The following is a 288,358-nucleotide window of genomic DNA, read 5'->3' on the forward strand; positions in this document are numbered from 1 at the left end:
AGTCTGGGCACAGTATAACTGGTCCTCTGCTCAGGGTCCCACAAGGCTATAATCAAGGTGTCAGGCCAGCTGCATTCTCATTTGGAGACTCATCTAGGGAAGAATCCACTTCTAAGGTCATCCAAGTCGTTGGGAGAATTCACTTCCCTGCAGCTGTGTCACTGTGGGGCCCAGCCTTTTGCTGGCTGGAGGCTGCCCTCGGCCCCTAGGGGCCACTCCCAGTTCCCTGCCATCCAGGCATCTCCAACTCGGCTGCTCGCCTCACAGTGTGACATAATCACAAGAGTGGCATCCCATTACCTCTGTCATATTCTGTTGGTTAGAAGCAAGTCACAGCCACCTCCCCTGAATTCAAGGGGAGGGGGTTCCACACAACAAATGCTAGGAGCTGGGAACGATTGGGAGTGACGGAGGGAGACGCGTAACAACGCTTGGAGGGAAGAATTGTTATGATTCCGCATTTTACAGATGAGGAAACAGAGGCCCTTGGCTGAGTTCACCTGGTTCACAGGCAGGAGAACCTGATGTCAGATTCAGGTGTTCTGGCCCCCAAGTCCATGCTCTTGACCAACAGGCTCTGTCACCACCCTTAACTGAAGTGAATCCAGCCTGGATTCCTCCTGTCACAGACACCAGCAGTTTCTGCACTCTGAATCATGCTCATCTTCCATCCTCAAACAATTATGCTAATAATCTCCTGTCTGATAGCCTAGCAGGGTAAGGAAGGCAGTTGTATCGCCATTTGCCACTGAGAGAAAGTGGGGTTTAGAGGGGATAAATTGCTCTCCCACCACAGACTAGAGATGGGGCTCCACTGAGAACCAGCTCCAGCCTCCATGCCACAGGGCCATCATGAACACCGCGAGGGAGTTAGCACAGTACTTCCTGTTCTACCACCTGGAAAGGAAGCTCTCACAAAATCACCGAATAGTAAGGAATCTTCCATATTCTCTAGCCTGAGGCCTCTAGCTGGTGGCTGGCAGGCCTGATATAGTTGGGCCCAAATAGAATTTTTTTATAAACAATTTTTAAATAGTTGCCAATACAGGAGTCTCCCCTTATCCAAGGTTTTGCTTTCCACAGTTTCAGTCAACCGTAGTCTGAAAATACTAAGTGGAAAATTCCAGAAATACACAATTCACAAGTGTGAAATTTCGGGTTGTCCTGAGTAGTAATGAAATCTCACATTGGCCTGTTCGTCCCTCCCGAGACATACATCATCCCTTTGTCTAGTGTCGCCACACTTTCCTCACTGCCCACCCTTAGTCGCTTGGTCACCTTCTCGGTTATCAGATCTACTGTGTCAGTATCACAGTGTCCAAGTCACCGTTATTTTACTTATTGATGGCCGCAAAGCACAAGAGTAGTGATGCTGACCCTTCAGATATGCCAAAGAGAAGCTGTAAAGTGCTTTCTTTAAGTGAAAAGGTGAAAATACTTAATGAAAAAAAAAATCATATGCTGAGGTTGCTAAAATTTACAGTAAAAATGAATCTTCTATCTGTCAAATTGTGAAGAAGAGAAAAAAGATTCGTACTAGTTTTACTGTTGCATCTCAAACTGTAAAAGTATATACAAGTTGAGGATCCCTAATCTGACAATCTGAAATTCAAAATCTGAAATGCTCCAAAATCTGAAACTTTTTGAGTGCTGATGTGAAAATTTCCACACCTGACATCATGTGATGGATATTGCAGTCAAAACTGTGTTTCATGCACACAATTATTAAAAATAATTGTATAAAATTACCTCCAGGCTATGTGTATAAGGTGTATAAGGTATATGAAACAAATATACTTTGTGTTTAGACTTGGGTCCATCCCCAAGATTTCTCATTGTGCATATGTAAATATTCCAAAATCCAAAGAAAACACTGAAACCTGAAACACTTGTGGTCCCAAGCATTTTGGATAAGGGATACTCAACCTACATAGGCTTAGGTGCAATCTGCAGTGTCAGGCATCCACTAGGGGGCCTGTAATGTATCCCCCATGGATAAGGGGGCATTACTGTATTGAAAAATTAGTAGGTTCCCCATAAAAATCAGAAAAATGTTATAACACTAGACGCACATTTCTAGAGGCTACTTGCTATAGATTGGGTAATCTCGCCAGACATCTTCATTTAGATTCTCTACTTGCCTGCTGTGGACCTTGAGTTTGCGATTCTATCATTTTAATGATGAAAAAACCGCAATCCACAGAAGTTTCCAGAAGCCACCATGTAGTTAAGAGTGGCAGAGCTGGCCGGGCATGGTGGCTCAGGCCTGTAATCCTAGCACTCAGGGAGGCCGAGGTGGGAGGATCGCTCGAGGTCAGGAGTTCGAGACCACCCTGAGCAACAGCAAGACCCTGTCTCTACTAAAAAAAAAATAGAAAGAAATTAACCGGACAACATATATAGAAATATATATATATAGAAATATATACAAATATATAGAAAAAATTAGCCGGGCCTGGTGGCGCAGGCCTGTAGTCCTAGCTACTCGGGAGGCTGAGGCAGGAGAATTGCTTGAGCCCAGGAGTTTGAGGTTGCTGTGAGCTAGGCAGATGCCATGGCACTCTAGCCTGGGCAACGGAGTGAGACACTGTCTCAAAAAAAAAACAAAAAACAAACAAACAAAAAAACAAAACAAAACAAAACAGAGTGGCAGAGCTGATATGAAAGTTAGTACCTTAAGGAGTGCCCCTACCATCAAGGCAGGGGGCATTTTCAAGCAACAATTCCAAACAGGTAAAGAACTGACTTATCCTCAAAGCAGCCCAGCCTTACAATGCTGCTTAATTCACATTTAAATTGCACTGGGAACAAATACATTTTACAATGTTCAGCTCCAGGTTGCAGAGAAAAACATATTAATAGAGAGCTGCAATTACCAGTCATTTTCCTCCAAATCCCTCTTTTTCTCTCCCACTCTGGGTTAATGACTACCTTCACAAAGAGGCCACATTAGCTTATCAGAGCAAAAGAAGTAAACAGGAGGACATGCATTAACATTGCAGGCTAGCCACCTCCCACACCTGAGTAGAGCTTTTAGAAATGGAATTTTTAAGATGTGCGTCTCTTACAAATATCAGGTAAACAAAATTCAGAGTCCAGAGGCAGTGGGTGTTGGGTAGAACGATGTTTGCATTAGTCATGGAATGAATATCTAGGGCCGGTAAAAAGGGAAGGAAACATCCATTTCAGCTAATGGGTTGAGGACTTTCTATGCATCCGACATTGTGAACAATGATTTCATAGGTGTCATTTTGTTTCACTTGCACAACTCAGAGAGTCACACAAGAAAGAAAAAATGGGATTAAACCCACGTTTTCTGACTCTGGGCTCATTTTGGTGATGGCAGGCAGATCTGGGTGAGAATCTCAGCTCCAGCGATCTCAGCAGTAACCTTGAGATACTTAACTCTTCCGAGATTCATCTGTTTCTCATCTGTGAAATGCCGTATGCTAGATGCAGAATACATTTATAGTTTGTTTGCTTGTGTGTTTTAATTAGACTGCTTGGTTCCTCGCTGGGATTACTTTACTAAAATTGTATCCAAATACAAACTTAAAAAAGAAATAAGAACAAAAGGAACCAGTAAATAGGAGAGAGAGATGTGAAGAAAGTTATGTATATGAAAATGTATTTTTGGTAATGAAGGTTTTTTTAAAAAGATTAATTTTGTATGAGAATGAATCTTGTGTGGTAAATTTTTGTTCTAAAGTAAGATGGTTATTTAAGAAGAGGAAGTATAGGACAAAGCAGAAAATCCAAGCATGTTGTAAATGGTCTATGGACGTCATAATAAGGTTCATGAAAAGGAACTTTATAAAAGGAATTTGTGTGTGATTAAGTTGACTATAATTTAAAAATTATTCATTTATGAGTCTTTCTAAAGATTGAGCTTTTTTTCTCAAGACAGCACCAATAAAAATTGAGCTTCGATATTAAAAATATGCTAATACAAAATAATGAGAACTGACACAAGTTTGCCTTAGCGAATACTAGACTAGACCTTCTATTATGTTAAAGGAAGATTTAAGAGTATTCATTGATGTTTATAATTTTAATATTTATGAAGGCCATTATACTGGCCTGGATATGTGCTGAAAACCAAACTTTTAATTTTTTGGTTTTTTAAGCAAACAAATATTTTAAATAAATCCTATTTCAACACATGAGAAGATAAAAATACACTAATACAAAACTAAAAAATAAGATTCTCTATATTAGAGTAAATTTCCTTAAAGTATCGATTTGTTCTTAGTGAGATTGCAAGAGATTTTGATTTTTAATTCTGAAATCTATTTCTTTTTGAAACTTCTCAGACATATCTCAAAAGTTCAACTTTTGCTATACCTTGCTGTATGTGATTTGAAGGTCATCCATCATTGCCATATGTTCTTTCTTCCTTTAAAAAGGAATATCTTTTGGCTTGGTTAGGACAATAACTCTGTTCTTCTACCGTTTCATCAACTCCTGTAACTTTTTTTTTTTCCAGTTCTAACTCTGCTGTTATGGGCTGATGCTGAAATGTTTATCTTGAAGGCATAGAAAGGCAGTTTTCCTCTAGTATAACTTGATTCTGCACTCTTGGCTGTTCTTGATATATCTGAAATGTTCCACATAACCAGAGACATTCCCATGCTGTTACAAAGAGCCATGGAACCTCTGCTCAAGATACTAGTTTTCTTGTTTAAATTCTTCTATAATATAGTGTATACTAATAACCCTGGACACCCTCTTCCTGTGTCTGTTTAAATTCAATACCTTTTTCATCAGGTTTGACTTCCAGGTTATCTAAATGGACTTCCCATAAGTAGAAGCAATCACACTGAAGGATTCTTTTCTTTACCTTTTTGGTAAGTGACCTAAAAAAACAAAGCAAAGATTTTACGTTTTATCAAGGTAATTCTTGCATTGTCTTTATTAAGTTTTGTATTACTTAGGAAAACTGAGATTTAAGAGGGTTAAGGTTTTTATATACATGTAATTTTGTGTGTATTACTTTGAAGTCCTTTGATTATCATTCTGGTTAAATGAACAACTATTATTTAACAATGACTTGTGACTATGTTTTGATCAAGTGTTTGGAACATTTTGAGATCTTTGGCAGGTTTCCCCCAGGATCAAAATCCTAAATTAATGCTTTTTGGCCTAAAATTAACTTTGAGATTTTCCAGTTGGGTCCCTGGAAAGCATCAAAGAATGTATCTCTCATCTTGTAGAGATAAGAAATTATTAGACTTATTTGGTAAATTGTATCAGAGGCATTGTCAAATGATAAGTAATACAAGATCTTCTTTCAGTTACATTTATGGGTATGTTATTGATATAAATGTTCCAAAAGTCATATAAATTCATAAAAATCTAATAATGCTATCAGTAATAATTTTGATTATGTTAAGTCTTTTCTAAAGTTATACTTGTATAGATATGTAATTAATGTGAATATTCTAAAGATTACATGAAATTTATAAAAATCAGATGTCCTCATGTGACATGGTCAGTCATGATTCTGGTTATCTTAAAATGCTGTATGTAATAAAAATAACAAAATTTCCTTGTCAATTGGGAATTTTCATCAGATTTTAACCATGGCTTTTCTAAGTATTTGTCATCTTAAGTTCTTACTTTGAATTCTTTCAAAAAATAATTGCTTTTCATGGAAAAGACTCTAACAAATACTCTTGAACACAGATTTCTGATGACTTTAAGATCAATGGACCAGACAAAAACTTCCAGAACTCTAATAAAGAAACTGATAAGTTCATACAACTGCTAATCAAGATTAAGCAAAACAAAAAATTAATTATATGAAATTAAGTGATCAATGTTTTTATGACTTTTATTTAAAACATTTTTTTATTTAAAACATTGTTGGTTCTTAACTTAAATGTTTTGTTTTCCAGATTTAAGAAAAATTTTTTCTCACAAGCTATTGATAGTTTAAAACAATTTGGTAAAGTATATTTTGTGATCAAAGATAGAAGCATTTGCTTTTTCTCCCTACTTGATTCCTCCAAAATTTGGAAACTTTGTGAGCATTCTTATTTTTATTTACATAAATTCAGTAAGAATCTGCTGTCTCTTCATAAGCAGAATACAACTGGAAATAATGGTCATATCACCAAGACTTTGGAATGTCATATTTAAGAATGTATATAAAATATCTGACTTCAAAAATTTCCAGCTTCACAATGAGTGAATAAAAATTATCATTTCCTGGAAGGCCCAAGAACTTTAAAACTGTCAGTAAAATCTAAATCTGCCTAGGTTTGGCTTCCTAGCATCAAGAGGTTTTTGAATTTGAGATTCCTATATGATCAATATGTAATAAAAAATTATGTTTCTAAAGGAAGAAACTGTAACACACCTGCTATTAAATTGTAGCTCTGTGCATTGTTTTCAAGTTCTTATTATCTACCGTTAGACTGTACTAGATCCTAAATTCTAATTCCCTCCAATATTTGGCTACAACTCTCCAACTCACAACAAAAACAGTTCTATTTCTAAAGCCCTATAAGCTAAAACTAGATGAATTTTAAGGAACAAGCTTTGTGCTTGATGTATGGACCACATAAAAAGTTTATCAAACTGCCTGATGTTATGACCACAGATATTCAAACTACAAATCGGAGCAGTTAATGTTTTCATGCCACAGACAACTCTTCTCGAGATGTCAGAACAAGACTCTATATCATAATGCAACTTTTACCTGCCGTAATGCTACCTTTTTCACCAGGATAATGGTGTAATTGAAATTTCACAATCAATAGCTTCTGAAGGTAATTTAACAAACGTAACCTAAAAAATCCTTTAGTATCCATTGGTTAAAAAAGAAAATATCTGTGCTATTGCTAATACTACATGGCATACCTGGGTAAGTTCCTCAGGGAAAGTTGAGACCCATATACACAAAACAAGAAACAATCACCCATGGTTACAACAGGTCTTACCTAATTCTGTGTTATCATTTAATTTATTTAATTAGTTGTCTTTAAGCCTAGGTTCATGGCTCAAAACCATTGTGTGAATTGCAATTGTCTTATTACTATTAATTTTGCTTTGTAATTTAGTATCTATCAGTTGTTACATTTTTTGCAAAAGTATAACTCCTAACAAAATAACACTGTCCCAGTACTTTGAGATGACAGCAAAGGACTACAGAACAGACAAAATTGAACTTAGTGATAGACTCCATGTAGACTTAGCCTGAGAGCCACTTCTTTTAAACCTCCTTTGTTGCTCAAATGTCACTAACAGGGTTTTAACACTGACTCCTAGTCACCAATTACTCCCTCCAACATGGGATGTGACCAGCAACCAGGACAGGTCCATCTCAGCATCAAGGGACATCAAAATCTAACCATAGGAAGATTGATCAGTGATGTTTTTGGAGAAAGATCTTGATCAAAAGGGGAAAGTGTGAAAGTTGTCAGAATAAAAATGGAGTCCCTAATGTTAAAACCCTGACAAATGGAGTCAGGGAAGGCCATGAAGAGAGCGTTCTCACCCTTGTAAGTCTGATAATGAAAAAGACTACACAAGCCAAACATTGCACAAAGGTCACTGCAGCCTTACATAAAAGATACTTCTGCAAAGACATCTGCCCAGCAACTGGCTATACAACCTCAGACTTGTATCACCCTTGTTATTGATCTTTATAACCAAGGATAATTATTTCAAAACAATTAGGTACTCCTTTTATTTTTTCCTTAAAAAACCTTTGTCTTCCTTTACCTCCCTGAATATGTATTAGTTTATGATGGCATGCATATTCCCATTGTAATAATTTATTCCCAAATAATCATTTTCTTTTTTTTTTTTTCTTAGAGACAGGGTCTCACTTTATCACCAAGGCTGGAGTGCAGTGGCAGGATCACAGGTCACTGCAACCTTGAACTCCTGGATTCAAGCTATCCTCCTGCTTTAGCCTCCCACGTAGCTGGGACTACAGATACATGCCACCATGCCTGGCTACTTTTTCTTATTTTTTGTAGAGATGGTGTCTTGCTATATTGCCCAGGCTGGTCTTGAACTCCTGGGCTCAAATGATCTTCCCACCTCAGCCTCCCAAAATGCTGGGATCACCGGCATGACCCACCATGCCCCGCTAACATCATTTTCTTTTAGAGAGCCTCTCTCTGTTTATTATTTAGGTTGACAGCCCCTGAAGTTTCCTGCTGTGTCCTGCTGGTAATAGTACAAGGAGTGGAAATTAAATCACTACCACCTGCTTCTGCAGGGCAGAGTGGGATGGGGCGGGGTAGAAGACAAACTTCCTCTAGGGGGAAGAAGATGAGAAGAGGAGGTTTTGACATTGGTGTTTATCTGGAGTAGGGCAGGTATTGCCAAAAATTTTTTCTCATGTTGAACTATTTTCCTGGTCCTTTGACTAGGGGGAATGTGCTTTTCTTACCCCTCCCCCCGTACCCCCCCCCCCCCCCCCGTCCCTGCCATTTTTTTGGGTCTGTGCCTGCTGGTGGCTCTAGACTGGAGACTTCTGCAGTGTCCTGTCCAGGATGTATGGGAGATAACAGGAAACTCAGGGAATTCACTATCACTTCATTCCTCACATCCTGAGGTTCCTAGACAGTCCATGATTTTTCACCTTTAATTATTTTCCTTTGCTTATTTTAGTTGTGTTATGTCCAGGGTTATTTTAGTTGTAAGAAGGAGTACCTGGGAGGAATGGAGCTACTCTAGCTTCTTGGCTGGAACCAGAAATGTCTGCTAAATATGAGTAACATTTTCTAATCTTCATTTTATTATATTATTACTTTTTTGCTATGATGGATTACATGCTTTTTCTTGAAACTCATTGCTCTCTCAACATTTACTACTGTACACTGTGAGTTTCCTCTTTGTTAGTAGCTAAGTTCTTCTATTCTCCATGATTCTGTTCTAAACCCTTTTTCCTTGCCTCCTCTTCTTGCTCCCCACAGCTTTACCATCGGCCACGTGCTGAAAACTCACAGATCATTGTTTCCTGTCCGTAATCCTAGTCCAGTTCCCATTGGAAACCTCCACTTGGCTGTCCCATAAACACCTTGCAACTATGGAACTTACTGTCAAGTGCATGTGCAAATAGATGTTCGCCCAAGTCAGCTCTTCTTTCTGTGTTTCTGCAATTAATGACCCCATACCCCCCCACAGGAATCCCACTCAGCAACGTGGCAGTCACCTCAGTTTCTCCTTCTCTTCCGAACTCTAACACATCACTAAGCTCCGGCCATTCTTCCTACTACATAGTTCTGTACTCCATCCCCTTGTCTCCATTCCCTCTGGCAATGGCTAGAGCATGTACTTAAAATCTCTTTCTTGGATGATTCTAATTATTTTCTAATTTGTCTACCCGTCTTTCTCCATTCCCACTGAAGCTCCAGAGTGATCTTTTTAAAAATGCAAATATGATCAAGTCTACCTAAATCCTGTAGTAATTCCCCCTTACCTCTAAAGAATGGATTCTAAACTCTGACTTTTCAGGCTCATCTTCCACGATTTGGTCTACCTGTCTCAAATGGGAAGAGGCCTATGAGAAGATGAGAGCCCTATTGCCCCAATTCCACAAGATTGTGAAGTGAACCTTTAACAGTGGAAGGGAGGCTTAACATAACTAGCTCCATTTTGCTTCTTATCCCTGTGATAATGTCCCCTTTTAGGTTAAAAGCTTCTGCTTAGTTCTGTACTGTAGGCCAGCTAATTATAGGAAGAATTTAGGTTGTAGTTCAACTCTAAAAGAAAAATAATTGTCCCTTTCCCAAAACTACCTTCTGGGGAGATTAAAAAAAAAGAGAGAGTACATGCACAAGTAACAATACTATGGTAAAGATTTATAGGAACATCATGACCTGACCTATTCATCCAAAGTTAACTAAGAGCAAAGAAGTTTTAGAACTTCCTCAGACCCTTGCTGCCACCCAGATGTTTGCAGTCCTCAGTTACCTCTTACAAACCCCCTTCTGGTAAGATGAAAAGGAGTCTAAAGTTCATACTAACTTAAAATATGTAAGACATCAGTCTGCCATTTTCCTGGTTTGCTAGCTCTCTGAATGAAAGTCACTTTCCTTGCCCCAACACCTTTTCTCTCTACTTATTGGTTGTCCTGCAGCGACTGGTACAACTTGGACTCCGTTATAATATTTCTTCACTCAAAAAAATTATGTTCAGATAAAATTAATCTTTTTAAAAAACTCCCTCATGGAGGAGTTTCTCAAACTTCAAATCCTACCCATTTCTCCCCCCCCCTTTACCTTCCATCCTCCTCCCCATTCCCTATATCCAATATTTCTTGAGAAAAGACTTTTGAGACAATAAAACGCTGAGCTTTACTTTTTACCTACTTCCTTTTGAGACAGCAACACAGTGAGTATCATCTTCAAAGGTGCCTGCAGTTCTTTTGGATGTCAGTCCAGGAAAGGTTATGGATATACAACAGTTCTGCAGTGCAGGGCCCCCCTCGGACAGCCCCTTCCTCCACTAGCTAATTTCAAGAGAGCAAGAATGTCCAGGTGTGGAGTTTTTATTAGAAACATTTAACAGATGTGGCTTAAATTTTAATGTAACGGTCAATTTTGTTGTTATTGTTTGGTAAGAAAAATTCTTAACAGCCGATTGCATGCAGGAAAAGCTTTAATAAGTCAAGAAACTGTTACACTATTAAAACTGCTATGTGGAATACTCAAACATTTTCAAATAACACAGGAAACAACAACACATCTTTGGTGAGAGACTTCTACTTACACAATTTTCTCTGCTCCCACCCCCAGTGGTCATCTGTAGAATACTTTTGTTTGTTTTTTTCTTTAGTGTATCTGTCTCACAGCAATTTGTCAAAGTGTTTGTTGTGAAAACACATTTCTTAACTAATAAATACACAATGAAAAAGACATGATTAAACACTTACAGGAGTTGAAATGTTTAAAAATAATAGATAATAGGGTTACCCAAAGGGCTGTGGCATTTTCCAATTCATTTTGGTGTTTTATTCTTTTCAAAACATTTCCCCTTACCAAATTTACTATTAAAGATCTTATTTTAAATGCATCGTGGTACTTTTTTGTTCTCAAATGCCAATGTTTTAACAATTTGAATTCTCTTGCCTGAGAAAAGTAAGTTACTAACTCACAAGGTACATTTATTTTCATCTAGTTGTTACTGTCTACACCACTGCGTGCATACACACACAAATACACACACGTGCAGGTAACACAGATCATCCCACATTTTCTATACACTATAGGGTTGGCAGATCTAGCTCCTTAGGCCCAAGGCTCACATGAAGCTACATTTGTCAAGCAGCTTCTCGGTCGTCTTAGGCACCTGAGATTTCTTCCGGGGACCCTGGAGGCAAGCACTGAGCTTCTTGTGGGTCAGCAGCGTGTGGAACAGCTCCTGCACATTCACATCCATCTTGGCTGAGATCTCCATGAAAGCGCAATTCCACTCCAACGCACAGGTGGCGCCATCACTCAGGGCCACCTCCCGGCAGTTTTCATCACTCTTATTGCCCACCAGCAGGATGGGGAACTTATGCAAGTCATCACCTTTGATCTTACAGATCAAGTCATAGAAGGGCTTCAGCTCTTCCAGGGTTTCCTTCTTGGTGACTGAGTAGACCAGGATGAAGGCGTTGCCTTCGGTAACTGCAAGACGCTGCAGAGGAGGGCAGTGGTGGCCACCTGCGCTGTCAGCTATGTGCAGGGCAGTCACGCCATGGTCACAGCCCAACAACTTGCAATAATTATTTTCAATGGTTGGCAGGTACGGATTACGAAAGGTGTCGTGTGCCCATCTCTGCACCAGGGCGCTCTTACCCACGCCAGCGGAGCCAGCGACCACTACGCGGTAGCCTCCGCTTCCCTGGCGGGGCAAGGGGGTGTGTATGATAAACACGGGGGGCCGAAGCCCCAGCCTCTGCAGTAGTGATTCCTTGGGACCAAAGCTGGAGCTGCCCATCGTTGGGAACCGGAAGGGAGGAAGGGAGCCCTGCGCCCAAGTTCTCTGGCACTTAGCTGGCGCCAGAAGCCTAGGAAGGAAGAAAGAGAGATGGGAGTTTTAACCTGAAATGCTGTAAAAGCGTCTCCCAGACCAGCTGTTCCGCTGGGACTCTGGGGAGGGTGTGCCGTGGGACCAACGGGATGCGATTTTTTTTTTTTTTTTTTTTTTTTTTTGAGACAGAGTCTCGCTCGGTTGCCGTGATAGAGAAATGAAAAATTCCTTCAGACAAAAAACCTCTGGGGCTCATGTAACCGCTAAACTGCTGTCACTCTTGCTTCTGTAAACCGTTTGTAGCAGCTTCCTGCTACGACTAGAAGGCACAGAAAGAATTTCTACAGAAACCCTGTACCAGGAATTAAGGTTGTTCAAAACCCTGTCCTTGCTAACCCACATTGTAACCGTCCCCTACACCCTCCCTAAGAGGAAAAAAAAAAAGAAATGTATAAAAAACTGTTACACTTTCTGTTTGGGGCTCAGAATTTAGTGGCGAGGCCCCTCTGAGCCCGCCGGCATAATAAACCTGCTTTTCTGTACCCTTTAAGTGCCTCTCGGTGTGTTCTCGGTCAACTCTGATTAACAGCGGGGGCTAGAGTTCCATGGTGTCAGCTTAGCTCACAGCAACCTCAAACTCCTGTGCTCAAAGGATCCTACTGCCTCAGCCTCCACAATACCTGGGACTACAGGAATGCGCCACCATGCCCAGCTAATTTTTTCTATATATTTTTAGTTGTCCAGCTTATTTATTTATTTATTTATTTTTAGTAGAGATGGGGTCTCGCTCTTGCTCAGGTTGGTCTCGAACTCCTGAGCTCAGGCAATCCTCCTGCCTTAGCCTTCCCGAGTCCTAGGATTAACAGGCATGAACCACCGCGCGCCTGGCAAAAAAAAAATTCTTTTTTACTTAGCCAGGCATGATGACGCGCAACCTATGGCCCCAGCTACCCAGAAGGGTGAGGCAGGAGGGTGACTTGAACCCAGGAGATTAAGGCTGCAGTGAGATAGAATGAAGCTTCTCCATGAATATGCGTTTAAAAAAAATAATTAGCCCTGGTGTGTGGTGGCTTCAGGAAGAGGCAGAATCCCATCCGCCTTTCTGTCTTTGGCATCCTTGGCGGCATCTCTAGTAGCCTAGCGCGGGGCGGGGCCCTCCGGAATGTCTGCCAGGGAAGCTTGGCGCCTCGGCTCACTTTGGAGTCCCAGTTCCCCGTGTCAGTACATCTCCCACGCACAACCGCCCTCCATGCCTCGGCCCTCCCATTTCCCAGACCGCAAGTGCCTTACGGTTAGTGCCCACAGTCGGCAGCCCGTGCTGCTTGTCTCAGTGGCAGCGCAACGCTTGGCTTGCAGCCAGCCCCACCCCCATCTCTCCTTCCAGGTACGTGCAGCCAGCCGAATGTCGCTGTAAGTGATGAGCCGCGCGCTCGGGAGTCTGGAAGCCTAACGATTTTCCCCCAGACCCCGCCCCCAGGACATGCACTCTCCCCTCATAACGCATTCGTTGTCCAATCCAGCATATTGGTAACTGACTCACACTGCTTTGCCCAAAATCTGGTTCATAGACTATAAAATCCAGCATAGTCAAAGAGAAATCCCTTAAGAAATTTTTTTTTGTGATTGGTTTTGAGGACTGAACTCTGATCTTTCTCGTTTGTTCAAAATTTCTTCCTAAGGAGGCCCCGCCTCCGGACTTGGAGCTGCTCCGGAGGGAACCTGGTATAAGTCCTGAGATCCGGATCTCCTGCTCTTGGTTGATCGTCCCCGTTTATCTGAGCTGTCGGTTCTCTTCCTAGAAGTTGTTGTTTGGGATCCTCGTTTGATTTGGAAGTACACTCTAATTTCAATTGCCTTGTCTGCGCATTTGCGCAACGAACTCAACTGTCGTGTTTGTAGATAAATGAGGGACTTTCTCAGCTCCGAAGGGGCAGCTTACTCCTCCCAGACCTCAAGCAGGCTTGGGCGACCAGGACCCTGATTGGGAGTTGCCTGTGGCGATTCCTCGAGTCCCCAGTAGTCCCATAGGGAACCCCCAACACATTAATTAAAAGAACCTCGTCCAGGAAACGCATATAAGAGCCGATCACTTGGCCTTTTGAGCCCTCTCGGAGCTACTAGACACCGGAAGAGAGAAACTGAGCCACGTAAGAGGTTTAATCACCGACTCAGTGATTAAACACTGAGGAGCCCCACCCACACTCAGCGCACTCTGGTCCACGACATTAGACCCTAGACCACAGTTCCGTTCCTTCAAAAAAAAAAAAAAGGGGGGGGGGGAACAAATTCTTTAAGACAAGAAGAACGACCTCCTTGAGGCACTCCAGCTGGCTTTATGTCCGATAATTATGGCGCCCCTACTTGCAAATATTTGTATAAATGGGAAGATCTTACGTAGGTCTGAGGTTTCCAAAATGGGGAACTTTGGATATTCTCAAATTGGTTTTCTTGCGCGCTAAACTAGAGAAATTAGGCTCTCGAATTAAGGAAAATGAATGGGAATCATACTATAGCTGGCACTTGGGAAAATCGCCAGTATACACGGACAGTCTTGCCCCAGGGTTACTCCGAAAGTCCTACGTATTTTCTCAAATATTAAGGGCTGATTTAGATGATATTGTATTCTCAAATAAATCTACCCTAATTCAGTATGTGGATGATCTGCTGTTGTGTTCACCCTCCCTGAGTGGAGGCAGAGGAGACACTATATACCGCTACAACAGCTTGCTCTGAAGGGACACAAAGTGCCCCGAGATAAATTACAATTTTGTCTCCCCCAAGTTAAATACCTAGGACACACGATTTCCCCAAAGGGACTTCTAATAAACCCTGAGAGAATCTCTGCCATCATGACCTTTCCCTTGCCCAAGACAAAAAAAATCCAAGAGGGTTCTTAGGGGCCGTGTGTGGTGGCTCATGCCTGTAATCCTAGCACTCTGGGAGGCCGAGGAGGAAGGATCGCTCGAGGTCAGGAGTTCCAGACCAGCCTAAGCAAGAGCGAGACCCCTGTCTCTACTAAAAAATGGAAAGAAATTATCTGGACAACTAAAAATATATATAGAAAAAATTAGCCAGGCATGGTGGTACATGCCTGTAGTCCCAGCTACTCGGGAGGTTGAGGCAGTAGGATTGCTTGAGTTCAGGAATTTGAAGTTTCTGTGAGCTAGGCTGACACCACGGCACTCTAGCCCGGGCAATAGAGTGAGACTCTGTCTCAGAAAAAAAAATAAAAATAAAAAAGAGCGTTCTTAGGGTTACAGGCTACTGCAGAAGTTGGATTCCAAATTACTCATTAATGGCTCAGCCCTTATACAAAAACCTAAAGCATCACCAACCAGACCCAATCTGCTGGAGAGAAAGGGAAAAACAACACATACAGGATTTAAAATAAGCTCTTACCCAGGCACCTGCTTTAGGACACCCCAACTACATCCTTCCTTTTTTTCCTTTTTGTACATGAAATAAATGGAAATACTCTTAGAGTATTAACTCAGGAACATGGTGACAATCACAGGCCAATTGGTTACTTTAGCCAACAGTTAGATCCAACAGCAAAAGGACACCCTCCTTGTATGACAGCCATATCAGCTGCAGCCATTTTATGTAAGAAAATTGAGGAATTTGTCCTGCGGTCCCCACTAATAATTTATGCCCCCCATTCTGTAAAATCTCTCCTAAATTCTCACCACACTTAACACTATTCTGTAAGTCGCCTTGCCTCCTACGAGGTGTTTTTGCTTTCTGCCCCTAACATCACTTTAAAGCAATACTCTTAACCCTGCTACTCTCCTCCCTCTTCCAGGTGAACAAGAGGAAGAACATGACTGCAGTCTGCTAACTGATATCTTACTCTCTCCTAGAGCAGATTTATAGGAAACTCCCATCAAGAATGCCAAATTAATTTGGTTCACAGATGGTTCTTATTTAAAGGATGATCAGGGGCATTATCAGGCAGGATATGCCATCACTTCCATAGTAGACGTAATAGAAAATGCCCAACTCCAAGGAGTAAAATCAGCTCAGATGGATGAATTAATAGCATTAACTAGAGCTTGCATTTTGGCTGAAGGGAAGATAGCTGATATACACACTGATAGCAGCTATGCCTTTGGAGTAGCCCATGATTTTGGCATGCTATGGAAACAGAGAAGGTTTCTTACCTCATCTGGAAAACCTATAAGAAATGGGCACCAAGTCTCAGAGCTATTAGAAGCAATTCAAATGCCAGAACAACTGGCAATCATAACAATTCCTGGGCATTCCAAAGATAACACTGAAGAAGCTAAGGGAAACAACCTAGCCAATGCTGCAGCAAAGAATGCTGCCCTAGAAAAGATGGCTTGTCCTATACAAGAATGCACCTTCTGTCCCACCAATACCCTCACTAACATTCTTTTACAATACCAACAGGCATCAACCCCCTGAGAGAAACAAATCAACAAATCTGGCAGCAAAAGGGTGGTGTATTTGACCCAAATAGAGAGTTGTGGCTGGGTCCTAACAAAAAACCTATAGTTCTTTTAGGTGCACAATTTCCTCTCCTTCAATTCATTCATGAAATGACTCACTGGCCCCTTAAGAAAATGATATTATGGAGAAAACAATATTTCTGGAAACCATCCCCCACAATAGCCTAAAAGGTATATTTTCATTGTACTATATGTCCAAAACATAACCCTAGCAAGCCTTTACATGGCTCCCAGGGCCATTTTCCCTTGCCTACAGGACCATTTGAAGTTTGGCAACTGGACTTCATCCAGATGCCGCCATCCCAGCATTATAAATATGTGTTGGTGTTGGTGTGTATGTTCTCTCACTGGTTAGAAGCATTTCCCTGTTGGAGGCCTACTGCCTTAACAGTAGGCAAAATACTACTGGAAAGAATCATTCTAGTTTGGGGAGTCCCTTCTGAGTTACACAGTGATCATAAGACTCACTTTACTACACAAATTATTCAATCCATTTGCAAAATTTGGCCCATAATACAACATTTCCATTATGCCTATCATCTCCAATCCTCTGGGTTGGTAGAACGGACAAATATCACAAGAAAAACTCAATTAGCTAAATTAACTGAAGCCTTTAACCTCCCCTGGCCGAAAGCCCTCCCACTGGTTTTGCTTAACCTTAGATCCTCTCCTTTTGGAAAGCACTGTCCACCTTATGAAATAATAACAGGGAGACCTATGAGTTTGGACGAGGGCTTATATGAGCCAGCCTTACTTAAAGGAGAAATACTACATTATTGTCAGGGGCTACTTAAAATTCTAACGAATAATACAAAGCTGGTAACAGAGTCTTTCCACAGTGAGCTCCCGGGGGCTGAAGACTCCAAGGATCATGGATTACAGCTAGGTGACTTTGTTTATTGGAAAAGGCACCAACTAAAAGACTCCTTACAACCTCGCTGGAAATGACCTTACCAGGTACTCTTAACTCTTGTGCTGCAAAATTGAAGGGAGTCGCCTCTTGGATTCATGTTTCACATCTAAATCGAGCGCCCGACCATGTTCTCGACCACACCTGGACCTCCAAATTTGTCTCTGACACCTGCCTATGACTTCAGAAAACATCTGAGGTGCAACTGGCCTCCAAAGCAACATCCAAAGCAACACCTGAAGCAGACAGTCTTTCTGAGACATCGGACCAGGCCAGTCCTCATGAACCCTAAAATAACTTTCATTCTTACTTTACTTGCTATACAGTATATTGCTGCAAACCCTGAATGCCCTAACCAACCCTAAGAGGTTGTTTGAGATCTATGGAATCTCCCTTGGTATAACTTTCTAAACGGATATGGTTATGAATCTCTTTGTTAAAATTAGAAAAATATTTCACTTATTCACCCTCCTTCCCATAATTTCTTCTATTTGCCTACCCCACACTCCTTCTCTCTTCAAACCTAAAAATTTCTCCTGGCTCCCTTCAAACCTCACTACCTTCCCTGCTGGTAGAATTCACATCATTTGGTATGACAGAGATCAGGATGAAATGGAGCCCACTGAATGGAACAGTTCCACTGTAAACATCCCTAGAGGGGCCCCCTTTGCAGGGTACCTCTATTATAAGGCCTTCACCAAGTATGATGCCCTGCAGGAATATTTACCGAATAATGCCTCAGGACGATTATTGAGGGGATCTAATCAGGTAGAATATTGTATAACAATAGACACTGGTGATGACAAACTCAGACAATTGCCTGGGTATGATGGGAGGAACCTAGCAGCTTCCTGTGTAAACTGCCGCAGCATAAGCTGCCCGAGCAACCACCAGCCCTGTGCTTGTGGCTGGATGCTCTTGTCCAGCACCAACCACACTGACACTGCCCATAAAGAACTTTTTATGGGAGCCAGTTGGTGGACAGAAGTCCCTGACAGTACAAATTCCACCCTAAGACAAGGGCGCCTCTGGGAAGCCTTATGGCACACCCAGACAAAGGCATACTTAGGTGTAACCTCCACCCATCTGACAATTGTCTGGGATCCCCAGCGGTTCTGGGTTGACTCCATTTATCCGAATTGCACTGAGGCCATTAGTGTACAACAGCAACAGCATTCCTGGCGGATACACCAAAATTGGCCATCCAAAAGACTAAAACATGATCTCATGAGAGGCATTGGAGCTGGGCTAGGTATACTGGGACAAGCTGAATTCACGGCTAATGAGGAGAGACATTCCATGGAGAAGGATTCTCTCTCAAAAATTGGCCACATAGAAGGAATGCTGTTCCAAGAAGAAGGGAAGGGATGGGAAGCTGCCCTAAAGGATAATGCAGCTCTCCTCAAGTGGATAGAAGAGACCAGACAAACCATAAAGATATACGCCCAAACCCAAAGGTGGGAGTGGGCATGCACTCTAACCCAACAAGGACTCATGTCTATGTTATTACAAATGGAATCTGAAGTAGCTATGAAACAATGTCCTACAGTACTCAGTGCTGAGGCTCAATCTAGACACCTATGGAAAACATATGGTTCCCCAAATTTATGGAAATTTTTAGATGGTAAATGTGACCTTAAACATTGTATTTTTAAAGTGTAGACATTAAAGTTGAATGAGGTTCAACAGTATACTGTAGTTCGACTAGCTGGCATTGGAACCATTGTCAATAATACAAGAATACTCCCCATGGGAAGCCGATGGGCTATTTTAGCTGATGAAAACACATGGCGTCCCATTTCCCGCTCAGACTGTGAAAACAGAAAAGGAGAATGGCTATGCCCTCAAAACGCTTGGAACCCTGATTTCTCCCAGACTTGGCCCCTAGTATCCACCCCCATAGAACATAACATCTGGTATATGGGAAAAGGCCGCTTTTGCTGGGAGGGACAAAAAAATGACATTATAGAATTATATGATCTCTCCTATAACAAAACCTCCTTTTCCCTCCCAAACACTAGTATATGGTGTAACACAAAGGTGGTGGGGAAGTTAGATTTGCTGTAAACAAGTCCTATGATAATTTGAATTTTGAAGACCAGATGTTTCTTGAATTCGATTTACACCCTCCTCAGGATGTTATACCTATGGAGACAAATTGGCCAGAGGAAATATTAAATTTATTAGATTCTGGATTGGTGTCAGTTTTACAATCCTCAAATAAAATTTACCATAAGGTTCAATTGACTGTTGATAAGGAAGGTTAACATATTGTAAGTCTGATTAAAGACTATGATGATGCATGCAGAGGATTTTTCGTCTGGTTAGGCTGCTTACTACCTTCTGATTCTACCTATAACTCTCTTGGACACCTACTGTTTAGTACTTTTATGACAGTCATTGCTGTATTATCATGATATGTTTTTTTGTAAATGCTATACCAGATACAGGAAAAGGAGAAAAACCCAACCAAAGGCCTGGATCACAATAGCTCGCAGAATAGATCTGGTCCAAGACGTTTTTTCATACTAAACCCTAGGCCTGACTCTATCTGGCCCCTTTAACAATTGGCTATTAAATCAAGTGGAGTCATGTCCCTCCCCTAAGATATAACACTGCCTATTTCACATCACTGGATGACCAGATAGACAACTCTAGGAATGAGCCTTCCTAGCACTGTGGGACCTCATACTGGTTATTGGCCTACACATGCATTCACGGAATGATCTTTGGCCAACAGGGGGAACTGAGGACTGAACTCTGATCTCTTTCTTTTGCTCAAAATTCCTTCCTAAGGTGGCCAGATGAGTCACACTCACAAATGGTAAATTCCCACTAAGTAGGTTTTGTTAACCAAATATAGTGTGGTTTACTTCCCAACCTGATTCTGGTATAGGTATAGCATTAACATCACCTAAAAGATAGAAAGCCCCCATCTTAACTCAAGTATCCCAGAAGATCCTTACCTTAACTTGAAAGATTCTCCTGTCTGGACCTCTCAGAGTGCTCACATCTTTGTCTTAAATTAAGCATTTCCTTTCTGGTCTTTTAGATAAAGCCTAACTCTCTCAGCCAATTGTCAGCCAAAGAGTCTTCAAACCCACCTATAACCTGTAAGCCCCCGCTTCAAGATGTCCCACCTTTTTTGACCAAACCAATGTATGCCTCTCATGTATTGATTTATGACTTTACCTGTAATCCCTGTCTCTCTGAAATGTATAAAACGAAACTGTAACCCAGACACAGCGAGTCCACTTGCTCAAGGCTTCTTGGGAGTGGCTCCAGGCCATGGTCCTCAAATTTGGCTCAGAATAAAACCTCTTTCAAATATTTCAGAGTTTGGATTTTTCCATCCACAATTCAAATAAATGAGCACTCATAAAACGTATAGTAATGAACTTAATTTTTTTAGTTTCTGTGACTTAAAGTCTTTGAAAAAACTAATTTGTGTATTTTTATCTTGTTAGTCTGCCTGCTGTCAATTTGGTTTCTAGATCCAGCTGAAAAGTCCACTAAAAACTAAAAAGGGCCAGCCTAAAACAAAATGATCTTTAGTTACGCAATTCTTTGATATATAAATTATTGATTTATGGCCAAATATATGAAAAATGTTCAATATTACTAATCATCAGGGAAATGCAAATTAAAACCACAGTGACATACCACCTTACCCCTGTGAGAATGGCATTACTAAAAAGTCAAAAACCAATAGATGCTGGTATGGATGCAGAGAAAAAGTTATGCTTGTACAGGAAAAAAAAACCACACGGCCTCCTCCTACCTTGTTCTCCGGAATCTGGGGCATGTTGCTCTTGAGCCTCAGATCCGAAGCCAGCGCGTCTGACCGCATCACTCCCTTTGTGTTTCTGTGGCGTTCTGTCTGTGTTGCTGTTTAGAGTAAATAAGCTGTTTATATAAAGGTTAAAAAAATTTTTTTTTTCTGTTCAGAAATTGTCCTCAAGGAGTGCACTCTAAGAGCAAACCCAGGTGGGAAACAAATACTTTGCAATCATCTCTCCAGAACAGTGGTTCTTAATCTTGGCTGCACATCGGAATCACCTGGCAAATTAAAATAGTGATGCCTGGGCCTGTCCCTAGGGTATCTGATTTAATCAGCCTGGGCATCAGGGTTTTATATTTTCAAAATGTTTTTAGATTCACTGAAGGCTTTCATACACCTTTCACCCACCTCCCCCTAATGTTAACATAACCTTGGTATATTTATCAAAACTAAAATATTAACATTGGTGCAATGATACATGATACTGTTAACTAGAGACTTAATTTGAATTTTACCATTTTTTCCAGTAATGTCCTTTTGCAGGATCCAATCCAGGATATCAAGTTGCACTTAGAGCTATTGCTTTTTTCCCTAACTTTATATTTTGAAATAATTAGATTCGTAGGAAGTTGCAAAGATAGAGGTCCCGTGCACCCTTCATTCAGTCTCCCTCAATGGTTATATCTTACATAACTAGAATACAGTATCAGAACCAAAACTTTGACCCCTGTGCAATGCGGGTGTGTAGTTCTACATCATTTTGTCACATGCACATTTATGTAACTACTGCAACAATCCATACAGAACTGTGTTATCGCCACTGAGATCTCCCTTGGACTACCCCTTTAGACCCCTCCCCACTACCATCCCTTACCCCTGGAAACGACTTATCTGATCATCTCCATTATTTTGGCATTTCAAGAAGGTTATATAAATGGAATCATACAGTATGTAACCATTTGGGATTGGCTTTTTTTCACTCAGTGCAATTCTCTGGAGATTCATCAGGTTGATTCACGTGTCAGCAGATCATTCCTTTTTAATGCTGAATGGTATTCTATGGTATACTCGTCCCCATGAAGGAAATCTGGATTGTTTCCAGTTTTTGGTTATTGCAAATAAAGCTGCTGTGAACATTCATATACAAAAACAAAAAACAAGCAAACAAACAAAAAAAGCAAATAGAGGCTTCTCTTTGCACTGTTGGTGGGGCTGCAAATGGGTACAACCTTTATTGAACACACTGTGGAGATTCCTCAAAGAGCTAAAAATAGACCTACCATTTGATCTAGCAATCCCACTACTGGGTCTCTACCCAAAGGAAAAGAAGTAATTCTATCAAAAGACACCTGCATTTGAATGTTTATCGCAGCACAATTCACAATTGCAAAGATATGAAATCAACCTAAGTGCCCATAAATACATGAGTGGATAAGTAAAATGTACCATGTGTATATACATACACACATTTCTATATGTACCATGGAGTACTACTCGGCCATAAAAAGGAATGAAATAATGTCATTTGCATTAACTTGGATGGAACCGGAGACCATCATCCTAAGTGAAGTATTTCAGGAAATGGTCGAAAAACCACCACATTTTCTCACTAATAAGTGGGAGCTAAATGATGGGTACACATGGGCAGGAAAAGACGTAAAGGACATTAGAAACTATGTAGAGGGGAGGGTGGAAGTGAAGTGAGGGATAACAACTTATCTGTTGGGTACAATGAACATTGTCCTGGCGGTGGTCACACCAAAAGCCCTGATTTCAGCATTATAGAATACATCCATGTAACAAAAAACTTTTGTACCCCTTAATATTTTGAAATTTTAAAAAATTACTGATTTAATAAAAATAGCTGTATTTTCTGAGTTGACAGGATTTCCATGTATTTAACTTTTAGGTTCTCACTCAGGTAAACACCTGATATTAACAGGCTATAAAATTGGTTCATTAAAAAAACTTGAAATAATGACTAGTTCTAATATCTCAATTTTCACAAGTAATCTAGATAGTTGTTAAAATAAGTAAATTGGGTAATTGTAAATGGAATAAATGCTATAAAATGCAATGTAATAGAAATATATGTGATAAAAATAACTAAATTTACTGTTAATTGTAAACTTTTATCAGATTTTTAACCGTGGCTATTCTAAGTTTTTGTCATCCACAGTTATCATTTTGAGTCCTTCTCTAAAAATATTTACAATAAGATTCTTGGAAAAAACTCTAAAAAGTACTCGTAAATACAGGTTTCTAATAGGTTTTTGTTTTTTGTTTTGTTTTGTTTTTTTGGGCAGAAACTAATGTTTACTTTCTATCAACCTTATTTCCATCTTGCTTAAAAGCCTACGGAAGCAGCTTAGGAAAGGTGGGTTTCTGATACCTTTCAGATCAATGGACTAAATAGAAAATTCCAGAACTTGAAATAAAGAAACTGATGGATTCATGAAACTATTAATGGAGGTCAAGCAGAATAATAGTTGATTACATGAGCTTGAGTAACTGATAAAGGTAATGTTTTTATGACTCTTACTTGAATCGTTGGCCCTTTACTCAAAGTTTCTGCTTTCCAGATTTAAGAAAATTCTCTCTTAAACTATCTATAATTTATAGCAGTTTGGTAAAGTATACTTTTGTAAACAAAGATAAAAGCATTTGTTTTCAGTTGTGTTCTCCTTACTTGATTCCCCAGAGTTAAAAAATTATTTGTGCATATTTTTACAGCTATATGGTCAATTGTATAAATTCAATAAAACTCTGCTCTCTTTATAGCAGAATACAATTGAAAACATTGGTTATGTTACCAAGGCTTTGACTGAAATATTCTATTTGAAAATCTGCATAAAATGCCTGACTTCAAGGGTTCTCAGCCTTACAATGAGGAAATAAAAACTGTCACTTTTTGGCAGGCCTAGGAACCTTAAGACTATAAGTAAAATCTAAAGTCTGCCTTGGTTTGGCTTCTTATCCTCAAGGAGTTTTTGTAGAGATGGGGTCTTGCTATGTTACCAGGGCTAGTCTCAAACTCCTGGCCTAAAGCAATTCTGCTCAGCCGCCCAAAGTGCTCAAGAGGTTTTTAAATCTGAAATTCCTATATGATAATGTAGAGAAAAAAAGTAAAGGTTTTAAAGAAAAGCTATAATATACCTGTTATGATATTGTAACTCTGTACATTGTTTTTGAGTTCTTGTTATCTACCTACAGACTAGACCCTAAATTCTTCTAGGTTTCTCCAACCTATCCATCTTCCATAAAATTACTAAAACGGGAACTGCTCTATTCCTAAAGCCCTATAAGATGAACCTAGATAAATTTTAAGGTGTTATTCTCATGCTAGATGTAGAGGCCACAGAGAAAGTTCATCAAACCACTCAGTGTCATAACCAGAGACATTCAAACTGCAAACCAAGATGAGAAGTTGATGTGAACACCTTTTACTAAGACATTGAAACAAGACTCCCCCTATTGTAATGAGATTCTTATCCCTTTAATGCCTACTTTTTTCACTTAACAAAGGAATGCTATAATTAAACTTTCACAATCAGTAATTGCTATAGGTAATTTGACAAATCCTGACCTAAGAAATCTCTGTAGTCTACCTAGTGGGCAACTTTGACAATATCCTTGACACAACTTTTTGTTCAAATTGTACTGGTGGTCTCTTTTGTAGAATGGGTATTCTCTGCTTTAGTTTAACACAGTTATGAAATGCTACTCAATGGCTACAACAGCTCTCAGGAAATTTCCCCCATGATCTTTTGATGGGTTTAGTTGGTTACTTTCAAAATTAAGTTCATGGTTTAGCACTATTATTCAAACTAGATTTACTATATTGTTATCTTTTTTATTTCAAAATATTACAGGGTACAAATGTTTAGGTTACTTATATTGACTTTGCCCCAAGTCAGAGCTACAAGAATGTCTATCCCACAGACAGTGCACAACGAACCCCTTAGATATGAATATACCCATCCCCGGTCCCACCTCCCACCTGCCCAACACCTAATGTATATTACTACATGTGCACATAAGTGTTGATCAATTAGTACCAATTTGATGGTGAGTACATGTGGTGCTTGTTTTTCCATTCTTGTCATACTTCACTTAGTAGAATGGGCTCCAGCTCTATCCAGGATAATATAAGAGGTGCTAGATCACCATTGTTTTTCATGCTAAGTAGAACTCCATGGTATACATATACCACATTTTATTAATCCACTCATGTATTGATGGGCACTTGGGTTGTTTCCACATCTTTGCAATTGTGAATTGTGCTGCTATAACCATTCTAGAGCAGATGTCTTTTTTATAGAATGTCTTTTTTTCCTTTTGGTAGATGCCCAATAATGGGATTGCTGGATCAAATGGTAGGTCTACTCGTATATATTTTTTAGTTGTCCAGCTAATTTCTTCCTATTTTTAGTAGACATGGAGTCTATCTCTTACTCAGGCTGGTCTCGAACTCCTGAGATCTAACGATCCACCCACCTCAGCCTCCCAGAGTGCTAGGATTACAGGTGTGAGCCACTGTGCCCAGCCAGACATTTTATTTTTTTATTTTTATTTTATTTTTTTCTTGCCTCCCAAATAAAATGTTTTAAGTTTAGAAACTTATCTCTATATTTTATTTGACTTCAACATATCCATATCATGGACTCAGGAATAAAAAGGAATTATTGATACATGCAACAACTTGAATGAATCTCAAAAGAATTATGCTGTGTGGGAAAAAAAGCCAATCACGGAAGGTTATATACTGTATGATACCATTTATGTTACATTCTGGCAATGATAAAATAATAGAAATGGTGCATTAGTAGTTGCCAAGTGTTAGGGGTGAAGAAGGGGGCGTAGGATGAAGGTGGATATGTTTGCAAAAGGGCAACATGAGATTATTGTGGTGATAGAACTCTTCTGTATTTTGTTTGGTTATAGATACAAACCTACATTTATATAAAATTCCATAGAATTAGATACATACACAAATGAGTACAAGTGAAACTAGAGAAATCTGAATAAGATCAGTAGATTGTATCAATGTTAATATTCTGGTTGTGATATTGACTATAGTTTTGCGAGATATTATTGTGGGAAAAACTGGGTAAAAGTTACCTGCAAGCCCTCTTCTGTATGACTTCCTACAACTGCATATGAACCTTCAATTACCTCAAAATAAAGAAGAGTTGATTTTAAAAAGCACTTGCAAAAAAATAAAAGCAACCCAACTCTGATGGTTTCCTGTTGCCTAAAAAAAATGAAGTTCAAACTCTTTAGCTTCATACTCCTAGCTCCTTGCAAACAGATTTCAAATTCCCTTTTGAATATTACCTTCCAAAAGCCTTCTGCATATACTGGCTTAATCATTGGCTATTCCTGGGAGTGTCCTTATGTCTGCTTGTCCACTCAGCTTATGCATTCCTGCTGCCCTCCTCCCTTCCCCGTGCCCGACTTCAGCCCCTCATACACACACTCCAATCCTATTCCCCTCAAGGCTGGCCCGAATGGCACCTCGGGCTGGAAGGAACTCCCACGGCACCTTTCACCTAGTGTTGCAGCTGAGTGTGTACTTGGTTTATATTCTCCACAAAGCTATGAGCTTTTCTTGGACAGGACTGAGATTCCTTTATCTCTGACTCTCGCATAGATGCTAGCAAGTGCCAGTATGTTCCACTCAGAGGCAGCCACGATGGGGGGGGGGGGTGTTAGTCCGTTTTGCATTGCTAGGAAGGAATATCTGAGGCTGGGTGATTCATGAAGAAAAGAGGTTTATTTGGCTCATGCTTCTGCAGGCTGTACAAGAAGCATCACACCAGCATCTGCTTATGGTGAGGGCTTCAGGGAGCTTTCAGTCTAGGTGGAAGGAGAAGGGGGAGCAGGCTTGTCACCTGGTGAGAGAAGGAGCAAGAGCAAGAGGAGGAGGTGGTGCCAGGCTCTTTTACAGCAACCAGCTGTTGAGTGAAGTAATAAAGCGAGAACTCACCCATTACTGCAGGGAGAACACGAAGCCGTTCATGAGGGATCCACTCCCATGACACAAACACCTCTCACCTGGCCCCACCCCAACACTGGGGATGGAATTTAAATATGAGGTTTGGAGGGGACAAGTAGCCAAACTATATCAGGGAGCATATATTCAATCCAAAGGGGTGAAAGTCACCTAAGTAGAGCCAGCCTGACTTCTGCTCCAGGCCTAGTACCAGCACCTCTTTATCTTTAACCTTTACCCTCAATTTCCTCAACTGATAGTAGTGGTAATTGTCAGCAAGTGGTGATGTGTTAAAAAGCACCTTCCTTAATACTTGGCACATGACAGACACTCAGAAAACACAGCTGGAATTTGGGGACCTGGTTTCCATTTCCTGTTTGGTCACATACTAATTGTATGAACTCAAGCAGATGACGTTTTTCCCTTTTACATTTGGTTTCTTTATCTGTAAAATGGAGACAAAGTATTTATATCTGAAGTAAGATTGAATATTTGTGTAAAAGCACTTTTGAAATGTTAGAGCACAATATTCAAGCAAGGTACCATTTGTGGAATATGAATGAGCTAATATTCACTTGAACATTTGCCGTGAGCCAGGCATGGCTCTGATAATTTTACATGTGTTAACTATTTAGATCTTACTGTGATTGCATGAGGTGGGGACTAATGCTACCTACCTCCATTTTACTAATAAGGAGACTGGGCATGGAGTGGTTAGCTAAGTGGCAGAGGCTAGGAGGTCTAGCTAGCTCCAGAGCTCAAGCATTTTATACCATGCTGCCTTTCTAGTGGAGACCTTTGGGTGATGTTGGACCTTCACAGTTATAATTTTGGGATTCTGTTTTCTTTCAGTTTTTCACTAGATTCTCCCTACGCCCTTTTTTAGCTCTGTGGGAAACTAACGGCAGTTGTGTTCCCCATCCTTCACAAGGAAATAAGTATCTTCTTTACAATTTTTGACTTCCCTGGATCAGAGTTGCTTAAGAATCCCTTTTCTTATCCCATTCAAGTGTCTTCTCCTACTCCTACCAAGTCTGCTCCCAACCTGTCTGCTTTCTCCTAGCGCCTGGCTGGTCCAAATTGCTCCTTGCCGGCCAAGATAGCATATCCTACTTCATAGAGAAATGAGGCTACCAGACAAAAACTCACCAGCTCCTGGCCCACAAACGTCCTCCAGTGTTTTCTCTCTCCTCTGTCCAAGATTAAGAGCTTCATCTGAGCCCTTGATTGTTTTTCAACCTGTGGTCCTAGGCTCACCTGAATTGGAATCACCTGGAATTCTTGTTAAAAACATCTAGCCCATATCTACAGAATCAGAATCTGAATGTGGGGCCTGAAGGAGGGGGTGTCTGGAGTTTATCAAGCTCCCTCAGGGGATTCTGATGCAGAGGCAAGCTTAAAACTAACCTTAACCTTGCTTGATCAATCATTCCCCCTCTAACCTATCACTTATCGCTCATTGTCAATTAGATTCTTTCTCTTAGCCTACAAATATACTCAGCTCTCTTCAATCCCAATAATAAAAGGTCTTGTATCACAGGGTTGTGGTGATGCATAACGTTAGTACATGTAAAACCCAACTGTACCTAGTATGTACATGTATTGGCTGTTTTTTTTCTTAGATTTGTTTGAATTAACTGAAGTCCATAGTTTATTCATATTCTTCAGTTTTTACCTAATGTCCTTTTTCTGTTCCACAATCCCATCCTATTACATGTAGTCATTATATCTCCTTAGCTCCTCTTGGCTATGCAGTTTCTCAGAGCTTCCTTGTTTTTGATGACCTTGACAGTTTTGAGGAGTAGTAGTTAGGTACTTTGTAGGATACTCCTCTATTGGAATTTGGATGATTAAAAAAAAAAAAAAATCACGATTAGACCAGGCTTGTGGGTCTTTAGGAGGAAGATCCCAGAAGTACTGTTTTCATTATATTACATCCAGGGTACATACTATCAACATGACTTAAGACTGTTGATGTTGATCTTGATCACCTGGCTGAGGTGTTTGTCAAGTTTCTCCACTGTAAAGTTTCTCTTTTTCCTGCTTTCCATACTCTTTGGAAGGAAGTCACTATGTGCAACCCACTTAAGAAGTGAGGATTTTGCTCTTGTTCTTTGAGGGCAGAGTACATAAAATTTTAAAAAAATATTTGAAATACTTCTGCATGGAAGATGTATATCTTCTCTCCATTTATTAATGTATTCAATCATTTATATCAATATAGATTTATGGATACTTATTTTATACTTTGTTTTGATTATAACCCAGTACTACTTTACTGTATCATGATGCTTTGTTCGAATTTTTCCAGCTTTGGCCATCAGCAGTTCTTTCAGCTGGCTCCTGGGCTCCTTTGAAATACTCTCTTTAATGGGCTGAGGTTTCTTGGGTGTACTTTAGCAATTCCTTGCTTTCTGCCACTACAGGATGCTCCAGACTCATTTGTATATATCATGACTCAGTGCTACAATCAGCCATTTCTCCAAGTAGAATGATATTTAAAAAAAAAAAAGATCTAATATGCTCATTGCTAATGAGAAGTCATTGCTTTCAGGCCCCCTCAGCTGACAGGGCAAAAAAAATTTGTGTGTGTATACTGGTACTTGTATGTACAAATATCTATAATTATTTCTATCTGTACCCATTTGCATCTATATGAAGTTAAATATGAATTCTTACTGATGTCTCCAATTCTAACCCATTACTATAGGGATCATTCTAGCCCTCTCCCTTTGCTGATCTGAAAATTTCTACTCCAGACATCTGGTTCCCACTTTCTGCCATAGTTACTTAATTATCCAATCCAAGTATACATGTATAGCCCATTCAGAACTGTTAACTGTATTCCCATGGGAAACATCTTTATCAACTAGTGTTGATCATTTTGCATATATTTATTGGCCATTTGCCTATCTTCTTTTGAAAAACTTCTGTTCATGTCTTTTGCCCAGTTTTCAATGGGATTTTTTTTTTCTTGCTGATTTGCTTGAGTTCTTTGTGATTCTGGATATTAGCCCTTTCACAGATGTGTAGTTTGCAAATATTTTCTCTCATTCTGCAGTTGTCTATTTGCTCTGTTGACTATTTCCTTAGCTGTGCAAAAGGTTTTTAATTTAATCAAGTCCCATTTATTTTCTCCCCTCTTTTTCTGCTTTCTCTGGTTTTAGAACATTTTATATGATTCCATTTTCTCTCTTCTCTTAGCATATCAATTATACTTAAAAATAGTTTTTTTAGTAGTTGCCCTAAAATTTACAATATATATTTATGACTAATTAAATTCTACTTTCAAATAATACTGTTCCACTTTACATACAATGCAAGTACGTTATAACATAGTATTCCCAATTCATCCCCATTTTTTATAAAATTGCTGTTATTCATTTTATTTATCTATGTGCTATCAGCACCTAATAAATTGTTACTATTATTACTTTGAACACTTATCTATTAGCTCAATTAAGAATAAGAAAAATAAAATATTTTATTTTACTTTCATTTATTCCATCTTCAACATTATTCCTTTCTTTTTTAAAATCTGAATTCTGACCTATATTATTTTCCTTCTCCTTGAAGGATTTCTTTTAATAATTCCTACATAGAAGATCTGATGATGATGAATTTCCATTGTTTGTGTGAGAAAGTCTTCATTTCTTCTACTTTTGAAGAATAATTTTCCTGGATATAAAATTCTAGGTTGGCTAGTGTTTTTCTTTCAGCACTTTAAATATTTCACTCATCTCTTCTTCTGACAAGAAGTCTGATGTAATTCTTATCTTATTCTTCTGTAGGTAAGGGTTTTGTTTTTCTTTCCAGCTTTGGTTTAAGATTTTTCTCTTTGTCATTCTGAAGATTCAATATGATATACCTAGGTGTGTATATTTTGGTATTTATCTTGGTTGGTGTGCTATGAGCTTCCTGGATCTGTGGTTTGATGTCTGCAATTAATCCATTATTATTTCAAATATTTCTTCTGCTATATTCTCTCTTTCTTCTACTTTTGGTATTTCCATTACATATATGTTATGCTTTTTTCTAATTGTATCACAATTCTTAAACATTCTGTTCTTTTTATTATTATTTTTTGATTTTTGCATTTCAGTTTGGGATATTTATATTGATATATCTTCAAACTCACTGATTTCTTTCCTCAGCTGTGTCCAGTCTTCTGGTGAACCTATCAAAAGCATTCTTTATTTCTGTTATAGTAAGTCCTCACATAATGTTGTCAATAGGTTCTTGGAAGCTGTAACTTTAAGTGAAATAGCATATTATATAAAGAAGCCAATTTTACCATAGGCTAACTGATATAATCAAGAGTTAAGTTGCTATATCATCTCTCTTAAAGTTGCAGTTTCCAGGAACTTATTGATGACGTTAATTGAGGACTTACTGTACAGTGTTTTTTATTTCTAGTATTTCTTTCTGCTTCTTTCTTAGAGTCTCCTTCTCTCTGCTTACATTACCCATCCGGTCTTGCATGCTGTCTATTTTAAGAAAATTTTTTTCATTAGATCCCTTCATATTGATCACATTTATTTTAAATTTCCTATCTGGTAATCACAAAATCTGTATCATATCTGAATCTGATTCTGATACTTACTTTGTTTTTGTACATTGTGTGTTTTTTTTCCCTTTTACTATGCCTTGTAAATTTTTGTCGAAAGGCAGATATAATGTATCAAGTAATTGGAACTAAGGTAATTAGGCCTTTAGTATGAGATCTGTGTTAATCTGGTTGCAGGTTGGGCTGTGTTTAATGTTTTCCGTAGCTTTAGGTGTCAGAGGCTTTAGTTTCCTCTAATGTCCTTGTTTTATTTTTTCTCCCCTGTTTTCTTTGAGTTTCCCTAAGAGATCCTTCTAAAATAGTCTTGCAGCTTTTTCAGTTATAATCCACTGTTATTAAATTGAACCTCTGTTGATGTGGTGATAGGGTATAGTAGAGGGAACAGTTCTATAATCTTATGTTTAAATCTCAGCTTTTAGTGGGCCTGAGTCCCTGAGCTTCAGAAGTGTTTCTTGGCCTTTATTTTTATTTTTTATTCGTCTAGGTGAAATAGGAATGCTACAGAGGGCCAGAGTTGGCCCATCACCCTGCCTCCAGGTAGATACCACTCTGGTGAAGTTGTTTCCCTACCTCTGGCCACAAATGAATTCTCCTATTTTGGGGATTAACTTTAGTTTTATCTTCCACAATTATGTTTTTAACTTTGTATGTGGTATGTATTGATCTAGTTTTATTTTTTTTTTATATAATGGAGCAGGTTTCTCAATGCCATCTAATAATTAATTAGACACATATTTATAATGGAAAAAAAATGTTGAGAGATTTCTCCCAATTTTAGGGGGCTGTGGCTGGGGATGGGGTTGGAGGAATGAGGAAAAGGTTCACAGAGAACATGCCATGCCACCTGGGGCAAACCTTGAAGGGAGGAGAGGACGTTGGGGAAAAGGCATTCCAGACAGAAAAACAGTGCCGACCAGCCCTGAGCCAAGAAAGCATCTATGAATGAAATAGTAGTTGAATTGGAATCTATCCTAGAAATCATCTGTGGTCTAATTACCTCATTTCTTAGGTAAGTACTGTGATTTGCCCAAGATTACACAGCTAGAAAGCTGGAGAGCTGGGATTCAGATGCAGGAAGAATGACTTCAGCATTCCCATCCATAGCAGATGGGGACCTGCTCAAGGTGGCCCAGCCAATTAGGCACACTGGTTCTGAACATGGTTCTGCCAGACAGAGCAAAGCCTTTTCTTCCCAGTACTTCTCTTGCCCCTACTCCCAGTTTCTCTTAGGCACTATGATCTACTAAAATGACAGGAAAGAGCTGCCTAGAAAGAGAAGAAAAATTAATAAAGAATGAAAATAATTATTCCCATTAAAAACAATAGGCAAAATTTCACTCCCTTTGTAAGTAAAAAAGTTTAGTTTTCAAGCATATTCTCTTTTGATTGTTCCCATATGCACAGTGTTTCCACTGTGAATACCCATTGGATAAACAAACATATTCTGTTGTACAAGTCAATAAAGAAATTGGTTTTGACCCCCTTGTGTCATTTTGGCATGACTTTGAATGCTATTGTGGAACATAATGTTATATGATCCTCATTTCACCATTTTAGGGCAAAATCCTATTTCTACCAGTAAAATTGAGTTCTGCAATCTTGCTTTTAAAAAAAAAAATTATTTTATAACTGTTTTGGATATATAGAATTATTGCAAAGATAGTATAGAGTTCCCATATACCCCACACCCAATTTCCCCTATTATTAACATGCTACATTCATATTATACATATACATTTGTCACACTTAATAAACCAAATTGATACTAATTATAAACTCAAGTTCATACTTTGCTCAAATTTCCTCTAAAAGGATCTTGGTCTTTTTTTTTAAGGCCTTCAACTTGTTCAATGAGTCCCACCCACATTATAGAGGGTAATCTGCTTTGCTCAAAGTCTACTGATTTAAAAAATCGTATCTAAAAAAACACCTTTAAAGCAACCACAAACTGGAATTTGACCAAACAACTGAGAACATAGCCTAGCTAAGATGACACATAAAATTAACCCTCACAGATAGTACAGAGCATTCTTGTGTACCCCCTACCCAGTTTCTCCTGTTATTAACATCTTACATTACTATGGTACATTTGTCACAATTAACGAACCAATATGCACACATGATTATTAACTCAAATTCATATTTTATTCAGATATCCTCATTTTCTTTTTTTCTAATGTATTTTTTCTGTCTCAGGATCCCAACCAGGTTACCACACTGCATTTAGTAGTCTTGCCTTCTTAGGTTCCTCTTGGTTGTGGCGGATTCTCAGATTTTCCCTGTTTTTGATGACCTTGACGGTTTTGAGGATTACTAGTCAGGTATTTTGTAACGTGTCTCCTAATTGGGATTTGTCTGGTATTTTTCTCATGATTAGGCTGGGCTAACGTGTTTGGGGAGGAAGACCACAGAGGTACAATATCATTTGCATTGTATCGTATCAAAGGTATATATGGTCAACATGATAATATCACTATTGATATTAACTTTGATCACCTGGCTGAAGTAGTGTTTGTCAGGTTTCTTACTCTAAAGTTACTCTTCTTTTTCTCCCTTTCCATACTGTACTTACAACCCTTCTTTTAAATTTTAAGGCTAACTAATAAAATTTCACAGGCTGGTGTTCAAAATGAAGTCTTTTCAATTAACAGAAGGATTCTTAGAAAAGATCAAGAAAATGCTTCCTTTCTCCTGCATCAACAGTGAGAGAGAGGTTTCCTTCCGACTCATAAAGTTTGTACAAAGAATCTGATCTGATAAAGTCTTAAGCTGACAACATGCACAAGAGTTTTGTTTTTCTGTGCAATATGGAGACGTATTTGTAACATTCCAATTGGTTTCGTTCTTTGTTAATATACAATTGCTCTTGGACACATAATGGAAGGATAATTGCAACATATCATAGTAATAACAAAAGAACAAAGAAGAAGGAAAACAAAGGACTATGAGAATGTTGGAGGAAAGGACAAAGTCAACAGGGCAACTCAATGACAGCTTCATGACAGGGATAAGGTATGAGTGTTGGTTTCAGAAGTGGAGGAGGATAAGGTAGCACCAGCTGCCCGCCCTAACATGAAAAGGAGAGATCTGCCATGTGAGAGCACAAGGTGGGCAAAACTTGTGTGCCAGGCTAACATAAGCATGGGTGAAGGGGACAATGGCATTTTTAGGCAAGGAAAGTAATATGATCAGATCTGAGTTTTAGAAAAATAAGTGGCAGCTGTCTAAATGAAATTGGAAGTATAAGAGCTTGAAGGAAAAAATAGGAATTATTATTAAAAAGTTATAAAAAGGTAGATAATAAAGGAGATGATATTGGAAATAGATAAGAGCAGAAAAATTTTAAAGATATTCGGAGGCAGAATAGACACAACTTGTGGCCAATCCCATATCTAACAGTAGCAGAGACTGGCAAGATGCTCACCACACCTCTGCCTTCTTCCTGGACACACAGCTGGACTACATTTCCCAGCCTCCCCGGCATTAGGCGAAGTTGTGGGACTGAGTTCCAGCCAAACAGAATGATGTGGATGAAAGTCATGTATGCCACCTCCAGACCTATCCTTCCCCCATCATAATGGAAATAGAGAACTCCTGAGATCACACTGAGAGCCATGCATAGCCATGTGTTCTGTCCCCAGTTAGGATGGAAGGAACTGTGGTTCTTAGATTACTGCTTGGAGAAGAATAACCCAACCTGTGTGCTACACCTTGAGACAAGACAGAAGTAAACTGCTTTCCTGTCGATCCATTACATGCTTGGGTCTATCTGCAATCGCAGCATGGCTCAGACTACCCTAACCAAATTAGAAATTGGTACCTTGAAGTGGGTGCTCCCATAGCAGAAAACTGAAGCATGTGACATGGGCTTTGTGAGGAAACAAATAATGGAGACTGGAAAAGCTGGGGAGTCCCGTGTTGCCATGGCAAAGTATTTGACAAAATTGCCTGCTTAAAGATCTAGAGAAAATGACTGTAAGTTGTCTGCGGCAAGCAGAAATGAAAGGAAATAGAGAAAGTCCAGAAATGTTGGTCTTGGAATAGATGGAAAGGAAACTGCTTCTAGATCCTGAATAGGAAGAAATAAGATAGAGGAAGCCAGAAAAGCCCATTAGACTCAGTTTGTGATAAAGATAAGAAAAGGTGTTGCCTCCCACAAGGCTGATAGTCTCAGGTTAGTGAGGGAGGCATGGGGGTGATCACGCGAAGAAAGAAAAAGGATTTGAGGATGACATCCAGGAAAGAAATTGAGGTGTGTTTAATGGCACAGGAAACTGATTAGAGACAAATAGATCAAAATCCTGCTAATTTTTGAGGGAATTTTATTGTCAAAGAAATTATTAGTCTGATCTAGAAAAGTATGAGAGGTTTGTTGTTGTTGTTTTTTTTTTTAGAAAACCTCAGGAAGGAAGCAAGTTGGGAGGGTCTACTCTTTAACACCCACATTAGATGTGGCCAAACATGAAAATGGACAGAAAAGAACCTACCAAAGAACAAGAGTAGGGGCCCCCCAGACCACTGAGTCAGAAAGGGCACCCCACAGAGCAGAATCATGGCCTAATGGACGACTCCCCTGTTTAGGGTGGAGAGTCTGCTCCGAACAAGCTCTGCCCAGTGGGAGTCCTGAGCTGCCACGGCCCATGACCATGGTGTGCCTCACATTCTTTCTGCCTTTTCTAATGAGAGTTTTATTGTGATTCTCTTGTCCTTGCTCCATAATTGTGTACATGGGGAGTGGCCCTAGGGATCGAGGGTAAATAACTTTATTTTTGCAACAGTAGGTCCCCAGACTAGAGAAGCCAAATCTGCACCTGACGGTGAGAACTGCCCATCACTCGGATATCCCAGACGCTGTGACTGCATAGGATTTTGGGGAAGGGCTCAAGTGTGTTTTTTTTTTTTTTGGTGTGAGAAGCAGGGTTAAATTGCTATTTGAAGACCAAAAGGGCAGTCTGTGTCAAAGAGTGACTAAGGGCTCACCAAGCCTGATTCCTCTTCTTTCTGGGAACACGTTAGGATTGCATTTCCCAGACTTCCTTGGAGTTCACAGAGGCCAGGTGACCGAGTTCTGGCCAATGGAATGCGAGTAGAATAATCCCTAAAATCCTGCACATGAAATAAACTTCTGTCATTTTGAGTCATAACATTCTTGGGTCTATCTGTTACCACAGCAGAACCTAACCTACCTCAACTAATGCCCTCGAATGTATAGATTACAAGTTTTCCTAAGGGCTCTATTAACTAACCTAACTAACAAAGTCAATCCAGTGAGGTATGTATAGGTATGATCCTCATTTTGCACCGAGGATACAGAAACTGAGAGATGCCCCAAGTCACACAAATAATAAGAGATAGAGCTGGGATCTGAAGCAAGATTCGTCTCACCCCAGAGCCCGAACTCTTCGTCACGATGCTATATCTCTTCTTGAAGCTGCAGACAATTCATTTGTGACTTGGAAGCTGGGACGACAGTAGGGATAATATTAATAATAGAATCCTGGAATATTGGAGAAGGTTCCTGGCAGTCTCAGTGAGGGCAGGACACGCAGTGTTGGAGGGATGAGTCAGTGTGCAAGGGACTGGAGTGTGCACGGGTGAGCACCCACAGGAGGCCTACATGTGTCAGTGGCTCTGGAATTTCTGATTTGAGAGGCTGAATGGCAGTCAGTGGGGTGGCGTGGCACTTGAATTGCAATGCATAGTATATTACATTAGATATAGAAAATGCCAATAGTCTTTATCTGAGAACGGGATAGGGAAGGCAACAGAGTTTGCCTAAATCTGACTTAAGCCAGTACTTCTCTTATACGTGTGGTCAGGCCCAGCCTCATCTCTCCCAACTTCTTTTCACATATCGGGGGCCTCACCCAACCTAAACCCTGCCCCTTGCCCTTTTCCACCTCTGTGAGCAGCTTGGTGGCAGAGTGGCAAGCATGCCCTCAAGAATCAGACAGAGCTGAGTCTGAATTCTGGCTTTGCAATTTATGGTCGATAATACATCCTTGGGCAAGTGTCTAATAATACCTAACCTAGTTCCTGGCCCATAAAATGCACTTAAGCAGCAGGAAAAAAAAAAACTATTGATATGTGAAACTTCAGTATTTTCATCTTCAAACAACATCTCCTACATGGCTGCTCACACCTGTGGTCGACTCCTCTGCAGACCATGCATTCTGCCTTAGGGTATGGCAAATAGGGTCAGTATGTAGCCATGGGGGTGCACAGGGAAGAGCCCTCATCGGGGCCTGGAAAGGTCAGCAAAGCCTTCTGGAAGAAGCTGCACTTGGATTCGGTTGGAAGGTGTAGTTGATTCATCCAGGGAGCAATGAGTAGGCAAGGCATTGATAAGTGGTCAAAAGTAGGAAGCCCACAGTATTTTGTGGTGGTGATTTTTGTTTCGGTAATATAGTCACCACCCCGGGGGTCAGTGGGACACATGTTTTAAAAGATAGCTTGAAGAAAGATTATAAGGTCTTAAAATCCAGGAAAGGAAATATGAGATTTCTCCTTCCCTCTTTTATTTTCTTGTATAACAACAGCAACAGCAACAGCAATGACAAAGGCCTACAGGAAAACAGTCCAGTCACTAAGCTGTGTTTTCAGATTAAAAATTAAAACCCAAATCTCGGCATCTCACGTGTAGATGAGGGAGCCAGTAGCCACACAAGAGGGTCTGGGCAAGATCACACAATAAAGATCTCCAAGGGGCTGCATTAGCTTGGGATGAATCACAGCAATTCACAGCTTTGTGTTGCTGAAGACATTTCAATTCTGCTATCAGCCATTTAGTGCTGAAAAGGTTTTTCTCTCATCTGGTCCATGAGTGAGACAAAGCAGGAGATTCAGAAGGAGGAGTGGGTTGGGTATGAACCAGGCAGGAGCCCCATGGGCAAGGATGGAGTGTGCTTGTGTGCTTGCATGCTAGTGAGGCCCAGAGTCTTGAGTTAAGCAAGGGGCTTTCTTCTAAGTCTTTGCTGAACTAACTTCTTCAAAATTTTCAGATTACATTGTGCATGTAGATTCCCTTCAATGACTACAACTTCATTTTTTTATTACTGGTTATAAACCATAGATAATTTCTCCCTTTTGTTTCATCAATGTTGTTTATAAATTGTCGCATCAACTATTACATTATTATAACTAACAATAAAAACCCACCCAATTTTGTGAGACTGGTCGAAGGCATTGCTGAATTTTAAAAAAATATTGAAATGTAGCACACATAAGAGTGTACGTATCATAGGCACACAGCTCAATATAACACATTACCATAATTAATAGGACATTTCCATCATCCCCAAAGCCAAGCTAGGGTCTGTTTCCCCAAACGATGCCCTCCCTATTTAATGACCACCCAGACTTTAAAGCTATAGTTTATTTTTGCTTGCTTCTGACCTTAAATAACATATATTCTTTTGTGTTGGTTTTTTGTGGTCAAAATAATGTTTGTAAAATTTGTTCATGTTGAATGTTTCTATACTTTTTTTCAGTACTTCACTGAATGGGTACACCACAATTTCTTCTGTGAATGGACATTTGAATTGCTTCCAGTTTGGGGCTATTACAAATAATGCTGCCATGAACATACTTGCAAATGTCTTTTTGTGCACATGTGCTTACACTTTTGTTGGGTATATGCCTAGGAGCAGAATTGCTGAGTCACAGGGTAGATGTTTGTATTTCCCTGATTACTAATGAGGTTGAGCACCTTTCATAGGAGTATTAGCTATATCCTCTTTTTGTAAGGAAGATATATTGAATAGTCTGTATTTTTCTTACTAATTTGTAAAAGTTTTTCACGTATTTTAGACACAAGTCCTTCTTCATTTACATGTGTTGTAAGCATTTTCTACTCTGTGGCTTACTTTTTTTTTTTTTTTTTTTTGAGACAGAATCTCACTCTGTTGCCCGGGCTAGAGTGCCATGGCATCAGCCTAGCTCACAGCAACCTCAAACTCCTGGGCTCAAGCAATCCTTCTGCCTCAGCCTCTCGAGTAGCTGGGACTACAGGCATGCGCCACCATGCCCGGCTAATTTTTTTTTTCTATATATATTTTTAGCTGTCCAAATCATTTCTTTCTATTTTTAGTACAGATGGGGTCTCACGCTTGCTCAGGCTGGTCTCGAACTCCTGACCTCGAGCGATCCTCCCACCTAGGCCTCCCAGAATGCTAGGATTACAGGCGTGAGCCACCACGCCAGGCCTTTGTAGCTTACTTTTCCCCTCTTTTAATAATGTCATTTGATGAACAAAAGTTCTTAATTTAATTGTAGTCCAATTTATCAACATTTTCCTTTATTGTTAGTGATCTTTGTGTTATTTAATAAATTTTTTATCTCTAGCCTCATTTGATGAAGATATTTTCTTATTTTTATCTTATGGAAACTTTATTATTTTACCCTTTCATATTTAGAGCTACGATCCACTGATAATTTTTTTTCTTTTTCATATCTTTATATTTAATTTTCAAACTCTCACTCTTTGTTGAGATAATAATTTTTTATGTGTGGTGTGACATAGTGATCAAGTTTCTTCCCCCTCCCCAGACAGTCACTAAATAAACTGAGCACTATTTACTGAATGATCTTTATCCACGGCTGTTCAGGGCCAGCTTATAAGACCAAATATCCACGTATATATGGATCTGTTGGAAGACTCTTTTTACTTTTCTACTCTTATACCAATATCGGTTGTCTGAATTACTGTAGCCTTATAATAAGTCTTCATATCAGGTGGAGTAAGTCCATAGGGCTTAGGCTACTTGTGGCCCTTTGTATTTCCATATGTATTTTAGAAGAAGTTCATAACTTTTCACAATATTAAAAAACAGTGCTGTGATTTTTGTGGGGATTGTATGTAAAGGAGTTTATGTTTTATAGAGTTTTCAATCCACAAATACGAGATATTTCTCTATTTGTGTAGGTCTTCATTAATTTCTCTCAATATAACATTATCATTTTCTGTGCAGCGGTCTTGCACATATTTTGCTAGATTTATTCATAAGTATTTGCTATTTTGTTGCAACTATAAAATGATATCTGCTTTAAATTTTTATTTTCTAGTTTTTAATGCTGGTATTGATTTTGTATCATGACCTCGTATCCAGCAACCTTGCTATACTCATTATTTCTGATAATTTAACTGTAAATTCTTAGGATTTTCTCTGTGTCCAAAAATAGCACTTGTAAACAATGTTTTATCTCTCGCTTTCTATTCCTTATAGTTTTGGTTTAATTTCTGTTATTGTGCTTGCTAGAATTTCCAGTAAAATGCTGTGAAGAAGTGGTGATAATAGACATACTCACTCTTAGTCTCAGACACAAAGCTTTCAGCATTTCACCATTTATAATGATGTTAGATTTTTAGATGGCTCTTATGAAATTAAGAAAATTCTGTTACATTCCTAATTTTTAAAGTCTTTTCTCATGAATACATGTTGAACTTAATGAAATATATCTTCATCTATTGAAATGTCGGAGATTTTTATCTTTCACGGTGTTTATATGATGAAATACACCGCCCGATTTTTCCAATGTTAAACTAATCTTGCATTTCTAGAAAATGTTCAACTTGATTTTTATGAATTGCATTTTATTTATCAATATATATGTTGCTACATTTAACTTGCTATTTCCTTTAGGTTGTTTGCTTCTATGTTCATGAGTAATATTGGCCTATGATTTTTTGATATCAAGTTTACGGTGTCAAGGTTTAGGACTTCATAAAACAAACTGGGAAGTTGCCCCTCTTTCTCTATTCTCCGGAATAGTCTTGGTGGAATTGTCATTATTTCTTAAATGTTTAGTAGAATTCACCAGGGAAGCACAACTTTTCTTTGTGGGAAAGAAATTTGGAAATAAATTTTAAAAAATATTTGTAGAATTATTCATATATTCTACTTCTCTTGGTACCAATTTTAGTAAGTTGTACTTTTTAAGGAATTTCTCCATATTGTGTAAACTTTGAAGTTTATTGGCATAAAATTGTTCGTGTTATCCTTTTTTAAACTTTGTAGCATCTGTTGAGTCTGTAATATTAATAATATCTCCTTTTTCATTCTTGATAATGGTATTTTGTCTGTTCTCTTGCTTGCTCTCTTTTCTTTTTATTGATCAATCAGTCTTGCCAGTGGTTTACCAATTTTATTGGACTTTTCAAAGAACGAACTTTTGGCCTGCTGATTCTCTGTATTGTATTCTATTTCATTATTTGTTTTCTGCTCTTAATTTTTACCTCCTGTCTTTTTTGGTTTAATTTATCATTAGTTTTCTAAAATTTTGGGTTGTATACTTAAATCATGGATTTCAACTTTCTTTCATAACAGATACATTTCAGGCTACACATTTTATTCTAAGCACAGATTAGCTGTATCCCACAAGTTTTGATATTATCAGTTTTACATTCAATTAATTCAAACTATTTTAAAATATTTATTGTGTTTTTTTTTAATTTGTAAGTAGTTTTAAAACTTTCTAGCATATGGATATTTCAGAGTCGCCTTTGTAAAAATTAACTTCTAGCTTATTTCCATTATGGTCAAAAATGTGTTGATATGGTTTTTATAGAGCAGCATAGATTGAATGTGTATACTATAACAACTGTTGGTTAACATCCCACAGAAACAAGATAAAAATGTACATATTGCATTTCTTGGATACAGTATTTTATTAACATTAGTTTAGTTTTAAAAATTATGTTGTTAAAATTGTCTACATCTTTACTAACCATTGTTTGATTGTTCTATCAGTTCCTGAGAGAGGCAAAGTAAAATTTTCCACTGTGATTATGAGTTTATCTATATCTTCTCTCATTTTTTGCTTTATATACATGTTGAGGCTATGTTAGTAGGTATGTACAAACTTAAAATTGCTATTAATATATCTTACTGGTGAATTGAAATCTTTATTATTCTGATATGTCCCTTCTTAGTTCTTATAATGGTTTCTGTCTTAAAGTTGATTTTGATATTAAGATAGATACCTATATTATTGTTTAGTTAGTGTTTTCATGGTATATCTTTTTCTATACTTCTACTATCAAATTTTCTGTACTCTATATTTAAGGTGTGTTTCCTATAAACTGCATACAGTTGGATTTTTAAAATCTAGTCTGACAGGCTTTGTGTCTTAATTAGAGATTTAGCCCATTTAAATTGGATTAAATAGTTCAATAGCTAAATCTACTATCTAACATATAAGTTTTTATGAAGTATCCTCTTGTTGCTGTTTCTTTGAAAGTAATCTTTCTTTTTTGCTCTGTAAGTTTTAAAGATTTTTCTCTTTGTAATTTTTGGCAATTTTACTAAGATGTTTCTAAGTGTAGTTTTCTTTGTATTTTGTAGTATTTCTTGAATCTATGAAGTGATTATGTGAATTGATATCAGTTATGGAAAATTTTGAGCCATTATCTTTCCAAATCTTACTCATGCCCTGTTCTCTGTCCTTTTCTCTGGAACTCCAAATATGTATGTGAGAATTTCTTACCATATCCCCTGTATCTCTTAGGCTCTTTTCTGCCTATTTCATTCTTCATTCTTCATGCTTCTTTTCGTATTTTCTTTTGACTTCTTCCAGTTCATCAACTTTTACTTCAGCTGTGTCTAATTTGCTGCTAAAGAAATCCAGTGACTTCTTAATTTCAGTTATTTTTACTCCTTTAGCTCTAAAATGTCCATTTGGTCTGGGAACGACACCAATTGGATATCAGACTGAGGTAGGGGGTGGGGGAGGGGATGGGGGTATGCCTACACAATGAGTGCATTGCGCACCGTTTGGGGAGTGGTAACACTTGAAGGTGCTGACTCGGGAAGGGGGGGGTGGGGAAGGGAGGGATATATACCTACATGATGGGTGCAATGCGCACGACCTGGGGAACAGACACGCCTGGAGCTCTGACTTGGGGGGAGAGGCGGTACAGGAGCAACGTGTGTAACCTGCAATTCTGTATCCCCTATAACAAGATGAAATAAATAAATAAATAAATAAATAAAATGTCCATTAGGATTTGAAAGTTTCCAGACCTTTGCCAAACTCTCAATGTGTTATCTTATATTCTTCAATATTGTAAACATAATTACATAGTTAAAGTTTGTGTCTGAAAAGTCTATTATAGATCTTTTTGTACTTGTTTCTATTTTCTCTTGTTTCTTGTGTTTTTATGGTGTTGTTATAATGTCTTATTTCTTCCTATGCCTGGTTGTTCCTTATTGAGTGTCATATATGATATGTCAAAAAATGTAGAGATATTTTGAGGCCTTGGATGATGTTACCTCTTCCAGGGAGGATTTTGTTTGGTTCTGGCAAGTGACTAGAAGCACTGACAATCTCAGATCACATTAATTCTATCAGAAATTTGTGTGATTCAAACTAGGCTTCAGTCTCAAATATGGTAAGTCTATTTACGTTTCACCTTTACTTCTAGAGATTCGTCCTTTAGGATCCCAACCAAAATCTTACTTGGTGGGGCCCGAATTCTAATTTTTGTCCCCTGGGCCTTATGTGTCTCTCCAAAGTTAATTAGGCTTCTCAGTCTTGCAAGTTCCTCCATCTGAATTTGCCTTTATACCAAAGGCAGATCAAAATGCCATGCTCATCTCTCTAGGTTTACTTCCTCTCTCTGATCTTGGACCTGTAATTCCACACTGCCCTAGTACCTCTCAAATTGTTGTGTTAAGCTGGAAATCATACCACGGAAGAAGGCCCTTGCTTGTGCCGGGAACATGCACCTGTGAAGCCTTAGCCAGTGGTTCTCAATGCTATCAGATGCAACACTATCCCATTAAATATATGTTTGTAATGCTTCCTTTGCAATCCTGAAAAAAATTCCTAGAACATATGAATTTTTAGAAAACAATACAATATTTTGTGAAATAGAGACTAAATTAAAAGTAATTTGTATCAAAATAGTAAGTATTTCAATCTGGAAATGCTCAGTCCTAACCACACGAGTGACATAATGAAATCGGCAGATGCTGGCTTCTACTTATAATGAGTAAATCTGGATGTAAGAGAAGTAAGGCAATACTCAAAGAATATTTATTATTGACATTTTTCCCTTATATTTAACATTTTGAGATAAAGGCTAAATGAACATGTTTGTATGCATACATAAGTAGAACCAATGTGGATGTGACCACTTTAAATACAAACTGATACAGGCGTGTTGTATTGTTGACTCAAATACTAGAAGCTGTGTTGTTGTGGATGATGGAATATTTTGAAGTGATGAACAATTCTTAGCATAATGCTCAAATCTTTTATTCTGAAATGTCTGTTGTTTGTCCAGTTAGACCCAATGCTGGCTGATGATGTACATTTTCAAGACTGCAGGTTGCTTTTACAAGTACCGTGGTGAAGGCATGCTGTGTGTATTTTATATTCTACAGTTGTGTTGTCCAATATGGTGTCCACTGGCCATATGTGGTTACTGAGTACTTGAAATGTAGCTACTGAGAAACTAAAATTTTTATTTTATTTAATTTAAAATTGAAAACTGAACTGTAAACTATTCTTCTGTCCAACACAACTTGATTGTTTTGGTAGGACTAGATTTCACTTTAAACCATTGAATTGTGTGAGATATTTATGTTGGATTGCAGTACCTGTGTCAAGCTTGTGTGTTATTTCTAATATATACATCACCATCTAGTTGATGTCGATGGCCTGATTCAATTGGAATAATTTTTGGATGCATTTATTTAACATTGTAATATGTTCATTTGAAAATTTTATGCAGATAATTCATTATATGTTACCTGTTTCTACCTTTTTAAATGTGGCTTCTAAAAATTTTAAATTATAAAAGTGGCTCACATTATATTTCTCTTGGACATTGCTGCTCTATAGAGTCTATAAAATTTATTCTAAGTAAATATTGATCATATCCAATTTGATTGGTTCTATAGATAAGTATAAATGATGGATATTTATAATGCAGTTTAAACAAGCTACCACAGTGTCTATCACCTGGTAGTATTCAATAAGTATTTGATGAATGAATGAATGAATTTGGATGAAGCAGAAACACATGAAAGCACATTGATTGTGTTAAGCTGGGAATCATACAGTTAAAGAAGGCCCTTGTGTGTGCCAGAAACAGGCACCTTTAAAACCTTAGCCCATGGTTCTCAACCTATCAGATACAGTAGTATCATTTAAAATACATATTTGTAATGCTCCCTTTGCTATCCTGAAAAAAAATCACAGATAATCTAAAGTTTTAGAAAAAATACAATATTCTGTTATGTAGCGAATAAATAGGTAAAAAGTAATTTGTAACAAAATAATATGTTTTTCAACCTGAAAATACCCACATGACTACACTAAAGACATGGTGAAGTTGGCAGATGCTTGCTTCTACATATAATGAGTAAATCTGGATGTAAGAGAAGTAACAGAATCCTCAATATTTATTCTGACACTTTTTCCTAATATTTAACATTTTGAGATGAAGGCCAGCTGAGCATATTCGTGTGCGTACATAAGCAGAATCAGTGTGAATGTGACAGTTTTGAATGCAGACTGATACAGGTGTGTTGGATTGTTGACTCAAAGACCAGAAGCTGTGCTGTCATTGACGATGGAATATTTCGAAGTGTTGAACAATTCTTGGTAAATTTCCGAAACAAACAAAGTGCAATCTTCCCTCGATTTAGATGGAAGTTTCATTCCTGGAAAATTCAATAGATATTAAAACCATGCAAGATACCCTTTTAAAAATATGTAAAATGGAGTTTAAGAGCTAGGCTCAGGTAACGGTACAGATTTTTACCTACATAAATTTCCAGTGGGGTGTTTTAAGTTTGTGCGGAACTGTTTCCTTCATTGGAGGACATGAGCAGATTTGTCCCTTGCCCACTAAATCCTGATAGCACCCCTCCCCCAATTAATGGAACAATCAATCTCTCCACACCCAACACATTTTTCAGCACCTCTCAGGGAGCCCTGCCATCCTTGTTGGAAACCTGCACCGAGTTCATCGTAAGATAGAGCTGCTTCCCTCACACCCACTCTGCTCCCAAACTCTGTGAAAGCCCAGCACAGGCCGTGGGGGATACAGCAAGCAACTTAGCATGATTCCAAACTTGTATCATTGAATTATCTTTATGTTTCTTCTTCTTATTATTTTTTAAATGTCTTACCACCTTCCAAAAAGGATGTCTTGGTGAATAGCAAAGAGACATACTCATAGACAAGAAAAAAAATCTGGCGGGGTGAAGAATGAAAGGAAAACAGGCTGGGTTTGAACCTAGTACCCAAAGCACACGCTCCCAGGGTTTGCACACTTGCAAAAGGTGAGAAGTAACTGGGTTGTCGATTTAAAGAGGGACATTTGATAAGATGCCCAATTCCATTGTTTAGGAGATGAAAATGAAATGAAGTGATCCTTCAGTATCTGGGGGATTGGTTCTAGGACCCCCACAGATACCAAAATTTGCGATTGCTCAAGTCTCTCACATAAAATGGAATAGTATTTGCATATAACCTACCCACATCCTCCCGTGTACTTTAAATCATCTCTACATTACGCATACTTATACTCTAAATTACTTAATACAGTGTAAATGCTATATAAATAGTTGTTATACTGTTATTTTTTCCATTTGTATCATTTTTTATTGTTGTATTGTTATTTTTTACTTTTTTGAATATTTTCAATCCACAGTCAGTTGCTGAACCCACAGATACAGAAGGCTCACTGTACCATCAAGATAAGAACATGAGTCTGGGCAGGTGCGGTGGTGGCTCACGCCTGTAATCCCAGTACTCTGGGAGGCTGAGGCGGGAGGATCGCTTGAGGTTAGGAGATCAAAACCAGCCTGAACAAGAGCGAGACTCCGTCTTTACTAAAAATAGAAAAAATTAGCCAGGCTTGGTGGCATGTGCCTGTAGTCCCAGCTACTTGGGAGGCTGAGGCAGGAGGATTGCTTGAGCCCAGGAGTTTGAGGTTGCTGTGAGCTAGGCTGATGCCACGACACTCTAGCCGGGGCAACAGAGTGAAACTGTGTCACACAAACAAACAGAACTCCCCTCCCACCCATCTGCAGTCAATCTATCAACAATTTAAAAACAAACAAACAAGAACATGGAGTCTGGAGTCAGACTGCTGAGATTCAACTTGGCTTCCTACAAGCTGTGGGACCTTGAGTAAATCACCACGTGCTTCAGTCCCCTTGTCTGTAAACAGGATAATGACAATACCTATAATACTTACCGCATAGGTTTATTGGGAGGATTAGACAAGTTGATGTACATAAAGTGCTCGGAACAGTACACAGTAGCTAATTGTAAGCATTATATAAGACAAACAAGCAAAAATAGTTCTCAGATAAGACACCACATTTCCTAGCAGTTTCTCTCCCTGCCTGATGTAGGATTGAATTACCTAGGTTGAAAGCTCAGAGGGAACTTGACATTCATCAGTTCCAACCTGCTTGTGCTACAGTGCGGAAAACTGCAGCCAGAGAGTGGAAGTCTAGTGGCCAAACTCTGGTAGTTAAGTTAATCGAAGGTCCAGCTCCCCTGGCTCCTGTCTGCTGCTCTCTCCAATACATCATGCCTGGAGCTGGCCTCGGAAGGAGTGCAGGGAAGCACCTATTATCTCTCCTTCCCAGAATGTCCACAGGCTCCCAAATCCCTCCTTCCTCCTGCTGTCCTTCTACTCACCAAACTCATATCTTCCTAAGTACAGAATGTAAAGAATAAAATAAATCAAGTGTGAATGACCCATAAACTAAAATCTTCAAGGAATATGCAAACTCAAAGTGGAGCTCCTTTAAATAAATCTCCAACTTTGGCTGGATTGAGATGAGTAGGTAGGAGGCATAGGGTTTAAATTCGGAATTTAAAATTAAATTGTCTGAATTGGCAAAGTCCCACCACTTTCCAATTGTGAGACTGTACACAATGTCACTGAAGAGTCTCCAAGCCTCATTTTCCTCTTCTGTAACATGGGGATGGAAATAATCACTGCCTTGTGGGTTGCCGTGAAGATGAAATGAATAATACAAAGCACCTAGCACCACGCCTGGCACAGAGTCAGGGCCCAGTAAATGTTAATTGCCATTGCTATTATTATTATTTCAGGCATCAGCAATCTATCATAAAAGAAATATTTTTCCTTTGCTCCCCAAAGAAAGAAGGCCATGTGTTATGCACCCCGGAAAGGTTTTATTTGGCTGTCTTCCTCCTGCAGGAACCCAGTTATCTAGTGGAAGGTAAAGAGGATGTCTTGAACCCGAAAGCTCAATCACTCCAGGACGACGCAAAGCAGCACATGGAGAATGTGGACGTGGCGTTTAACCCAATTCAGTCACTCACTCGAGCTTGTTCCTGACCATGTTGTCTTTCTTTTCTGACCCTTAAACAAATATGTGTATGTTCATTGCCCAGAATATGATACATGACAGGGTCACCAAGATAAAAGTGCTGATTAAGAAATGAGAAACTTTAGGCCGGGCGCGGTGGCTCACGCCTGTAATCCTAGCACTCTGGGAGGCCGAGGCGGGTGGATAGCTCGAGGTCAGGAGTTCGAGACCAGCCTGAGCAAGAGCAAGACCCCGTCTCTACTAAAAATAGAATGAAATTATCTGGCCAACTAAAACCATATATATAAAAAATTAGCCAGGCGTGGTGGTGTGTGCCTGTAGTCCCAGCTACTCGGGAGGCTGAGGCAGGAGGATCGCTTAAGCCCAGGAGTTTGAGGTTGCTGTGAGCTAGGCTGATGCCACAGCACTCACTCTAGCCCGGGCAACAAAGCAACACTCTGTCTCAAGAAAAAAAAAGAAAGAAATTAGAAACTTTGAAATATTGCACAAAAAGTCTAGAAAGCCCATGAATTGGGGGTGAATCACCCAATGGTGAAAGTTCAGAAAGATGGGTGGCAAGAGGCCTTGCAAAATCATGCTTATAAACACACTTTCTTTTCCTCTTACAAGGAAAATGATAAAACTCTATAGATCAATCATTGTGAAAAACACTGGGAAACTTTAAAAAAATTTTATACCCTTAAAAATTCAATAACTTAGTATCTCCATTCTATTAAACTGATATTGGACAGGAATGAAACGTCTTGGTGTAGATTTTAATTTCCAAAGGGACTTCACCCATATGTGCGCAGGTGGCAGTAAATGCCTCCTTTCCAGCTGCGGGGAGCCACAAGCTCTCTGAGTGCACAGGTGTGAGCGGCCAGACTGCTGCTCTCTGGGAGGCAAGGACAAGCAGGGAGCATATACCTGGGCCAGCTACGTGCCTTAGTATTCCACTCAACACCCCTTCCCTGAGTTAGGGGGAGCCATTTTCTCCTATCCTGCATTCTTGCCAGCCTATGACACAGGACTTTCTGCACTCCTTGGGAGATTGAGAAGTTGATTCCCACCCATCTTTCTACCTCTCCTTCACTTCTTCCCAAAGGAGGGAATGACTTCTCTTCTTGATGAAGTTGGAGAAGGGTCTTGAACAGTGTGCTCTCTTATTTAGGCTGGTTGTGTATAGGATGAAGACAGTTTTTCACTGTTTCTGCTTTCCTGCGGGAAGAACAGTTGGATCCCAACCTGGGGGCTGGAGGCTGATGTCTCTCTTCCTGCTCTCCAGTAGTCATCGATTTGAGGCAGGCTGCTGACCTCCCTGTGTCTGCATGGTAGACCCAGTTCTTCCCATGTACAGGTCCAGGCTTGGTTGGGGTTGTGCCATTTTGAAAGTCGTTGGTTGCAGGTCCAGTATGAGGGCTCCAATTTGACCACCAATAAATCTGCTGTATTCATCTCTATCTGGCTATAAATATTAATATGACTATGTTTCAATTGGTTCAGAACCAGAGACGCTCTACTACCCAAAAGAGTTGGACATTTGAAAATGTTGTAGCTCAAACCCCTTATTGGGCAGGTAAAAAGCCAAGAACTGGATGCCCTTCCAGCTGGCCCATCCTTCCAGACCCCACCTAGGTCCTGGCAGCATAATGATGTTTGTTGCCCAAGGCTGTTGAATTGCCTGGCTTGGCCCTGCTGGCACTATGGTATTGCCCAAGCCCTGTGCAGCTGGGGGAGCTGGCCCTGTATCTGATCTCGCTGTGTCTCCACTTGGTGCAAGTAGACCCCTTGCTTCAAATTGTTCTGCATCTAATAGTCCCCCTTACTTAGAAATACCTGCATCTTCCTTTTCCTGGCACTGTTCTGAGCCTTTTCCTGTGCTGGGGGCACAATCACCAGTGTCTTGGGATATGTTCCTGTTCTGGACCTGACCCCAGTGGACCTGCACACAGGTATGTGGCCTCCCTGCCTGGAGCCTTTTCTGCTCACACCAGGGTGGACACAGCTGTGAATGACGTGGCTGGACCTCCCTTAATATCGAACTCTATTAACTAGAACAATAGTTTTATCTCATCCTGTGATTCAGAGACGGTTGCTAGGGAAACCAATGGGGAACATGTTTAATTTGTAAATCCTGTAATTGCCCTAAATTAGCATCAATTCATGCTCTTGCTTCAAAAGGATTTGGATGGAGCCAACTAGGAAGCGGGTGAGGAGGGAGGAATACTCACAGGTCGGCTCCTGGTGCCATCTGTTCACACTCTTTGCAAAGCGTTTTTCCCACTGCTTCGCCAGAAAGCTACAGGGATTAAAGATGGAGCCAGAGGAACACTGTGGTACCCTCCTAATGGACCAGGAAGCTAGGAAGACAAAATAATACAGTCGCTCTGTTCCTATGAATTCACATGGTCAGAGCCGATTGGAGGCTACACTGGTGGTTATGGAGAGATCAGGACTTTTTATTGCGAAATGGATTCAGAATGCTAAAATTGTAGTTCGGAGGAGGCTGCCAACTCTAAATTGGGAGAATCAAGACATTTGGAAAGTCTTATCCTCAGGAAAAACTAGGGTGGTCTACGTGTAGGAGCAGAGTAAGATGCAGGGGCAGGCCTGGCATCGCCCCGCCAAGGCTATCCTTAACCCACATTGGCATTCAGAGGGTCACCCACACTCAGCTTGGGCATTGCCAGTGACAAAGAACTCACTCCTTCCCAAGGCAGCAAAATATTGTTTTAAAACAGCCCTGACTATTAAGAAATCTGCTTTATGTTGAGCTAGAAAATGGGTTGCTGTGGGTGGGAGGGCAGGGACACTTTTTCTTCTTGATATAATTGACTGGCCGAGCTCACAGAGGTGTGTTGTTAAGACACACCCTGTTTCTGTCATAGTGCCCGTCACCGAGCAAGCCACACTGGTTGGAGGGCCCAGGACTTTCCAGACAATTGAGGAGTCCCACCTTCAGGCAGGGGAGACAGGCAGTAGGGAAAAAATAGAACATTCCTTGATAGACTGTTTGATTAAGAATAAAGAGAACAGTCTGTCTCTCAAGACTTGCAGTATTTGTCTCATTGTAATAAAAAACAAAAGCAAAGTGCAGACCCTGTGGCTCAGGATGAATGGCACATGAACCTCTTCTTTATACAATACGGTTTGAGAATCATCACTATCATTATCCGCAGAGGATGACTCAGTATTCCAGACGTAGCCAGGTCTGCTAAGTCCAGTGCTCTCTGTTGGAAACACCAGCGTTCCATTAATGCAGCTGAACATCACATTCACGCTGGGCAGCTGCATCCCACGGATGACTAGTGTTGGACTGTACAATCAGTGGGAAAGCCTGGGGTATTTCTCCTTTGTTGGTGCAAAAACACATGGCTCCCACCCCCAGCTCTGTTGGGGCTATCGGTGTCCAGGGCCCCTTCTAGATCCTTCCCTGCTTCTGCCATCAAGTTCATGAGTTCCCTTCAGTATTTTAAAACTCAGGATTGCATGGATTGCCACCGCCTGTCTCTGGTTCTTTGGCACCTCTCCTGGGCTTTGAGGTCCCAGAAGGTCACTGCCTGTGGATAGTTGATCTCATGGTCCCATTCCCTTCAGCTCTAATTCATCCAGACCAGCATGTCTAATGGAGTTAAATGTCTAATCTACCCTATATCAATGTCTATTCTCTGTTTTCTAATTCCTTGACAGAAAAGTTGGAGGAAAGGCAGGAGCCGAGTTCTGCTCTTTCTCTGATCTGTTGAAGCAGCTTAATTAGTTTATCTAATAATATGTTACCCTTGTGAGAGGTAACCATTCAGGATTTGGGGAAAAGACTTCCGACCCAAGTGTTTATGCTTTGTACAGTCCTTTTATATTGTTTGGTACTGCTGGGTTTTGTGCTACTTAATTATTTTAACACAGAGTTTCATGGTTTATAAAAATGAACACAATTTGATAAATTCTCATTCAGTTCAGTCACTCTCAAGGAAAGTCTGGTTTTATGTAGCACAAAGCCATAAAGTCTGCTTCATTGTATTAATAGAAAAAGTCCAGGAAGAAATAAATGGTCCTGGGTAGTGACTCTGTGAATTCCAAACTATGAGATGAAGGCAGAAATTGCTGTTAGGAGGTCCTTAGCTCTCCAGGAAATCCAAATCCCAAATGAAAAAGGCATCCTGGTTTTCTCTCTGAATTCTACTCAAGCTTTATTGGGAAACTAATTGCCATATTAAACTGGGCAGTACACAAGGATGTATTTTTTGGAATGTGACTGGTGTTAGATTCAAACTTAGATTAAGGGAGACAGAACATGTCTGAACTAGGAAGGAGGGGTGGAAAGACAGGACTGGGTTCTGAGGCTGCCTCTGGGGAAACATATCAGCACCATATACCTAACGTCAGGTGAGGGGACAAAGATTTCAGGAGCTAAGAGGGAAAAGAAAGAAATGCCCTTGGCTCCAAATAGGGAAAAGCAAGGATTGGTATGACGGGTGAGAGAAGAGAAAAGATGGCAATATATAATCATGTCTCTACATTTTTCTTTCAGAGTAATGACCTTAAACTTAACATTGGTCACTGTGGTCAAAGTTTCAATATGGAAAACCAAGTATATTGCTCTGAAATTCCAGGATTTTTTGGTGCAGAGTAGGGACTGGGAAGAATCACAGCTAAAAATGACCAATAGTAACTCCCATACCAATGCTCTGTATTTAAAATGTAGACGCATCAATAATATATACACTCTTGAGTGGTTTATTAAAAGGCACTTGGAGCCATTCATAAAGCGATGAATGACAGTGTGAGGCAGCCCAGCCTAGCAGCCAGGAGGGCAGTGTGTGTGCGCACAGGCTGCTGTATGGAGTGTCCAGGACCGAGATGCTCAACTTCCTGCAACAGCGCGTCAGTTTCCCACCCCGAATACACACGCCACTATGAAATGCCGTGCTTTCGACCTCTCAAGAGGAAATTCCCTTTAAACTAGATACACTTTAAGTTGCTTGCAGTCATATATATTTTTAAATGATTGTATTCCAACGTTTTCTGCTTTTAAATTTTAAAAAGCTCTTGAATTTAGAAAATACAGATTAACATAAAGAAAATGATTAAAAAAAAATCCTCAATCCCACTATGCAGGTATAAATAATCATTAATGTGTTGGTGTCTATTAATTCCATTCATTTATGAATATGGGACAAAATCATACATACTATATTTTTAATCAGTGCTTTTTAGTTAATATACTGTGAATAATTTCATTGTCTTAAATACACCCTTTTATACATAATTTTTAGTTGCTGAATCATACTCCTTTATAAAGATATGCCATTGTTTAACTATCCTTTACTGTTGAACAGCCAGATTACTTTTTTGCTATTAACACAATGTGGCCATTTATCTTTTCTTCCAAAAAGGTATTTTTCATTGTCAGAGAGCAAAAGAGTGTTTGACATGTGAAAGGCAAGAGGGCAGAGAGAGTTTAGGGTCTGCAGTCAGAAGCCTTTGCTTCAGAAGTTCCAACTCTGCCTCTTGTTTACTCACTATGGCCTTAAGCCAGTCAGCCCAGCCTCTCAGTGTTTATTAACATACCTTAGTATCATCAAGAGACACCGTAAGGAAGTGAAAATATAAGCCCCCAAATTAGTGGAAGATGTTTGTAACAGACATAATCGACAAGAAATTAATATCCAGATTGAGCCACTCTGTCCATGGTATTCTCGTTATAGTAGCCTGAGCTGACTGTTTTTTATGAGCCTTTGGGCACCATAGATGAACTTACATCATTTGGCTCTAGCATGTTCTGTGGTTTCCATTCAGAAATCTAGAGAATGATCAAGCCTGAGGGAGGAAAGGACCACTCTGTGGTCTGTGAGAGACGCTGGTGACAAGTGGCAAGCAGTGGGCAACCTGGTGCCAACTCTTGCCTTTCTCCTCCCCAGCCACGTGGCCCTGGGCAAGTCACTGGGCCTGTTTTCTCTTCTATGAAGAGAAGGACTCAGTTCCCATTTGGAGGTGATTCACCCCTCCCGAGGGGGCATTTAAATATGGTGGGGGAATGTTTTGGTTGTCACAATGACTGGGGGACCCTGCTGGCCTTTAGTGACAGAGGCCGGGGGTGCGAAACACCCTTCAGTGTGTGAGACAGTTGCACGCAGAATGCCAGTGGTGCGCCTGTTGAGAAACATTGATTGCCTCTGACAGTCCTTTGAGTGAGCTGTCTGCACCTGTCTGCGCGCATGCGGTGTTTGCAGCTGGCTGGGGAAAGCTTTGGGATACTTTGTGAAATATGCAAGTCTCTACCTAAACCCCTGAGGACAGATGGCTGCTGGTCCTAACAGGGTCTTTAGGGCTGCAGATGCTGTTTCATTAATGTCCTGCTTGGGGGGTGAGTCGTCCTTTTAGGAAGAAAGTTGCGTTGAATTCAGCTGAAGTAGACTATTACAAACTGTTTGCTCCCTTATTCTGACAGCCAGCAGGAGAAGAAAACCAGCTTGCTCTGGTTCTAACTGCATTCTCAGAACTGTGCACGCAGAGCTTTGTGGTTCTGTGCAAAGCTAAGCAGTGCCCTCCTTGGGACACTCTGGGAATGTACACAACCGGCTGTGCTGAGAAAATGCCTTGGCCACAAGGAGAAAACTAAGTCTGGCTGTGGCTTGAGCTGATTGGGTCAGCATCAGCCTGTGCAGGTTCCTGTGTCAATGGTGGACAGAAGAGACCCTCTGGGAGAAGGCAGCCTCACGCCAGGGTACATAGCTTGAAGAGAGGAGTGAGAATCGTATTTCAGTCCTTACTTGCTCTCCTGGCCAGGTTCTCTTGTGCAGTGCCCAAGCTGTACAACTGTACCTAGTGGCTGGACCCTCTCATTCTCTACCAATCCAGCAACACACGCTTGACTTCACTCAGGGTCCTGTCTCCCCATGATTTCCTCAACCCAACAGCACAATGTGTGTGTCTACCTCCCAGGCTCTATTTCCAAAGGGTGGGTCAAGGTGTCCAGCTCCCATGGCCTGACATTCAAGGCTTTTCACACTCCGGTTCCAATTTGCTTTTCTACCCACTGCACCCCAGAATCTCTTCTAAGCAGGCTACTTTGGTCATTGCCTCCCAAATTATACTTGTAAAATTTCATTTCCATACTCTCTCTCACACTCTTCCCTTATCCTCACCTTTTATCCAACTACTTCAAGGTTTGGCTCATTTTGGATCTTCTGGGAAGTCCTCTGGGATTACCCCCACCCAAAAATCACTGAAAAGTATCCCTGTACCTCCCATTGGTCACTGACTGCATAGCTTATGTATTGGGAACCTTGATCCCTAGGAAGATTCTAAGTTCCTTGAAGGTAGGAACCTAATTTGAGGAGACTTGGCCCCCAGGCTCCTCTACTTAAGCAATTACCATGGTAACAAATATCTTCTCTTTTTGTTCCCTAGATCAAAACAAACAAACTGTTAAAGAGCAAGGAATTTGGCTTCCTGCCTGAATTGTCAAGGAGAGCACCTGGACAAGATTAAGGCCAAATCCATGAACCTGGTTTAGTTAGTTGCCCATGAACTTGGCCTGGGATGCTTTGGCCTTATTTTAAAGAAAATGCTTCATTCTGGGGACACTGGTCAGCTTGCAGCCCACACCCCTGGATTCCTGAGCAGAAAACTTCGCCCTCCATCCACCACGCTGAGGCCACATTGGCTGAAGCTCTGGGCTCACTCACACCCTGAGCCATCCAGCCTCCTGTGACCATAAAAACATCCCTGTTCTTGGAGGTGAACACCTTACACAGAGGTTGGTTGAGCCAGATTTATGAGTATAAGAAAGACACGCTTTGGGTGGTTTTTAAAATCTTTAGTGAGTTTGCAGAAGTCCTGGACTCAAATCTACCACAACTCGGCACAGTGAATGTTTCAGAAAATGCCTGGAAAAGGGCATCTTTGTGGAACTTCCCTAGTACTGCACCTATTTCCCAGGTAATCACTGAGCCCTTCTGTGTTCCAGACACAGTTCTAAGTCCTGGACAGACAGCTGGGAACAAAACAGACAGAGATCCTGGCCTCGTGAGCTCATTGCCAAATCTGCTTTTCATATGATCCACGCACCTTGGCGGGTATTAGGGCTGTGAGAGGGATGTCATGGGTGCTCCTGGGGTAGGGAACACAGCAGACACATCTTTTAGAAATAGGTCCTCACTGTAATCCTAGCAGTCTGGGAGGCTGAGGCAGGAGGATCGCTTGAGCTCAGGAGTTTGAGATCAGCCTGAGCAAGAGTGAGATATGCTTCTATTAAAAATAGAAAAATTAGCTGGGCATCACGGCACACACCTGTGGTCCCAGCTACTCGGGAGGCTGAGGCAGGAGGATTGCTTGAGTCCAGGAGTTTGAGGTTGCTGTGAGCTAGGCTGATGCCACGGCACTCTAGCTGGGGCGATACAGTGAGACCCTGTCGCAAATAATCATAATCATAATCATAGTCATAATGAAAGAAATAGTTCCCAGACCTCACTGTGTGCAGTGTGCTCTGGGCTGGCAGCCTCAGCATCACGCGGGAGCCTGTTAGAAAGGCACAATCTCAGGCTCCTCTCAAGGCCTTCTGAATCAGAAACCGCCTTTCAGAAACCTCACTTTAATAAGGCCTCCAGGTGAGCTGCGGGGAAGGTTTGAAAAGCCCAGCTGTGGAACACCAAGTCCCGCGGGCTGTCCTGCGAGTACGAAGGAGCAGAACGATCCAGTACGTTTGTGAAAAGAGCACACCCTGTCCCCACTTGCAGATTCAGAAAGCTGGCACGTTAAAGACTGAGACGTCCTCAGAAAGAAACATGCTTGAAAATGCAAAGCTCTCAAACTTATGCAACGGCCCAACAATGCCCCGACGACTGTGAGCACTCAAGGGAAGGCGCACCCTGGGAAACGCACCTCGGCGGCAGTCGCGTTCTGGGCTTCAGTTACCGCGATGGAGTGTGCCCACCGGCGACAGCTGCAGTTCTACTGGGGCACAGGCTTGAGTCATTCCCACTGCTGGGCTGGGCAATGGAGTCAAGGTCTCTGGGTCCTCAGAGGGGGCCCAGAAACTGCTCCTTCACGGGGCCGGGTTGGTCTCTGTTTATGGCTGAGTCTGTGGCAATGCTCCTGGGGCAATAAAATCACTGAATTTCAGTGAAAACTGGCCACCGTATGTGAGCAAAGTCTTCACTATAATGTCAGCTGGTGGTTAACTGGTGACGTGAGGAGGATTTATACAGGAAACACTGGATTCTAGCTGAAATGTGTCATTTGGGGAAGTTTAGGAGCCAAGATAAGCATTCCCTATTTGTCATTTGGGAAATTTGAGAAAGTTGTGGGCTGTATGTGCTCCACAGGTGTTAGGAATCTATGGTGATGACGAAGATGATGATAGCTAACTTCTAGTTTATTACATGCCCAACACTGTCCTCACTCACGTGTTTCTTACAACCATGCTGAGACACATTGTGTAATCTGCCTTTTTACAGATGAAGAAACAGGCACAGAGCTGTTCCTCACTTTAACCCCTTTCATGCTGAATGTGACTTCTGAGACCTAGCCGACTGGTGCAGACCAAACCAGCCAGCTGATGGAGCGGTGCCTGCCCCCCAATGCCCCTAGCCAGCCCCCCACGGCAGAGAGCCCAGCCCAGAACCCCAGCCCAGAAGTGGGTGTGATTCAAATTTGTGCCTCAGCAAAACTGCAGATTATCCCACTGCGGCCTCACTCACTCCGGCAATAGTGTAAAGCGGGAACACAGAAGCTCCTTTGAGGGAATGTCCGTATTGTCCCTGAGTTGGGGGTGCCACTTCAGGTGTGAGGCAGCCCCGAGGGGGCAGGTGCAGGCTGGAGGGGACACCTGGTTTGCTCTGGGGCAGTCATAAAAGGTGGGGCACAGTGGTGGACTTCAGGTAGCACTAAACTTGCACCTGCAAGGCCTGGGGTCTCGTCCCAGCTCTGGTCTGCAGTGACAGTGTGGCCTCTGGCAGGCCTTTTCCCCTGGGCCTCAGTCCTTTGTCCTAAGTGTCTGGAACAGTGGTACCCCTGTCCCCACACCACCCAGTCAAAGGCTGCTGAGAGCTTCTCCCCTAGAGCGTGGGACAGGCTGGCACCTCGGGTTTCAACTCACTAACTGCTTCTCAAGAGGTCGTTTCCGGGGCTCCCTTGGCGGAATGGCTGCTCCAAGATGGCAAATCCAGATCACGTGAAGCTGGTCTCACCATCCCTCCCTCAGAGACACGCAGATCTGTGGCTTCCAATCACACTAACACGTGATTTAAGCATGATAAAGCTGGAACCTCTGCTGTGTGGTCAGACAAACCCAGGGATAAATTGCCCCTGCTCCTGGGAACCACACGGCTCTGCCATTCTTCACCAGGCAGTCCCCTGGCCTGGAGGGAGTCACTCAGTTCACGTTTCTGTCACTTTGGGACACAGTATGGGGTGGTGGTAATAGAGTCAGGCACAGCCCTTAGTGCCAGCTGTGTGACCTGGGGCAAGTGACTTAACCTCTCTGAGCTTCAGTGTGCTCGTCTGTAAGTGGTGTGAGTGGAAGTACCTGTATCATGGAACTGCTGGGAGGTGCTTGTACACAATCGGTGCTTCATAAAGGGTAGCTATCACTGTTGTTATGTAGACGTTGGTGACAAGAGAAGATTCTGGGCTATCATATCATAACAGAATACTTTTAAAATTTGCCATTTAAAAACATCATTTCTGAAGGCATTTCTTAAAAACAAAGTTTAAAAATATGTTCTTCTCTTCTTATAAAATTAATATTTTTGCCTGAGGTTGGGCATACCTGATTTTTAAAAAATTAACGAGGACTTCTAAACAATCCCAAGGACTGCCCCACTCCTCCTGTATTCCGCTACTCTTTCCCCCTTTCCCCAGCAGCAGTCGCTGGCATTTTAATACCACCCTCCCTGGAGACTGGGGTTCTCCACCCCCTGGACCGTGGCTGCCAGCTCTCCCTGGGGCTGTCCTTTTGCCAACAGGGAAGTTCCCTGGGCTTCATCATTAACCTCCAGGTTGCCCCTGCCCACTAATGCTGAGCTGCAGAAGCTGGGACCACGGGGACCTGGGGCAGCAGCTCAGAGATTCAGCCCCTCCTGGGTTTCCTTGACTTCCTGCCCCCAGGGCAAAGCGTCAGGGAGGGAGGCGGACAGGGATAACAGTTGGCAGGGCCCCAGCTGTAAGTACACACTTCTCATGTATTAATTCTCTGACAACCTGGTGGGGTAAGGGACTGGCTCACGCCCACACAGTGGCTGGGATCAATGAGTGGCTGAGCCAGAAGAGCAGTGTTTTGCTTTTCCATCTAATAACGATGCCATGTATACCATATTTTGGGCAGGAAGAGTGATGCATCTACCAGAACTTGCTGGGGAAATGTAGTGTATGGAGTGGTTAAGAATAGGCTCTGGAGCCAAACTGAGTTAAACCAGGCTCAGTTACTCCCTAGCTGTGTGACCTCAGAGAATCATTCAACCTCTCTGTGCCCCAGTTTCCTCATCTGTAAAATGGGGAAAATAATTGTACCTACCTCACAGGATTGATTTGAGGATTAAATGAGTTGATAAATATGAAGTCACTAAAATACTACCTGGCACATAAATAGCAAGGACTCTACACATGTTAGATATTATGATTGTTGCTGTTATTAAGTCTCACGAAGACAGGGGTATTTGTCTATTTTGGTTACTGGTCTGTGTTAGAACAGTTCCTGGTACTTAATAGGCGCTCTATAAATATTTCTTGAGTGGAAGAATAATGTCGCTCTTTCAATCAAATAAAACTCTTTTGCAATGCAGCCATTATTTATTTTGGCCAGCAGAGGGCAGCAAATAGCCGTGACTAATTCTGTGCAAGAGTGGTTTTTAAATGTTAATTTTGAAGGCTAACAGTCTGTCCCTCCTGAGCCAGTGAGAGAGAGAGAGAGAGAGAGAGAGAAAGAGAGAGAGAGAGAGAGAGAGAAAAGGTTACCATGCACCTATGACTGGCTCCTACGCCTCCCACTCCCTGTGTGCAGGTTAGAATGATTGGCAGAAATTTCAGCTCACAACAAATCTAGGTTTGAATTCTTCTCAACTTATTTTCCTATTTCCTCCCTCCCTCCCTTCTTTCCCTTCCTCCCACCCTTTTTCTTTCTCTAATTATCTGTTTTCCTCCCCCACCCCCACACACTCACTCCTCTGCAGCCAGCTAGTGTATTGTGCACGCTCCCAAATTTTCTCTGCACAACTGCAGCTTGTTCTCCCAACCATGAAGTCTAGCGTGGGTATCCTTACGCAGTGCTGCTCAATGTGTTATGATGGAGAGAATCTGTGATTTGGTAAAACCACACCTGGCGAGGTCCTACAACTTGGCCACGGACACACAGCAATTAGTTGTAGTGCTGGAGCCCTAGCCACGACCTTCTGCTCTGTCCCTCATTCTGGATCCTGACAGCTTTCTCTTTTGCTCACAGAGGCAGCTCATGTGGTCCCTGTTTGTCATCCAATCAATGCAGCCATCAGCTTCTGGCCCGGTTGCCTTTCCCCTGCACTCTAGCACAGAGGAGCAGAATGCTTCCAAGGGCAGCTCCCTGGGAGGTCCAGGACAGTGGCCAGGTGGCCACCGTTGCCCACTTCCTCCTCAGCTCACTCAGCCCCTGCCGTGGTGCTCGTGTTTCCTCTGGGCCACAGTGCAAGTCCGTCTTCCCAGACGGTGCGTTTCCTTGGCACCCACACTGGCAGCGTTGGAGGTGAATTCCCAGGGAGCCCCTGGGGAGCAGAGTCCGAGTGCTGTATGTACTTCCTGCTGGCACCTCCCAGCACCACTGGTGGCTGGAAGGGTTCCACGCCTCAGCCTCCCACTGCTCCAGGGTCACCTACTCCCCGGCTTGCTTAAAATCCTGTTCTTCCCAGTTATTATCCAAAAAAATCATGTGGGGGTAACTATCTGGGAAAAATATTTAATTGAGATTCCTACGGGAAAACAAATTCCGTATGAAAACTAGAAAACAAAAAGGAAATTTTAAAAACTAGGAAAAATATGGGTAAACTATTCTATAATCTTAGGGAAGATTTCCTTAAGCATTAAAGCAAAGATAGAAACTGTAAAAGATTTGCAAGCTGTTTACATAAAAATTAAAAAGCTCCGTATCTCAGTAAACATCAAAATCAAAAGCAAGCGACGAATTGGGAAACGTTTGGCTATACATGTAACAGACAAAAAATGGATATCCCAAATCATAATGTCAGAGGGAAATAGATAAAGAATCTGAACTGATAACCTAGAAATATAAACTCATGGGAATATGGAACATGTTCAATATTACTAGTAATGAAGTAAATGCAAAATTCGACTTTTCTTGCCTCTTGAAGTTGCAAATTTCAGAATGGCACGGTGTCAGCAAGGCTGTGGAGCCACAGGCGCTCGCATTCTGCTGTTGGCACATTGCCAGCACACATTTTTTTCCCACGGCCTTTATCACTGTCACCGTATTTGTTTATCCCCTATTGCCTTCTCCCCACTTGTCCCTACCAGGTCAATATACCCTGTGATGATGGGGACATTGTTTACTGCTCTGTCTCAAGTACTTATCACCTGGCCCACAATGGGACGCTCAACATATACTTAACAAATGAATAATTGATCTTTTACTCTTAGGAATTGACACTAAGGCAAAAACCAAATTGTACAAAAAAAGATTTTATATCCAAGGATGTTCATTTCAACATATGTTGTAATAGTCAAACTGCAACCATTTAAATGTATCACAGTAGAGGATTAGTAATCAATTATGACACATCCTTATTAGAGACTACAATAATGTCATTAAAATCATGTTCTGGAAGATAACTAATAACATGGAAAGATTTTCTAGTTATAGAATATTGTGAAAAGGGCAGGCTATATAACACTTTCCAGAAATATTTATTTTCTCTATATAATACAACCCTAATTTTCTATATATATATATGCATATATGCATGGAAAACCTTGGGTAAGAGCATACTCCAACAATGTAATAGTATTTATCTCTGGGTGGTATGATTATGAAAAGTTTACATTTCTTTCTTTATTCTTTAATGTATGTTTGCAAAGTTTTTGCCTTAAGACTGTTTTGCTCTTGAGACCAGATAAAAACAATGTAGCAGAGGCCATGGATGCTCCACCCCTATTCCCTGAGCTGGCCCTAGTTCCACGTGGCTAGGAGCCCAGGGGTGACCCCCGGCTATGAAGCAAACTGTCCCAGCTTCCAGGGTGGTGGCCTTCCCTGGCTTTCCCTTCTCAGCCTCCCTCCTCCATTCTCTCGCAGTGCTTCCCAGGTCCCCTTCCAAGCAAACCGCTTGCACCCAAATCCTTGTCTCCGAGTCTGCTTTCGGGAGGGATCCAAGCTAAGAGGCACAAAGGCTATTTCAGAAATCCTGCCTACGCCCCGGGAGCAGCCTCCTTTGTCAAGCTTTCCAAGAAGGCAGAATCCTCACAACGTGGTTCTCAGTTTGGAGGAGCCTGGATCTGTTGTCCAGCGCGCTGTGTGTCGCCTGTGCAGCGTTTCTGTGAGGTCGGCAGGCGAGGAAAGTCGCCGTGCACGGTGCGCGCGGAAGGCACGCGCGTCCTGGCCGCGCCTGTGTGCAGCCAGCTCCCCTTCGGTCTCTGAGCATCCCTAACCGAAGAGAGGTCCTGCTGGGGGGCAGAGAAGACCGTCCCAGCTCGACCCATCCCGCTGGGAACAGTTTCTGCATACAGAAGCCACCCGGGGGAGCGCGGAGGCTCAGAAGAGGCAAGGCCATGAGCCACGACAAGGGGTCTGTGGAGCTGCAGAATCAATACATTCACGTGATCCATTTACACTACCAGCCCCAGCCTGCGGTGCCCGCACATCGCCCACGGCAGGTCTCCATCAGGCTCCCAGTATTGCCATAGGGTGGCTGCCTTTGATTCTTCAGAATCGGGGCCGGTGAGGACTTCAGAAATCACTTAGTTCAAGGGCGGAGAGCGAAGCTGCTCTGAGGGCCCCAGAGCGAGAGGCAGAGGCACAGCCAGGACCAGAACTCACTAAAAAGCAGTAACTATCATGGAGGGATTACAAACCCCCAAATTCCAAGGTCTGACTTTTGTCCTGAGGATTTGCCTAGTTATAGCTGTCGTTCTACATTTGGCCAGAAGAGGGCAGACATTTGCCATTCATGGAGAGGAAGAGCAGGCAGTTTAGTTTTGTTTTGTTTTAGGCTGGAATAACATCTCCCAGTAAGGTCATTTGGCTTGAGTGAGAGTTGCAGCTCACAACAAAACTCTTGACTCTTCTGCTGCAAATATGCTACTGAAAAGACAGCGAAGTTCAGAGACTGAAGTTTTCCTTTTAGTTCCAACTCTGGCACTTCAATGTGACCTTCACCTCTCTGAGCCTCACTTCTTTCCCTGTGAAGCCTGATCTCCACTCTGCGGCTGCGGAGGTGGTATTGAGGGGAAATACGTCAACTTTGAAGTTACAGATACATCACTGCTGTTAAACTTTTTTCTTGTGTGTACATTGTATGTATCCATGTGTGCATGTGTGTGCATGGTGTGTGTGCACGTATGTTCATGGGTGTGTGTGTGTGAGGGAGAGATCTGGGCAAAGGAGAGAGAGGCCCAGGCCAAGGGAGGTTTTTCTGGTGAATATATATTTGTAAACTCTCCAGCAATTGGAACCAATCCATTGTGTACTCGGAAACGCCTTAACCACTTTTACTGATATTTCAAATTGTGTTTATTTTAAAAGCTAAAGATGTCCTTTGCCTATTGGATTTTTGTGTGAGAAAAGTAAAATATATCAGGGGTGTGTATTAAGTTAAGAAATATTGCCAAATACCGAGGAAGGTATTGATAATATTAATTTTTAAAACTCTAAATGTTTTAGTGGTTACATGGTCAGGAAAAGCAAAAAAGTAAGATGTGGACATTTAAAAAAAATCCTGTGCCATTTTCTCAGGACATAGAGCCCTAGTACAGGAAGTGATGTTTTCACACTCATCTGTGCCAGCTGGAGCAGTACTGTGGTCTGAATGTTGCATTTTGGAACAATGAGAAACTAGGGTGCAGTTAACATGAAAGCAGTAAGGGGAGACTTTCTAGAAACTGTGTCTAGAGGGGGGGCTCAGGAACTGAGACACTGAGCCCAGGGACAGCAAGACCTGAGTGGGACAGGACCTGCAGGAGTGCTCCGTCAGCACAAATGGGTAAATGTCACAGAGAAAGGGCTGGTCTCAGCACTGAAGGGCGTTCTCAACCCCAAGAGGTCAGCGCAGGTCACAGGAGACGGGAAGCTCCTCACACTAAATGGTTCAAAATGTGCCTGGAAGACCCCTCTCATGTCAGAGAAAATGGGCCGCTGATGTAGTCTCAGAAAGTGAGTTACCCCTATACAGTGAAATCAATCATGTATCAAAACGTGACGGCAAGAGCAGCTTGCAGAAGTCAGCATGGACCATGCAGCACAACAGGACGAGAAGGAGTGTGACATACAGGAGACACAGGTGAAGCCTCATGAAGGTCAGAATGCACCAGCAAGCCGAGCCTAATCAATTGCACTAACGCATTCTGACCTCAAGTTCTCCTTCACCGTCCATCTGTTGTTTCCCTCCTGTCTCAAGGTGAAAGTGCCCTCCTCTGCCCACTCCTTCAATGCTAACTCATCAACTTGTGCTTCTGATCCCAAATCTCTGACTTCCCCTGTGGCTTTTGTTCGCTCATCATGTCTTTCCTTCATGCCGGATCTCACCCCTCAGGTTGACAGACTCAGTTCAGTTTTCTGCAGACTCAAGTACACAAACCTTCCCTCCACTCTGGTTCCCCTTGGAGCTGCCACCCTACCCCTTTCCTCCCAGCACGACTGCCCATAGGCGGCTCCTCTGCTGGCCACCTTCTGCCCTTGCCACTTGAGAAGGTCACGCACATGCAAACTCCCAAATCCAATAGGCTTACCCAATCCTTACATGCTGCTGCACCTCTCAGGGCGTCTAACATTGTTTTCTCTCTGTTTTTTTTCTCCATGAATTTGTTTTGTTTTTTGGGTTCTTTGACACCTCGCGTTTCTCTGATTCATCTACCTCATGTTCTTCCCCTTTGCTGTTGACTGTGGCCAGGCCTGGCTCGCACTCTCGCCGGACATTTTCTTGGTGCTCTGATGCTCTGCCCAACTCTACTTCTTCTCTACGGCAACGGCTGCCAGATCTGCTGCCAAGGGGTCTGCTGGACCCCTCACGTCTTATAGTTAGCGTGTCATTTCCTCTAGGAAATGCCTTTTTTTTTCTATTTATTTTTTTATTTTTCAAGGGGTGGGAGTTGTGAGGTGGGGTGCCCAGTTGCCTTGTTTTTGTTGAGACAGGCCCTGGGTAGAGTGTAGTGGCGGCAATGCAGCTCACTGCAACCTCCAGCTCCTGGGCTCAAGTGATCTTCCTGTCTCAGCCTCCCAGGTAGCTGGGACTACAGGTGCTCACCACAATGCCCAGCTGGGGTTTTTTTTTTTTTTTTTTTTTTTCCTTTTTTGGTAGACACCACACCCAGCCGGAAATGGCTTTTAAATCCCAGCCCAGGCAAATGCAAACTCATCATCTTGCCCACTGTGCTAGATCCCTTCTGGTTGTTTGCTTACCTCAACACGAATTCTCCGTTCCTTGGAAATGGACCCCAATCCACAGGGTGAGCCCTTAGCAGCCATTTGATCTGACTCCCTGGTCATAGATGACTGGCACAGGGACAGCACCTGCCTGAGGCTGAGCCAACCAGATACTCTCTCCTAGATTTGAAGTGGGAGAGGCAAAGACTTGGACAAAGACTTAGTTGTAAATGGTACCGCTCTAGGGAAAAGGTCCATGAATTCCTGGTGATGGGGTCCCTTAGAGCTACCGTCGTCCCACTCGTTCTGGTGAACTCAGCTCTTCCACGGATTCATGAGCTACCCCAGGAATGTTCTAGTCCCTCTTTTGGCTAAGCCTGCTAAAGTTGGCTTCCACTACTGATAGAACTCTGAGTAAGGGACCCACTGACACTTGTCATCTAGGAATCTCTAATTCTTTCAGGGGCCTTACCATTCCCTTACCCAGCAGGGGCTTGAAATTTGACTCTGCTCTTGCTTTCCACGAAGCCCACATTCTTAACATGCACACCTTGTGTGTTTTATCTCCAAAATAATGCCCCTTGTCTACCACCTCTGCTATTTCCCTGGTTTTCTGGTCTTTGTGCTCTCTCGTCTGGGCTTGTCCTGCCTCTCCAGCTCTAGTAATAATTCTGATCATGTCACTTCTCTGCCTAAAACCCAAGGCCAAGTCTAGCAATTCTCGCCATGGCACTGAAAACCTTCTATTTCTGGCTCACAGATGCACAGAGCTCATCATCTGCTATTTCCACTCCTGTGTGTCAGCCAGGCCTTATGACCATCCTTACCCGAACATTCTCCATGCTTCGCTGCTTCTCTGATCTTTGTACCACTGATCCTTTTGCCCTTTGGCCCTGGTAAAATCCTACTTCTTCTAAAGGCCCTTTGCCCATCCCAGAAGATAGAGAGGCTCTCCCTCCATCTTCTGGGACAGGAGCTCACTTGCAGTGCTTTGAGTTCCTCAGCTACACTTGACTCCTGGCAACACAGTGGTGGCCGGTAACTGTTTGTTGAGTGCCCAGGATCATACACCATGCAGTGTTTGCCAGGTTAGGAAAAGGCCTAGGAGAGAACAGCCAAAGTATTCCCTACCGTCACTGCTTACCGTAGTTTGGCCAACAGCAGGGAGAGAAAGGCCAGGGGTGCTGAGTGGTGAGTTAAATGGACTGTGCCCCACACCTCCAGGCATCAGTGTTTGCAAAACAAGACACTCATGAAATTGGTCTTAGACTCCAAGAAAAACATACTTATATGGCTTCTGGTTTACAAAGCATTTTACCATATATACGAACTGATTTAATTTTGCCTGTGACCCCGTGAAGCAGTTAAAGTTTATGATGTCAGTTTGTGGGTGAGGAAACCACCAGGTCAGATGGCTGAATGAGGTCACACAACTAGTAAATGACAGACCTTTGACAGGAAGCTGTTCTTTCTCTCTGCTATACCATGTTGTCTCTGCAATGACAGCATCAACATACAATGAAACAGGCTATTTCGGGAAATCTGAAGTTGGGGGGGGTAGCTTCTAAAGAATATGATGTTCTATGAGTAGCCATTGCCAGTCTGGGAGTTTAACCACCCAGTACAAAAATGTCACCCTTTTTCCAAGAATAGATACTGTCCCCAAACACTTCGATATGATGGCAAAATACTTTAATTCTTCATAAAGCTATTTCCCCCACCCTTTCCCCCACCCCCTAGACTTAACCTGGAAAGGAATCTGCATGCATGTGTGCTGGTTTGAGCAGGACGGGGTGCATATACATCTATGCATATACATACAGGTTTATTTAAACGATCGGATCTACACTTTTGGAGGCTGTTTGAAGCATCTTATCAAAATAAAACACATTTTAAGCAAGAGGTTAAAAAAGCTTTTCAGACCCAAAGGCCATTTAATACAATAAATCCTACTTGGGTAGTTTAGCAAACATTTTTTAAAACCCATATCCAACAGACTGGTTAGTACTGGAGACACAGATTTGGTTTCAAAGCTGAAATACCCCTGGTGGAACAGACCTTCTCATGAAATTCAGTTATTTTATATTATGCCACAAAAAATAGGGACACATATCTATTGACAACTTAAATATTAACTCAGTAGCCTAGCTGGTGATATAAATAGGGGAAAAAAAGTGGTCATGGATCAGGAGTGAGAAGACTATGTATGACACCAGCCTGTCGTGGACCGGGGCCGCAGAGGATGTTAAAATCTATCCTAGAATCTAAAACAGGAAAAAAGTCAAATATGCCACTCCCCATCCGTGCAAACCATCCCCCAAGGAGTACACCCCCCAACACATGAGGTTTACTAACCACCTGCTACAGATGTTACTATGTCACTAATTAACAATGATCACAGAAAACGTGTCATACCAGAGTTTTTGTTATCATACACAATGCATTAGTGGCTGCAGGAATCTTCCTCTGAAAGCTACCGTCAGAAGGCAAACTAACAAATGTCCACGCCGCTGGTCCAAGGAACCACAGCTAAGAGACACGAGGCATTGGTTTGTGCACTGGGCTCCCTCCGGCATGTTCCCACTCTAGTTAGAGGGGCTGAGATGGGGAGAGACCGTCCCCGCCGGGCGCTGCAGCCTCCTACTCCTGGGCCTCCTTGCGGGTCAACTTGTAGATCTCGGTGGGTCCGTCCACGTGGGTGATAGTGGTGGTGAGCTGGAGTTCTTCCCCACTGTGGACACCCAGATCGCCTGAAACAGGGTTTTCGGTGTTAGATGCGTTCAAGGAGGAAGGAGAAGCAAGCTGGGATTCATCTCATTAACAACCGCCCTGACGCCAGCCCTCTTTCTCATTCAGAGCGCACAGAGAAAACCAGGGCACGCGACATCCAAAACAAGGGCTTACTCCCAACCTTTTCACTTGGGACTTTGCAGAATTTTTTTAATATCATTTTTGGCTCCCAGAGAACAGTCATCAATGACACATGAGTTAGCTCACTGCTGTTATTATTTGTAGCAATTATTAACATTTAATGAGAGCTTACTTTGTGCCCGATGCTATTCTGATCGCTTTATCCATGGTCTTGTTTAATCCTCACAAGAGCCCTCTGAGGTGGGCACTACGGTCGTGCCAACTTTACAGATGAGGGGGCTGGGAGGCAAGGAAGGTAACTGCCCCAGGTGGGGAGCAGGCACACGACAGAGCGGGCTACGAGGCCGAGAAAGGAACGTGGCTCCAAGGCCCAAGCCAGGGGACAGGCCAGGACAACGCGCCTCCGACGGACAGGCAGGCACCTACACGTTCGCTGTGTAATTTACAGATTTATGACATGTGAAGACAAACAAGACCTGCCTATATCTATCAATGCACAGGGCAAAGAACGAAACCTAATACACCTACGAACAATTAGAGGCTTTCTTCTCCACGAAAAAAGTACCAGAAATATGCTCTGAATTTTCTTTCTGCCCTGCAGGACTCTGTACACACCAGTGTTTTGAACTCATCAGCAGTGGGCAGAGGTGTTCTGCTAAGATGGAATAATGTGGCTTTTTCTCAATTAGTAGGGAAAAAAAAATGAGTTTCTCTAAGTTAAACCTCTAAAGTCTGCTACCTTCCGTAAGACAATTAAGGGAATGTATGATTAGCAAAGGGAAAATGGAACATGTACAGAAGCAATCATGCTCAGTACGGCTGTGTGTGAGGGCGCGCTTGGACACGCCCATTTGCATTTTGGACTGGGGTCTGGGGAATAAAAACTTAAATTTGTGTCTGTGATTTTCCTATTGTGCACATACAATATGATCTCATATTTTCTGGGATTGAAATTTTGCCCAGTTCAAAGCATAGAATTAGGTAAATAAACATTGTTTTCCATTGAGACTCCATATCATAAATTAAAAGAAGGCTTGGCCTTACTCTTAGGAATACTGTCTTGTCACTAGTTTAAGAACTGCTGGGCATCGATGAGTCTGATGGCCTTAGTACCCTGGAGGTCACCCCACACACTGACCCTGAAGGCTGCTTGGCCGGTGCCCTTCACATGTGCCACACAGTATTGGTTTTTCATTATAGACCCATTTCTCCACGGCTGCACAGCAAAATCAGTCCTACTAGTAAATGCCAGCCTGCAGCTCTCTATCCAAGAGACTCCCTAGTCTCGGAAGCAGGGCCTGTAGCTGCTGCAGAGGACTGCTGATGGCATTTGGGGCTGTTTGGGCAAAGAAGGTACTAACGGAGCATCAGCCCAGCTTCCAGCACATCCCAATTCATCTGCCCTTGAGCCAGAGCACAGGCGTAAAGTAAGGCTAGTGAGAGGCTCTACCTGGGGCTGCCCTGGGCCAAGCTGAACCATTACTTGTACAACGAGCAAATTTTCCCAGGCCAATAATAACTTGCATTCTTGCTGCAGCAACTTCTAGTCCACGCCTCAGTCAAGCACATGCAGTATATGCCTCACATTTCTTGGTCAAAGCTAGCTCTGGATTTGGATATCTGGGTGAGCCATCAAAGCTGCAAAGCCGGTTTCATCATCTGCATGTCTGCATGAGTCCTGCCCATCCCAGGGAACCCTTGGCATCTTTAAGTGTTTACCCAAGGAATCCCTTTCTCTGAAGACTTCTGGAAATAGACACTAAAGAGTAACTCTACTCAGGTTTTGAACCAAAGATGCTAATTTTTTAAACCCAAAATGTGACTCCAATTAGCAGATCCTAGAAAATGTGTATGATCCTGCAGATCACTGGAAGAAACAGCCAAAATTGCCTTCGCTTCCTTATTTAAACACGTATCTAGATTACAGTACTTACCGCATGCCTGACACAGTTTAAACACTGTACTAATATTAATGCATCTAATCCTCATACTGGCCTTTCCAAACAGGCACTACTGTCATCATCCCATCCTGGTGATGAAGAAACTGAGGCACAGAGAGGCTAAATAACTTGCCCAAGGCCCAAGATGGCAAATAGTGGTGTGGGATCCAAGCCAGAGAAATGAGGTTCCAGGATCTAGGCTCTCAATTTTCAGGCTCTGCTGCCTCTTCCTAAATATTCAACTTTCCAGCAGCCAGTGAGCCTGCCAGTGAAGCGTGAAGTCCACATGCAGTGTGTTACTGTTATAAACATATACATACAATAATTCGGATGAATTGTTTAGCATTCTAATTTTGCTTTTGTATCTGATGAATTTATAGCACACAAATCAGTACCCTGACAGTTAGGAGAGCTGTTATTTATGGCTATTGGCCAAATGCACTGTCAGGGGCCTAGAATGCCCTACATTTCTTTGTAAAGCTGTGAAGATACTGTGGCATCATTAATTTCTCAAACTTGCTGGATGAGGACCCAGATCAATGGGACTCTGTGTAGCAAAATCTATGCTGCACATGTGATTTGATTGTACCTTGAAGGCCAAATTTCCCCCTTAGGGAATGGACGTGGGAATATGGCAGTAACATGGCAGGAGTGGAGAACCCTCCGTGTGTCTCCACGTCCCCTCGCCTCCTACTTCTGCCAAGGTCTTGCTCCATCTGGCAGTTTCCCCCTCCCTTGGCTCCTGCTCCTCTGTGCACAAACACGCTCAAAGTCTCTTCCCATCTACGACAAAAAAAATAAGCCCTTCTGAAAATGTGATATACTTCTTACTGGTGGGGGAAAAAGATTTAAAAAGAGAAAAAGAAATTAGGAACAAAAATGAAAAGAATTCTGAAGTTTGCAGTAAATCTCTCTCCCTGGTTCTGATGTCAATTCATCTCAGCTAATTAACATTAGATGAAGGCTTGTTTCTTCCTAACCCTTGTGAAATGAGACCAATCTCTGGCACTGATTTCATCTGAAAGGACTATGGCGAAGGGTGCATATGCGTGGTGTCACGTCCACAGCTGTGCAGCTGCTGCTTGGTCATAACTGCCTGCAATGCCCACTGAGGACCAAGAAAGCCACATACACTGGACACAGCTTCTTTTTTTTTTTTTTTTTTGAGACAGAGTCTCACTCTGTTGCCCTGGCTAGAGTGCCATGGCGTCAGTCTAGCTCACAGCAACCTCAAACTCCTGGGCTCAAGCAATCCTCCTGCCTCAGCCTCCCGAGTAGCTGGGACTACAGGCATGCACCACCATGCCCGGCTAATTTTTCTATATATATTATTAGTTGTCCATATAATTTCTTTCTATTTTTAGTAGAGACGGGGTCTCGCTCCTGCTCAGGTTGGCCTCAAACTCCTGACTCAAATGATCCACCCGCCTTGGCCTCCCAGAGTGCTAGGATTACAGGCGTGAGCCACTGCGCCCGGCCTGGACACAGCTTCTTAAGACATGCAGCATGTTAATGACAATCATTTGTGTATCTGTGGTCACTTCAACAAAAAGGACAATTGCTATGCTCATTCTGAGGTTGTATCACAGATTCTGGGAGAGACCAGAGGTTTTACCAGAGGTCGTTAATATTAGTAAAGACTATCGAATTCTATCCTGACAACCACCAAGGCCAATTAACACCCCGTTACCCAAGTGCCAGAAGCCAGAGAGCTCTCACTCCGTGAGTTCATATTTGTTTCTCAAGGTCATACATGGCATGAGCTGCAGCCAGGACTCCAAACCATCTGTTTGTACCTTGAAAGCTTTTGTTTCTTCCATAATACTCATGACTCCATTCTTTTTTGTGGCATTGTCTATAGGCCTACACCAATCTCTCTCTTATTCACCTTCAAAGCTAAGCTCAGATAATAATTTTTTGTAATGAAGTCCCTGGTTCACAGCAGATATGTAAGGCTAAATTAGTTCCATACAAAGGACTTTTGTTCACTCTCAGATTGTCAGCCCTTCATTTTTGGTGTTAGTATGATTGTTTAAAAATAAAATAGTAGATGGTAGGTTTTTCAATCTTTTTTGTTTTGTTCTTTTTAAGAGAAAATAAATACCCAGCACAGTATCTGGCATATAGTAAGTGCTCATTAAAACACCTGAGATTTGCCTGGTGCAGACAGGTCCAGGTCCTCCCTGCTCTGCATGGCTAGGTCTAGCCTAGGTTACCAGCACTGATGTTCCTCACTGGTTTTTGGCCTTTAGGGACAAACTCTCAGCTAGAAAACAGATGTGCCTTGGAATGGCTTGGCTTTGAGGATCCCTTTTGGAGGATGGGACAGAGTGGCTGTGGTGGGACAGCATTTAGGAAACCCAGGTCCAGTCATCTCTCAATCCTTGTCAACCAGAAGTGGTTTATACCAGTCTTGGCATCAGTGATTGCCTATCTACCTCCAAACACTCCAGACACTCAGTGCTGGGCAGCAACTGCAAGAAGGAGGGGGACACAATAAGACTTACAAGTTTTGAGTAAAATCTTGGTGTTATGGGCTGCATTGTGTCTCCCCTACCCACACTCCCCAGAATTCATATGGTGAGGTCCTAATTCCTAGTACCTCGGAATATGGCTATGTTTGGAGATAGGGCCTTTAAAAAGTAATTGAATTAAAAATGAGGTCATTGTGGTGGGCCCTAATCCGACACGACTGCTGTCCTTTGAAAGAACAGGTGATCAGAACACAGATGCACAGAGGGAAGGAGGACCATGTGAAGACACCAGGAGAAGATAGCCATCTATGAGCCAAGGAAAGAGGCCTCAGAAGAAACCACTCTGCTGATACCTTCATCTCAAACTTCTAGCCTCCAGAAATGTGAGAAAATAAGTTTCTTTTGTTTAAGCCACCCAGGCTGTGGTATTTGTTATAGCAGCTCCACCAAACTTATGCATTTAGGAAGCCAAAAGGTCTTCCCAAGAAGGTGACTGAGATGCCTCCATCGTGGTGGGATGACTGATTCTAAAACGCAGAAAAAATGATTTTAATTGACTGGGCCAGGCAAGGTCAGGCCAGTGATAGAACAACAGGTCAGGGAGTGGCAGGAGGCAGAATATACCTTACAACAAAGAGCAGAGCAGGAGGTGCCAGGCTGGTGATGGCCTGTCACCTGGTTCTCACCTCCCCTGGGGAATGGAGAAAGGCTTCTGAGACCCACTGTAGAGTCTGGGTCAGGCCCTGGTGATAAACCAGTTCCGTCAGTGCTCACAGACATCAAAGGAAGCCAGGCTGGCCGTGGGCAGGTCGTCTAACGCACGACCAGGGGAATGAGCTCAGTGAAGGGGGTGAGCACTGTCAAAGCCTCGTGACTCCACTCAAACCCGGACTGAGTCCACAGGAGCTAAGGATTCCTTTCCTATGACACAAGTGGCAGGAGCCCTCGCAAGCCTCCACAAGGAAAACTGACGTCACACGGTAGCTCCCGAGACACAGAGGCCAGGGTGGCTGCCGTTGTTCCCAGGAGAGCGGGCGCGTTAGACAGATGACGCGGTGTGAACCGAAACAGGAAGGAAGGTGGGTGGCAATGAGGGTGTCTCGGTGCCTCTGCCATCTTCACCCAGTCAGGAATTCTGTTTCTCACTTTCTTGTCTAAAACATTCTGCTAAGAATTTTACAGACAAAGGCACACAGAAATCAAAGCTAGTATCAAGAACTGTCTGACTTCATCAGCAGCTCCAACTTTTTATTCCCACGTGAGCTGTGACTGAGTGTGCTCATCCTGTTCCTCATGTGTGCGGGGTGTTGCTGCCGCCCCCCGGAGCTGGTGCTTCCTCTCCCAGAAAAGGGTTCCCATCCGCCTGCCGGGATTCATTTCTGCCTGGGAAGGCACCCAGAGTGATTTGCAAATTGGTTATGGCAACAGGTAAAAGAACAAGTTTAATAAAAAGGCAGCAGCAGGGCAGAAAATGTAAATGCTCCTTGAAGGAAAAAGGACTGAAATATCTTCGCTAATGTTCTCACTCATGTGTGGGAGCTAAAAAGGTTGATCTCATGGAGGTAGAGAGTAGAGTGATGGTTGTTAGAGGCTGGGAAGGGAGTGTGGGCGGGAGGGAGGGATGAAGAGGGGTTGGTTAGTGGGTGCAAACGTCCAGTCACATGCAAGGAGTACGCTCTAATAACAGTGACTGCAGTGACCAACAATGTACTGTATATTTCAAAATAACTAGAAGATTTGGAATGTTCCAAACACAGAGAAATGATACATGTTTGAAGTGATGGATACCCTAAGCACCTGGACTTGATCATTACACATTCTATGCATGTATTGAAGTATCACACGTATCCTATAAATATGTATAAATCATACGGACATAGTTGTGGGATCAATAAATATTGATCCCTAAAATAAAATATTATGTATCAATACAATTTTTCAAAATTTCCTGCATTCACAACAATTCTCATTAAGAGATCAGCTATCTGTTTGTAATCATAAAATTAGCAGTTCTTTAAAACGCATTCTGTAATTTCGAGGATTTAAAAAATCATTTGATGTAAAAGTTTTAGATATGAAAAGTCTGTTTTATTTATCTATCTTTTGATTAAAAGTCAATAAAGTATTTTCAACAAATTAGCAGTAAGTTCATTACTTCATAAGACTCAGTTCACTAATTGTCTTATTGCTTATAAATTAAGTCAATAAAGAGGTAAATGGTTTTAAGAGAAAAAATCTTTGCTGAATTAAAAAAAATATGTATGTGTGTGTATACACTCACATACATGTATATACACAAAGTTACATATAGTTCTATATGCATATAAATAAAACGGTTAATGTGAACATGTCTGCACCACTACTGCAGCTGTGGTCAGTCAACCAACAGGAGGGAAGGAACCCAGAGCGCCACACTCCTACAGCGCCATCTGCAGTGAAGCACTCCGGCTTGGAGTCACACTACCACGTTTCAGGAGGCAAATGAAAAAATCTTGTCTCCCAGACCAGGTTAATGGCTCCTTGAGAGCAAGGAGTGTATCTCTGTCACTCCTCTGAGCTTCACCTCCCTCCATCTCATCCAACCTAGCACAGTGCTAAGTACTAAGGTACCAAGTACTAAGCTAAGTACCAAGGTGCTCAGTGGTTCCTCTGTAAAGGGTGTTTCTGATCCATATACTGAAAGAGAAATAGAAATATATGAGAGAAAACGCTCTTTGGAAAGCGACCCTCTCTTGTACCTGCTGCCCGCTTGGTTCTTCTCTGGCCGTTCCATGACCCAAAGGCAGAGGCAGAAGTCTGTGCTCGACGCTGCCATTTCCTTCCTACCCACCTCTCGGCATCTCTAACTCCCAAACAAAATGACCCTCCTCAGGGGTTATCTTCCCCTTTTTTAATTTTATTCCCTTTGGCATCAGAAACTACTTGTTAAATTCCTGGAAATGGGCTCTTTCCAGCGATTCATCCAGGATTCAGCTCATGGAGGCGAAGCACCACACACCTGGGATTCATTCTCCCCCAGTGAGAGATCTGAGTTCTTGGCTCTGGACCTTAAAAGCAAGAAGAGAAAAGCCCAAGCCCACTTAAAAATAAAAACTTTCCATGAGAAAGGAACAGGAGCATGAGAAGGCTGGGGGAGGACACGGAATGTCATCCAGAGACGCAGAGAATTTAAAAATACAGTGTACCCTCCTGACAGGGCACCTTTTAGGTTTCTGTGGAAGATTCCAAACTACATCTTTCCAAGGAGCTTTGAAATCTTGGCAGATGCTCCACAATTCCTAGGATACGCTGTGTGGTCTGGTGGCAGATGAAGAGACAAAGGAAGAGTAGAGAGAGCAGAGAAAGAAAATGATCAGGGAGGCATGAAAGAGACCCCTTCCAGACCCCTTCCAAACGCACAAGGTCATGGCTCCACGCAGGAAAGTGAAGGGCATGACAAGCTGCTCATGGGCTGCTGTGAAGTCACAGATGATCCTGTCACTACTGGGGAATCGGAAATCGTGCGGCTTTTGGGCTTGCAATCAGCATAAGGTTCCCAAAGAGTCTGCTCACCAAACTGCTTGAAGAACGTTGTGAAAGAGGGGCTCTAGTGGCATTTCAGGGAGGACAGTTCTTTATTAAAAGGGACTGTTTTGCTCATTACAGGACATTTAATAGCATCCTTAGCATCCAGACTCTAAATGCCAGTGGCATGTCCCAGCCATAGCAACCATCCAAAATATCCATGAACATTTCCAAACACCCCTTAGCCAAGGATTCAGAGGATATGATCACTTGTTGAGAACTATTAATAGTTGTGCAGCTTCCTGTGAAATTACAGATCAAGCTGTTTCAACAAAAGAATTCTGCCGGGGAGGAGATCAAGTGCTATTCGCAATTATAAGGCTTCAAGCCTAGGAGGCTGGTGGTTGTGCAGAAGCCCTGATGGGAGCTGCCTAACACCTGGCTCACAGCTCAAGACTCTGCCCGGCAGGGTGGGACGTAGTCATCCTGCCACCGCAGGGGCGGCCATGGCTCTGGGCTCCCACTTGCAAAAACAGTGCTAGAGTTGGGCACATTCTCACCAGTGTTTGGAAGCCCCTTACCTGGAACAGGTATCACCTCCTGGGCTGGCACTAAGTGGCGGAAGGTGCTCTTCTTCCCCTTCCTTGCCAACAGGAAGAGAGAGAACCATAGAATTTCATAGATCAAAAGGACTTTTAAGAGATCACATACATTTGGGAGAAGTGGTACACAGAGGGTTAAGAGGTTTGTCAACAGTTGCACAGCAAACACAATCAGGAGAGTTCAGGTACACAAAGTGCTGTAGCACATAGTCGGTACTCAATAGCTACTACCCTTTAGTATTATTACTATTCCGGCGTCCAGGAAGTCCAGTGGTTGCTTTACATGGTATTTCCCTGGGAGGCAGGAACTCCAACTACTCAAGTCAAGGACAGGGCCATGTGGTTTCTGTCAAAGTCCAATAGGATGACCATGAAATGAAATCAAGATTCTTGTCCACAAGCCCAGAATCCCTTGCTGCTGGCTTGAGGAGGTCCACTGTTCGAGAGGTTTCCATGCATGCAGTAAAAACACCGAGTGCTAGCAGTGGAAAGGAAGCAGAAGGCAGCCTAGCTCGTGAGCCTTCTAGAAAGGCAGTCGGCCAAACCAAGAGTTGGGTAAGGAGCAGGTAAGCCGAAACTCTATTCTGACCCCACACCCATGGCCAGATATGGACCTGAAACTGAGGGTGACAAGAAGTCTTACTCCAAAGAGGTCAAAGGGTGGGAGGGAAGAGACAGCTCACGTCCAGGATGCCCGTGCATGGATGGAGGTGGCAAGGATGATATGGAGAGAGATGGTGGCTGAGACCACTCCCCTTTCCCTGACCCTCAGCACAGGGCCCCCCTCTCACTTCCTCTTGTCTCCATCTCTCACGTCATCACCCCACACCCCAGATCACTGGCTCTCTGTGAAGTATGAAGCTTAATCTAAGAACTCTGGTTTCTAAAGCTTCAATCCAACATTTTTAAAGCATCCTTAAGGACTAGCTCCAGCAGGAGAGCAAAGGCACAGGCAAACTCATCTACCGCCTCTACACCGTGACTGCCATGGGGACAGTGGAATCGTGTTCTCCCAGGCCTGTTCCTTAGGACTCTGATTCCAAAAGATATACTGCCTGAAGAAAGTGTTCCAGGGCCAAAGGGTTTCATAATTTTGGGAAATGCTCTTACTCCCACCTCTTTTTAAAAGACTTACAGTAAAGGCATTAAGATGTCTTGCAGTGAAAGCCTTATTAATGCTTGATCAACCCAATGATTCTCAAACTTATTTGATGACCTAAACCTGTCAACAGCCCATGGAAACAATATTCCACTGAATGTAATTTGCTGGATTCTAATTGGGGTGATCAGGAATAGGTTTCAAGGAAGAGGCTGCATTTTAACTAGGCCCAAAAGATGAGTAGGTTTTTTTCATCAGGCCCAGAAGGAGGCAGGATATGCAATCCTTTCATTCAACACACACTCACCAAGCACTTCCTAAAAGTGAGGCCAACCCTTGGTTCTATGGGGCTGCTACCTTGGTCTCCGTGCAGGACAGAATGAAGGGCAGCAGCACTGATTCGAGAAAGTAGGAATAGCAAGCCCATGGCTAAGGTTAAGCAGGTGGGAAAAAGAGAAGGAATAAGGGTGGAGCCAAACAGAAAAAGGATCCATTGGACCAGCTGTTTAGCAGGTCACCTAGTCCATGCTCACAGCCCCGGCCTAGGCAGTGATAAGCATTTCCCCCTGTCGTGGCTGGTGGAGAAACCCCAGGCAAGCTCTTCCCTTCTCTAGGCTTCAGTTTCCTCATCTATAAAATGACCAGACTGGCTAAATTCTCTCAGGTTACTTGAAACACCCACATCTCAGGGTTCTGTGACTGTAAGATAGGAAAAGACAGCACATGCCAGCACTAAAGGACAAGAAGGTTCTGCGGACAGGAGAAGAGCTATTGGTTTGGACATATGTCAAAAAGCACCCCAGAAGAAAAATCAGCAGAAGGAAAATGAAGCCCATTCCATCCTCAACGCTCAGGGCCCAGTCTCCTTCCACCTGTTATCTTAGGATCCTGCTTCACAGACTGGAAGGATAAACGTGGCACACTTCCCAACAGTCAGTGCTGCTCGAAAAACTGAGGAAAGCAAATTTGGTTTTTGTACTAAACTCAGGGCATATTTTAGGCTAGAATGCAATGTTCTCAATGTATTTCAGAGATTAAAAGATGAGGACTTCAGGAGATATCTGGCTTGTGTTGGCTTTTTGTCTTAGGGCTCTGGAGTCCCTCAGGGTGTTCATACACTGTCTCCCAGTTTCAGGAGTATAACTGGAGGGAAAGTTCAACCGGTGAACTCAGAGCTTTAGCCATTCACATCTTGTAGAGACAGAAGCCTACTTATCCTGAATCGAGCTGTGCTAAAGAGACTGGAACTCACCATTGGACTGGTCTTCCCCATAGTTCTTATGGGACGGTGCATACAAGAACATCAGAGCAAAGACATACAGGTTCCACATCCCATAGATGCCTGTGAAAAAGGCACTGTTCACTTGGACTGTGACGCCACCCCATTTCCAATGTCCTTCGGTCACCTATGGAAAAAGGACAGTGATATTCGATTGGAACAGAGAAGAAATGTAACACCAGGAAAGGAATCAACCAACTTGGAAACCAGATTTCTTCTTTCACTATAGGAAAAGTGAAGGACCACATAAGACTCCATCTCTTAATCCGAATCATTCCAGTGTAAATTAAGGTCTGCAGGGGCTTTCTAGGTGGCAGACACAGCCAGCGGTTCTCACCTTGGCTACACATTAGTATCACCTGGGGAGTGTCTCTTCCTAAAAACAGCAGTTCATTGTTATCCTTAGGTTAAAGAAATTGTGTCTGAGCCCAGCACTTATGCACAATGGTAATCCCTCCTCTGCTGTCTCCCCAGTTAGATGTAAACTCCCTGCAGGCAGAAACCAGTTCTGTTTTGTTGGCTGCCGTAGCTTTAGCACCTGATACACCACAGGTATTCAACGAATGCAGGTTAATTCAAATCCAGGCTCTCCCACTCACTGCTTAATGTAAGACAAGTGAGATGAAGATTCCCAACTTCAGTTTTTTTTAAGTGTAAAATAAAAACTTGCAGGGTTATTAAAGGGAATTAAGTAAAAATATTTCTAGAAACTTCCTGGCACACAGTAAACACTCATTAATTCTTAGTTATTTATATAATGTCCCTCCAGGTAAGTCACTCACAAAGGTAATTATGAAGGATTCACATGCTTTGCAGTTCTGCAAGAGAAGTTTTGAAGCTGCTTTTGTCTGTGTTAATGACCTAGTAATTGTTTTAAGGGCTGCCTAAAGACATATGGATTATATCATACTAAGAACTGTCAGCAGAGCTGTTGAGCTGAGTGACTAGTAATTTGTACCAGCTCTGAAATCAATGAAACGATTTTGACCACTTCTGCTTGCTATAGGAAACTTTAAATGGGAATAAAAGAAAGTATTGGGATAAATGCTTCTGTGGCAGCTGAATGAGGCTGGGTTATATAAACCATCTATAGGAACCACTTCTAAATTGCAAGATGGCAAGCTAGATCAAAATGTTAAGGATTTTAACAAGCAGGTGTATTTCACCTCCTGTTTAGTATACCGTGAGCTGTATTCATTCGGTAACCCCTGAATAACCCATGATTCACTGGGGCCCTAGGCCTAAAAAAGGTTGAATGTATAGTCATTTCCTTTTGAAAAACCTGGAGTTTCAGTTAACCAGGCTAACCGATTACAGACTTGCCAGTTTTAGTTTGGCCTTGGTGATATATAATTGTTCATTTTTGTGAATCATAAACAAACCACCACTGTGAACTCATTTATTTTGGAAAATGATTCATTTTATATGAAGTGCCCAGGAGTGTTTTTTTTTTTTTTTGGAGACAAAGTCTCACTCTGTTGCCCGGGCTAGAGTGCCATGGGGTCAGCCTAGCTCACAGCGACCTCAAACTCCTGGGCTCAATCAATACTCCTGCCTCAGCCTCCCAAGTAGCTGGGACTACAGGCATGCGCCACCATGCCCGGCTAATTTTTCTATATATATTTTTAGCTGTCCATATAATTTCTTTCTATTTTTAGTAGACACGGGGGTCTCGCTCTTGCTCAGGCTGGTCTAGAACTCCTGAGCTCAAACAAGCCCAGAAGTGTTTATGGTAAAGAAGGATTTTATAACCATTACTAATTTTAGGACAATGTATAATACTAGTGCTCAAGCTACTTAAGACTTCTTAGAAATGCCTCCAAAGGTCACTCTTCTTACTTTTAACCATAGACTATCCTAACGTTATAGAAATTATAGTTGTTAAAGCATCTTAACAATGATTTTTAATGCATATAATGGAAGGGGAAAGGAAGCTTTAAGATAGTTCCTGGAAATACATGTGTCAGCTGTCACAACACAGGGAACTCTTCAGTATTTGATTAAGGGGTGGCAGAAGGCTGGGTGAGCTACAAGATGGAATATGGCAGTTCTTCTAAATCTGTTAAGGCAGTGGTCCCTTCGTCTAGGAGAAGGACCAGGAAGAGACCCTCCTTCCTATGATGTAGGTTGGGAATACTCAGTATTGACAATATGAATATGACTGATTCCTGCTAGGATTAGCATGACTGACCCATCGAAGGAAACACCAACCTGCAAGCCTGGTACAACACAATGGTGCTCACCAGATACGTGCTGAATGAATGGGGTCAAAGTGTAAGGATGTGTAGGGAAACCAGTGCAAATACATGAAGGTAGAAAGTGGGGACAGAACAGCCACACTTAAGAAGTAACTGACAAAAATGTAAAGAGAAAATATTGCAGTCCATAGTAAATCATAATTATGCTTGAAAGTGAGAGGAGATGCCAAGGGGTAACAGTGTTATTTCATTTAAATATTGCTCTCTATTATCTTCCTTTATTATCACTTAAAAGAGGTGGTTAACACAAATAGTAGCAAAGCTAAGATTCTCTTGTACTCATAACAAGGATAACCACAGTTAACATTTATTCAATGCTAATGATGTGCCAGGCACTATATTTTATGTGAAAGACATTTAGTCTTAATAACAACTCTGTGAGGTAGGTAGGTAGTATTTCCATTCAACACATGGGTAAACTGTTGCACACAGAGATATAGTATCTTGTCCAAGATTGCTCAGCCAGAAAGTCCTGGCTCTGACTCCAGAAGAAGGTGTTCTTAACCACTATACAACACAAAGGTAGGTTGGTCTCTGAAGGTAGCACATAACACAACTAAGGTAAGGTCGAATTTCCTTTGGAAATTTACTTTGTTGCCCATAATATACATTATTTATACAGGATATACACACAGGTTTGTATATTCAAGCCTGTAGAGTATATATGCACTATATATTCTAGACATAGTAATATATGGTATACAGTAAACTGGATTTATATATAAAATATAATGTTACAGTAGAACCACTGGAATGAGATGCCCACACTATGAGGGGTACACAGGAGTTGAGCCCAACTGAGGAACTCTCAGACTCATGCCCCCATCTCATATTTGCCCTGGCACAAATCCATTGTTTAGAATGGAGTTGCATAGTTACCCATACTACTGAATTTGTAATCTGTAAATGTATTACTTCCTTCCATGGGCAAAGAGCTGAACTGCATAAATGAACAGTATAGACAGAGTAACTCTACTTACTGTTTGGAGACTGGATTGTGTTTTCCCCTCTCCTCTCTCAATTATTCATGCCTGAGACACCCTGAGCTCTGAGCACATTCCCACCAATGTGTACTACAATACGTAGCTTCACAACAGAGCAGGCCTTATAAATCCAAAACCTTACTAATGCCAAGGCAGGGAGGTGACAGTCTCCCCCTTGTAACTTTCAGAGAGAAAAATCAGGTAGCCCCAACCAAAAACCACCCCCTCCAAAATAAAACCTCACCCTCTGCATAAGTCCTATTTCTAAAAGTCCCTGTTTTTCCTGATTTCACATTTGAACAATTTACTTTTGTGTGAAACCACCCAATTATACCCCTGGAGCCAAGTGAAGGTCAAATCCTTTTACACCCAGTAGTCTTGACAACCAACATTCCACTTAACAACAAGATTTCCAAATCCCAGACACAGGCTCTCTTACCGGAAACATTTCCTCTGTAAGTAACAGAAAGAAGTGATCACACACACACAAAAGAGCTGGGGACAGGCTCTCTGGGAGTTTGCTGCATGTGGCTTGACCTGAATGTCAGGCACCTGGGGGTCCCCTTAGTGAAGGTCGGTGACCTTCTCCCCTGCACTGCCCCTCTGTTCCCTACTGCTGCCACCTCTAAATGGAACGCCTCTTTCTTTTCCAGAGGGAAGGGGCTGAAATACCAGACTGTGATGTACCATCTCTTGGTTGCTATGACTGAGGCCATTAAAATGGCAAGCATTAAAAAACTGCACCTCGGTACCCAGCTACAAAGCCTCAAGGTCACTGCATTCCACAGCTTCCCGTCGCCTTTCATTCCTGGCCTCAGAGCTTCAATATCCTGGCGAGATCCCCGCGCATTATATTTCATGGGGCTTAAATGCAAGCTCTCCCAGCAAGCCCGAGAGTATAATGGGGGTTTTAATACATTCCTTTTACCTAAGGCTGGGATCCATTTCAAAAAGTTACCCAATAGGTTTTCTTTCAGGTGAGCTCATTGCTCTGACATTCCAAAATGACATTAAAAAATAAATCCTCTGATGACTATATTAATACAGTACCTGGGACACTGAGAGTTATGCCGGAAAACGTCTTAGATGTCTATAAATAAACCTTAAAAAAAAAAAAAAAAACCAGCAGGAGGAATGTGAGGAGCTAATGGAATTCAAAAGGCCTCATTGCTGTCCCCTTAGAGTTGAAATCCACTCCGGGCCTACTGTCGCAGCAGATATAAAAAGCCAGCTATGTTAGAAAATACCGGGGTAATGGAATATTAATCTTTTTCTCCAAAGAAAAGCCACAAACTATGCTCCTTGGAAGATGGTTTCATTTGCTTTAAAAAGTATGCTAATTAAATGTGTATAAGGTTAAATTCTGACAACATGCAGCTGCCTTAAGAATCTGTCCCTCTTGACTTCAGGTGGAAGGAATTCTCTGCAGAGACGAGACGAAGGGAGAGGACGACTTCAGCTTGCCAAGTGGCAGAAGCAAGCCTTCGGCCCAAAAGTGCCTCTCTGCCTTCCTCAGAACACACCTCAGCGTTGCCTTTTATGCCTCAACCCACCTTCCTTCAGATTCCTGCTCCTCCAGGAAGTGCTCTGTGCTCTCTCGGCCTTGCAGATCTGGCTGTGTTAAGTGTCACCATGCATTACTGAGGGACTGAGGGAACCAAAAAGTATTTGGTCACACGAGGGAGTCAGCCAAGGGAGAAGTCAGGCCGTAGACCCTTGTTTGAATATGGGTGTTTGAGCTGCAGCTGGGGGAATAAAAAACTCATTCAGAGTTTGAAATAGTTCTGCATTGGGAGTGGAGAGCAAAGTTTCCAAGGCTTTATAAACAAACAGCCTGATACAAACACAGCACTGTTACAGGTCAAAGCAGATGATGTGAACAGAACTTAGGAAGACATATATGTATACTAGTTTTATTTTTTCCACGTTCACTTCAAACATCAACAGAGCCAGCAGTACCCACTCTCCCCAGTGGGCACAGCCAACAGGGCTCTAGAAGCTCTGAGCTTGGGGTCTTGGGTGTCCTTGGATAGAATTCAAGGGGTCCATGAACTAAAATAGGAAAAAATTATAGATTTATTTTCACCAGTCTCTAGCTGAGAGTTAACATTTACTTCCTTTATGAATGTAGAAATATCCCCATAGTAATAGCACTCTGTGATTTTCTTAACAATAGAAATCATATTTCCTATCAATTATAGTTGTTGCAGATATAAATCTGTAATATACTTGTAAGATCTGTAATATGTATGATTGCAAATCTATGTTTAATGTATATGATTCTTTTTGAAATCCGAAGTATTTTATTTTATGCATTTAAAAATATTCTAAGAAGACGCTTGTAGCCTTCACCAGGTTGCTGTGGGGTCCATACACAAAAATGCTTAGAAGCCTCCGTGCTAGAGGGAAACTTGCTAGCAGAATGGAGCAAGGCATGTCCTAAGGCTCTGTCTGCACTACCACCATTCTCCATGTTGGCTAAATGACAGCACTGTCAAAAGAGTCAGAAAAACTGGGTTCTGGTCCCTAACTCATTGTATATCCTTTGGCAAAACATTCAGTCTTCTTGCTATTGACAAGAACACAGCATGCCTGAGGACCAAAAGTGCCTTAAGGATTGAATCATGCTCTCAGTGTGCCAGGTGCCCTGCTAATTATAGTCATGCACTGCTGAATTTTGGTCAACAATGAACCACATATATGACAGTGGTCCCATAAGATTATAATATCATATTTTTACTGTATCTTTTCTATGTTTAGATATTTTTAGATACACAAATGCTTACTACGTGTTTACGTGTTACAATTGCCTACAGTATTTAGTACAGTAACCCGCTGTATAGGTCTGTAGCCTAGGAGCAATAGGCTGTACCGAGGTGTGTAGTAGGGTATACCATCTAGGTCTGTGTTAAGTACATTCTATGATGTTCCTACAACAAAATCGCCTAATGATGCATTTCTCAGAACTTAATCCCCTTTTGCAAGTATTACTTCCTGTGATACTCACAGAACCTTCTGCAAATCTATTAACTCATTTTGCAGATGAGAAAATTAAATTTTAGAACTGGTAAGTAATCCATCCATGGTCCCACCCAGCTAGAAAATAGCATAAATGGGAAATTTCTCCATAGCTATTAGATTTCATATTCTAGCAAACTGGGATAACAATTCCTACCCTACTTAACTCATAGGATTTTTGTGAAGCCCAAATGAATGACATATATGTATTATAATACATTAGCTTTAAACAGTACTTTCACTTTCCAAAACATGTTGCCAATATTTTAAAATTGTTATCATTATCATTATTGAGATTTTCAAGTATAGCAAACTTTTGAGTTTCAGAACTAAGCAACGAAAAGACAGGGTTCTATCAAGGGGACTGACTTTTGAGTTATGTTTCGTGTTTAAGTGGCAATATAATTATTGCAAAGAATGGCTGAGGGACTGTAAAAGGATCTATGTTAATGCTAGATAAGGATCGAATCAAATTAATCCGTGCTTGTTAGTGTTGTGCTACAGGGCTTGATCAGTTTATCTCTTAAGCAAATGAAACATGTGCCCTTCTGTCTGGCTACAGGCTTTTAATTTATTTTGCCACTTTTACCTCTTACAAGGTTGTACTGAAAGGAAAAATTCAGTCCACTTGGATAGGTGATATTGAGCCCAAGATTAGAGTGGTCTAAATAAACATGGATTGGCCAGCTGTTCAGAATTATAGCCTCTCCTGTTCCTTTCCTCGGAAGTTCTATAGAATTTTCTGTGCAGAGCAGAGGGACCTCTTGAGGGACATTGTCACCTTGCCATCTCAGGGACTGCTTACCTGACTAACGATGAAGAAGATGACAGTCATGGCAGCACAGGCCAAGGTGATAAGCATGAGGAACTTGAACCTGAAAATCAGCCCCTATTGGGAAAGAGAGAGAGAGTGGTTTAGTATTCCATCAGCTACCACCAATCCTTTTCTCACTATAAAAATCTACAAAAAGCTAATTTTAAAGGAATCTATAAAACCAAATCCCTAAGAATGACAGTAAGGTGACTTCACATCGTACTATTTCTCCTGCACAGTTGAATGTCGCTGAAAAATTTCTTGGGTCAAATATTTCCTATGTTCTTATCTCTCCTACAGCAGTGACACCAGAGCCTGGGAAATCATATTCACAACACGTCGGGACGCTGCCGATTTCCCTGCTAAGCTGGTTATGCCACTCTGCAAGGGTTCAAAGTTACCAAGTCCAAGTTTTCTGCAGTTGTAATAAAATTCTGCTCCAGTGAACAAAAAGAAATGTGCATATTAATCAACATGAAGTGGATTTGGTTGAATTTTCTCATGTCACTCCAGCTCTGGAGACACGCAAGCCTTAGAAAGTGTCTGTGGTTTCCTGAGAGAAGGATTTAAGAGAACCTGTGTTCCAGGGAACGATGTCTATTACTCAGGGCTCTTAGGTGCAGATCCACTGCATATAAAAATTCCGTGGTTCTGCAATTCTGCTTTCCTTTTCACGGAGGAATTAGGCCCATTTCTCCAAGGACAGCCACTTAGGCATGAACCCAAGGGATCCTTGAACAATCGAGAATGTGTGGCCTGCATTAGAGATTTGAGAATGTTAAGTATTTCTCTTGATTAAGGAACATAATCCATAAACAGAGATTACTGAGCTCTATCTGAGCACCCGCTGGACATTTTAGGGGAATGTGGCCTGCCAAGAGTCTGGAAATCAGATCACCTTGGCTGAACCCATCTCACGGCTAATTCTGGGAAAGGGAACCTCATCCCAAGCCAAATCCCAATTCTACCATATGGGAGTCACCTGACCTCGACCCCCAACCCAATGCACCTACATTCCATGGCAAAGCTGAAGAACCTGCTGAACAAGTTTACTCCTTACTGGGAAGAGAAACACATATATACCACAGAAAACTCCAAGATTTAGACAGGACAGCTAGATGCTTCTCAGAGTAGGATTTAGCTTCTAATTTTGCCCAGAGATCCTACATGAGAATTTCTCAATGTGTATCTGCAAGTAAAGTTTTCCAGTCTCCAGGGTGTGTGTGTTTACATGCCAAGTAGGAGATATCAAGTACCCGTTGCAGAATGAGCCAAGAGATCTGTGCCCACCTCATAGTGCAGCCGCCGGACTTTGCTCATGGCTGGCAGGCTAGACTGCTTCCCACTGATGTTGCGAAACACCTGAAATACCATGAAGCACAGAAACAGGAAGTAGAGGCAGAGGCAGATTCCAGCCACGATGATGAAGGCCATCTGGTCGTGTCCAGTAAAGGAAAGGCAGGCCAGCCAGAGACATAAGCTGAGAGGGCCCAAGCACTTCTCCCAGCTCTACTGGCAATACTCATTTTGTTTCTAAATATTTAGAAAACGTTCAGGGGGGTAAAATATTAAAACCTGGTATTCTAATTCCAGTGATAGAGAGGTTTCTTGACACAATGGTACCAGAGGGTTGTCTTCAAAATTGCTTTCTAAGCCAAGCAAGAAGAGAAATGGTGCCTTGCTTATTAGAAATCAGAATCTGCCTTTTCCCTACATCCCCAGGAGATTCATATGCACAGTAAATTTGAAAAGCGCTAATATAGTGTATATCGGTTGCTAAATACAGGTCAGGTGAACAGCCATGTTAAAATCACTGGAATAGTTCAAATCTAAATGCCCAGACCCCAGACCAGATACATGGAATCAGATTGTCCCATACTAGGACACCAAGTATGACCATGTTTGGAAACCACTGGGTATTGGGTTAGGGCATAGATTTTTCTAAGAATGAGATTGAGATGCCCTGGCATTATGAGGAGGGGACATACAGGGGGTAGGTATAGCAGCAGCAGGTGCAGGGCCCCTGGGCATGGGCTTAAAAGTCCTGAAGTGAAACCAGGGGTGAAGGACTGTTTGCAACTTTCAATCACCACAGAAAAACTTGTCCAATGGAACAGGGAACAGAAGGACACTTGGCGCACGAGGCGGGGGGCAATCTACCTGGGACCCACTGGGGAGACTGAGAGCCAGCATCAGAGCCTAACCTGCGAACCACCAAGGCTTGGGGCAGCATGAGCTGGCTCGGAAGGCTGGTGACCTGACTCCAACGCCTTTCTGTTGCAAAAACTCTACCCCAAATTGCCTATTCAAAAAAATTTTTTTTTAGTAACTGTGAGTTCAGCATGTATATTTCATTAAATAATATATCTGATGCAGTTTGTCCTTCTTTCCTATAATCACCCGTGCCCTGGGACGAAGGGAATATGGCTATTTGCTGCAGGACTTGGAATTTTATTTGCTTCCTTAGGCCTCCACTGTATCTGTAAAATGAAGGGCTGAATTAGACTTAACATTATAAATGTTCCCCTTGTGTAGTGAACATTTTTTGGTGGCTAGGGGTGGGGTGGAGGAAGGGTGGAGCTCTACTCTCATCTTTAAGGTATTGATGCTACAGATTTAGTGTGCTCCAAAGTTCTTGTGACACTGAGAAACCCACATAAACATCGTGGCGGGACAAAGCATGTTTACCAGCACACGGCACGATATGAGCCATCGAGGAAGAGTACGCCCCACCCCTTTCTCCCCACTCCAGAGGAGAGTCTGTTTCTCTAAGAGCATTTAACATATTATTCAGGAAGATAAAATATTTAAATCCAGCATCCTAAAAGGGATAAGCTAAGACTGTCACTTCTGCTTCGCGATGATGACTCAGGCAGAGTTTATGCCAATCAACCAGAAGCCTCAGCGACTCCTCTGGAACCAATCACCTTAGCCTTATCTTCACTTGGTCTCAGAAATGAATAGCAGCAGCGTGGTACGCCAGCACACCAAGGTCACCGTAAGAAGTCTCGCACACAAGGGACTTCAGAAACAGGCTGTCCCACAGGGGCCCAGAGATGAGCCTCCGTGGCTCCAGGGAAAAGCTAGTCATGCTTCAGTCTGCAGTAAACAGTGTCTAATAGATAATTTAGACAGGCTGCAGGGAGACCAGCAACTCTGATTTCTCTGCCATGGGAACAGGCTGCAACTTCTTCATTTTGCCTGCTCTCACCCGGGCTTGAAAGGAAGCAGTGATTCTCATTATTTGCCTTAATTGTGCTGTTATCATTGGTCTGAGGATCAAAGCTCTGGCTGAGCACATATGGAGAGCATCAGCAGAGTCCTAGAAAATGATCTTGGGGACCAGGCGCCTAGGGAAAGAAATAAAATCCTGAGCCCATCGAGGAAGGATACGGCCAGCTCTGTTCCAACATCTGTAGTCCAGATACTGTAGAAGGGATTCGTGAGTTGTACCCCTCTACAAAGAAAACAAGAGGGGTAAGACAAGACACAATTAATACAAAGGCAAAGGGGAACTTTTCACATATTCTTAGCTTTGCAGCTGGAGGGGTGGGGTCTGTGTTTAGGCTAAGAAACATCACAGGAAACCTAGAGAAACAGAGCTTATAGAACAGGATCGGCCCATTTTCCAACTGCAAAGAGCTGTGCCTTTGACTTAATCCCAGTCCTTGTCTGAGGATGTGGCCATGTGCAATGCTGTCATCCCCAAGGTTCCCGACCACCACTCCCCTTTTCAAACACTCCTCCTGAGCAATGGGTGTGGACACAGCGAGGTACATCTCGGCACCGGCTCACCTCTCACACATGTCGAATATGAAGAGGCAGAAAGAGCCAACGGCAATCGGGCCGACTTGCTTCCAGTACCCTGCGATGTGATTCCGCTCATGCTGATCCTGACGGAAACCAAATTGAGAAAGGAAACAAAGGCAGGAAGAGAGAAAAGCAATTGTGTAGGTGAGTTCAGTCATTCAAACAACAGCTGCTGACCACCTATCGTGTATCAAGTACCATACTAGACTAGGTATGCAAGGACGAAGACGACAAAAATCTTTAGGAGCTCACTTCTGCTGGGGGACATACACAGACCATGACAAAGCCCATCCATGCGCGCTCGATGGTAATAAGAACAGGGCGCTATGGGGACACAAGGAAAGGCCTCATACACTAGGCAAGGGAAATTTGTGGTCCACAACGTAAGACATTTAGAATCAAATTCCTATTGTATTTGTAAAGGTGGAGTGATCCCCAGAGGACAAAATAAAGACATTAAGGCATTTAAAAATGTCAAGTGTTAGAAGTCTTTCATGGTTAGAAATATAGACATACTTTCTCCCTATCTTCATTAAAGCCAAGAACGATTCCCCTTACAGATAAACAAAGACACTAAGAGAGTGCAAATGGATGACGCAGAGTGAGAAAAAAGGGAAAAACAAAAGACATATCTTAGCGTCCAGGCAGGGACCCAGGTGGGACAGGCCACACCAGTTCACTCTGGACAATCCCCCCCACCTGGAAATAATCACCTGCCCCTCCACTCCCAGTCCCTGCTGCCGAGGCTCATTCTCTGTAAGTCTCTGCTGCCGGACCCCTCCCACGGAAGGACCCCTCCCGTACGGGCCAGCGGCCGGCAGAAGCCTCTCTCTCCTCCTGCTCTGCTTTCCTGGAAGGGTAGCAAGGCTTCAGAGGTCTGGTTTTTAGGATCAAACCCTAATGGAACTTAAAAAGAGTCCACTCTACCAGGAAGCCCGTGTGCCTGACGTGAGGACCAAGTTCCAGCTGGCACGTCATCTAAGCCGCAGTGTGATGACAGTGCCTTTTTTATTTTTGTCCATGGTACCTTCCATCCCTGTTGAAATACGATTTGGTGTCTGTGCCAACAGAAGAGACCAGGGAGGTCAGTATTTCAGGGTCATAGGAGTTACTAGGCCACCCGGACAAATTGCCAGCTGGAAGGAGTGAGGCCTGCATTCTCTGGTGGTTAACCTGTTCCTGGGGACAGGACAAGCAGGGCTGAAGCCAAAGGATGAGAAATAATCATCATCATTAGAAAGTGTGGATTTATCTTCTCCTATGTAAGTTCCTCACATTTTCTCATTTGATTCTCATGAAAACACTATACATCAGGCCTTTAAATCTCATTTTATCGATAAGGAACGTGAGATTCAGAGTGATGATGTCACTTGCCTAAGGCCACTCAGCTAGTCAGTAGGTGGTAAACCCAGAATCTGAACCAGAGGGCCTGACTCCAGAGCTCCCACGTGTAACTACCAGCTTATTCTGCCTCGCCCACTGCTGATTTGAGGCAGAGGGAGGTGGGTGGCAGCTCAGCAGCCCGCACAGGGCAGCTGTGATGAGGACACCTGTCCCTTCCCCGGGCGCTCTTACCATCATGTGCTCGCCACAGAAGATGATCCAGAAGGACAGGAGCATTGCATAGAAGATGCCCTGTCGGATATCACCAAACAGCAGCATCCAGGTCCAGTCGAACCCAATGGAAAACCACTCCACTGGGATATTGATAAAGGTCATGGAAATGCCAAGCGCAAAGATGACTCTGAGGGTGAGACAAATATCAGGAAAGTCACTTTATTCATCTGGAAGGCAGAGTTTCACAAAATGCTCAGAACTCCCATTTTGAGAACTGAGATGTTACTTATTGGGACTGAAGCCACTGGATCAGTTTCTTAGCTCTCACAGTAAGTTGCCACCCAGAGAGGCAAAATGTCCTATTTGGTTGGCACCACTGCAGAATGGAGAAGTGTTACATTAACCTTTCTACATAATTGAACCTAACCCCCTAATGCCGCGCACTTTACTGTGGTACCGCCTCAGATGAAGAGCTTCCAACGATGCTTTTGCCCCTTTGCCTTCTCAAATAGACCTCAATGAATACAGTTGTCCTCTCTTAGGTTATCATTAACCTGATAATTAAGAACACTTAGTATTATTGTGACATCCTCAGCAACTATGAGTTATATAAGCATATTCATTTCAATAATAAATGACTCCAAACACATTTGAAATACAAATTCTTTTGGTTGCTTATGTAGCTTTTATTTCACTTTGACCCATCACACTGTCAACTTCCACTTCTCTACTACAGTATCATTCTTATATCACTGATTTAGTCACACTTTTTTCCACACCCATGAAATACGTATGTTCATGAAGCACAGACCATGTGCCAGGCCTTGTGCTAGGGCTATAGACACCTACATGAATAGGGCCAGTGTTTTCACTCATGGGGATGCGTTCAGTGGGAGAGCCAGAGAAAGAGACAACTGCATGGAGTATGATAAGCAATATCGTGCAAGTATAAACGCATAGAAGGCTGCTACTGGCACTTCTGATTTGGACAGAAGCAGAGGTTGAGCTGAATTGTGAGCGGAGGTTAGGGAGGTGGAAAGGGTGTTCCAAGCAGAGGGCAGAGCCCGGATGGAGGTACAGAGGCCTGGAAGAGCCTGGCGCATTCGAGGATCTGCATGTAGCACATATCAGGAACTGACAGGACATGAGACCAGAGAAACAACAAGGCCAACCTTATGAAGAAACCCGCATGCTCCATTAAAGAATTTAAAATTTATCTTGAAGAAACCATGGAGTGGCATGATTCATTCACTCATTCAAGAAATATTTATTAAACTTCTATGTGCAGTCACTATTTTAGATGCTGGGGATATAGTAGTAAACAAAATAAGCAAGGATTCTGCTCTTGTGATGTTGCTTTCAGATGGTCAGATGGGGTAATAAATAAATGAAGAATGAGCATTCTAGAGAAAATGAAGCTAGGCAAGAGAATGGAGAGTGATGATTTTACATAAGATAGACAGGAAAAAGCCTCTCAGATAAGAGACATTAGAGCAAGGCATGAAGGAAATGAGAAATTGAGCCACAAAGACATCAGGAAAGAGCATGTCAGATGAAGAGAAGAGAAAGTGCAAAGGCCCTGGGGTGAGGAATGCCAGACGTATTTGAGCACTGTCACGGGGGCTGGTGGGTGGTGAAGAGGACGGGAGATAAGATCAGAGGTTAGGTTAGGGTAGTAGCAGTAGAAATAGTGAGATTTCCTGGTGGGTGGGACGAGAGGTGTGACAAGAAGGTGAAGTATAGGATGACTTCTACCTTTCCAGCCTGAGTACCTGAAAGGATGGAGTTGCCTTTGACTAAAATGGGAGAGCCGGGGAGGGAACAGGTTTGAAGGGGGAGGAAATCCAGTACATTGTACATGTTACATTTTCCATGCAAGTGAAGACGTTAAGTAAACAGCTACAATATTTGGGTCAAGGGTTGGGAGAGGCTGAGGTTAGAGATACAAATTAAGAGTCATCAGAGGCTAGGTGAGTTTTAAGACCATGAGGCTAGATGAGATCACCTGGGGAAACAGCACAGCTAATAAAGAGAAGAGGTTCAAAGACTGATCTCTGGCTCTGCAGTTCAAGAGGTCGGAAAGGTGGAAGGAAGCAGGGATGGAGACTGAGTGAGGTCAGCAACGGAGAGGAACCAAGAGGAGCGGGGAGGAGGCTCCTGGAAGAGAAAGGGAGCGATCAATTACGTCCCAGGCTGGTGATGAGTCGAAAAGAGTGAAGACTGAAAAATGACTTCTGGATTTGGGTTTGGAATGCGAAGGTCACCGGTGATCCCATGAAGAGCAGTTTTAGTGGTGTCATGGTGTTAGGTAGATAGTCTCTGGCTCTTCTCGGGAGAGGGGAACCCGGCTTTGGTGCTGTTCCGAGCAATTGCTCCACCTGAGAAGAAGGATAAGGGCCGGCACTCCATTTTGGTGCTGCCCCACCCTTAATCCTATCCGGAGCAATTGCTACACCTGGGGAAGGAGGAAATGCTTTCTCAGTCTGAGAATTCCCCAGCCCAGGCATAATAGGATTTGGAAGGTGACCTAGAGTAACCTAAGGGTGATTATTATGCCCTTAGCTTGAATCTGCATTGTGGTTCACCCCCACCCCAGTTGGGCTTTCTTAGAGAGAGCTTGTACACAAAGATGCAATTTTGAGGACACCTGTTGATTATCTGATAACATCCCACACCTCCTGAGAGCCCTCCTCCAGGCCGGGCTAATAAAAGGAAACAACCCAAGTCAGAGAGAGAGAGAGAGAGAGAATGAGAGAGAATGAGTGAGTGACTGGAGGACTGACTGGCTCAGTCTGTCTCTCCCCACTCGCGGACACAGACCCGTTTTGTTCTGTAATAAAGATCTGCTCGTGTGAAACTGCTTCCTGCCTCGGGTTACTTCGTCATATTGGCCCTGCTGGTGGTTTTTCCAAGATAATAGTGTGGACTTGACACTTTGTTGTGTCTGGTCATTCTTTGGGCAAGAGCAAACCAGGAACCAAGGGCAGACAACCACCCTGACATTTTTGGTGCCATGACTCGGATTCTGACAGTGGGAAGAATCCAGACTAGAATGGACTCGAGAGAGAACAGAGGAAAAGACATGTGGGCAAGATTTCTGAGAAGCCTTGCCGTACAAAGAGGAGCAGAAAGAGGGCATGTGGCTTGAGGGGGAAACTGGAAAAGGGAGAGTTTTGTCTAAGAACGGGCGATGGCAGGGCATCCAGTTTATATTATTGGAGACATCCTGCAGAAAGGGAGACGTCGATGCTGAGGAGAGAAAGGGGGTATATCCGCTGGAGCACTGACCTTCTGGAAGCAAGAGGGGTCCGCTTAGTTAGCAGCAGGGCAGCTCCTCCACTGCAACAGGGAGAAGCATCTGATTCTGACTGTAGGGATGGGGAGCAAAGACAGGAGAAAGAGCCAGAAAGGTGAGAGAGGCAGAACCCCAGGATTTAAATACAATTTGCACGTGAAAGCTGAAGGCGGAAAAGGAGTCCAGGATGACCCCTGGTCAAATCAACGGCCCAAATCACACACTGGCTGCTTGAACTAGACCCCAGCAAAGACAGGAGCATGGCAGGCCCTGGGAAACCAGCTCTTACTTTTCTAGAAGCACGGGGGGTCGGGACATCCTGGTGATCCTCCTCCAGTACCACACCATAACGATGAAGATGCTGGGCGTCAGGAAGGTCTTCATGGCAAACCACACCTTGGTGAAGCCTCCATTCTGGTGGATCCCCTAGACAGAGTCCAGCGATAATTTTGAAGGTGAATATATCTTAGTATTATTTTCTAACACCAAATGCCTGTTGGGGAGAGGTGAGTGGAGACCTTGTCTGCTGAACTTCCGCGATCCAGAGCTTTCGGATTCACAGCACACACTGTCCTCACACACCCCGGCCCCTCCTCGGGCATGGTAGTAATATATATCAAAAGGCTTAAAAATGGGCCCACTGTATGCTAACGACGTGAGACTGAGAAATAAAGAGGGCTGTGCCTTCTCAGTAATGGCCCCCATGCTCTGGGGTCTGGGAGAAGTGCAGAGGGTTTGAGGCAGCCTCACTATTTCCCATAGACGGTGTCTGAATTCTCCTACCCTGTGCTCACCGATTTTACAAAGCTAATCATGCTTAAACATATACCTCAGAGGTATGGATTAACAGGGCACATTGGAAGCATGGTGTTCACCTAGCTACTCCCCCCAGAAAAGCCACAGTTGAGGTAGAACCAGACATTTTAGGTAAAAAGCAGAGACACCTTTGGTTTTTTAACACCTTTCTTAGCTCTTCAGTCCTCGTCAGAGCTTCGTATCAGACTAATCTGGTCTACTAGGGCTACAAGAGCTTTTTTTCCCATGCTAAGGGAAAGATGATGAATACGATCAAAGATGTTTCTGTAAGGTTTTCTTTTTTTTTTTTTTTTTTTTTTGAGACAGAGTCTCACTCTGTTGCCCAGGCTAGAGTGAGTGCCGTGGCGTCAGCCTAGCTCACAGCAACCTCAAACTCCTGGGCTCAAGCGATCCTCCTGTCTCAGCCTCCCGAGTAGCTGGGACTACAGGCATGTGCCACCATGCCCGGCTAATTTTTTCTATATATATTTTTAGCTGTCCATATAATTTCTTTCTATTTTTAGTAGAGATGGGGTCTCGCTCTTGCTCAGGCTGGTCTCGAACTCCTGAGCTCAAACGATCCGCCCACCTCGGCCTCCCAGAGAGCTAGGATTACAGGCGTGAGCCACCGCGCCCGGCCTCTGTAAGGTTTTCGTTGAAAAGATGCAGATATCCTAGATGCTCAATGTGTAGAGATTGGTAAATGTATTAAGGAAAATATATACAATAAAATCAAAGCAGTATTAGAAAGTATATTTATATTCTATTCACCATTTATGTTATATACACCATTTAATGAATGAAGAAAGCAAGGAATAAAAGTCAGTTCAGTATGATCCCATTTTTTGTAAGGGAATTATTACATATGTATATATGTATAGAAAAATCCTGGAAGGAGATATGTCAAAACCTCAATAGTGGTTATTTCTTTCTCTAGGTAGGATATCACAGGTAACTGTTACGCTCTTCTACATCTTTACCCACACTTTATAATCTTCTATGATAAATATGTATTTCTTGTGTGCCTTTTTTTAGATTAAAAAGAAACAGCCTCCTTACTCCATATGTTCTACCTTTCCCCCAATTAAACAAATAAAATGGAAAGAACCTAAAACACCACTGTTCCCTTTAACATTTGTGCTTATGAGGTGAAACAGGTAAAAAAGAAAATTAACTTTTATCTTGGTGTTATTCATTATGCAATTATGACTATAATATCATGCTCTTATAATAGCTATAATGATCTTAAGTGATCTTAAGCCCATTTAAAATCTTAAGTGGGTGCAATAATTGCATTGTTTTCAATTTCTGTAATCTCTCACACAAATGAATTCACTTTATGATCTCAGCTGTCATGGGTATGTTATTGTTCCCATTTCTCAGATCAGACAAGTGAGGCATGGAGCTGCCAAGAATGAGATGGAGTTCTCTTCCAATACACATGGGGAGAGCCAGTGCGCTTGGCCAGTCTTCTAGCGTCATAGCCTGTTGGATCAGCGTCATTCACTTACCACCAACCGAATGTCCTTGATTTCCCCAATGCCCACGTTGATTTTCTTCTTCTCATTCACAGGCAGCCGGATGTTTAAAAGGTAAAACTTATGAGCCACAGACCCGATTTCCATGAAAGGAAGCACATCACATTCATAGTAACGGCCCTCATGCTCTGGGGTCTGGAAAAAGAGCAGAGGGTTTGAGGCAGGATCACTACTTCCAATAGACTGTATCTGCATTCTCTTACCTTGGGCTCGTATCACCAATTTTAAAAAGCTAATGTTTAAAGGTACACCTCAGAGGTACAGATTATAGGGCACATCACCCAACTACCCACAGCCCTAAAAAAAAAAAAAAATCAGCCACATTCAAGGTAGAAACAGAAATTTTTGGTAAAAAGCAGAGATATCTTCAATCTATTAATACCTTTCTCGGGTCTATAATCTTAAGAGCCTCACATCAGACTAACCTGGTCTACCAGGGCTGTGAGGGCTTTTTATTTGCAGTGTGTCATCGGAGATCTTTAAGGCTCTGTGGAACAGTCAACTTCTTAAATGTTTAGGAGGAAGCTCTTGCTGAAGTTCATTACACTCTTTGATGATGGCTAATTATTTTCATGGTTTGGGCCTGAAGGAGAAACTATAAGAAGCTGAAAATATCTTCTTTATATTGTCTTGACAGGACAAGAAGCAACCCAAGGAGCCCTTGGAATTTGCAGAAGACAGAAAGGGAAAAAGGTAATAATGAGATTGTCTACTACAGAAACTCACTCAGAATTTTCTGCCTCAAAAGCTTCCTAATTGCCCAATAGGCAAGATGGCAGAAAGGAGCAGAGATCCTAATAAAAATTTAGCCCAGTTTCTAGAAAAGGGTCTCGGACTTCCTTCCCGCCAAACAATTTAAGAGGAACTGCCCTGCGCACGGTGGCGGGAAACTGGAGAGTAGGCTCCTTACTGGACGGCCAGAGCTTAGCGTGCGATAAACGGACTTACACGGAGACAGAAGACACACAAGGCTCACGTGCTCCCACTCTCCTCTTCCCTCCCCACCGTGGCAGACATAACTCATCGGTCACGGCCATTTTTTGCCCTCTAAAGTGAGAGCGCCTCCTGTCAGACACCACCAGTTGATTAGAGCTGGCATGTGAGATATTTAAAAATTCTTCTGTAGAAAGAATTCTGCTTCTTTTTCAAACCTCCATTGCAAGGTGGATGGTTCTTCCTGTACAGATCAGTTTTCCCTCCCCTCTACTCTTTTCTCTTACGCTTACACATCGGGGCTGGAATTAGGGCTCTGCAGGTACTACTGGAAACATACCACAGGCTCTAACTCACCCTCAGATTAAGCTGCGTCGAGGGGGCTGATTACTGTCTGTGGTAACAGCAAGAGGACAGTTTTCTGATGTGTTATAAATAAAATAAGTCAGGGTCTTGTTTTATTTATAGAAATTGAGAATTTGAAGGGGAAGGGAACAAAACTACCATTTGATGTATGTCTTGCCCAAGGTCCCAAAAGTAGTAGGATGAGGACATGGGCCTTCTGAGTCCAGTCACACCATCCTGCGTCCCCCAGTTCCGATGGGGAAGAGGACACCAGTGCGGCAGGACGGAAGGAATGACTCTGCCTCAGCCGTGCCCAAAGGCAGGCACTGTGCTGTGAAGAAGAGAGTCCTCAACTCCAGGCAGGAGGCTCTGACTCTAGTCCCCACCTTGTCCCCTGCTGGGCACACCTTGGGTCACCCCACCTCATTTGGCCTCAGTTTCCCCCTAAGTAAAGCAAGAATGTTAAATAAGATGGTCTCTGGGGTCAGATTTCCTGCCATGTGTTCTGGGTGTCCTACACTTCCCTGTCTACAGTAAGGGTAATACCACCACCACCCATGAGACAAATTTACCTAAGTTCGACAAATTTACAGAGACACATTGGCTTCCAGGATCCTGGCCTGGCCTGTCTCGGAGACAAATTCACTGTATCCTGTTGGGACTTTTTTGTATGCACTGAAGTTCTGCCTCTGCCAGTATTTAGAGCATTTAAGAAGAAAGATTCCTCTCTCTTTCTCCTTCCTTTCCCTCATCCCCCTCAGTCCTCCCCCAACTCCAGCATGAGACTGGCTAATTAGGACAAATTACAGCAGGTGGCAACTTGACTTTTTTTTTTAAACTTCACAATCCACCAGGGACTAAAAGCTTTAAAGCAATTTCTCATTTAATGTTCAGACTCAAGACTAAATTTCACTGCAATCAAAAAGCACAGATTTGATGATTCATTTCCTTCACACCTTTCAAGGTTTAATATCTTTCTTGAAAGGGATCAACACATCCTAAAGATAATTAAGCAGCCATCATTAAGAAGCAGTTGCAGGCAAACACCCCTCTCCCTCCCTTTGCTGGGGGGTGGGTGCTGCACGTGCATAAGTAAGGTGAGAAACGACTTTCCGTTTTCTGAGGATGAAATTCCATATCCAAAAGCCCTCTAGCTTGGATGTTCAACCAGTCTCTCCTTGCAAAGATGTCATCAACTTGCAGTGACAGCTAGAAAGGTTTTCATTAATTTCCTCCATTGCATACAAAGATCATAAAATGGTAGCTAGTGCTCTCTCCTGCTTCCTCTCGTGTCTCTCTACCATTCATTTTTACCTACAGATGGCTTTGGTGGGGTGGGGTGGCAGAGCCCTATGTTTGGCACTCAGCAGAGGGTCTAGGGCAGTGGCTCTCAAACTTGATCAAGCTTGAAGTAATGAACTGAAGGCCTGTCAAAACACAGACCCCTTGGTCCTGCCCCCTGAGATTGTGATTCAGTAGGTTTTGGCTGTGGCTGGGAAGCTGTATTTCCTACCAGCTTTCAGGTAATGCTGATACGGTTCGTCCTTTAGACCATACTTTCTGTAGCTCTGGTCTAGGAAATCTAGGGGACTCCAGGCACTGCAATAGGTGCTCAGGTTGTAGGGTGTAAGGTTTGCCTGTGAACCTCAGTTTACACCTCCTGTGCTGGTGGCCCATCTGGTTAACATCCCCTTTGACTCTCAAGTGTGTTTCAGACAAGATGTTACATTATAAGGTCATCCGGCCTATGTTCACTATCTCATCTGGTCCTTACAAAGACTCCCAAGGTAGGTATTATTATCCCATTTTGCAGAAGAGAAACTGAAGCTCAGATGGATTGTGGAAGCTTCTCTGAGGGCACACAGTCAGTGATACCACCTGGAAAGCCAAGTGTGCTTTGCTCCAAATCCATGCTCCAATTCCATTTAACTCATGTCGATACAGTGAAACTGCCCCCGCCCCACCTTCCTCCTCTTTAGGGACTGGTGGATAAGGGTGGGGCACGGTACTCAGGGGCTTCAACCTGACGTTCCTACTATTTCACAGGAAACCTTATCTTCATAGTTACAGGCAAAAGAAAAGTTAGGAGACACCAGCAGTCGGATAGGAAAGAACTAAATCGTTCAAAGGAGTGGGTATTACAAAGCTGTCCAAATCCTTCAGAAGCAACTGAGCTGAAGCTGTCAGATGAGAAAAGACATAATTAAGAATGTGCTTCAGTGGAGAGTCTGGCCTCTCGTGGACTTCTCGCGAGGAAAATGAGAACATCTCTGCCCCTGAAAGGACACCGGAGATCACCCAGCTGGTGGTGCTCCAGGCCAACACCCTTGAGCAGTGTGGTGTGAGTAACCATGAGTGATAATAACCGCGGCTCCATCTCACCTTTACTGAGACTTTCAAAAGTGGGTGGGGTTGGGGGAGGTGTATGGGAGCAGCATCTGCCATTTGAAAAGGCCCCCGGCTTATGCCACCCACTCCACTGTTCCCTGGGGGTCAGAGCCAATACCAGTGTGTTAATTTATGAGCAATCTAAGGCCTTTACCCACAGGAAAATGTCTCCCCACTGTCAATGCAGGATAGTAACCTCCCTCCAGTGGGGGTGTTGAATGAGTTCTCCTGGAAAAACTGGAGAAGGGAGAGTCCTAAAAATGGGTAAGATAACGAGGAGGTTTTAAATGAAACTACATTTCCTCCCTCAGGTCCTGTATTTGTCTGTGGTTTTCACTGGGATTGTTAGTCTTCATACCTGCACATTAACTTTGGCAACACACAGATGCCTAAGAAACTGGGAAGCAGACGCAAGTATTGGATGTAACACGAACAGATTAGATTCTCACCCCTCACAATAACTTAGCAATGTTCTCCAAACACTTTCAGCTATTTACCAAATAACCAAGAATTGTTTTATGGAGAGAAACAACTAAACCATTTCAAACAGACATTTCTTCCTCTGTTCTTTCCTTCTTTGCAGGGACATGAAATAATCAACACTGCTCTTCTCTCTGCTAAGATGAAGGACAATGACCAACCTTTGTGGGTCATGCATGCAAAGAAATAAGGGACACCTCTGTGAAGTGTAAGTAAATCTTTCCACCTACCTGGGAACCAAATAAAAACTCCATCAACTTAGACATCAAGGTATCGTACCTTGGGAGACGTGAAGGTGCATTTGAGTTTCCGTGGGACTCTCTCGTGGGCCATTTCAGTCCACTCGGCAAGCATATCATCACGGTAAGCCAGGGAAACGTCCATGGAAACTTCTGCATTTTCTCCTGTAAAAGAATGCACAGTTCAGAAATGGCTTTTGGAAAGATACTTTGGAAACTGTTCAAGAAATTCCTACAGGCTCTGCCATGGAAACCAACAAAAGAGATATATTCATTCTTATCACATTCCAAACCTGGAGGCTTAAAGGTCATAAGATGAACGTCTCGGCTGAATGCTGAGTCCCCTCCCATAACCACTCTGCCAGACAGTCAAGAGCGTCCACTTAAACTCCTCCAGAGATGGAGGACTCACTCCTTCTGAGGTAGCTCAAATGGTCAGCTTCGACTCATGGTCAGAACGTCTTCTGTAACTTGTACTACTGGTCCTAGGTCTGCCTGGAGTAGGCACATGGAAAATGAGGTCCTTCCTTCTTTCACAAAAAGTGCATAAGGTGCTTGAAAACCATACCTCATCTGCCTGTGTTTTCTCTCCTTTCTGATAAACAGGACCAAATTTTTTGACCGCCCGTCAGATATAAGTTCCTTTGGTACTCTCCTCTGAACACACTCTGGTCTGAAAGCACCCTTCTTAAAATTACTCCCCAAAGTTCTCAAATGTAGGATCTGCTACCTCTCTAAAACTCAAAACCTCTTCATATTGTAGAAAAAGTTAACGTAAAAAGCAAGAAGTTTTTCCAAAATTAAAGACTTATACACAGATAAGAATATAATAATAGACACGTAATTGTATAAATGAATGCTCATATATACTTCCGTATCAGTAAGGACTATAAACGGGTTTAACTCACTACAGAACTCATTAAGGAGATTAGATTAATAAAAAGTGCATCTACTCATTTTGTCTGTTTTATACAGACAAAACATTAAGCAAGTTTAAAAACAGAGAGGTCTTAATGAGGAACAACGACAAAAAGGACAAACCACATTTCCAAAAAGATTGAAAAGCCAGCTACACTAGGCTTATGAACATGGGCTCCATTCTAGGCTTTGGCTACTCAGTAAGTCTCAATATCTGGGCACCTGAGTTTGCTCACCTGAAAAGTAATACCCACTTTGCTATTATCCAGGGTCGTGATAAGGATTAAAGAAGGTCGAGTTAGTAAAAATGCTGAACACTAGTATGCAGTAGGTGCTTAATAAATGTTTATGGAAGCTGAACACATACAAGTCACAAGTGGAAAAGATAAGAATAACTGCTATATAAAAAATTAGGGCTTTTCGATCCACTGGTCTAGTGTGGCTTAAAGCTGGTAAGTTCCTCATTCTTGGAGGAAATCCAGGAAGAGGAAGAGATATGCAGAAGGGATGCGAGGCCACTCGCATGTAGAGGGAACCCTCAGTGAACATCTGCACCTATTTTATTGTTATTATTTAAATCCTCAGTCAAATATGGTGAATTGGACATTATGTTTTCCTCCCCTTCCTCCTGAAAGTCCACAAAAAAAGACAATAAAGGAAAACAAAAGATATTAAGTCCTAAGGGGAATAAATTGTAGAGACATGAGCAGACCAGAGATTATGACAATTTTTTACAGATGAAAACAGCTGAAGGTTTCCTGGCAGCCATAGCCTAAACTCCCAGAGAGGAAATATTCTGGAAAAGTGGGCCAATGTGTCGGACAGAACCCTAAGCCACTCAGAATTTGAAAGCAACCAGGGTTGCGGAAGGCAGGGTAACCCATGGCAGTGACAACAGGTGACTGGGTCAAGGTGTGCACATGGAATGGCCAGACCCTCGGTTCTCCCACATCCTCCCATCTCTGCACAGTCCAAGGAGAGAGTCTGGACCTGAGGACACCGGGCAGTACAGAGACCCAGGGCTGGACATGGGGAATAGCAAGAATCTGCAGAAGAAACTGTGCAACCCCGCAGTTGGCAGCTGCAGTGCTCAGAGTTGTCCATACTCTTGGCCAGGGACCAGGCTGGCTACAACTGCTCCCACTTAGCAGCCCCAGTGGTCAACAGAAAGGACAGGCCAGAGCTCCCAGCTGGGAGGCAAATCTCAGGCACCAAGGTACATCCTTTTCACTTCTAACACTGGGATTAGGAACTGGGACTTCCAACTATGTTGAAAAGGCACTTGAGGAAACACAGGACTCAAGAGTACAGGTCTGAAACGCTGTAAAAGAAGTCATCAGCTTCTATCAGGCTATGAGCAGCTCACATAGGGTGCTCCTCAGAGCCCTCGGGTTCAGAGCAGCAAGGGCCTTGGACACAGGCAGAAGGGGCCCTGGATCTGGGTGCCACACTTCTAAAGGTTCTGGCCCTCTTCCTTGTAGCTGTCCCCTTCCTTACAGGACAGGAAGACCCCCAAGTGAAGGGGACACCCAGAGCCTACCCATCCCCAACTTCTAGACCATGCAGCAGGAATGTGGGACCCCAGAACCCTCTGCCCAGACAACTCTGATCCTACTTCCAAGGCCTGGGTGGCCTCTTCCCCAGATACGGCCTCCCAAGAGGAACTAGAGAACCACTTGTGCACCCTTGGGTGGTCAGGAGTGGTCAAAAGGCTGCTATTTGTAGGAAGATATGAACAGAGCTTGAGCCTGGGCAGTTGAGATGTCCACGCACAAGCATGCAAGTCTCCTCTCTGTATGGGATGGAGCCAGGGATGGGAAGAAAAGGGGTGGAGAGGCCTACACTTCCTGGTCAGTCACACTTTGACATAGAATCCCAAGGAGTCCACAAATCCTAGATTCAAAACTGGCTTTCCAGGTCATTAGGATGATAAATTTGTCATAATCAGAGGATGGCACACATTTGGCTTAACAGTTTGTTGGCCTGATTTACCACTTTTAAACACTTAGACATATGGCAGGCATGCCTTCATTGATACCCTTGCCCTGGGCCCCACAAATGTCAGGGGTAGGCCTAGAGCAGAGCAGGTGCCTCAGGGACAGAAGGCCAGGTAGGCTCACCTGCCAGCCTGCTCCCAGCTTCAATCAGAGAAATACTGTTTTAAAATATGCTGTTAAAAACAAAAATTGAAAACACTATTTTAACGTACAATTACTCCATTGAATAAAAGCACAGAAACCCCCGTGACTTCTGTGCTTGCATTTAATTTATCTCATTTAATTCTCCCAACTACTCTATGAAGTGGACATGGATATTTCCTTTTGATTAATGACTAAACTGAGGTCTGCAGATATTAAGTAACTTGCATTAAGCGTACTATAGTCAGCAACATGAGGAATATGACTATTTTGCAATTGCTTTAAAAGACAACCATCTTCTTTGCACTGGTTAAAGCAAGCAGGCTAAGTTGTGATAAAGAAGCCCTTCAAACCAGTGAATATGCTAAGTCTTTAACAAGCGCAATGGCTCTCCTTCGTCAGATGCTAGCATGTGCCAGCGTTCTCTCCTTTGGCCCTCACAATTGTCTCATGAGGAAGTCATACAAATTGTCCAAGAAAACATGGCCAGTAAGTGGCAGAGCTGGGACTTCAACTTCAGTCCAAATCACCCCAGGGCCCTGCTAGTCTCTACCACCTTTATTGGTAGAAAAGAATAGAATTCTAAAGAAATACAAAGCTGAATCAAGAACATTTCGTGAAAATTAGCCACTCAACTGAGACCAAATACCCTTTCAAGCTTTCTACAGGGGAAAAATATACAGTGTTCCTGGGAGGCTGCGAGTATGGCTCGTAATAATGTCTGGAATTCCCTAATCTGAGCTTTGAGCAAAAGAACTGCTGAAACCAACACAACGTCATTTCATAAATCCGACCAGAGAAGCATGATATGGTTTAAAGAGAACTGAGTTGGAAGTCTGGGAACTCCGGGGGTCGTGTCACGGTTCTGTCCCTAACCACATGTGTGTCGCAGACAGGCTGGGTGTGGACGGGGGAGGCAGCCCTGGCTCAGCGAGGCAGCTGCTTTGAGCTCCAGTCAATAGCTGTCACGAGGTAGCACAGGTCCGTCTTACCAGATCTTATTTGTTTTGAAGGGAAGCCAGAAATTCAGGTTCTTATAAAACATCTCCCCATTTTTAAATGTCAGTAACTAATTCATAAAAAACAAAAGCAAAAACAAATCTCTGTGTAGGTCAGCTAGTAAAACTTCAGGTGACCTCCCAGTCACTCTGTGGAAGAGACACTAGTTTCTTCATGCTGGTCACCACAACACCATTCTTGTCTTTCCCTTTCACACCAAGTAAAGTTCTTCCTAAAGCTTCCTATTACTGGTCATTAAATTTACATAGCACGTTCTGCCCAATCCTCACACCTCATCTCCTTACTTCCTGTGCGCCTCTGGGGCAGAGGTGTCATCATTCCTGTGTATGAGATGGAGAAGTCAAAACTTAGAGCTCCCACCCCTAGAAACACCAGACTTGGCCTTCTGGCGCTTCACAGCCTGTAGTCTTATGGCATTTTGCCATCTTTCATGGTGTATATAAAAAATAGCACAGGGAGACTGGCCTGTTCAAGTGACCCTCCTGCCTCCCTGACTGGACTGTGTGGTATCATCCCTCTACCCTCCCACCAGCATGGATGCTTGGGTTCCTTACCCATTAGAACAGGACTTACCTCCTAGGATTTTGCTATCATCATATTAGTTACTGCATGGAAAATGCTCAGAACAGAGCAGAAAGTCCTGAAGCGTGAGCTATTGTTTTTGTCACTTTATTAGGGAAGTGAAATCTACCTTTAATTCAAAGGAATTACCAGGTTTCAGGCACTAGGAGCTTCCCACCATGCATCTCCTAATCCAAACCTGAACCACGAAACTCAGAAACAGAAAAGCGCTGGGCAGAGGAACACAGCAAAGCTGTGAAGCTGGCCCTCTGAATCATTTTCTCTTCTGCCTTCCATGGACTCATAAATAAAGTTCAGTTTTAATGACTATGTTGCATTTAATAAAACACTGGTTTCGTGACTCCTCGGATACCGCGTGGGCAATACTTCTCCTCCACCTCCACCCTCTGGAGATAATGAAGGCGAACAATCCAATTTGAACTCCCTGGGAGAGTGGCAGGAAGGCCAGGCTACATTTGGGACTGGAAAACCTTCCCTATAAAACAAGGACACTGGTTATACCAGTTCCATGGGGCACAGTTGTAGGGTATGAGCATAAGACATTTATAGATTTAAAATCAATCCACGGTTTCCCACACCTATAACCAGACCAGCAGCTTTGGTATAGAAGCCCACAGGTCCTAGGGGCTGGCCAAGCTTCATGTTTCTCCAATGGCTTTGGAGACATATTTTGGCTGGGTGGAGAATTCATTCAGAATCCCGGGAAGGGAAGCGTGGAAAGGCACCGCAGCTCCTCACAGTTACTACTTCCGGCCTGTTACGGGGCTGGCACTGCGACACGAGAAAACCTGTGCTCCAGGGTTCCGAAGGAGCTGACTCGGACTGCAGAGGATTGTCACGGGCAGAAAGACGCATGCCTTTCCACACGGGGATGCGCCGATTGATCACGTCTTCAGGAAGTCCTCATCTCTATCCTAGTTATATTGCCATGCCTGCCTGAGAACAGCACTGGCCAATCAGCTTTCCTGCAGGCAAGTGGGAAGTCAGAGAAAAGATCAAGTCCCTTCTATAAGCCAAAAATGATGGCGGACAAATAGCTAGGAAAGGGGTCCAGAGTCCCAAAGAAATCCAAGGTAGCTGCTTCATGTGAGATGGCTCCTGGGGCGGGGAGGAGGGTGGTGAAGTGATTTGGATGAAGCTTCACTGAGAAAGTCACTGGGGTGCTACTCACCTATACTTTACACCCTCTCAATATTTGAAATGGGTATTTGCAAGCCAGGATAGCACAAAGAGCACAAGTTTGGGAACCAAACAGACCTGGTTTTGAATTCTGCCTTTACGTCTCTTCGGTTGAGCAACCTTGAATAAGTCTGTTTCTCCCGCCTTGCAGGATGTAAAGAGCGGGGCCACTTCCCAAGGCTGCTGAGCACCTGGCACATAGCAGGCACTTGAAAATACAAGTTCCCTTTCCACCCAGTGCCAGGATAGTTAGGTTAGACTGTTGACCAATTGACTGTAAATAAGGGAGAAAAGGGGGAGGGCAGGTCACATGAGAGAAAATAAAGAATTATTTTACAGTTGTCAAAAGCTTTCAGTTTACTAGAGATACCTTGATTTTCCTGGGCCCTTGCCTTGGGAAAAAAAAACGAAAGAGGTTTCAAAATGCTCAAGTGCATTCCCACGTTCCATAGGGGAGCTGCCAGTCACCGGAGTTTGTTTGCGTAACCTCAGAAGAAGGCCACGCAGACCGGCCTCCTCCCAGCCTCCGGCAGACATATAATCTGGGGTTATTTATGCCAGCATTCCTGCCCCAATCAAAAACTCTCTAACCTGGCTTGTGTTTTTCCTGACGCTTTCAATTAAGGAAATAACAAAACCAACACTGTCCTATATCCATGGTTAGGTATGGCAAAAATGGACTCAGCTAATTATAAATTTGGCCCTGGCTGTTTTCTTAGGATGCCCTACAGGCCTGGGTGTGAGCGGTTATAAAAATGAATGAGTGCAATTATTTCAGAAACCAGCCTAACAGTTTGGTTCACATTACCTCTCTCGTCTTTCCCCATCATGTCAAGCATTTGCATTGTGGAGAAACATTTTCCAAATGTAAGAAGACATATTTCTAAGCATCATCAAAATGGTCCCTTGCTGTGCTCTGAAGCATTGTCACCTGGTTGAAGTCACTTGTCTGTGTATGACACATGACCAGGACAAGAGAGAACGTTGTTCACCTCAGGTCCTCCATAAAGTGTCATCTTCAGTTAGAAAACATCCACTAATCCCTATTGTAGCCAAGGCTACCCTGCTGAAAGGCTACACAATTGGAAAAGCAACTGGGGACACATCATTTGTTTTGTAAATAAGTGAATCTGAAGTACCACAGAATATGGAAGAACTACCTCCATTGGTGTTCACTTGCTTGGAGGGTAACTCTTTTCTAATTCAACACACTCACTTTGAGAGATTTCATCTGCTCCTGGGACTTGAGTCACCCTCTCCAGTCCAGATTTCCCCCCGAGTTTCAAATCTGCATGTCCACTTCCCTTTGGTGTCTCCTCTTCCATGGTTCACAAAGCCAAACCACCAAATGTGGTCAATGCACTCTGCTGGGCGTCCTGTAGAGCCATCACTGTCCCTTCACTGGCACTCCCCTCATTCAGCCCACCATCATCTCCAGCCTCCACGTCCAACACTCGCCCCATTCTGGTCTAATTTTCACACTGCAGCCAGAGATGATTTCTAAAATGCTTTCGATGCCTTTATATTGTCTTCAGTCTAAAGTCAAAATTCCCTAAATGGCATAATAGGTTAAGATCCTGTTCAGCCCCCAGGTTCGTTTTCTATGAGTCCTTCCCTCCTCCTTCCACCCAGGCTGGTCACCTCCAACACAGCCCACTCCCCTCCAGCCTTGGAAGATGGGTAAGTGCTCAGCTCTGGAGACAGTCAGACAGCCTGGGATCATAGCCCACCGTGGCCCCTTGGTGCCTGTGCAACACTGGGCAAGTGGCTGATCATCTTTACCTATAAAATGAGGTTAATAGTAACGCCTGTCTCCTAGGGTTGTGAGGAGTACACGGGATAATGTGTGCCCAGCACTCAGAACAGACCAAGCACACAATAAGCACTCAGTAAATGCTGGCTGTTCTAACAAGGCTGCTACTTGAGGCTACCTCCACTTGCTGAACTCAGGGTTCCCACTAGCAGACCAAATTTTAAAGAGGTGCCCCCTTTGTGACAGTGAATTCCAAAAGGGCTTCTTTACATCTGGGCTGCAGACCGTGTTTGGCACCCCCCCTCGTACAGATCTGCTCCTGCTCACCCTCTAGAATTCCATCTGGATTTACTCCCACCTTCCCTCACTCACAGAGCTGGATATAGCACCCCTCCTCTTGTTCCCACGGCACCCTGGTCACCCAGCATCATAACACTTACCCACTCAGCTCTCCTAACCTGAATAATTACCCACATCTCTCTTCCTACCCATCTCCTATTCAGACTGGAGGTTCCTGAAAGCCAAGGGCTGCCTCAGTCTTGTTTGCAGCTATATCACCCATGTCTTTACACAACACATATTCATTAAACATTTACCAAATTAATGATTATCATCCTTCCTTCTCCAACTTTTCTTACAACCCCAAATTTCCTGTCACTCCCTCACCTGTATACCACACAGTGGTTTGCTCTATTTTGGGCGCATTCACACTTTCTTTCCCACTGCCTGCTTCCCTACTCCTATCCCCCAGCCACCCTTCAACCCTCCCCCCAACACACACTCCAGAAAAAGACTGTTCCTCAAATTTGGCCCAAGGGTTCCAACAGTCTCATGAAAAAACAGTGCATCTGTTCCCCAGGACTGGGTACAACGGGAACTTTTGAGGTGTGTGATTCTGAGGGAGGTGCTGTCTCCTCACCCCCAGCCCCGTCTTTTCTGAATTCTAACGTGGGGTTGCACTAATGTTCAGCTTGAGAGGGCCAGTGGGGGCAAAGGAGAAGACACCATGTAACTTTGAGGGCTGGAAATCCGTGAGTTCTCTGACCTGATGCTGGTCTAGGGTTTAAGGCTTATCAAGCAAAGCAATAAAAGGGTGAGCTTTTGAGGTCTGTATCATGTCCATCCAGTCCCTAAGAATAAGAGAATAGATGGGACTTCCGGCAAGAGATTCCAGAGAAGAAAAGCTGTGCACTACTCATTTGTGCACAACAAGCCCTGCGTCCCATTTCTGGTAACCAACACAAACCTACCTTGCCAGGGCTGGAAAGGAAACCCATCAGAAACCAAGACCGCATAACAATCAGCACTGCCACCAAGATGGAATATACCTATACCTTGGAAACCCCAAATGCCAGATGGACCATCCAACTCAATTCATTTTTGCTTCCACCAAATATTTTTAAGTACCTACTGGTTTCCTTGCACAGCAATCAGGATAAAAAGTCATTGCCCTCAAATTGTTCACAGTAAAATGGGGAAGGCAGGTGTGTTTATATAGATAACTGAGTATAATCTCGTGGTTAGTACTGCATTAGAAGCACAGACAGTTGGCACAAAGAGGTCAAGAGTGCTAAGTACGGGGTCAAGAAATGTAGCACAGAAGACATGATCTTCTAGATCACCTCATCCAGAAGAGGTGATGCTTACCTGTGCATGATAGGATAAGCATTCACTAGGGAATGAGGTAGGAGAAGGAATTACAGGCAGAAGAGGCTGTGTGTATAAAAAGTCATGTAAGCACAAAATCGCACCGTGCTGTCAGAGATAACAACCAATTCAATACAGCAGGAAACGTGGGAGGGAGTGGAGAGAACAGGGAAGGCTGGAGAGCAGGGTCTGGTACAAAGGGAGGAGGCTCGTACTGAAAACCTGAACACCACAGCATTTTGTTTAGAGGATGTGAAAGAAGAGGATTCTGGCAGCTGTGTGCAAGGCATCCTGGATGCAGGGTGGGGGAAGGGCCAGAGAGACATCCTGAGGAAACTGAGGCCCACCGCACTCACACAGTTCTCAGTGTGCTTAAGGTGATTTCATCTCGTAGAAAATATCACCAGAAGGATATTTTCTAAGGAATTTGTTTGCCAAGGTATTTGGACTCAATGATGAGCCAATTTTTTCCTAACAAAGCTAGGGAAACCAGAACCATCCAAGCTGGCAAGTGTTAAAACACTGGAAAGCAAATGTGGCCACAGCTCTTTCCTATTTGACCATGATCGACATCCATGTGGACAGCAAACAAACCTGACAGCCGGGGGAGGAAAACACACGGTGGGCTTCTCTGCCTTCTCCCCAGGGTGCCGTCAGTGCACACAGCATTTAGAGCAGCTGATGTGATGGTTGTGAAAATTTACCTGTGCCTCTCCTCTCCTCTCTATCTCTCTCTCTGAATGCAATTAGAGAAGAGAGCTTCGTTCACACTGCATCTAAAAATAGACAATGGCAGAGTTTACAGACTGACAGCTGCATTCTCATACAGTAACCAGAAAAGGAAAGGGATGGCTAATTTAACTTAACAACTTCCAAAACAAACAGTGCAGAAGGAGTGCCGATACAGAGAAAACACAAAGGTCAATTCTTCAAAGAGCTGGAAGAGGGATGGGGTCACTCCATGGCAGTTTATTAGTCCTCCCCAAATCCTGATGAAACCGGCTAAGAATCTGGCTCCGATCTGCCCAGAGATCTGCCCAGAGGAAGCTGCTACGGGGAGCCAGGCAAGATAAGGCAGGAGAGCCTGCACTTTCCCTCCTAACTTCTTCCTACATCCCCTGGACACTCAGGAGCTAACAAGAGTCACTGCATTTTTCTAGATGAGATAAATGAACACTTTTTCTCCATCTTCACCATATCTAAATTATACTCTGCGTAGCCTGGGGCATAAAAAAACGTTATGCAGGAAATAAACATAGTTCATTAAGGGGCAGAAACCAGGTGTCTAAAAGGAGCAAACCATGTCTTTCCCTCCCCTCAGTCCTAAAATGTTTTCCGTTTTCCTCCTCAGTCTGCCTTGCCCAGGGAGGGGATTATGGTTGGGCTTCAAAAGAAACAAGGGGCTGCCTGTGGCCGGGAGCAGATCTGCTCAGCAGCTCTCCCACAGGTCTGCGCTGGCTCTCAGGCTGCTGCCCGCCAGCTAAATGTCACATCACGGCACCCAGCATTCTCTCACCGCGCTACCTCCATCGCCCTGGTGACTAAGCTGTTTCAACAGCTGTGTTATTGCTGGAGTCAGGCCAGTGTTATTCACACGGAGTATTTGTTTCCTACGGCTTACGTGGGGAATTATGGCACTGGGGACTTGGGGTTCTGTCTGCAGATAAGGTCTTCCCCTTGATCAACCAGCCAGGGCATTCCCTGAAGTTGAGCTCTGGGAGGCAGTGAGGCCATATTCTACTGCCGCTCTTGGTTGAGTGCCACTGTCTGTCCCTCAACAAAAGCCATCTACAACAACAGCATCGTTTAAGCTGGGCTCCCCTTCCACTCCACCCCCAGCCATCTCTCTCATTCTTTCCCTTAAAGCCGTTTCTCTTACCTTTCAGGTAACGTTAGCACCCCTTTGCCTCTGTTGGTCTCTACACATCTCCCCACACACTTGCCTCTGAACATGAAGTCTGGGGGGGGCGTCCTCCTGGGTACTCCCCCCTCAGCCCTGGGTGGGCTTCTCCTCCTCCATCATGTCGCTCACTGTTATTTGTGTTCACATCACTTCTGCAGTGAGCTGGGCCTGCTGACTTGTCCGTCTCTTCCACCGGCCACATCTCTAGCTTCTTGCTGAATAAATCAACCCAAACTTCCTTTTATTGGGGGGCAACTGGGAACAGGGAAAGGTGTTGTACCTATGAGCCTTACTTCCTGTGGGCGAGGCCAATTTCTACTTCTAGTTCATTCCAGGCGGAATCTCTATCCCAGAGCCCTGTGAGCCTGCTCTCCCTCCTAAATGCTCACCAAGAGGAATCAGGCACCATTTTCTGATATTGAAGAGATCTCTGAAACGTGTGTTTTCTTATAAATGCAGTATGGTATTTAAAAAAATAATAATAATAAAATAATGATTCTTAAAAGCTCATATTTTTGACTGTCCACTATGTGTAGATATTGTCACCCACACAGATGCCAGCCAGACACAACCATCAGCAATCTCAAAGTGAGGAAACTGAGGCCCGCGGCCATGCTCATGTGGAAAGGAGGCAAAAATATGAACCCTGGCTTGCTGCACCCCACAGCGCAAGTACTTTCCCACGTGTCACTGAGTCGTGAGGTAGGACAGGCAGGAGGCCTGTCTCTTGCTCTAGGAAGGCTGCTCTTTAGCTGTGAAGAATCTGAGTAAGTCTTCTTTCATGGAATACTGAAGTTGGATCATATGATTACTAAGGCCCCTTCTATTTCCAATATTTCATAAATGTGGAAATCTAAAACGCCTCTAGTTATCTAACTGCCTTTGTCTACATTTAAGGCGCTGTGGCAAAAACAAACAACTATAAAACCATTCCTTCCCTCAGGGCACTTATTGGAGGGATAACAACGGGAGTTTGTCTGGGGGGAGAGTTAAACAAAACACCAAAACACCAGAGCGCCAGATTATGTGGTAGTACTTGAGAAATAACACAGGCATAACTATAAAAGGAGAAAAGTGGATTTTTGGTACACCCCCAACCCCCAAAATATATCTGTGCTGCTATCAGAAAGACAAGAGACAACATGCGTGCAGGAAAAGTCTGCCACTAGAAGGGATCCCGTCTGTTTCCTGGGAAAGCTTTGTTTCTGACAAGTTCCGTAAAGGAAAAAGTAGGCTAGAATAAGCTTTTCATTTCCAACCCACCTTTTCTTCGTTCCCATGAATGAGGAGGGGATACAGTGAGAGCAAGCAGCCAGGGAGAGAAATAATATGGCCGGTGGTGCCTGACCTCTTGAATTCCTGCCAACAGAGAAGCCTGAGAGGCAACATTTAATTGTGGAAAAACCAGCCTGGCTCTCCTCTTATCTTTTTCCTCTGTGACTTAAACCCACAATTACTGGCAACCCCTAGATTCCGAGTCACTCAGCTGGTGGCGGCAGCGATGGCTGTGTCTGTATCTGAAAAGCAAAAGGGAGTCGGATTTTACCTGCTTCCGAAGCCAGCCCTGTGCGAACACAGCCCTAACCAGGCTTTACGACTTCTCCCCATTAAAAGGTTCACAGCTGCCCTCCTGTCGGGAAAACCACCAAGTGAGAAGTCCAGATAGAAAAAAAGGAAAGAAATGTGATCTCCAGCTGCTGTATAATTCAAAGGACAAGCTATGAGTCTCCGATTCTGAATTCCACATTTCATTTCAGCACTAGAGACGTGATTTTCAATTCTTTTTCTTAAGGATCAAACTCAGAATTTCTTAACCTAGTCATCAAGGCAACTCTCCCATTCAGGAGCTCATCTTTTCTCTCTGCTATATATGAACATTCATCTACAGCTTAACAAATGGGCTTACTGTCTTTCACACACAGCCCTGTTATTATTTCACAGCCTTTCATGGTGAAAAATATGGGTCTTAGTCTGGACTTTCTTACCTGTAAGCCAGGTGACCTTGAAGAAGTCACTAAACTTCCATAATTTCAGTTTGCAGAGTTTTAAAACTTGTTCTCCAGGAATGGCTTCACCGAGAGCAGTAGAGATTTAACCTTGAACATCAAGTGTTGAGCGTGCATAGCAGATGCACAATGTTCCCTTCTCTCTACCTAATGCCTTTGCCTGAGTTATCTTCATCCAGCAAATTTTCCCATTGCCAACTCATGTCCTGTTCTTCCCTTAACACAGTTCTGCTCTAAGAGGTTATCTCCCATACAACTCTGCTCTCATCTTGAATTTTCTATTTTAGGGTATTCTCCAATTGCTTAAGTGCTGGTCAACATGCAGTTTGGTACTCAGGGGGCCTACCCTCACTGGGATTCATAAACCTCTGAATTCCATGGATGACCTTTGGGGTTTTATGAAATATGAATCCTAAATGTGTGAATGGGGCTTATGAGCATTTTTCTCCCAAGGTTGAAGTCCTCAACTTGAAATTAACAACCACTGTCCTGAAGTAATGACAGGCCTGTGGCCAACATCCACCTTGGTCCTTGTCCTGTACGCTAGGCCCTGCCACCTATGTTGCTGGGCTTCTACGCTCTCTCCAGAACTCATATCCTTCCCCTCTATTTAAGCTCAATAACTACTCACTTTTATTGAACATTTACTGTGTACTCATAAGCACTTACTATGTGAAAGCTTCACATGCATTATTCTAGCTTAATCCTTATACAACCCTATAAATGTAGTATACTATTATCTCTATTTTACAGGTGAGGAAAACGAAGTACGAGGAAGTTTTAAAAACTTGTAAGTGGCAGGTCAGAAATGTAGCCCAAACACTCTGGCTTGAAAGTACTTAATCCAGTGCTGTAGTTGTCTCTCCAAGCTCTTTTACTTCTCAGAACAAAATAAGGCTGCCTTTGTACTGTTTCTTTGCCTTCACACAGGAGATGATCATAAATTCTAACATCTCCTTTAAAACTCCATCCTTGACTCCATTAAAAAATTTCCTTTTCAGTGAATTAATTATTTCCCCTTCTGTGTTCATGGAGTATTTTGGAGCACTTAAAGCACTGAATACATTGGTGTAACTTTTTGTTTCTTTCTCCAAGAACTAGACTAGTTATTCTGAGTACATCTTGAATATTTACCATGCCTGGAACTGTGCTAACCACGGGACACAAAGATGAACAACACACAGAGCCTAATATTACCTTTACTAATTTGATCAAAGAATTCAGTCTTGTAGGACAGAGACAACTAAACAAAGGAGGGCAATGATGGTTTTTGAAATTGTATTACGTTGGATAAGGGGGACTTATCTTTGTTTCTTAAATCCTGAGCAAAGTGCTTACACATAGTGAAAGCCTAATAAATGACTATTGAATGAATGAATGAAGTTGGGAAGGGGGCCTCAGAGGCTGGACTGTTAAATTAAAAGATCTACCATCCCATCATGAAAACTCTTTGAGGTTATTTATATACTGACTCACCTAAAAACTGCTTCCTGTGTTGGTGTCTATGATACATTTTTTAATGTCAGACTAAAAATACACTTCCAGTACACCAACTCTGTCTGCCTACCCAAGAAGTAGAAATGAACATAAGGTAACATGTAACAAAATAAAACATAAGAAAACTCACTCATTTCAACGCTAAGCTCACCCACTAACAACGGAGTGTCTATCGTGACTAAGCAATGTCTTTTAAAATGATTCTCAGTTGAGGGTCTCTGAAGTCACCTATTTACAAAACAGAAGGGACACTCAAGAGATTTTTATAAAGCCAAAAAGTCTTAAGTGAGTCATGGACACTCAGTATCAGAGAATTACAGTAGATGAGACCTCAGGGGTCATCTAATATATTAATAACTTCCCACTCAGGACAGGAAGCCACTCCACAGCACTGCCACTAGACCACCATGAGGTGGCATCAAGGTACTGGAGTCCTAACATCATGTACATCATGACCCCTTGATTTCCCAGGTGGGAGATTTTGGACAAATCATTTAACCTCCCTTATACTCAGTGTTCTCATTTTGCCAGATGATCAGATAAAATAAAAGTAAAGTTGTCTTAATCAGAGATCATTTGGTTGCAAGTAACAGGATTTCACCCACCCTAGCTTAAGCAGAAATTAGCTGGAAGAATACAGGAGTATCTCTGGACCATCAAGGGCAGAAAGTGCTAACAAGCTTGAGGGACTGGAACGAGGACTGGAAAGCTGTAAGGGGTAAAGTCATCTCTTGTGGTGTCTATCGTAAATTATACCACGCAGTCCTCCATCTCCATTTTCCTCTTTGCATCTGGTTTTCCCACTCTGCCAGACAACTTTCTCTGCTTCTCTGTGCATATGGTGCGTCATGGCTGCCCAGGTGACCCTCAGGACTTTTCAGTTTCAGTGCCAATGGAGGTGGGCCCTGAGTTACTGAACCCCACTTTCTCACAAGAGAGAATCTGACTGATTTCCCTTTGGCCAAGGGCACATTCGTAATCTGATCAGCTGTGGGTTGGGGACTGATTACATGGCCAGCTGCTCACTCAGCAGGGGTAAGGGAGGGGAGTCAGGTTAAGTCCTCCAGAAAACGAGTATGGGGTAAAGCAAATGACTAGCAACAAAGACAACTACCAGCATCTCTGGCACAACAGTACTTTGTCAAGAAAGCACCACCCAGTGCAAGCTCCCCTGTGGTCATCACTACGATCCCCACCTACCCGCCACCTTCTGCCTGCCTACCACATGACAGCCTGCTCACTGCTTGCAGAGACAACCTTTTCATAGCTGAACAACTCCAACTATCAGAACTCTTTTCCCTGCGATAACAACTTTTTTTTAGATACTAAATTTAAATATTTGCAGTCTTCCCCTAAACCTTACTTACCTTTAACGAAGACATAATCTTGCTTGTTAGGTCAGGCCTGGGCTTTCCTTTGTAGTCAAAAATATGAATAATGTGGGCAAAGCAAGAAAAGGATTCATTGGAGAATTATTTTAGAAAATAACTTAGACCAGAACAATTAAAAAACCAGAACCTCTTCTTCCCTTAAAGAATTACTACTACCTCTGCCGCTAACATTATTACTACTAACTTACTAAAGCAAAAGAGGATCTGGAACCACTTCTAGCATGAGTGTCTAGACAGTAGGTAGATGTTGGCGAAAATGGTTTTTTCCAATGTAGAATCCCTAGCACTTTCACAAGTAGAATTCTGCCTTGCTTATCAAAAACTTTCCTATCCTCATCTCACTTCCTTTTGCTTTGAAAACCATACTCCAGCAAATAATTTTACTTCATTTTTTCTTAAGTTAGCCAAAATAGAGATGCAATTTCCCCATAAAAAAACCTCACATTAGCTATGTTATGACCGGCTGGCATTTGAATTCTGACAAGATGACCCAAAGTTAGAAGAGAAGGTAAAAACACAAAAACACCTTCTCCATACCGGGGGCACCACTATGGAATCTGTTGGTGCTGACTGTTCTGCTGTTCACATCATTCAGTAATGTCACCAGGCTTTTATTTTAGGAGCCTAGATATACTTGCTGTGGATGCAAAGACAATGTCCTCACTTACATTCTAAACGCAGAGCAGGAAATGAAACACGTGGGTGATCTGCAGCTGTGGCACTATAAACAGGACCAGCCTACCACCTAGTCCATATTCCCAACTGCACTACATTCTCTGAGCTAAAGATTAGGAGATTTTAAAAAGCTGAAAATATACCATTTTTTAGAAACCAGCACAACTTTTGTCTCAGGACATTAGAGGCCACTGTTTGGTAGAAGACTGACTGACCTATATATGGTAGTACACTTGTTGCTAGGTGCCACCCACCTCTCTATGCTATTGATGTACAACGAGGAGACCTGCTCTGTCTCCAGCCAGCTGTGCCACAGTGGGCAAGGATCTTGGAGTTAAAGGTTTCTTCATCTTACATTAAAAAAGACTAGTCCTTTCACTTGGTTCAAGCACCTAATTGCAAACCTGACAAAAGCCATAAACTCTCTTACTTCAAAAATGCATAAGCAAATATGACAAGAACTTTATATAGACTATCAGGGGCTCACTTAGCCCTTGAACTCCACTCACTGGCTGCCTGGTTAAAGATTATTAGACTGGCAGCCCTCTAATGTTCCTTCTAGCACTCAAAGTCTGAAATGAGATGTTTAGTAACCATTTCTGCAAATTCAACACCACAGATGAGTGTTTTGTTAAGACTGGAGGCCAACCTAATACAATCTACTTCCCAATGTTGAAATGACCAGTAAGCCAATGGATGACTGGAAGGAAGTGTGTGGGACTGGATATACCAAAATATAACCATTAATTTAAAAATCTTGGAAAGGTTTTAGAGGAGTCTGACTCTGTTTCTGAATTGTATTTTTTCATTTGCAAATGCGTAACACAAAACCATCAAGCCAGACAGAGCTTTATAGTGATGCTTATGGAGAAATAGGGAGCTTTATAAATGATGCTGTTCAAGAAATGTGCTTACCGATAATCACACCCTAAAACAAAGCCAAAGGCTCCCACACTCCTACCAATATAAACGTGTTCACAATGGTTAATTTCAAAGGAGGAGCTACACAGCTGTGCCTGAAGATATTCTCAAATGGAAAGAAAATCCATGAATGAGAGTGAACAGACATCAGGTCCCCAATCTTCTCTATCCTGGGTTAAACATCAAAATACAGTCTTCTCCCTTAAAAAAAAAGTGTGTATATATACATATATGGAAATATGTGTGTATGTATGTGTGTGTATATGTGTGTGTGTGTGTATATATATATATGGAGAGAGAGAGAGAGATTTCTCCCATGATTTTAGTTGCTTTCTATTCCTAGTCAAGTAAGACAGACTGATTCATACTAGCAAATTCTAGGTTCTAGCCTTGCTTTGAAGGGGGCACATAGTTCTATAAGAATAAAGGGGACTGACCTTGTAAGCCCACCTTGAATACTGACAACTTCCCTACCTTTTACCCAATACTACAAACCCTGCTTCATTTGTTTAAGTCTCTGAGATCTTTTTGGTGTTTTTTGAGCTTTTTCAGCTATCTTTTTCTTTTTGTAGGGAGGAGCCAGGAGAACAAAGGGAGTATTTCTCACATTGACTCAGATTGTGCTAAGTAAAGAAATTTAAAAGGTGACTTTACAAATTTTGGCAACACTAGCCTGCAATAAAAACTATCCAATTAGAAACATTTCCTATAAATACAGACTGTAACATGATAAGGAATTAAAGATGGCCTATTCTGGGGGGTGAGTAGGAGTGGGGGTGGGAGAGTGAAGTTGTAGACTTCTTAAGTAGTTGCTTCAACATAGTTTGTTAATAAGGACTATCTGCTGAAGCATGGAATACAGTTGTGTGAAGCTCACACTACGGATGGCCTGTTCCATCACAGAAGTTACAGTTTCTATGGTGCATGGAATCCTCTATTTCATTATGCTCTCTTTATGGAACCTTCCACAGAGACATCAGAAAACACTGAATTAAGAACTACCTCTCTTAGCTGATGGCCAACAATTATTAATAGTTTCTGGAAGGATTCTCTGACTTTCTTCCTTTTACAGATTCAGCCCTCCTATCATTTTGGATAACGTGACAGTTTATGTTTTTACAGTCAACAGATTGTTCCTTTTTTCTGTCTCATTGTCTCCACTTAGTGTCTACCTAACATTCCATAATTGATGCACAAATGGAAGAGAACAATCATTTCATAAAAAGATAGGCAACTTTCATCCAGGATACTCAGCCATCTAACTTGAGAACTGGGTGATAGATAATACCATTCTAATTACTTTTTTCACTAGAAATATGTTTTATAGAAATGCTTTCAATTTAGGGGAAGAAAAGTCACTTGCTACTTATAGAAAGAATTCTACTGGTTTATGTAGTCATTTGCAATAATGAAATAAGCAAGTAAGACTTAACACTCAATTGTAGTTTAAAGTACAGGGCTTAAGGCAAAACATGATGCCTTCATTATGTAAGAATAGCACAGAGATGTTCTGGCTTCTCTCCCCCATCCCCGCCATCCCCAATCCCCCCACGATTTACCAGCATTTTCTTCAGTCTAAGGGAGTTTTAGACCCTGAAAATCCTAGATTTGCTACTCAGGACAGATCTATCTATCTTGAGGCTTTCTGTCAATGATTCTGTGCTTCTTTCTATTTCAACAGCCTATACATTTGAAAACTGGGAAGAGAGAAATGTCAAAAAAAATTCTTTCTCTTTGATCTATGCACCCAGGTTCCTCAAAAGAAGCCCCTTGGTGAGTCTGGGGGTATGCTAAGTATGTGACTTGCAGTTGTAATCATTAGTGTGACAATACCAAGTGGGTATCATTTTAGCCAAACCAAACCTATATTTCCCAAATGCATATATAAATTGAATGACTTTAACAAGAATGGTATATTTGAGAAAGTATTTTAGGAGGGCATCTCTTTAACAAAATGAGGTATATGCTACTCTAGAGCATATTTTCAGATAACAGAATTTGGCCTTAAGGAAAGATCTAAGCCCATCGCCTAGATAATCGTTCATTTTTATCAATGATTAATACTACTTCTAGACTCTAGATGTTAAGGGTGACTTTTTCTCGGACACTCTTCTCTGTTTACTCATGCTTCTTTGAGTTCCTAACTCTATAGAGTAAAAACTGAAGTCTGTATCCCTTATAACTAGACACAGCACCATATTTGGGCCCTGACACACATTTTAATTCCATGCCTCTGAAATATTCAGGAAAAAGGCATCACTGACCCAATCATAGATTTCTACAGATAGGTCTGTTCATAATTTGTAATTGGAATTCACTGAAAGGTTAATTACTCCTGCTCCCAAGCATCTAGTCTCCGGATTCTCTTCAATTGGCCTCCCTTCCTCAACTCTTAGAGACCATAGTTTTAAAACTACCACCATTAAAAGTCGAACTATGAGTGGAAAAACAAACTATTTTTTTTCCTATTATACTCACAACACAATAAACACAACACAGACCAGACCACTTCTGAAACCAGATGTGGGGGAAGTTTTCCGCACACGCTCAGAAATTCTGCACCAGACACCAGCTGGGTGTTTTCTAATTCAATTCAGTTCTGACACGATCTACCTGGAGACAGCATCAGATCCCACAGGTTGAAGGCTCAGTCTCAAGACTCCTCTCCCACTTCTGATGCCAGTTGCAAAGCACAAGTTGTGTGGCCCTGTGCTTTTGACTAATCAGCTGTAAATTGGGTTTCCCATGACCCCCTCCTCAGGTTTGATTAATTTGCTACAATAGCTCATAGAACTTAGGGAAATACTTTACTTGCCCATTTATTATTAAGACTATTACAAAGAATACAGATGAACAGCCAGAGAGCATCCAGGCCCTCCTCTGGTGCACCACCTCCACGAACCTCCACCTGTTCAGCTACCTGGAATTTCCCAGAACCCAGTCCTTTTGGGTTTTTACGGAGGCTTCATTATGTAGGTGCAATTGATTACATCATTGGCCATTGGTGAATAACTCAACCTTTAGGTCCTCTCCCCTCCTCAGAGGTTGTGGGGTAGGGTTGAAAGTCCCAACCCTCTAATGAGGCCTTGGTCTTTCTGGGAACCAGCTCCCATCTTCAATCTATCTAGGGGTCCCCAGCCATCACTCAACTCATTAGAATACAAAAAGACATTCTTTTAGGTGCTGTGTATCAGGAAATTTATTACTATAAATTGCCTAATAATGCTGTCATTTACCTCCCAAGGGCACCAGCCTGATTAAATTCCGGAATTGATCAAACAATGACCAGCTTCTATAGAGTAAGTCAATGTTTTTCTAGTTTTCTGAGGGTTTAAGTTCTCAAATCCTAGCTAAAACCTGTATCACCTTTAAACTGAAAGATTTAAAAGGAATAAACATTTAACCCCAAATGACTAGAAATTATTTAAAATATGTAGCTCAATGGCCCTTCAAAAGTAGGTAAAAACGCTGACCAGACATATGTGATAAAATCCAGCTTTAATTTCACAGCCCAAATGTGAAATCTCTTCCCATTGTTTGAAATCTGAAACTCATTTCAAAGACTGCATGGAAAAGTTAAAAAAAAAATAGGATTGGTCATGACTTCTCCTAACATTTGAGGTAATACCATTACGGCTAAATCTTGGACAAACAGGAAACCAATCCCCATATAATAGAAATCTTGTTTGCCCCACTCTAACCTCTTTTCTCAAGTCTCATTTATTTCCGTCAGAAAGGAATCTAAAGGAATGATAAAAAATATAAAAAGTGGACAGGCAGTCTCATGCATTCTTAATACAAGGATCAGGGGAAAACCTAGACCCGATGTGTCTGATAAATATTATTATAATTAAAATATGTGTATGTATATGTCTATGCCTATCACTGAACAAAGACATGACTCTTTAATTGATCCCTTCCTCAGTGTCCATGAACAAAAGTATACAGGATAAATTTAATGAAAAATACATTCCCACAAACCCAACATGTAACCTTCTCATATTAAAGTCAGTAGCCAAAACCTATCATTGCTGTTTGTTTTGATCTCGTTTTCTTGATGGCTGTATGGTCTCAGTTATTTTATACATTTATCAAAGGAACTATTTGTTGTCTATATTGTTAATTTTTTAGTATATCCCCTATTAAGCACAGGCCCTCGTATTATAAGAAAATCAAGGATAATTTTTAAGATAAGAAACTTAGGTACAATCTTTTGCTAGATGAAGATAAAATACATTTTGAAGGCTGAAGACATACTTGAGTGAGGGAATAAAACACAAGATATTCATATTTCATTTACATATAGAAATGTTTTAGTCAAAGCCTCACCAACATGGGCATTGTTGTTATTTAGCATTAATATTTGCTAGGAAGTAATTCATCTGTGAAATTACTAACATATGTAGAATTATTTTTTACGTTCTCGTTTGGGAGAAATGCTCAAGATTTGAGTTCAAAGTCATTTTGTTTATATTGCTGAGGTTGAAAAATGCAAATCTTAAGCTTTCAATATACTTCAAATGCATTTGGAGAATTCTAAAATATTTAATCCATTTATAATATAAAATTTCATTAGCCGGGCATGGTGGCGCATGCCCGTAGTCCCAGCTACTCGGGAGGCTGAGGCAGTAGGATCGCTTAAGCCCAGGAGTTTGAGGTTGCTGTGAGCTAGACTGACGCCACGGCACTCACTCTAGCCCGGGCAACAGAGCGAGACTCTGTCTCAAAAAAAAAAAAAATAATAATATAAAATTTCATTAGGAACTGGTAAAAAACCAAAGAAACTAAAAGTATTTGAGTTATTTCACATTACTGGGAAAGTTTCTTTAAAAATTTACTTTCAGTTAAAAATAACATTCACTACACATAATCTTTTTTTCAAATTTTGTGGTATAATTTAATTTCAGAAATTTATCATTGAAATTATTATTTAGGAATTTATCCACACTTACCTGAGGCTCTGAATTATCTTACTAATGATTATGATGTCAACTTTGGAAACCAAATTATAGGCAAATCACCTTCAATAATGCAAAAGGCAGAACAAGACAATTCAATGCTTTCCTCACAACAGGAAAGCAGAACCAGCTTCCAGTACCTGCCCAAGTGTTAGACTGCATGTCCACAATAGCCTGCCACAGCAACGGTCTGCTTGACAGTAGAAACACACTACTCCTGTAGTCAATTCTGGACATCTTAGCCTCAAATTCATCAATATATGCAAAACAACAGCAGCTGGGACCAGAATTAGTTTGAGTAACAATGTTATTGATTATTAAAATGTTACTTAAATAACAAAAATCTTATTTTGGAGTGGGAGGGGGCAAGCACCTCAATCAGTTGCTTTGTGTTGCTTTTTTTGGCAGGAGAATGACACAATGCAATATTTTCATCCGCAGCTCCCTACACACAAAGCTGTGGATTACATAATGTAAACGTGACAGTTGGATGTCTTGAAGGATGAGTAGGTTTTCAACGTGGAGCACTTCATTTGTATTTGTGGGAAGGGTGTCACTGAGAAAGGCAGAGGTAAGTAGGATCACTACAAGCAAAGGTATGAAAAGAGAAAACATCTAGACAAGTTTGCAAAGTAGGAAATTATTCCTGTTTGAGGATGCAGAGAATGGGTACGGGTCATCAGTGCGGCAGAAAAAGCTCGAAAGCAGCTTTCAGCCAGAAGGGAGAAGACTCTGAATGCCACTTTGCCAGTCATTGAAGGTGTTTTCAGCAGGGGAAGGATAAGAGTAAAGCTAAAATGGTTTCCCCTTATCCACAGTTTCCCTTTCTGTGGTTTCAGTTACCTGAGGTCTGAAAATATTAAATGGAAAATTCCAGAAATAAGCAATTCATAACTTTTAAATTGCTCGCCATTCTGGGTGTGATGAAATCTTGCGCCATCCTGCCCTGTCCCGTCTGGGCTGTGTACCATCCCTCTGTCCGGCGTATCCACGCCGTGCCCGCCCCCCCAACCTGTTAATCACTTCGTAGCCGTCTCTGTGATCACATCAGATCGACTGTCACAGTATTGCAGTGCTTGTGTTCAAGTAACCTTTATTTTATTTAGTAATGGCCCCAAAGCGCAAGAGTAGTGATGCTGACAATTTGGATATGCTACTGAGATGCTGTAAAGTGCTTCTTTTAAGTGAAAAAGTGAAAGTTTTCAGCTTAACAAGAAAGTTCTCAGCTTAACATATGCTGAGGTTGCTAATATCAATGGTAAGAATGAATCTACCCTTGAAATTGTGAACAGTATATTGTTATAATTGTTCTATTTTATTATTAGTTACAGTTGTTAATCTCTTACTAAGCCTAATTTATAAATTAATCTTTATCATAGGTATGTATGTATAGGAAAGGATGTATATAGGGTTAGGTACTACCTGCAGTTTCAGACATCCATTGGAGTTCTTGGAATGTATCCCTCATGGATAAGAGGGGACTACGGTATGCGTCTTTTATAAAGACTAATCCCACTAACCAAGGTGTGGAAATAAGAATGGGAAAAAGGGCTGAATTTCAGCAATAAGGATAAATATAATTATAATAGGATAATTATAATAGCTACTTTTATTTTTTAATTTTTAGTAGCACACATTATGTCCTAAAAGCTTCAAATAAACTAATTTATTAGAGTGATTTGGTTAATTAAGAACTATTATCCATATTTTACATAGGAGGAAACTGTGGCTCAGAGAGGTTCTATAACTTGCCCAGCATTGCAGAGCTTTTCAAAAGTGATGCACACATCTCCTCACTACCTTGCCTCCTAATCTGGACATAAACTAGGAAACATATTTCAAATGAAACCTTGGTTCCTTTGAAAAATACGCCAGCAGGTAGGTAGCCTCTATGATGGTCCTCAATGATCTCATCTCCCAGTATTCATGCCCTTCTGTAATCACTTCCCTAGAGTGTGAGCTGGACCTACTGGTTCCCTTCTAACCAACAGAACACAGCAGAAGTGATGGCATGGCACTTCTAAGACTGAATGGCTTCCCTCTCCAGTACTCTGTGGCTCTCTCCTCCTCTCTTTTGGATCACCATCGCTGGGGCAAGCCAGCTGTCATGTTGTGAGGCAGCCCCATGGAGTGGTCTACGTAGGGAGGGACGGAGCCTGCCAACAACCACATGGGTGAGTATAGAAGCAGATCCCTCTCCCCCAGTGGAGCCATCAAGCCTTCCGATGAGACTGCAGACCAGGCCAACAGCTTAACTGCAACCTCACCACACAGGCTGAGCCAGAGACTCCCAAACTAAGCCGTGCCTAGATTTCTGACCCACAGAAATCTAAAGATAATAAATGTTTATTGATTTAAGCTGCTAAATTTTAGAGTAATTTGTTACCCAGCACTAATACAACCATTAGAGGGCAATTATTTAATCTGTTCCTTTATACGTGGAGCTAGGAGGTGGGAGTCTGTCTAGAAGAGATTATACCTGAAATACACCAAAGGCAACCAGTCCAGAATACGGCGCCCTTAACCCTTCTACCCAAACATACATACATCAGATAATCCACCTATCTCATCCTCCCATGGCTCCTCTTATTGTCCTTGTTCTCCTTTTCTTGAATACATCCTTAGGACTAGGAATACTAAAACCCAAATTTTGAGGTTTGCAAAACACTTTTAGACTCATAGTTTTCAAGTTCATAGCAAACTCTTTCCTTTCCAAAGTGCACATATTACACTGTCTATTCCTCTTGTTATAGCACATAGCACATTCTTTCCCAAGTGTAGGTTTAAGTGTCTGTTTTTCCAGGCGCCCTCTCCCCTAACCCCTTACAATAACCACGTCTTATATCCTCAGTACCTAGTGTTTAACATATGGTTGTGACTTAATAAAGTTTGAATGAGTGAATGAATAAATGTGTTGCACAACCAATGAAAGAATGAGTGAGTGATTCAATGAGCAACAGATTAGGGCCATGGGAAATACCATTTGAATGCTTCAGGCTGCTGTGCAAATTTGATCATCATATCAGCCATTCCCTTCTATGCAAAATGCTCTCCCACTTCCCCCCAACTTCTTCACCAGGCTTTTCTCTCTTTAACACTCACCTCAAACAGCTGTCCATGTATACCCCTCAAACCCACCCACACACCTGCCAGAGCAGCCTTCCCTTTCTCCGCTGTGAAGTCTTTGCATTATGTTCCACAGCCTCCTGGGCATACCGTGGTTACAGCGCTCAGCACACCATACTGCAATAACTGGATACTTGTCTGTCATTTCCACTTGACTATAAGCCCCTTGAAGGACAGCATGTCCAGCCATCAGTACGATGCCTGGCAGGAGTGGGCACTCAATACCAGTTTGAAGTAATGGGCAAAAGATTGAATGAATGAGAAAAAAGAAAACTACATTCTAGAAAATTATCTCAGCATGATGTTATGTTTGTTCATTTCAGATAAGATGTCAATCAAGCACGTACACTGCTCCAAATCCTAAACAGTAAAATTAACATAATTGTATATCAAGATTATTTTGCTGATACATAAAAATTATATTTAGAAATGGTGCTTCCATCCATGGATAGGCCCCAGGCAGCGTTGTGTTTAACATACTTTTTTCTCTTTCCCACATATCCCTGATCCTGTTTCAGAAAAAAAAAAAAAAAAAAAAGCTTTCTTTCTTCTCAGCCTCAGATTCTCAATACTGTCCTCAGATGCCACACATGTATCTGCTTCCCAGAAAGCACTCAATAATTTCCTCCGCATGAAACATTTCTAGGTCTCATGCCCTCAGAGTTTTGAACCACAGCTGAGTAAGCTAAAAAAGATAACCTGGTTTAGTGAGGAAATGGGTACTCGTGGGCTGCTATTCCCATTTTGACAGGGATCTTTTCCAAAGGCCATCGCTCTACCCAAAGCTCGTGGGGAAAGAAAGACATGTACAAACAAACGACCTTTCTGAAGCCCTCAAGTCACTCTACGGGGGTGAGCTCCCTCGTGGCACTGGAGAGGAGATGAAGCTTGGTGGTGAGGACAGCTTCTGGAGTTAGAAACCTCAGCTCTTTCATTGTCTAGTCTTCAGACCTTGGGCAGCTTCACTGGTGCCCAAGTGTTCTGTCTGTAAAATGAAATAGTAAGACCTGCCCTCAAGGAATTGCTGGGAAGATTAAATGGGTTTACACAAGTAAAGTACTCATAAAATGCCTAGTAAGTAGTAAGTAGTCAATAACTGTCTGCTATTACTATTATCATTTTTACTGTTATTAGAACTGGCTCTAAAAGAACCTGAAAGCGCAAGTTCCCAGAGGGAAGAGAGGGCCGAGAGGAGCGTGTACGTACTGATCTGGTTGTTCAGCTTGAAGGCAATGTCCAGCTGCAGGATAAACAGCATGAACTGGAACCACGGGCTCATCTCCATGGAGGGGAGGGGAATGTGGACGGAAAACACAATGTCATTGGCTTCAATCTCCCTTGGAATTGCTTCCTCGATGTCCCGGATCTTGTCACAGTGATTGGGTCCCCAAGGCATTAACCACTTCGTCTTGTGATGGTTCTTACGTACATCCACGCACTTCACCGACATGTAGGACACTGCCGACGTGGGCCCTGGAGCTGAAAAGAGAGTGTTTGTCTGTTTTAGAAAAACCATCTACTGAGGTGATCATTTCTGGTTAGTGTTCTTTCCACTCCCGTCTTCCCTCCAGGTTTTGGACCGCCTTCCACCAAGGGGATCTGAGGGTCCTTCAGTGACCTCCAGACCTCCAGACCTCCAGACGTGTCATAAAAGTATCCCCAAGAGCCTTCCCATTGTGTTTTCAGTGGCTGTTATTTAAAGAATACATCTGTAATCACTCTAGTTCAGTTGCCTCCTCAACTGCAAAACATTGTCACAGAAATTGTGAACTGTGCTATCGTTCCCACCTGCCTGAGGCTTGGAGGGCTCTGGAGCTTCATAGAGAGCAGTGTCTGAAGTCCGAAGACCTGGGTCTGAAGGCTGGTTAAACAATTCACTCTCAGTGAATGTTGGGTAAGTCAGTTAAATCTACAATAGCTTCAGGACCCTCATCTGAGAAACAAGATGATGGGCTCCTAAGATTGCTCTTAGCTCTAAAACGATACAACACAGCTTCTGATTGAGAGAAAGACTTATGGGCCCCCACTTAGCTTCGTACCTCTCAGAGGGTGGGAACTCAAGCACTGGCCGATACTTCAAAGATGTGCTAAAATATCACCCATGCATTTCAAGACAGCAAATCAAATTTGAAATATATAACTTTAAAAAACACTATTTTGTGATTATGTAATGGTTACATGACTATAATAGAAAATTTGGAAAATACAGAAATTTTAAGTACAAGACAACATTTATCCAAAAATCCCACTAGAGGGAAGTAACCACTGTTGGAAAAATACCAAATTACTATCTGTCTTTTCTATGAGTATATAATTAGATAAAAGTTTATACATGAATTGCATAAATTTAAAATACATACAAATATTGACACATATAGTCACAAAATAGAGTCGTATTATACATGGTTTTGTAGTCTTTTCTTTTTATTCAATTAGAGAAGCAAAATAGTATGTGATTAATCACACCAGCTCTGGAGCCAACCTGTCTGGTATCAAATCTGAGCTCTCCCATTTCTAGTTGTGTTACTACTAATCCACACTCAGAAAGTTTTGGGGGAATTACTAGGCCTATGTATTAGTTTTATCATCTCTTAAATGGCAATAATAATGGTACCTATCTCTCTGAGTCACTGTATACATGAAACAATTTAACATATATAAACCACTCAGAACAGTGCTTGAGCACACAAAAAGTATAAAATACTAGCTATTATAAATAATTTTCTTTATAATTAAAAATTTTCAATTAGTGGTTGCAAAATAGTCAATTACAGAATATACCAAAATTAACTACTCCTTTATCAGCTTGTAAAGGCTATCTATAAATAAGAATCATTCCTTGCCTAATATTTTTTGTTGGAAATTTCTCCTAACTTTTCCATCTGCTATCTAAATTTGTTTATAGCACATTTAAATATAGAGAAGTTCCAGATCTTATATAGAATCTCTCTTTTTACGTTTTTTCCATGCTTTTAGGCTTAGAGAGACTGATTTTCTCTATCTCCAAATTCAATAAAAAGCTACTGATATTGACTTCTAGTTATTTCTTACAACTTTATTTTTTCTAATATTTAAGTAGTTGATCCATCTGGAATTTGCTATAAGAGATGAGATGAGTTTTACTTTTCTTAAATATTTAAATTATCCTTTATTGAACGAACCCTCCCATCTTATTGATTTATGACATCACCGTTATCCCATGTATACCAGTATATGTTTTTGAATAATCTGCTCTTTGTCAAGTGATGAACTGTCAATTCATGGGCTAGTACAATGTTGTTTTGAATCCCATAAATTGATGATTTTTATCAATATCTGATAGCCTAACTCTCCTCCCCAATCCCTTTCAAATTTATATCTTTTTGCTGGGATTTTGATTGGGATTAAATTACATCTATAAATTAATGTGGACAGAAACAGCATCCTTTCCCAACATTTAGTTTTCCCACCCAAGAACAGTCCTTGATTCTCCATTATCTGGAGTCTATTTTTAGATATCTTTGAAAACTTTCATTGTTTTCTTCATGTGGGTCTTGCCAGTACAGTACAGTTTAAAAACATATCTATAAAACTTTGAAAGTTAATAGTAAAAGGAAAACATTATAAATTATGGTTTATGTGTGTGGTTTAAATATGTTTGTCTCTGTGCATCTGATACTTGACATGCTATGTTTATAGGTCTTTTCAGAGCAGAAATTATCTCTTATTTAATAGAGATCAGACAGGGACTGGAGGAAGATGTAAAGCAAAAAGTATGTATCATTAATATTCTGCCCTACTTCTAATGCTCAAATCCACAATTTTTTCTATCCCTAAATATCTACGCTAATGGCAAACTTTGAGTAGTAAAATGTATGTTTGCAGAAAATTCGGACAATGCCTACTAGAACTTACCAGAAAACTCAACACTACTGAGCTCTAGCTGAAGGTTCTTTAATGCAGTACACTGAACCCTGCAACACAGAGTCACCACCAACTCGTGCTAGGGAAGTTCCTTTTTTTAAAACTCAAAACTGTATCATGAAGACTTTTTACATCTATTCCACCTAAAATCAGACATCTGGATTATTATTAGAAATATGAGTCAATCCAACTTGGGTTACCCTGACTCAGCTAACTAGCCCACTGACATTAGAAAGGCCAAATGGCACATTTAACCTAACCCTTTTTAATGTGGTTGGAGAAATAAACAGTGAGACAAAAGTCATGAATTCTATCTTTGGCTAACATACTCAAACTGACTATTTGCTGCAGAAAATAGTTACTACATTTTAAAACTTCTATTCTTCCAAAAGGAACCTAACCTTTTTTCATTTTTCTTTCTCCTTTTGAAAAACAAGTCTCTCACTCCTCAGACCAAAATGAAAAATAACTAGCCGAGTTCCTCAGCTAAGCTCCGAAACCACATTCCAAACTTAATAACAGAGAAGCTGAACACTTTACGGGCACAAAGGCTGCATTTTTAATGGATGCAGTGAACTCCAGCCTTTTTAGTGGCCTGCATTATTTTCATTCTTTCATTAGTCTAGTGTTTCTTCCATAAAGAAAAAAAAATCCCAGGAATACTAATACTTTCATAAAGATCATGGCAATGAACTTGGAGAAGCCTCAAAGTGCTACTTAAGCTATACTATGAGAATCACAAATATTTTTCTTCACTTGAATAAATTAGTCCTCTAGCCTTAAAAACATTTTGCATAACTTAAAAATCTGAAGAGAATTCAACATTTTCATTTTATCTAGTAGTGCTCAAAAGGGAAAACATGTTGAGAAAGTAAACAGACATCCTGATATTTAAACACGGACAGTTAATGTTTCCCCCAATACTATCTTTATAGCTCAGGACAACTTCCTACTCCAGCTAAATGTGAATACTCAGGTGTTTCTTTATGTAGAAAGCATATAGAGTAAACTGAAAGCAAAGCTTATAGGGAGCAGCTGGTTGCCTATCACAGGTGTTTTCATTGGTTGTAGCCAAAATTTGGACTATAGGGGTCACAAAATAGTGTCTAGAATCAAAAGAAATTTGATTTGTCTTTAAATTTTAAAAAAAGTGAGAGATTTTTTTGTAAGAGAAAAGATCTAAATGGAGGAACTCAAATTATCTGCAACCTTTGAACAAGCCACAATCAACGAACAGATATTTGTAATGAAGGCCTTACTTAGTCACCAGCATGGTTCTAGGGATTAATAGACTGTGTATTTAAGAAAGGGCTGGATGAATTCAGGTCAACAAACTGAGTCATGTTTGCTCAGGTGAAAACTAAAAATAACCATTCCTTAGTATTCCTAGGATAGTAATGCAATATCACCCAGCTGCCTCAGCACCCATTATGAATGTCCCCTCTACCCATTCATAGCATATAATTTAACTGAAAACAAGCAGGCAAAATCTACTTCTATGTCAGTACAATTAAGCAGAGTGATTTGGCCAAAAATGAATACACCCAGTCCCTGTGAATTGGTTAACTTATGGTAGGTTAAGAGAGTATTGAGAATAGCACAGAAATTATAAAACCACAAGCTACTCATTGAAAACACTGGCCCATTTTGAGTTCAGTTTCCTTTACTATGTCAAACATGGGCCATTTTTTCTTTCCTAACCTGTGTTTCAATACGATGTTTTTTGCCTCCATTTTTCCACTACAGTACGCAAAGTGTGAAATGTGATACTATAGAACATTTAATTTTAAAATGACATGACATCAGTAAGACTTCTAACAAGTTCAAGGTTGTGGAAAAAATGCACAAATACAGCTTGAAGCCTCTTTGAAAACTCAGTGGTCCCTCAACTATACACATTATTGTAGCTCATACTACATTCTCCAAACATGTCTTGAGCACCTACTATGTGCTAGACACTGTTAGGTGCTGGAGTGAAACTAATTAGACACCAGCCATATGCAATGTCCAAATAATGGAGAAAGCAGACAATATATAAATAATTGTGAGAAAAATAATTATAATCGTGGTGAATGCTATATTTTATCTGACATTAACTGAAAAATGGCAATCGTCAGTTATTTGGGAAGAAGAAGAAATGAATAAACTAGAATGAGACAAAAATTCCAGTCATCATTACAATGTAACCTTGAATAAAAATGTAAGTGAACAATGACTAAACCTGTAGTACTTCTTTTGGAAGACTATTCATTGACTCCAGTCAGCTTCCTGTTATCTCATTTCAAATGGCTATCCAGTTTACAAATTACTATCTAGCCAACCACTACCATTTATCATGCTCAAAGTTGAGTCAACATCAAATCATTAGCCCCTACTCCCTCCAAAACCTATAATTAAGGGTTAGAGAGAGACACAAGACTTGGTTGCCTCCTAGAAAAGTTAAAATAAAACTAAAACAGCACGCTGACACGACACATGGTCTCCATTTAAGCCAACACAGACTATTTATTTCTTTGCTTTATTACAAGTAATGCAGATTTCTTTAGAAATTACCTAGGAGTATTACTATTATGCGGGCATTGTGCTAACTAAAGACAGAGACAAATAACCATGCCAGACTCTGAGCTGCTCACAGTCTAGTGTGGGAGGCTGAGAAGTCTGCAGAGAATTACAGCCTGATTGCAGATTGCTCTGACAGAGGTTTGCACGGGATGCTTCAGTTGTGAGAAGGGTTGGCTGTGTGCAGGACTTAGCCTTGAGAGACAGCAGGGGGTAGCCAAGGGAAAAAGGAGGGAGGCCAAGAAGGGAAGGCTCTGAGGAAGAGAACATGCCAGGTCACAGGATACCTAAAACAATCACATTTTCTGCAGATGTCTGTGCTTGAGTATTACAAATTAAAACGAGACCATTAAAATGTAGCATCACTCCTACCTTTGTCTGTGTCTGGCCTTGCCTCTCCTAACCAGAGGCAGAGTTCCACTAGGCTGCCTTGCGAGCCCCTGCTCCACTCTACAGAGCACCGTAAAGAAGGAGTAATAAAGAGATCCACACAAAACAAAGAATTTTTATTTGGGGGGATGTTTCCTTTTAAGACACCTATCTCTGTCCTTTAAATAGCCACAAGGCCAGACAAGAGATGGGCTGGAAGAAGGGGGGTGAGGGGCGAGAGGGTGGTCAGGTGGGAACGGAGAAGATCCACCTCCTCTTCCCACCAGGGGCCCCAAAGAGCCTTTGAAGCCTCAGTCATCAGGTAATAATAGCGTTCCCCTAAATTAGAGGAAGAATGTCTGCCTTGCAACAAAGATTATATTTAAAGATTAATCTGCTTTGGGCTATAAGGGGAAGGAATGTGGAGAACAGAGCAGTTGAAAGGGTAATTCACATTTACAAGCATTAATGATCAGAACCCCACAATTTAAAAAAAGTAATGACTTTAAGTAAAAATGGTCAAAGATTTCAGAAGTGTTTTAGAAAATTTTACTTTTATAATAGGATTTAGCTAACAAAAATGACAGCAAAACAATACACAACGATTTTAAAACATACAGACAACTGCTAGCAGATATTTTCTTTTACTGACCCAAGAGGGAGGCTGATTTAACACCTGAAATCTAGTCTTAGTTAAAAATCTGCTATCACCATCTCTGCAACCTGTAAAAACATGAATATTTCATTTATTTATCTATTTTTTTATAATTTCATTTTATTTATTCTCTACTTTGTTCCATGAAATATTTTTGGCTACTAGAAGTACTAGCCTTTATTTAAGAATAATAATAATTGGGGCAGATTTAAAAGGATAGAATTAATGGTTGGGGGGCACTAAGACTTAATTGGCTTATGTCTAATATCTTCAAAAGTAGAGAACAAAAGCAATAGCTGGAGAATGTAAAGCCCCCAAAACTTTCACCTGAACCATAAAGCTAACGGCTTCATCCATTTCCCTTTATAACGTGGAGAAAACCTCCACTGCCTCACTGTGAATGGTATTTATTTCTGAGAAGTTAATGAAAAAGTATATACCCAAATTGGTTCTAAACTCTGCCTATCTGTGTATCTCTGCTTTCCTTATGAGAACTTATATGAAATGTATTGGCCTCGAGGACATGGACAATTCCAGAGACTGCTAGGATTTTCTAATGTGCTTCAAGGTGGGGAGGGTGAAGAAGAGGGGAAAAAAGAACATCGGTAGCAGAAAAGAAGGAAACTGGAAAAATTCCTTCTATTTATACAACTACAGTTCTTATTCCAATGCCCCCAAAGCACTCATTTAACTTATGAGAACCTTCAGCTAAATTTAGAAATTAGTTTTTAAATATGCCTGATTTGTTGCCCTCAGATATTCCCCATGCCTTTCTCAAGTTCAAAAAGCCTTAATTCTGGTTAAAAGGAAACGTGGAATATACCGCATGACTCGAGTAGCCAGATCACATTATCTGGTTGAGTTGTGAGGTCTTAGGAGCCAATCCTGCTTACCGTTCACTCAAGGTCGGTTCCTAAAAAGATTTCTTAATCTTAACTGCCACAGCACTTATCTAAGTTTTAGGATGTCTCATTAGAATGAGTGCTTCAAATATTTCAGCTAAAGAAAGTGCAAATAACTTGTGTTCAACTGACTTACTACTTAACTGACTCAGTCAGTTAATTCCCTTACTGAAATTGCTCAAGTTATAATGGTCAGACACTTACTCCACTTCTGCCATTCACTTTGAAGATGAAATCCTCCTATGTATCAACCATACCAATTAAATCTTACTAGATTATTAAATGAAATATTATTTCACAATTCAAACTCAATTACTGGACAACTGAAAGTGTGTCTGCAGACTAGACTTGGAGAAGTGGTTTTGGATTATCATAGTATGCCCTTGTGCATGAAGTGGGGTATGCTAAGTGAAATGAAATTTGTTCTTGCCAGCAATTTTCTATAAGTAGTTAATTGTGCTAACATCTGTTCAAGGAAAGCTAATTTTTTTTAATACGACAGAACATTACACCAAACTACTACCACCAAAACACACAAACACACACACATTTGCAGAGTTGAATGCAAAGTAATTTGTACAGTACACACAAAAGTCAAGCATTTATTTAAAAATAGTTTTCTACAACATAAACTTATGAATACGTGATAGACGTTTTGACAGCAGAGTTTCAGAAACTGTAGCAAACACTTGTATAATTCATTCTGACTCAAAAATATTGAAAAATACTCTATGTTTACATCTTAGGCGGATGAAGATTTTAAATGCCTGGCCTGCAACCTCAATTGTTGTACAGCCAAAGATGTAACAGCTTTGAAGAATAGAAGAATTACTCTATATTTGTCAGAATCTACGCGGCAAACAAGCAGCGCCACTTGGCTTACATTACTTGCCTGGCTTGGGTCCCGTGGAATTAAGGAGTGTTGGAACCAAGAGGAAAAAAATTAGAGTGCTTTGGGACAGTGAGCCAAACTCTTACATAGTATTTGAAATGCTGTGGTAAACATGAAATTATTTTAGGCTCAAGATTGGTGCCAGTTTTTTTTCTTTTCTCTTTTTGAAAAAAAAAAAAAAAAAAAAACATAAAGTGCACATAAAAGGCCCTGCCAGAGATTTAGCACATAAAATCTGCCAACCATTAGATGTGCTAATTGGAGTAGCAATCCAGTGGCCTGAATTGGGATTAAAAAAATGACCCTCCCCTTTGGCGTCCAGCAGTAAAGAGAGACTAAATCAAGAAGACTGACAGAAGTACATCAAATTACTAATTCTAACCCCTATCCCTGAAAAATGCCTGCGATTACTGTTTCTCCATCACTCTAGAAATACTCAAAACAGCAAAAATTAAATACACATGAAGTGAACACAAAAGACCTCCACAGAAAAATCCAATGGCTCATCTGTTGACGTTATTCCTCACTGCTCGGCAAACCAGTCGTCTGGGCTAAATTTTTGACTTTGTGCCAGTGCTTCAAAATCAGCAACCTTTCAGCCAAAAGGCTGTGTGGAATGCAGCCAAGACCACCTATGGAAAGTGAATTATAGCATCTTATAATTTACTACCTCGGGCTATGATCTCATAAACCCGGCATGGAGAGCGCACCAGCTCTTGTGTGGGAAACCCCTCAGAGCCTCTGCAGGGGCCCCCAGACCTGCTGTGGCAGAGCTGTGGGGGCAGGTATGACAAAAAGGTGGACAGCTGGCTCTACTTCTTGAACAAGCTCACCATGGGCATGCTTTTGTACTGGAATTTTACGGTTAGGAAACCCCAAAATTAAATCTTCTAGGAGGAATAGCTGCTTTTTCTGAACCACCTATTACACTCCATAAATTTCCAACATCTGTCATTTATAATTTATTATTATTATTTTTTTCTTTTTTTTGAGACAGAGTCTCACTCTGTTGCCTGGGCTAGAGTGCCGTGGCATCAGCCTAGCTCACAGCAACCTCAAACTCCTGGGCTTGAGCAATCCTCCTGCCTCAGCCTCCCGAGTAGCTGGGACTACAGGCACATGCCACCATGACCGGCTAATTTTTTCTATATATATATTTTTATCTGTCCATATAATTTCTTTCTATTTTTAGTAGAGACAGGGTCTCACTCTTGCTCAGGCTGGTCTCGAACTCCTGAGCTCAAACATTCCGCCCGTCTCGGCCTCCCAGAATGCAAGGATTACAGGCGTGAGCCACTGCGCCCGGCCATAATTTATTATTAGACACTTATTATTTATAAGTTACAGATATCCTACTTTTATCAATATTATTAATATTCATAATAAACATGAATGATATGTATGTGGACTGCAAAGCACTTTCACATACATAGGTCATATAATCCTCCTAGTAAACAGGTAAAGTCACTATAGTTATTCCTTTTGCACATTCAGAAGATTAGTGGTTTTTGTCCCACCAGTAAGTAGCAGAGCTGGAACTAGAACCCAGGTCTGACTTCAAATCCAGTGCTCCTTCCAATATACCACATTGCCTCACAACTGTCCATTTATTTATTAGCATTTGCTATTCATTAGCTCTCTCAGATTAGGTAATTTGTAGAGCCAAGAGACGATGAAGAAGACTGTGGCCGTACGAGCTTGCTGAATGAAGTTCCACGGGCAAGGCGCTAACTAGCGCTGGTACAGGGAGCCAGCGGGGTAGCTCATCTCGCAGACTTACAGTGAGGGACAGAGGAAATCTAAGACCATCATCTATAAAGGGATGGTGGAAGAACAAGCTCCTGAAAATGCACTAAACTCACTTGAACCTAATGGATACTCTCCTGTGTTTTACTGGGGTCTTGGTTATAACTTCACATATCCCAGGCAGGCAGTCTTTAGGATGTTAGCCTGGAGAAGATTTGACTCAGAAACACAGGGCTGCCATGGAAGAGTCTGTTATAGTCCATGTAGGCAGAGAAAGAGACAGGGATACAATGTGAGGAAGGATGACTCCACAGCAACCTAGGGAAGAATTTACTGCTAATCAAAGTAGGCAAACAGTGGTACAGTTTGACTCAGGAAGGGTGAGTTCCCCACCCACGCAAACATTCAGGAAGCCACTGAATAGATAAGAGCCTGAACTAAATATAAGTTTCTCTCAGTCACAGCAAAGTGATAAAGTCTCCTAGCTATATATGCAGTATACAAAGGCATGGAAAAATTTAAGGCCCAATACAGAACTTCACATAGTTTATTAATTTGTTTTTCTCCATTTTCTGACCAGTTTCAGATAAACAAATAAAAGCAATTGGCATTCTGAAGGGTCAAAAACATAGTGGTGTACAGTGTGAGCTGAAGCTAAGGGCAAACAAGGCCTGTTATTGACTTCTACTGGAATTTCACAAATGCCAAGAATAATCTTATTCCCTTCCCTGATTATGCAAAGAAAAGGCAGGCCCTTATAATGTGTGAATTTCCTAGTATTGAGGATAGAGGTAAATTTTAAGGGTAACCTGCAGTTTTAACGTTCACATTCTTAGGGATTGTTCATTTTTTTAAAACACGGAAATAGCAAAATTAAATAAAATCACTATGCAATTATTAAATATTTTCACAGTTTCATCAGTTCTAGGTTCTAGCTCAAGTGCCATTTCCTTCTTTCAATTTGTTAAAAACCTGTAATGTGCCAGTCTTAGAGGCCCTCTCTGATTTCCCTGCAGTAACAAATGGTCCTTACTTCCTTTTGTGCCAACATTCCCTGGCTTATGTCTTTATGATAGCATTCTACTTTGTTTTCAGACATAGCTTCTGAACCCTACAAAATTATAAGCTCTTGACGGGGAGGGACCACATCTTATTCCTCCCTGTGGTTCTAAGCATAGAAATTTAAACATGTGAGTCCTCCAAACCTGAATTGAACTATTTACATTTATGTCACATTAAATGCATTAATGTTAAGTTATGCTTGATTTACCTAACAACTTTCATCAAACACTTGTTAGGGTTAGGCACAGTTGCTCATGCCTATAATCCTAGTGCTTTGGGAGGCAGAGGCAGGAGAATTGCTTGAGCGCAGGAGTTGGAGACCAGCCTGGGCAACATAGCAAGATGCTATCTCTACAAAAAAATTTAAAAAATTAGCCAGGTGTGGTGGTGTGTACCTATAGTCCCGGTTACTCAGGAGACTGAGGCAAGAGGATCCCTTGAGCCCAGGAATTTGACGTTGCAGTGAGCTATGATCAGGCCACTGTATTCCAGCCTGGGTGACAGAGCAAGACTCTGTCTCAAAAACAAACAAATAAAAAAAAACCCAACACCCAAAAAATATCCATTAGGCTCCATTTTTAAATGTCATAGTGGATTAGATCCATGGCCTGCCTGTATCAAAGTACATTTAAGACTGACACTCAGCTGCTTTCCATGATGCCAACCTCTCAATGTCACACCTGTGCCGCAACTGAAGATCACCTCCTACAAAGACTTGGGATGGTTTTTTGCAGATCTGCGTCAACCAATATATAAAATGAATACTGAATTTTGAGGATCAAAATGAACTTGTCCTAAGCTATCACCCTAATCCACAGGAAGAAAAGTAATTTACACATCAAAAGAAATGAGGCAGATATCAGGCAAACAAAAAAATGGTAATTTTTGAAAAATTGCTCCCAGTGGGTTTTTAACCAACATTAATATTATGAGAGCATGTTTAGATAACTACTCTTTAGTGTAATTTTTAGAAACTGAGGTTCTCAAAGGCAAGACTTATAGTTATTTACCTTATCCCAGTACTGCCCTGAGGGTTTTAAGGCCTAAATGGATGAAGAGCAAATTGGTGACAAAAAGAGATAAAGTGCTCACATCTCAACCTCAAATGCGTATAATTAATGGCCACATGTTTAATGATTTTATGACAAAATCCATATCTTAAGAACACACACAGGGAAATTTTTGGCCATTTCATTACCATCCTCCAAACAAGCCCTACCAGAGATAAAAGCAAACACTCCCTTCTAAAGGCATCAATATCCCACTTCTGAGATCAAATCTACAAAACAGGCTCAGACAGAAACTTGGGCAAAGGAACCTTTTGCTGCATGTATGCACTATTCACCCAGAGCTCTAAATAAGTTTTTCTCTCTGGCTCAATGAATTATACATGAAAGTTCTCAAAGAATTAGTAAAGAATTACAGTGAAAGACTTCTGATGTTGAAGTAACAGTAGAGTGTAAGAGGGTATCAGAAGTCTTGAGATGCCACAGAGGTTCAGAACGGTGACAGGCAGGTGCAGTTGTGGCCAGAAGAGAGAGCTATAGAGGGGAACAATTTGCAGGCCCTGGTGATGCATGTGGGAGGTGAGCAAGAGAGAAGTCAAGAATGTCCCCAGTTTTCTCACACAGGCTGCAGATAATGTAATTCACTGACAGTGGAATCTAAGGAAAACGAATAATATGTCACATCACAGGTAGACTGTGTAGAAGCTGGAGGTGTATAGCTTGTCCAAAAAAGGGGCTCAGGATCAGGGCGATTACAGATAAAAGGTCAAATATGTGAATGACTAAGATGTAGAAGAGGAATTAGATTTATTCTACAGTTCCAATGTTGCAAGTCCTAAGCAAGGAAAGTTGAGATCAATAAAATCACACTCCCAAGGTCAACCGGGTCAGTTGAAGAAAATGAGCTGCCCGCACCTGTGTGAGTAGAGGTGCTCCTGCCAGTGACACTTGGTGGGTGCAGAGGTGCAGAGGACGTTGGTGCACAGGGCAGGAACGGCAAGGTGTCCTTTAGGGCCTTCACCATCATTAACATTCTATGAGCACTCTTTGTATGTTCAGAGCTTCAGTTCTGGGCCAGAAATTGTTCTGCCCTTCCTGAACTACCACAAATTTGAGGATAAGAATCTTGGCAGAATGAACTATCCCAGGAATCAGGATTGCTGGAGTCTAGTACTGGATATGCCGTTAACCAGGCAAATTATTCAACCAATCTTGGGTCTTAGTTTTCTCAACTGTAAAAAGCAGTATTTCAACTATTAGACACTTTAAACTTAGCAATTCCATGATTCTAAAGGAAACTTATGTACTCTATGTTATGGTGAAAGTCATTCTTTTAACGTTAAAAAAAATAGCCTTTTAAATTAGGCTCAATTTATACGCCAAGAGTACAGGCTACCAAGCCCTCCCCATCAGGCCCCTCGTCCCCTCACTGTCCTTTTATTGTCACATCTGTTAGAGCTACGGTCCCCAACCCCTGGGCCATGGACCAGTACCATTCTGTGGCCTGGTACTGGTTTGTGGCCTGTTAGGAACTGGGCCACACAGCAGGAGGTAAGTGAAGCTTCATCTGTACTTACAGCTGCTCCCCATTGCTTGCATCACCACATAAGCTCCGCCTCCTGTCAGATCAGCAGTGGCATTAGATTCTCATAGGAGCAGGAACCCTACTGTAAACTGCGCATGCAACGGATCTAGGTTGAGAGCTCCTTATGAGAACCTAATGCCTGATGATCTGAGGTAGAGCTGAGGTGGTGATGCTAGCACTGGGGAATGGCTGCAAATACAGATTATCATTAGCAGAGAGGTTTGACTGCACAATAAATGTAAGGCGCTTGAATCAAACTGAAACTATCTCCCACCCCCTATCTGTAGAAAAATTGTCCTCCATGAAACCAGTTCCTGGTGCCAAAAAGGTTGGGGACTGCTGCTGTGTTAGAGGAACAGAACTTAATGGTCAAACTCTCATTCTGTTACTGTTTGGGTCTGAATGGGTTCTGGGTATTTTCTGTCTTTCTACAACTGCTGAGACTAAATAACTATTCCTGAAAGCAAAGGCAAGCTACAGCCAACTGTACGTGTAAAACTTCATACTGATGTATTAAGCACGGTGAAATATACCCCTATGATAGATACTACAAGAAGGTGGTTTCAATCTAATCATAATGAAAACCTTTAGGGAAAAACAACAACAAAAAATCCCATTCCAGCTTCCAGCCAGTCGCCCATACACTCACAGTCTAATACAAAACAAAGACATTCCAATACAATGAAATAATTTGGAGCATGCCCAACCTCTAGTTTTTAGAATGATAGAAGTAAGTTCAACAGAGCTAAGTCTATTATTCAGAAGAAATGGAAGTCCTGGCATACACTGCCCTAAGCCAAGAGATCATTGATAAAATTTGCTAATGAAATCAATTCATAACGTTCTTTCAGATTTTCATGTAAACTGCTGGATTCCTGATGTATTTCAACATTTACCCAGATTACACTCTACAAGAAAATATGTCATAAGAGAAAACAACGATTACAGTGTAGCAAGGGAAATTAACTTTCACAGAAACACTTCTCTATGTTGCTGAAGGCATCTACAAAAACAGAATAAGAAAAATAAAAAGCAAGAGCTCTCCACTCAGGAAAACTTGGGCTCAAATCCCAACTCTGCTACTCACTAGCAATTTAGTTGGGCAACTTACCTAGCCTTACAGAATGCCAGTTTCCCTTGTGTATAATAAAATTGTAGTAAGGGTACCTACCTCACTGGTTTGTTTTTAAGATAAAATAACTAATATCAAAAGCCTATTATAGTACCTTGCACATAGTGAGACCTTAATAAATGTGAACTGTGGATGATAACAATGCTGTCAGCAGATGGAGAAGAAAAATCTGGTGGGAGACACAGACACAGTCCCTGTTCTCTGTTCTGCTTTCTTCCCCTGGGGGATGTGTTAATCAACATTCAAGGAACTAGAAGGTGTGGATCTTGGACGTTAAAAACAGGGGTTCTCCTCACTTCTCAGTGCACAACCCCAACAATCAGAGATGATTCTATAAAAATTTAACTTGAACATCTAAGAAGATGTCTTTCCCTGAGAAATGGCCCAGGGATATCCCAAGCAGCCTGTTGTCTGAGGGAACACAGAATTAACCCTTGGCTTCCTCCTCAGTGAAATGGGATTATAACATCTTTTTTCCACAATTGTCTTCACAAATCATTAAAAAATAATTATGGGTGAGCAAAAATTATTAACACAAGTATTCACTACCCGTTCCCCTCCTCCCTGCAGATAAAGAGAATGCTGGTGTTGCCTGTCCTCGCCTGCCCTCAAGGAAGGTTTGACTATTGCTAGATGGATTCTTTGGGTTTTCACGACACACAATCAAAAAAAAAAGGGATAGGCAAAAGAAACGGGCTTGCGCTGGGGGGAGGAATTTTATCAGAAGGGGTGTTGCGATTTTGGAAGAGCCAGGTTAGAAGCCTCAAAGTGGATGGAAAAGGAAACAGGGATTTCTAGAAGTATTGCTACAGGTGATACGTCTGCAGCAATACTTCATTGTGCTTTTTGTTGTTGTTGTTGTTGTTGTTTTGAGACAGAGTCTCACTCTGTTTCCTGGGCTAGAGTGCCGTAGCGTCAGCCTAGCTCACAGCAACCTCAAACTCCTGGGCTCAAGCAATCCTCCTGCCTCAGCCTCCCGAGTAGCTGGGACTACAGGCATGCGCCACCATGCCCGGCTAATTTTTTTTCTATATATATTTTTAGTTGTCCAGATAATTTCTTTCTATTTTTTTAGTAGAGATGGGGGGGGGTCTCACTCTTGCTCAGGCTGGTCTCGAACTCCTGACCTTGAGCGATCCTCCCGCCTCGGCCTCCCAGAGTGCTAGGATTACAGGCTTGAGCCACCATGCCCGGCCCACTTCACTGTGTTTTGACAGTGCAAATAAAGAGCAGCAGTTATTAGGTCATTTTAAATTCACCTTTGGTTAACTGCCTATTGCTTTGACAGAATCACCCCTCAGAGATTGGACCAAATAAGTCATGTTTTCCATAGAGGCAACATAAGAAAATAAGATAACAGGTGCAAAAACATCATACGAACCTTAAGCAGGATTTGTTTAATTAGCACATGACATGAGGAATGCTGAAAGGATTGGCATCTTAGAAAGGCACGTGAGGACGATGGGGCTAGACTATCTGAAGTTAGAGCTATGGCTATGCTAGACCATCATTTTATTTTAATATTTTGTCCAAAGTCTGGACTTCTCACAATCAGACGGCTATACCTGCCCATTCCCTTAGTCCTCCTGGCTGCTCCGTGCCCATCTCTCTATCCCAGGATTCCTCAACTTTGGCACTAATGACATTTTGGGCTGGACAACTGTTGTGAGGGGCTGTCCTGTGCACTGTGGAATGTTGGGCAACACCCCTGACTTCTACCCACTAGCTGCCAGCAGCATCCTCCTCCCTCCCCTGGCAAGTACCAAAAATAAAAATGTCTCCAGATGTGGCCAAGTACCCCCTAGGGGGGCAGAATCGCTCCTAGTTGAGTATCCCTGCTTCACCCCAACCACCTCGGCTTATAAGAAAAATTCATACTTCATTAGGCCCATTCTGCAATGCTCCATTTTCAGAGTTTACAACTACGGGGATTTCAAGTTCTCAACAATCCATAACCATACAGTTTGCCTACATGCTAGAGTGACTGCATCCAGCTGTCATCTACTACATCTATAAATGGTAGTAACAGCTACCAATTTTTGGATATTTTGTATGTGCTCAGTGGTAGGGATTTAACTGGATTGATTCTCATTCTTATACAGAAGGTAGTAGTAGATATTATTATCTCCATTTGAAGATGATTAAAATGATGCTCTGAAAAATGAGAATAACTCACCTAAGGTCACAGCCAAAAAGTATCTGAAATGGGGTTTGAACCTACATCCATCTGAGTCCAGAGTCTCTCTTTGTCTTGGGCCACACTGTTTCTCCCAAAGAGGAAAACTAATGCAGAGAAACATGAGAAATACATTTGACATAAGCTCCACGAGTTAAAATGGCAAGTTCAGCGTATCGACTACTGTTGGGCTCGGTGTTCTCTGCACTAAGCTGACCACCAGCAGTATAGATGTCATTGTTCTACAGATACCAACAAGCTGATTTTTGAATTATGGATTTTCTACTGAAAACAGGAAAATGGTGGTTTCCTCTAAGTAGAAACAACAAGCAGTAGCTGGTTGCCATGGTCACAGAGGTAAACTTAACCTTGACTGGGAATACAGTCACCAGCAAGGACGGTAAGCAGTCTAAACTGGACAAGGGGCATTTCACCTGGAGAAGAGCAAGTCAAAGGAGAGAGATGATAGTCATCTTCAATTATTTGAAAGGCTACCATCTAACAGAAGGGAAGCACATGTTCTGGGTTATTCCTAAAGGCAAATCCAGGATTCATCAGTGAAAATTACAATGTGGTAATGGAAGCCAGTTTTCCACTGCATGATAAGAAAGAACATTTAACCATCATAGTGTTTCAACTGGATTGAAAACCAAATGTGCTGTCTAGAGAGCAAGACCTCACTAGAATAGAAAAGTGCTGACAAGAAGGTCGTCTCTGTTGGGAGACCCCAGTGTGGGTGAGATTGGACTAGGCAAATCCAATGTGGAGGTGGGGCCATTGCTTGTCACTTCAATAGGAAAGGTAAACTCCAGTCTCACTTGGGAAGAAAACGCCATTTAGGTAAGACTGAACACAAGACGGGAAGAACTCTTGTGGGGGGTTTTTCTTCTCCATTATGAATAGATGACCATGGAACAGGGCAGTAAGGGCAAAAAGAAGACCAAGAAGCAAGCAGCTTACTGCGGTTCTCCATCCCTAAGACACTCTAGTGCTTTTATTGGAATTTATAGCCACCTCCCACTATTTTGGCCTGAAAATTCATTTAATTTTTAAATGAAAATTAGGCAACCATCCAGCTAGGTGTGCTGTGGTCCCCAAACCCCGGTATCAGTCCTTGGCCTGTTAGGAAACAGGCTGCACATTACCACCCGAGCCCCACACTACCTTCCCCCACCCACAACTCCCCTCCCACCACCACCACCACCCCTGGTCCGTGGAAAAATTGTCTTCCATGGAACATGGAATCTTTTCCCTAGTGCCAAAAAGATTAGGGACTGCTGAACAGCTACAGTAATAGTTGATTATCCCTTTTCCAAACCCTACTACTTGTCTTGGTTTCATTATTCTTTATTTGCCCTACACCAACAATTCATTATAAAACATCTCACCACTAGATTCAGTGAATGGACAGGACAGGGCTAACCTCAACCTCTCCTCTTGGAAAACTAACCACACTGTAAATTTGCAGGGCCTCTCCTGGAAAATGAAATTGTTACAAAGTCAACCCCTACACCAAGGCACATGACTGCCCTTATAAAAGAAAGGTGCTGAAGCCGTAACAGGTTTTTCTTTACAAACAACAACAAAAACTATACTTATTCATCTTTCCATATTTAATATGAATACTACTTAAGAGAATTTCCCCTATCTCTTCATCTCCAGAACACTCAAAGCATTTACAGTCTCATTATTTTATACAACACCCATTAAGTGGGCACCAAAGATTATTATCCTGCTTTGATTTCTAAGAAAGCACTACAGAAAGATTAAACAAGTTGCCCAAGGTTGTTCAGTAAGTTTTCCATTCGGTACTTATTTTAGGAACTTAGTGCAAAGTGACTGAATCTTGTAAACTCCCCAAACTCCCCAAATCTTACAGATCTCTTACCCATTTCTCACCACACATGAAATTTGTATTATCTAAGCACAAATTTGCCATCATGTAGGTCTTGGACAAGAGTTTCCTATCAGGCCAGCACCCATGTCTGCAAGAAGCCTGGCACCACACCTGACTTGGCTTTCAAATCACTATCAAACCACTCCTTTATCAAATCAAGTTGATTCTGCCTGGCTGCATCTGGGAAATTTTTAACCCCTCGATTAGCTATTGCACAGTTGGTTTAACTCAGACGAGACAGAGGACAAAATAGTAGTGGTTTAAAAAAAATGCCTCCCCCATTCTGATTACAAAGGAGGCATGATTAACGAAGTGCCCTTTGTGTCCAAGCTCCATTCTGAGACAGAGAGAAAGAGCTTTCCTTCCCCCTTTTTTGATTGCTGAGTCTTTTCCTACTTGTCTCATCACCCACACAATCTGTTCACAGCCCACACAGACAATCCAGCCAGTCTGTGGAGAGTTCCTAAAACATTTATGTCGTGAAAGCAGCCGGGATGAACGGGACCTCATCTTGACAAAGGATGATGGGACATTCAGCAAAAGAGTTCACAAAGGGAAATACAGACGGAGGCCCTGGGCTGAATGGATCTGCCCACAATGTCCAACACAATGCCAGTCCTTACGGGTACTTCTGGTCAATTTACAGCCACCTCCAGGTTTTGTACCCCCAAACTCCACTGCTTTTAGAACAAAGGGTTTTTAAAGTCAATATAATTAACAAGTTAAGGAAGTCCAAATCAGTGCTTTAAGGATCCCTCAGTTTCTCTAGACCTTTAAACATGACTGACAACAGCGAGTTAGACAAAGATTCTAATACCAACTCAAGGAGCTCAGAGGGTTGAGATAATGCACCTAAAGCACTTAACACACTGCCCGGTGTATAATAAGTGCTCAAATAATAGTACCTAGTATTTTCATCACATGCTGTTTTTTAAATGATATTTTTATATATGTCCTGCCCATCTATTCAGCTACAATAGTTCCACCTTAGCTGTCTTTGGTGCATTCCAAAAGATAAGTGCCTTCATATACATTATCTTATTTAAGTCTTCAGATCTATAATAGGTTACAGATGAGACAGTGACAGCAAGCCTAGGTCTTGCAGCTGGCAAGCAGTAGAATCCCGGCTGAGATCTCAACTCACTAATTTTACACCCAGTGCTTTCTTTTCATATCAGATTAGATGATCGGATTAACATCTCTTGTGCCTCTTTATATTTTCCAGAGTTTAGCAAAGCACTAAGATATACTTTAATCACCATCTAAAAAATTTCTAATCTGTAGGTAACATAACAATTCTGAGGATTTACTTTAGTGCCTTTAACAAAAAAGAAAAGAAATGGGTGGAAAAGACCAACATATTTGGCTTTGAGGAAAGACATGGCTCTGTTGTTATTTGCCAAGGGAAAGTACTACCAGGTCCACTTAGCAAATAGTAAAGGCAAGAGGAAGCATGAGAGATTTAATGATATGTCTAAAGAGGCAAGTGAGGCTGGAGCCAGATCTCTTGGTACTCTGCTCATAGCTTTTTCTATTAAGCACGTTATTAACTTAGTGCCGTGAATGACGTGAATCTTGGATTACGCACATCAAGTTGAGTTTCAAATGACCACCCTATACTTTAAAGGCTCATGGTAAACCCCTATTCTTCAAAAAATATTTTTATCTGATCTAAAAAATGCTTAGAACTCTTACTCTATTTCACTGAACTCAGCCCTTAACAACAAACTTTCTTATTTTGTTGATTTTTATCTCTCCAATCAAATTTAAGTTGCTCCAAGGCAAGATCCATGTGTGTACTCCTCCTCTAGCCCATGGTCAACTTAGTTCAGGACATGTAGGAGCATGTGCTGGCTCACTGCCTGTTCTGCCTCACAGCCTCCTGGATGTCCCAAAGAAACCTCGAGTCATCATAACATATACTGAAGTTTCCCAATCATCCCCAGAAATACTGCTCTGCTTGGGCAGTCATTAAAGCTTCTCTTCTGCCCTTGAGAACCTCATTTCAGCTGCTGGGACATCCTGTTGCCATCCATTTCACACAGACATCCAGACCAGCAGGAGCACGTGTTGCAATGAGCTTCGCTTCAAAGCCAGCAGCCTGGCCAAGTTCCAGGAATTGTCACTAATGATCTTCACCAGCAACTTGGTGCTCAACAGTGGTTCCTGCACACACACACACCCATTTCAAATACTGTTCTAGTTAGAGGAGCTGTGCCTAACAGAGATTGGTTCCATAACTGATTTTATTTTTTAATTTCTATACACAGAGGACCTATTCCATCAAAAATAAGCAAATCCTCCAAATACATCATCTGTAATACAGCAGTGGCCTCCACCAACTTATCTTTATACAGGTCTCTTTTGGTTGCAAGAGACAGGAAACCCTGCTCAAAGATGCCTGAGGAAAAATTAACCAATGAATTAGTAAGGTGGCACTGAAAAATATCCATTGATAGACTAGTCTTCTAGTGGTTGTTTTGAGAAATCGAATTATGTCAACAGATCTTACTTCTCTATGCTCACTGAATTCTGCCTTATATTTTATTAGCTTCATTCTCAGGCTTCATTGGGAGGATTCCAGCAATTTCAGGCTCATATTCTCTGAGTTCAGATTCAGTTAGAAAAAGAGAGGACATCTCTTCCTGATGCCTTCACACAAGTCTCACAATTCACTCTGATTAGACTAACTTGAGCCCTGTGTCCACAGTGACTGGTGCTTGCTCACATGCCTATCACTGGAATCAGAGGTGAAGATTCTCTTTAGCCCCATGGGCTGAGAGCAGAAAAAGGAGAGTTCCACAAAGGGGAGTCAGGCTCCTGCTTACCAAAACAAATAGGCTGAACACTGGGCAGCCCAAGAACACCAACTGTCCCCCCCCAGCAAATCTTCCCTCTTTCCTTAATCTCCAAGAAGTTGTATTGCTGGGATGATCCAACTTTGAAAATCATACATTAAAAGAAAGAAACAACCAGGCAAATCACACACACACAAAAAATATATAAATAGCCAGAAAGCATACGAAAAGAGGTTTGCCCTTACTGTTAATCAAAGAAAAGTAAATTAAAAGAATTAGATATTCTTGGCACATTGGCAAGCATTCTAAAAATAAAAGTAATGCCCAGTACTCGCCAACACACAGGGAGATAAACACTCCAGGACTTGGCTTAGTGTTTTATGGTGATTAGCACTGATCATCAAAATCTTTAAAAATAGGTATGCCTTTTTACCTAAGAGGAATTCACAAAAGTGAAATTGCTAAGGAAATAATTAAGGATGTGAATAAGAATGTAACTGGGATGGTTTTCCCAGTATTGGTCATAATGGCCCCCAAACTGGAAATATTATAAATGTTCAAAATTAGGACATTGAGTAACTTAACTATGATATTCTATGGCATATCATACCCTCACCAAAAATATCCATTCAATGCATATTTATTGGCATGGCTTACGTAAGCGGAAAGGCACACCACTGAAGAATTAGTGCAGGGGGTAGCATCATTCATCAGCTAAAACTAGTAAATTAGTTTCATCTTTATCTCCTAGGCCCTCCCTGGCTCCTTCTTTAAGAGTTGCCATAGGGTTCTAAAGACCCAGATCCTGATACTCGCAGGAGGCTAAAATTTGTTGAACAAATATATAAAGAGATAGCCAACAATTGTTTATGGGAGCAACTGAGTGCTACATGGAGGAAGGTGGAGAAGATGGACTATAGTTGGCAGTTACCTGTCCTGGAAGACAGCGCAAAAAGTAATATTTGCTTAACATGAATTGATTTATACAACAAATAATTCTGTATTTTTTTTTAAATACTACACTTTTTGGCTGTTCTTCAACTTATCACGTAGCAATGTTCAAATCCCCAGAGTTTTTCCCTCCACAAATGAATCTACTGTCTTCCCAGACAAAACATACCACAAACACAGTAATTCTCCATCTCAGTTTCCATAACTTTAAAATGTAAATACCCCTGGTGGACTGGCCTATCTTAGCGTGTTGTTGATAAAATCAAATGAGGTAATTTCTACAAAAGTACTCTGAAGAAGGATAAAACCACCATATAAATGTGAGGTACCAGGAATATCAATACATTACCTAGATTTAACATACACTCAACAACAGGCAGTTCATGGCAAGCCTTTGGTTCCTCCAACCTTCACGTTCTTTTTCCTGTAATCACTTCTGAAAACCAGACGTTTGCTTGCAAAGTTTCTCTGAAGCCAAAGGGCAGGCCCTCTGTACTGTCAAACTGGCTGAAGAGTGATTAAAAAGCATAGTGTTTCTAGCTGCTGCAACTTAGGTAATTAAATAATAGGGGGAAAATGCCAAAGATAATCCAAAAAGCAGACAGGCATGCCTGGTATAGACTGGAGCCCTGAAATGGAAAGAGGCAGCAGCACGAACAAGCAGAGTGTTAATGGTTTCCATATTATCTCATTCAAGCCTCAACAATTACAAATCCTAAAGATGTAAACTTCTGAGAATGAGCACACTTTCAGAATTAGTATACAGCTCTCCTATTAGTGGACAGTACTCCTATACTTGGTGTGCAATATTTTATAGCATGCCAAGTATCTTCCCAAAGGAAATCCCTGCTTAAAAAACAAAGTTGTTTCTTGGTAGGGCTGTGCCCCTATACTATGGACTTACATAGTATTTCTTCTACAGTCTCCTCATTTTTAAAAATGGTAAAAATTTAAATAAAGCATCAATGGATCAATAATAACTATGTTGAAGTTCTTAAACACTCTTCTTTTTAACTCCCCACCCCAAATTACATCCCTCCCTTGAGGATATTTACAATCCTCTATGACACATGCTCTATACCTTCTTGGTTCAAGGAAAACACACCTACAGCATTTCAAATTAACTACTGACCCTTACTCTCACACTATAAACAAACTCTTTTCAAAATCTCAATTGCATTGTGTCCACATTGATTAAAGCTTGAAGCCTGGTGACCTCATGTGGTGTTAACTTCTCCCATGCACCAACAGCATTCTGCCTTTCTACTCAATTACCCCCTTTGGTGCCAGAGGATCGCTACCCAATGAACACACACAATGGGTTTCTGCTTCATTACACTAACCAACAGCAGGATAGAAATAAGCAGAAGAGGAATAAACAAGCTAATTTATCATGAGGACAGAGCAAGCTTTCACCAGTCCCGCCATGGAAAACTTTAGTGGTTAACGGGAATATCAATAGTCTGGGGGTGATGTTTATGATCATACAGATTATAGACAGAGCCACAACAGAACCTCAGACTGATTAAAGAATTCTTCAGATTAGCAGGTGTCAACACACGCACACAAAACCCACACCTTCAAACTCTGGGGTCCTCTATAAAACCTACTCAATAATTATTTGGGGAAGCACAACCCCGGGCTTTGGATAATATGGACTGACACCCTGGTAATTTGCCCCAAGTGTTCAACCTAACTGTGGGGCCCCTCTTATTCATCTTTGACAAGGTGGTCAGGAGGGACCCTGCCTCTTTGTGAGCGAGATCTGGTCGCCCCCGTTCATTAGGCATGGCAAGGGCACAGCGGCTGATTAAATTAACAACTTTGGAGGGCTCCAGTCCCAGTTCCCAGACATTAGCACCATCATCCAGAACAAATTAAAAGTCTCACAGCAATTAAGCAGATTTTGAAAATGAATTTCCCATGGTTCACTGGCTCAACAGCAATCTTGAGTTAAGTATTAGAGAAGAGTTCAGCAGGAAGAGAGGAAGAACTGACTGCTAAATTTCCACAGTAAACACATAACTGATAGAAGCAGCATAAACAATAAACTTCTGAGTCTCTGTTAAGTGGGCTTTGACATTTCTTTTCTATAAAACTGGAAATGTTCCATTTTAGGTGAAGGAATAAAAAATTAACATAGAATTGTTGTATTAAAAGAGTGGATATCAGGAGGATTTTTTTTTTCCTTTGTTTTTAATTTTTTTAACATCATTGTATTACGGTTCAAAAATACAAATAGATATTGGGAGGGGACAAAAATGACTATCTCTAGTCATTAGATTTTAAATTTAAACAAGCAATCTAAGCAATCTGAATTTAAACAAGCAATTATCCTGACGCTGGAACAAGAAGCATCTACATCTCTCTGAACCAGTGCAGCCAGGTTCAGAGCCACCTTTTATGCCAGCTTCCCAAGGACCCTGGGTGATTTACCTCTAAGGACTCATTCCTGCATCAAAAGAATAAGATTAAGGCCGGGCGCGGTGGCTCACGCCTGTAATCCTAGCACTCTGGGAGGCTGAGGTGGGTGGATCGCTCGAGGTCAGGAGTTTGAGACCAGTCTGAGCAAGAGCGAGACCCTGTCTGTACTAAAAAAAAATAGAAAGAAATTATCTGGCCAACTAAAATATATATAGAAAAAAAATTAGCCGGGCATGGTGGCGCATGCCTGTAGTCCCAGCTACTCGGGAGGCTGAGGCAGGAGGATTGCTTAAGCCCAGGAGTTTGAGGTTGCTGTGAGCTAGGCTGATGCCACGGCACTCTCTCTAGCCCGGGCAACAAAGCAAGACTCTGTCTCAAAAAAAAAAAAAAAAGAAAAGAAAAGAATAAGATTAATAACAAAATAGTAACGATCCCATTCTGAGCGTTTACTATTTGCCAGGCACTGTACTGAGGCCTTTACAGGCATTCTCTCACCCCTCACAGCAATATCATGAGATAAGCATGACCACTCCTACTTTTCTCATTTGGGAGACAAGGACGCCTAGGCTCTGAGACTGAGTAATTTGTTCAAGGCCACATAGCCAGCAAGTGGTGGGGCCAGGACTTGAATCCAGTCCCTTCTGACCCCAAAGCTCACATGTGCATTTAGAATAACAAGCTCTCATTTCCAGTGGGGCTTTAACTAATCTGTAGAGCACTGATGATTCCAGAGCAAAAAACCAAAAAATACCCTTATTTTAAAGGGAGGGAAAGCATGATGACATGATGACTCAGCTGAGGAAGAACTCCTGGTGTCTTTCTTTCAAATCCCCGTTTTCTCTCCATCACCACCACCCCTCCCCGCATGCTGGCCAGCTCTATGCCCCATCCTCCATACTGCTACCGCTGGCTGGAAGGTCTAAGGGAATTCCAAGGCCAGCTTTTGTGTGGCTTTCTTCCTGGCTTGTGCTTCCTTCCCTTCGGGCTTACATGTGCTTCTTAAATCCCTGTTCCTGCCTCACACCTCTGCCTGGCTCTACTGTAAGTCAGCAGGCCTGGGTTCCTCTTTGCCTGCAGGCAGACATTTGGCACAGCTGTGTCAGTTGTCCAGAAACCTGCAGGAATGTGTGGATGAATTCATTCCCACCCACCGGCCGCAAGCTAAATGCAATGGAATGCAGAGGTAGTTATTTGCATAAATTATGTTTTCTTGTCAAGGGCATTTATAAAAGCTGACATCACAGATACATTATGGGTCTCTAAGAACAACCGTAAATAAATCTACAAACTTCTTAGAAGGAAAACTGAACAATGAGTTTTCTATCTTTAAAAGTTTACAGAAAATGAAGCAAACCCCATGTGATTTTCTAAAAGAAGCCCCTTCAAAATAGCCTCATGGAACAGAAGAAACACAGTTATTTCTTAAAGACAGTAACACAAAATTTTCATTATCATTCAACATTTCCATTTGGATATTCAAAATTTAGAAACACACGTACTAGTGTATGTTCCCTTCCTCCCACTAAACTTTATCAACCAGTATGAACAACCAGCCACAGTCAATTCTCTGCCTTTACGGCTAAGTAGAGACCAAAATATTCAGAGCGAACTTAATAACAATCCGCGTAACCACAGACACAGGTAATCAAATGCTCCACTAGTGCTCAGAAAGCTTGGTTCTTATTCTCTATGTCTTCTCTGGGCCTTCGTTTCCACAGTGTAATTGGAGAAGTTTCCTTTCCCATTTCAAAAGTTGTACGATTTTCCAAATGTAAGCATACACACTATGAAGGTACTCAATCTTTTATGTTTGAGTGAATAATAAAAATCCTCCCCTCGTTAAATAATAAAAGAACAGCCTGGAATATAATGTTACAAAACTTATGGCAGACCTTAAAGTTGAAGCATTTTAGGCACCTCTACAATAGGTCCAAAATGGATGGCATTTATTTATTCATTTCTTCAACAAATATTATTGGGTACCTATATTGCACTGGTCTACAGTAGCAACTACAGATAAAGGTGAACAAATTAGACCATCATTGTTCTCGTGTCACTTATAGTTTGAGAGAGGCTTATATTTTAATCATTATCTTTTGTTTAAAATTTCTTATAATATAGCACTATAATTCTTGCTAATGTTTCAGAAGTAATTAATATTTTATCAGAAAAAGGATCAGCATTTTTTCCTCAAAGTTTGACTTTCAAAGGTCTTTGTCATTTGTTATATCTAGAAGCAAAAGAATTTCCCAGTGGATGATGACTCCAATTTTATAATGTAAAACAGAAGAACAACTGGGATTCACTTTTTAGCAAGCAAAGATGGAACAGACCTCCTCCACATAATGAGTGATATCCATTTAAAAGTCTTGCTACCTGGGCTTTCTATGCTCTAAAGAGCCACGAATACTGGCCCAGAATTTAAAAAGGCAAACGTTTAAGATTCAAGTTAAACCTTGGGAAAAACTACTACCAACTGAACCAAAAAATAAATTACACACTCTAATGTACCAAATATGTGAATGACATGCTTCTTGACTGTTGGCTAGTATAGATTTTGTGCCTAATAGGAAGCTATCAAGCAGGACGGCTGGGTTCTAATTTTATCTAATCCATTAAGAGGCAGAAATAAGCTGCCGTTGGCCTAACAAGGCACAGGATGACTCCAAACCAACCAAACAAAAAACTTAAAAAGTTAATTGATAGCAACCTCTAATTCAGGGAAATGGCTCACATATATTGACTGATCTAACACATGGGTGCCTACGTGCAAGCACGCAGGAAGCATGTAACTTATGTTTTCTCATTTAAATCCCACAACCTCCCTGGTGAAGAAGAAATTTTTGGATGAGGAAACTGAGGCTCACAGCATATAAATGGTGTATCTAGGTTACAAAGCAAGTTTGATAACAAACAGATAAATCAGATTACTACCATGGATCAACCATAAAATCACATTCCAACAGTTGGAAATCGGATCACTTTGAATGGAAGGATCAAGTTTCTCAAGGATTAAGTATCCCACTGAGCAGAAACCATCCTATGGAAAACCTTGAACCAAAACCATGTTGTTTGGTAAAGTGACTTTCTCCCAGGAATCTTATAATAAGCCCACATCATCAACAGGTAACTTCCAAAATTACTGTAACAGTTCTACTTAGTGGGAAGAGTTAATGACTCCTTTGACAGCACTGGTCTAAGTGCCCAAAGTCCTAATCCAGAAATGTTACTAACTCATATATATGCACTAATTTTGACTGTGTTAAAATCCCAAACATACTGCTCATCCTTTTCCCAAACAATGTTGTCTTTCTCTTTTTTAAGAAGTGGGTGGAGGAGAGGGAAGGGAGGTAATGGAGGAATTCTTCTGATATCTGTTAAAACAGAACAAATGCTAATTAAAAGATGACCTTAGTGCCCTTCTAGTTTAAAAGGCTTGGATGTCTACAAATTATCTTGGGTTTTTTTTTCCTCTCTCTCTCTTTTATCAACTATTAGCCAGAAATACCATGTTCTCATAGAGCAGAGCTCTGTGATGTTTGGACATGTTCAAAGAATGGTGTCAGGGATTTAACAGTGGCGTGCTCATGGACCTGCAGATTCTGTAAAATCACAGGGAGGGGTGAGTAAAAACATGGCTAAGGCCCCACCGCTGCCTGTCACAGCCAAGCCCCACCTCCCCACCTCCCCACGTGATTCTGAAGAAGCTGATTCCTTCTGAGTACAGTGTGACAGCAAGGCCCCAGGTGCAGTCTTTTCACAGCCTCAGTAAAAATCTTATCTGCAACTTCCCTTAGCTCAGGCAGGCAGGGGCTAAAGCAGGAGCCTGGTTCACACAAGCCAGAACTAGCCCAACAGAACAGAGAAAAGCAAGGAATGTGGGGACGTGTCTCTTCCACATCTGAGATATTCCGCTCTGGGGTGAGTTACAACCTAAATGAGAGCAGATAAAATATATAAGAACCAGAGTAAAAGGAACAGGACCTCAAAAAAAGCCTGATCTCCCTTGAGTGAGGGCTGGATTTAATAAAATATGGAACCCAACTTTTTGGTTGTGATCACCTGAAGGCAAGCATGTTAAACAGAGACTTAAAAGTCCAAGATTAATTTCAGCTAAATTAGATGGTGGAGAAAAACATAGTGCTTTGAGAGTTTGCTCAGTTTCAACAAAAAGAAAGGCAGGGAGGAAGAATTTATAGTATAATATTTGCACCTCTTGAATCACAAAAATTTGCCTGTCAGTCACAAAGGTTGGGGCCCTCAACATTTTAAGCCTTATTTAGGCAATATGGATTTTCTGCTTGCAATTACCTTCAAAGTGAACAAATGGCAGAGATGAACAATGAGGAATTTTGTTGCTTCTTTTGTATGTAAATCAGACCAAAAAAATATAGGGCTATGTGACTACCCCCCAAGCTCACTACAGCTTCAGAATTATGCCTGCCACAAACATCCTCCAAAAGCACAAAAGTTAGTCATAGATTTTTTTTAGTCAAGGAAGCCTCAGACTGATAAAGTCTTAAAACTAGACACATGGACTGTGCTTTGGACTGGATAAGTAATGACCATACTACGTGGTTTTGGTGTTTTTTCTTTTTTTTTAAGAAGTTTTAAATTTACAACATTTCCCCAAGCAGGAGGAAGGGAATGTACCACACCCTCTGCAAGCAAGCAAGGAAGGAATTTAGGTTTTTTTTTTTTTTTTTTAATTCTGTAGTGTTCTTTAAAATCCACATAGAACAGCATAACACTGCATAGAATTCTGTTGCTCCATAAGAGATTAGCTAAGTATATGAAGTACACAAAGACAAGGGAAGATGACAAAGTCATTGCTGTTTTACTTTCGAGTAACAGAAAAGTCAGTCGAGCTGCAAGAAGCACAGGTTGGGAACTTTCTGCACATTAACTCTATGATAGCCTCAGGTAGAAATCAGGTGATCTTCATGCTGAAACTCAAAAGGACATATATCTTTGGAGCACTGACTGGCATTACAACCTAAGTCCAAGCCATGGCTCTGCCTCTAATTGCATGAACTCAGTTACTTCCCTTTCCTGGGACTCTGATTCCTTCTAAAATGAGGTAGGACCAGATGGTCTCTAAGGCCCTTTATCATTACAACTTAATACCGATAAGCTCCTCAGCTTCCATCCAGCCCAAACGCCACCCAAGTGTACAGGTACAGTGGACCCAAACAGCTACACTCACGGAAGGTCACAAAATCACACAGCTTTAGGGTGGAATCAATTATCATATCATCCTATAATGCATTGATGCTGCCAATGGTGGAGGCTGGTTGGTACAGAGGTGCGAAATGACTTGCCTCTATCCCAGAGACCCAGAATCCTGGACACCTTTACTCTGGATAGAGATGTTTAATAGATTTCTTATCTCTTTCTTCATCCTTGTGTTACCACACTCCTACAATTCTATGCTACCAGTGAGTTTCTGTGGCAAATCGTCCCAGCTTAGAATTGCAGACTTAGAAAACTGCCTAACCAAGCTTTGTTAAAATTGTGTATAAAGCAAAAGTAATAGGTAGACCTCAAGTAAAAGCACTACGGATTCTCTTAGGAGTGAAATGTGCATGCTAGAATGACTCTGATGTTCTTATTTGCCAGTTTTCTGCAACGATATTAATGTCTACCATTTTTGGAAGGCTCATTATGGAATGTTCGGTTATAACACAGGAATTAATGCTAGAAAGCAGGACAACCTCCCTGAACTTTCAAACCCACACCAAGTAATGCTCTGGGTCATTCCCACTTCTTCAGCCTCAATAGATCCATGAAGCTGGAGGTGCTGGTGCTTCAAGGAAAGAAAAGAATGGATACTAATGTCATGTTTAAGTTTCCCAAGATCTAAGAATGGAGAGGGGCACAGAAAGAAAAGTAGGAGAGATGGATTCGGGGTCAAGCAGATAGTTTCAGTGAAAAGTCCTTTGGAAATCACGCCTTTGGTAGGCCTGGTTCAAGGAGACACTCCAACAGGTAGGTGCCAGGTCCTCGAGACAGTAGATTCCAGTGATGTTTAATCCTCACAGATATCCCCAGGAGGAAGGAGGCTGTGCTCCATATCACAGCTGAGGGAAGCGGTCAAGATCTTATGACTTCTTTGGGATCACTGAGACCTCAGGTTGTCTGCAGAGTCCTAGCCAAGTTTCTCTTCACTACACGATGCTTCTTCGAGACCAGAAACTCTCTCTGTAGGAGGGAGTCAGCCAGGACTCAAGCAGCAGTTAACTGGCCCCCAACCAGCTTCCACGAGGTTGGCCTTATTAATCTGGGGCTTGAGAAAAAGAAAGTCAACCATTTACAAACCGATTCCCTTCTTTCTAAAGGAAAATCATAATGCCCTGCCAAAACAAATGTAGTCACTTGGCCTTTTCTTTCAATTACCTCTGCTTTCTTGGAAATGTGTATCTGTGGATAAAGCCTCTGAGTTAACCCAGGGAATTAAGCAGAAGTTTAAGAAGGCTGTATAATTCCTGTGGGCCAGTGAGGAAAGAACACCCCTTTTCCAGGGGATATTATGAGAATGGAGTAAGAAAGTGAGAAAGGGAGCAGAAAATTGTATTTGAATGCCCAAGATTTAAACAGGCATAGCAGATAGAAATGCTGGCTCAGTTTGGGGGAGAATGGGTGGTATTGGAAGTAGGTTTTAGAAATCCAGGCACAAGCTGTGTCCCAAAGAGGTGGGTTCATGTGTTTACAAAGGCCTTAGTTTTCCTTTCCTTAGATTCATTCCCATGTCCCTTTTCCACATCCACGTTGCTGTTCCATTTCTTCAACAGCTGCTTTCAGGACCTATTGTGTATGCTAAACCCAGGGGGCATTCAGTGGGTCTGTCATTTTGACAAGTTTTCTATTAATACTGCAACTCTCAGCCACCCTTTGCTGTGTGTAACGATTTCTTTTGCAGGGGAGCTGGCATGTAATTTTCTCAGGTTCAGCCTTCCCCAGCATGGTCTGCAAGCACCGGTCAACATTTACAATGGCTAATGTAAGTAAGGGGTTCTCATATCTTAGAAATTGGGACCGTTTGTTTAGGGACTAACTAGGTCAATGATCAGTAACCATGCAGTGATGGGAGTATGTGGTTTGGGGAAGGGATAGAAGCAGAAAAGTGGAGACTAAGCTTTCATCTTCTATTGAATCTGTGTAGAATCAGTTTCATCACACTTGCCCCTTTGTTTCCCATAGAAATGGAAGGGAGGATGGGAGGAGAGTGGCATTAGGCTTAAGAGCATGGCTTAGGGTTCAATCAAGGATCACAGGCTAAGCCTCAGCCCTCTGCTTTACTATCTCTGCAACCTCAGAAAAGTTCCTTAAATGAGCCTCAGATTTATCTGAAAATTGGAGAAAGGAACAGTTTCTCTGGGCTGTTAGGAGGCTTAAGTAAATCAATACATGTGGGATGCTTTCCATAGTCTTCCAATATCATTATAGTTTTTGCTCCCCTACAAGATTTAATTAGAAAACGAATGTGCTGGGGGGAGGGGGAGAGGGTGACAGTAAAAGGCTAAAGAACCTTAGTATTTTTGTGTCCTAAAAAGATGCTCTTTTTTGTAATTTAGCAATCCTTTTAGAGTAGTCCTTTTATGAAAAGGAAAGTCAGAAAACACTTGATCATGAAGTTTGAGAATTTCCATGCTTCAAGTTCCTCCTCTCAACTCCCATCTCCATCTGGGCACTTTTTCTGGGAACTGTGCAGAGTGGGCACATTTATTAGGCCACCATCACAAAGACCTCAGAGAATAACGAAGACCTAATGAAATAGATACAATTATTTCATGTCTTGACACCCCTTGTGTCCCATCATGTCTGAGAGTCTATCAAAATCGAGGACTGCAAATCTTTCAATAGAAGAAATCTACCAGCATAGTTTCCAAAGAACAAAATGTACCTATTCACAGTGTCAGCATGGCTGTTTGTGGGAGCCTCTGGTTTGGAATGCCCTCATTAGTATGCATGGGTGTGCATAGAAACAAAAATTATCCTTTGGGGAAGGGAATTTTCAACTTTCAGTAAAAGGCTGGCTCTTCTCTCAATTGTTCCACCACAACTGCCAATCCACACCCTCTAAACTTCTCTCTGACCTCAGTTGATTCCTTCTCTCCTTTGAAAAAGTCCAGACTTATTATATAATTATGTAAATACTGTATGTTAAAACCACTACCTAGAGAAAATAAAATCGAGTAATGTTCCTTCAAATAGCAGAATCTCAAATACTTGATGGTTAATTAACTTGGCTGCTCAGACAATTGGATGATTCAGACGATTATGAGGACTGGTTAGAACTTGTAAGAAATTGGTTGGACCAGCACAGGCAAACTCCTCAAAACGTGTCCTCCCTCAGCCTTGGCGAGGCACTGTTTGTTTGGGTCTTTACAGTTGGACTCCATTTCATTTATCATATTTGATATTTTTTCCCTTTGGTGTGTGACCTGATGATTAAAAATGAGAAATCAGTTACATTTTTAGCGTTCTTCATCATGTCTTTCTGCACTCAAACCATTTTTACTCACACCTAAGGGTCAAGGTTTGGAGAGAGGTAGGAGCATCACCTAATGGTGGATAATTCTGGCTCTTCTGTCAGATTGACTGGAGTCCGAGCCCAGCTTTGACCCTGACTCACTAGGTAATTGTGAGCAATTTTACTGTCTCTTTCTGCACCTTGGTTTTCTTCCACTTAAAATGGGCACAGAGATACCAATTTGGCAAGGCTTCGTATGGATTAAATGAGACAAATTCTGGCACATACTGCACATTCAATATCTGTGAAACATTACTGATATTTTATTAATATGTTTATTTTAAGATGAAATATTAATATCATTAGTTGATAGTATAATTAGCAGGGCTTCTAATTTCATATGTTCTCAAATTTCCAATAAACTCATCTAGGGAATCTTTTCCCCGTGAACCTGGATGGACAGGGGCTCCTTTCTACCCATGGCTCCCCTAATCTACTCCAGGGGCAAGTCCCCTTGTCACTAACCTCCAGTCGGCACATAACCCTATCCTGAACACAGAGTAGGCCCTACTAGATATTCTGCAAGTTAGGCAAGCGTCACACAGGAGCTGTAAGCTAAGGACCTTTATACAAACTCAACAAATTACAAATTCTAAATCTCCATAGAAACACCATTATGAGGAAGATAAGGTAAGAATCTTTCCTCAGTCTATATGGATTTAAAAAATTTTTTAAAGGCCAAATTATTGTAAAATGTCAACTAGGCAGGGAAGGCCTTAAGTCTAGATCTGGGTTCCAGGCAGGAACTTGAAAACCTCCTAAAGCCACACATAACACTATTATCTCAAAGAAAGGTTTCTCACTTTTAATAGGGAAAGGGAAAGTTCCAATAGAAGGCTAGACAGGCTGTACTGAAAGAGAGATCAGATGAAAGACCAATTAGAGACTGTTAGCGCAAGAATGATTTCGTTGCAAGAACCAAATAGTTTAGTTTTTTAAAAGTCAAATAATGTAATTTTAATTACTAAAAAAATGTCCCACTCTTTAAAAGATGAATTGGTGAAGTTGCACAATACTCCTACAGACCACATTAGATACTTCTGGCAGTTAACAAAAAGAAAAAATGACATAGTTTAGTCAAATACGAAATTTTACCCAGTAAAAAGCAGAATCAAATACAGAAAAATGTGGACTAACATCAACCAAAAACCAGTTAATTAGTGCTGAGATTCTTGTCAGATAACCCAAATAATGCAGGATTACAACTACTGCATCATAAGTATATGTTAAAATATAATAATAAATGCAACAAGCTTAAAATCTAATATATTGGGGAGCAAGCACTTATATATTCTGCATAACTGTAATTTTATTTAATTTCTTCAAATTCTACAACTTCCAAATAAATAGCAGCAGAAACAAAAGCTCACGTGAATGGGTCACAATCAAGACCATCAGTAGTTTCTACTTATACAATAACAGCACGATAGTGTGAGCTGTAGCACTGAAAGGAGTAGACAAATCCAAGTACAATTTGAGAAGATTGATAATATATGTGTGTGTACATATGCATATCTTATTCGGTATACATTCTGTTCTCAGCATTGAAAAATAAAAAAAGGCCACTCACATAAGTTACCTTTGAAAAGAAACAGTGATTCTTCCTAAAGAAATAATAGTTGGTGATTTATGGATATTTATTTAGACTTTAAGTTTGGAATATTCTCATTTATGGGTATACTTAAAACAATGCAACAATTTTCTATTCATCCAGTCCTTATCGTCACACTCTTAACAGTTTTAGAACAGGTAGGAACAGTGACCTCCTTTTTCAACCATTATATTCCCCAGACATTACTAATTTGAAGCTGAGCAAATTGCACATAATGGGCTAGGGATTTAAGTTCATGATTTTTAGTCCCTTGCACTCTGGTTTCAAGGCACATGGTCTCCTTCCTCCTCTCCCTCCTTCCACCATCCCACAGCTGCCTGTTGATGAACTAAATTCACCAAACATGAAATCAAAGGAAAATTATTTTTTTAAATTTTCTGCAGGCTTACTTTTAAGGAGGATTAAGATTAAGCTATATCTCTAAAATATTTTATCTTCCTTCAGAGGTTCTTAGATTTTTTTAATGAATTCTAAATACTAGCCACTTAAGAAGGCTTCTGAATACATAAGAAAACAATCAGACACATGATTTTATAGTGGCTCAAAGTTTTTACAAAAGCACAATATAAATCAGTGAATTTATAAATGCCCCAAGTTCTACTGCCATATAAGATACTGCTTTCAGAGCCTTTTTGCAAAATCCTATTAAAGGTTTAGCAGTATATAGACATTAGCATAAGAAAAACAAAGTAAACAAAAATATTTTTATTTGGGTAAGAAGGACATTGGGGCAGGGAAGTATTTAAGCTGGCTAAACCAAAACACAGTCCCTTCTATTTCCTTTTATAGCTAATGTTTAAATTTCTCCATCAATTCTAGAAGACTACAACCAAACACTAGTCTAAATGTCCTAGAAAACTCTAAATACTGAAACAGTTATACAATTTTAGTACTGAAAGCAACCTTAAACTCATTTATCTACCAATGAGGAACTTAAAGCCTGTTGGTTGACTGACTTTCCTGGTCACTTTGGGGCTTTTAGTTTGTCTTATTCTTTGGGTGTGGTGGTTGGTTATTTTTGTGTTGTGCGTGTGTGTGTGTGTGTGTGTGTGTGTGTATATGTGTGTGTGTGGTATTTACACCTTTACAATTAAGAGATTTGCCATTTAGATTCTTCCCTTCTTAAGTTGCCATGTTTCCTTTCATCAGGGAAAACAGTGATCAAAAGGAAACATACATTATGGCCAGTACAAAGCAAACATTTCCTTTTCTCACTGGGCCTACTGTAGATGTATTAGAGAGACACTTCACACCCAGGACACCTGACTTCTTAAGCAGCAGTGGCTTTGGGCAATAGAGTTCTCTTCTCACTGGGGAGAGTGGAGGAGGAGGTTTCTGAACTTTACCTTGACTTTCCAGCCTACAAACTGTTCCTTCAACTACTGATTCCACTGGCCCACTTTGTTGAAGTGCTATTCTTTGCTCCATTTCCTCTGTTTTCCTGTTTAGAGAAGTTTGGTGGGAAAACATATCATTTACCTTTTGTTGATACTAATATTTATTTCTCATGTTTGCATCTTATAGCATACCCAAGTTCCTAGATTTAAGAGAAAAAAAAATTACTCTCTAACTGGGAGAGGTAAAGGCTAAGGCAGTGTTCAACATGGGCAGGACCGGATCAGTTCAGTCTTCAGACCAGAACTGAGAATGCACAACCTTTGCAATTGAGGGAGGGGGTAGCTAAGCAGTAAATATATACAACAATTTCTCCCCAGAAGTGTTATACATAGATATTTTTCTTTTTCAATGAAAATTGGAACTAAAGCAGCTTATCAATTGAGGGGAATCTAGTTATAGGTAGCATCTGCCACTGACTTTTTGAGGTTGTTGTCAAGTATGGTCACTAAACAAATTCTTTGGGAACCTGGCACCACTTACTCCAGACAAACCCTGCTTTGAACAGATGAGTGTTTTGACCTTACAGTAACTCTTATGTCCAGCAGCCCCTCGCGAGTGCCCTCAGACTTTCTCCTCAGTAGTAGGATCCCAGAAATTATACTAGTTTCAGAAGTTCCCTAGGAAACCTACAACATGGATAATGGGCTCTTGGAGGCTAGGAGATCAGCTTTAGAAAAAGAAAAGAAACACACCAACAAACACCAGGAAACTATGTGTAATGGTTCGCTGCTTGTGCAAAAACCTCAAAGAGGATGAAGGTCAGACAGGGATAATAGGCCAATTTAATTCTGAAAGCACAAGGTGCAAGAAATTTTAATTATGGTCTGCCACTGAAATCACACAAGATCCAATGGCATCTAACTGCAACTGCTCATCAAGGAAGACAAGAGGTGTAATTGTAACCGCTGCATAATCACTGTGAGGGCACAGGGAAGGCTGCCTTCAGCTCCCAGCAGAGAAGGTATTAAGAGCCTGGAAAAATCCAATACAAGGAAACATGGAGATTGTACAAAGCCAAACAGAAGCTCGTAACACAAAAGCCAAACCGAGGTGTGGGGGGGTGTGTGTGTGTGTGTGTGTGTGTGCATGTGCGTGTTGAGGGTGAGGATTCCAGAAATAAAAAGATGAAGCTCTTGGGTCCAAATGGAGGATACGTGCGTGGAAAACTCTGAACCCCTTTCTGCTTTGTGGATACATGCACACAGAGAGAAAGGCACAATCTCCTCCAGGAATTTCTCTCCTCCATGAAGCTTCACCCACTCTCCTTTGTTTAAAACAATTAGCTTGGATGTTACAGTGATTTACAGTACCATTCGCCCTTTAATATGGTCCCATCGAACCCAAGTCTAAAGGCAAAACACCACGCACACGACAAGGTGCCCAAGCCTGTGCAGCCCTCGCTGCGACGTCGCCCGCAGCCCACGCCGTGCGGGATCCCGCAAAGGCACGCGCGGAGAAAGCCCTCTGCGTGCACTCTCTCCACTCCTCAAAGTTTAACAAAGCCTCGGAGTCAGGAAGCCGAACCTCCCGTCCGCGCCTGCTGCAAAGTTGGCGCTGAAGTTTGTGCCGGGATGTCCCAAGGGGGTGGGGGGCGCGAGTGTGCGGAGAAGCGGAAGGATGGATGGAGATGGAGCGAGCGAGAGGACGGGGGCTTTCCGAGTGGACGTTAGGTGAGACGGTCTTCTTCACTCCTTCACCCGGAAGCATGTTTGCCTCCAAGGGGTCCCGGAGAGGTGCCCGCCACGGGAGGTCTCCCAGGTCCAGGCGCGGTCGCGGGGGAGCTGTCACCTGCGGGGGGCTGTGGCGGGAGCTGAGGGCGCTCTCCTAGGCGCCAAGGGAAGACCAGGGGCTCCAGACTCACCGCCCGGGAGGCTCTAAAAAGCAGGGGAGGGGAGATTCTCGGGAGGGCAGGAGGCCAAAAGCAACACCTTTCGGATACGCTTTTCCCCTCCAACCTCTCCAACTTCCCGTGGCGCTAGCCAAGGACTCTCCTACCGCCCCCCACCCCATCCCACCTCCCGGCCCACAGCTCGGACCTGTCCCCGGCGGAGGGTGGGGTGGGGTGCGCCGAGAGAGAGGAGGGCGCGAAGGTCGGGACCCAAAATGCAAATCCTGAGCCCCTTGCCGAGACGACCAAAAGCATTTACACATGCAACGATCACAGCCTCGTAACAGAGCTCCGGGTTGCGCCAGACGCAGTTCCCCGACTCTTCTGTTGTTCCTAATAAAGTCGATTACGTTGCCCTCCCGGAGCTGATTGGAAGGGAACAGAGAGGAAAAGGGGGGCAACGCGGGAAAAAGGGGGGGGCGAGCAATCAACTTTGTAACCCAGCGCTTCCTCGCGCGATCCGTCGCCATGCTTAAGATTCCCACCCCCGCCACCCCCCTCTTGCCTTTCAAGTGGATACTGAAACTAGGCCAAAACTTTTTCCCCTCCTTTTCTCTTAGCCACTAGACTGGATTGTGCCCCACGGAGCCCCATGGAGCTCTGCTTTCTTAAGCACAATAGCCGGACTAATTAGATCATAGAAGCAAGGCAGTGATACTGTAACAAGTAGCCCAAGAGGCAAAGAGGGAAGGGGCCCGAAAAGAGAGAAAGGGGGAAAAGTTTGCAGCTCTCGCACTTACCAATCAAGCCTCCCACCAGAAAGGCGATGACTTGGAACACGAGCAGAATCCCACCAACAATGCACAGCTTCTTGGTGCTCATGTTTTCTATAATTGCCCCAGCCATTTTTGCGCCCCCCCGCCTTTTCTTTTCTCCTTGAAATAAATGTTTTAGGGTGTGCTTTTTGCTCCCTGCCCTCTTACGCTCCCTCCCCTCTCGCTTCCTTTCTGGGCGCTGCAAAACTTCAGGGGTGCGGGTGCGCGGCGAGGATGGGACCGGGACGGAAGGCGCCCGCACAGATTCCCCCGGCGTAGCCGGCTCGGGCTCCCCCAATGCCCGGAGCTGTGATTGTGGCCGCTCCGCCGCCTGTGGACGCTTAAAGGAGCAGGGAAGCGGATCACATGACGCCGCCTCCCTCCCTTTCTTCCTCCCTCCCTCTCGCGCTTCCTCCCTCCCTCCCTTCCTCTCTTCCTCTACCCCTAGCCCGCCAGTTCGGGGCTCTGAGCTCCGGCGGGTCCCGGCGCCCCGCTCCCGGGTCTGCCCTGCGGGCTGTCCCGCCAAGGGCTGGTAACGTTTGGAGGTGGTGGTGGTTGTTAAGTGGGTTCCCCCTTCCCAGCCTCTCACACATTTCCTTTTCTGGTTCCCCAAGTGCGAGATTTAAATCACCCGTGGACCGCTTTGCAGACCTTTAACTTACACGTTGACTTTGGGAAATGGTCCCCACCCCCAACTGCTAAAACTCTCTTTAGGAAAGAGGAGGAGAATTTTTTAAAGGAACCAGTAGATGCTTAAGTCAAAGCCCAGATATGCAGAATAAAGTCTCAGTTCGGCTTCCCTTTGCCTGGTCCCAGCCACAGTTATTGGGCATATACCCAGCTAAATTCCCCACTGCGTCGCTCGAGGAACCTTGCGCTCCAGCCAAATCACCATTGTTCGTTACTCTACCCCAGAGTCAGGACTTCCAGAGCCTCTTGACCCTGGCTAGTGCCTTAAAGAAAACGTTCTACTCCATCAGTTTTAAACCTAATTCAAAAAACCAACTCGTCTAAAAAACCTTTCTAATTTTCCGCACTACCTCTATGTAGTATCTCTGGGAACCGAGCCCCTATAATCCTGTGTTTACATTTTTACCTCCTGTTATAAGGACTTGTGTATACATGTTTGTCTCACCACTAAGCTGTAAACTCCTAGGGGATAGGGACCAAGTGTTATTCATCTTTGCACCCCCCACCCCATGGTGCCTAACAAAATTCTAGCTCTACTAGGTCCTCCATCAACTTCTGTGGAATGAATAAATAAGTGAATGTGAAAGCAAGCCCACAGTTTGCATTCAAAGGCCTGAAGTGACCTTAGTTGGTGCAGATGGTACACATATTAAGTTGCAATGTTTGTTGTCTCTTTGTGAGAGACAATATATTTATATTTATACTTAACTTCCAGGGAGAAGGGGGAGGAGGAGATTTCTCTGCTCCATCAAGCCTAAACTCTTGGGCCTGGATTTTCTGTTTCATAAACTGGCCACTTGACCAACACAACTCACATTACCCAATTGACCCTTGGTTTGGTAAACACCCCCCCACACACATACACAGTTTCCACCACCACCCCCACACCTGGTTTCTTGCCCCTCCCCTCCATTGACACCCTCTTCATGCCAAGGGACTATTCCCAGCCCTCTCTCCTCCTTTACTCTGTTCCTGAACTTTCATTGCCCTTATAGAAGATGCCGTGCAGATTACACTTAATACAGGTATTCATTTCTAGTCTCCAATTAGAGTAGACACTCCTAAAGGACAGGTACCAAACTTTATGTATATAAAACTCCCTATCTTTGATGGGTAACAGTTCTTAACAATTCTGAAGATATATAGTCATGTACTACGTAATGATATTTCTGTCAATGACACACTGCACGTGCCGATGGTGGTCCCATAAGATTATAATACCATATTCTTATTGTACTTTTTCTATGTTTAGACATGTTTAGATACACAAATGCTTACCATTGTGGTACAATTGCCAAGAATATTCAGCACAGTAACATGCTGTGCAGATTTGTAGCCTAGGATCAAGAGGCTATAGCTTAGGTATGTGATAGGCTGTACCATCTAGGTTTTTATAAGTACACTCTGTGATGTTTGCATGACAGGAAAATCACCTAGACACATTTCTCAGAACACATCCTCATTGTTAAGTGATGCAACCCCAATTCCTGTATAGAATTGCTATTTATCTATTCTTTCATTCAACCTTTTACCTGACAGTCACTTATTGAGCCCTTAACATGTTCCAGGCTTTCTTTCCTAAGCACTGGGGGACACCAAGATGCCAAGACACTTGCCCCATTCCTGAAGAAGCCTCAGTGTTATTCACTGAATAGTAATTAATTACTCTTCCTTTGGAGAACACCGGGTACTATCAGAAGGGAAGAAGCAGACAGAATTGTTGTTAACAGTGTAATTAGCAATGTTTGACTGATACCCAAACATAGACCATTGTGAGCTATTTGCCTTTTTTGTTTACCTTTAGCATATATTTTTTTCTGACAGAGGTAGGCTTCAGGGCATCATAAAAAGAAATGTGTGCCCTTCTCACCTCTGCTGCTAGTTAACTCCACAACCTGTGTTCTTATCTCAGCAAGCTGCTGATTTCCACACATTTGAATAATAATGATGCCTTTGGGTTAGAATTTTTTTAATGCCAATGGATTGTTTAAAATAAAGCTGGTAAAATTCAACAGCAAGATTTACTCTCCATTTGATACTACATTTCACTATTTAAGAAGAGATGGTGTCCTATGCACTTTGAGTATGAATTGGAGCCACCAAAAATATCTTGGGTAGTTAAATTGATTTATTTAAGATTAGTAAACTCCTCCGCTCATTTTTCTAATCAACTGCTACAATATACCTCACCCCCTCTGCTCCCAAATACATCTCTACGGAGTAACTAGCCTAACTTCTTAGGTTTCAGTTCCCTCATCTGGAAATGAGAGGCTTGAAATAAAATGCTGGTTCCCCACCAAGCTGATCCCTTACTTTAAAAGAGCACTAATTAAATAATCATTTTCATTTAGGAGGTATTTCTAATTGCTAATCAGTGCCTCTAACTTGCTCCAGATTATCAATATTGCAGAACTGAGTGGTGCACCGACACCTGTGTATTCATCACCAAGGGCGGCTTTTAAAAAATTACAATCTCTATTATGTCTTTTTAAATATTAAAAGTGACTGTGGGATCTTTATTTTCCAAGGGAACAACATAAATGCGTGGAAAAGAGCATGAGTGTTTGAGTCTGGATCTGGTATGGAGCCCAGATCCCAGCTCTGCCCTAGCTTTGTGTGATCACAGACCATTACGGTCACCTATGCATTCTGACTCTCAGTTTTCTTGTCTGTCGAATGGAGATAATAATAGCTACCTACCTCTTGATATTCTTGCAAGATATGAATATTTATTATTATTATATTTAGGGAATTTTAAGGGAAATCAATAATCTTGTGTTAAAAATTAGTAAAACTGATCACTGATTAGTTCATTCTCAGCTCTAAAATTGTATAATGTTAATGATTACCTTTTGAATCATATTTTAGGAGAAGTCGAGGTGGTTAACTCTATGTGACAAGGATGCTAAGAAGGACAGTGTCTAGTACTGAACTTTGGACAACATTCAGTGAATTTTAACATAGAAACATTCTCTTCTAAAAACTCCCAGCTACCAAGGAAGTGTTTGTTTTGAGTCATCAGATAGATTATCCCAGAAGCTGAAATAATAAGAGGGTACAATCCAACTCTGCCAACAGAGACTGATCATTCCAATTCCATTTCACTAGACTGTTAATTGCGTATCCTGATTCATTAGTCATTTTATTCAAAGTGTTTGGTATATGGAAGGTCATAATGATGTTCAATGTATATTTGCTGAATAGATGAATGAATATCTAACTGAAGATAGATACAACTCCTCCCTCCAACCGCAATTTCTGTATAGAATTGCTGTATTCCCACCTGGCACCTATATAGTGGACTGTATTTTGCACATGTATATCAATATATGTGGTGTTCTGTCATCCCAACTGGCTTGTGAGTTCCTTAAACAGAAGGAGAGTGTGCCCCAAGCCTTTGTGTCCCTTACAGCCCCAGTACAGCACCTTGCGCAGAGGAGGGCTCAGTTCCTAAAGTTGAGAAAGTCCCCTTTGGAAGCCAAGAGCAGCATATTGTTATTGTCATTGCAGTAAATGTAATGTAGAGATCTGAAAGAACTGAATATACCTCTCAAACACCTAATTTACTTCCCAGAGGGACTTAACAAGAGCAATAATCCCACTCTGAGGCTTCTCATTCTCATAAATAGCTTTTATCCATAAATGGCATCCCTGTGGCTCCATGGTTGTTAGTATTTTCTTGCAGTTAGTGCCTGTGAATGGGAGCAGGCACTGTGGGTTCACACTCTATTATTCAGTGTCGCTTTTCACTATACACACACACATACACACACACATATACACATACATATACACATACACACACATATATATATTCACAGCTTCATTTAAAATACTTTTTTCCCCCAAACAGAACCACCCCTCCCTTCTTTCTCTATTGTCTTATTTTGTATGGAAATACAAGACCTTTCTTTGTTAACACTTCCTTTCACACACTAACCTTGGGTAGGAACTATTCAGAAGACCAATACTTCAACTTGATCTTCAGATGTGATTGTTTAGCAAATATTCCGCGCCCCCCTCCCACTTTACACATCACCACCTGCCCTGCTGATCTCCATTTCCCCTTTTCTTTTGCATTCCACAGACATGTCAGACATCAGGCTTATTCCATCCCAGCTTTATGTCTTACTAGTTACACCAATAAACATGGGATAATTACTTTTCTCATTTCTTAAAAAAATAGATAATACCAATCTCATACATAGATTGTGGTAAGCATTAAACAAAGTCATGTAAAAAGTGCCTAGCACAGTGCCTGATACAAAGTGGGGGCTCAACAAATATTACATGTTGTAAGGGAGGAGGTTTCTGTTCCCAGATAGCAAAACAAAACAAACTATAAAATCCCTAATTATAGTCTCTCTTATGAAATTGCCTCTTTGAACCCAGACAACCTGGAAGGACAGGTAAGGAACTTTATAGGTTTCCAGAGGCCTCTAGTGGGAGGCAGCTGACAGTGAAGTGGAAACAACAGCCAACCTCCTGTTGTTTCTCCAGGGCCTGAAGAAGGCTGCGGAGAGCTGGGAGCCTCCAATAGCTGGGAGCCTTAGAGATCACCTGCACTGGGTTCCTGGAGCAGAGATGGGGAAAAGAGATGTGGCAACTCTTTGCCAGTTGCCACAGCATGAGCCACATGGATGCTGAGCTGACTGCCCACGCCCAGCAGTCCTCATGACTGTCCTTCCTCCCCATCCCACCAGCTCTGTCATGCACATCAGCTCCTTGCCAGGAGGCAGCGAACCTGGGCAGGCCAAGACACATGTGCCCTGGACGGTGGTCCTGTGATATGTAAACAACACCTGGTACCATGGAAGAGTTGACACCCAGTTTTTTTTTAATGAGTGAATGATGAATGAACAAGTTCTAGTCCCAGCTGTCCAGGGGTTTGAGAAGGTCTTCCATAAATGGCCAATGGCAGGAAGAAGGACTCAGACTTAACCTCATCCTCAGCCTAGGTGAGGTGAGAATAGGCCCTGCTGCAGGCCAGAGCCCAATCTTTATTCCATTAGTACCATTTCAGATTAGCTCAAAATCATCACTAAGTAGCTCAGCATGAAGGATAATGGCCCATAAAAACATCTTACGGTGCCTATATGTAATGTGGAAAGGCAAAGGTTGTTTGAGGACAATATATTAATACATGAAAGTCAAAGACCTCTCATACTTCTATTTTGCATTAGTTCAAAGAAACTGGAATGGCTGGGAGTGAGGGAGAGCAGGTAATTCCCCAACCATTAGATACAATGGCAGCTACTAGTCCCTTCTAATAATGCCAATAATTATAACAATAACATCAATGAGATCTTATGTTGATTACTTTCTATGTACCAAGCATTCTGCTAAATGCTTTACCTACATTATAACCATTAATCCATGCAACACTTCTATAAGGTAGGTACTGTTTTTATCATTTTTTAATGAGGAAAGCTGGTTCGGAGAAGTTAAGGAATATTCTCTAGTAAACTAGAGAGCTGAGATTCTAAAGCAGATGCAATACACCATTCATTCATCCAATCACTGAGTATTTATTGAGCAGGGAACAGATGTAGATGGTAGGGAAGAACAGTGAGTGCAAAAAAATGCTTGGCCCTCATGGAGCCCACATTAGAAAACCTCCTTCAGAGCCTTAGTTCTTATCTTCTTTATCCAGCTATGCCCTTTGAGCCCACTGAGAGACAGAAACCAACAGGGCTGTGGAAGTGAGTAGAAATCAAGTCCTTAGCATCCCAGACACCTCTAGTCTGCTTTCCCCATGAGCTCTCAGAGACATTCATTTAGAAGCCCCTTTTTCTGCCAGTCCTGAGTCAGGCATTGTTTTAGTGTCTTTTGGCTGCTCCTTTGTTCACACATTCAACTTTGTTCTCTTCCTCAGTACCTGACTCCCACTCAGAGCAAACTCCCTCCCATTAAGCCTTAAATCTTTGCAATTCTTTCTTTGCTGGTGTTTGCTGCTAAGGGCTTTTCCAAGTTGAAGATCAATTTTGAAGTCAAATGACTCATGAGAGTAATTGTTAAGCATAGTTCTAGAGCATTTTGAGGACATTCATGAAAAACACACATTAGCAAAAGACACGACATGTAGTGCACAAAATTAATTTGGGCTTAGGTAATCTACAGATTGATTCCTGAAATATCTTTCTCTTGGTTGTTTATTTTGTTGTCATGCTATGAATCCCTGATAAAGAACCTCTTTGGCCAAGAGTCCAGGTTGTTTTATGAATATTTTTCCTCTTAAGGTAACAATTTATGAAGGCAAAAATTTCCCTATTTCTGATATACATCTTATCTGATACCTGAAGCCTGAATGATTTGATGATGCTTTCTTTCATGTATTCCACAAGTATTTGTTATGTGTTTACCATATCCCAGGTGTCTGGCAAGTGCTGGGATACAAAAGCAGAAAGGACAGATGCGCTCTTGCTCTCATAAATCTTATACTCTCAAATAGGTGAAAGGGTCTTAGTGATACAATGGCTTTTTTAGCTGAGATCTAAAGTCCTAAAGAACACTGGTGTAAGAGGCATGGAAGAGACCTCAGACTAGAGAAGCAGAAAGGGTAAGTAAGGATTGCTCTCCCTGGTTTGGTGCACAAGGTCCTCCATGCTTGGCTTGATTTGACCCTCACAGAGACAGCATACTGTAGCGGTTAAGAGCATGGGCTCTAAGGCCGGGCGCGGTCGCTCATGCCTGTAATCCTAGCACTCTGGGAGGCTGAGGAGGGTGGATCGTTTGAGCTCAGGAGTTCAAGACCAGCCTGAGCAAGAGTGAGACCTCATCTCTACTAAAAATAGAAAGAAATTATATGGACAACTAAAAATATATATGGAAAAAATTAGCCGGGCATGGTGGCGCATGCCTGTAGTCCCAGCTACTCGGGAGGCTGAGGCAGGAGGATTGCTTGAGCCCAGGAGTTTGAGGTTGCTGTGAGCTAGGCTGACGCCACGGCACTCTAGCCCAGGCAACAGAGTGAGACTCTGTCTCAAAAAAAAAAAAAAAAAAAGCATGGGCTCTAGAGCCAGACTACCTGGGATATGGTAAACATGTAATAACCACTTATGGAATACTGGATTCAGGATTTAGACTCCCTGGTGTCTGAATCCTGCCTTTGCCACTTACTAGTTCTGTGCATGGACCAGTTAGATTAATTGTTTTGTGACTCAGCTTTCTCATCTGTAAAATGGGAACAAAAATACTGTCCCACAAATATGATTGTAATGAAGGTTAAGTGGGTTACTTTGTATAAAGTGCTTAAAACAGTGCTTGAAACACAGTAAGTTCAATATCAGCATTCGCTTGAAAAAAAGTAGCTTTTTTTCCTCTTCTGCCACTCCTACCAGAGTGCCTTGGATTATGTCCACTTTAAACATCTTGATAAATCTCCAAAGCGGCACATATTGTTGGTTGTATATCCATTGGTTATTACTATTATCTATTATTAGGATTTTTGGCATCTCCTACATGCCAGGTGCTATTACATAATTATGGGAGACAGTATGAGAAGCAAGGATTTAGGATCCAACAGATCTTGGTGGAATTCTGGCTCAACCATGGTCCAGCTCTGAGACCTTAGGCAAGTAACCTCTCAGAGGCTCAGCTAAGTCACCTGTAAAATGGAGATGATGCCATCTTCACAAAAGCTGTGATGAGGATTGAATGCATTCAGTGTATAATGTAAAGAGCTTAGCGAAGTGCCAGGCATTTGCTAAGCACTCAATAATAAGGAGAAACTAGAAGAAGTGGAGGAGGAAGAAAAGTAGGATAATCTGGGAGATGGATACCATTATTTAGGTAGAAAACTGAGGCCCAATGCCCTCAACTTCTGCCCTCCTAGCCTGCCCTGGTCAGGAACTCTTCCTCCCCCTGTGCCATGTCCCCCTCAACTCCAGTTTCCTACAGCCCTTGTCAACAACTTTCTCATTGAGTCCTGCTCTCAGCAAGTTGTCTGCTGGAAAGAATCCGATACCATGGTCTCTGGACTGCTTGTTGAAACTCTTTCAAATATTGCACATACTTTGAGATACTGTTTGATCTTTCTACACCATAAACTAATATAGTATCTGCCTTGGTGGACCCTCATATAACTAACTTTCCATGTCTGTTATGTGTCTTCACACATATTACCCCATATTATAGTTATTGGGGGCACTTGTCACATCCACTCCAGTAGATCATAAGTTTTTTTAAGGTCAAAGAACTGTGTTTTACTCAGAAGTCTTTTTGTTTAATTCTAATGTAGAATCCCAGTGACTCTTCCAGACCTTTGCTACCAAGCTGCCATGACTCTCAACTTCCTCTCTCCACAGATATTCTGTTTTACAGGATGGAGGGGGTTGCAAGGCATCAGGTATAAACACTCTCAGCCTCAAAACTGATCAATATCTTCCCATGCCTTGTATCCAAGGAAGCAAAGAACCACCTTTTGGGCCAAACATGCATCTCTATTTATGCTCTTAGATGCATTTTAGAGAGCTGGTCAGTATAGCCTAATGGTTAAGAGCATATCCTCTGAAACTAAATTGCCCAAGTCTGAACTTCTGGCTCTGCTGTTTGTAGTCCTGACTATGTAACTCTGAGGAAGTTATTGAGCTTATCTTTACAGCTGTCTGCACCTTGGTTTCCTCCTCTGTAAAATGAGGATCATAATAATAGCCCCTGCCTCCAGCTTGATTAAATGAGTTAGTATGTGAAACTACTTACTAGAGAAAGTACTTAGCACATGGTATGAACTCAGTAATGGTTAGCTATTATTATTAATTACCACTCATCACCTTCTATGACTTCATCAGTGATATTTTTTTCATACCTTTCCTCAATCTTACTCTCAAGTTTTTCTCATCCTAAAACATATCTTTCCCTTAACCTTGAATCACCTGAACCCATTGCCTTCAGTGGCTTCTTTCCTTTACAATAAAACTACTGGAAACAACAGTTCACATTTGCTGGCTTTATAATCTTGCTTCCTCTTCCTTCCCTGACCTTCTGCAGACAATCTAGATTCCAGATCCAACATTCTACAGACTCTGCTCTGACAAAGATCACCAGGGACCTCTTTGGTGCTCAGCCTGCTTGATAGCTCTGAAACATAATACTCCTCCTTTGGAAAAATCCCCTCTCTCTACCTTCTCAGCTTCAGTAACTTTACTCTCTTTCGGTTTTCCTCCTGCTTCTCATAACATCTCCTTCTGTCTTTTTCACTGGCTCCATCCATTTCCTCTACCCACTCCCTGAATGTTAGTACTGCATTTGTGAGTATTTTTTCCTTTACCTTGTCTCTTTTCACAGAGTCTGTGGGAAAATATCTGTCTTTAGCACCGATCTCTTGTCTGAACTTTAGACTCATGAAGCCAATTGCTTCCTAGACTTCCCTGCCTTGATAAACCGCATGCACCTCCAAGTCAACCAGATGTCTTCCCTATCTCAGAGTCCTCCCAACTCTCCAACCAGTCACCCAAGGTACATATCTCAAGGGCAGCCTTGATTCATTACCCACACATCCAATCAGCTTTACCAACTGGATTCTACCTCACTTATTCATGGTGAGCTGACCTCTCCCCTCCATTCTCACCTCTCTGCAAGTCTAGACCCTCATCATCTCTCCAACTTGGATTATTGAAGACATTCACTATCAGGACTCCAATCTCGGGTTCTTACAATGGATAATATAATCTGAACATGGTTTTCAAAGTGTGATCATTATAAAACACTGATCTGTTTTCCTCACTTTCTGAATATAAGTTGGCAATATCTTCTCATTGCTTATAAACAAAGCCTACCCTTTTAAGCCTCTATCCAGCAAAATCTCATGGAGTACTCTAAAATCTAGCTACTTTGGACTGTCTTTTTTCCTAGCCTCATCAAGGTACTTCTTTGTACTTCATGGTGTATAATTCACAGTCTAGCGCTAATCTTTCTCCTTGTAACATAATCACTGGGATAAACTAGTTGACCCCTAAGGTGGTGCCACCAAGCTATGATCCTGTGGTATTTCTCCTATATTACCTATTTCAAAGTGCTGGCTACCCAGAGGCTTAAGACAAAAACCTAGAAATCATCTAGACTTCTTTATTAACATAGTCAACAGATATCGAGCATATTATATGTCAGGTATCATAATAATACATCATAATCATAATGCCAAACACTTTTACATACTATATGACAGGCAGTTTGCAGTGAGATAGATAGAACATATGAATATATAGCACTTAGAAGTAAAACAGTATAATAGTATTTGTCTCACATAGTTGCAGTGAGGATTAAATGTTCTAAGTGTACTCTTGTGTAATCATTTAGAATATTTTATCCTTACCACAAACATCTGAAATACATACTATTATTTATTCTGTTTTTGTACACTGCGGAAAGTTTGGCTCAAAGAGGATTAGTAACTTATCCAAGATCACACAGCCAATAAACAGTGGTGCTAGGCTTTGGACCCAATCAGTGTAGTATCAAAGTCCATGCACTTAACAGTTACTCTCTTCTGTCTTTGATTCTAATAGCAATAAAGGTAGCATTCCTTTAGATTTTCTATGTACCAGGCACTGGCCTGAATATATTTCATATATTACTTCACTTAATCTTCACAATACTCTCTGTGATGTAGGCAATATTTTTCTTCTTGGTTACTTTTGCAAATGAGCTTTGCTTAAAGAAAGCCAAATAAAAATTTAAAATCAGTGGCATTTCTACACACCAATAACAAACAAGCTGAAAAAGAAATCAGAAAAGCAATCCTATTTATAATAACTACAAAAATACCTATGAATAAATTTAGCCAAGGAAGTGAAAGACCTTTACAACAAAAACTACAAAACACTGATGAAAGAAATTGAGGAGGACACAAACAAATGGAAAGACATCCCAGGCTCAGGGATCAGAAAAATTAATATTGTTAAAATGTCCGGCCGGGCGCGGTGGCTCACGCCTGTAATCCTAGCACTCTGGGAGGCCGAGGTGGGCGGATCGTTTGAGCTCAGGAGTTCGAGACCAGCCTGAGCAAGAGCGAGACCCCATCTCTACTAAAAATAGAAAGAAATTATATGGACAGCTAAAAATACATATAGAAAAAATTAGCCGGGCATGGTGGTGCATGCCTGTAGTCCCAGCTACTCGGGAGGCTGAGACAGGAGGATCCCTTGAGCTCAGGAGTTTGAGGTTGCTGTGAGCTAGGCTGATGCCACGGCACTCACTCTGGCCTGGGCAACAAAGTGAGACTCTGTCTCAAAAAAAAAAAAAAAAAAAAAATGTCCATACTACCCAAAACAACCTACAGATTCAATGCAATCTCTATCAAAATACCAATGACATTCCTCACAGAAATAGGAAAACAATCCTAAAATTTGTACTGAACCACAAAGACCTAGAATAGCTAAAGCAATCCTGAACAAAAAGAACAAAGCTAGAGGCATCACATTACCTGACTTCAAAATATACTACAAAGCTATAGTAACAAAACAGTATGGTTTTAGTATACAAACAGACACAAAGACCAATGGACTAGGTACCCAGAATCACATCCACGTGTTTACAGCCAACTGATTTTTGACAAAAGTGCCCAGAGCACATATTGGGGAAAGGTCACCCTTTTCAATAGATATTGCCAGGAAAACTGGATATCCATATACAGAAGAATGAAACTGGAACCCTGTCTATCACCATATACAAAAATAAACCAAAGTGGATTAAAGACTTAAACAGAAGACCCCAAACTACAAAACCACTAGAAGAAAACATAGGGGAAACACTTCAGGACATTGAGCCTGGCAAAGACTTTGCAGCTAAGACTTCAAAAGCACAGGCAACAAAGAAAAAAATAGACAACTAGAGTACAGTATACTAAAATGCTTCTGAACAGCAAAGGAAACAGTCAACAGAGTGAAGAAACAACCTACTGAATGTGAGAAAATAGTGTAAACTATTCATCTGAAAAGAGACTAATTATCTAGAATATACAAGAAACTCAAATAACTCAATAGCAAAAAACCAAATAATCCCATTAAAAAGTGGGCAAAGGACATGAATAGACATTTCTCAAAAGAAGACATACAAAGTGGCCAATAAGTATATGAAAAAATGTTCAGCATCACTAAGCATCAGGGAAATGCAAACCAAAACCACAATGAGATATCATTGCATGCCAGTTAGAATGGCTATCATCAAAAAGGCAAAAAGTAACAAATGCTGGGGAGAATGTGGAGAAAAAGGAACTCATATATACTATTGGTGGGAATGTAAATTAGTACAACCATTATGGAAAACAGAGTAGAGGTTTCTCAAAAAACTAAAAAGAGAACTACCGTACAATCCAACAATCCCACATACTGGATATTTATCCAAAGGAAAGGAAATAGCATATCAAAGGGATACCTACACCCCCATGTTTATTGCAGCACTATTCACAGTAGCCAAGTTATGGAATCAATCTAAGTGTCCATCAACGGATGAAGGATAAAGAAAATGCGGAGTATATACACAATGGAATACCATTCAGCCATAAAAAAAGCAGGAAGTCCTGTCATTTGCAGCAACATGGATGAACTGGAGGTCATTATGTTAAGTGAAATAAGCCAGGCACAGAAAAACAAATATCACCTGGAGTCGTAACTGTCATCCACATAAGGCTGCATTCATTTAAACTATTTTTTCCTAGTACCAATAATATTTGAGTTGCTGTCAGGATTTCAAGGATTTTTTGTTTTTTGTTTTTTTTGAGACAGTCTCACTCTGTCACCCTGACTAGAGTATAGTGGTGTCGTCATAGCTCACTGCAACCTCAAACTCCCAGGCTCAGATGATCCTCCTGCCTCAGCTTCCCACATAGCTGAGACTACAGACACGTGCCACCATGTCCCGCTAATTTTTTCTATTTTTAGTAGAGAGGGGGGTCTCACTCTTGCTCAGGCTGGTCTCAAACTCCTGAGCTTGAGCAATCCTCCTACCTCAGCTTCTCAGAGTGCTACCATTACAGGCATGAGTCATGGTGCCTAGCCAGGATTTCAAGTTTTAATATAAATATATATATATACATATATATATATATATGGGACTTAGGTCAGTGATTGGGACATGGTGACACTAACTGAAGGGCAGCTATAGTTAGCAGTAGTAGCAGTCGTAGTAGTTGTCATTGTATTACTACATAAGGCTACCTTGGCATTGGAAAGCAGAGACAAGGAAAGAGTGGCTTATTTTGTATTGGAGTAGAAGACATTCAGACGAGGCTTTAGAGAAGAAGGTTACTCTGGATGAGTTTTAAAAGATGAGTAGATGTTCTCCAGGTAGAAAACAAGGAAAAATATAAATGGGAAAGTTTAATCAGGGAACAGTTACTCCTAAAGACTATACATCTGGCAAGAGATTGGTATATGTCTTCTTGTCTCCAGCATACTGCTTTGGTGATGTATAGCCATGTGAGATAGGAACATAACAAGGGTGGAGAAATGACGTTCTCATTAAGGTTACAGATCTTTGAAAGCTATCATTTGAAACCATGCTTATTACTGGCCTGGGAATAATAATACCTTCTGTATTTGAATAGCACAATTTCTGTACAATTTTAAGATGTTATCTCAGTAATATTCACAACCTTGAAGGTCTGGCCAATTGTAATTATCACTACTTTCCATAAGGGAAACTAGAAGTATAAGGAAGGGAAGGCAGGCATCCAGGGTTGTTTGAAAAATTATTGGTAGATCTGGAAGGGGGACTCTATTAATAATTAGCAGCTTGCTCAAGTGCCCAAAATAACAAGATCATACTAATTACACACCCTCCTGCCATTTCTCTTCCTGTCTTTTGCAAAACAGAGCTAAGTGCTATAGCTGGAGAAGCTTGGGTAGCGTTAAAAGACAATCGGAAATAGCGATGGGCCGTGCAGAAAATGTTGGATGAACTATGAGAAAGGTTTGTAATAAGGAGTAGGATGGATATGCTGGGAATGAATTGGGCTTTTTGCCAGAAGGAAACAATTTATTTATTTAATTTTTGGTTGCTGTACAACTTACATACAGTAAAGTACACAAATCAAGACTTTTTACATATGAATACTGTATTAATTTGCTAGGGCTGCCATCCATAATAAAATAAAACAGATTGGGTGGCTTAAATAATAGAAATTTATTTTCTGGCAGTTCTGGGGGCGGGAAGTCCAAGCTCAAGTCAAGATCAAGCAGGGTAGGCATTTGGGATTCTTCTAAGTCCTCTCTTCTTGGCGTGCAGATGGCCACATCCTTGCTGCCTTTTTTTTCACGCGGTCTTTCCTCTGCACACCCCTGGTGTCCCTTCCTCTTCTTACTAGGACATTAGTCATATTGGATTAGAACCACACCCTAAAGGCCTCTTAAGTTAGTCATCTTAGGTTCAAATATGGTTGTATTCTGAAGTAATAGGTATTGAGACCTCAACATATGAATTTGGGAAGGGGGACAATTTAGCCCACAACAAATACATATATAAGATATGCGACCACCCAGGCCAAGATACTGAACATTTTCACCATCTCAAAAGGCTCTTCTGTGCTCCCTCCTAGTCAATTGACTAATTCTCCTTAATCCTAAAATCCTTTTTAAAAATCCTAAAAAAATCTACTTTTCACATTTATCACCATTGATATGTTTTCTTGTTTTTGAACTTCATAATATGTGTTTATATTCTTTTGTGACTAGTATTCACCACCCCCCAACATGATGCCTGTGTGACTCATCCATGCTATTGGATGTAGTAGTATTTTGCTTATTTCATTTCATTGTGCAAATATATCACAATTTACTTGATATTTGAGTTCCTTCCAGTTTTTGGCTATTATGAATAAAGCTACAGTAGACATTTTTATTTGCCTATTAGTAGACATGATCATTCCATTCTGTTACATATATATGCAGAAGTGGGATTGCTGGGCTGTAGATATTTAACATTACTATACACTGTATAATAATTCTCCAAGGTAGGTATGCCAGCATACACTAGCAATGTAAGTTCCAGTTGTTCCACATTTCTACCAACACTTACCATTGTCAGTCTTATTAATATTAACCATTCTAGTAGGGATATATGAGTATATTATGAGAGTTTTTAATTTTTATTTTTCTGATTACTAATGCTGTTGACTTTTGGTCATTTAGATATTCTTTTTTTGTGAAATGTCTGTTCAAGTCTTTTTTGCACTTTTAAATTGGTTGCTTTTTTCTTATTTATTTGTAGAAATTCTTTATATATTCTGGATGCATATTCTTTTTCAAGATTTGCAAGTATCAATCTCTTGATCTGTGGCTTGTCTTTTCCCTCTTTTCATGAACAGGTGTCCTTCATGTTAAGTCTAATGTATAAATATTTCCTTTTATGGTTTATGTTAATGTTCCATTTAAAAAATCCTTTCTTACCACAGCTCATGAAGATATTCTCCTATGTTTTAGTCTTGAAGCTTGATTGTTTTATTTTCACATAAAGGACTGTGATTTATCTGAAATTAATTTTTCTATTTGTCTATCCATTTATCTAACACCATTTCTTTCCTGCTGAGTTGCAGCAGTGGCTATGTAGTAAATCAGGCGATCATATTTGTGTGGGTCTGCTTCTGGGCTCTCAGTTCTGCTACATTTGTCTATTTATCTCAACTTTTGGTAACACTAGGCTGTTTTACTTTTCGTAGCTTCACAGTAAGCCTTAATATATAGTAAGTCTACCAGATTTGTTCTTTAAAACTGCCTTGGCTTTTCTAGGTTTTCTGAATTTCATATAAGTTTTAGAATCATCTTGTCAATTTCCACAGACAAACTTGAGGGATTTTGATTATGACTGTGTTGAATCTATAGATCAATTTAGAAATAATTGACATCTTAATATATTGAGCTTTCCAATCAATAAACATATGATTTCTTCCACTGATTGGGTCTTTTAAATTTTTTCTCAGCCAAAGTTTATCACTTTTAAGGAAGAGATCTTGTGCTACTTTTGTTACAATTATTTCCAAACATCTGAAATCTTGGTGCTATTATAAATAGCATTTAAAAAAAATTTATTTTCTAGTTGTTTAGTACATGTATATAGAAATAAAATTGATTTCTTTATAGTAACCTCATATCCAGTTGCCTTGCAAAATAAATGTATTTTTATACTTTGTAGATTCTTTTGAGTTTTTACATGAACAATCATATCATATATGAATAATAATAATTTTACTTCCTTTCCAAACATTATAGCTTTCAGTTTATTTTCTTGTCTTACTGTGTTGGCTAATTCCTCCAGTGCAATGCAGGATTGAAAAGTCATCATTATTATTTGATGTTTATTTTGGACATACCAGCCAGTGCAATTGGACAAGAGAATAAAAAGAGAAGCAAGAAGGAAGAAAACCTAGAATTATTTGTAGCTGATATAACTATAAACCTAAAAATTCAAATAAAAAATTATTTCAAGTGATAAGATAGCTAATCACAAATTTCATATAAAAAGTAGAATGGTAGGAAATCTCTCATGCACAATTACTATGAAAAGTTGAAATTCTAGAAGTGAATATAATAAGAAAGCACAAAAATGTAAAATTCCACTGTGGTACGTTAAAAAAAAAAGAGTTAACTAAATAAAAACACATCCTTTATTTGGATAGATGACTCAATATTTTAAAAGACAGTTATCTTTGAATCAATTTAAAATGTAATACAATTCTAATAAAAAATATGAATGGGGTTTGGGATTTTTGAAACTTGATGCTAAAATTTGTATGGAAAAATAAAATTTAAGAAAAACATTTAAAAGTATATGAAATGGGTTGGGTACATCAAATAAAATATTTAAAACTGTTTTGCCCCAACCTCAGATTGGATAAATAGATCAAGAAGGCAGATGAGAGAATCAAAAATAATTCTGAGTAATTATCTGAATTTAACCAGGGGTAAAAGTCACATTTTTAAATGACGAAAGTATGAATTGTTAAATAAATAATGTTGGTAAGACTGGTTCCACATATAAAAAACATAAAGCTGGATTTTCTTCTTCTCCTTCTCTATTAAAATATGAAAAAAAGAAACCATAAAGTAACTAAATGAGAACATGAAATAATATGAACCCAAAAAATATTTTTGGCATGAGAAATGCCTTTCTAAACATTTTTCAAAGTCATCAGGCCATACAGGAAAAGGTTAATATCTAAATTTGTATCTTAACATTTTCAATTTTTATCAATTTTAAAACTTTATGCAGTAAAAAAGTCCAAAAAGAAAGACAAGAACAGATTGGGAAAAAAATTTGCAATAAATATGACACAGCATCCTTAATATAAAAAGAATTCTCACAAATAAGTAAATAAAAGATAAATAACCCAATAGAAAAATGGGCAAGGGAGTTGATGGAAAAATCATTAGTGGGCAATTAACATGTAGAAAAGTAACTCAACCACATTAATGTTTTAAAGCACACAAATTAAAACAACAATAAAATGTCACTTTTTTTCTACCCAATTAAACAAACTAAAAGGTTAGATAAGCCCAAGTCTGAAGGTAGATAGGCATGTCTATGTATTGCTGATAGAATAAATTATTATAAATCTTTCTAGGAAATTTATCAACATCTATCCAAATTACTAATGAACATATCCCTTGACCCTCATTTTGAAATTTATCCCACCCATCTACTTGCAAAAGTGTTCAAAAATATATGTACAGGTATTTCATCATTTTGTTGTTTGTAGCATTACTTTTAAAAATAGTGTTATGGGCCGAATTGTCTCTCCCCAAAATTCGTATGTTGAAGCCCTAACCCCTAGCACCTTAGAATGTGACTATATTTGGAAACAGGGGAGGTGACTAAATTAAGGTGAGATTGTTAAGGTGGCTCCTAATCCAATCCAACTATGTCCTTACAAGAAAAGAAGGTTAGGGCACTCCCACCTGGATGCTCTTAACAGCAAACAGAAAAATGATGTGAGGGTGTAGAGAGAAGGCAGCTGTCTGCAAGCACAGGAGAGTCTTAGGAGAAACTAAACCTGCTGACAACTTGATCTTGGACGTTTAGCTTCCAGATCTGTGAGAAAATAAACTTCTATTGTTTAAACCACCTATGTTGTGTGTATTTTATTATGGTAGCCCTAACGAATATAAATAGTAAAAGTGAAATATTTTCAATGGTTATAAGTGGAAGAAAATGTTACCAGTGTTTATGTCAGTGATTCCAGAAAGCAGGGAGAATAGAAGGCAGCGAAGTTTTATGTTTTACCTTATACTTTTCTGCTCTATTTTTTTTAATACTGAGCCTTATTACTGCTATAATAAAATAAGCCAGCTAATTTTGAAAAGTGATGAGAACTTGTGTCAATTTTTAAAGTCCCAGAAAAATGCCCATTAATCTCCTTTAAGACTATACAAAGTTTCTATTGGTTGGTTTATCTTGGATTTGTTATTACTTTATGATCTATTTAATAGCTTTAAAAATAAGTGCAATTTCTTTAAACTCTTTGGTCTAGTTCAGCAGTATTTTCTGCTGTTTTTCTTTCATGAATCTTTGGGTTTCTTTCATCTTCTTTCCAAAACATGAGAAACCATGATTTTGTGCACTCAGGAATTGTGTTGGAATATTTAGAAAAATCTCTCTGTTTAAAGTTGAGTTCTTTATTTTTTAAGAAGACATCAATCAACATACTGTAACATGAAACAAGTAGTAACCACGTGGTTTTAATGGCCCTCTCTTTTAATTACATTCTAGGCCAGAAGAGTTAGGGATAAATATATAGCAGACAGCACTGTTATTGAGCAATGTTCTACTTTAAACACAAATCCACAGCCCTACTTCAAATCTCCTTAGAAACATCATTCTTGGATAACTGAGGGAATAGAAAAATAGCAGTCACTAATTACTTGGTCTTAGATGTTAGTATAACTCTGTTGCCAACACTGTTTTCTTTCATTTTAGGAGAATTAAAGTCAAAGTAACTATCTCATTTTGGTTAAAAACATGGTATCATGAGTTATTTAATAAATGGAGAGTATGAAGTTTAATTAACATGCCTACAAACTGTTAAGATGCTCTTTAAACAGAGAGATTATAGAGTTGGAGTGGATGAGATGCAAGAACTGGAAGACAGGAATGCCCCTAGGGCTTGCCATCCTCAAACCTTCTCACAAGTGGCTTGCACAGGGTCCACAGGTTTCCCTGACATTATAATTCAATTAAATAAAGGTTTCTCTTGGGAGCCTCCTATCCGTCTGGAGCTTCTGTTAGGTCCTGTGAGGGCCCCACAAGAAGTATGTGACATTTGAAACAGCCAAGGCACCTTGGAAAACATTAGAAGCCATGTAGCAGGCCGGGCGCGGTGGCTCATGCCTGTAATCCTAGCACTCTGGGAGGCTGAGGCGGGTGGATCGTTTGAGTTCGAGACCAGCCTGAGCAAAAGCGAGACCCCATCTCTACTACAAAAATAGAAAGAAATTATATGGACAGCTAACATATATATAGAAAAAATTAGCTGGGCATGGTGGGGCATGCCTGTAGTCCCAGCTACTAGGGAACCTGAGGCAGGAGATTGCTTGAGCCCAGGAGTTTGAGGTTGCTGTGAGCTAGGCTGATGCCACGGCACTCTAGCCGGACAACAGAGTGAGATTCTGTCCCAGAAAGAAAAAGAAAAAAAAGAAGTCATGTAACAGTAGTAGCTTCTGCCTGCCTTAAGCAGAGGAGAAGCCATCCTTACTGCAGCACTTGGTCTCAGGAGTAGGAATTGCAAAGTAAAAGGACCAGAGAGGAAAAGCCACGAGGGGTTGATGGAGATTTTAAAAACTATTACCTTAAAAGTCCATGTTTAAGATACATTAATTACTTAAGTGTAGCTTACACATTTGGTCATTCATTTTGTTCAACAAATATTCATTTGGTATCTATTACATGCCAGGCATTGTGCCAGATGCTGGGAATATACTGATCTATTAAATGGCCTTCCTAACTTTCAGGAGCTCACAAACAAATGGAATTGACAGAGAGTAAACTGATGACTGGATTTTACAAATTTTAATAGATAACTGGAGAAGTCCTACATTCATATACAAGCAGAGACTTTTTTTTCCATGTTGGACTCTTGGTCCAATGTTGAGGAACTGTGGGCTTCTTTGTGTTTACAAAAATGCTTAGCACAGGGTTAGGAGAAAGAACAAAAGATTGGGATCACTCTGGATTTGAATCTTAGTTCTGCAGCTCTGAGGGTATGTGAATTTGATTAAGGTTTTAGACCATCTACATTCCAGTTTCTTTAGCTGTAATCGCAGGATAACTATAGTGTTCTAACTCACAGTGGTGATGAAGAGTAATTAGCTAATACAAGGGCTAGATGAGGTGGCTCATGCCTATAATCCTAGCACTTTGGGAGGTTGAGGTAGGAGGATTACTTGAGGCCAGGGGTTCGAGACCAGCCTGAGCAAGAGCAAGACCACCCCCTTGCCCTCCCAACCTCCCCAACCCCCATCTCTATAAAAAATTAGCCCAGCCTTGTGCCATGCGCCTGTGGTCCCAGTTGTCCCAGTTACTCGGGAGGTTCAGGCAGGAGAATCCCTTGAGCCCAGGAGGTGTTTGAGGTTGCAGTGAGCTATAATGATGCCACTGCACTCCAGTCTGGGTGACAGACTAAAATCCTATTTCCAAAAAAAAAAAAAATAGCTAATAGAGTATACACGTGGAGTCCAGTAGTGCCTGACTCCTAGTAAGCACTATGTTATATTTATATTGAAATGTTTCAGATTTAAAGAAATCTTTCCAGCTTCAACATTCAAAAATAAAGCTAAAATTAATTAGTTAAAATTAATAAATGTTTAGACATCATTACAATCTAGAATTATGTCATCTAATCAATTGCAATTCAATTTCATTCATATGCTCAACAGGGGATAGAGATGCATTTTAATATGTTTGGCATGACATGGGGAAAAGCTTTCAGTAGTTAGGAATCTCTAGGTACCAGGAACATAATAAATGTCCCTGAGCACAGAAAAAGACTATCTATTGTCAGGCACTGTGCTGAGTGCTTTGCTTATATTACTGATCAGAAGGTCTAATCTACAAATATGAAATACAAAAAGTTCTGACAACCAAACCAGCATAAAAGTATTTATAGGCCGGGCGCGGTGGCTCACGCCTGTAATCCTAGCACTCTGGGAGGCCGAGGTGGGCGGATCATTTGAGCTCAGGAGTTCGAGACCAGCCTGAGCAAGAGCGAGACCCCATCTCTACTAAAAATAGAAATAAATTATATGGACAGCTAAAAATATATATAGAAAAAATTAGCCGGGCATGGTGGCACATGCCTGTAGTCCCAGCTACTCGGGAGGCTGAGACAGGAGGATCGCTTGAGCCCAGGAGTTTGAGGTTGCTGTGAGCTAGGCTGACGCCATGGCACTCACTCTAGCCCGGGCAACAGAGTGAGACTCTGTCTCAAAAAAAAAAAAAAAAAAAAAAAAAAAAAAAAAAAAAAAAAAGTATTTATAACTTGCATTATCCCACTGAATGTGGATATATTCATGTGTTTTACTGAAGAAATGTCAACATGCATAGACGAGTATTTCACAGCAACAATTCACTTACCTCTTCCCCCTTAGAAAGAAATATATTTCCTAAATTTGGACTAGGCCATATGGCATGTTTTGGTCAATGGAATATGAGGGGAGCTGATGAGATGCTTTAAATGTGCTGGTGAGCTTTGAGTTGGGCTGGCCCCTGGCCTTCCTATTATTCACCATTCAAAGACCTGCCCCAGGGAATCCGCAATCCTGGAAGAATGAGAAGAAATGCAGAACAGCCCCCCCAAACTACAGTCTGACCCACAGAGCTATGAGTAAGAAAAATGTGATTGCTTTTGTAAGCCGTTGAGTTTTGGAGTGTTTTGTTATGGGAAATTATTGAGGCAATAACTGACCAAAACAATGTATTTGATTTTGAAGTGCTGCCCTAGACTCTGCTGGAGGTGTTGCATAATATACAGTATTTATACCATATTTCCATTGTAAATGGAATTTTTATTTAAATTTTGAAACACATTCAGCCTTACAGTTTTGGATAAGAGACTACATTTTCATATTTTATATAAACCTTATAGCACTCCAATAAAATATTCTCATTTTAAAAATGAGAAAATTGAGTCTCAGATGAGTCATATAGATTGCTCAAGATTTCACCACTAGTAATTTGTAGAGCCAAGATTTGATTCTAGGATTCTGACACAAACCTATATTCTTAAACATTAGACTATGTTGCTTTTCACTGATGATATTAACTAATTTCTAAAAAAAAAAAAAAAAATATGCAGCACACACAAAAAACCATGATTTCATTGTATTTGTGCCTGTTATTTTTACTTTTAAAAATTTTCTGATAACTTCTATTTCCAGTTCTTGGGGAAAAAAATGACAAACATTTTGTGTTTTGTTTGTTGAGATAGCCAACAGAGAGGCTTTAATCCTAAGAGACTGAAACATTAGGAGGGATGCTAGTTTGAAATAATCATTTTAATGGTGGAAATAAGTTAAATCCCTGAAAGCTAACGTGTTTTAACTGCTTCTTGTCTAATGCTGGTTTGAATTGACTGCTAATTTTCAGAATTCACAATAAACCATTTGTCTTTGTCATGGAGGCAAGTTTTTATTTCAGTTTCATTGACTGACTTCATAAATTGGATGGAGGAAGATTGTTAGGGTATTTCCTTTTAGGGATTTTCAATGACTATCAGAGTTCCTCTCCTAATGTTAGTTATTAGTCAAAATTTTTTAGAAATTATCTGATTGTTAAATATAAAAGTAATAAATTATATTAATGATTATATTACTGTCAGAAATTTGAAACTTTACCTGTTTAAGGCAAATATACCTAAGTATTTGTTTCATTTCCTGGTCAGAATTAGATATCCCAGGCTTAAGTGGAACTAAAGTTCATAAAATGGGTATAAGACAAAATTAAACAAAATTACAAATTTTATCTCCCACTGGAGGTGATTCAGTCTCTTTCGAGGTTGAATAATTTGGCCATTGGTGCTTTCCTGAGACTTATTGCATCAGAGAAGGAATTTTAATTCTATTTCATGAAAGAGTATTTACTTTACAATTGTGGTATCTTGCCAACAAAGATAGATTCCATCAAAAATTCTAAGATTAATTGTATTGAACAGTAGAGGACAACAGGAAAGTCAATAATGATTAATTTTTACATTTCATATTTATTTGAAAATTTTCAAAGCAGTGGGATCAATGTTTTAACACATAGCTTTCTAATCATAAAAAATATTTTATAATATTTAAGTGATTTATAGATTCAATACAGTTCCCATCAAAATATCAATGTCATTTTTCACAGAACTAGAAAAAACAATCCTAAATTTCATATGGAATCAGAAAAAAAAAAAAGAGCCTGAATAGTCAAAGCAATCCTGAGCAAAAAGAACAAATCTGGAGGCATCATATTACTGGACTTCAAATTATACTACAAGCCTATAGTAACCAAAACAACACAATACTGGTATAAAGTTAGACATGTAAATCAATGGAACAGAATAGAGAATCCAGAAATAAAAACTACAACCAACTGATTTTCAACAAAGCAGACACAAATACAGTCTGGGGAAAGGGTGCCTTATTCAATAAATAGTGCTGAGAAAACTGGAGAGTCACATGCAGAAGAATGAAACTGGATCCCTTTCTCTCATCATCTACAAAAATTAACTCAAGGAAGACTTACATGTAAGACCAGAAATCATAAAAATTCTAGAAGAAAACATAAGAAAAACTTCTGGACATTGGCTTAGACAACAAATTTATGACTAAGACCCCCCAAAGCAAATACAGCAACAATAAAAATAAACAAATGGGACTTACTTAAACTAAAAAGTTTCTCACAGCAAAGGAAATAACCAACAGAGTCCATAGAGAAAATATGCATAAATTATACACCCAACAAATGACTAACATCAAGAATCTACAAAGAACTCAAACAAATTAACAAGAAAAGAAACCAAATAACCTCACAAAAGTGAGCAAAAGAAATAAACAGATTTTTTCCCAAAAGAAGATATACAAATGGCCAACAAACATATTAAAAAATGCTCAACATCACTAATCATCAGGGAAATAAAAGTTAAACACCAATGAGATGCCATTTTACAACTATCAGAATGGCCATTATATAAAGTCAAAAACAATAAATGTTGGCATGGATGCAGTGAAAAGGGAATCTGTATACACTGTTGGTGGGACTGCAAATTACTACAACCTGTATGGAAAACAGTACGGAGATTACTCAGAGAACTAAAAATAGATCTACGTTTTGATCCAGCAATTCTACTTTTGGGTATCTACTGAAAGAATAGAAGTCATTATATCAAAAAGACACCTGCACCCAAATATTTGTTTGTTTGTTGCAGCAAAATTCACAATTGCAAAGGTATGGAATCAACCTAAGTGCCCATCAACTGATGAATTAATAAAGGAACTATAATATATATATATGTACACACACACACACACACACACATGCACACTATGGAGTACTACTCAGCCATAAAAAGAAATGAAATAATGTCTTTTGCAGCAACTTGAATTGAACTGGAGACCATTTTCCTAAGTGAAGTATCTCAGGCCTCCACAAGGCTTATAATTATAATAGTGTTCATACTGTACAGCATCTCACTGGTTTTCTCAACCCTGTGAGATTAGTTGTCTCCAATCACCATGAAGAGCTTTAGGCTCTGAGAGCGAAGTGACTTGTTAGACTGCACATGTGTGGTAAGTGGTGAAGCAAAGCCTTGAAGGCAGGTCTTCTGCCTTTCAGCACACACTATATCACAGGGAGACAGAGCCAACTGGGGGCACAGAGAACCTCACTTCTGAATGATCAGGAAATCACACAGGAAACCCATGCTCTTCCTCTCCCCATCCCTCACCTTTAATATTTCTATCTCATGGACTTGACTGTGGGAGCCAGTCTTTGGGGAGGAAGCAAGTCAGCGTCACTAAGGATATTATCAGCTTGGGTGTAGGGGTCGGGTTGTGGAGGTGGGGAGGAATTGGTGCCAAATAACCAGTCCTAGTGCAGGTATCACCACAAATACAGATGGCCCCTGACCTATGACGGTTCCACTTAAAAATTTTCAGCTTTACAATGATGTGAAAGCCACATGCATTCAGTAGAAACCATACTATGAGTACCCATACAACAATTTGGTTTTTCACTTTCAGTGTAGTAGTCAATAAATTACATGAGATATTTAACACTTTATTATTAAAAAGGCTTTGTGTTAGGTGGTTTTGCCCAACTATAGGCTAATGTGTTCTAGCACATTTAAGGTAAGCTAGGCTAAGCTTTGATGTTCAGTACATTTGGCATATTGAAAGCATTTAGACTTAGGATATTTTCAACTTACGATGGGTTCACCAGAACATAAGTCCCCACTGAAAGTCGAGGACTGTCTATATAGGTATGTATTTTCTCCAGTGCTGGCCCTCATTCTCTGCTGCCTGGCCTCAGGTGCCCTCAAAGTTTGCTAACCACAGAATCACCCCAATTTTCAGAGACTAGGACTGGTTCTGTTTATCTACTTGCCTTTCCTTTTCCCTTGGTCCTCCTAAAAAATATTGCTAGGAACCCCAACACGTTGGAAATAAACAAAGGAACCTTTGAAAATCTACATAAGAAGAACTGCAAGAAGCACCACAAATTGTTAACAGTGATTAATCCTGGAGAGAGGAAGATTTTAACTTTTAACCACTTTTGCAATATTTGAATTTTTATGATTGTGTACTACTTTGCATTAAATAACACAACTAAATACTTCAAGATATATATGTCTGTCAACTATGCAATGACAATACTATTTTTGCCTTTTAACATTTCTTGTCATAACTCTTATTGATATCTTATACTATTATTTCCCTTTTTACAAATTTATGTAAAGAAGCAGTCTGAAAACCATCATAAGGTAATAGAAACAATCTACCATTTGAAGTTGACTAATATGGATTTGTGTCCTTACTCCCTTGACTACTAGCTGTGTGACCATAGATAAATCATTCAACCTCTCTGTGCCTTGGTTTCCTAAAAGTTTACCAAATAAAGTCTATGGTTTCTCGCTAATCATTCATTGATAGATTATACCATTATTTCTATTGTATGGCAGGGTTGCTGGTAACCGCCCACTATCCATTCTTTTTTGTCCATTACTAGAATTCCCAGCTGCAAAAGGTATTCCTCAGCATCTGTTGTCGTCGATGAGGGGAAGTGATGTGTGCAACTTTTGGGTTGTGCCTTTAGAAGCAAAAAGCATGCCTTTTGCTTGAACTGTTTGTTCTCTCTTCCTGCTTGCTAAAATAATTAATACTGACTGAGGAGATGTATTGGCAATCCACCTTCTACCATGTAAAAGAGGGTAACACCATCCAGAATAGCAGATACGGAAGGAGTTTGGGCCATTAACACTATGAAGCTGCCTTATTGTTAAAATGCTGTATGAGAGAGAAAGACATTTCTATCTTGTGTAAATCACTTTTTATAAGTTGTGCTTTTGTTTCGCAGTTAAAGGTGGAATTTGGAATTGCAAGAGAAAACCAGGTTTATTCTGCTTTCCCCAACTATGATGTTTTAATTTGCCTTTCTTTAATTCTCTAGTTCAACTCTATGTATTCTTTTATGCTTTTTAGTGACACTGATTCTCTGTGGCCTTGAACAAATATGATGTCATAGTAGGAAATCACAATCATAAACCTTATGTATATTCATAACTTATAGTCAGCTTGCTCTTATGGATGGTTGGCAATACACAACGTACTGTTTATTTTACTAGAGAAATGTCCCCGAGTTCTATGTGCATGCTATATAGTCATACATCACTAGCAGCATTAATGATATGTTATAGTAAATGATCCTCAAGTAAATTTTTCTATAAAAAGTCCACATAAAGTTCTTGACGCTTTCAATGAGTTAACCCTTCTTTGTTTCCTGCCTGCTATTGATTGAAGGAGGCGAACTTGAATGGGCTTGATGCTAGGTGGGACAAGTGCCTCTAGAGGACTTGGCAAAGTCTTGCTCAAAGAGGTACAGACAGAGGAGGAGACAGTGGAGCCCGGACAGTATCCTGAATGATGTTGAACTTCAACCTGTTGCTCATCCCATTCTAGAAAGTACAGGATTAATTAGGGTCAACTGAGCTGATTGCACAGCTCTCCAGTGGTAAATCCATGTTACTTTTATTACCTAAAATTCCTAAAACTCTCATTACCACAGGTAATCTGCTATTGACTATTCATTGCAATCTTAAACAGCCTTACTAATATAATTAATATTTCCTACTTCTGCCTAAAAATTGAAAAAAAGAAGAAAAGAAAATATGGTAGGTAGTATGTAGACTTAGAGTTATATATCCTGAGTCACCCAGGGCAGTCCTGGTTTATACGTGGACTTATACCTGGCCTAATTGTTAATTATGCCCACCCCCTTTCAGTCTCAGAAGTGTTCCAGTATAGCTAACCAGATTAAATGCAAAAGAGAGCTTGTGGAAGGCAGAGGATACTTAAATGTTGAAATGGAGTAGGGATACCAGGAACAGTTATATAATTTTCTTTGCTGGAAGCTCCTAAAATTTATTCCTTAACTGAATATTCTAAGAAAATGGGTCATATCAAAGGGCTGAACAATGAATTTCGTTTCTGACATTGTTAGAGACAGACAAATTTCAAAATGTGTCTTGGGTAAGCCAGAGTCATTCTCAGTTACCCATCGTATCATCAGCAACCCCTACGAACCAGTGAGAACAAGTCACAGAGGACATGCAAGCAAAGCATGCCAGGGGCTAAAAACTGAAAATGGAATGCTATCAATGGCCCTTTACTTCTGATCCAATAGCTTTTTGCTAAAGCTGTTTTCATATGTTTCAGAACAATATCTGACCCATACATCTATTTCTTGGTGTTATGTTTCATTTCTATTGCTTAATTATAAGCTCCCGACTACTTATTTGTTGTGGTGCAGACTGCTAACTGTTCCCCAACATCCATTCTCTCCCTTCCCATGGTAATAGTGCTTTCCTCCCGCCCTTCTATATGGTAAGATGGCTGCCCAGCTCGAGACTAAGCCACTTGCCAATCTCCTTGGAGCCAGGTGTGGCCATCTTACTAAGTCCTTGACGATTGAATGTGAGAAGAAGGTGTATATAATATTTCTACATTGTTTGCTTAAAGGAAACTTCTTGCCCTGGATTTGTCCTTGTTCCCCTTGCTGAAAACTGGAACCCAGATGTGCCAGTCACCCAGTCTTGACCATGCTGATGGTGACCGTGCCCTAGCGCCTTGCTATTCAGAGTGTGGCCCTTGGACTAGCAGCATCAGCATTACCTGGAAGCTTTTTAGAAACACAGACTCTCGGGCCACATTCCAGGCCTATTGAATCAGAATCTGCATTTTAGCAAGATCCACCAGTGACGTGAATGCACAGTAACTTTTGAGAAGTACTGCCTTATGCGGTATGATGGGACAGCAGGGTGCAAGGAATGTAGGCCATTAATTATTTTGTTGAGCAGAGTTGCCTGCTAGCCTGGTCTGCCCACCAACAGACTATGATGATAGAGCACAGCAAAATTCTACCTTATTTAAGCCATTGAATGTCGGGGTCTCTTTTTGGCCTCTACCCTAAGTTATATGGGTTTTATTCTTTGTAATAGCAACCTACTTTTTAAAACCTCTGCTAGAATCTTGTGGAGAAAGAGAGGAGAAAGCATGTTGTTTCCTTTTTCAATCTTCTGGAGTGCTGTCTCCACCCTTTTGAAGAGTGCCTAAATTTAAATCAGTTTATGTTGATTTATTGGGGACTGGAAGAGTGGGGAGTGCTCTTAGCCCATCTTCCTGCATTTCACTCTGCATATTCCGACTATCATTTTTGGTCTCCTTCAGGATGCTAAGTTAAGAAGCTCCATATAAATATTAAATGAACTGAATACACAATGTCTCCGGAGATGGTTTTATTATTTTTTTTCCAGAAGACCCAAATTCTAACTAGCAGCATTAATCAAATAGACCACATTTATTATAAAGTACATTAGGGTGTGCATACTCTCCTCAGACGCTCACTCACTATTTAATTTAACAACAACCAAGTTTTCTTTTTACTTCATCCTTTCCATCTCTAGTTTGGTAAATGTGTCCCCTAGACTTGCAATTTCCCCACTTCAATCCAACAAATATTTACTTAATGCCTCCTAAGGCATTATATACTAGGTATTAGGTTAGATGTTAGAAAAATAGTGGTGAACAAGACAAAATAGATCTGGCCTCATATGTAGCTTAGCGTCTAATCAGGCAGAAGATAAATGAATAAGAATTATAATTACACAGCTGAAGAATATTAAGAAATGGAAAGTACTTAAAATATTCGTAATAATGTTTATTGATTGAATAATTGGAGAAAAATAAATTGACCATTAACCACCTTCCCTCCAAACCTCCAGGGAGACAGGGAATTCTCCCTTTCCTGACTTCTTCATTGCTTTGGGTTCATATTGGTCTTTGAGCATGTGAAAGAGAAGTTGGATAATTCACCAGCTGAAAATAAGGGCTGACAGTTAACGCACCTGGAAAAGGATTGGAAAGGAACTTGGCAAAATGAAAATACAGTCATGTGCCAAATAATGATGTTTTGGTCAATGCTGGACGATGTATGTGACGCTGGTCCCATAAAATTATAATGGAGCTGAAAAATTCCTACCACCTAGTGACATGTAGCAGTCATAAGGCTGTAGCACAGTGCATTACTCACAGGTTTGTGATGATGCTGGTCTAAACAAACCTACTATGCTGCCAGTTGTATAAAAGTATAGTTGTACAATTATGTGCAATACATAATAATAATGATAATTAAGTATGTTACTGGTTTATGTATTTACTTGCTATACTTTTTACTGTTATTTTATAGAGTACTCCTTCTACATATTAAAGAAAAAGTTAACTATGAAATAGCCTTAGGCAGATCCTTCAGGAGGCATTCCAGATGAAGGCATTGTTATCACAGGAGATGACAGCTCCGTGCATGTTATTGCCCCGTAAGACCTTCCAGTGGGAAAAGATGTGGAGGTGGAAGACAGTGTTACTGATGATCCAGGCCCTGTGGAGGCCTAGGCTAATCTGTATGTTTGTGTTTTAGTTTTTAACAAAAAAGTTTAAAAAGAAAAAGAAATGAAAAAGTTTAAAAATAGAAAAAAGCTTATAGAATAAGGATATAAAGAAAGATAATATTTTTGTACAGCTGTACAATGTATTTGTGTTTTAAGCTAAGTGTTTAGATATAAAAATAGTTACCATTGTGTTACAATTACATACAGTATTCAGTACAGTAACATGCCATACAGGTTTGTAGCCTGGGAGTAATAGGCTGTATCATATAGTCTAGGTGTACAGTCGGCTGCACCATTTAGGTTTGTGTATGTATACTCTAGGATGTTTGCACAACCATGAAATCACCTAACAACAGATTTCTGAAAACATATTCTTGTCATTAAGTGATGAATGACTGTAGTTGCATTTTGCTGGAAAGATTGGCTTAGTTTATTCTTTTCCTTGTTTTTAAAATAGTGATTGTACAATACGTTAAAATTGGAGGAAAGGAGCATTTTTGTATGTGTGTTAATCTTTATTATTTCTAAGGGAAGTGAGGTTGCATTTCATGTGCAGGTACTGATCTCTCACTCGGGGCCTTTGGGACTAATTCACGTCATTTTCCTTTTTTTTTTTTTAATTTCAGATTATTATGGGGGTACAAATGTTTTGGTTACGTGGATTGCTTTTGTACTGCTTGAGACAAAGTAATAAGTGTGCCCGTCACCCAGATAGTGTACATTGTACACATTAGGTATGATTTCACCCCTCCCTTCCTCCTCCCTCCACCTGCTTGATTTCTGTTGGGTTTTGCTTCCTGCTGTCACGTGAGTGCTGTTGGGTTTGTTCCAATTTAATAGTGAGTACGTGTGGTGTTTGTTTTTCCATTCTTGTGGGACTTCACTAAGGAGAATGGTCTCCAGTTCCATCCAGATTGTTACGAAAGGAATTAATTCATATTTTTATGGAGAGTAGAACTCCATGGTGTACATATACCGCATTTTATTAATTCATTCATGAACTGATGGGCACTTGGGTTGATTCCAAATCTTTGCGATTATAAATTATGCAGCAATAAACATTCTCCTTTCTTCTAGCATAATGCGGACAGGCCACAGTGACATACAATTTCTGGTATTGGGTCTATAGAGGGTCCATATTTCCATTTCTGTGTTGGCAAACAACTTGGAGATTTAAATATTATTTTCATTTAGTATTCACTACTAGGAGTTTTCTTTGAAGGCTTCAAAGATTCAGGCCATTTTCACAATACCACTGACTTTCCTTGAAAATCCATGGATGGAGAGGCTAGATAGGGGAGTAATAGTTGATGAGGTAAAGAGGAAGTTGCTCAGGACAAGAGACAAAAGGTGTTGCTGTTCAGACAAACTACTATTGGATAGGCCAATTCTGAGAGGGGAGGTTCTGCCCAGAGAAAACCATATTGTTTGAGTTACTTATTACTGCATAGGAAACCAACTAAACAGTTATTTATAACAGCCCTATTTTTGCTCATTGTTCTCCAATTTGGGCAGGGCTTGGTGGGGACAGCTTCGATCTGCTCCCTGTGGTGTTAGCTGGGATGGCTCACCTGGGCTGGTGGATCTATGATGGCTACACTCGCATGTCTGAAGCACGCAGACATGAACACACATTTGAGTGGCTGGAAAGGCCAGGCATGCCGAGCCTGTTTCTCTTTTTATGGCTTCTCTGTCCGGCAGGGTCGATGGACCCCTTTGTGAGGTATCTCAGAGCTCCCAAGAAAGTGAAAATATAAGTTTCAATGCTTCACAGAGCTTGGCATGGTGTTACTTCTGTTCCATTCTCTTGCTCAAAGCAAGTCTCAAGGCCATCCCAGATTCAAGGGAAAGGAGAAGATTCTCAGTGAGAAGCACACAGATGTGCAGGAATAGGAGGGCTGACTGGTGACCCACTTTGAATATAATCTGCTACACACTGTGTGTCTCCTCAGTAAAACTCACTGAACATAAGCATCCAGGAGTCATGAAGACTACAGTGGAGAGGGAAGGTTAGTGCCACACAAGGGTGTGGGTAGGAAACATGAAGTTATCCTATTCAACTTTAAGATTGTTGTTACTACAACCAAAAAGTTCAAAATGTGTTAACCTTATCAAGTTAATATCCCACTAAATCATTTGATTCTCACATCAACCTGCAAGGTTGTATCTTATGACTGAAAAAGCTGAGAGTTTTCCTTTGTCTTCTCATTTAACCTATATTTTCTTTAGCACTTGTATGCATTTATATGCTTATTTAATTTATTTACTTTATTTTGGCTTGTTGTAGGTATTCTTATAAACTGTCCTAATTCTGGGAGACAGGTATAAAGATAAATATAGTTTGCTACATGAACATGTTATTATTTATCTATTTTAAATCAGGCTCAGGGAGGTTTAGTGATTTGATCAAGATTACACACTTAGTGCAAAACAGAACCTAATGTGGTACTCAACTTTTCTAGACCTGAGACAAGTAAATTAAACTAAAATCTTAATTGTCTTTTCTATTGTAGGTTTCCTTAAACCCCTAGGTTACACAAGGCTCACATGATTATTAAACACACAAAAAAAAGGAATATAGGAAACAATTCTATATATAAATATTTTTTATTCAATATGGTCATGTTGTACAATAGATCTCTTGAACTTGTTTTAACTTATCTAACTAAAAATTATTGGTACTCTAAATTTTTGGTATCCTTTGACCAACATTTCCCCAACCCTTCACCCTCCCCAGCTCCCGGTAACAGCCATTCTACTCTCTACTTCTATGAGTTCAACTTTTTTAGATTCCACATATAAGTGAGATCATGTGGTATTTGCCTTTCAGTGCCTGGCTTATTTCACTTAACATAATGTCTTCCAGGATCATCCATGTTATTGCAAAGAATAGGATTACTTTCTTTTTTAAGGCTGAATGGTATTCCCATTGTGTGTATATACCACATTTTCTTTATCCATTCATTAGCTGATGGACAATTAGATTGATTCCATATCTTGGTTATCATGAATAATGCTTTGGTGAACATGGGAGTTCAGATATCTCTTCAAAATACTGATTTTATTTTTCCTTTGTGTATATATACCCAGCAGTGAGGTTGCTAGATCATATGGTAGTTCTATTTTTAATTTTTTGAAGAACCTCCATACTGTTTTCCATATGGCTATACTAATTTACATTCCCAACAGTGTGTAAGGAGTCCCTTTTCTCCACATCCTTGCCAACATTTGCTATCTTTCATCTTTTTGGTAATAGCCATTCTAACAGGTGTGAGGTGATATCTTATGTGTTTTTGATTTGTATTTTTCTCATAATTAGTGATTTTGAGCATTTTTTCATTTATCTGTTGGCCATTTGTATGTTTTTTTTTTTGAGAAATGTCTATTCAGATCCCATTTTGCCCATTTTTTAATCAGATTGTTTGATTTTTTTTCCTGTTGAGTTATTGGAGCTCCTTATATATTCTAAATATTAATCCCTTGTCAGATGGGTAGTTTACAAATCACTGTCAACATCACTAAGCATCAAGGAAATGCAAATCAAAATTACAATGAGATAGTATTTCACCCCAGTTAAAATGGCTTCCATCAAAAAGACAGACAATAATGAATGCTGGCAAGAATGTGGAGAAAGGGAAACCTTCATACACTATTGGTGGGAATGTAAATTAGTATAGCCATTATGGAAAATAGTATGGAGGTTCTTCAAAAAATTAGAAGTAGAATGACCATATGATCCAACAATCTCACTACTGGGTGTATATATAAAGGAAATAAAATCAATATGTTGAAGAGATATCTGCACTCCCATGGTCACCAAAGCATTATTCACAATAGCTGGAATTAGCTTAGTACTTAGGAGTATCAAAGTGCAATGTATACAGTTTCACACATTGAAAAGAGGCAAATATGGAAATTTGAGAACCACTATAACAGCTTATGATCCTGAAGTTCTTATAATTCATCTCTGAAGGCCAGAGAGATATTTTAAAATGTCGGGAAGAATTTAGGGCAGTGGTAAGATAAAAGTCAAAGACATGATATGAGGACCAAACTGATGGATGCAATGCAGCAGAAAACAGGGTGTTTTAATGCAGATGATGTACGAGATGCTTGAAAATATGATCTCATCTAATTCTCACAACAACACAGTTTTACTGATTTGAATGTTGAATGAAACACAAGAACCATTAAGGAACTTTCTTATGGACCCATGCTTAGTAAAAAAGAAAACTAATTTGTCTAACCTCATATAATCAACATTTAAATTTATTAACAATTCAAATTGCACAGAATTCAATTGAACTGAATATTTTTCAGGTCTTTCCAGCTTTTTCCATAAGGCTTTGAAGATGCCACAAAGGAATGTACTTGGAATTAGAAACACCTGACTCTGCCATTTTACTGGTAACACTTTGAGCAAGTCAGTTTCACATCTTCAAAATAGAAAGGATGATGCCTTCCACACACAGAGCCTATGGGCATAAACCAGACACCTCAGTGAATGGACTTCACAAAGAGCCCGGTCCGAAAATGCTCTGAGTAAATAAATGCAAGTCCAACGAGGCATGATTGTTATTCCTACTCTGTCTGAGGCTGGAAACAATAGAAGAAGATCAACAGTTATCCCAGTCTGGTTCACAGGCTCAAGAAGGAACTTGAAATAGCTTTCTAAATGAGGTTTGGGAATTCTTTGTGGATTTCAATTACCCATCCTATTGCTGGACCTCATTAGCGCATGTAATTGAAAACTGGCTCTGTAAAATGACAACCAGGCACCTCCAGCTCTAAGGCAGTTACTTTGGTATTACTCCGTCTCCATTCCCTCAGAAACACCCCAGCAGCCACCCCTCAGACAGACCCTCAGCAGCTGGAGAGAAAGAACGAAAATTCTTCCATTACTATATTTCCTGTGATCACAGCCTCCATGGGGGATTTTGCTCCCTAGTGTATATTTGCAACGTGTACACAAACAATGGCAGTACAATAGGTCTTACAGAAATCCTTAATAATGGTTTCCTTAAAACACGCATTCTCAATGGGAGGCAATATGGTCACCAAGGGGTCAAAACTGGTTCTTAGGAGGTGAAAAAATCATAGATGTTACAATGGTTTGTGGATGTCATGGTATAGAAACAGATTTATAGTTTATCTATGGTATTAAAATTTCATGGAGAGCAGATGATCAGAGAAAAGACAACTAAAAATTCTCCTTAAAGGAGGGGAAAAATGATTGGGATAACACTGCCTTAGAGAAAACATAAAATTGCCCCGCTCAGGTTTTGACTTTAGGAAGAAGGAGAAGACAGAGCTATCCTCTCTACCTCAGCAGTATAGAGGGTTTTGTTCATAAGGACAGTGGCTGCAGAGAAAGCTTCTGTAGACAGGCTGCCTGCTTGTTTGAAGCCTGGTTCAGTCTTATAGAGCTGCATGGTCTTGAGCTAGGTAACTAACATCTCTATGACTCATTTTTTTTTCTATAAAGTGAGTATTGTAATACTTGACACTTAACGTTGTTGTGAGGGAGGTTGGACCCAGCCTATATTTTCCAGAAGATGAAGAGTAGAAGAGCTCTGGTGCTCATTACTCCACATCCTCTAGGTGATCAAATCCAGGCAACGTTTTTTTTTTAACTTTGAGAATTTTGAAAACTATAGACTATCTAGAAATAAAATATAGTAATAGATGGAATATAGAAAAGAGCAGACATAATATACATTTCCATAACATGAAGAGTTCATTTGTGTTAGCATTTGCTGTAGTCTTTTTGGTGTGTAAAAATATTAAATTATACAATATATGTATATGCCCCTTGTCCTCCCTATACCTCTAGTCCTGTCATTATGAAGCGAACTTTTAGAAAGTGCCTACTGACTGCTAGGTATGATTTCCTTAGAGATAATTTTGCTGAATGGGTAGCCTGAGGCTTATCTCTTGAAGCTTAACTCTGTGCCAAAACAAAGTAAACATTTCATTCAGGTTAAGATCAAACTGATATTTTCTCCAATTTTCTCCGACAATATTTTTTGTGTATATGTGCCAGACATTTTTGAATTGGGAGCAGAACTGTAGCACTAAGCCTAGAAATGAGCTTTTTAAAATGAAAATACGAGGAGCTGGAGTAAGTGACATTTTCTCCATTAATTGAAGCGGTATTTCTTGTGCACCTAGTATGCACCAGACATTTTTGAACTGGTAGCAGAACTGTAACACTAGGCCTAGAAATCAGCTTTTCAAAATGAAAATCCAGGTAGCTAGAGTGAGTTGAGAATTAAGCCAGTCTCCATGCTTGAGTTGGCATTCCAGACGTTTCTCACAAGTGCTAATGAATAACCCACTTCTCCTATAAAAAACAAATCCCACAGTGGCTTTGGAACTGTTTACAGAGGACTCAGTCCCTTTGCTTTACAGTGTAGATCTCAGCAAAGGAAGATGCAAGCTGCTGCTTTAGTATTAGAACTGGGAGTCGCACTGGATTGTACACTGGTTTGCCAGTTGTCCTGGCAGTGGAGAATTCTGTGGCTTGCAAATGCCCAAGAGGCAAAGGAGTGAAAGTCTTGAGTCCTGAGAGAGACAACCCTTAGAAGCTGGCGTCCCTTGGGCTCCCCAGGCACTAGGCAGTGGCCCAAGAGCTGGGATCTCATATGCAAATGGCTGAGAGCCTGACTGGCCTCAGGTATGCTTATCTGCTAATCTAGTGGAGCCAAGGAGACAGTTTGTTTAGATAACAGGTTGCAGGATAATGGCCCCTGCTGGGAATGGCATGTTCCCTCCTGGGGGTGACCCTTAGATCTTGGAATTTAGCTGAGAGGATGAAACAAAGTGTGGTGCTCCTGAGGAGGTCTGCAAAACAGAGCTATGGAGTGCCCCATGTGGTTTCCATTGTGGCCTGAAAGTGTTTCTGCTGGTTTCTCTCTCTCTCTCTCTCTCTCTCTCTTTCCATCTCTCCCTCTCCTCTAAAAGCAAAAATACAAATTTTAGATGTTTTGGAATAGTCCATTGAACAGTAATTATTCATATCATGCTAATAACAATTTTATCTACCACATTCTAAGTGCGTCTGGAGGGCCGGACCCAATGTCAGGCTACTGTCACGACACTGAGAATCAGGTGGGGGTGTCTCCATTTGACAAATGAGACCTAAGCAGATATAGGGCTTCATTCTTTCACTCACTCACTCCTTACTCAGAAAACATGTATCAAGCCTTATCTATGTTCTAGGCACTGTGCTGATGCCTTAAAGAGCTCGTAATTTCCCACAACTAATAAAGGCAAATGCTATAACTAAAAATCACATTATTATTTTATTTTGTTGAAATTGGTGAAGAGGGTGGCCTCTAAACCAGAGAGGGAATGCTGTACAGTACTGGTTTTTCAGCACAAGATAAAAGAAAAAAATGTCTCATTAAATTTGTTTCTATTTCCAAACATACTCCTGGAGTGGGAGAGGATGGGATGGAGAATATATGAAGCAAAATGTATTTGTGGAACCGGCTGAAGAAGAAGAGGGAAAAAAAGGAAGTAGCTTAGTATTTCTTTCTTTTTTCAAGTGCTCTTTCCTTGGTCTGTTTCCAAGCGCCCTGTGCTAACTTCTATCATAGAGTGAATTTGTAAAATACTCCTCTTTCTCCGACACACTGTAAACAAATCGTAGTAAGTCTCCTTGTAGACAGAGGGTACCTTTTACACCCAGTACTTCGAGCATTTTAAAAAGCCCTTGCAATTTGAATAAAATGAACAGATGAATGAATGCACAGATGGATGGATAGATGGATGGATTTCTCTTGGGTGATTCTCCCACAAACATAAGCACATACACACAGATTCACATAGAAAACAAAATTGCACAAATTCATATATAGTCTCAGAAAAACACACAGATGAAAACTCTGTTGTCATTACCAAAGCCCTCCATTCTCTGGTCCAGCCATCTCATGTGGCTACCTCTTTGGTCCCCACTCATCTCCCAAGCCCAATTCTATTAGCTCGATCCCTCCACCATTCAAACCTCCCTCTCTCAGTGGACACAGGTTTAATAGCAAGTTAACGAGCCAATCTAATAGTATGCCTAGAAGAAAATTAGTGCAGCTCCCAGAAGCTCTGGTTTTTGGACACTGTACGGCTCTGGAAGGGATTTTGGCCAGCCTATGTTGTCTTGTAAGAGAGACTCTTATTTGGGGGAATTTTAACTTGAGCAGGAGAGAGGGTGACAGGTTCCAGAAAGAGATAATCAGATAGGATCAAGATGTGAAATGCCCCTGTTAGGTGTGAAGAAAGTAGAGAGGAACTAACTTTATAGTGTCTTTGATGTCCCAGATATTCTGCTAGATATTTAAATGAGTTAGACCATCTAATCACCATGAGAATGAAAGTTTCCTGTAGGTGCTATTATTCTCATTTTGCAAATGAAGAAGCTGAGGCTGAGAATGAAAAGGGGCTTGCCCAAGGCTCATAGCTTAGAAGTAACCACCACCAGTTTAGGAGCTATTCCTACTCCTAATGCTGGACCTTTAGACATGTTTATTTCTTCCTTCCAGCCCATATTCCTCCACTGAATGTTTACCAAGTGTCTATTATACATACAAAACACTGTTCTTAGTATTACTGGAAATCCAAACATGGAGTAGAACCAGTCTTTGCCTTTAAAACATATATATTAGAATCTGACAGGGTAATGCAAATGGATACATTATTATAAGATATCTGGGGAAATGCTCTAAAAGCAATATTAATATAAGCACATTTCTTGGAAGGTCACAAGATGGAGAGAACACTTCCTATGGAAGGAAAAATGCAGCATTGAGTTGGGTCTTAATGGGTGAGTGTTTTTTCCCCAGGAAGAGATGATACTATTGGAGAGGAAAAACTTTTTCTCTATCCTCTTATATGCAGTCCTTCGAATTAAGCAGACAAAAGACAGATTGGCAAGGTAAAAAAAAAGACAGATTTTTGTTCACACACGTACAATGCACATGGGAGTTCATAACTTACTCAAAGAGGCAGTTGGAATTTGGGGCTTGTGTACTATTTTAATAGGGGGAGAAGGGAACTTTTGGGAAAACAAATGACTTGTAGGAGCCCTTAGGAGAGGTGTCACTGCACAGGATATGATACCCCTGAAGTATGACACCTTGCCATGCTGAGTACTTCGAATGGAAGGACATTGGAAAGGCCTCAAAGGCAAAGTCTCTCTGACTTTCTCCCGACCCCCTTTGTCCCCTGAAGCCATATTATAGAAACCACAATTCCTCTTCTCCAGGACAGGTCACAGGAACCAGAACCTTTCTCCCCCAAAGCAAGCCATAAAGCCTAGAAAGGCCACTCTCTCCCTTCTCCCTTGAAGACTCTATTTCAGAAGGGGTCCAGCCCTATACCAAGGAGGAAGGAAAATGCTGGCCTACACAGAGAGGCTCAGAAGAATCTGAACAGACAGGCCTGGCTGGCTTTCTGCCTCAGTGTGTCACTATTCGATCATCCCCTTTTGTTCAATCACATTTCTGCACACTGTCCATTCTTCACCGCACCTAAGCATGAAAATAGACAGCTGTCCCTGCTTCTGTGGGTCTTCATTTCTGAAAGCTCACATGAAACTTTGATTAAATAAATTTGTTACGCTTTTCTCTTGTTAACCTGTCTTTTGTTATGGGAGTGTCAGCCTTGGCCCTTATGATAGGTGAGAACAGATGTGAGATATAAGAGATTTGTGACAATGTCTGTTGAGATGAAGAGCCCACTTATGGTGCCTGGTAATAAGGCTGAAGCTTCCCTAGTTGCTCGTGGAGAGGCGATTTACAACAGAGTTGTCTCTCTCTCTTTTTTTTCTTTAGAGATGGGGTCTCATTATGTTCCCAGGCTGGAGTGCAGTGGCTATTCACAGGTCTGATCATAGCTCACTGCAGCGTCAAACTCCTGGGCTCAAGTGATTCTCCTGCCCCAGCCTCTCAAGTAGCTGGGACCACAGGTGCGTGCCACCACACCAGCTGACAACTGAGTTCTCTTGACTTTGAATGGAAGGCTCTGCTTTTACCCAGATAAGGAAGTTCAGGACAAAAGAATATTCTCAAATGCCTTTAACTCAAAATAACTTTTATGGCATTATAGCATATTCTAGACCCCTTCAATACAGAGAAAGTCACTGTCCTAAAACTTATTACTGCTTTGTGAAAAATATGCAAGAATACCTCTTACCTTGTATGAAGCAGGATGTTTTGACAGGGCTCTTTAGACTCCCTGGCATTTGAAGACCCAACAAAGCCAACCATTAAGTTTATTGCTCTTTCTTCTTCTCCTCCTGATTATCCTCATGATCATTGTTATTACTACCATCGTAGTCATTGTAGGGGGGAAGGGAGTGATCGCTTTCCTCCTCATCATAAGGGTCTCAGCCAACACTCCTGTGACAATAGGCTAAGAAAACAAAAGCATAACAAATTTATTTGATCATAAGTGACATGACACAAGAGCCTTCAGAATGAAGATCCAAAGATGCAGGGAAAATCGTTTATTTTTATGCTTAAGTTCCGTAAACCAGGGACAGCCATGGAGAAATGTGATTGGACAAAAAGAGTGTGACCTAATGGTAACAGAGTGAGTGGGGAAGCCCGGCAGGGCCTGCCTGTTCAGATTCTTCTTGGCTTCTCAGAGCAGCATTCCTTTCATTCGGGTGTGGGGCAGAACCCTTTCTGGAATGGGAGTCTTATAACCTGCAATCAGACAAGGTAGGTCAGAGAATTTCTTTGTGGCCAGTTCTTACACAGAAAGGTAGGGAGAAGTTATAGTAATATTTTTAAGTATTATGGCTGGCTTTGGGGAAAAGGGGTTCTGGCTTCTATGACCTGCCTTGGGGAAGAGGAATTCTAGTTTCTATGGCTTGCCTTGGGAAAGAATGAGGAGCGAGAGACAGGAGGGCAGGGGAAGGTCAGAGACAAACTTTGCTTTTGAGGCTGTTTCTGAGGCCTTCACTTTGGGCTATCATTTTCTGAGCCCCAACATCATCATTGTCATCATCATCATCATCATCATCATGCTCATTCTTCCCTGAGTCGCTGGCCAGAGGTAAACGGAGTGTGAGGAATTGGTATAAAGGTCAGCACTGGAGTGGCAAATGATGATTGGCACATTACTTGATTTTTATATTAAAAATCTAAAAGTTAATCTTTGCTGAGGGTCACATTGAGATGCTTGCTTCATCAGGGGCATCTTTAGGAGTCAGCACCATGGAAAAGACATCAAGACCAAAATCAAGAACTAAAGGACCGCACTTTTGACAATCGTTTACCCAACTGGAACCAGACCAGGAACTGCTGGTGGAATTACCTGGCCTTCCATCTCTGTAAAAAGGCAATGGCCACCAAAGGGAGTGCTGTCCCTATGTGCAAACGGTACCGGCATGTGTATGAGTCTCTCTGCCCCATATCCTGAGTCTCAGCCTGCGACAGCAGCTGGGCAGAAGGCATGTTTCCTGGGAAGGTCTGACCTGGCTCCACACCATCTCTCCCCTGTCCTCCCTCCTTCCAAGGTGGTAAAAGGGGGACCTGTGTGCATGGTGATCCTTATCCTGGAACCCTAAATCATGACTTAACTAATAATAAAAACTTCTTGGAAGCCAGGCACTGTGGCACGTGCCTGTAGTTCCAGCTACTCAGGAGGTTGAGGTGAGAGGATAGCTTGAGCCTAGGAGTTCCAGGCTGTAGTGTGCAATGATTGTGTCTATGAATGAATAGCCACTGCACTCCAGCCTGGGCAAAAGGGTGAGATTCCATCTCTAAAAAACAAGCAAACAAAAATCATTAGAAAAGTATTTTAAAAACCTAAAAGTTTAGTGTTTTTTTCAAGGTCATCAAATAGGAGTAAATACCAAATGCCTCTGACATTATAAATATTCATGTACCCACTTTACTGGCCATAGAGAAATGTCTTTTTGTCTTCCAGAGGTTCTAACCTTAAGGCAACATGTCCAGGAAGAGTGACAGGGCCATTTGAAATAAAATTATCTTAAAGAGATGAAACTAAGGCTTTTAACCTGGATAGTCTTATAAAATACAAACAGGAAATTAGATAGGAGAATGAATCTCTAAATTCTTATTTCCAAAAGCTGTAGTCATGGCCTGCAAATCTCAGGCTACAAAGTGAAATCATGAATTTTCTGAGAAGAAACACTGGTTTAGATTTAACTATTGGAAAATGAGGGCAGAAACACATCAAAAGGGGACCCCTGCAGTGAGAAGCATTGAAGATGAGTTCTTTCTGGAACTGTAAGAGCCTGGGATTTTGACACATTCTATAACTGACACCCAGTGAGCCTTCAGGGTATAGAAACAGTACTTTAAAAATTTTTTTTAGCATCTTAGACTAATTTGGGAAAAAGAAAAAAAAAAACAGTGTAATTATTGCATTAAAATTCTTTTTTAGATTTAATAAACTCCGAATAACTTTGCCTAGTCAAAGTTCTTAAAATTCTTGCTTCAAAGAATAAGTCAGGTGTGGTGGCACATGCCTGTAGTCCCAGGTACTCAGGCAGCTGAGGCAGGAGGATTGCTTGAGCCCAGGAGTTTGAGGTTGCATGAGCTATGACGACGACACTGCACTCTAGCCAGGGCGAGACACTATCTCAAAGTAATAATAATAACAACCATCATATATATGACTATTGATAATATTTTCATGATTCTGAAAAGCCTTTTCACAGCTATTTCATTTTGAAAACAATGATACCAACTTACTAAATCCACCGATGACTTGTAAATCGACAAGTCTAAAGAAATAGGCTGTGCGGGAAAACAGGTTTTGCAAATAAATCTTTTCCCCAAGGAGGTGTTCAAACAGCAATTCGTAATGCAAATCCTCTCTTACAATAGTGCAAAGTGAATAAAACAAAGATATTTTAAAAATCAAATGAAAGTTTACAATGAAATAAAAATACATGATAGGACCACTCACTGCTAGTCTCTAGGGCCCATTTGTGAAAATTTGAAAAAAGCCTTTTTCCTTTAGGACGTACCTAATGACGGTGTCTGGGACATGCTACCTCAAAAGATGGCACCTTGGCATCTGAGAAAGCAGAAGCAAAAAGGCTGCTCTCACTTTCCTCTTGCCCTTTTCCCCTGAAGCAGGCCATAAAACCTGGGAAGGTCACTCTGACCTTCTCCCTCCCATCTCCCTGAAGATCCTCTGGTGACAGGTATCCAACCCTATACCCCTCAGAGGGAAAGAATGTCACATGGGGACACCAAGAAGAACCTAAACAGACAGGCTTTGCTGTGTTCCTCCCAGTTTATTTTCATTGGTTCATACCCTTTTGTCCTCCAATCATACTTGTGCATAACTGTCCATAGAAATCACAGATTTCCCCATTCTTTGTTTATTTGTTTCTTTTACAGAGGCTCCTGTGTCTCATAAAACTTCTACTAAATAAATTTGTATGCTTCTCTATTATTACTCTGTCTTTTATTATAGGGATCTTACCCATGAACCTTGTGATGGGTAAGGAAAAGATATTACTTTTTGTCCCCCACAATAGCAAGGCTGCACAGGACACAGCTTGGCCAGAGGAGCTTGGGCCTGATTTCAGCTCTAACACCCTTTCCACTGCGCACCCTTGTATAACACAACCTGCACAACATATGTCTTCTCTGCAGAATGACACGAAAGTGTGCCACCACTTGTGTTCATACACATGCACACACACACACAAAATCTCTGAAAAGATGCAAAGGAATTGATAACATTGGGTGCCCCTGAGAAGAGATCTGGGTGAGGACGGTGGGAAGAAACACCTCCTTGCATATACTTTGGTGCTTTTTGAATTGTGTGATTATTGTTAAGTGTACATTACTTACTAAAAATAAAATAAAACAAGCAATTTGATGGAAACTTTATTTTGAAGTAGAGAATAAAACATACACACACTTGAGTCTTAAAAAAACACAGTGTGCTGTCAAGAGTGCTTTGACTCCAGGGCCTGAATAGGATTCAGTGAACAGACCCCGGGGGCCTGAAGGAGGCATTTCCAGCAGGGAGAGAATGGTGAATGCCAAGGCCGGAGGTTAGCAGGGGACCCAGGGAGAACTCAGGAGGCCTGTTTGGCTGCACAGGGATCTGCACAGGGGGAGGTGGTAGATAAAGTTGGCAGGAGTCAGGAATCATAATGTGGAAGGCCTTAGTTTCTAGGCTGAGGTATATAAAGTTTGCACAGCAGGTAAACAATGAAAAGCTTTTAGCTGGAGATGACATCAGATTTCTTCTCTAATAAGTTTATATATTATAGTTCTTCGTGGAAAAAAAGAAAGTTTTTAAAAATAAAAGTTCTTACTAGATTACTAGATTACTGGTAATCTAGTAGTAATCTACTAGTAATTTAGTAGATTAGCAAGCACTGGCAATATTATATCAGTTATCTGAGGTAGTATTCTTTAAAAAATACTTTTTTCCCAATATTTTTACACTACGCAGAAATCTAAGAGTTATCAATTAATTTTTATTATCGATTTCTAAATGCAGCAGAAACCAAAAGGTTTTAATTCCCACTCTGCCAAGTAAGAAAAGTCCAGTAGGCTGGGCACGGTGGCTCACACCTGCAGTCCCAGAGCTTTGGAAGGCCGAAGCTGGAGGATCACTTGAGGCCCTGTATTAGAGACTAGCCTCGGCAACATAGAGAGACCTCATCTCTACAAAAAATAAGAAAATTAGCCAGGTGTGGTGGCTCGTGCCTGTAGTCCTAGCTATGTGGGAGTTTGAGGCAGGAGGATCACTTGAGCCCAGGAGTTTGAGGCTGCAGTGAGCTATGATCCTTCCACTGTGCTGCAGCCTGGGTGACAAAGTAAGACTCTGTATTCAAAAAGAAAGAAAAGTCCAATATAACAAAATAAATAAGATCAAGAAGGGGGGCCACCCAATAATGACCAAAAATATTGAAACCAGAAAATATAATACTTTACACTACAGGTCAGGATTTGAGTGATTATGATACAAATAAAAATAGACTTCCAAATCTGAGATTATGAATTTCTGTACTATAGGAGTTTCTCTTTCTTTTTAAACCTTTACATGTATTAATTTAAAATTTTGTGTGCATAAATGCTTTTCATGGGTTATTTTCAGAAAATGAACTGTGGGTATCATATACAGATTCCGGAGGAATAGAAAACGTATTTAAATTAAAATGAGAAGCTTAAATTGGATAGATGTGAATGAAATGCTTCGTAGAAGGTATCCATAGAAACCACTTAAAATAAAAAGAAATGTTAATTCTCTTTGTAAATTGAGCTCCCAGAATCAAAATGAGCTTGAGACATTTAATGTAGGTGGGAATACTCTTTGGCCTTATCTACATGAAACACACTAATTGACAATTATATTTTTTTTTGGCCATGGTCTCAACTGATAGTCACAACCAATTTATAGCCACAGAGTTGATGGAATTCAGCTAATAAAATTGCTGAGATACATTGACCCAACTTGTTGATTTAATCAGGTGTGTGATCAGAGAATCACAGCTGTAGTGTTCCAACCTTTCAGCAGTTTCTTGACAGCACAAGAAATTAAATTTTAGCTACCAGCTTATAGTGATTATAAAGCAATTTGTGGACACCATTAGAAATCATTTTAAAAGAAAAAGTTTTCCTTTGCAAACTTCTCAACAAAAGTTTCTATTTTCCATGTTTTTTTCCAGGCCCATACACAAGCAGATATGTTCTACATTGCTGCAGTCAGTGTTCAGAATCCAGTGTTCTGCTTCTGTTTATATAAAGACATTGTAAACATTTTCTGGTTACTACATTTCCTTTTAATTTAATCCTCCTTTTTTAATGATCACAGATGATATCACTAAATTGATGATCGTTTCAGAAATGCAAACTGTTCACTATTACTAACTGTATTTAATTCATTAATTGCTAACTGTAGCTTTTTCCTACTGTTTCCATTTTACGTAGTTCTCTAACTAGCTATTTTTGACTTCACCCACTTCATATTTCAGTTGATGTATTCTAGGTCTGTGGTTTGTAAAGGTCTCAGGCGTGCTCAAATATTTTAGCCTCAGGATATCTTTACACTCTTAAGAATTATTGAGGATCCAAAGAACTTCTGTTTAGGAGGATTAGACCTACCAATATTTCCCACATTAGAAATTAAACTGAGACATTTTAAAAATATTTATTTTAAAATAACAATAATAAATGCATTATATGTTACCATAAATAACTTAATTTTTATTTTTGACAAAATAAACGATATTTCTCCAAACCAAAAAATTTGGTGAGAAATGTGGCATTGTATAACATTTTTCGAGTCACTTTAATGTCTGTCTAAATGGAAGACAGCAGGATTCTCCTATCTACTTCTGTATTCCGTTTGTTGCACGCATCTCACTTCAAGTAGCTTCTAGAAAACTGAAAGTGAAAAAGGCAGAAACATCTTAGTATTATCATGAAAATAGTTTTGACCTGAAAGGGAATTGGGAATCCCTAGGGCTTCAACCACACTTAGTAACCCCTATGACACACACTAATATACAAAATTATCACCTGACTATGGGACAACATGGTGTGATTCATAGTCCCGGGAAGACACCATCCCAGAAAAGAGTCCTAAGACTCTTTTTTTGTGTGTGTTCAAAGAAACTGATAGCAGTGATAGTTTATTGTCAAGTTCTTCCTACTTTACTTTCTCTGCAGGTGAGTAAATATTCACCTGTTTGTTAGTATGTCTTCAATATACCCCAACTAACTTGCAGGGTCTCTTGCATATTTTCCAACTTAACATAAGTTTAGCCTGAGGCTCAGAGGCTTAGGCAGATAAGAATATTTGGCTAGAATTTAATGACATTGTTTTTTCACTATGTTTATTTTTATTATTACCATCTATTTAGAGTAACTCATTTTGGTTTTTAATTTAATAAAGTTTAATTTTAAAACATTTTATTTGGTTTTTAAAAGTACATTGATTTAAAGAAAAAATAGTTATTAAATAATAGTATGAATGGTATGAAGACATGCAAAAGTATAATAATAAAGTGAATAACTGTGTTTTGGAAAAAAAATGACTTAACTTTATCCCCAATTTAGAGGTAGGGAAATCAAGGCATAGAGAAAATTGACTTGTTGGAGGTGGCCACAGTCAGAGACTTAAACTCTGGCCTCCTGACTCTCAATCCAGAGCTCTTTTTACTACGGCATAATGAGTGCTAATGTCTAACATTTAACATTTTAACATTAGGGCCTGCCTCTGAAGCCAGACAGATCCAGGTTTAAACCCCAGTGCCATTTCAGTGCTTAACTTCTATTGTCCTCGGTTTCTTGATTTATGAAGTTGACATAATATCTATTTCATCTACTTAATATTTTGTCAATATTAAATGAGATAATATTTTAAATGGTTTAAAATGGCTCCTGGCCCTCAATAGACAGAGCTATTTTTATTAGCTGAAGTTACTTTTAGTGAACTGCAGAGCATTTGGAGCAAAAGGATCTTCCCAGCCAAGGCTTGGCTCCAGTGTGTGTGAACTGCATCTGCCACTTGGATCCTTACTTAATTAAAGGCTGGAAACCATTGCATTTCTAACTCGTCTCTGGTTGCAGGGAAGGGAGGTGAAAAGTGTTAACTGGGAAACTTATGCAGCCAAGGGTTAAAATAGCTGAAGAATTCTTGCCTCTCCTGTCTGGGATGCAAAGCCAAGTGTGTTTGCTTTGTGAGCGCAGGAATGCTTCTGGTGAGCCATGTTTGTTGTGGAAGCTGACTTGATCAAAGTGGGGAGAATTAAAATGATCCATCAGAATAACAGTCACGGCTGTATATGAACTCTCTAGACAGAACCTTGAACCTGAAGCCTCCCACTGAGGATAGACAAGTCAGCTGATGGCAGCTGGGAGGAAAAGAAAAGAGTCTCTTTAGGCAGAGGAGTGCAGCTGGGAGACAAAGACCCCGGGTGGGAAACACTAGACAAGGGTTCAGATTTGGTGAGATGAAGAGGTAACACAGAATGCTAACCTTGTGTTCTTTAGGATTCTTGCAACACCAAGGTTGTGGCTTTCAGCGTCAATTTTTAGAGTGGAGTTACTAACTAAAGAAAGTAGTTTTAGTACTAAAGCATTTGGTGCTGGGGAAACTGCTAATTGCACTGGAGATCCTGTGCTAATTGCACCAAAGTGTTCTAAGGCACGATGTCACACTTCTCCCCGTCTTAATTTCCAAATGTTAAAAATTTCTCATTATAATTAAATGGTATGGAAGGGTCGGCCCCTAAGTGGCTGGCATTATTCTTGATTGTTTATTCAGTCCCTTCCCCCCAGAATGAGGATTAGTAAAACTTTGATATTTTATCAAGTATAAAATGACCTTGGAGCCCTAACTGTTGCTAAGTTAGGATATCTAAATGAGGCATCCAAGGAATCATAAAGCAGAAGGGTTGGATGAGATGTAAAGAAGTCTACTATATGTATATATATATATTTAGAGCTCATATATACACATTTATATATATATTTATTGCCCAGGCTGCATATATATATGTATATATACTCATATATATACATATTTAGAGCTCACTTTGCTGTCCAGGCTGGAGTGCAATGAGCTCACTGCAGCTTCCAACTCCTGGGCTCAAATGATCCTCCCACCTCAGCCTCCTGAAGTGCTGGATTACAGCTATAAACTATCACGACTGGCCTCCTACTCATATTTTAGGGATGGGGAAACTGAGGCCCAGAGAAAAGAAACAACTCGCTCAATATTGCACAGTTGTCTGCCTTTCAGGCCATTGCTTGCCTGTTGCCACGTCAAAGCACCCACAGACCGTGGACTAGTGGCCTAGAATACTGCCCACATGAGAGAGTGTGTCACCTTGTGGGCATCTGTAATTTTAAATGCTGCAGGGATATTACTCCATGTTTTGGCAATAATAACAATGACCCTGCTTTTTGTTTGATTTCACTTTTGGTTTTGCTTTTGTGTATTTTGGTTTATCTTTTTATCTCTGTCACTGTCAGGACACTCTTCACCAGGATTCTCCTGAGTAGGTAGTTACGGAGTGTAGTCTCTATAACGGTCACTAACTCACCCAATACTGCTTCCAATGAGAGAATTTAATAATCATATCTTATATTGAATGCTTTACAAATCACAAAGCACTTTTAAATCTATTCTCCCATTAATGAATCCCTGCACAGTCCTAGAGGGAAACAGAACATCCATCTCATGCATGCACTAAGTGAGACAGAGAGCCCGAGGGCTTGCCGCAGGCCACACTGCCTGGAGCCCTGAGGAGGGCCAGACTGGAGGCTTCAGCTTCTGGGGACAGCTGGAGCAGCGCAGAACCTCTCACAGTGAGCAGAAAGAGGCTAGGATTTGTGAAGGAGCCAGTGGATCCCCCCTGCTACATTCTCTGAGCCCTCGACTTGGTGGGAGTTTCAGGAAATGCTGCAAAAAGGCAGAGGGAGGAAATTGGGAGAAGTGGAGAGAAATGCTCAGTGTGGAGGAGGAGACGGGAGTTTGGAAGTCGTTCTGAAAAAGGTAAGAATTAGTGAAAGTTTGGACTGGGAGTTTGCAGACAGGAGATGAAATCCCAGGGAGAGGCCCCCTCTTTTCCTTTCTAGGGGCTCCCAGGGATTGCTTCCTCAAGGAAAATGTTTAACTTTTTGCATTTTGCAAAAATCTACCTTCCTGGAGCACCTCTGCCCCTGAATGGGGAGAAGTTTGGGCTCAGTTTGCCTCTCAGGTCCCAGACCCCACTTAGCCCGAGATGGGGGAGAGCCCGCAGGCTTCCTGCCCAGGAGCCTGGGGAAGGGAAAGGGAAAGTGGCCTGTGCATCAAAGCCAGGAGAGACCCTGGGGGCTATTTGTCTGTCTCTCTCCTCTCAGCCAGGGCTCTGCCCCAGCTAATTTCCTGCTGGGGCCCTAACCCACGTCCCACCCTACCTCCAGGTCTCTTCCTTCCCAACAACCGGAATCCAAGAAGAGGAAGCTGGGCTCTCTGGGTTTCTGTTTGTCTTTGGAAACCACTTACGGAGTCAGAACTGGGGCCCGAAAATGTAGACCCTTCAGGAATGACACCTCCCCCCTCCAGTCTGGTTACCAAATGAGGCCAATTCATTCTCTGGAATGTAGCAGCCTGGGCAATGATGATTGATACTGACAGCGAAGCTTTCATGTAGCAATATCCCTGGCCACTGACTGTGAGGCAGAGAGAAAGAACTCTCTGGAATTCACAACATTCCCCCTCCAATTAATCCCCAGCCGCCCCGCTGGGTGTGAATGGGTTGTGCTGGGGATTCGTGGCTCTGAGGCGGGGGATTTGCTGATTCCTTTGAGCCCCCTGAGGAGAGGTGATATGGAGAGCAAATAATCAGCGTGCAGCGCTGAAGGGATGTAATGAATTGGCTCGGCTGGGCCTGGCTTTACTATTTGTACACTTCTAGGCACCTCCGAAACTGGGTTTGCAGACAAAAACCTGCGGAGAGGGGCCCTCAACCCCCGACCTATTGATTGCAGTCCCTTCTCCCACTAGCTCGTCTCAGAAAGGGGAGCAAGGGACAGAGGCGACAGTCGGAGACGAAGAGGTCACCAGAGCCGCGATTCTCGCCCGATGCAGACAGACCTGGCCTTCCCGGTCACCCGGCCTCGCCTCAGTCCATCAAGCCTGGCGTTGGCATTGGGGTGTGCGCACGGCGGGGAATTGCAGTTTTCAGTCCAACTCCCGCCTCTCAGAATGCGGTTTATTTTTTACGCACAGCTCCAGCCAGGTTCACCTCCACGAAGCCTTCCCCACTGGCGAGAAGAAACTTTGGTTTCTCCGTGTTTTCAGAGCGTTTGTGACGGTCTCACTGGCGCCCTGCTTTGCCGGGTGTGGGGTCGGTCTTGCTCCGTCACAGCGCCTAAGAACTGGCCCCTAACGGCCCCCGCGGGCTTACTACGTGCCAGGCACCGAATTCGTGGGCCTTATCACAGCTAATCCAAGCGGCGATCTCTGAAGTAGGCACCACCGTCAGCTTTGGTTTTTCAGAGAGGAAGAGGCTGAGGAACCAGCGCAGGGTCACGGACTGGAAGTGGTAACTGGAAAGCGGAGGGAGGCAGAGTCCTCCTCACAACCTCTGGTTCCCACAGCCCTCGCCTTTGTGCGGGCTCTCAAGCTTCCTGCCGCCATGCGTGGGGACACTCAATCCCCTTCCCCTGCTTGCTGCGGCCAAGGGGATCTCCTTAAGAGACACCCCAACGGGTCACACTTCTGCTTAAAACCCTACACAGGTTCCCCAGAGCACTTAGAAGAAAATTCCAGCCCCTCAGCTCAGCGCACAAGCCCCTTTATGATCCGACACCTGGAAAGGATTAAATAAAGATGGAGGCGATAATCCCAATAACCTTGCAGAAGAGTTCGCTGGATGGGGTACGAAGGGAATGAGGGCTCCAAACCTGGTTCCTCCAGGGCAGTTTCCCCTGGAACCCTGTTAGCATCTTGTCACTCTTGGCAGCTGCCTCTTCCCCTTGACTTCCTGGATCCCTCTTCCTCCCTTCAGGACAGAAGGTGTTGGATGCAGGTTTTATTTCTGCTTCCCCTATAGCTGAAGGGAATTCGAGGTGAACACTTTGGTTTTTAAGGTTTTGGCTTTTTTTTTTTATTACCAGGAACCACAAGGCACTAGGCAAATACTATGAGAATAGCCCTAGCTATTCGATGCTCTGTGTCAACCAATCTGAGTTCTCATACATTACATGCCAAGAAATTAACTTTTGCACAATAAATTTGGGCTTTCATCAATCAGCTGACAAATGAAAGATCCAGGCTCTCCCATGGGGCACTGCCTGCCAGCCACTGTTCAGTTGTAGCAGCAGCGTCTTTGTTTTCACAGCAGTGTTACTACAATTATATAAGAATTTCATTTAAGGTGTCCCTATTTTATAAAAACACATGCAATAGTGGAATATTCAACATTCCATACTAATATTCATTGAGACACTTTTATAAGTGTGGGGGGAATCTGTGGTGGGCAATCCTTGCTGATGTCACAAGGTCCTGTGGCATATGTCGGGAGGGCTGAGGAAGACAATGGATAATACAAATAAATATGTAAGGTCGGCCGGGCGTGGTGGCTCACGCCTGTAATCCTAGCACTCTGGGAGGCTGAGGTGGGCGGATCGTTTGAGCTCAGGAGTTCGAGACCAGCCTGAGCAAGAGCGAGACCCCATCTCTACTAAAAATAGAAAGAAATTATATGGACAGCTAAAAATATATATAGAAAAAATTAGCCGGGCATGGTGGCACATGCCTGTAGTCCCAGCTACTCGGGAGGCTGAGACAGGAGGATCCCTTGAGCTCAGGAGTTTGAGGTTGCTGTGAGCTAGGCTGACGCCACGGCATTCACTCTAGCCTGGGCAACAGAGTGAGACTCTGTCTCAAAAAAAAAAAAATATGTAAGGTCATGGTCAGTAGCACAAGGAGGTCAAACAGGGTGATGTGATAGACAAGTGGACAGGCAGCTTTAGAATAGTTAAAGGAGTGGCTTTCTAAGCAGGTGACATTTGAGCTGAGACCTGAATAGAAAGGATCCATCCATGCAAATAATTGAAAGCAAAGCATTCCGAACAAGTGCCAAGGACCTGAGGCAGGGAGAAGTGTGGCTTCTTTGGAGATACAGTAAGAAAGCCTGTGGGGCTAAACGTATTTGAGGGAGCAGGGGACGGAGTGGGAGATTAGCTAGGGGATGTGAGCAAAAGATCATTAGTGTCTTGAAGGACACTGGCTTTCAAATTCTTTTAATATGACTCAGAGTAAGAGATGCATTTTTCATCACAGGCCAACACAGAAACATATCTGAAAGAGAAGCTTCATGAAATAATATTTATCCTTACTACATTTAATCCTTACTACACATATCCTTACTACATATAATACACTTAGATATTTTCTATTTTATTATATTTCAACATTCTAATCTTTACCTAGTACATTGATTTCACAATTTAGTAAGTGGTTTGGTTTGGAAAACTCTGCCTTAGACCATAGTAAGGAGTATGGATTTTATTCATTGAAATGGAAAGTTATAATCAGGGGAGTAACATAATCTGATTTACATTTTTAAAAATTTGCTTTGACTGCTGTCTAGAGAACAGACTGTTTGGGGGTGGATGAGAGCAGCAGAGAGACCAGCTAGGAAGCTGGTCCATTTCATCCAAGGAGAGTAGCACAGAAGATTGAGAGAAGTGGATGAATACTATGAATTTTGGAGGTAAAGCCAATGTTGGATATGGGGTTCACAGAACAGAGAGTAGGCAAGAATGACTCCAAGGGTTTTTTGTGTGTGTGTTTTTAGCAACATGTGGTGTAATCATTTGCTGAGATGCAAAACTGGGGATGATCGAGTTTAGAATGGGAGCACTGTTTTGGACATTTCACGTTTGGGATACCTATACCAACTATGCAGTCATTCATCTGAGCGTCTGTCATGGAGACGTCAGATAGGCAGTTGGACTTAACCAGCAAGAAAGTCTTGTTGAAAGGTGAGTGTTGGTAATAAATCTCTAAGAGGCAGGGGTGCAAGGATTATTAATTAGAGCCATGGGACCATAGGAATTTGCCTGAAGAGAACATGTGGCTAGAGAAGACCAGTAGGCTTGGGACCACTTTCTGGATCACACCAACGTTAATAGGTCTGGCAGAGAAGAGATACTTCCTTTCTGGAAATGAGGTTTTGTGTAACAAAATAGAATATGAAAAATCATTACATATACTGAAAGTCTCAAGTAATCATCCATTGGGATTAAGGTAAACAACTGTGTGTTCAATTACAAACAAAAAAACCACATTTAAGAACATAAGTGAAATGTGGGGAGTAGATCATCTCTAAAGTATAAACAGGTATTTTATAGTGTTTTTAGATTTCTGGGGATAGAGCATCACTTACACTGTTTGCATGACCTCCTGTTAAACTTTCACTGATACAACTTTACTGGCATTTTTAGGAATTCTTTACAAAAATTGAGGGGAGGTGTTGTGTGCTTAGTAAAGTCATTCTTTGTCTCTATTTAAAGCAATGCTCTTATTCTCTCTCACCTATGTTAGATACTCTAGCTAATGGAATTTATACTCTCATTTAATCTAATTTTTCTTTCTGGGGCAGGAACACATCTATCTTCCACCTTCCTTGGCAAAGAGGCTCCGCCCTTGGTCTTCCATTTTTCCCTCTCCTTTAGTCAGGTAGGGTGTTAGGATGCCTTATTTGTGTAAACCATTCCAAGAAACAGAAGATTCTTGCCTCTATTTTTCCTTTTTGCTTATTCTTTCCTTCTTTCTCCTACCTTCTTTCCTCCTGTCCTCCCTTCCTCTCTTCCTTCCTTCCTTTCTTCCCTCCTGCCTGCCTGCCTTCTTTCTTTCCCTCATGGGCAGTGGTTTTTAAACTTCAAATGAAATCTTCATTTAAAATCCATAATAGAAAATTGATAAACAGTGGAGTAACTGGTACCCTTTTTCCCGTTTGCAGAGATCCTAGGAGCAACTTTATGGACTCCTTGGGGCTCCACAAATCACAGTGTGAAGACCATTGCTGAGGTTGATTCATTTCCTCTTTGAGGAGACTTTGAGTAAACAGCCTCTAATCTCTATGAGATTAGCTGTGTACTGAGAAAAGGTAAATTAAAATTATTCCCTATGACAGGATCACTGATAAGATTTTACCTTAGAGGAATAGCGGACAGCCAGAGAGCTTATGTAGCTTGCTTCTTAAAGAGAATCATATTTCATCAGTTGATCTGAAAACGGTACTGAAAATGGTACTATATACCTAATGATTTAAATAATTTAATAAAAATATATGGATGTGAGTTTTTTTTTTTCCCCAAAGGAAATGTAATGGAGTTTGAATAATTCCCCCTTTAGAATCAGAAAACTTGGGTTCACACTCAGCTCTTACCTCTTACCATCTATAAGCCTGGCATAAGAGTAAGTAATATAACTTCTTTGAGCCTCAGGTTCTTTATCAGACATAAAATCTTCCTTATAGGTTTATGGTGAAGATTAAATGGGCATAACAGAGAGGGGGCAGAGCAAGATAGTGACAATCTTGCATTGCCTACGCCACCCTTCCCCCATGTCCTGGGAGTGCCAAGCCAGAAAGCCAAGTGGAGAGAGAATGTGTGTGCCTGGGAGAAGGAGAGTGAAGTGATTGTGGGACTTTGCATTGAAACTCAGGGTAGTCCCAGCACAGGGGAACACAGCACAGGGCAGAATTCTGCTGGTGCCCACAGTGGGAGCATTTAGACCAGCCCAGCCAGCGGGAAATCCTCTGCCCTGAAACCAAGGTTCAGCTAGCCCAACCATCAGCTGACAAAAAGCAGCCTGGGGCCTGAACTAAATTCATAAGGCAGTTGGGCCACAAAAGCTGCAGTCCTTGGGCAATTCCTGCATTTGTGCTGGCAGTGCAGCTCCGGGAGAGTCTTCTTGCATTTGGAGAAAGGAAAGGGAAAAGTTCAGAGGACTTTGTTTTGCAACCAGTTCAGCCATATTAAAACAAAGTACTGAGCAGACTCCTGAAGCTCCTGAGGCCAGGCCTTAGTTTCTGGAAGGCATTTCTGGACCCACCCTGGGCCAGAAGGAAACATGCTATCCTGAATGGAAGGATCCAGTTCTGATAGGATTTACCACCTACTGGCTAAAGAGCTCTCTAGCTTTCAATAAACATCAGAGGCAGCCAGACAACAGTCATCATGGGCTTTGGATGAGATTGGGCTGGCTTCAGATGTGACCTGGCACTGGTGGCCATGAAGGAGTGCCCATGAAACTTCTCTTCTAACTCCAGCAGCTCAGCACAGAGAGGAGGGGAAGAGAATGAGAGACTTTGCCTGGTAATCCAGGGAATTCTCCCATGTCTTACCCAAGGCCATCAAGGCAGTACCACCAAGACTCTGTAAGTGCCACACCATTACTGGGCTTGGGTACCTACAAGTGCTTATATGGCTGCAGTGACCAGCATAGATTTAGATCACAACACTCAATTCCCTTTGAATACCTGGAAAGCCCTCAAGAAGGATGAGTTCAAACAAGTCCAGACTGTGAAGATTAAAATAAATATCCAACTCTTTAATGTTCAGATATTGACAAGCATCCATAAACATCAAGAATACCCAGGAAAATAGGACCTCACCAAATGAACTAAATAAGGTACCAGTGACCAATCCTGGGATGATGGAGCTATGTGATCTTTCAGAAAAAGAATTCAAAACAGCTGTCCTGAAGAAGCTCAATGAAGTTCAAGACAACACAGAGAAGGAATTCAGAAGCCTATCAGAGAAATTTAACAAAGAGATTGAAATAATAATAATGATAAAAAGCAAACTATTCTGGAGCTTAAGAATTCAATTGACAAACTGAGAAATGCATCAGAGTCTCTCAACAGCAGAATTGTCCAAGTAGAAGAAAGAATTAATGAGCTTGAAGACAGGGTTTTTGAAAATATAAAGTCAGAAGAGAAAAAAGATAAGAGAAAAAAATAAGAATGAAGCACACCTATAAGATCTAGAAAATATCCTCAAAAGGGCAAATCTAAGAGTTACTGGCCTTAAAGTGGGGGTACAGAGAAAGACTGGGGTAGAAGGTTTATTCAAAGAAATAACAACAGAGAACATTCCAATCCTAGAGAAAGATATCAATATTCATGTGAAAGAAGGTTATAGAACAACAAGAAGATTTAACTCAAATTAAACTACCTCATGTCACTTAATAGTCCAGTTCCCAAAGGTTATGGATAAAGAAAAGGTCCCAGGGGAAGCAAGAAAAAAGAAAAAAAATAACATATAAAGGAACTCCAATATGTCTGGCAGCAGACTGTGGAAACCTTACAGGCCAGGAGAGAGTGACATAACATATTCAAAGTGCTGAAGGAACAAAACCCTTAACCCTAGAATATTATATCCTTCAAACATGAAGGAGAAATACTTTCCCAGACAAACAAAAGCTGAGGAATTTCATCAACACCAAAACTATTCTACAAGAAATGCTATAAGGAGTTATTTAATCTGAAAGAAAAGGACATTAATGAACAATAAGAAATCATCTGAAGGTATATGACTCACTGGTAATAGTAAGTACACAAATACACAATACTCTATTGCTGTCACTGCAGTGTATAAACCACTTATATTTTGAGTAACAAGACGAAAAGATAAACCTATCAAAAATAACTATAACAACTTTTTGAGAGATAGATAGTAAAGAAAGATATGAATGGAAATAAGAAAAAGTTAAAAAGGAGTGGCGGGATGGAGTTAAAGGGAAGAATTATTTGATAGATTTCTCTTTGCTTGTTTATTTGTAATCAGAGTTGCCATATGCTTAAAATAATTGGTTATAAAATGTTTTTTGCAAGCCTCATGGTAACCTTAAATCAAAAAACCTACGACAGATAAACAAAAGATAAAAGCAAGAAATTAAAACACACTACCAGAGAAAATCACTTTCAATAACAGAAGACAGGAAAGAAGTAAGGAAGAAGGAGAGGACTACAAAACAACCAGAAATCACATAACAACAGGTTAGTAGTAAGTCCTTATCTATTAATAATAACATTAAGTGTGAATGGACTAAACTCTCCAATCAAAGGACAGAGAGGGAATCTACCTAAGTGCCCATAAACTCATGAGTGGATTAACAAAATATGGTATATATACACCATGGAGTACTACTCAGCCATAAAAAGGAATGAAATAATATCTCTTGCAGCAACTTGGATGGAACTGGAGAACATTATCCTAAGTGAAGTATCTCAGGAATGGAAAAACAAACACCACATGTACTCTGCAACAATCGGGAACTAATCAATGGGCACACATGGGCACAGAGAGATGTAAAGGTCATTGGAAATCAAGAAGAGGGGAGGGGAAAAAGGGGAGAGGTAAAAACCTACTTATCAGGTACAATGAACACTACTAACATGATAGGCACACTAAAAGCCTTGACTTAAGCATTGTAAAAGGCATGTATGTAACCAAAACATTTGTACTCTCTTAATATTTTGAAAAAAAAAAAGACATAGGGGGCTCAATGGATAAAAAAAAACAAGAGCCAACTATAAGTTGTCAGCAAGAAAGCCACTTCACCTATAAAGACACACATAGACTGATAATAAAGGAATGCAAAAAGATACTCCATGCAAATGGAAACCAAAAAAGAGCAGGAATAGCTATATGTCTATCAGATAAAATAGATTTGAAGACAAAAACTATAAAAAGAGACAAAGAAAGTCATTATATAATGAAAAGGAATTCAATTCAGCAAGAGGATATAACAATTCTAAATATATATGTGCACCCAACACTGGAGCACCCAGGTATATAAAGCAAGCATTATCAGAGGTAAAAAGAGAGCTAGACCCCAATACAATAATCGTTAGAGATCTCAACACTCCACTTTCAGCATTGGACAGACCATCCAGACAGAAAATCAACAAAGATTGGATTTAATCTGTACTATAGACCAAATGGACCTAATAGATATTTATAGAACATTTTATCCTACAGCTGCAGAATACACATTCTTCTCCTCATCTCATGGATCATTCTCAAGGCTAGATCACATATTAGGCCACAAAATAAGTCCTAAAAAGTTCAAAAATCTGAAATCATACCAAGATTATTTTCTCTGACTACAATAGAATAAAACTAGAAATCAGTAACATGAGGAACATTGGAAACTATACAAACACATGGAAACTAAACAATATGCTCCGGAATGGCCAGTAGATTGATGAAAATATTAAGATGGAAATTAAAAACTTTCTTGAAACAAATGAAAATGAAACACATTTCATACAGAAAAAGCAATAATAAGAGGAAAATTTATAGCAATAAATGCCTACATCAAGAAAGTAGAAAAGCTTCAAATAAACAACTTAATGGTGTATCTTAAAGAACTAGAAAAACAAGACCAAACCAAACCCAAAATTAGAAGAAAAGAAATAATAAAGATTAGAGCAGAAATAAATGAAATTGAAATTAAAAAATACAAAAGATCAATGAATCAAAAAGTTGACTTTCTGAAAGGATAAAAAAATTGATACACTTTTAGCCAGACAAACTAAGAAAAAAAGAGAGAAGACTCAAATAAATAAAATCAGAGATGAAAAAAAAAAGACATTAAAACTGATACTGCAGAAATTCAAAGGACAATTAGAGACTACTATGAACAACTATATTCCAATAAATTGGAAAATCTAGAAGAAATGGATAAATTCCTTGATACATACAACCTACCAAAATTGAACCAGGAAGAAATCCACCACCTGAATAAACCAATAACAAGTAATGAGATAGAAGCAGTAATAAAAAGTCTCGCAACAAAGAAAAGTCCAGGACCTGATACCTTCACTGCTGAATTCTACCAAACATTCAAAGATGAATGAATATCAGTCCTGCTTATACTATTTCAAAAAATTGAGGAGCAGGGAATATTCCCAAATTCATTCTGATGCCTGTATCACCTTAATATCAAAACCAGACAAAGACATAACAAAAAAAGAAAACTATAGACCAATGGCTCTGATGAACATAGATGCAAAAATCCTCAATGAAATACTAGCAAACCAAATTCAACAACACATTAAAAAGATTATTCATCATGATCAAGTGGGATTCATCCCAGGGATGCAAGGATGGTTCAACACAATGCAAATCAGTAAATATAATACAGCATATCAACAGAGTGAAGGACAAAAACCATATGATCATTTCAATTGATGCTGAAAAAGCATTTGATAAAATTCAACATCCCTTCATGATAAAAACTCTCAAAAAACTGGGTATAGAAGGAACTTGCCTCAACATCATAAAAGCCAGATATGACAGACCACAGAGAGTATCATACTGAATGGGCAAAAACTAAAAGCCTTTCCTCTAACATCTGGAACAAGACAAGGATGCACGCTTTCACCACTGTTATTCAATATAGTATTGGAAGTTCTAGCTAGAGCAATTAGACAAGAGAAAGAAATAAAGGCATTCAAATTGGAAAGGAAGAAGTCAAATTATCCTTGTTTGCAGATGATATGATCTTATATCTGGAGAAACCTAAAGACTCCACAAAAAAACTGTTAGAACTGATAAACAAATTCAGTAAAGTTGCAGGATACAAAATCAACACTCAAAAATCAGTAGCATTTCTATATGCCAAGAGTAAACAATCTGAAAAAGAAACCAAGAAAATAATCCCATTTACAATAGCTACAAATAAAATAAAATATCTAGGAATAAACTTAACCAAAGAAGTAAAAGATTTCTATAATGAAAACTATAAAAAATTGATGAAAGAAATTGTAGAGGACACAAAAAAATGGAAAGATATTCCATGCTTGTGGGTTGGAAGAATCAATATTTTTAAAATGTCCATACTACCGAAGACACTCTACAGATTCAATGCAATCCACATCAAAATACCAATGACATTCTTTACAGAAATAGAAAAAATAATCATGAAATTCATACAGAACCACAAAAGACCCAGAATAGCCAAAGTCATCCTGAGCAAAAAGATCAAAACTGGAGCAATCACATTACCTGACTTCAAATTAACTGCAGAGCTATAATAACCAAACAGCATGGTACTGGCTGTTTGGATAGACCAGTGGAGCAGACTAGAACAGAGACCAATGGAACAGAATGGAACCCAGAAATAAATCCACACAGCTATAATGTATTTGTCTTTGACAAAGGTGCCAAAAACATACAATGAAGAATATATCTTCAATAAATGGTGCTGGAAAACTGGATATCCGTATTCAGAAGAATGAAACTAGACCCTTATCTCTTGCCATACACAAAAATCAAATAAAAATGGATTAAAGACTTAAGTCTAAGACCTGAAATTATGAATTACTAAAAGAAAACTTTGGGAAAACGCTTTAGGACATTGGTCTGGGCAATGATTAATTAATACCCCTAAAGCATAGGCAACCAAAGCAAAATTGGACAAATGGGATCACATCAAGCTAAAAAGCTTCCGTATAGCAAGGGAAACAATCAACAAAGTGAAGAGAACCTGCAGAATGGGAGAAAATATTTGCAAACTACTCATCTGACAAGGGATTAATAACTAGAATATATAAGAAGCTCTAACAGCTCAATAGGAAAAAATCAAACAATTTGATTAAAAAATAGGCAAAGGATCTGAGTAGGCATTTCTCAAAAGAAGACATACAAATGGCCAAGTATATGAAAAAATGCTCAACATCATTAGTCATCAGAGAAATGCAAATCAAAACTACAATGAGATATCATCTCTCCACAGTTAAAATAGCTTTCATAAAAAAGACAGGTAATAACAAATGCTGGTAAGGATGTGGAGAAAGGGGAAGCCTCATACACTGTTGGTAGGAATGTAAATTAGTGCAACCACTATGGAAAACAGTATGAAGGTTCCTCAAAAACTAAAAACAGAACTACCATATGACCCAGAAATACCACTGCTGTGTATATATCCAAAAGAGGGGAAATCAGTATATCAGAAAGATATCTGCACTCCCATGTTTATTGCAACACTATTCACAATAGCCAAGGTTTGAAATCAGCCCAAGTGTCTGTCAATAGATGAATGGATAAAGAAATTGTGGTACATATACACAATAGAATACTATATAATCACAAAAAAGAATGAATCCTGCCATTTGCAACAACATGGATGGAACTGGAGAACATTATGTTAAGTGAAATAATCCAAGTAAAGAAAGACAAATCTCACATGTTCTCACTCATATGTGGAAGCTAAATATTAAAAACAATTATCTCATGGAGATAGAGGGTGGTATGATGGTTACCAGAGGCTGGGAAGGGTAGTGAGGAAAGGATGATAAATTGGGGATGGTTAACAGCTGCAAAAATATAGTTAGATAGTTAGACAGAATGAACAATATTTGATAGCACAACAAAGTGACTATAATTGATAATCAGTTAGGGTATACTTCAAGATAACTAAGAGTGGAATTGGATGTTTCTAACAGAAAGAAGTGATCCAAGGTGATGGATACCCCAATTACCCTAATTTGATTAATTCACATTGTATGCCCATATCAAAACATCACATGTACCCTATAAAGATATACAGCCATTATATACTCATAATAATTAAAAATAAGTACAAAGAAAAAAAAAGAAAAAAAATGGTATAACATGCAGAGCACCTAGTACCTGACAGAATTTATCACACAGGCTCTTAACATAAGACAAATAGTTATTATGATTACACATTTGCCTACTTTTGACAAATGTGACAAAAATGAAAGCCTGAGTCAGATATGGCCTGCAAGCCTACAAATGCTGTTGAGAGGTCTGGCTGATATTGAAATGGAGCGTGACACATCTTTAAGGGCCAAGTGAAATGGATTTCGTAATATATGGTCATACTTTGAATGGCTTATCAGAAATTCAAATCTCTTATGTACCTAAGGAAATAAAAAAGCCAAAACCTCCTGGCACCTGGCCTAACGGCTTAGATTCTTTTGGGTCAATATCATTTGTCCTCTTTGTTCTAATTTAATAGAGGTTAGGTCCTGACCACAGCTCTTTTCTACATTACTTCATCACTGGGACTCCTCCCTGAGTTTGCAGAGCACAGGACACAGAGGACAAACTTAACCAAGACACCATAGTCACGGGAAAGGGTCTGCAAAATTGAAATTAAGATTCACTCATTTATTCTTTCATGTGCTCAATAAATATTTACTGAGCTCTGTGTCCTGGGAATACATTGTGCATTGTGACAGGCACAAGTCATACAAATCTCTGCCCTCATGAGGGGTCAAAAACGCATAAATCCATAAATAAGATAATTACAGGTTGTGATGAAGAAAGTAAGTATGGTGTTGTGGCAGAGACTAACAGGGGCATGTTTCATGTGCAGCAGTAGTGAAGGAAGACTTCTTATTAGGAGGAGGTGTTCAAGATGAGACCAAAAATGCAACTGAGGGGAAGAGTCAAGAGAGAAGCTTTCCTGGCAGAGTCACAGTAAGGGTGCAGAGCTGGGAAAGTTGGCAGAACTTCTAGAAAGCCCATGTAACTAAAGTATAATGAAGGAAACAAGGGAAGAGAAAGGCAGGAGCCCAATCAACAGGGGTTTGGAACCATGATAAGGTATTTGAAAATTTTCGTAGGCTATAGAAGCCATTGAGAGCTTTGAAGTAGGGAGTAACACAAGCTGATTGACATTTTCAAAAGAACCGCTAAGGAGAGGACTGGGAGTGGGTGCAGTGGGATGGCTATGGGATGGCGTGGATGAAGGGATGGTGGCTTGTAACGGAGAGGACTGGAGGGATGCAGGATATATTTTGAAGGCAGAGCCAATAGGATTTGCTGATAGGGTGCAGGGAGTGAGAGAAAGGAAAGAATCCTGGGTTTTTGGCTTGATCAACTGTACCAAGGTTCTATCATTTTCAGAGAAAGGGAAGACTGTAGTATGACCAGTGGAGGAATGGGGTGAAGGGGAATCAAATATTCTACTTTGGAAATGTTCAGTTTGCGTTGTCAGTGAGACAACTTAGCAAATACTCCAAGAATGCATGTGGATGTAGAAGAAAGTCTAGATCAGAGGAGAGGGCTAAGCGGGAGATAGATATTTGAGAATCTTCAGAAAATAGTTTATATTTGAATCCAAGGGGGTGGATAAAATCATATAGGGAAAGGAAGAAGGAAAAAGGGCACTGGGCCCACTCTGAGGGACTCCAAAAGTCAGATGACTGTGGAAGAAAAGGAACGAGCAAAGGAAACCAAAAAGCCATGACCATGAAGTAGGAGGAAAATCAGAAGTGATGACTATGGGGACAAAAAAAAGTAAATGTTGTAGGAATGAAGTAATCAACTGTGCCAAAGGCTGCTGAGAACTATTTGTAATCCCCAAACCTCTTTGTATAATAGTCAACCACACCCATCAGGGCAAGGTTGATCCTGGCTAAATACCTTTGTGTCATATCTGTAAACATTTAAGTGCCCAATGGGCAATTTATTTAGCATTTCTGAGTGTTAGTTTCCTCATTTGCAAAATAGGGACAATGCATACACTTTATAGGCATTTGTAAACATTGAATAAGATAATTTATATTCACAGAATACCACGTTTACAGGCTCAGTAAATGGCAGCTACTATTATGAAAAAGCATTATGTTTGGAAACCAGAAGGCCCACATTCTAGTGAAGATCTTTCATTTAACAGTTCTTTCCTTGGGCAAATAATCATCATTGGAATTTCAATTTCCTCATCATGAAATGTTGACAGTAGTTTCTGTCCCACCTCGTTTTTCATAGGGCAGTCTGAGGATTAAATGATGTAGTGAATGTGAGAGGGATCTATAAGCCATTCAGTGATAAGGCCATATGAAGAACTTCTATTTTTCTAACTTTCAAATCAGTCGAATATCTATACCTTAGAAATGCTGGGAATAGGTTTGAGAGAGGCAAGACTCTGAGAAGTGAAGCTTTTTAGCTGGCCCAAACTTACCAGGTTTAGGAGTAAGCTCTGCAGCTCTCTGTTTCCCGTATGTTCTTTTGGAGAAATCCACAAATACCAAGATACTGATGCAAGGAGAAGCAATTGGTTCCTGAGAACATGGGTTATCGTCCTAGGATACCTAATGCCTTGTAGATATTCAAGACTTAGTCTTTGATGGATTGAAAATGTATGGGCAGCATAACCCAGAGCAAAAGAGACACCTCTCCTTCAAGTTGTAATCATATCTCCTTCCCCAGTCCTTGACTCTGAATGAAGTAGGCAGAATGGGAAAAGAGGATTCAGAAAAATGAAAAGAGGAGGAATGATACATAGGGGTGGGAGGAGAGAAACTCTGAGAACTGGGGTGAGAAAACACCATCCTCAGATTAAATTTGCTGGTGTAAAGGAATGCTGGAATGAAGGAAGGTTGCAGGGAAGAGATGCTGAAGTGCCTCTGGAACAGTGGTAAGATGTTTGCAGATGAGGAAACTACAGTTAGAGAGGGGAAATGACACGTGTGGTGTTACATATGAAGGCTGATACATTAGCAATCATTGTTGATTTTCTGTAGTGTTATAAACAAAAAATCTTTATGTTATCCTTGACATCTGTTCTTCTGTCTCTCACACCCAAACTCAATCCATAAACAAATTCTGTTAAACCTGTTCCAACGTATGTCCAGAACCTGACCATTCCTTACTTCCTCCACCACTGTTATCCTAGTCAAACCCCACTGCTCTCTCCCCTGAATTAGGGAATGGTCTCTTGCTTTTTTCTTGCCCCAGTACAACTTCTTCACACAGCAGCCAGAATGATCCTTGTAAAAACTTAAGATCATGTTACCTGCCTGCTCCACACATCCACCGACTTCCCACCTCACTCAGAGTAAAATTCAAAGAGCTGTCCACCACCTATGAAGCCCCGGATAAATCCGCCTCCTCACGTGTCTCTCCTGTATTTCATATCCTGATGTTCCTTTGACAAACGCACCACAGTCCTACCTCAGGGCTTTTGTATGGTGGTTGCCTTTGCCCGGAACATTCTTTCCATAGATATCTGCATGGCTCACTTACTATTCCTGCAGGTCTACTCAAGGATCAACTTATCAGACCACTTTCCCGACCAACTTCTCTAAATTAGCACACACACTTTCCGCATCCCTGTCCCCTCCTCCACTTTCTTTTCCTGCTGGCATCTGTCCCCATTGCACATATTATTAGCTATCTGCATTCACTGGAATATAAATTCTATCAGAGCAGAAATTTGTCTGTTTTCTCAATCTTTTTTTTTAATATCTGGCATATAGTAGGCATTGAAGAAATGTTTGTTCAGTGAATCTATAAATGAATCAAAACTTGATATCTCAAGCAAAGGAGTGAAGACATTAGAAATTTAAAAAAGATGTGGTGATATCTCTTCACTCTGTCATTTGCTGTGAGATTGTAGACACATCAGCAATCTCTACATCTCTAGCCTATGACATGGACATAATGCCCAACAATATTCCTTATAGAATTGTTATGAGGAGTCAAGGAGACATGGAATTTCACTGCAATCAAGGCAAGAGAATTAACATCTACCGGGCATGCTCTGTCGTGCTCTTTACATGTCATTCTTAAGATCCTCTTGTAATGTAGGTACCAGTCCCCCATTTACATGGGATCAGTCTGAAGCTCAGGGAGTTAGTTACCCAAACAGTAAGTGTTGGAGTTGGGATTTTTCACTAGTGCTCTGTGACCCTTAAATTCATGTCCTTTTTACCGTGGGCTGCCTTCAAGTGTTGGTTGTTGTTTTCAGCTGAGCATTAAGAATCAAATATGGAAGGCAACGATATTGAGTTGTTGTCATCGTACTGGAGAAAAAAATAATCCTTTCCTTACCCATCACAAGGTCTATGGCTGAGTCACCAATAATAAAAGACAAATTAGCAAGAGGAAAGCATACAAATGTATTTAATGTAAGTTTTATATGACATGGGAACCTTCAGAAATAAAGAACCCCAAACCAGGGAAATCTGTGTATTTTTATGCTGGGGTTTGATGAGGAGTAGACAGTCAAGCAGATGTTTGAGAGGACAGAGGGGGTTTGATCTAATGGTAATAAACTTGGGGGGCACGTAGCTTCTTGTCATCTCTGTGTCTTTGAGGATTAGGATGTTCCTTTTTTCCAGGTATAGGGTGGGCACCTCTGGAATGAAGGTTTTATGACCTGAGAGGAAGGTCAGCTAGGTTTTATGGCCTGCTTCAGGGCAGAAAGGGTGAGGGTAAGTGGAGAATGTCTTTCCTGGATCTGTTGTTTCCTCAAATGCGAAGGTGCCCTATTTTGGGGTAGCGTGTCTTGAACTTCATCATCATCATCATCAAATCTTGATAAAAGGACAACATCGTGAAAGCAGAGATTTTAGCAGGTAAAACTTGTGTCTCCTTGTGGTTAAATCTTGCAAAGGAAACTACAGCTGACTCTCCTGAAAGAATGGTAGCCAACCTGTAGGTCGGCAACAGCATCTCTGCCTGACCAGGAGGTATGACTAGTTAAAAAAACATTCTGTGAGATTCAACAGCTACTTTCACAGCTCTTCAGCAGATGGACAGCTTGCCATTTAGGCCTTTGCAGCCTTCTTTTATGGGTGGCCAAATGGAGGTAGAGGCACCGAGTCACAGCAAAATCCCGGCTTTCCTCTTTAGAACCCCTCTCCAGCCCTTTGTAATGCACCACGTTGTGATCACCACCCACGGCTCAGGGAATTTCATAGTTAGCTCTCTGTGTTCCCAAGACATTCTCAGTGAACGGTATCTTCTCCCCTTCAGGGTTTCCGGGCCGGTTGAGTCTAGATGAGTCATCTGCACCAAAGGAATGCAGCCGTTCCCACAGAAATCACCATGAACGTGGATCCACGTCTTGCAAATCTTACTTTGATTTTAGTTATACCAGTGGGGAAAAGTGCTTTTAAAAACATAATAAATAGCTTTAACAAGCAGGGGTTCTCAGCTTAGATAGGGTGACAAGTCTGGTGAAGTAAATTGGTTTCTTAAACCAACAGTTCTCACACTTTTCATGTTCATGGTGTGTTTAGTGGCCTGACTTGAAAGGAGAGGATTAAAAGACACATATAACAAACAGCAGTAAGTCAGTCAGCAGTCATTACGGATCAGTCTGAAAGACAGAAAATAATATTGTCTTATATGAATATAGTTTTTCAGTATTTTCTTGGTCTCTCAGCAACACTGTTGCTGTTTGATATTAATAGAAAGATTGACTCCCCAAACTACTCTTTCTAATATACCCAGAAGACAATGTTCTCAGTGCTCTAGTAAAGGCTTCTTTTTTCGGCACCTGTTTGGTCCTGTGGTAAGTCCTTCCCGGGTCACAGCGAGTGTTGCTCTGCCCCGTGCCATGTTGTGCAACCCACTGAATGCGGTGCTTAGTCTGGCAGGCATAGGCTATCTTAGTGAGAGCCAAGATGTATTCGGCATATTGATCAAATTTTGGATACATATGTGTGCTATGTCCTACTATTTGTAAACCATTGGTCTGGACAATTGCAGTCCAAGATCATTCTGACTTTCTCTCTTCCCTCTTGTTTTCTTCTTTTAATCGTAACTATATTTAACTTCCATTTTTGCCTAGATTGTGTGTGTGTGTGTGTGTGTGTGTTTCTCCTAGGATACCAGTCATCCTTTCCTCTGGGTCAAATGAGCTCACATAATAATATCTGAATACAGCTCTGGCTGTCAATAAAGGAATCCAGTTTAGAGAAATTGCATTAGTCAAAAAAATATGAGTCTGATTTCCAGCTGCTTAGTAATTGGGTGGTGTTGGTCTGAACTCGTGTTCTTTCCTCTGTGAAATAGAGATGGTGATGAAACCTGTCTGTGAAAATTAGATGAGATAATATGAGGAGCACACGTAGCACAGAGCACGGTGCATGGGCAGTGTTAATTAACTTTCCTTTCTTTTCTGGCCCTCTCCTTTTCTAGGTCCCTCTGTGTTTCTGCTGACACTGCTGCTGAAAGACTTGGGTTAGGTCTAAAGAGTGGATGAGTTAGAATTGACAGCCAAACAGCAAGCAAGAGCTATGGACTAACTTTCTGAAGTGGCAAAAAGATGCATATTAACTCTGTTCTTCATAGGATGTTTAAACATAGCCCCTTTTTAATACACCTGGATTAGATTTTGTTTTCAGGAAAATTTCAGTAATTCCATTTTCTCTTGGCCTCCGTTTTCCTAATCCTATACAGCAGGATTGAGGAAGAAGGGGAATGAAGTAGGGAATATAGGGGGAAGAGCTAATAAAAGGGTGCATTGAGCTGCTCATACTTGGTATCAAGTGAGACTGTTACCTGATCTCATGGAACTTTCTTCTGAGACCACAAAAATGACTGCTTCTCACATCAGTCCTCCACAGAAGGAAGGGAGGAGAATGTATCCATTAGCTCCCATTTCTGACTGATCAAGTGTTAATTCTTTTACACTTCTGGGTTGTACATTTGTGGTACCTAGCAGGTTCCATGTCATTTCATCCTTCAGCATTGGCTGGGGCAGGAGGCAAGATGTGTCTCTCGTGGGCATGTGAAAAATGCTGTTTGGTTGTGTCTACATGAAATTAGTCAAAGTCCAACCAGTGTTGGTCAGTGCAGTGACTGTGGGTGCTGGAACAAGTGTGACAATTACAGAAATAGGTGAGGCTGAGAGAATCAGAAGGAGCCATGGGCTGTACACAATACATTCCACCCCTTGCCCTAGTCACATCAACCCACATAGGCTCATTATATCTGGCTTCCATACTACAATAAGTAACTCTGTCTGTGTGTGTGTGTGTGTGTGTGTGTGTGTGTAAGGATGCAGCCACTTCTTTGCCAAAAGGGGAGGTCCAATCAACTATAGAGTCCCCTTCAAGGTGGTGACCAGCTATAATATCTGAAAAGACTTAAGCCAAGAGGGAATCAAGCTGTAATTTCTGTTGCTACAACTGATCCCAAGACTATAATATGTATCTATCATCTCCTTTCTTTGCCATCTATTCTAGAATTCTTTCATCTTCAGTTGTTTGCCTGCTGGGGTAACATGAATCCTCAGCTCTGAGGGTTTGTACTTATAGTTGCCTTGCCCTTATCAGGCTTAGAATTAGTCTCTTCTGCTAGGAAACTGGACATTCACCATGACAGTAGCTATATTCGACTTGGTGAGAGGAAGCCCGTGCTGTTAGACCTGTTCAGTGTCTCCATTACTGCCACATGGCTATTATGTCAATTGGCCCATTTCATCAGCTGTGGTTGCTAAGGAAAGGGGCAAGCTGACATCCGTAGAAAGAGTCATTCTGTCCCCTTAATTTTTGAGAGCCTCCTCTGCAGTGAGTGTTCTCTAATGAGCACTAATGTGAGACACAAAGATCTATATACTTTGTGCCCAGTCCTATAGATTCATTTATATACCTCTTCCCTGGAATTCCTTGTCCTTCACCTTCAGTGTCATGCTGTCCAGCTCCCTCAACAACAGTGGAGTCATTCACCACTTACCAGGAATCTATGTAGGTCTGCACCTGAAGCCACATCCCATCCTACAACTGAATGACCAAGTGTACTGACAGTGACTCTGCCCACTGGGAGGATTGCCCTTTACCACTGTCCTCCAGAAATACTCCTGAGTGGGGTTGTAATGACAATTGTTCATTTTTAGTGAGCACCAACATACTATGCCAATCAATCTGTGAACCAAGCCCAAGTTCTTTCCTCCTCTGACAATTGGTTGTAGGGAGCCCCCTATAAACTATTGGCCCGAGTTTTAGAAAAGGCAGTAATGCAATAGAGGTAGATGACTTGGGAGTCTGAGCTACCTGTTTATGAAATTTACTTGTGCCTTCTTGAACCACTTGGACCCAATCCCTAATGTAGCATTTGCATGAAACAATGGAGTAGATCAGATAATATGCAGCATATGATGGCTCCTCTGGTCTTACAGTCATTGATGTCAGTACTCAGCCCCTCCTAGGGGCCAATAGAATGCCAAGCATTGATTTCAAACAGCTACAAAAGCCATGGCTTTACTCTCAAGCTCTACGAGACACTATAACAACTCTTCTGTTGGGGCTTTCTTGGTCCTCCACCCAGCATTTTCACCTGCTACCGTTACCTTTGGTACACGGCCTGAGAGTACAGATGGGTCCCCAGCCTCAACTTGCTGCAACCTCCTTTCTTACTCTGGGATCCATGTGAAACCAGCAGCTTTCTGAGTCCCCTGGTAAATGGATTGGAGCAGTGTTCCTAAGTATAGAGTATGTTACCTCCAAAGCCCAAAGAAGCCAACTTAGTGCTTGGAGGTGCAACTTCTTCTTAGTGGTAGGAGGTTTAAGACACAACTTGTTTTTATCTTAGAGCTGTGCTGTTCAATAGAGTAGCCATTAGCCCCATGTGGCTATTTAAATAAATTCAAATAAATAAAAATATACATATGTATATAAATTCAGTTCCACAGTTTTACTAGCCATATTTCAAGTACTCAGTAGCCACATGGAGTAGCTACTCTGCTGGACAGCACAGACACAGAACATTTCTATCATGGCAGAAAGTTCTATTGGACAGCATTGCCTTAGAGGCTCTGTCCCCACATGGCAGGTTAATATATGAACTCAGGTTTATCTGATGCTAAAGCCCATGCTTTTTCTACTTCAGCAAGTTGTAGAGGGACTGGATTTAAGCAGATGCTTTTCCACCGTGGTGTCCAAGGGCAACATGAGCTCTGCAATCAGATTTTTGTGCAATTAAGTTTTTGTGCATGCAATATGGCTGGCTACACATTCTCTTTGCATTTTGACAAAGGAAAAAGGCATTGTATCTAAAGGCCAGGTCTGCAATAGTGGCCCTCTATATCTGACCTATCTTTCTTGGTTTCAGTGGACTCAGAAAGCTGTTTACTTTTTAAAGAAAGTTTTCATACCGCTCAGAAATATTAAGCATTTCCAAAGAAACAGGGCTGACAAGAATTCTGTGGCAGACAGCTGATTCTCTCTGAATGCTGTGGTTCTGCATTTCCGTCTATACTCCATGAAAGGCAAGGATCATTGTCCCCACAGATGCAGCTGAATGGCAGCTGGAGAATGAATGGACAGGAAAAACACTCTCCTCCCTCTAATAACACCACTTACGACAGACAGGCGAGGTTCTCTTCTGAATGTGGTAAAGACACGCTGTTACGATAAGAGTAATTATTATACATTAGTTAAAATCCCATTGAGGGAGCGGTATATTGCTGCTATTTTGAAAGAGATTTGCTAACCCTCCAAGTTTGAGGGAGAGATTAATTAGTGTCAATGAAGGATCTCTAAGATAAAAACAAATTAAGCCTCCTCATCCAGCCTTGCCTGGGTGTCCTTGAGTTGCTGCTTCCTTTGTGAAAGGGACAATGTTTGGTCTGATCTATTCTGATTAGAAAGAAGGAAAGAGAACTCAAATTTGCTAGGGCGTCTGATGTGCCAGACACCATGATAGCTCCTTTCAAAGAAGGAGGCACCTTTGAACTAGGATTTCCCATTGTTCTCACCAGACTGCTGTAGAACATTTGCTAAATTGAGGCATTTGTGCCCTAGGACTATCTCTGTGACACAGATTGAATCATCTGTTTTGGGTGGACCCTTCCAACCCATTCTGAATTATTTACTTCCATTTCATTCAAACAGGTAAAACAAAACAGGGGGTTAAAAAAACACACTTCAGTTGTTTCTCTTAAGCTCTCACATGAGTACTAAAAGCATTTGCTTTAGGATTGCTGGCTTGGGGCATATTTTAAAAATATGGCAGCAGGTCCAATTCCTACCTGAAATAAGTGTTGTGGCTTTTATCACTTGTTCAGTTCCACTGGCTAAGATATTTCATCATCTCTCCCATTAAACACCTGGAACTGATAGCCCAGGTTTTCTGAGACAGACCTCATTTCACGTACTGCAACTATTTTCAGTTAAGGCAAGTCATTACATATAAATTTAAATGCATTTTGGTCTTTTTTAAAATCTTTGTGAGATTTATTATGTTAAATAAATTAACAAATCCTAAAAGGCTTCACACCATGTGCCTACCTTTAGTTTCAAGAAATATGTGCTCCTATCATCCAAATCTTTACCTGTTCTATTTATTTCAATTGATTTTGCTAGCAGTGGACCTTAGACCAATTACTTTGAACTCTGAGTTTTTTTCTTAAAAATAAAAGGATAAGATTCACTTTATAGGGTTCCAATGAGCATCAAATGGGATAATGTATAAAAGCATTATAGTGACTTCACTTTCATGTCAAGATGGCATAACACAGGCCAGATTTACCCTCCTGGCTGAAACAACCAAAAATTGGCTAAAATATATGAAATAATCATTTTTAAGACACTAGGCAACTTGCAACAAAGGACAGTGATTCCCAAGAGATGGGAACCAAATGAAGTAAGCCCCGTAATTGCCCCTAGCTTACTGCCTTGAGGAGTTTCTAAGTAGTGCAGTAGGGAAGAGGAACCCAGGCAAAGTAAACTTCAGAACAAAAAAATATTACCAGGAATAGGGAATGTCATGTCATAATGATAAAGGGATCATTCCATCAAGAGGGCTTAACAATCTTAAACACAGATGAACCTAACAACAGAGCTTCAAAGTTTGTGAAGCAAAAACTGACAGCACTACAAGGATAAATAGATCCGCCCACAGCTAGGTTTGTTCTCTTAAACTGCTTTCAGTTTTGACTGGGTGACAGAGTAGTCAACACTATGACAGAACAGAAAACTCAAAATGATTTAAAAATAATCTATAAAGGCTAACACATGAAAAAATGAATGAAGAACAGCTAAGCTGCATTTACGAGAGAGGAGACTGGGATGACGGAGTGTCAGGGACACCGTGAAAGGACTTGGTAGGGTGAGGAGGAAGTGGAGGGCTGCAGACAGGTGCTGGAAGCGCAGACCTGCACGGGCACACTGGGGTGATGTGTGTACAGTATGACAGGACAGGGGACTAGACAGGAGTGCTGCAGCGTGAGCAGGGCTGAGAGCTGCAAGATGCCCACCGCGAGTATTTCTCCCTTCCTGCCACAGGCACTCCTCAAACTATCCATTTTGTGAGAGGGCCTTCCTTCAATATTGAACCAGATGCTTGGTAAATTGTAACCTGATTTTACCTGGATAAAAATCTAAAAGGGCAGAATAAGCTACTGTCCAAAATTCTGTGCTATAACACAATAAAAATTTTGTCTTCTTTCATGTGACAATCCAATAGAGAGCTGCAGAAGGGTTCTGCTGCATGTGGTCATTCAGGAACCCAGGCTCATTTTGCCTTGTGTCTCTGGTCTTCTCTCCGTTTTCCAAATTCTGTCCACCTAGATAGTACGTGGGGAAGGAGAACCAAGATTTCATGAAGGAAGTTTTTAATGTTTTAGATCTACGTTTGGCACATCATGTGGGTTCACATTCCATTGACTGAAATTCAGACACATGGTCTCAACTAATTGCAGGATGTGGTCCAGCCATGTGCCCAGAAGAAAAGCAGAACACTGGTATTTGTAAACACCAGCAATCTCTATAACAGATGTCTTTATCCTGTCTATTTATTAATGCTCTGGGAACCACACTACTTTGTTGAACATTGAACCTAACTCTCAATTTATTTCCTAAGTGAACTCAGTGGTTTTTTATTATAGTAAATGCTCATGGAAAGAATTTGCGCTGGACTTAAACATGAATATTTTCTAACATCATTGAATGGAAATAAAGCATCATACAAAGATATAAAAAGGCTTAATACATTCTCAAGTCTCAGAGTGTTAGAGGAGGACAAAAGAACCTGACAAACCATTTAATTCAGTCCCCTAATTTTGGAGGTAAGTAAACTGAGACCAAGAGAGGCCAAATTATGTGTCCAACTCTAGGTAGACAATTAGTAAGACAGCCAAGTTTGACACTTAATTGATGTGATCTCATGCTTTAAAGTACAAACAAGAATTTAACACATCAAGATAAAAAGTCTCCATGTTATTCTTTTGAAAGGCACAGAACAAGTAAGTGGTCCAGAAATCTAGTAAGATGTTACATTACATAGTTGCATAAAGGAAATGTGTTTATTTTTGATAGACATTTTACTATTTTAATTGATGAGATAACAAGAGTCTATCAAAGAAGTACCTGATGCCCATGAATTAATGAATGGGATATTATAGCAGTGGAGGTGGGTCTTTTTTTTTTTTAGGGAATAGTCGATCAATTTTCTTGGCTTTCATAAATTATAAATTTAGATCACATCAAAAATGACTATAGCCCTTTGCTTTTAGGACAGCAACATTTTTTTTTTTTTTTTTTAGCACATATAGACTTTCTTTGCAGTAAATGTTTTTTTTTTCTTATCTAAGTGCCACCATTTCTCTTCTGTTTTTCTTCATCTTTTGTATTACACCACAATACCTCACTTACTTGGTACCAGAGATTAAGGGATTCCACATGAATGGATTTTCCAGGCAAATGGAGTTTACCCACATTATCAAAGTTTAATAATTTTAGAAGGAAATCTTTCTAGACTGTATCATATACTTTTCTATCACCTGAAAAAGAGTCTTGATATCTTCCCTTTAATACAGATCTTGGTAATTGAGAGTGGAGGGTTGAAGCCAGACTGTTTAGGTTTATGTCCTGGGTCTGACTCTTGCAAGCTGTGTTACCTGAAGCCTGTTACAGTCTCAATTTCCTCATTTGTAAAATGAGAATATTAGTATATTCCTCTTAAAGTAGTTGTGATGATTGAAAGTTAGCATATGTAAGGCACTTAAAATAGTGTGTGGTATATAATAATTACTAAGTATATATTAGCTCCAGGAGCCAGCCCACACTGTGGAGGGGGTAGAGGGAGGGAAGATAATAATTACTGCAATACACAAGTACATTTACCAACCTGTGATAAGTGATAGAAAATGAAAGTACTGAGTGCTATTAGAGTGTTAACAAGGGAACCTAGATTTAGCCTGGCACTGTGTTATAGAATTCTTTACATTTTAGTTTCTCCCACTGATGTGTGAATTTTTTGAAAGCAAGAAGCATATCTTAATCTTCCTTATGTAACTGTCAGTAAGCACAATCTCTGGCGCATAGCAGGGGCTCAAGATTACTTTGGAAAGAGAGATTAAAGGAAAGAAAGAAAAAATTCTACAGGTATCAGCATGAGAATATAAAGATATTTGAGGCGAGTATTCTGCAGGGGGTAGAGAATTATGCTCCCTGGTGACCCTGCCACCTGCAGAGGTGCAGCACCTCCTGCATGGGGTCAGCATCGCAGTGACTCCTGGTGGCTGCAGCTTAATGAGGATGTATCCATTTATGCATTAAGGCTCATGCGCTTTGTTCAAAGCAGTCCCTCAGGTCTTCCCGAAGGACTGGTTTGCTTATTTTATACAAGATTCTTAGAATACTGCTGACATGTTTGATAATCAGGGAGTCTTGAGAAGGGGGGGGGTGCTTATCTTGGGGAAAGGCAGAAAGCTATATTTGAAGGCAGGTTTTCCTCCTCTCTTGGGAGCTGAGCAGTTTGAAACAGGCTGTCTTCAGGCTTGCTTGGGATCCTGGGTGAAGGAGGGATAAATGGATGCAGTATGGAAGGGGCCTTGCTGTTCTCCTGGCCTGGGGGCTGAATTGATTCCACAGCCTCTCACTTTATACTGGAGGAGAGAGAGAAGCAGGTGGCCAGGTGCTGTGTCCCAGGTCACACAGTGGCAGAATCTGAAGACCTCAGACCTCTATGCTCCAATCTGACACCCTACACCACCACAAATGGGGACTGGAAAAGTAGAAATCAACTTAAAAAAAAATCTATGAATAAGTTAGGATAGAGAATGGAGAGATTGCATTGTTTGGACCTCCAATTTTAAATTGTGTTAACCCAATGAATGCCTATTTTAAAAAATGCAATCAAAATAGTGAATGACAATGACAGTAATACCAGCAAACACCTGTGTGCTATTTATGATTTGCTAGGCACCATTCTGAGAGTCTTATACGTATAAATTCATTTAACTTCCCATCACCACTCCGTGGCCTAGGTTCTATTATTATCATCTCTATTTTACACATGAGGAAAACTGAAGCATGAGAGCTTAAGCAACTTGCCCAAGGTCACACATTTAGAAGGTGGAAGAGTTAAAGATTTAGTTACATATTTGCTGGGGCTGGGCGGCTTGGGGGAGGCGTGCTCCCTGGCTGGCTGCAGCTGGTGGCTGCTCCAGGCCCAAGGGCTCTCTCTAGCCTGTGGATGGGGGTGTCCGGCTGGGCCCCGGGCTCAGTTGCCCTCTCCTGCTTCAGTCAAGAGCCCCGTAGTCTGGGGGTCCTTGACATAGAACTAGTTTCTGCATATAGGTTTATGACATGTTACTTACATTTTTATGTTTTCCATGAGGCCTTGCCCTGGTAGTTGCTGACATTGCTCTATATATGTCCCTTTACAGTCACCTGCAGAGAGCTTTCTTAAATGGAAACCTTAGAGGAATAAAGAATTTTAGGTTTTCCTAGATACAAAATAGAATTTCAGGAGCACAGTAAGTTTTGGTGTCTATCTTCAGCTTTCTTTATATCAGTGGAAATCCACCCAGATATTAGAAATAAGGACCAGAAAAAAGTCAATTAACTGTAATGGAGCAATCTATGACATGGGACCAATTTGCTTCAAGAAACACCAGAATTATGAAAATCTCAGAGTTGTTTACAACCCCTCAGGCCTGGAAAAGCATCCACAAATGTTAAGATATGTCCAAATAAGAAAGCATCCACCTTGAGCTGAGAGCACAGGGAACTACCCTGAACACAACAAAGGTGAAAAGTAGGTGAAAAAAAAATGTTAAAGAAAGGCAGGGTGATTACTGGCTGCCTACTGTGCACTAGGTGCTTTCCATCGTTGTAGGATGCACTTTTCTGTCCTTTTAGCCTGGTCCTATTCTCACCTATAGGAGGGACAGATGTTTTAACATTATTACATGTCAAAACTATGCTAGGAGAGGCAATTAGGATCAGGAACAGAGTCTTGTTTCATTTCAGGAGCTCCACTCAGAAGGCTCCTGGAATAGGACTTGTCCCACCTTGTCTGGTACCCAGGGCAGAGGAGAGAATAGAAAAACAAAGTTGGAGGAAATAGAGAAGGGAAAGTCTGTGTGGATTGAAAGACAGCCAGTTGGGAACAGTAGTCAAACAGTTTGTAGCTTCCTCTGGATTCCACTGTGACCCAGCTGCAAGAAAAGTGGGCTTTCTGGTAATGTTTAATAGTGTTAGAGCCAGTAGTCAAACAGTTTGTAGCTTCCTCTGGATTCCACTGTGACCCAGCTGCAAGAAAAGTGGGCTTTCTGGTAATGTTTGATAGTGTTAGAGCCGGTTCCCCTTGGCCCCAGGAACAGAGAGGCAGAGTCACCGAGGCTGCAAAAGGCAAAGGAGTTTATTGGCTAGCCCGAGCTAGGATCCAAGTCCCAGAGCACCAACGCAGTGGCCTCTCCACGAACCAGGACCCCACCCTGGGGTAAAGGTTAAGCTTTTATACTTTTCTGTATGCTAGTTTTTACACGACACATTAGTCTGCACACGACACGTTAGTCTGCACACGACACACTAGTCTGCACACTACATACTAGTCTGCACTCCATCCCCCTTTAGTTTATTTGTTCTTTTTTAGAAGTGGCTGATCGTGTTGACTCCTGATTGGTTGACTCCAAGCTTTGGGCTTTTCGCGCTGGCACCAGTTGTAGTTAACGTCATCCAGGGGAAGAGGAGGGTCTCCGACGGGGGAGGGGGGCTGTTGTTGCATACCTTCTAGTTTTTGGTTACAAGCGATACTGGGAACACACGCCCTGCACAAGCCGTTCATGCGCTGATCATGTCTTGCTCTTCTTATCTACTTAGTTGGTTGGAGGGCCCCTGGACTCTCCAGCCCTTTATCAGGAAGTAACTTGCGGTTACCTCCCCGGGGCTTTGTTTTCCTTTATTTTAGTGAAGCCTGCCATGGCTCCACTTACGCTAAGCACCAAGCCAGCAAGCCATATATACAGAATCAGAACTAGGCTTCTCACATCCAGGAAGCCTAGCCTATCATGGAGTTACCTTTGCTCTTATCCCTGTTTTTCATTCTGATTAACTATATTTATCAAACAACTAAAAGCAAGCATAGTCACAGAAGCGAATAGCATCAGTTAGAATCAAAGAGAGCACACATTTTCCTACTATCAATTCCTGTTATTCAATAGCTGCCTGCCCCTCCAGATGCAGTAGTGCATAAAGGCAAAACTATCAAGATAGCCTCTGAGCCAAATATTATATTTATATAAATAAATAGGCTGAGATCTAGGTAACTTACCCAAGATCAGAGAGCTAGGATAAGGCAGAGTAGGACCTAAAACCAAGATGTGGGGTTTTGAAACTGAAACATTTTCATTACTATTCATAGTTAAATATGTTGGTTAAACATCTAGCCCAGCCCACAAATGAGTTAGGGTACTAGTTGTGAGTTCAAGTTCCCCATCCCTTTCCTGCTCCTCGGTTCCTCCTCCCAGGGGCTCAGGCCCCTGGTGCTGCCCTGGAGGAGGACAGCAAAGGCAGGCAATGTCTGTCCGGAAGTCCGAGGAGGGTTGAGTGACCGGCCTTGCCAGGTAGAGTCAGTGGAGGAACACAGGAGTGTCAGCGGGTTCCCAGGGCCCCTTTTCATCCCTGAGGTGCTCGGTAACAGGCTATCAATACCATCCCAAAATAGAAAGCATCAAACAGCCCAGGCTTTGGCTTTGAGTCGCCACTGAGGTAGCCAGCGCAGGAAGCATTAGCACATTTTGCTCTTCTAGGAATAAAAGAACCGCAACTGTGTCCTTGAGTGTGTTAAATAATGTTAACTAGAGGGAGGGGTCAGGAGAGAGGTACGTGCGGTGGTTTGTAGGCAGGAGATGAGAGAAACCGCATGACGCATTTGCCCGGCACTAATGGATCTGAAGCGAGGAGCCTAGAGGCCAAGGGCACCGCTGTCTTGAAACGAGAAGAACTGAGAACAAGGGAAGTCCATTAGTGTCATGTTTGTGTTTCTTCTCCCCTGAAGTTGGATTCCAGGCTCACAGGGAGAAAAGACCAACAATTTTCATCCTCAAGAGCTTTGCCCATTAGTGTGAAATTATCCCAGTAGGGAAAAGTACAAAAAAAAAAAAAAAAAAAAAAACCCAGTGGTGTAAGTGGAGGCATTCAGAAGCTCACTAGGAAGCCTCTCTCCTCTGCTCAGGCCAAGCTCGGACGTCTTAGGAAGACGATTAGTTGATAATTGGGGCAGGGCTTGCTCCTTCACCTTCTACACCTGCAGACTCTCAGCAAGAGATCACCTTACCTGTATAGGGTATGAATCAAGTCCTACTAACTAAAAAGTCATCAAAAGTCAATAAAATTGCAATGTGACCTGTTAATCAAGAACTCCATGTACCTAAGCTCTGAGGCATTACTAATTTCACCAAAACAAAATTGCTTTAATCTACAGAAATCAAAAATAACACCATTAAAATAATAGTAATATCTAATATTTATGAGTACTTACTTTGGGTCAGGTATTAAGTGTTATACAAGTTCTAATCCATTTAACTCTTATAGTAGTGGAAAGAAGTAGAAAATTGTCATATCTCCATTTTCAAACAAGAACACAGGCACTGTGGATCAAGTGTTTCATCATCTATTGCCACTTAACAAAGTACTGCAATACTTTGTGGCCTAAAACAACAATTTGGCGTGACTAGCTGGGGCTGGTTTCTCTGCATGGCTAGCTTGAGCTTCCCCATAGCATGGTGGCCTCAGGGTAGTTCAACTCCTTCCATGGCACCCCAGGACAAGTGTGCCAAGAGACTTGAGTGGAAGCCACAGGGCTTCTTATGACATAGCCTCAGAACTCCCAGAAGGTGACTTCTGCCACAGACAAGTCACTAGACTAGCCAAGAGGAAGAGAAAGGACATTAGATTCTACCTCCAAATAGGAGGAATATCAACAAATTTAGGAGCATTTAAAATCTACCATAGTAAGTAATCAAGTCATGTAGCTAGTAAGCTGAAAAACAGCATCTTAAACCAGACATACTTAACCATTAAATCTGGAAGTTGAATTTACATATTATTGAGGCAAATCTAGTGGATAACAGATATTCCAGCATTCATTTTTAATTTAGTAGTTTGAAAAATTCATAACTTTTTCTAAATATGTAATGTTTCTTTCCTTTCCTCCTTCCTTAAACATTTGTTAAACACCAACTTTGTGCCAGGCACTCTCCTAGTTGTTAGGGATAAAAAGTCGATAAACTGCTGTCCCTGCTTTTAAATGTCTCATAGTCTAATGAGGGAGACAAATATGTACTTAAATATTTTTCCATGTGATCAACACCACATGATAAGAACTAATGTGGAAACTGAGGAGGAAATACCTAATTTTAACTTGAGGTCTGGGAAGGGTTTCCAAAGGACATACATAAGGTTTGAATTATATCACAGAGGATTAAGAGGAGTTTGCCAGGTGTTATGCCAGCTTTTAAGGAAGTTATTAAGGCTAAATGAGGTTGTAAGGGTGGAGCCTTGATCTGACAAAATTAATGTTCTTATGAGAAGAGACACCAGAGAGCTCATGCTTTCTCTGCCAGGTAAGGACACAGCGGGAAGGTGGCCTTCTGCGAAGCCAGGCAGAGAGCTCTCCCAGAAACTGAATTGGACGAAACCTTGATCTTGACTTCTAGCCCCAGACCAGTGAGAACGTGTATTTGTGTTGTTTAAACCACACAATATATAATATTTTGCTTTGGCAGCCCCAGCTGGCTTAGGCACCAGGTAAAAAGGGAAGGAAGAGTATTCTAAAGAGAAACAACAGATTATTTAAGTGTAAGGAGATTTAGAAGAGCCAGGCGTGTAGGGAACCAGCCGTAGTTCATCGGGGCTGAAGTACAGGGTATTTGTGGGGAGCAATGGGACACAGACCAGAAAGGTGCAAAATCTGAGTGCTTTGCCCTCCTTAAACTGACCTCTGCATTTCTCATTATGTGAGATAAGTTTCCACATGGTTTGAACCACCCTGACAAAAGTTTTCTGTCCTTTGTATTCAAAAGTATTGAATCATTTAGGATGAATTTTGGCTGCGTGTTACAAAAATCCCAGGGTAAACATGATTTAAACAATACAGAAATTTTGTTATTTTTTGATATGAAAAAGTGCTGAAGTTGGTAGTCCAGGACAGGCATACGCTCCGTGATGGCAAAAACTTGGGACCCTTTATCACGTTGTTATGGTGTTCTCAAGAGGTGGCTTCGGGATCATGTCGCAAGGTCCAGCTATCGTGTCTACATTCCTACCGGGAAGATGGAAGGATGTGGCTCACATATCTTCCATTTTACAGACATAGAAACCACACATGACACTCCTACTTGTATGCCATTGGTCAGAAATTAATCATCCAGGAGCAAATCTGTTGTTGCTTGAGAAATTGTCTTTGCTTTAGATAGCTATGCTTCCTGGCAAAAATCTGCTAGTTTTTACTAAAGAAGAGGAGTAGAGATATTGAGGAATGCTTACTAGTCTTCACCACCTAGAGAATCTCCCTAAATTATCTGGATGATGGTGTCGTGGCACGGAAGACAGTGATAGGAGAGTGGAAATTTTCAGAGGGGATTCTGTGGGGTATTGTGAGGTTAATCCTGATGTAACTGGACTTTGTACAGTTGCTGACATGCAATCGGTTTCCTGCCGGAACGATATGTATTCTTTCCCAATGTTCCTAAAACCACTTTCCTGGAGTTTTATAAGAACCTTTTCATCCTTGCCAAGAAGGAAGAGAAACATAAAATAGAATATTTTTGTCAGTGGCATATATAGTCTTGTTATTGTATAAGATTTCACAGTCTACAAAGTGCTTCCTATCATATAGCCCACCTGGACAGAAAAAAGAAAGCTGTATTAAAGAGTCATTCTGGTTACAGAGGAATTCTGGTTTTGACTACTGCAGCCACTGGAATTTTGACTGCAATACTCAGGTACAATACACCAAGTTCAGATATTTAGATGTTCAGATCTGAATAGATCTGAAAGAGCTTCCTAACTCTGGGCTGAAGGAGACAGTTGAAGAGCTGAGTCTACACTGAAGACTGAGAACGCATAGAGTTTAACAAAGCCGTATGAGATAATTTATAAGCAAAAACAATGTGTGCTTATCGATGGGATTCAGATCGCCACTTTCTTCTCTCCTTCCCACTAAAGAACTGGTAAATATCCTTAGATGGTGTACCAGTTTCTTGGGGCTGCCATACACAGGGTGGCTTAAACAACAGAACTGAGGCCAGAAGCCCTAAATCAGAGTGTCAGCAGAGTTGGTGCCCTCTGAGAGCTGTGAGGGAGAATCTTTTTCTGGTCTCTCTCCCAGCTATCGGTGGTTCACTGCCAAACTTTGGCTCATAGATGGCTTTCTCATCAAGTCTTCGATCATCTTCCTTCTGTGTGTGTCTGTCTCTGGGTCCAGATCTCCCCTTTCTATAAGGGCTCCAGTCTTATTGGATTAGGGCCCACCCCAATGACCTCTTTTAACTTCATCACATCTGTAAAGACCTTATTTCCAAATAAGACCACATTCTGAGGTACTGGGGTTGGCATTCCAACATATCTATTTTTGGGGGGCACATAAGTCAACTCATAACAGATAGGTATTGTTGGGGAGAAATGTTTGATTTTGGTTCAGTTTAGATTTGTCTTCCTTGAGGTCCTGCTGAATTTCCTCTGGTGCTGCACATTCTTCTTAAGTAACTACTGTGCGTATTTGTTAGGGCACCGCCATCATCAGAATGCTTATGTCCACCCCAAATTCATATGTTGAAATCCTAACGCCCAGGTGTTGGCACTAGGGGCCTTTGGGAGGTCACTAGGCCATGGGTGCAAAACTCTCATGCATGGGATTAGTGCCCTTATGAAAGAGACCCCAGAGACTAGCTCACAGCTCTACCACGTAAAGACACAGCAAGAAGGTACTGTCATTGAGGAAGCAGGCATTCGCCAGACACCACATCTGCTGATGCCTTTATCTTGGACTTCACAGCTTCATTTCTGTTGTTTCTAAGCCACACAGAGTATATTATTCTGTCACAGGAGCCTGAATCGACTAAGACGGGCACTTAGTTATTTCTTATGTTATTGCTCAGAACTCACGTTAAGTATTCCAATTTTCTCAATATTGCTGAGGAGACTGGATTCCACAAACGCTGTGCCAAACGCTGACCACCTGGTTTGTTTTACTGTGGGAACGGCTGCAAGGTGTTTCATCTTTGTCTGATTCCCTCATTTCCTTGCCACACTCTGGATGCTGAATCTATATATTGTATTTGGCTTCCTCTTCTCCCCTCCCCCCTCTCCTTGCTAACTTTCTTTTTTCTTCTCTACTTGCTGCACTGAAGAAATCCTTTTAATGAAAACAGTTATTTTCTGACTGGAATCTGATCTCTCCCTCCCGCCGAGACGTGGCACCTTCTGTGTGACACTGTTAAACACGCTATCTGAGAGCTCAGGGTAGTGTGCATTCACCACTTCTCTCCCAGTACAGCGCACTTCTCTGCTCTTATCCCATTTTGGGAATAGTCGGTGATGTTTCCTGCCATCTACAGCATCTCTCTGCCCACCTACAGCCCCCTAATCAGGAGAATTGTGCTGATTGGACCCAGGTGAGCTGAGGGTAGCACATCCCTGGCTTGTCTGGAGATGATCTTACGTGGAAGACTGTTTCATGGAGGCCAGGATGTCTTGGTAAATCACTCAGATTTGTTCACCTCAGGATTCTGTCCAGATTACGCAGTTAGTACTAACCAGACAGGTGGAGAGAAACAGAGATGCAATGAGCAAGAGTTCAAGGAACTTGCCTTGTCTTCAAAGAGGCCTCGGGTCCTGATGGCTTCCCGTTCCTGCACCGGACAGAAGAAACCCTGAAAATCAACTTCCTTCTCCCGCCATTTTGTAAGGTGGTTCTTGCAACAACAACAAAAAACTAATTTCTAACCATCATTTCTTTTTTTACATAATTTGTTCCTCAAAACAATCTCTTGAGGCTCAGAGACTTTAAAAGACTTTAAAAGATATTCCACAGCTATTAAATGGCGGCGCTGTGACTGAAACCTAATGCTTCTGATAACAAACGTCATGTGCGCGACTTTAAAGTACTGCATAGCTATCATGAAAATATGCTCAGAAGCAAAGCGCAAGGATGGCATTATCTGGTAGAGAGCTCTGGGAGTGCTGGGCAGGGAACATGCCGTGGAATTTGCATGGAGGTTTCCTTCCTTTTACCTCTCTAGTTTTATTGGATCTTCAAAGCAAACCTGTAGGTAGAGACATGAGAGACATCTTTATCTCCAGGTGTAGATACAGAAGTTGAGCTTCTAGAAGTTAATTGATTTGGCCAAGGCCACAGAACCAGAATGTCATCATGGCAGTGTGGGGTTAATGTCTTTTTAAAGACCCTGCCCAGTAGTTGGCACTATTAGTCATTCAATAAATGTTTTTAGGAAGGAAGAAAGAAGAGAAGGAATGGAAGATGGAAAGGAGGAAGGAAGACAAGGGAAGAAGGAAGAGTCTTTTTTCACAACCTTGAGCTATGGTCTACATTCAATGAGCTGGTAGTCATTCGCTCAATCTAGGACTCCACTCAACCCAATCCATGCTCAGCAGTCCCTGAGCTTATTTCTCAGAGGTTTTGTGTTAGGGATACCTACGGCCTCAATAATCCTGGTACTCAGTGAGTCATCCTCTCCTCCATCTGTTTATATTACAAGTCTAACCGCAGCCATTGTTGCTGATTACATGCTGGAAATGACCTAACAATGTTTTATTTAATGATCTCCAATCATTTCCATCTGGTCCGTGGGTGGCTGCACAGTCATTATTCATCAATGGAACTTTGCAAACACAAACACATATGTATGTGTATAATAAAACCTCAATAATTTACACTAATTGGAGGGAGGGCCTATTTGAATTAACAAAAAGTAAGAAATGCTATTTTATTACTTTCAAGCTCGTGATGTAATTAACCACCTAATGAGCATGTGGCTTGGTGGAAAGAGCACTGGAATGGGAGTCTCATGAACTAGACTTTGTTAAGAAGAGAGTTGAGGTGAACAGAGGGATACACAGCCTGAATTGCACAAGATACAACACCAGAGCATGGTGGCCACATTGCAGGATCTGGCCCTATGATTTGTAAGTCCAGAAATGTAAAATGGTTGGTATTGCCAGAAATAATCCACTTTGTAAGATTAAAAGACACGTCCAAGTACTCACCACTAAATGAATCAGGCTATACAAAATCATATGTGACTGAAACAAAATTTAATGCTAATTTGTTAGTTTTATTTGAAACATCTTTCATGTGGACCAAATATGTATGTTGGCTGATTAGTACATTATCTCTTACATAGGGAAGTTCTCATCATAAACCAATTTTGACCAATTAGGTTGCATTCTGTTGGAAGTAACACAAACGACAAATCAAAATAGGTGACACAAATTGGAGGGGAGTGGGGTTTCTATAATTGGAAATCCCTAGTAGAGTGAGACCCAAAGTTGGATCGATTTAGACATTTAGTTATCAAAGTCCGATTTTATTTGCTTGTGTGTTTGCTGTACGTGTGTACACATGTGCACACGCACATTCCTTGTTTCTGCTTTCTACAATGTCAGATTCATGCTAAGGCTGGTCTGACTTATGGTGGCCAAAGGCTGTGTTGGCTTTGCATCTGCATAGCACATGGCCCAGAATGAAGTGGGACTGCGAGAGGGAGGGAGGAGGGGCAAGGCAAAGGAGAGGGGAGGAGGAGAGAGGGGCGGGGTGTTTTGAAGGCAATGATAGTGTCCTAATACACATTATTCTTAGAAGGGTGCTTGGGAAGCATAGACTCAGAGAGGAAAGAATTTCCTGGATGAAAATAACAGCCACTATCATCCGGCTCATGGCATCACCTCCTTTGGGCAGGGATGGAGGCAACATGGCCCGTTCACTTTTTTTCATTGCTCTTTCTAGTCCAAATGCAGTCTAGGCCTCTCTTTCCATTGTCATCTTTCTTTAGAAAGATCACAGCAAAATTCACCAGACCACCCCCTGCCCCCCTAATAAATTGAATTCTGGTTACAATTCCTGAGATTTCATCTCTATTATTTTTACTGAACTTGGAAAAGATCCAAGTTTATTGGCTCTTGGGGTGGTTGGTCTTTTCCCATTTTGTGTAGATTCCTACTGGTTTCCGTCTCAGAAAAAACCTAGTCAGCAAGTTCTGGGGGACATTACATCAACTTAGTAAACACTTTCTGTATGGCAGCTACTGAAATAAATGTAAACTTAAGGTAATGCACATACATTATTCTCTTTTAGAAAGGTTAACAATCTGGCCCAAATTCCCACAGCCTGTAAAAGCTGGATCCATTGCTTCTCACAGGTAGTATAGTCTTCTGAGAAGTAAAGTGCAGCCATTAGTTCCAGCTCTGCTATTATCTATGTGTGTGGCCTTGTTTTCTTCATCTGTAAAATAACAGGGGTGGATTAGATGATCTTTGAGATTGTGTCTAATTCTAAGACATTATGCATTTATGTATGGAACTAAGGTCTTACTTAGTCTGCTTTTTCTGAATAGATAAACTTAAGTATAATTAGTGATGTGTAATATGTAAATAAATGTGGCAAAGGGACTCGAAAACTTTTTATGCCTTCATATTGTTTGAATATTGCTCTTGAAAAGCCAAAAGATAAACTGTAGCCCCACTGTGGTGGAATGTGGGTGCCAAAATCAGGGGTTGACTTGCCAAGGGGATGTCTGGGATCTTGCCCTGTTAGGAAGAGTGTCCACTGCTTCTCTTATGGAGGAACTCCACAGCATCTGAATAGTTACTGAGCTGAACCTTTGCCACATGGGTTTGTCTAAAAAAAAAAAAATAAGAGGTGTGAATATTCTCGGTAGGAAAGAAAACTAAGTGGATTCACCCAGGCGTGGTCAGATTTACACTTCTGTAGTAATGGCTGTTCTTTTCCTTTCCCAGTATCCTCTACTTTGATTGCCAGAGATAATGCAGGGCTTTGTCTACTGTGCCTCAACTGTGCAGTATGAGTAGAAGAAAGTGTAGACATATTCAGGAAAATTTTAACAAGGCTACTTACATGTGTGAGCCAATTGTCTTAACTAAGAAAATGGTGCTTGATTTGCCTTTCCTATCAGTCTCCTCTGTTACAGAACTGGTAGAGCAGTGCAATGAACACCAACCTTGGAGTCATTCTAGCGTTGAAACCTCAAGTTCTGCCATTGCTAGTTGTGTAACTTTTTGTCTCAGACATTGCTGTTGTTGATTTTCCATCTCTATAAGTTTGATATGGGTCTTTTTCCTGATTCTCTGCATGCCTGCTAATTTTTGTTTAGAGGGTAGACATTATCCATTTTATGTTTTTGGGTACAAATTTTTTTTCAATCCTTTAAATATTTTTTTTGGCTTTATTTTGGAGTGCAGTTAAATTACTTGGAAACAAATTGATCCTTTTGACTTGCATGTAAATTTTGTTAGGCAAGTCCAGATTGGCCTTTAGTGTAGGGCTACTTTAGCCCTATTCCTAAATTAGTGATGATACCTTTTGAGTACTCTATTCTATACCTTCATCTCTTTGTAGCTCTCCTATATGGCTCTCTCTTTATGGTACTCTGCCCAGAAATTTTAGTTGCTTGACTCTCAGAACTCCAAACTTCGTATCCTTAAACTGCTGGGCTCTGTTTAGTTCCTCCTACCTTTGATACAGGCTGAAACATCCCTAGACAGTGAGCTAGGGCATCTATCATGGGACTCATTTCTTTTTTCCCCTTCTGTTAGGGATCACTGTCCTGCTCTGCCTATTGCTCAAGGTCTGAAAACCAAGGCTTTATATATTTTTTTAGTGTTTTAGTTGCTTAAGCTGGATTTAACAGTAAATCCAGTTCCTGTTACCCCTCTGTGGCTGGAAGCAGATGTCCATGTCCTGGCTTTATGAGCCATAGCTCTACTGCTCACCAGCTGTGTGGGCCTAAGCAAATTACATGCCTCCCGATCCTCAATTCCCTCAGCTGTAAAATTATAGTAATAGCTATTTATAGTGGTGCTGTGACAATTAAGTAAAATAATCTACATGATGTACTTAATCTGTTGCTTGGCACATACGAACTAATTTAGTTATAAAATTCTATCAATGGTGGTGATATTGATGCTTTAAAACATCTGTCTATACTGAACTCAAAACCACCAGTTTCCCAATGCCATAAGTTCCAAGGCTATAAAATGTCCACTTTTATTCTGAGTCTGATCTGGGATTCAGATGCTATGCTATTTAGAGTAGTCCCTGCCAGACTATGGCCCATAGGCCAAACCTGGCCCTCTGTTTAGGTAAATAAAGTTTTAACGGAACACGGTCATGTCCATTTGTTTATGTATCATCTATGGATGCCTTTGGGCTATAGTTCCAGCATTAAGTAGTCATGACAGATAGCATATGGCCCACAAAACCTAAGATATTTACTATCTGACCCTTTACAGAGAAAGTTTGCCAACTTCTCTCTACAGGTTGGGCCACATCAGTCTAAAAGACATTAATAGATACCTGCCTCTTTAAATCTACTTCTCTACCTTGGAGGAAGGAGGTGGGGAAAGGGGCTTCTCTGGAAGAGCTAAGAGTCCATGAGAGTCATCCTAGACCAAGCCTTCTCGGGGCCTTATCTCACCTTGGCTGGCTTACCTGTCTCCATGTCATATGTATCCAGGAATTCCGAGTCCTGGAGAGTACCAAAAGGTCGCAAGCCAGTTAAAGGTCACTACAAAATTTAAGAAATGATGTGAGGTTTGCACCTTTATTTTGGCTCATTAAGCACCGCTTATATTATTCTGGATGGAGCTTGAGCCCATCCTCTAAAGTGAGGTATCACAAGAATGGAAAAATAAGCACCACATGTATTTACCATCAAATTGGTACTAACTGATCAACACTAAGGTGCTCACATGGTAGCAACAGTCATTGGGTGTTGGGGGGGTGGGAGTGACTAAGCTCACAACTAATGGATGTGGTGAGCATTGTATAGGGGAAGGGCATGCCTCTAACCCTGGCTTGGGTGAGGCAAAGTCATAACTTATAACCAAAATGTTTGTACCCCCGTAATATCCTGAAATAAAAAAAAAAAGAATACTTCTGGTTTTACAAAAGGATATTTTTGTCCCCAGTGATAGTTCCCACATGTAGTGGTCTCCAACATTTTTGGCACCAGGGACCGGTTTCATGGAAGACAATTTTTCCATGGACTGGGGTGGGAGGTGGTGGTGGGGATGGGGTGGTTCAGAGGGGATGATGTGTGGCCTGTTTCCTAACCGGCCATGGACCGGTACTGGGCCACGGCCTGGGAACTTGGGACCACGGACATTTGGGATAGATTTAGCCTCATGAAAAACTCATGAGAGTGTCCTTATTTTTCCCCATTCTCTGCTAATCAGTTACCACTTTGCCCCCAGGCTGATGCTTGGGAATTTCCTCTCCTTGCGTTCCTTTTAGCTCTTGGTCCATCTCCCCTTGGAGTTCCTGCCACTGCAGCCTGGCTTAGAGCTTGCTGTACTCCTTAGTCTACAACCTCCTGTTACCCTCCCATGGTCCCTGACTGCTACACTGGTGATGCTCGTTAGACTAGTAACAATTGCTCAAAGGCTGTTTTACTCAGCACTGCATGGGGAGTAACTTGATCACTGCCACTTACAGAGTAACCTCTGGGTGCCACAAATATTTATCAAATTGATTTCATTTGAATTTTGGGTTGACTTTTCTTTGGAAATGTTCTCTTATTAAAAGCTAGCTAGTCAGGTGACTGTGGCCTTCTTGGCCTATTACATCCTTTTCTCCTCCTCTGAATCTGGGGACTGAAAGGCTCCTCATACTGTCCCCTGACACATCTCCATGGTGAAGGAGAATGAATGAGGATGCCTGGGGGTCTGGGATGTACATCTAAGCTGCCTATTACATACGGGAAATTTCTTTAAAGTCTCATGTTTTAGCTTGAAAACTTGTATGATTGTTATATTCTACTCCTTAACATATCCATTTGTTTAATAGAAAAAACTCTCTGTAAGTTACTTACCATAGAGTAAAAGGGAGGATCTAAATGTACTGCTTGCATATGTTGACTTCTAATTCTCCTTGACATCAGTGCTCTGTGACACACGTATGCTAAGAAAGCATATGACCTGCTCGTGTCCCTTGAGATAGGAGGTAAGCCAGGCCTGGAAAGTTTTGCTGCAGCAAGAGCTAAAGAAGGGTGGCCAGGTGAGAGTAAGTATGATATGCAAGTGTGGGTGGGTCCTTCTTGTGGACTAGAGTCTTGCTAATCAAAGTGTGATCTGAGAACAAGCAATATAATGTCACCTGGGAGACTGTTAGGCATGCAAAACTGAATAATCAAATAAATGTTTATTTGGTCCTTTTTATGCATGTGTACAAGTGTCTAATGGCTATGAAATCTCTGCTGTTTTGTATTTTTGTAATTGTGGGTGGGCATTAACGTCATTGAGTACTCCATGTGCCACTCTCCCTAACTCAATTTCTTTTCATCCTCAGAAAAATACTGTGAAGTAGGTTTTATGTCCCCATTTTCCAGATGAGCAAACTTAGAAAACATTCTCAGGATTGCAGGGTTGAAGAAATCTTTCCTCACCCCTCCTAGGTTCATGGCTGAAGCACCTATAATGAAACTCAGATTAATAAGAGAAAAGCATATACATTTATTTAACACAAGTTTTATGTGACACAGGAGGCTTCAGAAATGAAAATCCCCCCAAAACATGTATTTGTGCTAAGTTTAATGAAGAAACGGACACTTGTGGAGAAGTATGATTGCACAAAGGGAGTATGGTCTAATGGTAATAAACTGGGGGAACTTAACAACATTTGTTTGTTCAGATTCTTTGTGTCTTCAGAGATGGAATTGATCCTTTCCTCTTGGTAGGAGGAAGGTACCTCTGGAATGAGGGTCTTATGACCTACTTCAGGGGAGAAGGTCAGGAGACAGAGAGTGAGCTTCCTTGATTTTATGGCTAGGAAGAGTGAGGGGAGGGTGCGAGACTCTCCTGATTCTGCTGTTTTCTCAAATGCCAGGGTGCCATCTTTTGGAGTGGGGTGTCCTGAACCCCACCAGGATCATATAATTGGCAAGGATAGAATTGAAAGCAAGTCTATATGTTCAAAAAGCCCACATTGTTTCCAGGATTCTACACTGCCTGTAGCATGGGGAGGCCAACCAACAAGTTCAAAGACCTGGTTTACACACGTTTCACGAAGCAGGACATTGAAGATCAGAGAGATATTAGAGTGATTTGCCCATACACGACAAGTCCCTATCTCATATTATTTTCATAAGTATCTCACTCATAAGGCATGAGATGTGGTTTCTAAGAAAGAATCTCCAGAGGATGCCCTGGTATTGACCTCCGTCTCCTGCAATTCTTTACTGGACAATGGAAGATGGGCTGGAATCAGCTGTCCGCAGGAACTCTAGTCCCTTCTCCGGGCTTTAGGCAAATCAAAGTGCCTCCCTCGCACAAAAGTGCTGGAAACTTGGCTGCTGCCAGGCTGGAATGTTCTGTTTGTTTTGGTCCACAGTCTGCCTGAGGGCGAGTCCTTCCTGGAGAAGGAGCTGGAGGTGCAGGTGGGGAGTGGCACACCATGTGGCAATCCTGCCGGCTAGTGGCCACACCAGGTACGGGCCTACACCCACCCAGCACGCTGCAGCCTGGGGAGCGACTCCTCAGGCTGATTGAGTCAGAAGGGCATGGGCTTCTGACTTTACACATGAGGGGAGGGAGGGAGGCATAGAGAGATGAAGTGATGTGTCCAAGGATTTGACAGAGTCAGGATTAAAATCCTGTGTCTCAGATCACAATTCTTCAGAGACATTTATTTAAGCACAGTTAGCAACAGTGACAAATAAGCTACCGTGTGCAACATTATTTCTATTTCTTATAGCAATTCTCTGATGAGGATAGTTTTTCTTTTTCTTTTTTTCTTTTTTCTTTTCTTTTTTTTTTTTTTTTTGAGACAAGGTATTGCTCTGTTGCCTGGGCTGGAGTGCAGTGACTTCATTATAGCTCGCTGCAACCGCAAACTCCTGAGCTTAAGTGATCTTCCTGCCTCAGCCCCCCAAGTAGATGGGACTACAGGCACATGTCACCACTCCAGACTAGGATTTTTATTTTTTGTAGAGATGGGGTCTTGCTATTGCCTAGGCTGGTCTTGAACTCCTGGCCTCAAGCAATCCTCCTGCCTCTGCCTTCCAAAATGCTAGGCCAAAGATACTTTTTCATGCCTATTTTAGTTTTGATACATTGAGCCCAGAGAGATCACTTGTTCAATGTTACACAGCTATTCAGTAATGAATGGGATCTGCCAAAAATGAATTGGTTTCCCTAAGGCCGGAATATCAAGTCCTCACAATATATTGGTAGATACAAACTATTTTAGTCACTGTCAAAGGGTCTTCCAAACACTAGACAAACAAAAGTTTTAAAATAAATGCAAAAAGGAAAGAAAAAAAAGATTGTTTTGGCCATTACTAAAACCAGCTTAAGTTAAAAAAATAAAAGCCATCATGGAAGAAGTGATATTTGAGATGGACTTTGAAGATAGACATGATAGGATTTCAGAAGGCAAGTGGTCTGATAATAAAAGGCATCCAGGAAGCACACATCACATGAGCACACGTGTGAGAGTAGTTTGGGAAACAGGGAATGATCCATTTTGGCCATAATCTGAATGTAGGGTATCATTTGGTGAGTTGTAAGAGTACGAGCTAGTTTGAGATTCTATTGCAAAGGACTTGGAAAAAGAATCTGTACCTTTTCTCTGAAAACCTGGCAGTGTTGGAAGATTTCTGGAAGGTATTAGTGAGCAGGAGCATGTGAAGCTGCACTTTAGGAAGACTTTTTTGATAACACCATACAGGACAGATTATAAAGGGGCACAGTCCAAAGGAGAAGCAATAGGAGAAGAAGGGCTGGTACCATATGGTAAGAGGAGGGCTCATAGATATGCATGTCTAGGGACAGACAGGGCCAGGATATGGGGATATCCTGTTTGCTACAGAATAATAAAAGTAGCAAAGCTTAAAAAATATTCCTTTATTGACAGTAGGCATAAAATTGACAAAATGTCAATCACCCATATAAAATTATTATTTAAAAAATTTGGATGTAGTGTTTGTTCTGACAGAGATCTTGGGGAAATTAAGGGCTCCTCAACTCAATCTACCCTTTGGCATTGCCACTGACTGGAGCTAACCACCTACAAATGAGGTCAGTCTTTTAAACCCTTGGTATTTCCCTACAGAACTGTGGTCTACTATAGTTTCTTAGGATTTGACCAATTCTAGTCCTTGGGGGTGTGAAGAGAAAGAGGGAGAGAAGAGATTCTGGAGTAACCTGGTGAAGCCAATTTATGGGAGAATAATAGATGGACCACACAGATCTCGGAAAGTAGCCGACGTGAGGTGGGGGTTAACATTCAGTGAGTTTCATGTACCAAGGCTGGGTGGGCACTTTGCAGAACCTGCCTCATGTCATATTCATGGCAGCCTTGCAGAGCATGTATTATTATCTTCCTGGTTAAAAATGAGGAAGCAAAGACTCAGAGAAGCGAAGTACTATTCCTGATACTGCAAGTATGCAGAAGAGCCAAGACTGAATTCAAGTCTGATATGCTCTCAACTCTGTATCCTTTCTCTTCCACTTGAGAGGTAGGGAGCAAAGATGTGGGAGAAAAGAAAGGAGGTAAAGATAAATTCAAATTTTTAAGACTGAGTAAGAGATTAAGAGAATGGGACTAAGGTAGGAGGATAAACTAACTTGGACATACTGACTTTCAGTTGATATTGTCCAGATGGAGACATCAAATAGACAGTTGCCAATGTGAAAATGGAGTTTTGCAGGTCTGGAGCAAGACAGATAGATTTGGGTGTTATCCAAGGAGATACTGAGGGACAGGGCACAGAACAATCACTCTCAATCCTTTAAGTATCGGTCTGTCAATCCGTCTGGCCAGTTACTAAGAATAGTTAATTGGTGCTCATGGTACAACTTGTGCATGAAGAGTAAGCCCCCTTCCTCTGGCTTTGCTGTAGTTAGAGTCAAAGAGTATGTTCATTCTATTTATAAAAGTTGTGCAAGGTGCACTGAGTGTCACCACATGGCAGGTGGAGAAGAGGGGGGGCATGTTGGCTCAAGAGAAAGAGATGAAAATTTCTAATTAATTTGCCAAGAAGAAGTGCCTTTTTAAAATGTACCCCAAAGAGCTGGTAGTAGTGGTAGCCCTGTCTCTACACAGAGGCAAACCAATGCCACCAATACAATGTATGTTTATCTGAGAGATTTCTCAGGCACTTACAAACACACACATATATTCCTCCACCACTCCTCCTGTGGCATCCTGGCAGCAGACCATGCACACTGTCCTGTCCCTTGAGTTTGTCTCATAACCTTCTCTCTTAGAGAAGGTCTTAGAGAAGGTCTCTTAGAGAAGGTCTTCTCTTCTCTTAGAGAAGGTCTTCTCTCTTAGAGAAGGTCTCTCTTAGAGAAAAGTCTCTTAGAGACTTTTTCATGTCAGTACACCTAGAATTGCCTTCTTATTTTTATGGATGGCATGGTGTTTCAATGTTCACTGTATATGCCGTAATTTAATAAGACTTATTGCAATGTATTTATTACAAACAAAACTGCAATAGATATTATTATATCAATAAATTTAAACATGTGCTAGTATATCCTGTAAGATAAATATTTAGAGGTGGTTTTCTGAGTCAAAGGGCAAGTCTTTTAAAATTTATAGAGATTTCGCCCAAATTTATGCAGATATTTAATTTATACAGATATTGCCCACGTTTAGACAGATATTGTCCTCTTTAATACTGAAAGTCTTCTGCTTATAAGAGATATAAAGTGACCTCAAGCTAAGTATAGCAAAATATATAGTGGTTATTGAAAATTTTAGTCTCTTCTGATAGGTGAAAAATTATATCTTGGAATTTTAATTTGATGGTGACTTTTTAAAAAATCAGATGCCAGGGTTCCACTCTTAAAAGATTCTGACTTAGTAGGTGTAGAGTGTGGCCTAGGTATCTGTAGCTTTTAAAACAATTGTCATCAGGATTGAGAATCATTGACATAGACAGAAGACAAGAGAGGAGAATTAATAAAATTAGGAAACACTCATATCTAGAAGTTAAGAGAAATAAAACTAGACAGTAAAAGAGAGAAAGATGAGGTCGGTAAGGTATAAAGAGAATCAGGAGCATGCCATATAACCAAATCCAAGGAAGCAGAGTTTTAAAACTGGAGGTTTAGATAGCAGTATGTAATACTGGGAGCAAGGGAAAGAGAATAAGACCTAAAAAAAAGCCCATTGCACTTAGCAATGAGGAGTCACTAGTAGTCTAAAAAGACCTGATTCAAATGAGTGACGAGGGGAGAAATGTTCCAAGGGGTACTTCCTTATTCCATGTGATGTTAACAGGTGTTTGGCAGTTCCATGGTTAAATATGCTAGGAAAAATATTTGATTAAATTAACATAGTTAATTTTGCTCCTCTGAACTTCTAATTTGCAGATATTCATTGCACTGTGAAAAACATTTTGAATGGCTGTCAACTTTTAAGAAACTAGTGTTCTATAAAACAATTTGGAAAATTTTTCCACTTCAGATTTTGACCTTACTTGGTTTTTATATTTTCATGATGGAGATCTAAATATACTTGGAGGTAGAAAAGAAGGATTCAGAAAAAGAAGAGTGTGAAGATACAGAAAAAAGGTATTACAACAATTTTCATAAGGATTAAATCCCATTATTCAGAGAGATTTTGTAAAAAAGGTAAAATACATGGGAATATGCTTAACAGGAATTAAGAGAAATTTTCTAAACCTTCATTTAGAGTATGCTACTTTTCATGTAAGACAGAAAGGAAAATGAAATATACACATATCTGCTTATATTTACAAAAAGAAACAGAATGGATAAGCCAAAAAACAATAAAGTTGACTACCTACAAGGAGTTGTGGGGGGTGGCCATGAATGGGGTAGAAGGAATGTAGGAGAACCTGACCTTTCTGAGTATAGTTTTGACTTTTGAAAGCATTTTAGCACTCCACAAATTTAATACTCTACCAAAAAAAAAAAAAAAAAAAAAAGAAAGAAAGAAAGAAAAAGAAAAGAATCATTAGGGGTAAAGCAAAACATGGAAACAAATGAATCTAATTGTATTTTAAATGAATACCATAGGAAAGGAAAGGAGAAAGAGAAGGAGAAAGAGAACGAATTCAAGTTAATTTAGGAACACAGTATTTGACTACATATCCTTAGTCTCGGGCAGGATTGGGTGTGTGTTGGACAAGTGGGGTTGGGGTGGTGGTGGTGAGAATTGGAAATAAACCCTGAACTCTTTTTAATAGGTTTGTTTATTGTAGTGGTACTGGTGAAACAATTCTGAAACTACTTTAGATATGTTAGAGGACTGAGCAAAGTAATAAATTCGATGTTGCTGGGAGCTAGGATTCTCTCTGTGGAAGAAGGAACACACAAATATGGAATTTAGGAAAGCAAAAAGAACTCTAGAAGTATGATTTGGGATTAGAAATATCAATGGGGACACGATTTCTAAAAAAAATGTGTGTGAATCTTTATATGCCTATGTATTTTTTTTTAGATATTTATGTATATACAAATATTTGTATGCATGTGTATGCATAAGTTTCCCAAGTATATCTACTGAAAGGGCCTGAAAGCAAAGACCTCCTCCCTCCCATGTACTGAGCATATTATCCCCCAGATCTTGATTTCCAATGCTTTTCCACACTGAAAGGAAGTAGCGATCCTTAGAAAAAGGGCTGATTTCTAAGGGTTCCACTCTTAAAGATTCTGACTTAGTAGGTCTGGAATGTGGCCTAAGCATCTGTAGTTTTAAAACTGGAGCAGGGTAGTTACAAGATAGACCAGGAACATATTGTTATACCAGATGGTAAGGAAATGCTAAAAATCAATCACTCAATAAGTAAATGATGTCACATGGACACTGGAGCTAGCTTTTTCATGGCTTTCCATGGTCAAATCTGAGACAATTTAGTCAACAAAATAATTATATATAATGGGGTAAAATGTTAACAATGGGCAGATCTGCATAAAGAGTATATGGGCATTCATTTTTACTAGTTTTATTTTTACAACTTTTTGTAAGTTTGAAATTATTTCCAAATAAAAAATTAATTTAAAATGACATGAAGTGCTAAAAATAACAGAAGATCTAAAGGATAATATTATTTAGCAGAAAGGACTAATGCATGCAAATTATTATGGCAGTTAGACAAAACCTTCCATAAAACATCTGCTTCATTGACTAAGTAGACAAACCAACAGAAAACAAGCCCGTAGTGTTGTACAATAGTTGTTTAGAGATGTGCCTTAAATGTCTTCTTTTCCTAGTTGATCTGTTTCTAATACCACAAGAAAAGTTATAAAGTATTTCAAAATGAATCAACTTGAAAAACAATTAAAAATCCTCATTCTTAAAAACAAACAGCATTGTTTATTCAATTATAATATGGCATTCATTTGGCAAAGGTAAACAGAATTAATTCAGAGATAAACAACAAATTAATTTCTAAGATGACTAACAAGTCTAATGCAATCTATTTTCAGCTTAGAAATACATAAGAAACCCACAACTAGTTGTCTTGTTAAATGGGAATTGATAATTAATATTTAGAGTCAAAGCACAAACATCCTCCAACTGCTGTTTCCATGGCATTCTATCTTTGACAAGGCATTTTCCCCCCTTTTAATTATGTGTTTTTTATTTTGAGCATTGTTTATTATATAGACACATTTTGTGTATTTCTCACTTGTCTCTGAGGCTTTTGGCCACTTGTTCCAGTTCCAGCCGCTGAGCAACCAGCTGTGCATGAACTGGGATCAATTTTACAGGAGAAAAACATGACATCTCTTTGCCTTATGTCCTCTCTGCATACCTTTCCCCTTCTGTAGACACTGGGGCGTGAACCCCAAAGACATGCTCAACATCCACATTATGTGCAACTCAATCATACGGAGGGAATTTATGCCCCACTGTGTGAAATTTTAACCAATGGAAGTTTGAGACAGTCTGGATGGACTGTTCTATGAAGCAGTTTCCTACATGGCCTCTTGGCGGAAGTCACTATAAGATCAAGGAATCAGTTGTGTATAATACCAAGCAGTGATCAGCTCAGTATTACATCTATATTGGCTCTCATTTTTTCCCTGCCCTCACTCTCCTTTATTGCATTCTATGATAAAATCATCAGCATGTAACCTTTGCCTCAGGCTCTGCTTTCTGGGGAATCCAGATTAAGACAGTTGCTTAATGAATATTGGAAAGTAGAAGGTACTTGGTTTGTATTTTTATTTTGAGGCTTGGCACCCCCTAGTGGAATCTATTTTTTACTTTCAATCATCAAGGCAGCCCCCAAAAGATTTTTTGTGTGTACCCTTAAACATTCCCAAGCTAGCACCCTGCAAAATAAATAGGTCTACATATCTGCATCTGTCCAATCTAGGTGCTAGAGTCTCCACACATCCTTATTAAGACCTGGAGGAGTCTTTATCAAAATGGAAAATCTCAGACTACTTCAACCTATATCATGGAATATGAATTAAACATAAAAAGGAAAAAAACCCAATTCTGATTGTTTTACAGTAATCCATCTGATAGCTCTTTCGGAGAATCTTCACCAAAAAAAACAGGTTTTTCTTGGATATGTCTCGTATTACTTTTGCCCCATGCTGTGTTTTTGTATTATTTAGAGTCAAAGTGCAAACATCCTCCACTGCTGTTTCCATGGCACTATGTATTTGACAAGGCATTTCCCCACCTTTAATTGTGCCTTGTTTATTTTGAGCTGTTACTGACGGCCTGTATTCCTGACCTCTGCCAATGCACAGACCTGACTTTAAGCACTCCACCTTTATCAATGAGGTTTTCATTTTCTTAAATGTCTAACACATCCTTTCTGCTGTTAATCTTAGAAGTCACGATCACCGGTCAGAAGAGATGGTTACATTTTGTTTTTGCTACCCCATATCCATTTATCCTTTGTGTGGCAATGATATCTGATTTTATTTTGAGATCTATAACCCTCCTCCACTTTCATCCATAAAAGTTCTCTTTAACAACAAGCTTCAGACTCTAGGGTATAATTAGCATATTTCATCATCGCAGTGAATGGTTCAAGGTTGGGCGTATACCCAATTTGAGATGATAAAGGCTAAGGTGATTTGATTCTGAATTTTTTGTTCACCTTTTTGGGAAGAGACTTTCCTTTTCCACTAATTTGTGATGATGTGAGCCTGAAGCTGCCAGGGGCCGCCATGCAGTCTGAGAATGTAGCCAACGCAAAGGAAATAGAACCGAGCAGTAGATCCTGGAGACCTCATTCTATTTCTGAATGAGGCCACTAGGGAAGCCAGCCCTTTTTCTAAATTTTACAATTACATTAGCCCATAACTTCCTTGCTTTGTTTAAGATAGATTGAGTTGGGCTTTTTAGTTACTTGCAACTAAAACATTCCTAATTGGGAAACTGTTTAATTCTGAACTCAGAGCCTTGTCCCAACCTCTTCCTCTCTCGGTATTCATTACTTTAGTGAATGCCATTATTATCCATCCAGTTGTGCCAGCTAGAAACCTAGGAGTTACCCTGACACCTTACTTTTTCACAATCCCGTATATCTACTCCACCAGTGAGTTTTGGATATTTTACTACTAAATTATTTCTTGAATCTATCTACTTCTGTTTCTTCCATATCCAGCACTCTTGTTCAAGATAGCCACGTCTCTTACCTGAATTACTACTGCTACAAATTACTCTCAGATATCTCTGAGCATGCCTTCACGAATCCTACCATCTGTTCTCCATTTTTCATACAGAGACTTTTTTCAAAGTACAGATCTGATCACATCATCCCCTTCCCACCCAAGCCCTCTGATTAAAACCCCACTGTTACTCTTAGAATAATGAAAACTCACAGGAAGGTCTGACTCCCACTCATCTCTTCATGCTCCGTGTCGATACCCCTGACCTAGTTACTGAGGGTCACTGTACATGTCGATTCTTCTGCCTGGAATGGTCTTGCCTCCCCTTTTCAGATCTTAGTTCTGAGTCATTTCCTCAAATTAATCTCCCCTGGCCCTCGTGACTAGGTAAACTAATACTATTACTGTGTGCTTGGTTTGGGATCTATCACAAATTGGGGATGACACTGCTTTCGTGGCTGCATTTTTATTCTTTTAGCATGAATGAGGTGGTAAGACAGAAACCAGTCAAAAGAATTCCCAAAACTATCCCTTATCTGCACTGCCCTTTGTCTGATGGAGGTCTTGATTCCCAGAACAGGTGCTGACGGGACAGACATGTGGTTGAATGGTGGTGGTGGGGGGCACGAGGCGAGAGGAGGTGAAAGTGGGTTGATGTGGAACAGATGGACCAGGTGTCTTAGCTCTTTTTTATAACTTGCTGAATGGGAAGAGGTTGTAACTGATCTTATTGTTAACATTGGCTTGGAGCAAAATCTTTATAATTTCACTCCATTGTCAAAGTTTGAAGTGCATACCACCATTCCAGGATAGACTTAATCGATCTTGTGGTAGCTACTGGACTGTGCTGCTCTTATCTCCCATGAAGTGGGAACACATTGCTGACAGCCTCCGGATGCTGCACCACTGGGATCCATGGAAATGACCATGATGAGGCTACATGCTCCCTGGGCTGCTGTCAGCTGATAATGAGCATGGCTGGTTACTAGAGCTGAGCCATTTCCGCCCAATATAGGACTCCTCTAATGGGCAAACTTTGCTCTGGGGTGCCCTGTTGGCCTGGTCAAGACTTTCTCATATCTGCACTGCAGTCTAGGGCTCTGACTTCCCGCTTCTTCCTGCCTCTTTCCTTTCACAGATGTCAGATGAGCATCAAGTTCTGAAGGTTTTTCCCATCTATTCCTGGTTCTTCTCTTTTTTTATTCATTCACTTCCTCTAATTAATCATTTGCATGTCTAACTCTGTTTTGGCATCTTCTTCTAGGAGGATCTGAACACATTCATTTGGGAACTGCTTATGGAAGAAAGGGGTGTGGAATGTTTTCCTCTTTCCTTTCACTATATCTGGAGGGAGGAAAGTATTAATATTTAATAGATGTATTGTTGAAGAAGCAGATTGTTTTTGACTACCTGTCTGTTGGTAATGGCTACGTTGCTGCATACTTCAGAGTTGATCATCCCCATCAATCAACTTCATCCAAATCTCCTGATGAGGGAGATCTAAAGATCTAGATGGTCATGGACCTGTCCCTGAGCAGCTGTCTAGGCATCTGTTGTTTCCATGAAGTATTTGGCCGCATCGTCCATCTGACAGGCATCTTACTTACATCTCCAAGGCATGTGCCTCAGGTGCATGTGGTCCATTTGGGGAAAACCTTCCCTTCTATTACTACCCATCTTTTGATGTCCTTATGGCGATCCCATTGTTCATGCCTGTCAGGAGACATAGTGTGTGTGTGTGTGTGTGTGTGTGTGTGGTGAGAATAGTATTGGGGCTGAACTTTGCACCCTTCTGCCTGAACTTTTTTAATATGCATCTCTTCCTTCCCCAAGTTTTGGTAGCAAACTCTGAGACTAAGCAGATAAGAAGTTGGCCGGAAGGTGCCCTTCTTCTCTTCCTGCAGTCCCCCTGTACAATGGCTGTCTGTCTAATGAAGGTCCCCAAACCAGGAGTGAGGGTTCCTGCAACAAATGCTTAACATCCAGGAACTTGAATCTGACCCCAAAAGAACTCTTCTTATTCTTCAGCTCATTTTTATTTTACCTCTCTTCCCCTAGCAAGGGGGCAGAGGTTGGGATGGTGAACTCTTCTTGAGTTTGCTCAGATTTTTTTTCTTTGGTCTCACTCTGGTAAGTTCTTCATTGAACTTGATCTAGGACATTTTGGAGTTACCTACTCCAAATGGGGGTAGCCAGGAAAGGAGAGCAAATGGATGTTTTAAGGGGCTATCACTGGTTACACATACACCTTGCAAATCAGCTGTAGTGCCCACCTTATTGAGTTATGAGGCTTTAAGAAGATAAGACATGTACAGTGTTAAGAATAGTGCCTGGGCATAGTAAACAATCAGTAATATTAGCTATTATTTTACACTGATTAAAAATTTAGCTGAAAATAGAAAAAAATTACTACATAAAAACCTTAAATGTGTATTTCCCAGCAAAAGCGAACATTTCTAAAATGCTTATTTTGTTTAAAATGCCAAAAGAAACATTATTTTGTATTTATAGTTTTAAAAACCATTAAATTATGATTTACTAGGAAATGCACAGGCACAGAATCGAAAGGAGAGGTAATTTGGTAAACTTCCTTCAATATCACCTGCTTGTTAAGGCTATGCTTCCCTTTGGAATTTCTCGTCAGCCTGTGCTTTGGGGCATCTCTAGCTGGGGCGTAAATGACTTCACTATGTGAAAATAATGACATTTTTGCTACATGGCGTGCCCTCTGACAGAGTCATTTTCATTCTGTCTGTTATGATCTGCATCACCATGTGTATATTGTGTGGATTGGACCACTGGGGCTTCACTCTGTCGGATCTCCCAGGACTTTCCACTATCACTATGTCCAAGAACTATAGCACATTTTTCCTCTATTATCATAATGGTGTGTTTAAAAATGAGTGATCATTAAAATACCATTTTAGAACAGTTCCATTTCTTGAATGCTGCCAGTATTTGTACTTCTAGATAATCTTTTCCAGCAGGGGTTAGCAAACTCCAGCTACCACCTATTTTCATAAGTGAAGTTTTATTGGAATATAACCATGCTTATTCATTTTTGCTTTGTCTATGGCTGCTTTTGCACTACAATGGCAGAGTTGAGTGTTTGTGATACAGATCATAGGACCCAGAAGTCTAAAATACTTACTATCTGATCCTCTACGGTCAAAGCTTGCTGACTTCTGTTTTACAGTGTGATCATTTCTGTAGAAGAACATCCACACCCAGGACAGGCAGGCTAGGTTTCTCAGATCTTCTCTTAGAGGCAGACAGATATTTGGCCACTACTGAAGAGGAGGGAGGGGGCTATAATTATTTTCTAGATTATTCCAACTAGGTTTTATGAGCAGGCAGAATGAGCAAAAATCAGTGCTGTTGAAAAGAACCTACTGTGATCCTATTATAAGTTCATTATAAGTTCTTTCCTAGGCATGTGGCCTTTAGGACCCAGTGCCCTCCTTTTGGAGTTATGTTAATTTGACACTATCAATTTGAATGGGAAGGAGAGAATGGTGGTCAGATTTTCCCTTTCATCTATATTTTGCCTGAAGTTGGCAGTTTTCCCTCTCAGCTTTGGGACTCAACAATTATCCATGCTCTTTCAATATTAATGGTCTGCATAGCAGGGGGCAGCTTTTGAAGTCTACCTGAATTTTTGCAGTTGATTCATGTTTCCTTCTGAGTTTTTTTTCCAATTGATTGAGAATGGCAGGCTTTCTCACTATCCCCTTCATGAGTCTTAACCTCTATTTCATATTTTCCTGTTGTCTCTCTGGCAGTGTTTTGTAATTTTTTTTAAATCTCTATTTTCCAGTTCACTAAATCTCTCCACTGCTGAGTCTAATTTGTCATTTTTTAATTTTGATTTTTTTCCATTTCTAAATCTCTATTTGGCTCAGTTTTATATCCAGCTGACCAGTTCTAATAGTCTGTTGTGCCTGTGTTGTATTTTTCAATACTCTTATTTTTTGCAATATATTAGACAGATTTATTTGTTATTTTGGGTCTGATTATTCCAATATCTAATCTTTACAGTCTTATCCTGCTGTTTGTTCTGTCTGCCAACTCTAACTTATCATGGTGGTTTGTTTCCTTCTCTGATAATTTTTGATTGTAATTGTAGAACTTTATTTCTGAGAATTCTTTGACCCTGTGCTTAAAGTGGATTTCTCTAGAGCAGACTTGATTTTTCTGCCAGGTTTCTGGGAAAATCACCAACCAGGGATCACTCAAATTACCTTTGGGTTGGGGTTTTCAAATACATGGACAGTGTGGATTTTGGCTTTCAAACCATGAAAATTTAGGTTTGTGTGAAATATCTCAAAGGAGATACTTATTTTTATTTTTTATTCATGTTTTCCCTTTTAATACAAAGCCAAGGCTAAGAGAGGCAATTATCTCCATGACTCTTTCTAGAGGGAGAGGTTGTTTCTAGTTTACCTATTGAGGATATTACCCTTTGGTGGTCCTGACTTTGTGGAAGGGATCTTTGATCCAGTCTCCCACTCTGCTTAGGTTTTTGGCTTTGTCTCCTGTTTGTTGTCATTGGCCCATTAATACCCAAATCATTGGCCACCAGGAATCAACAAGTACCTCCCAGGAAAAGGTTGGCTCCAGTATTTTTGTGTATTGTTGGGCTCCTCTGAGTAATTCCATTCCTTTTCAACAACTCAGTTATACATTAAAAATTTTGTAGCTTTGAAAAGAACTTTAAAGCATTTTTTGTTGTACTATACAAGAAGAGGTTTCATTTAATGTTTATATAGCCATAGATATATAGCCATATATTGGAAATGTTCATTCATTTACAAAGTTGCTTTATCAACTCTTATGTATACATCTCTCACTCTTCTTCCTCCACATTTCTTGCTTCTTTCCTTTATTTCCCTTTTTCTCATTCTCATCCTCATTCGAGTCCTTTATACCTTGTACTTGGACTACTGCAAGGATCTCCAGTATGAATCCTGCCCCCTCACCTTCCAGTTCATCCTGCACATGACAACCATATCTAGCTTCCTGGAAATCTGCTTAGGCAAATGAAATGCAAGCAGTCAGTGGTCACATATTTGTATTGGTATCTTGGAAAAAATCTCAGAAGAAATTATCAGCAATCCAAGGAGGGGAAATTATATAGTTAGAGAAAATATGTAATTAAATAAATGTATATAATAATGAGATAAGTACTGTTCCAAGGTAGGCCATGAGACTGTTTCTGGGACCAGAGAGAAAGGAGGGACCAAAGCTGACTGGATCTAAGAGTGGGATTTACAGAGAAGATGGTTCCTCAGTCAAGTCCTGTAGTAGCAGTTATGCAGTTGAAAATAGGTCAAGAGAAGGTCTTCTGGAAGCATAAACAGCATATGCAAAGACGTCACTGCTTATGGTTTATTTGGAGGTGAGAAAGTACTGGAGTAAGGCTACACCTGAAAGTTTAGGACACCCCAATGGTAGAAGATGTAGTTGCAATTTGGATTTCTCTTCTGCAGAAATTTGTAAGACTAACACCTCTACAGTTCTTGCTTATATTTTATCATAGTTTACCAACCCAACAGATTGACAGAGAGGTAGTCTTACATTTAAGACATTTGAAATTGCTTTATTAGTTACCTAGTCGAACATTTAAATCTTCTCCACTACATTTTTCCAAATAGTTTTTGAGTCTCTTCTTGAATACTTTCATGGGCAGATAGTGTGGGACAGTTGTTAAGACCAGGATCCAGAGTCAAATTGCCTACATTCAAATCCCAGCTCTCCCCAGGCGCTGTGGCACACACCTGTAGTCCCAGGTGCTTAGGAGGCTTGAGGCCAAGAGTTCAAGGCTGCAATGTGCTATCATTGCGCCTGTGAATAGCTACTGCACTCCAGCCCAGGCAACTAGAAGCTATCTCTAAAAACTAACTGAATAAATAAAAAGAAAAAAAATCCCAGCTCTGCCTACTAAGGCAGACCATACCAGACCTGCTGCGTTGAAACTTCAGATAGAACACTGGCCAAGCAAGAACCAAAATATGGAAATAATTAGATTTAGGTAACAACGACTCAACCAGAAATTGTGAATCTTGAGCCTCAACATTAGGGTCTAAATGGTGTGGTTCCCCCTCACCCCAAAAAGGAATATAGGGTAAGTCCAATGTAACAGATTCTTCTAACCTAGAAGATAAGTGCATCACATGAGTGGCTGAAACTAGTCCACTTTAGGTATGGTTTCTTGATAAGAAAAATTGTCACTAGAGAAAGCAATCTTCCCATCTTGTTCTCATGTATATATTTTTGCATTGCTTATTGTAAGACAATAGGAAAGTTAACCTTAGCATTATCAGTCATGCCAATCTCAACCTTGGCCAGCCTTTGCATAGCTTAATCACTTACAAATTATGATTTGCTCATTTGTAAACTGGGATTGATTTGAGGAGTAAATGAGGTGATTACAAAGTCTTTGACAGCGGTTAGCTCATGGGAAGTATGAGCTAAGGTTGGTTTTAAGTTGCAATCTCGTGTGGTAGCCCATTCCATTTGTGCCACTTCTTTATTACACGGAATAAGATCACCATACCTACAACTTCTACATTTGGTTTTGGCTCTATTTATAAAGTTTTGCAGAATGAGCCAAAGTCCTCCTTCACAGCTATTCTTCTCTTTTCATGTTACCTTTGTATCAGTCAACTTGCCTATCCAAAATCTTCTCCCTTCATCTTTCCCATCTTGGTTCATGGCTTTCCATCTTTCCACTTGATTAGGCAAAAGTCTTAGAGTCAGTATTGACTCCTCTCCTTTTTCTCACATCCCAAATCCAATCTATTACATTTTTCTTCTCCACCCTGACCTGAGCTACTGTAACGTTTCTTTTGGCTTACTGCAGTCACCTCCTAATTGGTCTTCCTATTTATGTCCTTACCCCCATTTGGCTTAAGTTTAACACAGCAGCCAAAATGACCTGGTAAAACAAAAATTTGGTTTAATCTATTGCTCCTTTGTTCAAATCACTCTGAGTAAATGACTAAGTTCTCTTAATAGGAGCTGAGGCTCTATCTGATTTGAACTCTTAGTATGTCTGATCTCATCTTTTACCACTCTTTTCCTTGCTCACCTAGATCCACACTGGCCTCCTTCTATTTCTGTAAGACATCAGGCAAGCCCCTAAGTTGTGTCTTTGCACTGTTGTTATGCCTTTTGCTTGTTTGCTTACTGTCTTCCTTCAGGTCTTTGTTCAGATGCTATCTTCTACTGGGGTCTTTGCACAAATATTTTCAATATGCATTCCCTGATTCATTTTTATTCTGTTATTCACATTACTATCTAATAGACTATTTTACTAGCAATTCTTGTGTATTTTCCATCTCCCCCAACAGAATATAAACTCCATGAAGGAAGAGATTTTTCCTGATTATCCCACAGTTACATTCCCAGAGGTTACAATAGGGCTTGCCTCATAATAGGCATTCAATAAATATCTGTTGAATGAAAGAAGAGATTCTATGCGGTATTCAAACTATTTTTGTTGCTCTCCTCAGGAAGACTTCTGATGTATTATGTTTCTCCCTTAGAGAATTATGATTCAAACTGAATATTTCATTCCTGGTTTGGTTTTGAACAGCACGGCGTAGGTAGGAAACATTACCTTCATTGCTATGGACACAGTACTTCTTTTATATAAGTTAAACTAAGGATCTTAATTGACCTATTAAGGTTCTTGAGATACTTAGTTTTTTTTTTTTTTTCACATATTGGCTTTTCACCAAAATCTCTCCAGTATAGTATTTGTGCTATGGTGTGAATTTCTGAGCCCAAATGCAGAATTTTATCTATATGCAAATATCATTGCTTAGATGTGGCTTTTCAAGATCATCTTAAGTTATGCTGCTTTCAGCCAAATAATGACCATTCCAAGCACATCATATTTACATTTGATCAACATGTCCATTGTGTCCTCACTGATATAAACCATTAATAAAAATGTTGAACAGATCAGATTGGAGAATAAACACCTTTGTCCATCACTAGAGACCTTTAAATAAGACTTCTAATACTACTTCTAATGCTACAAATACGTGTATCTGTTTATACTACATTTCTTAAACTTGTTCCTTAGCAGGACCAGGGAACTCAGAAAGGCTAAATGAGTTGTCCAAGGATACATGGCTAGTAAACAGCAGATGTGAGCGAGACTAGAGTGCTGGTCCAAGGTCCCTTCCCACTATTGCATAATACATTTTTATATTTTCTATAACACCAAGCACAGTGTTTTGCAAGTCTTCAATAAATGCATATTTATTGTCAATTAATACACCTTGCCTTGACCTTCTTGTAAAATAAATCTTTCATTTAGACTTGTGGCTCTCAGCTTTGGGTGATTTTATCTCCAGGGAATATTCACCAATGTCTGGAAACATGTTTGATTGTCAGGGATAGGAAGTGCTACCGGCATCTAGTGGGTAGAAGTCAGGGACACTTGCTAAACATCCTGCAATGCACAGAATAGCCCTTCTACAATGAAGAATTATCTGGTCCAAAATGTGCCGAGATTGAGAAACCCTGATTTATAACTTAGCTTATTGATTTGTAAGCAGTTAAGAGAAGGTCTAAAAGGGTACCAAAGCAAGCTGATTACTTTTTCTCTCTGGTTTCCTTGTTAATGGACACAATAAAAGAGCACCTGAGGTGTAAAAACAGATACACAAATAAAACCTTGTCAGCCCAGCTCCTTTTAGTACCTGACGTCCTGGTGCTCATGCTGAGAGGGAGAGCCACGTAAAAATCATACTTTTCAGCTTGGATAAAGAAAGTTGTGCTTATTATATATTCATGTTTGCAATGGTATTCTTCACTTAACAGATTCAGGGCACATCATTAATTAAAGCAATGAATTCCCCAGAAACAACACTAATTAAACCTCAAAATCAAAACAGCATAAAAAAGCAGACCTCATTTTATTTCCATCCCATCTGAGCAGCTGAGAAAAATCATACAGCTTCATCAGGCCAAGCTAGGAATGGTAGGATTTACCAAAAGGGCAGATCTGCCATCTTCACTTAAGCTTTCTTCTTTCTTGCTGCTGGTTCCAAAAGTGAGCCATGGCAGAGCTGCCAAAAAGCAAATAGTTGGTTGGTAGTGGCAGTGCCCTCATTTACATGGCATGTGTTTTATCTTTCATAAAAAAGCAGTGACATTCTGGAGCAGTAGAAGGATTAGAGTTTAAGGGGTCAGAGATCCACTCTGTTAACCTAGACAACCTTGGCCCTTTGCTGTTTTACTCAATATTTGATGCCTGGGCAACCTCATAGCTTAACTCCCAAATATTTGCTGATTACTTCCACGTAATTATTTTTCATTCCAAGAACTATGCTTAAATGCTTTGCATGCCTGATCTTTTAAAAAATCCTTCAAAAACCCTGTGTAATATTATTCACATTTTCTAGATTATGAATTAAGGTTTAGAGAAGTTAAGTAATTTGTCCAAGATCACATGTGTAGTAAGTGCAAAAGCTGGGACTCTAACCCAAATCTTTTACTCCCCTATTCATTCTCAATTCCATTGTTTTCTTCAGATTCCCATTGTTTCTCATCTGGATTATTATCCAGCTTCCTAATTAGACTCCTGAGTCTTGCTTCTGGAGTTCTGGTCCAAGGTTTTTCCCACTATTGCATAATGCTTTTAGCATTTTTTTATTTTTTATAACATCAAGCACAGTGTTTTGCAAGTCTTCAATAAAAACATGTTTATTGTTAATTAATACACCTTGCCTTGGCCTTTATGTAAAGTAAGCCTTTCATGTACACTTGTGGCCCTCAACTGGGGGTGATTTTGCCTCCAGAGGACATTTGCCAATAAATATCTGGAAACATTTTTGGTTGCTGGGGATGGGAAGTGCTACCGGCATCTAGTGGGTAGAGGTCAGGGATACTGCTAAACATCCTACAATGCACAGAACAGCCCTCCCACAACTCTATCCTCCACTTTGCAACCAGAATAATCTTTCTAAAATGCAAACCTAAACCTTACTTAGCCTAACTAAATGACGTACAGTTTTTTGAACTCATTGGTTTCCATGTCCTTACACATATTCTTTTCTTAAGTGACATTTGTTAATCCTTAAAAATTCAGTTGAGCCATATTGAGTAGAAATGTAGCCATACCTTTCTTAAAATATAGACCATGTTACTCGCCTTAATATCTGTTTAAAAAAAGAAAATAAAGGTAAATTTTTAAGTAATCCTAACACTTTTGTGAAATGATTTTCCATCCATAATGTTGTAATACTCTCTTTACTTTTGTCATTTATGCGATTTAAATGCATTTCATTAGGCCTGACCATCTTACCATGGGATGATGGGGAAATTCACCATTTTCCCTTTACCTCTAAAATATCAAAATTTTCTTTTTTTAGTGTTCTAAACACCTCAAATCATGTTTTATTCATTTCCTTTACCCTGAAAATTAAACATATACTTAATGTGTACATATTTGTGGGTGTAATGATGGGTTTTCTCATTAGTTGGTAGAAGTCCACTAATGCTTTGACCCATTTGGTCCAATCCTTCGGAAGGTTCTACATTCAGGGAAGTATCACCCTTCGGAATCTCATTGTTTTAGTTGCCCATCTTGAAGGATATAGATGAGACTGGAGATCACGTCTCTTGGAAACTCATTAAAGTCCCTGGCTGTCTCCCCTACTGCCTGATAACTCTCCCCCTGGTTTATGCCATTCCACCTCTATCTTCTCTCTCCATCTCCTCTCTCAACTCTGCCTCTTGGTCTCTCTCTTCTCCTCCACCCACCTGCCCTGTCAGTCTGCAGCTCTCTTTACTTTTCTCTAAATAATCACCAGTCAGCTTTTGTTCTTTCTATACTTCCTACATTTTGGGGACTCCATTACACTAAATCTAAGTCTTAGTCTGGCAATATCACAAGAGCAGGGGTAGAGGGAGATAAAGTAGGCAAAGAAAAGGCATTTACATTTTAATAGTTTAGTCTTATCATGATTAGAATTCTTTGTAGTGTTGGGGTCATGCTTGCCCTTGTAATTCTGATTTTGGTGATGTAAGGAGGCTTAGAGATCAGGTAGTCCACCTCTTTAACTGTATAGATGGGCAAACAACAGATGCCCACACAGGTGCGACTTGCCCATGGTCATACTGTTGGTCAATGCCACAGTCAAACCAGACTTTCCAACCCAGAGGTTGGCATATCTTCTAGTACTCTGCACTGTTTGAAGGCCTCAATGCAGTGCCTCCCGCAAGGTATTTACTAGGTATTTGTGGAGCCCCCCACAAAAGATGTGACTTAATGATTAAAATTAAGATAAGGGATCCTTCTCCTCCCCTAAACCATGACAGAGGGACCAGATGGAGTAGTAAATAAGGTTGGTTTGCAGGTCTGTTAATGCTGTTTAGTTATAATGTCTGGTTATGGATTACCTGGGAGTTCAGTATTCTATTTTAATAATATAATGAGTATTTAAAAAGATGGTAAACACATCTCATCTCACCCCAAAATGGTCTTTTTAGTTTTTACTGGCTGTGCTTTAATAGTAATAAAATTAGTAACAACAAAACTGATAGCTACCATCACTGATTTCATACTGTATACCAGGCCTCCCACTAAACACTATATTCTCTTACTTAATCTGATTTTCAAAATAACTCTATGAAAAATGAGCATATATGTATCTATTTTACATATTAGGAAACCAAAGCTCAGAGCAATGAGATAATTACTGTTACTCTGTTAATAATAGTTAAAATTTAAACCCAAGCCTTCCTGTCTCCAAGAGGCTACGCTTTTACTGACTGCCATATGAGACAGAAGGTAACAGTGCCTATTTCATTCTGCCTTGTTGTGTACACAGGCATAGTTCTAGGACATTGCAGGTTTGATTCCAGACCATTGCAATAAAGTGAATATTGCAATAAAGCTCATCCATGAGAAGCAACTCCTCATTCATTCAAGTTTTACTATGAGATTGCATCAATTCAGTCACATCTTCAGGTTCTGCTTCTAATTGTAGTTCTCTTCATATTTCTACCACATGTGCAGTGACTTCCTCCACTGAAGTCTCGAACTCCTCAAAGTCATCCATGAAGATTGGAATGAACTTCCTCCAAACTCTTGTTAATGTTGATATTTTTAACTTGTCCCATGAATCAAAAATGTTCTTGATAGCATCTAGAATGGTGAATATTTTCTATAAGTTTTCAATTTATTTGCCTAGATCCATTAGAGGAATCACTATCTATGGCAGCTTAAACTTTATGAAATGTATTTCTTAAATAATGAGACTGGAGAGTTGAAATTACTCCTTGATCCACAGGCAGCACAATAAATATTGTGTCAGCAGGCATGAAAACAATATTAATCTCCTTGTACATCTCTGTCAGAGCTCTTGGGTGACTAGATGCACTGCCAATGAGTAGAAATATTTTGAAAAGAGTCTTTTTTTTCTGAGTAGGAGGTCTCAACATTGAGCTTAAAATATTTGGTAAACCATGCCATAAACAGATGTGCTGTCATTGAGTCTTCATTTTTCCATTTATAGAGAATAAGCAGAGTATATTTAGTATTATTCTTAAGGGCCCTTGAATTTTTGGAATGGTAAATGAACATTGCCGTCAACTTAAAGTCACCAGTTGCATTAATCCTAGCAAGAAGGTCAGCCTGTCCTTTGAAGCTTTGAAGTCAGGCATTGACTTCTCCTCTCCAGCTATGAATCCCTAGATAGCATCTTCTTCAAGTATAAGGTTTTTTCATCTATACTGAAAACCTGTTGTTTAGTGTAACCACTTTCATCAGTGATCTAAGCTAGATCTGGATAACTTGCTGTAGCTTCTATAACAGCACTTGCTGCTTCACCTTGCATTTTTATGTTATGGACATAGCTTCTTTCCTAAAACCTCATTAACCAACCTCTTACAGCTTCAAACTTTTCTTCTAAAGATTCCTCACCTCTCTCAGCCTTTATAGAATTAAAGAGAGTTAGGGCCTTGCTCTAGATTAGGCTTTGGCTTAAGGGAATATTGTAGCTGGTTTGATCTTCTATCCAGACCACTAAAAGTTTCTTCATATAAGCAAAAAGGCTGTTTTGCTTTCTCATCATTTATATGTTCACTGAAATATCACTTTTAATTTCCTTCAAAAACTCTTCCTTTGCATCACAACTTGGCAAACTGGTGGAAGAGGCCTAGCTTTTGGCCTATCTCAGCTTTCGACATGCCTTCCTCACCAGGCTTAATCGTTTCTAGCTTTTGATTTAAATTGAGAGATCTGCCAACTTTTCCTTTCAGTTGAACACTTGGAGGCCATTGTTGGGGTATTCATTGACTCAACTTCAATATTTTTGTGTCTCAGGGAATAGGGAGGCCTGAGATGAGGGAGAGAGAGAGAGAGAGAATAGCCAGTCTGAGAACATTTATTGATTAAGTTTGCTGTCTTATATGGGTGTGGTTTGTGCCACCCAAAACAATTAAGAATAGTGACATCAAAGGTCACTGATTACAGATCACACCAAAATATATATAATAATAACAGAAAAGTTTGAAATTATTAAGATGTGACACACAAAGTGAGTACCTGCTGCTGGAAAAATGGCACCAACAGACTTGCTTGATGCAGGGTTGCCACGAGCCTTCAGTTTGTAAAAGGTGAAATACCTGAAAAGCATAATAAAGTGAGTGCAATAACACAAGGTATACCTGTATAGTTCTTTCTTCCATTCAAGGAGCTTTATTGCTATGCCCTGGGACAGGTGATAGGAACACAAAGTTGAACAAGACACTTTCCTGATTCCAAGGAGACTTTTCTCTGGTGAGAAAAACAGATAAGCAAATGCACAATTGTAGTTTAGTGTAAGAAAGTGTTTTCACAGAGGGGCACATCTAAACCAGCCTGAGCGGGATGGTAAGAGAATGCTTGCAGGACATGCAGGCCTTTGAGTTGTGTGTTTAAGAGGAATAGATTTCAATTAGGACCATAGCATGTGTGAAAACATGGAACATGATGAACTCAAGAAACAGTGAGTGATTCAGTTAGACTGGAAGGAGGAGGCTGTGCAGGTTGTGTCAGAGGAACTTGGGGGACAATCTGGTTCCAGATCCTGCATGGCCATTTGAACCACATTGTGTGCCTTGGAATTTTTTCTAAGTAGGATGGGAAGCCACCAAGGATTTTTATCAGAGAAGTGACGTAGCCAGAGGTGGTTTAGGGGGTGTGCTTGTACTCGGGGGGTGGCTGTGCAGGGGAGAAAGGCAGGGTGGGGCATTGAGGGGGGAGATGGGAGACTACAGGCAGGGACCCCAGAGGGAAAACTGACGTAATCCAGGTAAAAAGAGAAGAGGGCTGAAACTGAGTCCCCTGGAAGGGAAAGTGGAAAGGTGAAAATGAGTTCACAAGATTTGAAGCAGGTGCCCTTGACTGGCATGTTGTCTGCTCTGTTGACACTGGGCTCAGCCCCTTGCTCAGGGAGTCTTTATAGCATGTACTGTCTATTGAAAAAGAAGGAAAAGGCCCAAACAGAAAATGAACCACATACAACTATGACCAAGAAAGGGAGTCGACGGAGGGATCTGAGTAAGGCCTAGGAAAGAGACAGTCTAATCTCTTTCTTTTTTTCCTCTTAGGTCTGTGTCTTCTTTCTCTCCACAGTCTTCCACTCTGTTTTCTCACTCTTTCCTCTGCCTCCCTGACTTTAACAAACAGTCCACTATGGCTAAAGGTCTCAGGAAGGCCCAGAGCTGCACTTGAACAGTGCTGAAACTACAATACAGCTTAGCTTCAGAATGTGGTCGTTGTTAAGCTGGGCCTTCAGCAGAAGAATGACTTCTTGACACACTGTGTGTGGGTGTAGAGTGGGCTCAGGGAAGCTTAGCTTTTGTTTGCACAATATTCCTTGAATAGGTCTAAGAACCGCTTTTGAATAGTAAGTAGAAAAACAAACTTTTTTTCTCTCCTATTACACTCTTACAACACAGAACAATTGGTGACCAATGCATGGGGGTTTTGCCCCACACGCCAATCAAGAAATCAGTTTCACAGTGGACACCTGGGTGTCCACTCATTAAATTCAATTCTGACACTATCTACATGGAGGTAGGATCAGATCCCACAGGTTGAGAGCTCAGTGCCATAGGGTTGCCCCTTGCTTTAGATGGCAGTTGTATGTCTAGGCCTCTGGAACTTTTGGCTGATTGGCTATAAATTGGGGTTCCAACAATCCTCCTTCAGGTTTGATTAATTTTCTAGAGCAGTTCACAGAACTCAGGGAAACACTCTACTTATGTTCACCCATTTATTACGAAGGATATTTTTTAAAAAATCCAGATAAAGAGAGGCTTGGAAAGTCCTGAGCACAGGAGCTTTTGTCCCCATGGAGTTGGAATGTGCCACCCTCCCAGCACATTAATGTGTTCTTACTCACCAGCCTGGACGCCCCCTGAACTCAGTCCTTTTGAATTTTTCTGGAGGCTTCACTATGTAGCTATGATTGATTAACTCATTGGCCACTGGTGATCAACTTGACCTTCAGCCTTCTGTTCCCTCCCTGAAGGTAGGGTACGGGGCTGTGAGTTCCAGCCCTCTGAGCACACAGTTAGTTCCCTGGGCAACCAGCCCCTCATCCTCGGGTTATTTAGGAATTTTCCCCAAATCACCTCATAACATAAACTCAGCTGTGTTTGAAAGGGGTGTGTTATAAATAAACAGAAAGACTGGCTCACCTTTCTTGCTGTGGAGGTACTCTGGAGCTGTTTCAGGAATCCAGGACAAAAGACCAAATATTTTAACTAAAGATGCTTTTATTGTTCTGGTCACTTAGGAAATTGCAAGGGTTATAGGAGCTGTGAGCTAGGAACTATGGACGAAAACCAAAATATATATTTCATAATATCACAAATAATATCTATGTTTTTCTATTGATATGTCACTATTAGTTTGAACCCAGGTCTGTTAAGTTGCTGTGATGCTGATGGCCTTTTGTTTAGAATAGACCTAAAACATTCTCAAATAATGCAGCTCCCACTGGCAAAAGCTTTCGGGTGGCCTTTTGAGCAAAATGAAGAAACATGGCATATAAGTTCGCATCCATTTTTCAATGTAAATCGCCATTTTATTAAAAATGGAGCTTATTACAGGGGACTCATAATTTAAATTAATGAATGCTCAAACGATACTTGTTATTGCCAATTATTTTTTAATATAATATAAAATCTCTGTGTTCATAAATAACATTCTTTCCCTATTCAGGAAAAGCCATGCTCAGCAATGTGTTATTCATGACTTAATTATTCTATAGATGCTTCATTCATATGCATGCAGATATATCTGGCAGCACTGCATTTTAATGAAGATGCTGAAAGGCAGCAGGCTATAATTTCTGACAGAATTCTGTCAGGACTGAACAATAGGAGCTCCTGAAGAGGACTAGGAAATAGCTTAGCCCAGAAAGAAAATTAAAAACCCATTTAAATATTTTAATTATAATCTTCATTAGGGAAAATTCGAAATCCTTTTGCACAGCAGAGCTTCTATAACTTAGGAGCTATTTTTGCCAGAGGAGAATAATTTTGAGGAAGGAGGATATTTTCCAGATCCCGTGGCTTGAGGTACAACCCCTCCCTTGGGGAGCACAGGACCTGGTTTCTGCTCCCTTCCCCGGCCCCTCGTTAGGCTGCTTTCTTTTTATTGAAGTAGTAGTGGGGTACAAATGACTGATCAGGTCAACTTTGCCAGGGACAAAGGGAGGAGGGTGGGGGAAAGATTCTTTCAGGGCTTTTTGTGTGTGTGTGCTAAAGACACATAGAATATGAAGTTTAGGGTTCTAGTATTGGCTCGTTGCACCTCAAACTTTTATCCTTTGATCCCCCAGAGAGCTCTGCTTGACTAGAAACAATTAAGACCTGCCTCGGCTGTAGGGATTGCCACATTTTATAACAGTTTCTCTCTTTCTTATCTTCCTAGACAGGGAGAAACATCAGAGAAATGATAGACTTGTCAAAGGCACGTGCAATCTGCTAAGTAAATAGTAAAATAGGTCATTCTCTTACAGAATAAAAGGAAAATGGAAACCAACTGCCATGTTCAAGTATTTTAGGATAGCTATGAATATGCAAGTGCCCAAGTGATAGGGCTTCTGGGGTATTGTGGGAGGGTGGTATTTTCTAGAAGAGTGAGGAGCCAGCAAAGCAGCTGCCCAGGCCCTGCCCTGGGTTTCCTCCTACTCCTTTGAAACTGCTCTTGTCATGGCTGCCAGTGTCCTCTGTGTCTCACGTCCATTGCACACTTCGCTGTCTGCTTCCTACTCCACCACTCAGGGTCACTCAGCATGGATGGCAACTTCCTCTCTCGTCAAGCGTGCTTCTCTCCTGACTCTTGTGATGCCACACACTCCCGCTTTTCAGCATTTTTGTCTTTTCCTCCCTTTCTTTTTCTTTTTTTAATGTTGACTGTTGATAAGTAAAATTTTTAATTTTTTATGGACTGAACTTTTAATCCTTTACTGTATTTCATATCTTTGATTAAGAAATCCTTCCTTACCTCAGGTTCTTCTGCAATTTCTTATAAACATTGAAAAGTTTCTATTTTCTTGTCATATTGAGAGGTACAGATCTGCTATAGTTTGATGGTCCCCTCCAAAAGTCATGTTGAAATTTAGTCCCCAATGTGCAGTGTTGAGAGGAGATTGGGTCATGAGGGCTCTGTCCGCAAGAATGGACTAATCCATTCATGGATTAATGGGTTAGGAGGTTAATGGATTAATGAACTATCATGGGAGTGAGACTGATGGCTTTTAAGAAGGGAACGAGACACCTGAGCTATCATGCTCAGCCCTCTTTCCATGTGATGCCCTGCACTACCTTGGGACTCTGCAGAGAGTTCCCACCAGCAAGAAGACAGACTAAGACAAGAGTCAATCTTTTTCTTTTCTGTATGTATAACCATTTGTCCCAAAATTATTCATTGAATAGTCTCTCCTTTCACTCCAAGTCCCTTCTTTCTGCAAAGCCAGCTGTGTCATATATCAAATATCTATATAAATATATGTCTGTACATTAGTCTTCTATTGCTGTCTAACAAGTTACCACAAATTTAGAAGTTTAAAACAGCACCAATTTATTACCTCACAGTTCTATAGATCAGAAGTCCAGGCAGGCTCAGCTGGGTTCTCACAAGTATCTTACAAGGCCAAAATTAAGGTGTTGGCCAGGCTGAGCTCTTATCTGGAAGCTCTGAGGAATGATCTGCTTTCACACTCATTTGGGTTGTTAGAATTCAGTTCCTTGAAGCTATAGGACTGTGGTCTCTGTTTCCTTGTCGGCTACGAACTTAGAGCCACTCTCAGCAACTCAAGGCCACCCACATTTCTTGCTATGTGACCTCCTCCATCTCCAAGGCCAGCAATGGCATGTCAAATTCCTCTCATAATTTGAATCTCTGACATCTTCCTCTTCCACCAGCCAGAGATAATTCTCCACTGTTAAAGGGTTCATGTGATTAG

The 288,358-nt window shown here is 41.0% G+C and overlaps 2 protein-coding genes across 4 annotated transcripts; both read right to left on the reverse strand.

Annotated features, from left to right (window-relative positions):
- Positions 1-11,262: 11,262 nt before the first annotated feature.
- Positions 11,263-11,946, reverse strand: DIRAS3 (DIRAS family GTPase 3). Its single transcript, XM_069478909.1, has one exon. It carries the CDS (start codon positions 11,944-11,946, stop codon positions 11,263-11,265), a length of 684 nt encoding a protein of 227 aa, XP_069335010.1.
- A 34,136-nt stretch (positions 11,947-46,082) lies between these two features.
- Positions 46,083-169,084, reverse strand: WLS (Wnt ligand secretion mediator). 3 transcript variants are annotated; one of them, XM_069478057.1, is made up of 12 exons: positions 168,730-169,061; positions 129,707-129,973; positions 102,827-102,951; positions 98,375-98,536; positions 96,358-96,494; positions 92,792-92,960; positions 91,202-91,299; positions 90,800-90,863; positions 88,697-88,840; positions 87,398-87,481; positions 80,307-80,460; positions 46,083-46,370 (listed from the first exon to the last, which is right to left on the reverse strand). In XM_069478057.1, the coding sequence occupies exons 1-12, from the start codon at positions 168,833-168,835 to the stop codon at positions 46,249-46,251; spliced, it is 1,632 nt and encodes a 543-aa protein (XP_069334158.1). In that variant the 5' UTR covers positions 168,836-169,061; the 3' UTR covers positions 46,083-46,248. The 3 variants fall into 3 exon arrangements, with proteins under 3 accessions (XP_069334158.1, XP_069334159.1, XP_069334160.1); XM_069478058.1 differs by lacking the exon at positions 46,083-46,370 and adding an exon at positions 68,342-69,314 and having other exon boundaries at positions 129,707-129,979; XM_069478059.1 differs by lacking the exons at positions 46,083-46,370; positions 129,707-129,973 and adding an exon at positions 68,342-69,314 and having other exon boundaries at positions 168,730-169,084.
- Positions 169,085-288,358: the final 119,274 nt, after the last annotated feature.

Source organism: Eulemur rufifrons, chromosome 8 (assembly GCF_041146395.1).
Source record: "Eulemur rufifrons isolate Redbay chromosome 8, OSU_ERuf_1, whole genome shotgun sequence".
Lineage (NCBI taxonomy): Eukaryota > Metazoa > Chordata > Mammalia > Primates > Lemuridae > Eulemur > Eulemur rufifrons.

Coding starts and splice junctions, on each gene's coding strand:
- WLS (XM_069478057.1), bottom strand. CDS start 168,835: ATGGCTGGGGCAATTATAGAAAACATGAGCACCAAGAAGCTGTGCATT. Junction 92,961..96,357: donor CCCCCCGTGCTTCTAGAAAA/GTAAGAGCTGGT, acceptor TCTCACCCTCAG/AGTCATCTTTGCGCTTGGCA. Junction 88,841..90,799: donor ATGTTGGAACAGAGCTGGCC/GTATCCTTCCTC, acceptor GGACACGACCAG/ATGGCCTTCATCATCGTGGC.
- DIRAS3 (XM_069478909.1), bottom strand. CDS start 11,946: ATGGGCAGCTCCAGCTTTGGTCCCAAGGAATCACTACTGCAGAGGCTG.